At 37.5% G+C, this 224,703-nt stretch overlaps 14 protein-coding genes across 18 annotated transcripts; 9 read left to right on the top strand and 5 right to left on the bottom strand.

Moving 5' to 3' along the window:
• Positions 1 to 417: 417 nt before the first annotated feature.
• Positions 418 to 15,509, top strand: smarcd1 (SWI/SNF related, matrix associated, actin dependent regulator of chromatin, subfamily d, member 1). Its single transcript, XM_053484548.1, has 13 exons — positions 418 to 621; positions 4,867 to 5,045; positions 5,128 to 5,170; positions 5,476 to 5,598; positions 6,338 to 6,460; positions 7,308 to 7,424; positions 7,509 to 7,610; positions 8,213 to 8,374; positions 8,956 to 9,053; positions 9,146 to 9,281; positions 12,969 to 13,091; positions 13,734 to 13,835; positions 14,964 to 15,509. Exons 1-13 carry the CDS (start codon positions 418 to 420, stop codon positions 15,015 to 15,017), a joined length of 1,566 nt encoding a protein of 521 aa, XP_053340523.1. The 3' UTR covers positions 15,018 to 15,509.
• Positions 15,510 to 17,611: 2,102 nt separating this feature from the next.
• On the top strand, positions 17,612 to 29,192 carry gpd1b (glycerol-3-phosphate dehydrogenase 1b). The gene is made up of 8 exons (XM_053483582.1): positions 17,612 to 17,704; positions 23,709 to 23,886; positions 25,342 to 25,482; positions 26,249 to 26,387; positions 26,961 to 27,073; positions 27,185 to 27,421; positions 27,523 to 27,629; positions 28,460 to 29,192. Exons 1-8 carry the CDS (start codon positions 17,664 to 17,666, stop codon positions 28,554 to 28,556), a joined length of 1,053 nt encoding a protein of 350 aa, XP_053339557.1. The 5' UTR covers positions 17,612 to 17,663; the 3' UTR covers positions 28,557 to 29,192.
• Positions 29,193 to 35,024: 5,832 nt separating this feature from the next.
• cers5 (ceramide synthase 5) lies at positions 35,025 to 72,380 on the top strand. Its single transcript, XM_053484692.1, has 10 exons — positions 35,025 to 35,402; positions 57,713 to 57,818; positions 59,812 to 59,942; positions 60,193 to 60,250; positions 61,893 to 61,943; positions 63,439 to 63,531; positions 66,565 to 66,693; positions 66,785 to 66,891; positions 69,535 to 69,691; positions 71,907 to 72,380. Exons 1-10 carry the CDS (start codon positions 35,230 to 35,232, stop codon positions 72,051 to 72,053), a joined length of 1,152 nt encoding a protein of 383 aa, XP_053340667.1. The 5' UTR covers positions 35,025 to 35,229; the 3' UTR covers positions 72,054 to 72,380.
• Positions 72,381 to 74,165: 1,785 nt separating this feature from the next.
• On the bottom strand, positions 74,166 to 76,127 carry LOC128511242 (cytochrome c oxidase assembly protein COX14 homolog). Of its 2 annotated transcripts, none has more exons than XM_053484015.1 (2): positions 76,023 to 76,127; positions 74,166 to 74,588 (listed from the first exon to the last, which is right to left on the bottom strand). In XM_053484015.1, the coding sequence occupies exon 2, from the start codon at positions 74,576 to 74,578 to the stop codon at positions 74,396 to 74,398; it is 183 nt and encodes a 60-aa protein (XP_053339990.1). In that variant the 5' UTR covers positions 74,579 to 74,588; positions 76,023 to 76,127; the 3' UTR covers positions 74,166 to 74,395. The 2 variants fall into 2 exon arrangements, with proteins under 2 accessions (XP_053339990.1, XP_053339989.1); XM_053484014.1 differs by having other exon boundaries at positions 76,027 to 76,127.
• Positions 76,128 to 76,337: 210 nt separating this feature from the next.
• LOC128511241 (pre-miRNA 5'-monophosphate methyltransferase) lies at positions 76,338 to 78,482 on the top strand. The gene is made up of 2 exons (XM_053484013.1): positions 76,338 to 76,590; positions 77,406 to 78,482. Exons 1-2 carry the CDS (start codon positions 76,381 to 76,383, stop codon positions 77,958 to 77,960), a joined length of 765 nt encoding a protein of 254 aa, XP_053339988.1. The 5' UTR covers positions 76,338 to 76,380; the 3' UTR covers positions 77,961 to 78,482.
• A 2,564-nt stretch (positions 78,483 to 81,046) lies between these two features.
• si:dkey-222f2.1 (intermediate filament protein ON3) lies at positions 81,047 to 87,845 on the bottom strand. 3 transcript variants are annotated; one of them, XM_053484011.1, is made up of 9 exons: positions 87,492 to 87,826; positions 86,069 to 86,277; positions 85,727 to 85,787; positions 83,751 to 83,846; positions 83,340 to 83,504; positions 82,953 to 83,078; positions 82,153 to 82,420; positions 81,514 to 81,584; positions 81,047 to 81,347 (listed from the first exon to the last, which is right to left on the bottom strand). In XM_053484011.1, the coding sequence occupies exons 1-8, from the start codon at positions 87,783 to 87,785 to the stop codon at positions 81,559 to 81,561; spliced, it is 1,245 nt and encodes a 414-aa protein (XP_053339986.1). In that variant the 5' UTR covers positions 87,786 to 87,826; the 3' UTR covers positions 81,047 to 81,347; positions 81,514 to 81,558. The 3 variants fall into 3 exon arrangements, with proteins under 3 accessions (XP_053339986.1, XP_053339987.1, XP_053339985.1); XM_053484012.1 differs by lacking the exon at positions 81,514 to 81,584 and having other exon boundaries at positions 87,492 to 87,845; XM_053484010.1 differs by lacking the exon at positions 81,514 to 81,584 and having other exon boundaries at positions 82,953 to 83,069.
• A 1,760-nt stretch (positions 87,846 to 89,605) lies between these two features.
• On the bottom strand, positions 89,606 to 98,654 carry dnase1l4.2 (deoxyribonuclease 1 like 4, tandem duplicate 2). Its single transcript, XM_053484119.1, has 9 exons — positions 98,527 to 98,654; positions 97,013 to 97,102; positions 94,282 to 94,376; positions 94,099 to 94,185; positions 92,976 to 93,088; positions 92,010 to 92,122; positions 91,642 to 91,799; positions 91,320 to 91,416; positions 89,606 to 90,050 (listed from the first exon to the last, which is right to left on the bottom strand). Exons 2-9 carry the CDS (start codon positions 97,091 to 97,093, stop codon positions 89,943 to 89,945), a joined length of 852 nt encoding a protein of 283 aa, XP_053340094.1. The 5' UTR covers positions 97,094 to 97,102; positions 98,527 to 98,654; the 3' UTR covers positions 89,606 to 89,942.
• Positions 98,655 to 104,953: 6,299 nt separating this feature from the next.
• Positions 104,954 to 124,054, top strand: dnase1l4.1 (deoxyribonuclease 1 like 4, tandem duplicate 1). Of its 2 annotated transcripts, none has more exons than XM_053483949.1 (9): positions 104,954 to 105,016; positions 108,619 to 108,707; positions 108,806 to 108,892; positions 109,557 to 109,669; positions 113,702 to 113,814; positions 114,132 to 114,289; positions 115,184 to 115,280; positions 123,800 to 123,862; positions 123,964 to 124,054. In XM_053483949.1, the coding sequence occupies exons 1-9, from the start codon at positions 104,972 to 104,974 to the stop codon at positions 123,973 to 123,975; spliced, it is 777 nt and encodes a 258-aa protein (XP_053339924.1). In that variant the 5' UTR covers positions 104,954 to 104,971; the 3' UTR covers positions 123,976 to 124,054. The 2 variants fall into 2 exon arrangements, with proteins under 2 accessions (XP_053339924.1, XP_053339923.1); XM_053483948.1 differs by lacking the exon at positions 104,954 to 105,016 and adding an exon at positions 108,420 to 108,500.
• tma7 (translation machinery associated 7 homolog) lies at positions 123,858 to 126,727 on the bottom strand. The gene is made up of 4 exons (XM_053483950.1): positions 126,616 to 126,727; positions 125,935 to 125,990; positions 125,741 to 125,828; positions 123,858 to 124,386 (listed from the first exon to the last, which is right to left on the bottom strand). Exons 1-4 carry the CDS (start codon positions 126,629 to 126,631, stop codon positions 124,352 to 124,354), a joined length of 195 nt encoding a protein of 64 aa, XP_053339925.1. The 5' UTR covers positions 126,632 to 126,727; the 3' UTR covers positions 123,858 to 124,351.
• Positions 126,728 to 126,915: 188 nt separating this feature from the next.
• ccdc51 (coiled-coil domain containing 51) lies at positions 126,916 to 129,827 on the top strand. The gene is made up of 4 exons (XM_053483947.1): positions 126,916 to 127,240; positions 128,243 to 128,597; positions 128,692 to 128,856; positions 128,939 to 129,827. The coding sequence occupies exons 2-4, from the start codon at positions 128,283 to 128,285 to the stop codon at positions 129,701 to 129,703; spliced, it is 1,245 nt and encodes a 414-aa protein (XP_053339922.1). The 5' UTR covers positions 126,916 to 127,240; positions 128,243 to 128,282; the 3' UTR covers positions 129,704 to 129,827.
• Positions 129,828 to 131,372: 1,545 nt separating this feature from the next.
• mcm2 (minichromosome maintenance complex component 2) lies at positions 131,373 to 141,285 on the top strand. The gene is made up of 16 exons (XM_053483573.1): positions 131,373 to 131,459; positions 132,777 to 132,961; positions 133,173 to 133,336; positions 133,947 to 134,219; positions 134,411 to 134,630; positions 134,941 to 135,148; positions 135,367 to 135,501; positions 135,678 to 135,869; positions 135,972 to 136,065; positions 136,332 to 136,582; positions 137,015 to 137,141; positions 137,551 to 137,663; positions 137,758 to 138,000; positions 138,618 to 138,800; positions 139,841 to 139,996; positions 140,895 to 141,285. Exons 1-16 carry the CDS (start codon positions 131,454 to 131,456, stop codon positions 141,003 to 141,005), a joined length of 2,661 nt encoding a protein of 886 aa, XP_053339548.1. The 5' UTR covers positions 131,373 to 131,453; the 3' UTR covers positions 141,006 to 141,285.
• Positions 141,286 to 146,641: 5,356 nt separating this feature from the next.
• On the top strand, positions 146,642 to 191,767 carry podxl2 (podocalyxin-like 2). The gene is made up of 8 exons (XM_053484612.1): positions 146,642 to 147,038; positions 158,260 to 158,553; positions 166,353 to 167,002; positions 168,650 to 168,724; positions 179,870 to 180,026; positions 184,283 to 184,344; positions 184,441 to 184,620; positions 187,490 to 191,767. Exons 1-8 carry the CDS (start codon positions 147,005 to 147,007, stop codon positions 187,691 to 187,693), a joined length of 1,656 nt encoding a protein of 551 aa, XP_053340587.1. The 5' UTR covers positions 146,642 to 147,004; the 3' UTR covers positions 187,694 to 191,767.
• A 2,218-nt stretch (positions 191,768 to 193,985) lies between these two features.
• Positions 193,986 to 200,255, bottom strand: zgc:171566. Its single transcript, XM_053484238.1, has 9 exons — positions 199,951 to 200,255; positions 197,898 to 198,012; positions 197,753 to 197,803; positions 197,573 to 197,657; positions 196,480 to 196,618; positions 196,228 to 196,334; positions 196,044 to 196,134; positions 195,311 to 195,448; positions 193,986 to 194,613 (listed from the first exon to the last, which is right to left on the bottom strand). Exons 1-9 carry the CDS (start codon positions 200,051 to 200,053, stop codon positions 194,492 to 194,494), a joined length of 951 nt encoding a protein of 316 aa, XP_053340213.1. The 5' UTR covers positions 200,054 to 200,255; the 3' UTR covers positions 193,986 to 194,491.
• Positions 200,256 to 205,453: 5,198 nt separating this feature from the next.
• lsm3 (LSM3 homolog, U6 small nuclear RNA and mRNA degradation associated) lies at positions 205,454 to 210,986 on the top strand. Its single transcript, XM_053484281.1, has 4 exons — positions 205,454 to 205,530; positions 207,668 to 207,778; positions 208,666 to 208,761; positions 210,690 to 210,986. The coding sequence occupies exons 1-4, from the start codon at positions 205,510 to 205,512 to the stop codon at positions 210,768 to 210,770; spliced, it is 309 nt and encodes a 102-aa protein (XP_053340256.1). The 5' UTR covers positions 205,454 to 205,509; the 3' UTR covers positions 210,771 to 210,986.
• Positions 210,987 to 224,703: the final 13,717 nt, after the last annotated feature.

Raw genomic sequence — 224,703 nt, 5'->3', positions numbered from 1 at the left:
GGGATAGGCTTCTGGCCCCCGCAACCCTGTATACAGAATAAAGCGGTATAGATGGTGGGTGAGTGAGTAAATAATCTTTTTCCCCTTTTTTAATCCCCCCATTTATCATCTGTACTGCACACTGAGTACATGAGCCATAAAATAACCCTGTCCATCACAATTTGTTCACACAACAAATAAAATGTAATAAACTCACATATTTCTATTAGTCAATCATCAATCTATAAACCTTATGTCTGTTTTTTAAGATCATTTATTTAAAAACAACAACAACAACATGTAAATAGAAAAAAAAAGACCAAAAACTACAAAGAAAAGCTTACAATGAAGGCTTCCTGCTTCCTGTCACGTGACATACCTCGGCTTCCCCCATAGGTGGATCGGTTGGACGGTGCTCCTCCGCGTTGTGGAGAGAAGATGGCGGCGCGTGGAGGTTTTCAGCAAGCGGCGTCTGGAGGCGGAGGAGGCGGTGGAGGTGGCGGGATGGGACCAGGACCTCCGGTACCGGGCGGAGGAGGAGGAGGACCGGGCATGGCTCCTGGAACGCCTGCTGGAAGGATGGGACCCGCGGGGCCGCAGAATCCGATGTATCGTTCTCCGATGCCTGGGCCTGGATACCCGGTAAGAGCGAAGAGAACAAAGAGGGCTGGCCGGGCGGGTTATATCAGCCTGTAGCGTTCCGCAGTACGGAGGTCAGTGTGACCTGTAGGGGTTTCATCCACTGCGTGTTATTTTTGAAGCTCGTCCGTTCTGAGTCCTGTGTAGTGAAGTAGATGAGTTACACCGGGAGCCGTTGAGGCGAAGAGTCGGCGCTGTAGGCAAGGAGCTAACTGATTTAGCTAGTTACCTTCCAGTGTGAGAAAAGAACAACTCAGCACTTTACACGGGAATAATGATCTTTAATGCTATTCAAATGAGTCTGTGATACTTTAAGAACAGTGTGGTACTCATAAAAATGTTAGGGCTACTGCAAAAAAAAAAAAAAAAAAAAGTATAAACGAAGGTTTATATCATTATCAAAAATATTATCATCCTTGTGACTGATTTAGAAATTATGTTCAAGAAAAAGAGACTGTTTAAAGCTGCTACTGTATAATATACATTATATACATTTCAAAATTCCTAAAGGTGCAATTTAAAAATCTGTTGTTTATGTAACCAACCTCAGCAGCAACTTCGTTTCCCCTCTCGTCTGTTCCAACCACTCAGCATACCAGTATAATTATCACCGGCCTGATCATCACCAGTCCTCTGGGCCCGTTTCTTACTGGCTCGTGCTTTAAAATGAAAAAAAAAAAAAAATCTATGTTTGAATGTTTCACAGGTCACCCTGTATGGCTTAACAAACAAAAACATTCTTCAGAAACTGGTCAAGTACAGGTATTACTCAAGACTATGGAAAATTAAGAAGTAGTACTGAAGACGTGTAAAAATGAAAAAAAGACAGAAGTCTGTTTTGTTGGGAACAAAATCTGAACAAATGCTCAAGACATTTGCACAGTACTGCAAGTGTGACGAACTTTGTTCCATGTACATTCCCAAGCATCAAGTGTGAGTATAAATGTGATATGAAGCAAAGAATATATCCTGTATTTTTAGGCTGAATATGGGTTGATATATTACACAATTTTCTATTAAGTGTTCTGTTGTAAGTCAGCACTGTGTGAAGATGTCACAAGCACCTTTTATTAAAACAGACTCTGATCAAAATAAAATGTGAAGACAGGTTATTATTTCCTGTTCGGGGGGTTCGAAATATGCCGGAGTGTTTTCCACAGGTATTTGTGGTGGTAACCAGTGGAATAGTTTAGTTTTTCATGTCAGCACAAAAAGTACTCTAATGCATACATACAACAAACAACAAATCTGTATGACCTTACTGTGGATAATATAGTATACGAATGCTCTCGTTTAGGAATTTTCATGTTAAAAATCAACATTGTTGCAAGAAACTCGCATCAGCAGGCAAGGGATTTTCGACATGCAGATAAACCGAATGGCAGCTAAGTTGCGCATATGTCCAGGAGCTGTTTAAAACCCCAAGTGAAGTTTATTGCTTTTTGTCAGCGGAATCTGTTTCGAAGGACTCAACCCAGATCCCAACATTGCCTTCAGCATCCGTTTAAAGACTACGTGATTGCTCATTTTATTGTAGTTTTGGTAATATGTTTGGGTGGCTAGAACAGGTTATTTGCGTTTACAGGCACAGACCCGAGTCCACTTGATCTCAAATCCTGGTTATTTATGTATAATGTAAACAACCATATTATGGATCACTGTACCATGCTCACAGTGCAGCATATTCATGCATGAGACAAATCAATTATGAAAAGCAATTGTATCTAAACACAGAAGCATAGTGATTTTTGAATCTTTATGAATACCATCTCTCTCCTCTCATATCTCTCTTGAGATTCCTCTTGATATTTTCTGCAAAATTTCAGTAATATTAGGAATGCGTGAAGGAGAGACTTTCGTGTACAGTTAAACTTTGGATTGCGAGCATAATTCATTCTGGAAGTGTGCTTGTATTTCAAAGCGAATTTCCCAATGAGAAATAATGGAAACTCTGATTTGTTCCACAACCCAAAAATATTCATATAAAAATAAATAATACAAAATGTAAAGTAAAAATAAAACCAATTAGTCTGCACTTTACCTTTGAAATATATCCTGACGGAGCAGTCTAACGGAAACACTGCTTTCTGACAGAAAGAGACTCTGGATCTTTAACAAGGAACATCTCTAATGACACTTTTGGTTTACGTGCATGCGCACACACGCATCTTGCGTATGGATGTTGACTATATAAGCGCACTGAGCATGGGAGACGACTATCTATAATTGTGAGCGAACTATTGCCTTAGTTGTGATCAAGTGACACTCTGCAGACATAGCACGTGCATACTACTCGTATATCAAGCCCTCACTCGTTTGAGTTAAAATTTATTTTAAGATTTTGCTCATCAAAATGCTTGCAGACCTCGTTGTGGTTATAAGTGGATCAAAAACCAGCTCTGTGCACACTGCTCCCTGACGATATTTAAGTGTACCAGGGTACGACGTGATATTACTAATGTGAACGCGGCTTGTTTGGGCACAGTAATATAGCATAGGGTGGAGTAGCTCACTCCAAGAAATTAATTATTCATCCTATTTTACATAAATAAACTCAGAGATGCACATGATTGGCGAATGTCTAACTGTGATTGACCAGAGTCAGTCATGGTCAGTTCTGCTTGTAAGCATTCAAACTCGTGATCTTTCTACAATAGCTCATACATTTATTATTATTATTATTATTATTATTATTATTAATTATTATAAATTTTTTTTTTTTGCTTCAACAGTGAAGCTGCATTGTAATTTTTAAGGTACATCTGGTGTTTTTCTGTTACTACTTTTGCAGTCTGGATGTAGCAGGCTGAGTGTAAAACATTTTCTGTTAAATGTTTCTGAAAGTTTTGTGAAAGGATATTAATCACTACTTAATTCGTCTTCATCTCTCAGGGATGTTTTTCTCTAAAGCCATGTTCGGCTCTTTTCTCTCTCTGGCCTTGACTGTTTCCAAAGAACGCACGTGTACTCGCATGGCAGTGAGTTCGGCATGTCCGCAGTCTCCACGCTCGCTTTGAGCTTCAAGGTCATTGGAGCACATTGTGCTGTGAAAAGAGAGCTGCCTTTTTTATTTTATGGGAAAATGAGACATTCATCATGTGGTACAAAATGTGCAGGATATTTTTTACTGTAGTTATGAATTGTTTGAATTGGTGATGCTCTGCTCAGCAGAGACACGCATGCTCAGGTTGGGGGGAGGCGGGGGGGGGAAGTGTGACAACAAGATGCGAAACATCTCTTAGCCTACACACATCAGGTGGACAGGAGAGCGTCCTTAAACAATCACCTATAGTTGGTGGTTTGTCCGTTAGTTAAAGGAGAGAGAGGAGCCAGGTGGTTCGCTGGTTGTGTACGCAAACCATTGGGTGGTTTGTTTAAACCAGTGTCGCACATGTGGTCTGAAACACGAAGCCGCTTGTTTGACTTCCTGGCTCATGGCTTGGTGAGTATGGAGTAAAAATTTATTTTTTTGTTATTTATATGACAAATAGTTTTCCACCATGCTAGGCAAATGATTAACAGGACTGGGTGATATGATTAAAATATTGCATTACAATATTTTTGTAATAAATTATATATATATGGTGTGATTGAAAGCATGTCTATTCTTTGTGTGTGTGCATGGTAGGGATGCCTTTTTACCTGCATTTATTAAAAGATTCAAGCATCATGGTAAATAATTTTTCATAGTAGGCTTTCTGTTGCACTGCGCCAATAAATTGGGAAAAGAATGTGCAACAAGTACTAGGTGTGGAAATCACCAGGGAGCACCTTATACGATGTTATATCGATACCAAGTCTCCGAATGGATCTATATTGTGATTCTGTTATTATGATTTTTTTTTCTGTTTCCTTTGTTGCTGTGCATTACAATTGCACAAGTGGTGAAACTTAACAACTGCAGCAGTTCTCTTAACAAATGTAAATAATTATGTTCATTGACCATCGGGTATGTTAGTATTAGCTAGCTAGCATTTTAGTATAAAATGCAAATACTGCAGAAAGCATTTTTACCCCACACAGTTTATGTAAAGAGGAGGTACTGTCTCCATCAAAAAGTAATGAGCTTGATAGTCTTTTTCCATTTAAGAGATCAAAAAAGACGGTTTCAGGGTCTAGAGTCTAACATCTAAAGGAGTGTTTTCATGAAAGAGTAGGGAATCTGTGCAGTGTGTAAAACAAGGGTCGGATTACTTCTTGCTTGATTTTGAATTAACTAACAGACCCGACCTTTCTGTGTATATGCAGAGACCTGGGATGCCCCCAGCAAACCGGATGACTCCCCAAGGCCCACCCATGGGTCCTCCAGGCTACGGCGCTAGTCCAGTACCTCGCCCTGTAATGCCAGTCATGGACCCGTCTCGCAAGAGGCCTGCGCCCCCTCAAATACCACAGCAGGTCCAACAACAACAGAATCGCAACCAACAGTACGTGTTAGAAAAGCAAAAGGCTTCACAGTATATGTAATACTGCTAAGTGCCTATGTGGTAAATCTTGTTTTTTTTTTAGTACCAAGAAGAAGAAGATGGCTGATAAAATTCTACCTCAGAGAGTAAGTTTTTTGTTCCCCCACCCCCAACTAAAGTAAAGGTGTATTGCTTCAAGTGTGCTTAAAGCTACTGATCTTTTGATGCATCAAAAAGACCAGTTAGCTTTGACAAATAAGGCCACACCTCTGTCTCTGGGACTACGGCATATAGACCACACCTCTTTTGGTGGGCTCTATTGACTGTATAGGATATTGACTTATTTACCTTTTAAAATTCGAGCATGCTAAAAATACATGTGCATGTATCTAACTTGATCTATAGAATTGTTGCGCTTCTCTCTTGATCTAACATTTTTGTTTCTCTCCAGATCAGAGAGCTGGTACCAGAGTCTCAGGCCTACATGGATCTGCTGGCTTTTGAGAGGAAGCTGGATCAAACCATAATGCGCAAGAGACTCGACATCCAGGAGGCACTAAAGAGACCCATCAAGGTAAAGCATCATTCAGCTTATGATACTATCTTGCTGATTTCTACACTTTTATCTCTATTGGCATTGGGCTGAAACTGTAATGGGCTAGAACAAAGAGCTCATAAGACTTTGGTAAACATTACAAAATGTTTTTACAATTAAAAAAATTATTAATTAAACCATAAATACTGTAGTATATTATTGTAACGCTTTTATTATTCAAGTAAAAGTCATTAAAAAAGTGTTTAGATAATGGAGTTTTATTCTGATTAACCTATTATTCCCATTATTAGTGGAGTATTAGTGTCTGTGTAAACACACTTAATGTTAGCCATCTATGGACAGTTGCTGAGTTTACACGAAATAAAAGTATTAAATATTTTTTTTTTATAGATAAATAGTTCACACTTGCCTAATTTGAGTATTTGTTTTTAAGTTTGTGGTTGAGCTTTTAGTAACTAATTACTCAATATTTAAGGAAGTGGGATTTTGGTTTAATGGAAAAAAAAAAACTAGAAATGTTTTACTTTATAACAAGCAATAACTAGAATGTTGATTAAGTCAGTAAATAAACAAAGTGTTGAAATTCGGCTGTTAGGATTAATTACTATAAAGTAAATAAAATTAAGTCTCAGCCAGTCATGGTCATTTTGAAATAGCAATATGTCAGGATTATAATACAGCCAGGAAATAAGATATAAACCGATGGAAAAATTTTTTTTATAAAGAGTGTGGATATATATATTTTTTTTCAACCTAGCAAAAACGAAAGCTGCGGATTTTTATCTCCAACACTTTCAACCCTGCCAAGCCTGATGCCGAGGACGGTGAGGGAACTGTAGCATCATGGGAGCTGCGAGTGGAAGGCCGACTGCTTGAGGACGTAAGTATTAAAGAATCCTTGACATCCTCTATTTATAATAAGCACTGCAGTATAAGGCTGTTGCCCTTTTGCTTAACTTAGTTTTGAAGTCTATTGACACACAGTAGGTCATCAGATTTACTAGAGCATCACTGCTTTTATATAAAACACACTCATTAAACCTCAAGAGATAAACGTTAAAAGACTATTTGATTATTTTTTTTCTAGTCTTTAGCTCTCCAGTATCCGTGGGCCTGCTTTCATTTTAGCCAAAAATCTTGTTTTTCCACTGTTAACTGAAGTTTCTCAAGCATATTTACATAAGACCTGTGCTGACACACACTTCTCAAAAAAAAAAATAAAATTGATAACTCTTAGGTTTGGAAAAATCCCGGTAAACACTGTTTGCCTGAAAATTGTTGGCCCAGAGAGTCGTTATTTTTAAATCATATATTCATCATATGCGTCTTCCTCTCCATGGCATGTTTTGAAAATATGTGCAAAATTGACTGTAATTTTTAGACATTGTTTGTGTACAAATAAAAAAACTGGGTATATATCCTTTACCTATTTATTAATATTAGCCCAGGGCTTAAAAAGCCAATTAGATTTTTCCTCTAATGTGACCTCATATAAGAAGAGCCCTTCTCAGGCTTGTTGCTCAGCGCTCTGTTCTCTGGGGGCGTGGCTCCGTAGGAGCTCATTTACCCAGACAGTAAAACAGCACAATTAGTGTGAAGGCATCTTAGTGCATTTTCAATAAAGGAACTCCTCTATAATATATGAGCAAGTCCCATGTTTTGGTCTAAAAGCATACCACAATAACTATCGGCCTATTTTGTTGACCCATCCAATCTGTTTCTTCAAGACTGCTGTATCTAAATACGAAGCCACCAAGCAGAAGCGGAAATTTTCCTCTTTCTTCAAGTCTCTGGTGATTGAATTGGACAAAGACCTTTATGGGCCTGACAATCATTTGGTAGAGGTAAGAAGCTTTGCCTTTGATAGCGATCAGTCATTTAACAGAGGCTGTGTGTGTGGTGTTTCAGCTGTTACTTTGTTTGTGTAGTGGCACAGAACACCCACTACTCAGGAGACTGATGGCTTTCAGGTGAAAAGACCCGGAGACGTTGGAGTGCGCTGTACTGTCCTCCTCATGCTTGACTACCAGGTAAACCAGTAGCTAAGAATTTAATTAGTGCAGTGGTGTAATTAAGAGATGCACTGCAATATTAAGAGTTGCAAAAGAGTAATATTTTTTTAAAGAACAAATATGTTTATTAAAATGTGTAATTTACTTGTACCCGTTAACAGATTTGTTCTACTGTCCTGCTCATTTATCAATTTTATTTATTTATTTTTAGTTTTAATAATTTTTTTAACTTTTGAATGTTTGTATTCGAGAATCACAATTAGAATATTTTTTTCCTTTGAGAACTGAAGCAACATATTCATTATAGTGAAATCTTCCTATTCCATCTTTCCATTTTATCTCACAGTTGTATAAGCATTTCACCGCATATCATACTGTGTATGGTTGCGTAAGTGACATACAATTTGAATTCTTTTCAAAACCTGCTTACATTTTTAGTAACCACCAGATGTCGCTATAATCAAGTAAACCAATTGCAATAGAACTCAACAGGGGTAAAAAAGCCATATTATGGGTTTATGCAATTTATTTAATTTGCCGTTTGAGTCAGTGACCAGCAGCGTGATGAGTGTGTAGTGTCTCCTTCTGTTTAAAGTCCTATTGTCTTGCTCTCTCTCTAGCCTCCTCAGTTTAAGCTGGACCCCAGACTGGCACGCATGCTGGGCATCCATACCCAAACCAGACCCGTCATCATCCAGGCTCTGTGGCAGTATGTGAAGACACACAAACTGCAGGACCCTCATGAGCGCGAGTTTATTAACTGTGACAAATACCTCCAGCAGGTAAGAATGAGAAACCTCAAAGAAAAGAAAATCTTTGTCAATCAGGCCACACTTGTATCATTATATAGTAGAGAGGTGAGTCACCAGGGACCAGCTGAAAAATCGGATACTTAAATAAATCGATTCATTTACCCCCTTCTCTAGTATATATTATAAATTATTTTATGGATAATTTTACTGTTTATCAGAAAATTACATTTTTACTCATTTATTTTTCTCCTCACATTACCTGTTTAATTAGCCAGCTGGCTAAGCTGCTAACTTTGAGTCCTGAACGCTATTTTCTGTTGTGGAAATTTTAGGCACTTAAAACGACCAACCCTAACAGATTATTTAAAAATATTTAAATTGTGGACCCTCGTTCTTAAACTTGTTTTATGGAGAATTTATTTAGGGTAGAACATTTACGCGTGAGGTGTGGTAGTGATGTAAACAGGCCAAAATATTTTACTTTGCTATTTGCCAACATTTATTATTATTATTATTATATATTATGGTATTTGGAGGGTAGTTTGTTTCCTCCCCGTCTCTCGCCAATATAAATGTAGATGTTTTTAAAAGACCTTTGTTGTTCCCTTCAGATCTTTGAGACCCAGAGGATGAAGTTCTCTGAGATTCCTCAGCGGCTGCACGCTCTGCTAATGCCTCCTGAACCGATCATCATTAACCATGTCATAAGGTAGCATTCTTCACACCATGAACTCGATTTGTAAAATATAGCTCTAAGAAATCCACTTATTGTTTATGTGCTCCCGTTCCATTCCTCACCAGCGTGGACCCGAATGACCAGAAAAAGACAGCCTGCTACGATATTGACGTTGAGGTGGATGATACTCTTAAGACCCAGATGAATTCTTTTCTGCTGTCCACTGCCAGTCAGCAGGAGATTGCAGGCTTGGATAACAAGGTGTGCAAAAACCCATTGAAGTTTATTGAAGGGCACTCAGACAGAATAAATGTTGGAATGTCATAGTAGCGCAAAGAGAGCTATAACTCGCACTGCAGGATGTTAGGGTGTTTTATGTAGACTGTATAAAACAAGCACATTTACAAAATAAAAGTCAATGTAATTGCAAGTTCATCATGCCTCAAACTTTTTAATTTAAAGTTTGAGGCATAATATCAGTACTTTTTTTTTCTTCTTCTACCAATTCTAAACAATTTTTGTAAAACTTGGCAACTCGGCCCAAAAACACAATAAATCTCTTACTCTATTACCCTGGCCCCAAGCACTCTAAGAACATGTAGTCAGCATTTTTTTTCTTTAGTCCGAAAACAGACGCCGGACTTGGGCACCTTGCTAAATAAAAGCCTAAGGTTGCTGATTTGTCTACAGTGTAATGTACAAAATAAAAGCACTTTATCTTTCAAACTCAAAAGATTTATTGTCGTAAACTAAGACGAGTCTAAACTAATAACTTTTATATTTAGTTTTTGGTGGCAAGGTGTGCAAAGCTTCTTTCTCTTACTTGCGTTAAAGATACCATAATTTACTATTTCTTTACCAAGTTAACACAGGTTGCAGAGGTCACCCAAAATGCGTCTGTTATTGCTTTATCTGAAATACCTTACTCATCTGCTTCAATTCATTTTTTTTTTTTTTTTTTTAAACATGCGTTTGAACAGGCTGAGGGAGGAGCTATCCTAATGAGGGGAAAAGCTATTTGGCTTGTGTAAACCCTGGCCCATAGAACAAAAGAGCAAGGGATAGAAAGGATATGTTTGTTCCCTGTACACAACGCTTCTAAATGTCAAAAATGTAAAAAAAAATAAAAATAAATAATAATAAATATATGGGGTTTCTTTTTTACACATTTTTTACATTTTTATATATATATATATATATATATATATATATATATATATATATATAGTAAATGTAAAAACATTGTATAATAGGTTCTATATTATTTTATTTATTTAAAAATTTTAAAATATACCATTTTTATTTATAACCACAATAATCCATAGGGTATACAAATGTTTGCGCTCTCTTTATTAGCTAAATAGAAATCAACTGATGGATGTTTTAAATAAAATTGAAAGTATGTATGGGGCTGTTCCCCCATAACACCGCCCCCCCCCCCCCCCCCCCCCTTGCTGTGGTGCTTGTCCCCAACGCCCATGTACTGTGAATCACCTTATTGGGGAATATAGATCAGAGTTAATGGTTTGCCATTTCCTTAAACTAATAAGTGTGTTAAAAGGTCATGGTGCTGTTTAAAAATGATACTCGAGGAAAGTGCTGCTGTTGTAAAACGATTTGCTCGCACACTGACCTTTGTTTATAGAGTGACAGTTGGCGATATACATTTGGACAGAGTCTGTTCATCGTCTTATCATTTTGTTAATTTGTACAGAATGACCTGGCATTTCCTCTGCTCCTGTAGGTATTAAAAGATAAAAAGGTATCATGTTTCAGAACTTAACTAGCTGGATTGATCAGGAATAGTCTCAGGAATTACAAAGCAAATCATTTGCTAGTCAGGTTTTTTTACTCTTTTAGTCTTTGCAAAAGAGCATTGATCATATTAGTCTGGTTCTTTATTTTGCATTTGCTTGTTGTTAGTTGCTCATTGGAGAATCCAGATTTAGTTAGTTTTTTGTGTGTTAGGATCTGGTGCATTCCTCAGTTGTGGTGTGAACTTTGAGCCCATTGTTTTTCAGATTTGTTTCCAGATGCTCCCTTTGACCTGGTTTCATCACTAGTCAGCCTGCACTGATTTCACTGCTTCCGCAATTCACTGTTAGTTTATCAGTTTGCGTGTAGGCATAATAGAAGAAATGGGTATTAAATGTTTATATTTTTCAGCATTATATTATAGCAGTGTTTCAATTTAAAATGGAAGGTTTGAACATTAGTTTTTATTAGAAACCATATTTAAATATGGTTGTATTCTATGAAATAATATATTCCTTATATCATATTTTATAATGCATCCTTTAAGGCAATTGCTAAATCACCTTCTCTGAACCTAAAGAAATATGGTCAGCAAATAAAAACATGATTGGAGATAGCTTTTGCATTGAACACCACTTGTTAGTGAGCCTCATCAGAAATAAAGGCATCAGTTTGCTTTGAAAAATAAAGATTGACTTTGGTGCAATGAAATTTGGGCATGTCTGGGAATGAGGGGAAGCGTTTAAAGTGATACACCCTATCATGCATAGTGGCCACTGTACATGCCTCTGGAGGCAGTTTTATGATCTTAGGTTGCTGTAGACTCATCATTTATAATAAAATGAACTGATAAATAAAGTCGGCTGACGACTCATGGCGCACCCATATTCGGGACTCAGGATGTGTGGTTTTTTTTGTTTAGTTTTTTGCCCGGCAGTTTAAATGGTTCTGAGCACATTTAGCACAGTGAGGCTAGACTAAGCCATGATAATTAGTAGGATAGGTGTACAATGTTAAATGCATTTTTCCCCCAGCGTGCAAATCTTGTATCGTTACTCCGTTGTAAATCAATGACCAGTTCTATTGTTAGTCATCCACTGTATGCTCTTCTCATCAAGTACACAGATTAGGCCAATCCCTCAACACAAACAAGAAGAAAAAGATTATTAATAAAGTAAATACTCTGTTCTCTGTGCTTCATTTGTGTTGACTGGTTTATTTAGTCTGTAAAGCCAGTGAGTGATTGTAAACATTACACAAGCTACATGGAAAGCTAATGACTATAACTATGAGTCAAGGTAAGCGCTTACTGCTTCAGTCCAGTCTGTTTTTGTTCTTTATTGTTAAATCTCCTTGGAACAATGCCCAGGGTAGTTTTTTTTTTCTTCAAAGTACTGAATCTTTACATCGTTGTTTTGCAGCACACCCTGTTCCGTTTGGTCATATTTCAAAGTGTTGTGCATCTTCCGGCAGCACAGCTTCCAAATTGTCCACCTCTCTGTTCACAATGGGCCTTTTTTTCTCTATTTAAAAAAAATCTTGTGTAGGAAAGTCCTGAGATACAGTAAACTTTAATCTTAAGCATTTTTTCCCCATCATGGCCACTTCAAATGACTGATGCTCCATGTTCTTTTCAGAAAGTATTATAGATGTTTTGGGGTTTGCAGAATATAGGGTTGGTTGGGATTGCTGATTTTTATTTTAATTTTTTTAAGTTTTGGAAATTCCTCCTTAGTTTTTTAATTACATTATTTTCAGTCCTGAATTTTGGGTCTTGGTAACAATTAATCTAAAGCTTGGAGACTATTGTCACAACCGTGCTGAGTTGTTGGCATTGTACACTTAAACAGCTATACTGGAGATGCCCTGAAAAACTTTACACTTTAGTCTTCATGACGTTCACTCTTGTTCTACGCTGTTTTGCTATGACTAATCTTTATGGCTCAGTATTATTGTGTATAATGAAAAACTCATCATTTAGACTAATAGTGTATTTATGTTTGTACTTTGTGTTCTCACTGTGGTAACCCCTCCTCATTGTGTTCTGTTGTTGCCTTTGACCTAGTTTTGTGACCAGTTGGCGTGAAGCTGTCTCAATTGCCCTTAATTTACCAATTATTATTTTTTTTTTTATTTCCACGTTGAGATTTTGACTTTTGCCTCTTTTTTTACCCATCTTGGCATCACCTTCAGATTCATGAGACCATCGAGACCATCAATCAGCTGAAGACTCAGCGGGAGTTCATGCTGAGTTTTGCCCGTGATCCCCAGGGCTTTATCAACGACTGGCTGCAATCCCAGTGCAGGGACCTCAAGGTAAAATACACTTTCCCATCAGTCACACAGCTTCATTTTCATTTTGGTTTTGTTTTGACCGTAATATTAAGCATGTTCAGTGCTCAGTTATAAACCATGTTCAGTTATAAACCATGCACTCCTTGCTGGGGTTGAGTTGAAGACTTCAGTGCTTCAGTACTCCAGGCCTCCTTTTATAGCTATGTGGCTCAGATGTTTCTTGGTGATGGGCCAATGCTTAGCTGACTGGACTAACAATGACAGGAGGGGATTGCATGAGAGTGACTCCGGATTAAGGGTGTTGAATGTTGCTGATTTTACAAAAGTGCAGATGGTAAACACTGTTGTTTTTGACCAACTGATGACACAAGAGTGAGATAGCTAGGGTGTAATGTACTGTGAATCTAACCATTTGTGTCTACATTGCAGGTGATTTATATTGCCTTAGTTCGGTACATTGAGGAGTCAAAATTAACAGGTTTAATCTTGCAACAGCTCTTTATAGGTGTTTATTTCAGAAGGCTTAATGTCTGGATGTCACTGGCCGATTGTTGGGGAATACAGCTCCACTGGGAGGAGTTAGGCTTTTTGTTTGTTTGTGGATTGAGATTTGTTATTGAGCTCAAACTGGTAATTAAACAATTCACTTCCTGTTTTGTGTAGACCATGACCGACGTTGTAGGAAATCCAGAAGAAGAGAGAAGAGCCGAGTTCTATTACCAGCCTTGGGCTCAGGAGGCCGTGTGTCGCTACTTCTACTCTAAGGTAAGGATTTATTTTCCTGGCTCTAAGTGCTTAATTCAAAGATCTTTGACATTCTAATTTATGACATTATTCATTACAGGCTTGTGAAAAAATAAAAACCAAAACCGTTGCCAGTCATAGTCTTCATTTTTCTGCTCCTTAATTCACACCTAGATAACTTTTCATTTTCTGTTTTAATCAGCTCATTTTCTGATTAAAATATCCAACTTAATCTATTAGCCGCATTTATTTATAAACATTTTTTTTTACCTAGAATGATTTTAATAAAAATGAGAAAATTGGATATCATTGAACGAATAACACAACACCATATAACTTAAACCAATAAGGTTTTAACCTTTGTGGTGCTCATTATGTGAACTTTTTTTGACAACCAAAAATTCCTGCAGGGGAATATGATTGCAGAGGGCAAAGTATAAGTTTCTAAATTTGTTTTTGCCTTTTTTTTTTTTTTTACGGTGCATCAGATGTGGTTAAATATCCACAAGAAATCCATGAAAAGTGATTCACCCATTTCATATATCAGCCATAACATTTAACACATTAACGTTGATATACCGGTAAACAGGTGAGAGGATCATGTGCAACCAAGGCTCACCCATGTTCACAGGGAGCAAAGCCAAGTCAGCACAAATCGGCAAAAAAAAAAAAAAATAGGAAGGTATCACAAGGCACCACAAAGGATGCTTTCACCCCACAACCCAATGCACCCAACAGATATGCTGGCTCTTTCCTTTTGTTATGGTAAAGACAATATGGAGATAAAACTATGACCTATAGTAAAGTTTCTAAAGCAGAAATTATTAGTCAGTGGTCAGAATTACAATTTTCCCATCCAAAAGCAGCGTCTTATTGTAATTATTTTTTTTTTTTTTACAATGTAACATTTTTAGCATGGGTTTGTTCTGTCCTCCAAGTAAAAGGAGGAAAATGGAGTATCCATTTTGAGCTGAAATACAATTATTGTGCATCACCTGTGACGGATCTCATTACTCCACCTCTTTATGCAGCACTTGTACAATCCAAATAGGGCTCTAACCTGATTAGCTTGTCAGAATGCTGGTTTGAGGAAAAATCTCCTTAGTCTAAAGGCATTAAATTAGGCTTATTTGTGATGTTTTATTCCAGGTCCAGCAAAGGAGGCAGGAGTTGGAGCAAGCACTGGGCATCAGGAACACATAAGCTGGAACAGAAAGAACAGAAGAAGCCGTCTGTTGTATTCGGTTCCTCATCAACGACACTAAACTACAGTTTATTCAACCGCATTTCGGCTGCGGCTGGTAGGAGACAACGTCCGGTGTTAATCCTCCTAAGCCAGAAAGATTTCACCTGAAAAACCAAACTGTCTTGTCGTCTTCTCTGTTCTGTGTCCTTTTGTCCAGGGGAAAGTAGATCCCCTCTGTCTTTTTAACTTGATCCAACTAGACTCCAATGTTGTTACTGCAGCGGCTGTGGTATGAAAAATCTTCCAGCCGGGTTGTTGCTAGGCTACTAATAGAAGTAAATATGCTTCACTGGTATTTAGTTGCTCTGATAGGATGCATGTAAAACCCGAATGCCCGAGTGTGTTTAGGTAGTGAAGGAGACTCAAGGCCTTGATTTTCCTTATCGTTGAGACCATGATGCTTTACATAAAACACACAAAGGTTACTTATTAAATTGTTACTAATTTGAGTGCGGTGTCTTATGTGCAATGATGCAACAGTGCACCAAGAAGACATTCTTGCTTCCTGAGACAGATGCCACGTGATGTTAAAGCGATCAGATAGTTTTATAAATGAGCAGGCGAGATCATGAAATACCCTGGATGCTGTTTTAGATTTTGAGATAGAGCTCTATTACCTTAGCCTTGTTTCTCCAGTGGGAAAAAAAAACTTTTTTCTTCTTTTTTTTTTTTTCTTCCCCTTAGTATTGTACCTCTAAGATTGACTGTATGTCATGGTTTTGTCTCAAAGTGCTAAACAGCTCAACAAGCCTCAAAGCTGGTTAATTATGGTTTCTCTTGACTGAACCATCTAGGAGGTTTAATGATCCTGCTTTTTTGACATGATGCTTCCTTAAGTTACAAGTTTAACATTTAACCTCCCTTGTGAGATATTTAATGCTCTCCTGACTGACAGTACTTTATCACTGTAACATATCGAGTTAATTTTCACATATGAAAAGAATTCCTTTTTTTTAAAACGGCTGCTGCATAGATTGTAGTGGATTCCAGATTGTGGTTGATGTGGGGCCATTTTTAGCTTTCCCATCCCCCCCCCCCCCCTTTTCTTTTTCCCCCTTTTGGAAATGGTAGATATTTGTCTTTTGATATTTTTTTGATCATACTATTGTCTATATGAATATTACCTAGGTTTAGATTCATGTTACAAAATTAGACTAGTACCTCAGCTTTACAAGACTATGAAATGCTGAGCTGATGCTTAGAAGTAGTCGACCGGCTTTAAAATCAACACCGATGTCCATGCTCAGGTATTTTCTCCTTGAAGCGGTTCTTACCATTTCACCGGCCATAAATGAATACTTCAGTTGCATACACCCACACTTTCATGAAGGACACACTAAGAGCTGTGATTCGTAATGGGCTTGAGGTAGGAGTTGCCAAATGTTCTGAAAAGTGAAGAAATGATCGTGTGCTGAAGGTTTTCAGATTCTCACTATTTAACCTTGTGTGCATCAGTTCATTTTTTTTTTTTTTTTTCATTACAAAAATGTATTTTTTTTTTTTTCCTTTTATGGACCAAACTTGTTTGAATGTGTCAGCCTTATAATAAAGATAAGCTTATATCAATGTTTACTGCATCATTTCATAACCCAAAATTTTGAGTAATGTTCCAAAGTATGACATGATTAATTAATATCATCTTTTTTTCCTTGACAAGATCAATAAAGGACAAATAAGAGACCTGAATTATGAAACCTTTAACTAAAAGTCTGAGCTTTCATTCGTTACAGATTTTTTTTTCATGCCTAGGTGAGTTGTTGCTCTTCAAGGCACTGAAGGAAATTAATGTATTAATTTATGAACCTTACTTTTTTTCTTTTGCAAAGAAAGAAGAATATACATATTTTGTTCCATACTTTTTGGCATATCTGTGTAGAACTTGGCACTGTAGTTTAGCGGTTAGCTCTGTCGTCTTGCACCTCCAGGGTCGGGGTTTGATTCCCAACTCGGGTCTGTGTGGGCATGTTCTCCCAGTGATTGATGGGTTTCCTCCAGATACTTCCACAGTCCAAAGACAAGCAGATTTTCCAGATTGTAGCGTTTAAAAAAGTGTGTGTGTGGCCTGCAATGGATTGGCACCCCATCCAGGGTGTACCCCACCTTGTGCTCCAAGTCTCCTGGGATAGGGTCTAAGCCTATAAGATGAGCTTTTTTTTTTTTTTTTTTCAATACAATGTCGTATTTACTTCATTAATTTAATTTCATATACATTCCACACACACAAGTATTGGTTATTAATTTATTTTTTGCATATGTGTATGTAAATCTATCCATGTGCCTACAGATCCATGCCTTAGGGTTGCCAGATTTGCCAGTTATTTCAAATCTGTTATTTAACACTTCACTTGAATAACAAATTTGTTGAAATAACACTCATATACGGGTCACCCACTGCCTGATCTGGCAACACTGAGCTTTTACTGTATTTGCGTTGGTGCTTGTGTGGAATGTTCTGGGAGAGTTTATCTAGTCCAGCTGGGGTGGGTTGGGTGTGAATCTGGCAACCCGTGGCAGGACTATAAATACGCTCTGCAGTGGAGTGTGGGTCGTGTTGAAGCGCGCAGCAGCTCCTCCGAACAGCCTGGAAGCTCCAACACTACACCATGGCACCTAAGAAAGTCTGTCTTATCGGCTCTGGTAACTGGTGAGTACTCGTGTGTGTGTGTGTGTGTGTGTGTGTGTCTGCACTAACATGGTTCACGTTTTGTCACGCTTCTACATGTAGCGCACAGTAATATGAACAGGTCAGAGAGAGGCGTTTTACCCTTACAGACTTGTGAGCTTCCTCATATACAGCAACCTGGTTATAAATAAAATAATAAGGACTGATGGACGAGTCGCTTCCCGAGGAACCGATTCTTTTAAACGAGTCATTTGTAATGTTCGAATCATTCGAGTCTTTTAGCAAGAACAAGTGTTTGGTTCCCTAGTGAGCATAATGATTTAAATGACATGTTTAATGTGTATGGAAACAAAATTAGGGACAAATAAATGAAGTGCAAAGTGTTAATTAAGTTTATAGAAATAAGACTTGAATTCTTATGTATTAAGACCTGTTCTTTTTTTTACTGTGAATGTCATTAAATCATTACAAGATAAATACAATAATTTATCTGGGTGCCTCTGTAGTCCAACTAGGGACTGTGGAGACTAATGGAGATGGCCAAACTGTATTTATTCCCATTTTTATGATTGTGGTAGGACCATGTCACCGATAACTCAAATGTGATTAGAAACAAAATTGTGGACAAATAAATATAGACGTGCGTGGAGTTTGCATGTTCTCTCCGTGCTTGGGAGGTTTCCTCCGGGTTCTCCGGTTTCCTCTCATTGTCCAAAGAAATCCAGATTAGGTTAATTGGAGTTAAAAAAATGGCCGTGGTGTGTGAATAAGTGTGTGCCCTGTGATGGATTGGCACCCCGTCCAGTCCCCTGAGATAGGCTCCAGGCCGCCCCGCGACCATATACAGAATAAAGCGGTCTAGACGATGATTAAGTGAGTTAGTAAGTGAAGTATATTGTGTTAATTCAAGTCTTATTTCTTTAAACTCAAAAGTTTTATTCGTTTCATGTTATTATGTATTAAGACCTGTTCATTTTGTATGTGGGCGGCACGGTGTCCTAGTCCTTAGCACTATTGCCATATCCCTCCAGGGTGTGTGCATGGAGTTTGCATGTTCTCCCCATGCTTGGTGGGTTTCCTCCGGGGTCTGCGGTTTCCTCTCACAGTCCAAAGACATGCAGATTAGGTCAATTGGCATTTCCAAATTGCCTGTAGTGTGTAAATGAGCGTGTAAATGTTGATCGGAGGTCCTGCCATAGTTGTGAAAATGGGAATCAATACAATGATAATCACCAAATAACCGTGATTGATAATTGAATCACTACTTCTATTTTAATGCACAATAAATACTTTTACAAACAACTAAACCTAAACTCTTTTTATCCTTAATTAAATATATCAAATACATTATATATATCAATTTGTATTATTTATTTCATGCATTAATTTTACGACATACTGTTCATGTGTGTGTATGTATAGTATGTATGTATGTATGTATGAAGATTAATGCATACAGATACGATATGACCTGAAAAAGGAAGATAGGAAGGAATAGAAGATAGAAAGATTTAGAAAGAGTAAAAGCATATGTGTGGAGTATAGGATTTAATTAATTAAAAGCTTATATCTATTTAACAGATCAGCTTACCAATATATCATTTAATTAATTAATTAATTAATTAATTAATTAACTATGATAAAATCATGTCAATTGTTAAGCTTTTAAAATGTAATTAGCTGTTTGGCATGTAGTGCTCTTTTTCATTTATCTATCGATTGCATTCAATCAAATACTGAAAGAAAGTCTACAAATCGAAAGAATCAAACATAAAGATTCATTTTAACTGTTTGTCCAGAGGAATCGATTCAGTACATTGATTCCTAGCATTACCCTTGAGATGTATAGGTGCTGAGTAATGCTCTAAGACAGAAGCCATGACTGACTACAAAAGTATTATCACACAGTTTAGATATATTTTCTACTCCGGCTCCTTTACTTTTTATTTTCTGACTCATATTTGCTGTTTGCTGTTTCAAAGAGTAGCTGATTTCTGCTGGAGATCAATGAGGTGGGATGTCAAAGTCTGTTCCTGTGTACAAAGAACAGACGCTGCGTCTGATGCAACACGCTCTGAATTACACTGATTACACTTCATCACCTATTCTGCATGTGAAACAAATTGCTTGGATCATTTGTTTCATGTTTGGAACGTGTGTGTGTGTGTGTCAAATAAAAATGGATAGAAATAGATCAAATGTGGTACACATGTCTGGAAAGGCTGAATTACAGTATGCAACATTGAACCTTACAGCTCCTGGGTCTCGACCCTGAGCTTGGGCTACTGTCTGTTCTGCCTACGTCTATATTTTCTTAAGGTTCTCTGGTTTCCTTTGACCTCCCAAAACCATTACAGGGAGGGATTGGCTATTCTAATTTTCCCCCTGGGTGTGTGCATGTTGACCTGCAACAGACCGGTGTGCATACTAGTCATGCCAGTGTTCCCAGGATAAGATATACATCGTAAAATGCTTTGAAATACAATTAACATTTTCAAAGTATTTTGAGAATTATTATATATTATGCATCATATATTATGTTATATTATGTATAACATTACAATGCAAAACGTTATGCGCAGTATTGTAAGTTGCTCTGGATAAGAGCGTCTGCCAAATGCCTAAATGTAAATGTGTAGCTTTCCCCTCGAGGCATGACGTTATAACACCTCTGGGGACATGCTGTGATGTCTGGCACCAGGACATTTCCAGTGGATCCAGGAACCCTGATGCTCTGGCTTGCAGGGTGGGGCCTACGTTGCTCGGACTTGTTTCTCAAGGGCATCCCATGGATATTCAATCGGATTAGGATATTGGGATTTTGAGGGCTGGTTCGGCAGCCTTCGGCTGTTTGCCTGCTTGGCCCCATGTGCAGCAGGCTGTGGTGCACTGGGTGTTCTAGTGCATTTCTATTGTCAGCAACATTGACCATTTTCAGTGATTTGTGCTGTATTGACTATCTTGTGGGAATAATCTAGACAGGCTGGCTGCATATCCACACAGATTAGCCAGGCCCACATGTGCTCAAGTCATCCTTGGGTTTCCTTGATCCTGTCACCTGTTTACTGGTATATAATTGATAATCAGTGTTAATGTTATGGCTAATTGTTGTATATTTGAGGCATATACAGTAGCTGCAATAAATGAAATAAATATTTTGCAGTAAAATTGGTCCATGGCTCTAAAAAAACCTTAAGGACATCGGTTAACATTCATAGCTAATGGATTGTTGCGATTCTTCCTGATATCAAATCGCACATTACAGCATATCACAACTAAGTCCTAAAATACGTAAAGTCCCCAAGCTGGACTAAAATGTTACTGTATGTGTCCCATGAGCCGTGACAGTGTTGCTGAAATGGAGGTAATGATTAAACCCTTCTGTGTTGCATCACAAGCTCTGTGTTAGGAAATCATGTTACTTTCGCCCTTCAGGGCCACGATCTGATCATTTCTCAAACATTATTTTTGCAAAACCTAGTTATGAAATAATTATATATCAGTTACAAAATAAAGCAATATTTTATATACGGGTCATTGACGGATAAGATTTTTTAATAGGCCAATTTTAAAATACCAAAAATATGGATATGTTTGGCCATTTTCTAAACATTTGGAATGTAGTGTACACATGCCTTTATAAAGAAAAGTAAAAAAAAATTTAATTTTAGTGTTTTTACACTTAATTAGTAAAAAAAAAAAGTTAATAAAACATAGCCTTAAAAAAGTCATCTGGGGCGACCGTAATATATCTCAGAATTCACATTTTTATGTATCATTAAGACTAGTTGAACTCATATCAGTAAGTAGATAAACTGATGAAGAAAGATAAACTTTTCATTTTATGAAAACCATTATTTCACAAGTTTATTCTATAATATCAGAGTCTCCTTCATTATCCAGTTAAAATAAATGTTTATCCCTATAAAAGGAATGGAAAATGGCTGAATTTAGAAAATAAAAGATAAAATATACAAATAATTATACTTAAACAATTAACTCTGTATATAATTGATGTATAGAATATGAAAACTACAAATATAGGACATATATCTATCATTTAAAACATTTAGCAGTGGTCGCCCCACATGATACTCGGTCGCCCCATATGATGTTTTCAAGTTTACTCAAGTATAACAGGCTAACGGTTAGCCTCAGAAACCAAACTAGCTTCTTCTAGTGACAAAGCACTATCAAATTTATCATCAAAATATAGGTTTGTGGAAAAAAATGATAATTCACAGTTTTGGGGTGGTCGCCCCACATGATAACCAAAAGTGACTACGACATCACAGCCGTTAAAAAACAGCTTTTTCTTACTATATGAGAGAGACTGATTTACTATACAGTTGTTTCCAGGGGGTCTTCACTTGTGTCTGGCTGATGCAGTATCCCATCTATCCCATCCTTGAGATGTTTTTTAAAATAAAGGTCCCAAAATTGTGGTTTGTTGATGGTCGCCCCAGATGAAATAGATAGAATCAACATAATTCGGACAACATTCGTTTGTATATCATGATAAAAATATATGAGCAAATGCTTTATAGTTTTGTCAATGGATGTAAAACATGTTTAAAATTATGCCAACAAGGAAAAGGTATATATTTAAGTTGATTTAAAGTGTTTTTAAACCAGTTGTCCAAACTAAAGTCAAGGCCGGATGGTCGCCCCATATGGTGTTTTGGCACTTCGGATAGCAGAAAAATGATGAAAAACTTAAAAATTTGGAGAAGTTAGAGTGGTTTAGTAGGTAAAGAAGGTATAACAAGTAGATGAGAAATTTTTATGTATTTTTTAGTTTTTTCTGCAAAATAAAATTAACCCGGACAGAAAAAGGGGGCGTCACGTCATTGACCCATAATCTGTACTACAGTATTTACAGTAAATGTTGCTTTCTGTAATATTCCAGATGAACCAGGTCACATTTTACATTTCGTAGGTGTTCAGATTTGATGCTCCTGATTCTGCCTGAGACCTTTTCTTGTTCTCAGGCTTACAAACCAGCACCTGACATGGTTTGGGGCTGTTAATTAATAAACAATGCATACTAACCAAACGTGTGTTAAACCATTTGGATGTGGTTTGCCAGGTTCATGCTCATTGCTTTGCTTCTTCGCCATTCTTATTTGATTCCTCTGATACACCAGATGTTTTATCCATTACAAGTTTTTGCAGAATTATAGTAACCTAATAATCCCTAGAAAGGGTTCCTAAAGACATAAGTATGGGTCCAAAAAGGTAATGTGTGTTTACAGTTAGTTTAGTTGTCTCTCCATATGAGGCCCGATAAAATTAATCCACAATTAAGCCTTTAATTGAAGGAAATTACTGATCAGGCAGTTTTTAACAGCCTACAGACACAGATCTGTGTGCTATTTGCAAAAACGATAGAAACACTATGAGTGTAATGTGGCATAAAATCATTATGCTTAATATCTTGAACTGTTTTTTTGTAATAAACAAATGAATCCACACTTTTACAACTGCATGACAGTAAAAAGCCAAGCATTGCATTAATGCAGTTGGTATACCATTTCACCCCAAAGGTGTACAAGTTAAGGTTAGCTTTGTTCAGAAAACTTAGGTTCTTTCACTCCAACATTGACAAACCATGTCTTTATGGAGCTAACTTTATTCTCAGAAGCAAGTTTTTGTCTCTTGGTTCCAGTGAAGGGAGACTTGGCCTCCACATATTTTAATTACTATACACACAGCAAATTCCCCAGTGCTGAATTAACACCCACCACTGTTTAGATAAGTCCAGTTGACTCAGACAAATTCTGAATGTGTTAAATCCACACTGGGGAATTTACTGTGCAGTGTCATTCCTCACTATCCCACCAGATACACTGATTAAATACAGTACAGTGTGTTACTACTTATTTATAATATGTTGTTTTTCTTTCAATATGTCCACTTTGTTCCTCTGATCTCCTTCAGGACTACATTTGTGCTTGGTCCCCCAAATCTTTGTCTTAAACACTTCTCAGTAATAATGAAGGTCTACATTTTTGTTGATCCACAGGGGTTCTGCCATTGCCAAGATCGTGGGCACCAACACCACTAAGTATGCCACATTCGAGGACACAGTGAACATGTGGGTGTTTGAAGAAACGGTGAACGGACGCAAACTCACAGAAATTATCAACACTGAGCATGAGAATGTCAAATACCTGCCAGGACACAAGCTTCCCCCTAATGTGGTATGACAGACTTGCTTACTGCTTTTTTAAAGTCTGTTTAATAAAATTCCATTAATAGCAACTTTTACAGTTTAACTAAGCAAATATTTAAAAGCCTTCCATTGGATAATTACTGCAGTGATTAATATATATTAGCTGGCAACAAGTTATTTAAACCTAACTGATGCAGTGAGTAGCTTCTCATTACTTAAACAACCATGTCAGATCAAAAAAAGTTTTAATTTGTTAGAGAGCATAAAGAATGTTATGTGCATCCGGGTAAGAATAGAAGCAGATGCGTAGTCATACCTAGTGCCTCCAGTACCTGCCTGTGAGGGCAGTGTTATGATCTGGGGTTGCTTCTGTTGGTCAGGTCTAGTTTCAAAAATGTTTCTTGTCCAAAAAATAAGGTCAGCTGACTTGACCTGAATATATTGAATAAACATGTTCTTCCATCATTGAATTTTTTTTCCTTTCCTGTTTGCACAGGCACATTCTAAGATGACAATGCCAGGATTTATCAGGCTCAAATTGTAAAAGATCGATTCAGTGAGCACGAGATTTTCACATATGGATTGTGTGAAATAAATGACCTTAATCCTATTGAGAATCTTTGTGATGTGCTGGAGAAGACTTTACCCACCAGTCAAACTCTCCCATCATCACTACAAGATCTTAGAGAGAAATGATGGATGCGAATAAATGTTGTGACATTGCGTAATTGTGTAATCCAAGTTCTAGGCAGTCCAACAACATATTAGATTGTGTGGTTTTTTTTTTCTGGGCCGTCCAGTGTATATAAACTGAATATATACACATCCCCCGGAATGAGCGGGTTTAGAATCAGCAATTTAATTACTACCTTTACACTATGAGAAATGTGAAGAAATTAAATGCCCTGCACAAGACATTATGGCATTATTGATTGTAACTGAATATATATACAGATTATGACAGTTAGTACTCACCTCCAGTCAGATAAGCAGCAGAAAAATAAATATTCATTTGGCTTTGTGTGTGTGGGAGAGAGTATAAGTGAGACTTTCCTCTCCCAGATAGAGTAATTAGCTAGTGGGTGGGAACATGCTACAACACTACAACTATTAAACTGGTTTAAAATAACACTAAATACCTAACACTTAATTAACAAACATTTCAGTCCTATGTTGTTATTTAGTTTAAATATTATGCTGGCCATTTTTAGTAAAATGAGGTTTCCAGGACTAAAATATTTTTTTCTGCAGAAAATTTCCATTAAAATCATCTTGATCTTGTTTCTGGAAAACAAAAACAAAAAATTATAGCAAGGACTTAGGGCCATGCCATATTTCAGTTATGCAGGTGTATAATGTACTTTATCTTATTGTAATATATTGTCTCCTTTATCTGTATCTGTTTGTATTGTTGAATATGTATAATCTTCAGAGCAGATACCTTTGAACCCCAAAGTTACGTCATAAACTTTGTCTTTTGCAGGTGGCTATTCCTGATCTAGTAGAAGCTGTGAAAGGGGCGGACATTCTTATCTTTGTAATCCCACACCAGTTTGTCAAGAAAACATGTGACACAATCAAAGGTCATATCAAGTCGGATGCAGTGGGAATGTCCCTGATCAAGGCAAGCTCTCAGACTTATACAATATGAGTGTTCAGTTATATAACTGTATACTGTATAGTATCTAAAGCGAAAAACAGATCACTATATAGGATCGAAGTTGATTTAACTTTAATGTCTTGTATTTAATTTAAGTTCTACAAAAGACTACAAAAAAATTAAATGTATTTTATATAAATCCATGTGCAATGCTTTGTTTGCCTCCTTCAAACATCACTTATGTTACAGTTTAAAGTTCTTAGTAGTCTGACCTAAATTGTGCAATACGGTAGAACTAGACAAACTGCGGACCACGCCTTTCATGACGGGGTGTGGGTGAGGGGTGAGATGAAACTTCATGGATGGAGCTCCATATTTTAACATTTTTCCATAATTAAATTGGGAGATGAGTCACTTAGCATTTGCACAGTGGTTTTGAAGTCTCCCTATTAACTGACATTCTCTGGACGCCATGCACCCTTTCTAATTACTAGTAATGTTTTTGTCCATGATTGTTTGAAAGATGCACTGATGCTGCATGCTTTGTTTCCGTTTTCTTTTTTGGTGAAAATAATCAAAAGTAGCAATTTATTCAGCTTAAAACAATAAAAGTAAATGGGGTCACTCTTTTGTGTTTGTGTTGAGGGATGGGGCTTCTTTCTGTGTAAATGTTGTGTAAAAGTTTGATTATGTCTGCTCTCAGGAAACAAGCGATTCAGGTTGTCCAGGATACTTTGTAAATATTTTATTCATGTTTTTTAATGGATTTTTGTTCTGTTACCTGCTCCAGGGTGTTGATGAGGGTCCAGAAGGTTTAAAACTAATTTCTGATGTCATCAAGGAGAAGCTGGGTATCACCATGACCGTGCTAATGGGAGCCAACCTGGCCAATGAGGTGGCTGATGGCAAATTCTGTGAGACCACTATTGGTAAGTGTGCAGGAAATATAGCCTTTGTTCAAGAAAACATTTCAGGATGTGCTGTTAAATAATTGTAAAACAGTCAATATTTATGCTCAGCTTATTTATTGGCTACTATTAAAGCACCAAAGTATAGTTTTTTTTGTTGTTGTTGTTGTTTTTTTTTATAACAACACATCCCGAAGTGTATCCGACATGGTGGCGTAGCGGTAGCACAGTGGAATCACACCTCCAGGGTCAAGGGTTTAATTCCCACCTTGGGTCTGTTAACATTGAGTTTTGCATGTTCTCCCTGTGCTTGGTGGGTTTCCTACGGGTACCCTGGTCTAAGCCCAGTCCAAAAACATGCAGATTAGGTTACTTAACATTCCCAAATTGTCAGTGGTGTGTGTGTCAGGCAATGGATTAATACCCCTTGCCTTTTGCCCTAAATCTCCTGGGATAGGATCCAGGCCCATGTGAATCTTTACACAGGATAAACAGTATAGAAAATTAATGAATGAATCCTGAAGTTTTATTCTTCCCATAATATATAGCTCTTGCAGTTATTATACTTGTCATTATCTCTGTCAAACCATCTAGGGTGTAAAAGCAAAGAACATGGTTCACTGCTAAAGCAACTCATGCAGACACCAAACTTCCGGGTTACTGTCGTGGAAGAGTCAGATGTTGTGGAGATTTGTGGAGCTTTGAAGGTAGCTTTGATTGATTTACAGAAATGTGAGCACTTAGCAAATCCATCTGTTTATGGACAAATTTGAAGCAGATGTAAGGCAAAAAACCTGTGAAGTGTAATTTTCTTCCAGAACATTGTGGCAGTTGGTGCAGGCTTCTGTGATGGTCTTGGCTTTGGTGATAACACCAAGGCGGCAGTAATCCGTTTGGGTCTAATGGAGATGATTGCATTTGCAAGAATCTTCTGCACAGCCAGTACGGTCTCCCCCGCCACCTTCCTGGAGAGCTGTGGTGTCGCTGACCTCATCACCACCTGCTACGGGGGACGCAACCGTAAAGTCGGTGAGGCTTTTGCCAAAACCGGCAAGGTCAGTCTTATCTCCGTTTGGTGCATAGCTTCTAATTGTTGGTTACCGTAGTTGGATATTGTATCAGGAGGACAAAAATAAAACTTTTTTACCATCTTCAGTCAATTGAAGAGCTGGAGAAGGAAATGCTGAATGGCCAGAAGCTTCAGGGTCCAGCCACTGCAGCTGAAGTCAACCACATTCTTAAGCACAAAAACATGGTGGACAAGTAAGTTTACACAACTGACAAAAACATTTATACTCAAGCCACTACCAGGCCATGTAATGAAAATATAGATTTTTACATTGGTTAGTTCCAAACTGTGTTTAATAATGCTCTCAAACATGCATGTTTTCCTCCCCATTTTCCCTTAAGTTTATTCAGCTCCAAACAAACCCTATTGTACACTGTATTGTAAAAATATGCTTACACTAAATGACTCTTAGTTGTAAATGTCTGCATGGTGTCCTGCAATGGACATCCCATCCAAGGTGTATGGGCTTAGTCTCGGGCATTGGTCTCATCTTGCTTTTTCAAGAAATAGCCCAAACATTGTCCCAATGCATGAATAAATCCACAGTAGTTGAAGTACAAGCTTGGCCGTTAAAAGGAGTTGATTATTTTTGGTCTTGAACTTAAATTAGTCTTGCATTCATTTGGACTTGTTCTTGACTCAGCCTTGACCCTTCTGTGATTTGATTTTGACTTAATCTTGGCAAGTCCTGATTTTTACCTTGTCTTGCACTTGACAATAGCAAATTTGCCCACTGATAATTAAAAAAAGTGTTTTACAAATTTCAGTTTATTAACAAAAAAAACAATAGTTCAGAATTTAATTTTGATCAAGACCAAAACTCTTGTAGGGACATTTACTTTTTGGTTTAGGTATAAGTGGTAAAGAACTAATAATACTGTAATAATAATAGTGTAGTTTAATAGGTGCCCTTCAGAGAGTTACATAAAATCTGATCTGCAGTGTGCAATATTGTAATAACTAGTGTTTAAGGTAATGCATAGAACACTTTTACTGTCTTACTGTAAATGTCTTGTTCTTTCAGATTTCCTCTGTTCAATGCAGTGTATCAGATCTGCTTCCAGGGCCATCCAGTGAAAGAGTTCATCAGCTGCTTGCAGAATCACCCAGAACACATGTAACTCATTGACCAACCTGAAGTGCGACGGGATTAGTCTAGCGAAACAGATACTACTAATCTAGAGAGAGGGAGATGGTGCTGTCTTCACTGTGCCTATATTTCTTACTGATGGAAAAAGAATCTGATCTAGGGCTAATCTGAGGATGTCCTTGCCAAGCTTCGTTTCAAAATGCCACACCTCGAAAAAGCCTTAAGTCATCATTCTACAACATTGAGATCACACTGCTTGTGTTGTTAAGGATGTCTGATTTTAACCTTAAGCTAAGTTTTTTTTTTTTGTTGTAAACGTCAGATGTATGTCCTAACTGTCTTCATGTACAGTAACTGCTCTTGAGTGAGTACAGTAGGCTGGACTGTAACAATTGTGTGTGTGTGTGCTAACAAAATCTTAGAAAATTTAAATTAAAAGTGCCTTAACTGGGTTTTACCTGAATATTCATACTGTTTAGACTTTTGTTTTTTGTTAAAAAGAAAACTCCCAAATACTTGTACACTCTAATACAATAAGTACATCCTGTCTTTACAATCCAGCCTGCCTCCAAACAAGACATACTGTCATTTTAAAATAAATTATTTGAACTGAATCCTTAACAGTATGTTTGTGCGAACTTTGTAGTAACAAATGAACATAAATGAATCTGTAGCTCTACAGTTTTGACCTGCAAGCACTCAAACACACACACTCTAAGCATGACATATGATTCTTGCCCCACATGCCCCTGAGTGTTACCCTAAACTTTTCACCTTTAGCAGCTCCAAGCGCCATCCTTTGACCTTTATTAGGTACGAAGAAGCACTGTACATGTAGATCTTGTGCTGAAGTAATAACATGCATCGTTCTTGTTTTATCAAGATACACTTTAAGAACAAATTCTCTGTGGAGATTCACTGTTGCTATATGCGAATATTATTATTAAACTTTTATCTTAGATATTTTTCATTTACACTTGTGCACCTTTTTTTTGACTAAATTCATATTAAGCTAAATTTAATTATGTAGATTAAATTAGAGAAATAGGAAAGAAAATGCTGTTAGGGAACAACCTCAGCAGCAGCCTCATTTCCCCTCTCGTCTGTTCTAACCATTCAGCATCACCAGTATACTAATTACTGACCTGACCATCTGTCACTCTTTGCACCGGTTTTTCACTGGTTCATGCCTTAAGTTAGATATTTTTTATGCTTGAAAGATTCTTAGATTCTTAGGTCACTGTGTGGCTCAACACACTGAAACTGATCAGGTACAGGGTCCGGACTGGACATGAGTGACAAAAACTTTGGAAACAAAATATAAAGAAATGAGGGGTGTACACAGCACACTATATATAATTCTGAATATTATATATAATATTATCCTGAACTGTGAACATTACACAGAGCAACATTAACTCCATCCAGCCATTTATTATCTATACTGCTTATCCAGTGCAGGGAAACAGGGGCCCTGGAACCTATTCTAGGTAACTCAGGGCACAAAGTGTTGTACACCCTGGATGCGCTGCAGGTCACAAGCAGACACCCACCCTATCATGCACCAAGGGCAATTTGGACTGAGGGAGGAAACCAAAGTAGTCCCAAGGAATTTCATTTTGTCAAATGGATCAATACAAAATGGGAAATGTCCCATCAATCCCAACTACACTTTTATAGGAACAGTTGTGGTTTAGTTCAAGCAAACAATGTCTAAAATAAGATAATGCATTTTTCTACCTTAAACTTCCTTCATCTCACTTCTCTGCTGAATGTTCTGTTGATGCGCCTATGCTAAAGAAATACTGCCAAGCCCCAACCCACCAGAGAACAGCACACTTGAGCTACAAGGTACAGTAGAAAAGGTATTGTCTTATAAGGCATCACATTAGCTGGGATCTAATGGTGGATTCAATAAAAAATGGATGCATGTCTTTGGACTGTAAAAGGAAACTGGAGTACCAGGAGGAGACTCACCACGCACGGTAAAAACATGCAAACTACACACACACACACACACACACACACACACACACACACACACACACAGAGATCAAAGGCAAAATTAAAACCCCCAACAATGGAAGTATGAGGGAACTATGCCAGCTTTTCTTTTTTTAATATATGTACAGTCTTATTCAAAAGTTTAGGCACCCCTTGATAAATAAAAGATTTTGATGATTTTTTTTTTAATTGAAAAGATGTTAACACAGTCTCTCTTGGAAATCGAAAAAATGCACAATATTTTCTGCACACATTGATGCATAGTTACTTTTTATGTCATAAATTGAACAAAGATAAAAAACAATTGAAACATTATTGTAGCACTGTGCAAAAGTTTGGGCATCCTAAGTGTTCCAGTGTCTCAGATTCTTTTTTAAAAGGTTTCAGACCTTAATGTTTTCCATTTTCAAAAGAGACTGTCTTAACATCTTTTCAATTAAAAAAACAACAACACCAAAATCCGTTGTTTATCAAGTGGGGTGGCCAAACTTTTGCGTAAGACAGTAGTATTACAAACTAAATAAATATGGTGCAACCACAACAACCTATAAGGGGTCATGCCTAAAAAGTAAGTGGTTAGTGACCATCTAAGGAGGCCATTAATCAGAGATATCATTGACATTTATGCTTTTTGCCAGAATTATTTATGTTTTACCTGATTATACATCCAAGCAGTTAGGGGTTAAGGGCCTTGCCCAAGAGCCCAACCTGGCCTTTGAATTTGGACTACTGATTGGAAAGTTCCATCACCTTAATCACTGAGCCACCCCGCCCAAATATGGAAGATGTCACAATACAGACAACACAATGTGTGTAAAGCATAACTGATGGTAACTAATTAGTTACCACTTGTGGCTACAGTCTTATTAAAATGACTAAACATTAAGCTTGTTGGGTGAAAAAAAGTCCAATTTGCCCTCCATGATGGGTAATTTTTGATTGATAGGAGGGCACCTTAGGACAGAGCAGTTATTGGCTATGACTGAATTAGGAAGAAAACCAGGGACAAACAAACGCACAATGTTAATAGTTTGCATAATGTAGCATGTGGATGTTCAGGTGTCGCACTGTGAGAATGTGTGCATCCTTTTGTGCTTGGTGTCAAAGCAGAACGCAGCTCTGTCACTCCAAGGTTTAAGGAAGAGAATCGTAGGTGCACATGGCCAAACCGTTAGTGACTCTTTCCGAATGGGAATTTTGAATGTTGTGTTATAATTATAAGGCTATCATTATCTACAAAGTATTTGCAAGTTTTCTCATTCCACATTGACGGAGATTGCAAAACTGTGAAGAAGGGAATGAGCCATATTTGTGTTAAAAGTTTGGTAAATTATTTAATTCCTATTTAAAACTATGCATTTTCCATTAGCTGGAGATTTCTGGATCCCATGTACGAACTGATTTTCAATATTTTTGCCGGCCGACAATCTGCTTCACAATGTCAAAGCCAACTGACTGTAATCCCATGAATACTTTACGGGCCACCCTGCAGTGCCTTTCACTGCTATTAATATAGCTTTCTAGCAGGGACAGTTAGAGCTATTATTAGAGGAGTGTGGAAAGACTAATGGACAGTAAGGACAACCCATGAGACATGGATTAGTGTCTACTTATGGACTAGTCATTTATTCTGCTAAAGGTAAAGACTTTAGTAATCAGGGAGATCTGGTGGTGATTTCTAGACATTTAAAGCATCTGTCAGATGAAAACGTTTTAAAATGTATAGCTTATTTTAATACTGAAACGTTTCTATTATTTTAAGTTAACTGCCAGAAGAAGTGTACAATGTGTTGATATGCTAATCATAGACACTAGCGCTGTTCTTATAACTTCCACAAGATGGCAGCACTTACAAACTGATATTTTGTATGGGTTCATGGCTGTCTTTAATTTAATTTGTTTGAAATGTTCCAAGATCTCAAGTTCAATGGCAAAAATGTCTTGCTTTGTTTGATGTACTGTGAGTTAATCTGTGATAAAGAGTAAGAAGCATCTCTTCCCGTAAGCTAGGTAAACAATAAATATTTGAACTTTTACATTGATTAAATCTAATCATTCATTAAAGATTTTGAAATAATGCCTACCTGTTTACTAAACACCTATGCTACATATGCTACCTGTTGTCTTAACACATATGCTACATATGCTACCTGTTTTCTTAACACATATGCTACATATGCTAAATACAAATATGCTACCTGTTTACCAAATACATATGCTATATGCTACCTGTTTGCTAAACACATATGCTACATATACATATGCTAAATACATATGCTATATGCTACCTGTTTGCTAAATACATATGCTACATATACATATGCTAAATACAAATATGCTACCTGTTTACCTAATACATATGCTACATGTACATACGCTACCTGTTAACCAAATAAATAGGCTACATATACATATGCTGCATATGTTCTGTAGTATGTATGACATCCTGGATGGCACAAAGTTACTGGTACCATCTTGAAGTTCTGACTAATCTAAGAATTGTGACTTTTAATCTCAGAATTCAGAATTCAAACGCATCTCTTTCTCAATTTATACTTTTTCTGCAAAATTTTTCATTTTAGTTGCTCAAAATTATTACTGTAATCTTAGAATTCTGCCTTTAATCTCTTTAAATTAAACTTTTTCCTCAGAATTTTAATCATTAATTTATTTCTCTAGTAAAACTGTGATCTGCCAACAACATATTGAATTCATTTATAAATTAATATAAGCATTAATTTTTTTTTATCAGTTTATATTCTATTCAATGTTGTTGAACTTTATCACTTACCGGTTATGACAGACAGGTCTTTCCTTCTTTGGTCTCTTTCAATCTTTTTTTTTTTTTTTATCTATCTCAAAACTTAGATGACAAAAACCTGCTTATCATATTACAGAGAAAGTGAAGACTTTCATGTGGTGGAAATTTTACTGACAAAGAAATGCCCCTGGAGACTTTTTATATAAATAGCTCATTAGAGAAAGCTTCACCATATCAATGAGTCTTACTTCTTCTATCTTGAATAACAGCACATTATTTTTCACATTCTGTTTATGTTAGTGTTAAATTATGTACAGGCTGCACTTACAAGTCCCCGTGTATAATCTGTTATTATAGAAACAGTAGCAAATCTACACTATATATAATCTTGTGATTTTTCTATAGTGCCATATTTGACACACATGGTATAAAGTAGGTAGAATATGGTAAAAAGGTGAGCATGTCTATTTTTTCCATATCTTTGAACCATTAAATGTGTATTTATCTTTCAGCTCTGTGACTTCTAACCCTCTTCAGGGTCTTTCCCATGAATTGAAATGCAGAAGTCAGTTTAGTCACTGTTCCTATTGAAACATGAGCCAGTTGAGCAGTGCTTATGACTGAAACGTTCACACTAACAATGAACCCTTTTACAGTATCTAAAAGTGAGATCATCATGGCCTACTCAGCACTTCATACCTGTACACGCATAAACAACTGTAGACAGCATTCTCACACACTCCCCTTTTCACATCCACAGCAGTGTGGTATCTCTCAGTGTACACTGTCGCCCCCTAGAGGACATCTCTCTCATTAAACTGCCTGAGCAGAAGGAACAGAGCACTTCCTCATCCTTATCACGTGTACAGCGGTTGCCAGATGGAGTGTTAATCCGGTTAAGAATTGCTTTTTAATCAAGTTAGAATGGAAACAGGCTTTGGGCTGATTAATATTAATTGAACTCATAAACGTAAATTTGTCCTAATGAGAGTGGTGGTGGATCTGGACCCTATGCCACAAACAATGGGAGTCAGGCACCTTGAAGAATGTTCCTGTTGATCCCATTTTCTAGAACTGCTGATGGATGATGTAAGTATCAGAATTTAAGTCATTTCCAGGTCTCTTGTTAAAATGATTTAATTAGATAATCTGACATGGAGGACATGTTATCAATCAGTCTTTTTTACGATTCAATAATGACCTTTTCCATCACTCCTCCAGTGCTAGTGGCTGGACTCTGACCTCAGATCTGACTCTAACTCATTGTACTCCAGTTTGCTCATCAGTCCAAAGTATGATTGATGTTTCCAAACTAATTGTAATGTACAACTGAGTCTATGTGTTCACCTTAAAGCTCTTCTTGACCATAAACACAATAAGCATTTTCTGTTATGTCTAATAAGCGTGTTAAATCATGGGTGTCTAAACGTATCCTTGTAGGTGCAGACCAAGTAGATTCCACATCTGATAGTCGACTGAAGGCCAAGAAGGACTAATTAATTAGGTGAATCAGGTGTGTGTGGCATGTGGCCTTGCACCTCCAGGGTCAGGGTTCGATTCCCACCTTGGGTCTGTGTGTGTGGATTTTCTCCTCGTGCTTGGTGGGTTTCACTTGGTGGGAGTTGGTGAACGTCCTGGGTAAGATAGGACAACCCTGATGTTAATCGTGATGCATCTTGAAAATCATCCAAACTGGCAACCCCTCAGACCACAAATGCACGCTCTAATCTGGCAACCCCAGTCCGGGTGTGGAAAGCGGCTGTCGATGGAGCTTCCATTCGGTACACGTTTGCTCTTGTGCACAGTGGAAGGGGGCGGTGAAGAGTTCGATTAAACCCCCTTGTTGTTGTTTTGTTGTGTTTATTTGTTTGTTTTCTATTTATCTACGTCCTACTCCAAGCGCGAGTTTATTTTTTCCTCCCCTCCACCCCCCGGGATCATGGCTGCTCTCTCAGCCTGGTTTTGGAACGAGGATTTCTGGCTTCCTCACAACGTGAGCTGGGCGGACCTGGCGAAGCCCGCGCCCGGGGTGGAGTACCCAAGAGCCGGCCACTTACTCAACGCCTTCCCGCTGGCGTTGGGCATATTCGCGGTTAGGATATTTTTCGAAAGGTATGGACGTTTTTATTTTATCGGAAGTAAACTGCCTGTCAAACCTATACATGTAAAAGAAAAGCGGAAAGAAGGAGTGAAAAAAGGGGGCGGTGCAATTTAGGTAAAGTTAGTTAAGCTAACAGATTAACTAGGCGTCTAGGACATTACGTCAACTCGAGTACTAGTCTACTAAATAGTCTCAATCCATCCGAATGTCCGTTGCGTACTCCGTAGTACGCTAGTATTAGGAGCTTCTTGCTCAGCGTCTGATACTGACGTATTCATTCTCGCATACTATTTAGGATGGTAGTACGCGTCTCAGTTTAACTCCAGTTTAAGGATGGGTATGAATGGCTCTGATTTATTACTGCTCAGTTTAATTGGTTTTGAGGGTATTCTTTTAATAAATAGAATAATTGAAAAAAAAATCTTAAAGGAATAAGGAGGCATGTGAACACTATGGGTGGTGGATAGCACTGTGACCATGCACCTCCAGGGTTGAGGGTTCGATTCCCATCTTGGGGTCTGTGTGCATGGAGTTTGCATGTTCTCCCCATGCATGGTGAATTTCCTCCAGGTACTCTGGTTTCTAACCACAGTTAAAATCTGAAGACATGCAGATTAGGTGTGTGTGCCCTGTGATCGATTGGTACCCCGCCTTGTGCCCCAAGTTTCTTGGGATAGGACAATACCCCCCACTATATATATATATATATATATATATATATACGGTGTGTGTGTATGTGTATATATATAATAGAGAGAGAGTGTACAACTGTACATCAGTGAGTGAATGAGTGCACGTTTTATCTTAACTTTATCTTAAGGATGGCTCTGATTTATTAGATTATTATTTAAAGTGTTTAATTGTTCTTGAGGTGTTATTATATAAATAGCATAAAAAAGCCCAAAGGAATAAGGAGGCATATGAACATAGAACAGTACGTTGGCGTAATAGATAGCTCTGTGGCCTCACACTTCTAGAGTCAAGGGTTTGATGCCCGCCTCGGGTCTATGTACAGTACATGGAGTTTGCATGTGCTTGTTTGGTTCCCTCCAGATATTCTGGTTTCTTCCCACAGTCCAAGGACATGCAGATTAGGTTAATTTGTGCTTACAAACTGACTGTAGTGTGTGTCCTGCCTCATGACCAAAGTTCTTGGGATAGGCTTTAGGCTCCCCGCGACCCTGGTGAAGCAGTATAGACGACGAGTGAGGAGAGCAAAAACAAAAAAGACAGGCTGTGACATGTGTGTGTATACTACTACGCAGTTTGCATGTTGCTAATTGGTGGTCATGAGTTTCCATTACCTGTTAGCTTGACTAGCCTTATGCCTAATGAAAGGCATAGTTTGAATACCAGCATACCCTTGGTGGCTGAATAATCACGAGGTACTGAGTAGAGGGTATTTGTGTAAATTTGACTTTCACACCACTCCTTTAACGTTGCAGTGCTCCCAAGTGTAATCATCATAATCGAAAGCAGGTCCACGAGGCCGGGAACGAGTTGCCTGTCTCGTGATGTGTATGGAACAGCCAAGATGACTTTAGTAAGAATAAGGACCCCAAAACACATGTGCAAAACCTGCATGGTCAGGAGCGACCGGCTGCTAACTGCAAGTTGGTTAAAAGACACCATGTTGTGCTTCAAAGTTTGAAATTGTATTTTACATGGCGGTTTCTGTTTGCATAAATGTTTTGAATATGCAATTTATTATCTTTTTTGCACCAGGCACGTTTTCACGATTGGTTGTAGACTCTTGACACAAGTTCCGATCAGGATTGTTTGTTCACACAACAGTTTAGTTCACATCACAAGTGGATTTTCATATAGAACTAAATGTTTAAGTTGCACGTGTGGTTGATTTTATTTTTTTGTGAAATTATTCCATTAAAAGGATGTGTACGTGTTTCATTCCGATGTAATCGTTAAAGCATTTTCATACTGATGTCATCATTAAAGCGTAGCTCCCTCAGTAGCATGCCTGCATTCTGTATGATTGCGTAATGCTGAGAAATGCCTCCTCAAGGAACCAGTTAGTAATGCTCATGTTATCTCGCCCGTCCAGATACTACAGCGTGTTTTGTTGGTTTTGAGTCTGGTTCCACTGGTTCTGTCAAAGTCTCTATATGGTCTACCATACAAGTATGTGCATTATGGGCTTTTTTTTTTTAATCATGCTGGGTGGACCAGTCCCAAACAAGATGTTAAGGATCCTTGTGTAAACAGTGCTCTGATTGGGTTTTGGTTTCATTCTCGGCACTAAATCATAACTTTTCATCATCACATGCACACCTCACTAATTATTACACAGTCACTGCAAAAATTTCTCACTCATGTAGCTTGTAGCCCATAATTGTCCTTTGTAATAATCTTCATGCAGTTGTCCAAAACCCTCTCGGCACAATCTTTCACACCCTCACACCCTCATAATTGCACGCTTTTGGCTCAACGGACCAACGGACCAACAATGGGTACTTGCCTAACTTGGCAACAATTGCAAATTTTGGGCTTAGCAATCGCACCCTCTGGGCCAGCAATCGCAGAGACGGTGGTCTCCTCGCACCGTCTGAGACCAACAGTCACACCTTGGGGCCAAAGGTCTTACAGTTGGACCTATGACTGTCGCATCCTTAAACACTTGGCGAGGGGGGGGGGGATAAAAGAGAATATAAGAGGCAGAAACATTCGTACACTATTCTGCGGCAGCAATCACACCCTAGGCTCCAGTAGTCACAGGCTCAGTCCAGCAGCTGCACTTCCTAAACCTCAGAAATCACTATGGGTTCACCCCAAACTCAATCAGAACTAAATTGGCTTCTTTGTGTAAGGTGGAAATTGTAAAGAAAAAATACTATTATTATTATTATTATTATAATTTCTGTTTGACTTGAATGATCAATCATTATGAAAAATTAGTCAGACTTGAATGTTACCCTGAATGTTATTTGGACACGATCATAAATTTGGTCAGTAAATATTAAGCACTCAAAATCAACTCTTCCTAGCGCATGGCCTGCCACATGCACAAATCCTCCACACACCCCTGACAGTTAACCCCAACTTCTCACTCCAGCATGCTGCTCCTGTTACCACACCACCTCCCACCAGCGGGCCCCTTGTCACCTGATGTTTACCTTTGAGGACACCTGGTCCTTCTAGGATCTTGTTGTCTTTACTGTCACCATCGTTCATGTCCACATTGCTCCCCTGCCGTGACTCAGCTCCGGGTGTTTCAGGCTATGCCAGCTTATTTGCCGGCCCAATTAGCTTAGTTGGTCTAAAGAGGATAGATGCGGGTTTTAGCTGGGTAACTGGGGACAAGGTGATGAGGAGCGACAGTCGACGCTTTAATCCCCAGCTGGGGAGCTGTATTTCCCCTCAGGCTCTGGCACTCAGCCAGTCGGTTCTCGCTCTCTCATTTATTTATTTATCAGTGGTAACAACCTCTTCACATGCGCACTAAGCCCCGAGTAACATCAGTACTTAATACTTACCTGATTATTTTAGCTTTTTAAATTATTCAAAGTTGTGACCTCTTTATATTGACATTACTGTGACTTAATATGTAGCAAACGTGTAATTCAGGCTAATTTATTGAATATTAGTGTAGAGTTCTTCCTTTATATGATGTTACCATTATGACATTCTCACAGGGAGCCTAATACCAGCTTCCACAAATTCGGTTTTGTGGCAGACCTACTGCTTTGCCTGTAGGTCTACTATTTGTGTGTGTGTGTGTGTGTGTGTGTGTGTGTGTGTGTGTGTATATACAGCTCTGGAAGAAATTAAAATCAGCATCTCTACTAGTATGGCAAAAAAATCCATTCCAGTGTCTGTGGAATTCCTACACAAGCATGCCTCATTCTGCTTTAAGGTACTGATTAGGTGATCGCCTGAATCACTCACTCATCTTCTATACCGCTTTATCCTGTATTCAGGGTCGCGGGGACTTGGAGCCCATCCCAGGAGACTTAGGGCACGAGGCAGGGTACCCACACATACACACACTCACACACCCATTCACACACTACGGGCGATTTGGGAACGCCAATTAGCCTAACCTGCATATCTTTGGACTGTGGCAGGAAACCAAAGTACCCGGAGGAAACCCTTACCTGAATCAATTTTTATTTATTTTTTTATTTTTTTATGAGGGGAAAAGTATGAAAACTACTTCTGTTATCATCACTCTACTTCTGCAATGTAATGATAGTTGGACACAGTTGGATGGCAGAAACCACGTTTGTTGTATCTTGAAGGTAACTGGAACTTATCTGTAACCTAACTATTGACCATGCCAAAAGAGTTGAAAAGAAAAGTTTTCAGTTTATGCGATACAATAATTGCCAGGTTGCTTCCATTTTAAAAACAACAGCAGACAAGAACAAGGTCTAGCAGGAGACACCGGGGACAACAAAGCTATAGACTGGCATAGAATGAAAACGAATCTCTACTGAGGGGAATGACTGCAAACATCAGGTGACATCAAGTACAGTGGCAAACTGAAACCGGGGTAAAGTGAACAGGGAGCATGGTGAGAAACAAACAGGTTTCTAGAAGTATGGCTAAAGCAGCAAAGAAGAGCCAAATTGAGGTTTGCAAAAGACCGCAGGAATTGGATCATCTAATAACATCAGATCGTAGCCATGGCGATTGTAAAATACTTTGTAAGTGTACTTTTGATAACTTTGGAGTCATTACATTTTTATTTATTTATTTATTTTCCCAGGTTAAAAGACTTAAAATTTAACTATCGGGGGGAAAAAATTATAATGATCATGACACGTACTGAATCACAATATTAATCAAATCAGCACCTAGGTATCCTTATAATCATTTATTGGGGTGAATCCTGATTCCCAACCATATAACTGTTTATAGTTTAAAAAAAGAAAAAAATATTCCAGAAAGTCATACACAATTACGCAATTTTGTACCACTTTCTTATGATGACAGATCTTTACGGAGATCCGAATATAGACTTATATGGATCTTAATTAGTAGGCTGGGTGCAACAGTTGCAAAAGAAATCCTCCCCGGAGAAAAAGACTCGAAAGGATCATTAAAGTATACAGGTGTACAAACAGTGTTAATTGTGTTGAGAGGATGTTTAGTATGTGCGTACTGAGAAAAAAGCCAGCAAAGGCTTTATGATTTACAGCAGAGAAAAATGTACATGTATTTCACATAACAAACAAGCAAGCTTGCACGTTTATTTATCTAAGAACAGAAATGGCACCATATGCATAAAGCACCATGACATAACTTTAAAAATAAAGAGCATGCACATTAAATTCTGAACCAAGTTCCAAAAGTTCATGTATCATGTGAAGCATCTGTAACCTAGAATATAATACACTCTACATACAATGTGTAATTTCTGTATGTTATCTGCGGGCTCCTGTGTGCTCCGCGGCTATTATAATAGCATCACATTCCTGAATGCAAGTTCTTCCAGCCTTTTGAAAAGAAAGAAACATTTTTGTGATTTAGGTGCAAGATATGTTTATGAAAGAGTTTTTTTTCCCCCCCGTCCTCCTACTCATGTGCACACACCCCCATTGAGACACAGGGATTGTGGTTCACATTGGAAAAAGATTTTGTTTGTTGTTTTGAGACGCCCACACCACTGCTCTGTGCACATGTGGCACAAACTGTGGAATGTTTCTTACTAAACCCTGTTGTAAGCGCCAGTAGGCTGAACATGATTATTAATTTAAATAAGGAGCAACATGGGAGTGTATTTCATTTAGGTAAACATGAATTTTGCAGAAATAGCTAATAGAGGCAAATCACTGGACATGGAACTCTGTAAAATCTGACCTCCAACTTTGGTAATAAGCAATGGAAGATAATTTCTAGGAATTCCTAGTTGGGAAATCAGGAAGGATCTACATTGCCCAAGTTTTCATGGCTATATTTTCCTTTTCATATACGCATGAATTTATCCTGATTAACCTAAGTTTTACTTGATGCGTCTCTTTTGGATTTATGGAAAGATGTTTGGTTTTGTAATCTGTTGAATTCATTTAAATCGAGAAGCTCAATTTTACTAACTTAATAAGATTACACATAGATTTTCTTCTTATTAAAGTATAGAGTAAATGTAATTATATTGTAAATTGAAGAAGAGACTACACCTTAAAATACACTGGTCTGTGCCAAAGCTCTGGATCTCCTTTTTTTTTTTTTTTTTTTTTTTTTTGCTTTATTACAGTGTGCATATGTACCCTTTATTTCTTCATATTTAGCTCCCAAATGGCCAGGCATTCTTTTATTTAATTAATTTTTTTGTGAATTTTTTGATTATGGACCAGGATTGTTTTTAAAAACACTTTTTAATTGAACTTATTTTGATCAATGAGTGTAATGATCTCGGGCCCGATCATATTAGATATGGAAGCTAGTCCTACCTGAGAACAGAAGTAAATCGCTGTTTAGATGCATCATCATGCTGTATCGGAAAGTGTAAATATGCAATCGAACCTCAGAACGGAGAGCAAAAATAATTTAAACGCTGCCCCGCGGGGGGAAATGGGGAGTGGGAGAACAATCCTTCCTGAACTTGGTACAAATCAGTCGTGCCTTATGTGAAAACACCCTTAATATAGTCTCGAGGAAATGTTCTCCAGGCTTTCTGAAGGACTTGATTGGCTTTCATTTTTCAGTCCAGTCCATGTACCTGAGCAGTTCCAGAGGAATCTTTTGTTTGTTTGTTAAGCTATACAGTGACCTATGAATCAATTAAGCATAAAAGCATGTGTGTATATGTATAATGTGTGGTATAAGTTGGTTGTGATAATTGTAACTAGTCAAAAGAGGTAAAAAAAAAAGAAAGGACTAAAGTTAATATTTCTTCCTACACCCGTTCGAACATCTTGATATTGCTTGTTTATTATATTTTTAGATTTTGTCAGTTTTATTGTTTCAACTTAAGCCGTGAACCGGTGAGAACCAATATAGTATTTAGTGATTAGTATATGAAAAAAGGAGGGGAGGAAGGCATGTTCGTGGGCAGAGACAGAAGTGGAAAGAGTTTAGGAATGAGAGTGGGGACTATGACATGGAAGGCAAGAGAGTTGGTTGACATGATGCAGATAAGAAAGGTGGATATACTGTGTGTCCAGGAGACCTGGTGGAAAGGTAGCAAGGCTAGAAGCTTAGAAGCAGATTTAAGCTGTTTTATCATGGTGTGGATATGAAAAGCAATGGAGTGGAAGTTATCCTGAAAGAGGCATTTGTAGGGAATGTTCTGGAGATGATAAGAGTATCAGATAGTCTGAAGCTGAAAATTGAAAGTGTGATGTTCAATGTTGTTAGTGGTTATGCCCCACAGGTAGGATGTGAGTTGGCAGAAGCACTCAGGAGGACTACATCCGGTGTTGACTTTGTAATCTGGAAGAGATCAGTGACTGCAAGAAAGTATTGGTAGGGGAGAGTGTAGCCTCACAACACAGGATTGTGGTGATTCTGGTGGTGAGGAAGGTGAAGAGGACAAAGTGGTGCAAGTTGAAAAAGGAAGAATGTTGTTTAGTTTTGAGGAGCAGTTGAGACAGGCTCTGGGGGTGTGCTTCAAGTTGACTGGACAACTACAGTTAATGTGATCAGGCAGACAGGTAGGAGCGTACTTGGTACATCATCAGGAACGGGAAAAGTGGACAAGAAAATTTGGTGGTGGAACGAGGTAGTCCAAGAGTGTCCCAAGAGAAAGAGATTCGCTAAGAAGTAGTGTGACACTGAAGGACTGAAGAGAAGTAGACAGGAGTACAGGAAGATGCAGTGTAAGGTCAAGGTAAAGATGGCAAAGGCCAAACAATTATATGAGGACTTGTATGCTAGGGTGGACAGTAGGCAGGGAGAGGTGGATCTGTGCATGTTGACGAGGCAGAGAGATAGAGATAGGAAGGATGTGCAGCAGGTTAGCATGATTAAAGATAGGGATGGAAATGTGGCAGCTACCAAGAGGGCGATTGGATGATGGGAAGAGTACTTTGAAGAGTTGTTGAATGAGGAAAATGAAAGAGAGAGAGAAGATTAGAACAGGTGACTGTTGTGGAGCAGGAATTACCAGAAATTAGTGAGAGTGTGTTGAGGAGGGCACTGAAGAAGATGAAATGTGGAAAGGCAGCTGGTCCTGTTGACATACCTGTGGAAGTATGGAATTGATTAGGACAGATGGCAGTAAAGTTTCTGAGTAGTCTGTTTAAGATCTTGCAGAGTGAGAGGATTCCAGAGGAATGCAGGAGAAGTGTATAAGTGACGATCTTTAAGCAGAGCTGTGGCAACTATAGGAGAATAAAATTGATAAGCCATACAATGAAGCTTTGGGAAAGAGTAGTGTAAGCTAGTGTAGTTAGGAGTTGTATTGTGTCTTTTATAGATTTAGAGAAAGTGTATGACAGGGTGCTAATAGAGGTGTGATGTATGAGGAAGTCTGAAGTGGCAGAGAAATATGTTAGAGTGGTGCAGAACATGCGTGAGAGCTGTAAGACAGTGGGTGTGACAGAAAAATTCAGTGACTGAAGAATTCAAGGTGAAGTTGGGGCTGCATCAAGAATCAGCTTTGAGCCCATTCTTGTTTGCCTTGGTGATGAACAGGATGACTGATAAATAGAAAAAGAAGAATCTCCATAGACCATGATGTTTGCAGATGACATTGTGCTGTGTAGCTAAAGCAGGGGACAGGTGGAAGAAAATCTAGAGAAGTGGGGGTATGCTTCGGAAAGCAGGGGAATGAAAGTTAGCTGCAGAAAGACAGAATACATGTGTGTGAATGAGAGGGACCCAAATGGAATGGTGAGGTTACAGGCAACCCCAAGTACTTGGGGTCAACGGGACCAGATCAACGGAGTGTGTGGAAAGAAGGTGAAGAGGTGTGTGCAGAAAAGTGTCAGGTGTGGTAAGAGTATTAGCAATGAAAGGAAAGGTTTTTGAAGACAGTGGTGAGACCTGTGATGCTCTACGTGACAAGGATCGATGGGATCAAGAATGAGTCCATCAGATGGACAACTCATGTTAGATGTTTTGGAGATAAGGTCAGAGAGACCAGTCTGAGGTGGTTTGACCATGTTCAGAGGAGCGATGGTGAAAATATACTGACATAAAGATACTGAGGCTGGAACTGCCAGGCAGGAGGTCTAGAGGAAGACCATATAGGAGATTTATGGATGTATTCAGGGAGGATATAAAGTTAATTGGTGTAAAAGACGAGGATGCAGAGGATTGGGTTAGATGGAAGGAGATGATTCACTCTGGCTGAAAAGAAGAAGGAGGAATAATTAGTTTACTGGTGGTGCTGAGTTCTGAATGGTTTGGTTAAAACAGACAAGAGGGGAAATGAGGTTGGTGCTGAGGGTGTTACATAAACAACTGGTTTTTCAATTGAATCCTTGGGCACTTTGCAGGTTGTCAATGTAAGACATTTGTTTAATTTGCTCCACATCACTATTAAATTTAATTAAATATGAAGAAATGAAAGGTGGCTGAAGACTTTTGCAGTGTACTGAAATTATTTGACTTCTTTGTGTTGCAAAAAAGATGAATTACATTCAGTCAGTTTCATTAGTAATTAATTGGTTCAGGTTATGAAGCAGTAATTGATTTGTTGATTAGTCCACTAAATTAAGTAGTTGTTAGTATACGTTTTGATACGGAGTGGAGTGCTTGTTATTTCAGTTGCTCTCATTAGGGTCAGTCAAACCGTATATATATTTGATTTTGGTACATGTTTTATGCCAGATGCTGTTACTGACGCAATGATTATCCAGGCTTAGGACTGTCACTAAGGATGCCCTGCAATCCAAATGATTGGGTGTTGGGCATGTGCTCGGATGCAAACCCAGGGTTTCCGCATGGCAAGAGGCGACCACTGAGCCATCAATGCTTTGTAACACCGCCTTGCTCCATTAGTTGGCTAGCTGTTCACTCTGCTAGTATATTAACTCATGACACATGACAGTCACATTGCTTTACTCTTTATTCAGAGCCTTTTGTATATGTAGGTCGATGTTCTTTACTAAAACTATCAAATGTTTATGTACTGGAAAAACTTCCTGTGAAATATAGGGCACTGAAAACAGAACAACTCCCTTTTAAAAGCACTTTCTGCCCTGAGAAAGAGGTTTGGAAAAGTAAAATTCCTTTGAGACACGCACATGCATGCTCACACACACACTCACACAAGCACAAGCGTATAGAGAGTCTTACACTTGACCATATTTGTGCTAGTCCACTACACCACACAACCAGACATTTATCTCTTACACACACATACACACAACCGCGCACTCAAGCCCCTGGTATGATTCCAGTTCGCCTCAGTTTGCAGTACAGAATGTGTTAAATAGCTGATCATGCCTGACATTTCAGCACATCGTTCACTATAATAGGGTTATCACATCCATCTCTACATAGAATTCTGGGTTCAAATGGGAGAAAGGTCTATAGTTGGAGTCCTTTGCTTAAGCTCTTGCATCAAAGTTCATTAAATTGTTTTTTTAAAGCTAATTAGTGGTGTGTATGTGTGGGTGCAGTTTATTGTCGGAGCCAAACTTCCATAAATACTAGTCAGTGTTACACAACCATCTTCTAAAATGAGGAAACTATTGTTTTCAGAATATAAGCCTGAAATGTCCTGTGTCTTAAGAACCAAAAGTCTTTAATTTATTGCTCATATCCTGTGCGAGGGGCGAGTCACTGATGACACAAGAGATGTCAGGTGGTGAATCTTTTTCTGTGTGTAATGACACCATCATGCCATCAACTTGCATTATAGCGGACATTTCTAAAAACGGGTAAGTGGATCACATGATCAAGCAAGGTGTGGATGAAAGTGTGCTGAGGCAGTAATGAGTCATTTTTAATAATGAAAATTAGGCATGCAGTTTTCTGTAGCTGCAGGCTGAATGTAATCAGCTGTGCAGTCAGAAACTACGAGATGGTGCCACATTCAGTCCTCAGCAGAATCTGGACCAGTTCTTGTGCATCTCTTTTAGATGTTTAACACGTTTGGGACACTTTCTAAAAAAATTGAATTCAACAAAATAAGCAAAAATTTTATTTAAATTAAAAAATATATATATTTGGTTTTTACACAACCATATACAGTATGATATTTATAATTTATATTCATTTTAAGTGCTCGAACTAAACATTTCGGGTGGATTATACAAATAAATGAGAAACGAAATTAAAATGGTAACACCTTATAATATTCGTGTCTAAGGTATAATGTTCTACACAGGGCACCATGGCAACTCATGGCAAAACTCGCCTTGACAATTTTTGTTACATTGTGCAAAGCAAATAATTGCATAACAATGTAAAAATGTAAGAAAAACTAAAGAGTGCCTATGACCTTGTAACTTTGCTCGTCATTATCTAGATTTTGATGATAATGCACAATCCGTTGTAATGACACAGTGATTATCAATGACTAATATGAGCAAGCAATTTAGTATTTCTCGAACAAATTTTATTCTGTAAAGTAAAACAGGGACACGCCTACTGTAGTAGGCCAAATCAGAAAAATCTTTTTCAGATTTTTTTGTACAATAACTCATGTGCCAAAATAAAACGAAAATTCTTTATAGTGTTGCATTTTTAGGTCTAGTGGTTTGTACAACTGAACAATTCTGCAGTTATTGCAAGCGCAACAGTCTGTCGTTTCGGTTTATCAAATTACAAAACTTCTCATATCTGGTTATTTCTGTATTTATCGTCTTAAAAAGCTAGAAAGATTGTTGCATTCAGCTGCAGAATTTAACATTCCAGCTTTATCCTTTTTTTTATTTTTCTGCCTGATGCAATTTTCATGGCCACTTAAAGTACCAGTCAAAAATTTGGACACATAATTCTAATTTAATGCATTTTGTTTAGTGATTTATTTTCTGATTTATATCTATTCTAGAACAATACTCGAGATTTAAACTTTGTTGGTTGTTGTATTAAGACACAAAAGTCAGCTGTTCGGGAATAGTTGCAAAACCCATCAAGCACCATGATAAACCTGACTCTCATTATGACCATCCCAGGAAAGCAAGACCCAAACTTGCCTCTGCTGCAGAGGAGAAGTGTATTAGAGTTACCAGCCTCAAATATCACCAATTAACAGCACCTCAGAGTCACTATAAAGTCTTTACAGAGCATACTGTAAAGTAGCTCTTTTGTACAAGTAGCAGACACATGTCAAATATGAACTGTTCATAAAGAAGTTTATTGCATATTTTTAAACGCCTTCAGCATTGTTTTACAATGTAGAAAGAAATACAAATCAGGGAGGAGCATGGAATTAGAAGGCGTGTCCAAACTTTTGTCTGGTAGTGTGTATATAGATCTAAAAACTATGTACACATGACATGCCACGTGCAAATTGAGGCAGCCTGAGCGTGCGCCACAAAGGAAGTAGCAGTTGTTGATTTCCTTTGCTTATATCTGAATGTATTTATTTATTTATTTTTTTGGGGCACTATAGCAAAAGACTACGGCAAATTACTGCCTTTGTGAAATTAAGAATGGTCCGTGGCTTAATAAATCAGCTGTCATTGTCTTCATAAAGTTTGCATCAAAAATGCCTGCATAATTATAATTATAAGACATTTCCTCTCACAGTACAAAGACATGCGCTGTAAGCCGATTGGTGTTTGCCCAGAGTGGCCCTACACAGGATAAGCATTAGGGATGGTGATCTCCAGGTATCACCTGATACGATATCACGAGAAGTTAAAATTTATTTATAAAAAAAATTGTTTTTGGAGTCAGTGTAGCGATACACGAATTGATTGAACTTAAAGAATTATGTAACTGAATTGAATTATAGTTGAATGATGGATGGATGAATCGTACATGATCAACATCAAAGGCATCATGCGTTCAGGTTTTATGCTTTCATCCATGATTTTATGTGATATTTCAAGACAGGGTGACTGAACAATTTTAGGATCACAATAACCAAGAAATGACCAAAAAATGATTGATTAAAATTGCTTTGTCATGATGAAACGTCTGACAGTTTTTCTTCAGCAGCCTGCTTCCTGTTTAAAGTATGATGGAAGGGTATTAATAGCATGCACGTTAGCAGCTAGAAAAACCAGACATGGGGCTTAGGCGTCCCTGTTGGTGTCGAGATGTATTTTTCGAATGGTTACTTCTCAATAGTGTGCACTAGTGATAGACTGCAGAGCTTCACACAGGATACGTTATGTGTTAGCGTGAGATTGTGATAGAATCCGAGTGAACATTGTTGCACGTAGTTAGGCTGTATTGCTGGGTAACGAAGACGAAAATGTTATATGGCGAAAATGTTATATGGCAAAAATGTATAAAATCCATCAGATTGCTGTTAACCACTGCAGGTTGCTTAAACCAGTGACATGTGGTGGATTAAACTGGTTAGTAAGTCGACGTCTGGTTACTTTTTTGCTGAGCGTTATTTCTTTATATTACATCGATTAAAGACTGGAACATGTGCCAGTAAGGATGGGCAGAAGGTTGAATTGCAATGTGGGGAAATAATATTTGAGTCTGCCTGTTTTCCTTTTTTATCTCTTAAATCCGACTTTTATGGGTATTACAATATCATAATTAGGCAGAAGTTAGGAAACCCTTCCTTTCTCATCATCCAGTTTGGCTCTCTTTGGTTTTGGGTTCCTAGTAGAGATGTTAATGATTAATCGTTAAGAATCTAACCGATTAAAAATGTATTAACCTGATAAGGTTTGTTTCGCATGTAGTGGTATCCTTAACAACCCAGTTGTTATCTAACATTACTTAGCTCTCCTTACTCGCCAGGCTTCTTTTCATCCTTTCTGAGAGAGAAGTTTAAGTCAAAGTAGGACTTTTAATTGTATAGAATTATAGATCACAGTTATGGGAATAAAAACTTTATTTTTAGATATAATCCCCTGCTACACTAATGCACTTGTCCCAGCGTTTCACTAGTGCTTGGATACCATCAAGGTAGGAAGATTTCTTAGTTTGCTGAGAAATTCACGTCTGCCGGATTCATGTCTGAAACGCTGGCCTCCCAAGAATTCCTTTAATAAACCAAACACAAGGAAACTTTATGACTTTGCTGGGAATTTGGCAGTAACGTCCAGCCAGGTTCGTGTCATGTGTAAGCGTTGTTGGCGAATGATTGTGTGCACAGTTCCAGTAGACTTATGTGTGTCTTTTCCCAATTGGCAACAAGTTATTTTTCAAGTTTTAAGGATCAGATGTTCTCCTCGCTGAATGTTCACAGGAATAACTGCCGTGGGCTCCAAGCCACCTTGCCTCGAATCGTCATTTAAGAACGTGCAGCCTTTTTTTAAGGAAGTGTCAGAACTGTTCTTTGCTTGTGGAATCTATAAATGTCAATCAGTTTTATGCGTTCGTTCCTGTTTGACTTGAACGTCCCTCGTAATTGAAGAGTTGATTCCTACGTGATTCCTTTCACAAAACCAGCCAACCATTTAAGTAAACCACTTCACTTGCACAGCCAGTGTGAGTGCATGTAGAGGGGCGGCGTTATTCATACAGCGATCAAATACAAGGCAGACAAATCAAGGCTCTGTGTGCAGTTAAATGCGGTCTTACCCATGTTAAATACTAAAAAATTAAGAAAATTCATATGTGGTGTTCATAGTTCATATTTGACTATATATATTTATAGTTAATAAATCTGTGTGTTGGAGAAAAAATGGGCTGTGCCACTACCACTAAATAAAACTTAAAATGAGGGAGAAATATGTGTCTGGTTATTATTAATTATTGATGATTTAATCAATTATTAATTGTTAGCAAGTTTGAATATCACTTAAGAAAAGTTAATTTTGAATATATTTTTTTAAAATTGTGTTTAAGTGTCCCAGTCCGGCGCCCTCATCAGCGCTGTATCTCAGACAGAAAGAAACAATATTTACATTCGGATCTCTGTTATTTAAAAAAAAAAAATTCTAAAAGCTGATTAAAGAATATTTAGCGTTAACGTGATGCTCACTGTGCGGTACGCTCGCCCGGTTCACAGGAGACGCAGCAGCATATTGCCGGCCTGTAATTGCAGGTTTGCTACATAGGAAGTTTAGCAGTCCAGTCTGAACATGTTTCGCATTTATCTCAAGCATCCTTAGATAAGATTAAAAACAAAGCAGGCTGCAGGCTCTTTTCCTAAAACCCGAGCTATCAGATATAGTAGTTACAGTTAAATTATCATTTGGATGATGGTGTTTTGTGGGATGTGAAATTGCTGTATTGGCTTTGCAAGTGGATGTGGACAGGCTGTATGGCATCATGCATGCGCGCGCACACACACACTCAGATGTTGGGTACACCTGCACTGTGTATGTTTTATTAACCACCATTTATGTATTTTTGTCTCAGTATCAGGATTTTACATGCTGCTTTAAGTGCTCATGTCACATCCATCATAGTTTTTTTTTTCTACACAAAGGAAGAATGTGTTAATTGTTTACCTAAACACAGAATGCCCTGTTTTGTAAAAAAAAAAAAAAAAGAAGAAGGAGGAAAAAGAAACCTAAATGGGGTGTTGTAGCTGGGTTAGTTTTCCGACTTATGATTTGGTGGCAGTAGTTGTGATATACACTCGCATCAGCCTGCACAAGGGAAAGCTACTCTGTGCTCTCCAGTCTCTTGTAAACCTCACGGACTAGGCGATAAAAATAATGCCTAATGTAACTTAATACACAAGCAAGCTCCTACAAGATCCCTCAGCTGTAGTTTTTAGGAATTTCCTACGAACATGCCCGAGGAAGTTTGCTCTGCTGAGAAAAAATTTTAATTGAGATGTTTAATGTCAAGTTCATGGCATGTAGCAGCAGGAGAGTTTCGTCGCTGTGTCTGCCACATATCTGCACACTCCTGATCCCGAGAAGGTCAGATTTTATCCGCTCGAGCAAATTAAATTTGACTAGTAAAACCTGACGTGTGATGCAGCAGATGGAAGGATTCAAAGCGGCAGAGTCGACCGCTTTAAAGTGCGTCATCTAATAGCGAGGTGCGTTTTGTTTAAATGTGCATACCAAATGAAAGCGTGTGTGTTCATGAAGGTCAAGAGCAAGTTTATTCAGTTTGATGAATTGAAGAAGGAGCAAATAAGCTGATTATTATCTTGCCCACTAAGAAAACTTGTCTGCTGGGGATCGGTAGTGTAAAATCTATATAAATGAAAGGGAGGTTTTGTCTGTACATAAGTAAGAACTCCCTCTTTCAATATCTTTATTTTTCATTCGTTAAAGGACCTGAAACGAGTCTCCGAAAAATCTGTATGTTTAAATGTACCTTTTTTCAAATTTAACTTCAGGCAAATACAGAATGTCTGGCAAAGTTCCATAAAATTCTGTCCAATTCTGTCCAGTTTTACATGATGCTGTGAGAAATTCTGGCCGGACAGAATTTTATGAAACTTTGCCAGGCATTCTGTATTTGCCTGAAGTTAAATTTGCGCCATAAATGAAATCAAAATATCGAGTACAAGTGAAGTTATGAGCAGTTTTGTGCCAGATTATGAACTGCAAATTTTGACAGCGCACTGCGGACGCATCAAACTGTGGGTGCGTCTTAAATCGACTGCTGGACAGAATTTATTAAATCATCTGCAGTTCTTAGATACCTGACGGAAGTTTAGCCTTCAACATGAGTGAAATCAAATGAACAGTTATGTGCCAGATTTAATAATCTACTTTGAAATAAGCTACTTGCTCAATGTAAACAAACACCTACATCAAGATGTCTTAATTAGAAAATCTAAACCAAATATTTTTACTGGGATTAGTTCATATTTTCACCACTGGAATAACAGCGCTGAAGTGGTATAAGTGAATTTTAATACATTGAACTCATTTTAATAATAAAAAATATTTTTATCCAGTCTACTGTTCAGATTATTTGACTGATGAAGAAAGAAGCACAATTTGCCGTAAACAAAGATTAAGATACTCAAGAGATTTCTGCCGTACAGAAAGTCAGGCAGACGTACGTCGGGGCTTCAACCTGAAATAATATGACTGATTACAGTCAAGCTGATATGCTTATTTTTTGCTTTAACCTCTTAACTATTTCTACAAACTCTTACTTAGGCTAGTTATAAAAAATTAATTAAAAAAAAAAGTCAGATGTGTAACATTCTTATCCAAGTTAGGGTTACAATCTGCATTGTCCACAACATTTTTACATCTTGGGATTATAAATCAGAGTAAACTTTAAAAAAAAAAAAAAATACAAGTTTACATATTATCCACACTCTGGCTTTAGAATTTATTTTACTTATAGAAAAGACAAATACATCATTTTTTTGACATAATCTCCTTGCTTTCTTAATACGTCTTGTCCATCTGTTAACAAGCTTTCGTATTTCCCCACAGCAGTCCCCGGTGTTTTAATCCGAAGTTTAAAGTTAAAAGTTCAGCTTTTCAACAGGCTTCTCACTGTAACGAGCACTGTTGATTGTTGAACCTATTTCTGGATAATGTTCCAATATAGGCCCTTGAGAATCCCAGAAAACTGTAAGCATTGATGAATTTTCCAGATGATGGTTAACCTTTCAACTTTTTCTTTGTCTGCGTTCGAGAATGTTCCATACTCTGTCGTTTACTCTCAGGCTCATAGTGATGAATCCATGTCTCATCACCTGTAATGATTTTTTTTTTTTTAAGATACTTTCACCTTCATATTCATAAATGTTCCAAATTTTGTTTGCAGATATCCAAACCCTCCTGTTTTATGCCCTTTTGTGAGTTGCTCGACACCAGGTACTCCCTCAGACCACAAATCGCGAAACACTGCACGCTGCTCTTCTTTCGTGCAAATTACAAACCAGGCATCTATTTTTGCTCGCAATGGGAAATGAACTAATGTAACACTTTCACACCTATACAGTAGTGACGGGAGGGAAAGCAGCCTTGAATGGGAAGTGCTGATAAGACAGTGCGGCCAGCAGAAGTCTTGCAAATCATTTGTGCATTTTGTTTCGCATCATCTCTTTTTGGATGGAGAGACTCTAAACACTGGCTTTAGGATACAGATTTATTAAGATACAGACAAAACCATTTTGCGTTATCCATGTTTCCTTTAATTATTGATTAGAAGTGTTTAAACTCTGGTTTCTCGTTTTAAACGCTCTGGTCGGTATCTGGATTAGACTTTAAGGTCCACTATGATTCCCTGTTTATTCAGCAGAGAAACGTTCTTTCCCTCTAAAACGTCCATGAGCTGCGAGGGATAGTTAGCACAACCTCGGGGGTCAGGGGCCAAATCGCAAGACTCCCACCTACTAAATTTAGCGCCTGGACCTTTTCACCCGGTCAGCAAGATGATGTTTATCCTTGCTGCCAGATTCCACAGCTGTGCGTACAGTCATAAGCAGATGAACTGTGTGCTGTGCAAATATACAATAATCCTTTATGGTTTTGTGTTCCTGTTTATTTATGAAGCACCGCACAGGGAATTCTCTCTGGTCTTGGGATTTTTTCTGTAAGGTCTGTTTCCCTGTTATGTAAAGCTGTTCGTCAGTAGGACACTGTGCCAAATCGGAAAACCTGAAAATGTTCATACAGGGTACGTCTACGTACGTTTCCAGCATTTGGTAGACTTACATTTTATCTCTTGCTCATATACACTTATTAAGGACCTTGCTCAGGGACCCAAGGGCCCAACGCTGGCAGCATGGTGGCAGCAAGTTTGAACCTGGGACCTCTGACTGTTGGTCCAACACCTTAACCACTGAGCTACCACTGCCCCTGTCCCAGTGGCCATGTTGAAAAAAGACAGAGACTAAACTTCACAGACTATAAACAAACTATCATCTCTCGTGAGCTAGCTTCATATTATTAATACATGATCAGCCATTACATTAAAACCACGGCTCTGCAACTCCAAGGCAAACGGACAGCACAAGACCTCTGAAGACGTGCTGTGGTATCTGACACCAAGACGTTAGCAGTAGATTCTTTGTCTTGTAAAGTTGCGAGGTGGAGCTTCCAGGAATTGCACTGGTTTGTTTAGCACATCCCACAGAAGATTTTAGGGGCCGAGTCAACACCTTTGAGTCTTTGTAATGTTCTGCAACACGTTCCAGAAAAGTTGCGGGGTGCTCTGTGTTGAGGCCACTGACATTAGCGAATACTGTTTGCCATATGCCCCTTTTCCTGCTTCTAACAGATCAATTTTGAGACTGTTCACTGGTCATGTCATATATCCCACGTGTCTGTGTAACAAGATAATCCATGTTACCTACTTCCCATTTTAGTGCTGTTAATGTTACGGTAGATCAGGACATGTTACCAAAAGTCCCAGGAAGTGATTATAATTTTTTTTTTTCCAAGCATGATACACCACCACATGCTAAAAATATAAACACCCTCTGGCCAAGCAAATAGATAATACTTTAGTCTCTGTGGTGTGTAGATGTTATTCATTTAACGCTTAGTGTAGCTAAAAGCCAGTGATGACATTCCTTTCCTGCTTTGTTTACATGCAAACGCGGTCATGCATCGAATATAATCTCCGCAGGTCAGCTAGCCGTTCTGGCTTTCTGTCTGTCAGGTGGGTGAGGTCCAGCCTCGGTTCACAATGGGCCAATACTGAATCAGAAATGTGGAAAATCTCACCAATCAAGTCAGCAGAGAGAGAGAAGACTGTGTTTAGTCCTGACCTCTGTACAGTCCTGCTCAGATAAATGAATGCTAGAGCACAGGAAATCAAATTTTAGTCATTAACCAGACGCGCCTGACTCGTCATTCCTTCTCCCATTCCAGCATTTTAACTCATTTGTACAAGCCGTTATTGCTGTTTGTAGGAAATGGAAAGACGTTATGTAATGAAAGGTTTTGGAAATCCTTTAGGGTTTATATTTTGCTCTTACTGTAAGAGGCTTGTATAGATTGAATATACAGATGTACTCAGTTGAAGCAATAGATAAGGACGTTTAACCTAGAATCTAGACTAGTCAAGGATTTTTTCAAGAACTCGATGTCAAGGCGCACCCTCCTCCATGTAAATCCTGCAGGACTAGACAGTCATTTGCAGCTCCAACTTGTCCTTCAGGAAAACTTGGAAGCCGTTCATCAAGTCCAGTCGTTCTGTAGGCCAGCATGACGCCCTGTATCATGACCCACTTATCAAATCTTTTTCCAGCCACAGATCTTGCATGCATTTGCTCCATTTCAAGGCAAATTCATGGTTCAAACTCTGCAGCTCTGCGAGACCGGACCTTGCTTGAGGAGCTCATTGACCAGCCATCCGTTTTTATGGTGTTGTCTTTTGTGGACACTCGGATAGCTTTCTGTAGAATCATTATCACTTATCGTTGTAAGTGATATCATTAACCTACAAGCAAAATGTTGTTCATTTACCATCTCTATTATATATTTCTTGTAGGCAAAGTAAGTATAAAATGTATTAACTAATACCAGAGTCTCTTAACATTTAATATTAAATAAACCTTTCATTACTGGAGACTTCACCATATTAACAATAGCATGCATTTTCTTAGTCCTTGTGAATAAGCTGTTGTTATAGACACAGTACCATATCAGAACAAGTGCATTAATGTAAACCTGGTACTACCGTCCAAGCTGGTAGTTTATTTTTGCTGTCCGCATCTCATTAGCGGTTAGCAAAAATAACTATTCATTTTACTTATATTATTATTATTATGATAGTTGTATGAAAAGTTGTATGAGTCACTTATACATAATACTGTACATTTAATTTTCGAATTTAATTTATTGTTATAGATATATTTTTATTTCCTTGCTTGGTATTTATACGGCAGAATAAAAACTTTCAAATATTTACAAATAGTCTACCTGTTCAAAATACAGTCACCATTTTAAAAGGGTCGAATTATTGGGCTGCATCAAGCAAAGAAAACAACTTGGAGCCTTGAAATTACTGGAACTGGGTTAGGAATAGTGAACGTGCATTTCCATACACGCACACAATGTAATGAAAACTCACAGGATTGGGACTAAAAAGCTGTCTGGCCACTTGTTAGTGGAGAGACTAATTAAAAAAAAAAATCTTGAATTTACTAGAGAGCAAAAAGATAAAGGCCATGTGTGTTCCGGTGAGTCCAGATTGATCAGGTTCCTGAGCGATGGCTGTGTCGCAGTAAGAAGGCATGAGCATGAAGCGATGCACCCAGGCAAAGTTTCCACTGTTACATCCTCTGGAGGTTATGATGTTATGATGGATGGTTGCTTCAGTTGGTTAAAAATATGCTGAGCAACATAAATAAATTAATTAAATGAAAACAGCTGACCACCCGAATGTACCAATTTATTATTATATTTTTTTAATCCTATTGGCACGGCCATATTTCAGGACTCTCGAAGTGTAGCTGTGGGAACATAAGGAATCATTTTTACACATGAACTGGACACCACTTTGTGCGCTGTAATCAAAGCTAAGGGTGACTGAATGAAATCTCAGTAGGCAGTGTATTTCTCTTAGTGATTTATGATAAAGTAACGTCTTATAAAACACTGCAATCTTTCATGCAACTGATTTAATGTGGTGAAAATTGGATGCGACACTGTATTGAGTCTTTGTACAGAAGGAAGACATGATTGCACATTAAATTAACCGGAATACGCGTTAACTTGTGGGATGTTGAAGCTGCAATTGTGTTTATCGCGTTGAGTATCATTTTTACATGAGCGTAGCTTAGTCGTAACCGTTAAAGGAACCATGGTAGACCCACAGAAAAACAGTTTCACACTTTGAGTCATGTGAAACTTCAATGTGTATTCACTTGTAAAGTGCTCTGTATGCTGTGCTGATGTTCAGACAAAAACCAAGCAGGTCTTATTCTTGGCAGAGAGAAGAGGAACTCAACATGGTCGTTTGCTCTTCTTCTTAAGGGTCAAAGTGTTGTGTGAATGTTGAGATCCTTTTCTGCTCAACGCGGTTGTAAATAGTTATGACTGTGAGCTGCCATGGCTCAGTTCGATCCACTATTCTGATAAAAGTCTAGAGGCTGTTACAAAATTTTAAGAGATTTCCAGTTTTAGAAATCCCTAAACCATCCCAGTTGACACCAACATCATCATTAAACTCACATTTTCTTCCCAGTTTTTATGTTGGATGTGGGCGTTAATCGAAGCTCTTAATTGCATAATTAGCTTTCCAGATAATTACAAGTTCCTTTTTAATTTGTTCATCATACAATTAAATTTGGCCACAATATTCCATGTGTAACAGAAATGTATATATACCAGTGTCTTAGTCCTGCTTTATCGCTTCATTTGTGTCACCCAGCACTTGAATGAACCCAACACCGGAAGATAGCAGGCCTTTCTATTTAAAAGAGTGGTTTCTCTTTCCTCAGGTTCATCGCAGGTGCCTGCGCGCACCTCCTCCACATCCAGGCCGAGGTGGTCCGGAGAGCGCAGGCAAATCCTGTACTAGAGAAAGTGTTTACGTCTATCTCAAAGGTACGTCTAATGCACCTGTTTTATTATTTCAGTTGCCGTCTCCCCCCCCCCCCCCCAAATGGTTTGACCCATAAATTATCACCGCTTTTAACAAGAACTGTCTTTTCCCACTTATAAAGCTTACACACTTTAATTACACTTAAGCTTACACTTTTATTATATTGTGTGCTTTCACTGCACCTTGATCCTCAGACAGGAAAAACAACACCTTTTATAAGAAGGTTTATTATTACTGAGGCAATAGCTTGTCAGGTTCAAAGCCCTTTACAGAATGCACTCGATCCTTTCACAATATCCAATGGCTGCCTGGGCCACAGCTCATAAAGCGTCCGGTCATAGATTAACAGCTTTGGGAACACCGTGCGATCCTATACAGTGGATACACAAACCTAACACACCCCTGTTTCAAATGGCAGGTTTTTGTGATGTGTAAAATGAAACTGATAAATCGAACCGGATGTTTTTCCATTTTTAATGTGATGCAGCAAGAAAAAACATCTACAGAAAAAACTATTACACACATTTTAAAAGAAAAAAACAACTTTGCTTAAGTGTGCACATCCTGTTACGAAGCATCATGCGAGCCACGCTTTAAAGGGGATTATACAACAGTTAGTTCCAGCCGAGTAATCTGATTGGACAAGAGACATTTTGCAAGTATTGATAGCAGAACACCATTGGGACCTTTAATTATATGCATCACACCACATCACAGGTGTTCTAACAATTGTTAATTACGCTGGATGTCAGTCACCAGCATGTGTGAAAATGGGTCATTACGGTCTGAGTACTTTTCACAAAAAAACGCATCTGATACCATCGTCATCGTAAACAACACTTTGTCTACTTAGTAATTCCTTCGAAGTTGTTTTGAATTGAACAGAGCTACCTAGCTTCTAACACAAGGCTGAGTCTTAAATCCCTTTGAAACCCCTGATCAAGGGCCCTATTGAAACCTCGGGAACCCATAAATTATCATGATATTCCAAAGCGTGAACCACATTTTGGCTACATAATACCGGTAAGAATTGAAAACTACTTTCACCTCGTTAATTACACTAACTGTCGATTGCCAATTCTGCCAGTCCAGGTTTGTTAGTGTGCTAGGGAGCCCCCTAGTGACGGGGAGGAATTGGCCACGACTAAATTAGGGAGAAAATCGGGAAAAAATCCACAAAAAAAAAAAATAATAAAGCATGAAAGCTATCAATTAAAAGAGAGAAAGAAATTAACAAAACATTGAATTAAACATGGAACTCTGTCAAGGTGCATTCACACGAACCCTAATATCTCACTAATAATAATAATTGAAATAATACAATGCTGTGAAAAATATTGCTGATTTTTATTTATTTTCAGGGGCAAGCAGGTTAGGACAGACTTTTTTCCTTAGTAAATAAAGTCATCATTTAAAAAAAAAAAGCCAGATCTACAGCAGCATTAAATGAGCTGCATGAGTATCTGCCGAGGACTGGTCACACCCTGCATGTGATAGCAATCTCTCGTACACTTCACATGTCTGTGCTATGCACCAAGCCCACCTACATGACTCCAAGCACTGTGGGAAATGTGCTGTGGTTTGATTAATCTTTCAGACATGATTTATACAATATGTTTGACAAGACACATTTAACTCAAATGCAGCATCATGGAGCTGTTTTCTTTCTTCTCTGTCTGAGTTTATTACCGGGATTGCTCCTGGAAATCCCAGATCATCCGTTTCTCATCCCCACACACTTAAATCACCACTAAACACCACTGAGATGTTTTGTCCTGAATTTAATGTATAACATGAAGAAGAACTGAAGTGCTTGAGTTAGATCTAAATGATGTTTATGCATTGCACTGTTGCCGCTACAAGCGCGGCTGGTTCATTGTGTGTCCGTGTCGTGTGTAGTATTCTTTTTTTAAGGTGAATGGTGAGAATACACGGTATAAAAAACAAACAGCTATTTTTAGGAACTTGTTCAACTTATGGGTTTTTGTGCCACAGTGTCCAGATGCACGTCAGCTGGACGGTTTGTCCAAGCAGCTCGACTGGGAGGTGCGGAAGATCCAGCGATGGTTCCGTCATCGGCGAAATCAGGACAAACCGAGCACGAGGACCAAGTTCTGCGAGAGCATGTGGGTCCTGCCGTGCGCCTTCTAGTTTCCTCAGCATGCATGTGACCTTGGACCTTTTTATTACTGCCAAAGTAGATTAGAGCGATAGCATTGTGTGGCTCATGACCTGGCGCCTTTCCAGCAGAGAATTTTAAGTGTTTTATAAATTGCATGTTTTTCAGGGTGTGTGTATGCGTTTGTTTGTGTGTGTCTCTGAGCTTTTGTCACTATGAACACACAAGCATTTTGTTTGACTCTTGTTTCTTTTCAGGTGGAGGTTTACATTTTATCTGGGTATATTTACCTATGGGTTCTGCTTTCTATGGCAGGTAAGCAAAAAAACAAAACGCTTACAGCTGAAGAGGATGAAAGACGATCTGCAGTAGATAGATATAGATGTACCTAGCTTTTATCACAGTTTTGCAAAAGACCAACACAAGAAACATCAACATAACAGACACCCCCAGTGCAAAGCATAATGCATAATGTATGGTGTGTGAGTGTGTATGAGAGAGAGAGAGAGACCCATCAAATCAATTTGTTTTGGGTGGTTTGAGTTATGCATATTTTCAGATTACTGGTTCAGTAAAAGATCCATTTTGTTGCAACCCTTGTTACTGTATTATGTAAGATGACCGGTGTGAGTTAGTTTAGGAGGAGTGCCTCGGAAAACTCGGTCAGAATCCTATTTTTGAATATTTAAATGAGGATTCCATGACCTAGTAAGAAAGAGGGAACCTTCAGCCACATTGTCGACCACAAAAAAAAACTTTTCCAGCAATGTGGCTTTATAAGCAAAAAAAAAAAACCCACCCATGTACAGTATTTCTATGACGAATTGAGTAACCAGCTTGGCTAGTGTTTGTTAAATTTCTTTGAACCAATGTTTAGGATAATAACTATCTCAGTCGTGTTAAAATATCAGGAAGATACAGTGTTTATGCCGAAATTGAAGATTTGATACATATCACCTGCACTCTATTGGCCATAGCACAAAAATAAACTGTGCGACTTAATACCTGACTTGATATGATGGGTTTATTGCACATACAGTACGGTGCAAAAGTCTCAACACTGTATTATCTGTAGTAAAAATCTGTAGTTATATATGTTTGTCTTGTCTGTGTTACTGTCTAAAACCATGCACTATTTCCAAACTTAAATTTTAAATGAATAAATATTTGCATGCCTTTAAAGAAAGCGATATACTACATAACGGACCAGTTTTCAGATTGAAAGCTCACGGGTTTTTACATGAAAATAAAAACAAGCTAGTGTGACAAAGTTACCAGAAAAACTCTGACATCATCTCGAGCACGCTCAGTAAAAACTAACAGCTGTTTTACTTACAGTACTGTGCAAACATCTCAGGAACATACAAAAAAAATCATAAGGAAAATGCTTTTAAAAACATTTTTTACATAAAAGACACTTCTATAAAGAGCACTAAAAAGTATTAAACTAAACATAGACGATATTCGGTGTGAAAACTCTTTGCTGGAAGGTTTTACTGAGTGTCCTAGAGAATATGATTTCTTTTCTCAATACCTTTTGCCTAAGATTTTTGCATAGTTTTTTTTATTTATATTTTATTATATTATATTATATTAAGTATTATGTTTTCCTCTGGAGATATTAGATATTATACTACAGCACCATTGTTGATGCTGTTATGTGACCGTCAGAGAGGCACATATTTAAATTTTTCATGTTTACCTGTGTTTTATGTATATATATGTGTGTGTGTGTGTGTGTGTATATATAAAATATATATATATATATATATATATATATATATATACACACACACACACACACACACAAACACACACTACGACATACTATGACATCTTTAGAGGAAAACATAATACTACACATTGCTGACATAATTCAATTTGATTTTTTTAATAAAAATGCTTTTCCCATCATTTTGAATGCTATATTTATAATTGTGTGTGCATGTTATTTTAGTCTCCCTGGATGTGGGACACACGACAGTGCTGGTACAACTATCCCTTTCAGGTGAGTTATGGTCATGCCCAGTATGCTACTGACCCTTTTTATATTTATTTTATTGCTATTTTGCTATTATACTTTGAGTCTTTATCATAGACGTAGCATTTTGAGTTAAATAAAGTACTTCATGATTTGGGCACCATACGAAGGAGCATTGCACAGGTCCTCCTGAAGGAAGTGATGTGCATTATTCTTTGACCCCTAATTTGTGGCAGACAGATGGGAAAAATAAGTATTTTTCTGTGTTGAGAAACTAGACTAGGCATTGTTCACTGTTTCTGGCTGTTTGGGGGTGGGGGCTCACATGAAACAGCACACTGTTAACTAGACTAAGCCCCAGTACTGCACACTAAATAGCTGTTATTATGAGTAATGATAGTAAGTCAGGAATTGAACACAACAGTGTGTTCTGTTAAAGGAACATAATCCATGACAGGGTGGTGCGACACAGGCCAATGAAAAGGAGAGCAACTGTTACAACCCCAATGTAGATCATTTTGAAGGGTTTTATTTATCTCTTAGTATAGCAGTTCCTCAAGGATTAATTAATAATTATTTTATTTAAATGTCAAAGATTCTACAGGATATCCTCCATAAATGACTTTAAATACCAGTTATTTCTGGTCTCGCAAGGTGGAGCTCGGTCTGATTAGTCATGTGATTAATCAGACAATGCTGGTCCAGCTTTAACATGAGCGTGATGTTTGGTTAATCTTGGGTTAATGCGCTCATCCTAAACATTATTGTTACTATAGTAACTGTGGTGTACATGGAATAATGCTCTCAAGCTGTTTGCATGTTCTGCCACATGACATCCACCTTTTTTTTTCCCCCTCCCGCGACAAACACTATTAGCAGGGCGTTTTAAAAGCAACTGTATCCTGACCTCCAAGGCTAAGGAATAGCATCTTATGTAAAATCAGTGTAACTGTATGAGTATAATACATAAGGGTCGTTCAAGTGAAACCAGGACTTTAGAATGGACTGCAGAATAGCATAACCTTTATTTCTTTATTAATCCTCCTCCACACGGATTTCACTAATGCTTGGATACCTCAGAGTGGAAAGTTTTCTCAGTACGCCAGAGCTATGATCGGATTTCCTGGCCTCCCAGGAACTCCTTTGATGGCCCAAAGTTTGAATTGAACACCCTCATACTTAGAAATAAGTCCGGCAACAAGCAAGAAATCAGAAATTGAAAATTTTATCTTGATTGTACGTACATACTGCCACAGTCTGCATTTCTTACTCCTGTTCAAATGTTTGTCACTAGCTTACTAACTAGAGATATGTAGCAGAGCCACAAAGACTGCAAATTCTGTAAAATACAACAGATGTTAATTCAGCAAAATTCTATCATCATAGAATACTTTCATTTTAAAATCTGTTATAATGTCATGAATATAAAATATTAGCTCGATTTTATTAGTGGTGTCCTGTTGAGTGTTGTATACTGTATTTAGTGCGGTTTTGTGTGTGTGTGTGTCTTTTCTTTTTGAAGGACCTCAGTCCCGGCCTGTATCACTACTATGTGACTGAGCTGGCCTTCTACTGGTCTCTCATGTTCTCCCAGTTTACAGACATTAAAAGGAAGGTGAGTGTGCGTCATTATTTCAATATAAAAGCATTCTCACATGTGACCATGTTGTTGGGACTGACTGATCTTCAGGAAATTTACTGTACACAATCACCCTATCTGTCAAGGACTATTAGTTTATTTTGCTTACAGAGGTGTAAGTGTATTCTTGGTCGTTGGTCTAACAGTGGTGAGACCAGCGATGCTCTACGGCTTAGAGACAGTGGCGCTGAAGAAAAGACAGGAGGCAGAGTTGGAGGTAGCAGAGCTGAAGATGTTGAGGTTCTCTTTGGGAGTGACAAGGATGGATAGGATTAAGAATGAGTTTATCAGAGGGACAACCCACGTTAGATGTTTTGGAGATAAAGTCAGAGAGGCCAGATTGAGGTGGTTTGGGCATGTTTAGAGGAGAGATTGTGAGTATATCGGTAGAAGGATGCTGAGGTTGGAACTGCCAGGCAGGAGGTCTAGAGGAAGACCAAAGAGGAGATTTATGGATGCAGTGAGAGAGGACATTAAGTTAGTAGGTGTGAGAGAAGAGGATGCAGAGGATAGGGTTGGATGGAGGCAGATGATTCGCTGTGGCGAGCCCTGAAAGGGAACAGCCGAAAGACAAAGAAGAAGAAGTGTATTCTTGGTCGTTATCTTTATTTAGGTTGGTGTCAGTGCATGTCTCTGTGTGTGTTGTTGCATGCCACAGTGCACTGTGGGTCTTTAATGTACCCTTGGCACAGTGACCTGCTTCACACACCTGATCTGTTTTCATTCAGCCTCGCACAGATACACACACATACTCGCACGCATGTTGCAAATATTTTTAACATGCACAGACTCGAAGCACCGGTCGCACCGACACCTCAAATACACACTACTGACACAAAACTGTAACCAAAATCTACACATGGCAGTAGAGCTGCACAATAAATAATTGGGAGTACAATTTGTGACTTGTGATGACCTGTAAATGTAACCATCTTTAAAATGAGTGAAGTACCTTGGGCACTAAATCACCACTCACTGTTTCCTTCCTACCCAACTACTGTGTGTGATTCCATATTATTGTGGCATCCTAGTCACATTCTAAAACGTTACACACAGGAAGTCCTACAGAGGATCATCAGGTCCACGTATCATATGTGGCACAATTTTATTCTGCTTACTGTAAAATACATACTGCATTTCTGTAAAAACCCCTCGTAATCCCATAGGGGTAAGTTATGACCTGGGACCTCCCCCATATATCAACCCCCTCCCATCATGCCTGTGGTTGGTTCCCTGACCAGTTATTGAACCCGTGCTGCAGCGGTTTTATGCACTGCATCCATTTAGAGGTGGCCACAGCAGTCCATCCCATCTCCACATCACATTTGGCACTGGTTGGTTATCCTGATGCTGCTATTTTAGCCAGGCATTGGATCAGCAACTGAGAGTGCACCAACTTGGTGGATGGAGTTTCATGACGTTCTTCTTCGTGAGGCAGGTTTAAATAGCCCTGTAATTGCAGTAGGAGTTCTCACTTACATATTACTTTGAATTTCTCTTCAAGAAAGTGATGAGACAAAGAAAAGTTCTGTAGAAAAACAAAAGAAAACTTTTAAAAGGTAATTACAGTTTTAACCTCTGACTGGTGCAAACCTTCATAAAACTTCAGTTTAACAAGCGGTAGTTGCGTTATGACTTGCGTATATCTCCGTACAGATTTATCTCATTTAACTATGAAACGCACCTGGGCACTCTGTTCTTTTGCTCGCTTTCAGTACGCCTCTTAACCCACTTCCTCTCAGCATTTCCCCTTAGGGGACTTTCCATCATGTTTCATTGTGCTGTTTTGTTGCCATTTTTTTTTTTTCCTCCCAAAATACTTCAAATATCACGTGTAAACCTGTTTTAGAAAAAAGGTTTGGATCTTATTTCCTTAACAATAAATAAAAATATAATCAATGAAATTTATTTAAAATTAAGTGTGTTACAATTTTGAGATTTATATAGGCTTCATTAGCTGCACGAGACCTAATGTAACGTGCTAGTACTGTACGTTGTACACTTTATGACAAAACGTATGTAAACCATATGTTGCTCTTCTTTAAATTGTGCTGCGAAGTTAAGGACCAAGCTAAGCCCTGGAGGTACAGTAGAGGCCCAAACCTGTTTCAGGATGATGATGCCACTGTGCACAAAGCGAGCTCCATGAAGACACGGTTTGCAGAGGAACTCCTTTAATGTGTCAGTGACGGAACCAGCGCAAATCTCCAAAAGCGAGCCATCCTTCAAAATCTAGCGTAAATTCTTCCCAGAAGAATGGAAGTGCTTATAAATTTTGAGAGCTACCAACTCCATAATAATGCTGATGGATTTGGTCATGTGTTAACCTATTTTGACTATGAAGTGTATAATATATGTACACTTTCTAGTTCTTTTGCCAGGAACAGTAGGCACAAATAACGTTCTCCAAAGGTTGTCCCAATAGTATTTCGTTCTGTGTTTGAATAGAATTGTTTTTAATCAAGCCCTGTCAGCACAAGTCAGTTTTCATCTATTCGTGAAAGCGCTAGCTTTTTTTTTTTTTTTTTTTGGTACACACTGTTTTGATCATGTGCAGGTTTCTTACATAAATTATCAACAGAACAGTTTGTGCTTGTTGCCAAGGTTGAGGTTTTTCCATCAGACAAATCCACTCCTCGTTTACACTCGGCGAGTTTGTAGTGGTCTGTTTATCATTTGTCCTTTAGACTACACAATGATTTTAATCCTGTGGTCATTTAAAAAAAAAAAAAAAAAAAGGTTGAATCCTTATGATGGGGAAAAAATGTGATTAAAAATCTAAGTTTATTTGAAATTTGATTATCTGGCATTTTGTAGTGTCTACATTATACACATTTATAGTTGTTGCTACAGCTTCACACGGATGAAAGATGGCTTTTAAAGGCCCAGCTCTAATTTCAAAAGCTTGTCCTCTTTCTCAACAGCACCCTAACACGAATGTGCTGCAGATACTATTCATTTGCCATAACCATCTTAAATCTTATGCGTGTTTTATTTCCATGTCTTTAGGACTTCCTCATCATGTTTGTGCATCATCTGGCCACTGTGAGCCTGATCAGCTTCTCATACGTGAACAACATGGTGCGTGTGGGCAGCCTGGTCCTGTGTGTGCACGATGCCTCCGACTTCCTCTTGGAGGTACAGTTTTGAAAAATAAATGCTTATTTGCGACTTTGGTCGAGTTATGGTGTTTTACATCTCTATATGATATTGTATTTCTTTTTCCCAGGCTGCCAAGTTAGCCAATTATGCCAAATACCAGCGCCTGTGCGACTTCCTGTTTGTGGTATTTGCTGCAGCTTTTATTGGGACAAGGTTGATCATTTACCCTTTTTGGTGAGTAAAGCCAAGTGTTTGCACAGCGTGTTTTCGAATTCAGTATAAGAAAAAAAAAGTATGAAATGTGTCCTTAAAAGCTGATGTTGTTTGTGTTGAATTTCTTAAGCAGATCACACAAACTAGTTTCTCTGCAGATGATTACACTGGTAGTGTTTGCTCTGTCTGTCTCTGTACCAATACAATCTGAAAATGAAATTCGCAGCCTTAGTGTGTGTGTAAAAGCCCAATTAAGCGCTCTTAAGGCCATTTCTGATAAGGACCGTTTCCGATCTCCTTCATCGTCAGAGAGTAAGGTGAGCAGGCGGATTCAGTGTCTGGGGTTTAGGGATCGAGTGCCGGTGTCATTACTCGAACCACATGCAGCAGTGCAGGAGGAACCGAGCGCTGACAACGCGCACGCTCAGCACAATGCTCGAATACACCTGACCTAAAGCTCATTCAACGCTTTAGCCATTTGCGAGGTTTACATTACACTTATTCATTTAGCGGACTCTTTTATTTAGAGTGACTTGGCAGTAAGGCACAAATCCAATCAGCTGAGAGTTAAGAGCTCGACAGTGGCCTGCTGACGGTACCCTAGTTTGAACCTACGCCGCCCACGATAATCCTTTTCTAGGTCAAAACCTAAATCTGCATCTGCTTTCTAACCCGATTAACAAAGATTTGTACTTTTGGAGAGTTTCTCTTGTTTTGATGCGAAGTGGGCAGGACATGTCTTGCTAAGCTTTATTTTAATTAATAAGACAAGTTTTGCTTATCTACATGAACATAAATCTTCATGCGCAATAACAGCATCTACGTGTCAATTTATTAAAATTTTTTCATTATTTAATTTAAAGTTACAGATTAAACATCTCCCTTAAACAGATGACTGAAGTCAGTAAGAAAAAGACTGTATGTACGTTGTACAAGTTATGGTTCATCCCCATGAATAGGCATTACTCTGTATGTCATGACTCATGATTGTGCAAACTACGAGGTGTTTTTTAGTCAAACCAGACTTAGGATTGTGCAGAATAAGAGAACACAGTTATGAGAGTAAAAACTCCTTTATTTCTCTATATAATCCCCTGCTACACTAATATACTTATTCCAGTGTTTTACTAGTGCTTGGATGCCATCAAGGTAGAAAGCTTTCTCAGTACTCCAGAGCCATGATCAGGAGGTCAGGACTGATTATTCCTGGCTAAATTCCTGTAATGTGCAAGTGGTGTTTGTAAAATGATTGTGTGTACAGTTCCCACTTCCAGATGCGTCTCTTCCCCAAGCTGACAACAAGTTATCTGTAGATTTTCAAGGTTCAAGCGTTCTGTAACCTTCATTCAAGAGCAGTTTCATCACTAGTCCCCGTTTGACTTGAATGACCCTCATAGTTAATAAGAAGTATAATAATATAGAATTTAACAATTGATACTAGTTTAACCTGGAATGAGCTAAGAAACCAGATCTGGTGATATCAAAGCGTAACATCGTCCATGGCTTCTACACAGGCAAAGGTGACCCCTTCCTGGAGTCTTTGTGAACTGCACTCGACTGAAACATTTTCCTGCTCCTCCTCAACCTTTATCAACACACTGTCTAGTGGATTATCCAATTCAGAGATACATAGATGGATACTCTTGATAATTTTCATGGGTAGCTCAGTGGTTAAGGCATTAGACTATGGTTCGGAAGGTGCAAGGTTCAAATCCCACAACTGCCAAGTTGTCTCTGTTGGGGCGCTGAACAAAGCCCTTAACCTTAACTGCTCACATGTATAATGAAATACAAATGTAAGTGGCTCTGGATAAGGGCATCTGCCAAATGCATTAAAATTAAAGAGTAAAATCTTGTTTTACTTTCAAATTTAGTAAAAGCCTAAGTGTCCAATTTCAATTGCACTTTATTTATAAAGTGGTGTACATACACCAGTCATTGAGGTATTTTTCAACCCCTGATAGTTTGATAACTATCAATCCCTAATAGAATTATTTACAAAAAAAAAAAATGTAAAAGCTGTGATTGTGCAAGTACACTGGTGGCCAAAAGTATTTTTAAATTTTTATTATAATGATAATCAAAATAATTTATTTTAATACAATGAAATTCCTAATTAACGATCAGTATTTAAAAGTATAATCAAATTTATGAGGCCTGAAGCGGATGTGTCTGCAGTACTCTGCTGTCACTTTCTTCGTCCATGCTTGCTTGGTTGTTACTGAGAAACATTAACTAAACCATCTTCACTAAAGCGTGCTGTTTATTGTAAAACAGCCTCGAATGTTCAGCTTCCTGAAGTTTATTTCTCTTATTTGCCCCCTGGTGGAACAACAGAAATTCATCCCTTATTTCCCCCTAATTACAGTACCTCAATTAGAGCCCATGAAATGATTAAAATTTTAAACACAGATTTGAAATGTATTCTGTGAGCCGGATTAGAGCGTGTGTCAGGCCAGTCTCAGGCTGACACCTTTGACTTTGGTATCAGTATCACACAGACACCTTTAATATTTTAAATTCTTTTTCCTGTGTGTTGACATGAATTAAACATGAAAGCTTAAATCTCTAAGACCATTAGGCGAGATGCTGCTTTCGTCCTCTTGTCTGATGAAGCAAAAATGCTTTGAGTAATGTTTGTGTCCATGTGCTCGTGTGACGTAGGATCCTGAACAGTACAATGTTTGAGAGCTGGGAGATCATTGGGCCGTACCCCTCGTGGTGGGTCTTCAACATTCTGCTGCTGGTGCTGCAGGTGCTGCACTTCATCTGGTCCTACCTCATAGTACGCTTAGCCCTCAAAGCCCTCATGAGAGGGAAGGTAAGCTACTGTTCTGTGCCTCTAGAGGGCGCTCCTTTATCTTTATTCATAGCATGTAGCTCTTAACCAAGCATTGTTCAGGAAGTACACATACATCAATACATGCAGTACTTTTTTCACATTATTATTATTATTATAGCTTAGGCATTGTTTTTGTGTGTGTGTGTTTTGTCTAAGGCAACTTAGAATTTAAATGGAACCTTAAGCTATGCACCCGGTGGGATTTGAATGTATTGTGTAATTATCCCATCGTGCTATAGTGTGGTAGTAGCAATGGTTTTAGTTATTCTGTAATTTATAAACTATTTATCCCTTTAATGTTCTACTCAACATCGATATACTGCATAAGCAGTGTTTCGATTTTAATAAATCTCATTTAAGATTAAATCGTACCTCATGAGACAGCTGTGAATGTCACCATGACATAAATCTGATTGCACTGTCCTTGTAAGTTCCTCAACATTGAACTTTATCTCTGGTCATGGGTTCAGTAATATCTGTGGGGGTAAATTTAGCTTGCACTTCATCATTATTTATCAAGGCTGTGTTATCTCTGGAAGAAATAATTGCCAGACAAAAATGTGGATCACATGACTGCAAAAAGTACCAGATCAGTTTGGCTATATTGGACATGATAAAATGCTCTATCCTGCATTTAACCCTTGCAGTAGGGCTTCCTCTTCTTGGCGTTTCTGTTAGCTTTTCTCCAAAATCTGTAGCTTCTTTCACACTCTTATCTTTCACCTGTTACTCCTCTCCCCCCACTGCAGAACTGGCTTCTCTCTTTCCCCCTCTTCTCTTGGCTGGAAGGCAGCTCCTGTCTTTCTGTCACTCTTTCCTGATTGAGATCTCTGCCTTTTTCTCTGCTTAAACCTCGCTTGCTGTTCTCGTCTAGTAGACCCCGTTCTCTCCTTCCTCAGCAGTAAGTGTGCCTCCTCTTTCACTTATTTTCCTTTCTGAGATAGGGCTGTCATATTTTAGTCCAGTGTTTATAAAGGTGCTGAAGGAACAAATATATATATTTTGCGATGGATTTCAGTTTGCTAGTATTTTTTTTCCCACACTGAAAATGCACTCAGTCAAAATACCCAAGAGAACGTTTTACATTTTATAGATTTAAAATATGTATGAAATTGCAAATTCAAGAAATCTGGTTTTACAAACCCCAAAAGTGATGCATCCACACTAACACGCTGAAAATGTCTCATCACATACTGACATATAATGCAGTAGTTGCATTAACAGTTTCATCCTTGTTACACAATGTTGCATTGTTATGATATCCAGAGATGTTTTTTTTTTAGGTGATATTCATTACATATTTTGCATGTACTGTAGGAGCACCGCAGTTTTACATTAAGGCTAGCTCCTCAAAATACTCTGTGCTGTATTTTCATGCACTGTAAACAAATAAAATTCCTGAATTCCTATAAGTGCTGGAGTTCTTGAGTGCATACTGGTAAAATTACACCTGATGTATTTTCTTAAAAAAAAAAAAAAATGTAAATGCTCATGTACTGCCTTTCTCTTTGTACAGTAATATTTGCTAATGGAAAATGATCAACAAGAAAAAAGGCAATTTAGCACAACCCTAGTGTGTACTTTATGGAGCTACAATATATGACCAAAAGTTTCTGGACACTTTACTATTACACCTTTTATGTGGTTCTGTCACAAAGATGGACGCACACTGAAATAGAATGTTTTTGTATGCTGTAGCATTTCACTGGAACATGACGGCGCTCATATGCAAAACAAAGTAAGGTCCATAAAGACATATCGAGACATCTTCATAGATCGAGTGAAAGAACTTGAGGTTCCTGCACAGACGCCTGACCTTGACCATACTACACAGGTGTTTCCTTCAGTTCTGAAAAATAAAGCCAATGCGAAAATGTGCAGGTCCTTGAATGTCCACTGGGAGCATGTTTCCAAAAGTTAGTCAATCTCCTTAGACCTCATGTTAAAATTGCCAACTTTACAACATAAACAAACACTTATTATAAAAACTTATTACATCAGCAAAACCATGTGCCAAATCTGTAACAGGAGGTTTAAATGGTGCTATGCGCTGGCCTTTGGCCTTGTGCAATACACGCTAATCATTCACACTAGGACAAAAGACGATACAAGTCTTGTCTAACATATATATCCATGCTTGTATGTTTATGAGGGGAAAAACAATCATAATCTTCCATTCTTCTCCTTGAACCAGGTATCCAAAGACGTGCGTAGCGATATCGAGAGCAGCTCTGAGGAAGAGCCCGAAACCACTCCCACCATCACAGCTTCAGCCAAACGGGAAAACGGCACCAACGGCCATTTCACCTCCCCGGCCTGGACCCGCAAAGACGGCAGCTAGTGACACGGTGGCGATTCACAAACCGTTCACGAGAACTGTTATTCCTGCAGCATCTTAATTTTTGACTCCTTTATCCAGTTCCTGACCAAACTGTACTGTACACACACATCCCCCAGTTTTTACACACCTTGTGTTGACATTGTGTCGACGATGATGATGAAGTGCTGAGTCATGTTGGCTGTACGGACACTGATGAGTTAGTTATCTTGTTTCAGAAGCAGAAGTGTGATCACGTTTTTTTTTTTTTTTTTTCTGAATCTTCATCTTTTTTTTTCACTTTTCAGCCTTTGTGTCTGATGTACTTGACGTCTTTTTTTTTTTTTTTTTTTTTTTATTTCACCATTCGGTTACTTGTGTTTTTTATTTTGTCTTTTGCCTGTTCTGTTTTTTTTTTTTTTTTTTTTTTTTTTCATTCTGATTGATTTTATTTAGAGATAAAATAAGTTTATTAAAAACATGACTTGATCTCTTCACACTGAGAGATTATTCGGTACTCCGTTATGTCATATGAAAACTGAGATGCAGTTGCCATGGCAGTAAATAATACATCCTATAGGGAAAAAATGGTGGTTTGGTTAAATTTTAAATTTTTTCCTCACCACAAAATGCATCCAGCTAAGGAATGTTTGGTGTCTATTGGGACTGATGCTTCCTCCTCACTGCTGAACCAAAAGTCCAGGGGGTAAAGCGTTACCAGATCCAGCACCTCCAACAACCCTAAATTTTAATCCTAACCTTCACAAGACGATACACAACCCCAAATACGACACACACCTGAAACACACTGCATTCTCTCCACACGGTTAAGAGCTTCTGAATCATATCCACTGGTATAGCCAGGGATACTTGGCTAGGTCAGTAATGCCACACGCTTTAGAAAACAGTATGATTTACTTTACTCTGTAGACAAAAGGATAAAAATGTTTAACAAGCTCGAATGTCTTAAATCTACCCAAATGCATTTACTGGGTTTTTTTTTTTCCTTATTTTTTTTATATAAGGTTGAAAAAAAACAAACGAGATAATTGAATCTATTTCTAGACTATTGTTAAATAGTGATACTTTTGCAATCGTTTTTTAGGGAAGAAAAAAAAAGTACAATTATTTGCCAGTAAAATTGAAAATTCTAAAAAATGTAAAATATGGCTGGAAATTAGCTTTATAATCTTATATTTGGTGTATTGGAATCTTATAAGAAGTATATAAATTTAAAAAGATATTTTACAAGACGTGTTCAAGTCAAAACCGGGACTTTCTTGTGCATAACAAGACACAAAACTTAATGACATTTATGTGGAAACCTTTCCACATTTGGGCCATTACAGGAGCTCCTGGGAGGCCAGCATTTTAGACGTGAGTTCCTTAGTGTAACAAAAGATTATATAGCGATAGAAAGGTAGATTTTACTCTCATAACTGTGTTCTGTTCTTCTGCACAATTAAAAGTACCCAGCTTAATTTGAACACTCCTTGTATTTGCTGGGATCATGTTTTTTTTCAGTGTGTATAGCTGAACATTAATGTTGCACAGTACAGGCAGTCTCTTGGGTATCATTCCACTCCATTGTTAAAGGTATTGTACCACAAGTTAAGAGGTTATGTATCTATTTATGAACGGTTATATGGGTAAGAGACTTTGACTGCTTGTTAGTTCCAGTGCAGAAGTCAGACACCAAACATGTTCCAGCTGATCCATGGCATTTGATTTCTGCTGATGTTTTAAAGCTGCCTGCATGCTGTATTTTTTTTGAATGGAGAATTTTGTATTTAACAAAGCTGTGCATTTGAAGTAAATTAAATTAGAAAAATATCAGTAAATGAGAAGTTAGAAATGCATTGACTGTTTTCAGGTCAACACTGATAACTGCAAATAGTGCACTATTAATGTTTTATATCGATACGTTAATGTTTAGACGTGAGCATCTCCAGTCATGTGATATGATATAATGTGGTGAACGACCTAGTGTGAAAGATGTAAAAAGCCATCAATTTGTATCCATGCAATACAAATTGAACTTGCACAACTGTACAAGGATTAAAGCAGACTAGTTTGGAATTTGTACTCTGAATATAATCAATTCGTTTTTGAGGGTGGAAAAAAAGGAAACACTGGTAACCCCATTTTTTTAATGAATAAGCAACATAAACCGGTTAATGGTTTCTTCCACTTGACATTATCACTATATTACATTTGACATAAACAAAGTTTCAAAAATATAAAGCATTTTCACGGTGCAGTTAAATATAGATTCGCCATGCATAGTGGACGAGATCTCATCATCTAAATGTCCCTCCCTAAAGGCAGAAGAGAGACAGGTGTTCCTGTATGTTGATAACAGATGATCAGTCCTTGACTGTCTCCTGGTCAATGATTTGATTCTCTGCAGCGAGTTGGAGCTGCTTCTGTCTCTGCCAGTAGCGGTAGCCACGCATGGTGCACAGGTAGCCTCCGTACAGAGTCAGCAGCATCATGGATCCGGAGAAGACGCGGTATCCAACGTCAGCCAATCGCTTCGAAGTCAGCATGAGGAACTTGCTAAAATGAAAAGAGAACGACTTTTGAGTTATGCCACAGGTTTCTAAAAACAAAACAAGTCATGGTTGATCTGTATTTCATCTCATATAATACACAAGACCACATTTTGTCCCAAGTAGAACAGGTTTAATTTGGTTAAAGCTTCTCCAAATACAAGTCAATATTTACCACAAATTATTGCTCCAGCAATGCTCCTAGTTTCTGATGTTAATGGATATTGACAGACCTTTTGTTGCATTTTGTTTAGTAATTTATTTTCTACATTATATACCAACATTAGAGATTTCTATTAAACTATTGAATGACGCATGGTATTAAGTAACAAAAACAGTCAGTTGTTGTTTTAAGACATGAAGATGAGCTGTTCTGGAATAGTTCTTGCAAGAGCATTGTCAGTTGAACTTGCAAAACCCATTAACCACTAGGATGAAACTGGCTCTCATGAAGACCATCCTAGGAAAGCAAGTCTAAAAAATTACCTCTGCTGCAGAGTTGTTCATTTGGAGTTACCAGCCTCAAAAATATCAATATCAAAAAACCAATTCAATTCATTAATTGTTTAAAAATTATTGCATATTTTGCAGGCCTTCAGCGTTGTTTTACTATGTAGAAAGAAATAAAAATCAGGAAAGATCATGCAATTAGAAGATATGTCATCCCCACTTTTACCCCCATCAGCCAACTTCTTTGTGGATTGTGGATAAAATCCGTACTGCTCTAGGATTACGAATTCAAATCTCCCCAGTGAGTGTGGAGTTGTATGTTCCGCAATCCGCACCCAGCTAGGCACAGGTTTTTGTCCGAAAGACTTTCCTGATGCAACCCTCAACCCAATTTTTTTCCCGGACTTTAGACAAGCACTGCATCCAGTGGCTGGGGTTTAGGCATTGGGTGGGAATCTAACCAGGGCCTTCTGCATAGTAGATAAAATTCTATTAGGATTACTGATGAAGAAGCCCTAACTGTGTAGAAACTTTAATCTGAGACGGTGGTGCAGTCCTCTTACAAAAGAAAAAACTTCTAATTTTTGAATAAGGAATATGAATTAGCCTGGCAGACAAATATTAAGTTTGCTGTAAAACAGGACACGCCCCTGGGGGTGTGGTTTAATCAGCTCGAGCGCGTGATTGGGTAAACACAAGACAAGTACAGGTCCATCAAAACATTTTAATAATTTGGTAGCGATTATTAAATAAAACAGGTGCAAAATTATTAAAAAAGGAAGGTATTTCCAAAACTATTTCCCCTTAAGTATTAATTTCCAAAAGGTCTGCTTTTAGAAAAAAAATTATTTAATGTCAAGCATCTGCTATTCTGGAGAGTAAACCATGCACGAGACGTAGATTAAATTAGCCAGCTAGCACATGCTTTATAATTAACTTTTATTTTGTCTAGTTATCCCACAAACCGAGATAATACATTTTTAATACATACTGACCCGTTTATTCCTCAGATTTAACTCTTATGGGATGGTTCAATCACCGCCTTTAGGAAAGCTCAATGTCAGTCAGCTACTCCTCCTGCTCAATATTACTTCCGGATTATGCTACGGAGAACCGAAAGGGCCAAACGCGACTAAGGCGTTTTATAAATCCGTACGTCTTTTTTTTTTTTTCTTTCTGCTGTTTAGCTTTAATTAAGCAGTTTAAACAAACAAAATATTATAAAAAAAATTATAAATTGTTTTTTGATCGTTTAATAATGTTTTTATTTTATTTTATTTTATTTTATATTAAAACGTTTAAAGCGATACCCAAGTAGTACAGAGAGAATTATTTTGAAAATAATAAAAATGGCGGCGCCGACTAATAAACACGCACGCTCAGAGTCCGGTGAGGAAAAAGAGGACCCTGGTGCAGCTCCGTACGGGAACTTTATTAATTATTACACGTTTAATCCGCCTGAGAATCGTCTGAGTTTAATCCCGAGCAAGCTGCTTGAGGATGTGGGGTGTCAGCCGGACACAGAGGCCGTGCTGCTGGATGTGGGCTGTAACTCCGGGGTGAGAGAGTCGACATGAGCAGCTCAAAGATCCAGATCATAATTAAATTAAAAAGTGTTTCTGTTTTCTTGTTACTAATAAGAGCCACATAATGCTCCTAGATGCAAGTGAGTTCAAATGAGAGGATGCACACTTTTAGAGAAAAAACCTCTACAATACTACAATACCTTCTTTTTAATACTTTTATCAACATGTTTGTCTAGTTTCACTTAATTAACAGGTTTTGCTTTAATTAACATTACCCACATTGCCGCTTGCTGATCTTGGAAAGGAGAAGACACTTAGACCCTGCTTCATCTTGACCTAAAGACAGTAATGCAGTGGAGCTTTAGTCACCTTACTTCAGTATGTTGAGGCTGAGGCACCACAGTAGCTTTTTACCTTAATTCCACCGACGTGGTTCCGGAGCTGGTACACAATTTCGAACCAGTTCTCATTTTGAGCTATTGAAGGAGTTCCTGGGAGGCCAGCGTTTCAAAGATGAGCAGGCCGTCCAATCATGGCTCGGGGATACCAATAAAGCTTTCTACCTCGATGGTATCCAAGCATACCATCCCATGAAACACTGGGATGAATGCATTAGTGTAAGAGAGAATCATATAGAAAAAAAATCAAGGACTTTTTTACTCTCATGACTTATTCTGCACAAAGTATTTTTCTGGTTTGCCTTAAACACCCCTTTCTTTTTTTGGCTATGGATCCAGTCTTTTGGACTACCTTGTATATGAAAAAAAAATAGACATTGTCAAAGTAAATCACAACCTGCCATGATGATTTTTTTTTGTTCACCTTTCTCTATTGTTGCTCTTTGCCAGGACTTATCTATTGCACTGTACAAGCATCTTCTTCAAGATCAGGCACCCGGAGATGATTCTTCCAAAAATATTCAACTACTTGGATTTGATCTAGACCAGGACCTAATCTTTCGGGCTCGAAACTCAAACCCGTTCCCTCAAAACATTCAGTTTATCCCTCTTGATATCACAAGGGAAGAGAGCCACGCTGAACTCACCTCCTACCTGGAAAAGTTTGGACGCAGTCGCTTTGACTTGTGTTCATGTTTTGCCGTGACGATGTGGGTCCACCTGAACCATGGAGATGCTGCCTTATTAACTTTCCTTTCACGGCTCGCCTCTTTGTGCGAGTGCTTGTTGTTAGAGGCGCAGCCGTGGAAATGTTACCGCTCGGCTGCTCGTCGGTTACGGAAACTTGGACGGAGCAACTTTGACCACTTTAAGACTTTGGAGATCCGTGGGGATATGGCAGCTCATGCTAAAGAACATTTAGAAAAGCAATGTGGAATGGAGCTGGTGCAGAGTTTCGGGAGTACATCGTGGGACCGGAGCCTTTTGTTGTTCAAGAGGCGATGATGATGGGACTGATAAGGGTTAATGAGGATGTAACTTATCTCAGTATAACCAGTTATTGTTTTAAGAGTACATTTCAGGGAGTCATTGAAGAATCAGTTTAATTGAAAATAATGAAATTGCATTATCTCTGTTCTGGAAGGTCAAACATGAGCCCATTTCAAAACCTGAAGGAATCACCCTTGCTTCAGTAGACAATCTTGAGATGATATTTTACCTGCCCTAATCAGAAATATCATTTTGTGCTCATCCCAGGACTCTTATTTACAATCTTGTCATACTGGGCAGACTGATATACATATACTCTAAAATACATATGTTTACTGTTTGCATTCATAGTATACAATTATAAAAGAGTGATTATTTTAATCCCACTATTCCGTGTCGCTCTGAAGAGTCTGGTTCCTCATGGCTCTCAGGAAACCTCAAAAGAATCTCAATCTCCATCATTGGTTTCTGTACAAATGTAGTCTATTATTTTCATTACCATGTCTATTATTAAAAGTTCCATACAATAAAAGTGAATTAAATTATCTCTTAAGATGTTGGCTTCATCTTTATTGAAGGCTTCTAACTCATTGGTTCTCAAAATAACATCTGAATGCCTCACGAGTTCTGTAAAGCATTCATACATCAAACTTGTCTCTGAGAGTATAAATTAATAACCTATACAGTGGGGAAAGGAATCTCTCTGATTCCTCATTACGATGATATTAATAGAGATAAGGGGGAAAAGCAATTTTGTTTTAAATTGTGATTCCTTTTTATCCCAATTCATGTATTGCCACGGTGACTGCAAAACTTTGTAGATATAAAATTTATAATATAAATGCACCAGTGACCGACTTTGTCTGGTTTTTAGCTTGATCAGCCATGACTGATTAACCTCGGATATAAATCAATTGAAAGCTTCTGAAAATTGCATTGTATTTATGGTGATACATTATCAAAAGTTGTGCGCATTAAAAAGCCTCGGTCAGCCTTCGGCTTTAAACTGTGTGAGCAAATTAGGCTCTAACCCACACATTACACATGCATACCCCAGTCTTAACACACCACAAGTGCTCATTAGTCTTGAAACAAGCATGCACCTGCATGCTCGCAGCCACTCAACATCCGCTCAAGGCATTTAAAGAAGTAAAAGGTCACTGTATCTTTATAATCCTACAGGTGGTACACTCTAAACATTGCCATCCCATGTGGTAGGAGTGAATTATTTGCCAAGTTTATTTAGAAATAATTATGGCGGATAAAAGAGTAAAATTGTAGCTTTTTCCAAATTTAACTTGTATTTGAAGTTAGTTTATATTTTATATATAATATATATTATACTATGTAAATTCATATTATAATATTTTAATACATCGTAATTTAATTAATATTATGTTTGTTCTTGTGCACTGGAGCGAGTGTGTGGAATTTAGTTCACAGTTAAAGGAGCCTGTGTGTGATTAGAAGCCCCTGTTTTAACTCACTCAGGGTTTCAAGTGAATTGTTGTCCACCAGGGGGAGCTCTTGCTTAACTTGTGCTTAGTTGAAACAGTTAAATCTTTGTCTCATATGCATTACAACACAGTGAAATTCACTGAGGTACAAGAGAGCTAACAAATTAAAGTGAAAACTGTATAAAGTGTCTTGGTGAGAATGAGGTGCTCAATGAGATGTCAGAAAACTTCAGAACGCATTAGTACAGATTCTACAAGTCACTGGAACAGGTGTGTGTGCACCTGTTCTCTGCGATAGGTTGGCACTTGAGTTATCCTTGAGTTAAACAGGACAAGCAGTAGACAGAAATAGATGGATGGATGATTTCCTGTGTAATTTAGCTGAAAAGGCTAGAACTTGTTTAACTGGAAAAGGCTTCACCTGTGAGGTCATAGACAGGGGGTGACAGAAAAGGCATGAAAATGAACACTGAGAAATTCACCACTGGTTCCGAAGGAGGTGTAAAAATGCATACTGAATACTAGGGTTAAAAACAAATAACGTAATTTTTAACTAGATTTTTACTATACCAATGTATTTTATAGTTTATCACACGGTGGCTTACACTTATGATACTTTAGAGTGCCAGGATCCCTAGTCGACACAGAGCTTAGGTCACTGTCTGTGCAAACGTGCTCCTCGGTTCTCCAGTTTCCTCCCATTTCCAGGAACATGCAGGTATGTGGATTGGTGATGCTAAAGCTACGCTCACATTACAAGCCATGTTGTTTACTCTTAAGTTTGTTTTGGTCAGATTGGATTTGTGTGTCATGCTGGTTCACATTCAGAGTTACAAGTGGCTTCTATCTGACTCTAATGTGGATTTGTCTTCTGAAACAGCACACAAAACACAACACATATGTGCATACACTCAGTAATAAAAAAAAAATTTAATGTGGTTTCAGCAAAAATAAGCTTGGGATTTTACTCTGAAGTATGGCAAGGAGTTAGTTGGCTGTATTTGTTTCGATCCAAAAGAAGGAAGCGAGCCAGATGCCTAAACTTTAGCTGTTTTAGCAGCTATTGCTAGCACGGCTATGAAATACCCACGCATGCACAGTGGCAGAAAGTTGCATGAATTCCGATCTGACTGTTCTCATTCAAGTCACCTGACCATGTATTGACCATGTATTGACCATGCAGATCTGCATCCTTTAGGGTAAAAAAGTTGGATGTAAGTCACTTCAGGTGGGTAATGTGTAATGTGATATAAGTCACAACACTGGTGTGAACAGGAGTGTGCATGTGTGTGAATAAGTGTGCACATTCACGCACATTCAGGCTGAATTCCCGCATCACATTCTGTGTTCCTGGGATAAGAACTCCCCTGACTAGGACCATTAGTGTCTTTAGCTCAAATACAAAACATTAAAAACCAAAAATTAGACACCAAATATCTTGGCTGATCGATCTACGTAAGTGAAAAATCAGTTCCTTCAATGTCACATAATACAATTTCATTCTAATGTCTTTACATGGCATTATGAAAAAATGCGTAGATGCAGTTGTGGATAAGGTGTTGTGTTTTTGTAAATAAAAAATCCCAAATTAGGCAATATGAGATTTAATGCAAAGAAAGATTAAATAAAAATTAAGGTCTACTTATGTACGTACATATAACAATTTTGTTTTCCATAACTCTTTATTCAGTACAGTACTGTATTATATCAGGTCTATGCCGCCTTTATTGATACAGAAAATGCATATAGATATAGTTTCTTTTAACAGTTCTAACATAAAATGAGCCTACATTTTAGTATTACAAAAGTTTCTTAAAGATATCATATTTTATACTGAGACTTCAAAGAGTGCTGAATCTGGTGCTGTCTCGAACCTCCGTAGTTTTGATCAGTAGTTTAGGGGGTGGAGAGCTGACCTGCTGGTAGCCATTCATTCCCTTGGAGCCTAGAATAAAAAAGACATACTTATGTTTTATACCAAAAAAAAAATGACAATACTAAATTCTCCTCCTTTTTTCTTTTTAGTTTTGCAATAACGCTATAAGGCTGCTGTTGCTGATTTGTATGGGACGGTTCTAGCCTCGGGTTTGGCGTCATGCAAACACACTCACCTCAAAAGTTCTTTAGTGATCTCAAACCAACTTGTTTATGTGGTTTCAGACTCTGTATGACACACTGTTATCTATAAAATGGACAAAAGGACATTGCAGAGCTAAAAATACTATTTGTAATCATTTTTGAAATGCACAGTATGTGTTTTTAAGGAAAATACATTTTATTTAATCATATTATTGTGTATGTAGAAATCTTATTACTGACCCAAACATCTTTTGAGGTGATTGTGTCTAAAGCTATACAAGCGGTTAAAAAGTGTAGACATGAACCAACATTTGTTGTAAATGTACAAAATTCACTGTAATTCAATCTCACATTAGCTCAGACGCATCATGAGTGTGTCAGCTGAACTTTGGAATGCATTTTTGCATGTAACAATGGTTGTTAAATTTGGCCACAATTACTTTCAATGTCCTTGTGGTCTCCATGACAAACTTCACAGTTGGTGTGAAAAGTTGAAAAATGACCAAGACTTATATTAATGTTCTTACTGTGTACAAATCTCAGTTTTTATTTCATTTAAGACTTGAAAAAAGCCAAACTATGCCTTTTATTTATGGTAAAAAAAACAACAAAAAAACCACATTTGCCAAATCTAGTTGTTTTATAGTCATGTTTCTAAGCTTGATACTCACTGTAACCCTGCATGGATTGAATGCTGACGACGCCCTGCTGCCCAATTCTGTCCTCCTCGCCCTCCAGCAGCTTCCTATAAGTGGCAATTTCGATGTCCAGTGCCAGCTTGACATTCAAGAGCTCCTGGTACTCCCGCAGCTGGCGTGCCATGTCCTGCTTGGCTCTCTGTAGCGCCTCCTCAAGGTCTCTGATACGAGCTTTGGCCTCCTTCACAGTCAGCTCACCACGCTCCTCTGCTTCAGCGATCTGGTTCTCCATGTTAGTGCGCTGGGAGCAAGAGGGTTTTCTAGTTACATCTTACAAATATTGGACACTTATTCAAAAATTATATGGAAATATACAATTTTTGGACTTTACATAGTAGGTCTTACCATAACCATGATAAAGTTTTTAGTAAATATAAATGAATGAATGATTTCCATTTATTTATACATGAGAATATTTTACCATTCTCATGTTCAAAATCTGCATATTTGAAGAGGAGAGTTAAAAAAGTTTTATTCCCATGTCTGCTACCTTTGTTCAGTAATGACATCTTAATATGTCCAATACCCAATACTTTACCCCCACAGCCTGCAAATAGAAAATAACCCAAATTTGTTCTAAAAACCCACAGTTTTGCATATTCTAAATGAAAAATTTGTTAATTAATTTATATAAAAATGTAAACTTTATCTAGTAAGCCGTTACCATGCGGTATGTGTTTGACCAGATTTCTTACATAGATTATTTTCCCTAAAAATGTTTATTCATTATTCGTCATTATTCATCAGTCATTCATTATTCATGGGTTTTGTACCTGGGCCTTGATGGATTCGATTTCGCTCTGCAGGCGGCTGATCATGCGGTTCAGCTCGGCGATCTCAGCCTTCGTGGTCCTCAGCTCATTTCCATACTGTGTAGCCTGGCTGGCCATCTGGTCATACTGGAGAGAATACACAAACACATGCCAGACATCCCCAGTGTATGTAGCAATAACTGAACATTAATTGGCATAATCATGTTGAAATATTTTACTTTTTAAAATATGAAGGAACTCATAAAGCTGGATGAAAGCCTACAGCCAGATTAATGATTATACAGTATGTTTCAGTGCCATCAACTTATGGTAAGGAAATAATTAAACGTCTTATGTTCTAGTATATGATTCTAGCATGATTCGCATGATTCTCAAAGAGTCCACTACCTTAGACTTGTACCAGGCCTCAGCTTCCTCGCGGCTCTTGGCTGCGATCTCCTCATACTGGACCTTGACCTCAGCCACAATCTGGTCCATGTTGAGGTTGCGTGAGTTGTCCATCTGCACTACGACGGAGGTGTCCTTGATGCTGGCCTGCATCTCACGCAGCTCCTGTATCAACAAGGAAAAAAATGCTAGCGACCTACTTAAGTTACTTTCACTTCCACTATATCAACTACGTATATCTATATCTGCAGTATTTTGTTTTTTGACACGTAAAGTAATCCAAAGTTCTAAATTCACTTTGATCTAATTATGTTTTATTTGTATACCGCAGCTCTTTTAAGATTAGTTAATGTTACAAAGCAGCTGTACAGATTTCTAAATCCAGTAGTAAGCCGGAGACGGCAGTGTTACCTCATCGTAAATAGTCTTGAGGAAGTTGATCTCATCAGTCAGAGCACCCACTTTGTCTTCCAGATCAGCCTTCACCAGGTATGCAGAGTCTACATCCTACAAACAATTCATTGGTCTCTTTTCAGGTCAGGAATGAAATATATGTTTCTGTGCACCGATATTGGTTTAATAACACCTGTTCATTTATTACATTTATTAAATCACACACCTAATATAACATCAGTCATTTAAAGACAAATACAAATGAATTAGAGATCAGATGTTGTTCTGCCTGGTTAGGATAAAATCCTGCAGCTCTTTCTGTTCAGGCTTCCCAAAGCCATGTTAGGAGCTGGGAGAGCAAATCTGTGGACTATATATAGCTGAAAAACTGGATGAAGTCAACGGTTTTAAGACCTGACGCATTAACTAAAGTTAATAAATTTGATAACAATAATCCCTAGTTCAGTGCCATTAGGAGTAGATACATTACTGTGCAGAAGTCTTGCGCCAGCGCTCATTTCATCATATTTTGCTTCCAAAGAGACAGCCTTTATGTATTTGTCATGTGGAATAGATCTCCAGACTTCCTAAAGGACCTTTTGGCTCTTATTTTCAGTCCAATGTTTTTTTTATTTTATTTAAGCTACATAGTGACCTATAAATAATGCAAGCATAAAAAACATCTACCTTATGGCATGAACCAGTGCGAAACAGGTGCAGATGATGACAGATGATGATGCTAAATGTTGAGTGGTTGGAACAGACAAGAGTGGAAATGAGGTTGCTGCTGAGAAACTTTTTGCAGTAAAACCTCCCGTTTATTTAATCAAGGGGACACCACAGCAGACCCTCTAATCCGCACACAACCTCGCATAGGATTTTTGTTTGTTTGTATGCTTGTTTTACACCAGATGCTCCTTCTGATACAACCCTCCCATTTTACCCGGGCTCGGGACTGGTACTGCATTGGAGTTTGGGCATTGCCAGGGAGGCAAGAAGATGACTTTTACACAGTAATGTAGTTCAACATGTTGGACAGGAAAGGGTTTGTACTTGTACTTTTCCCATGAGGGTTATCATTATCAAAAAGCATCACTTATCACATCTCCGTAATGTTAACTCTGTAGGGTGTGGTGACTGGAAGGCAAAAGCTGCATACATTCCCCTGTCTATATGGTATTTTTAGAGAACAAGTAGTTCCTCAGGCTTTCAACTCAAACATCCCATATTATTTTCTTGTCTAATTAGGCTTATCCAGATTAGATTTGTTTGCTGTACATCATTGCAAACATGCACTTATTAACACATAACTAAAATAAATTCTGTGTAATTATTGGTTATAAGAATATAAGAATTAAAGATACTTATTGGTCCATCACACATGTTAAAAGCTAGAGTGCTGGCTGTTGTTCAAGGCTAGCAACATTATCCCTCAGGTACTTGTGTTACAGCATGTGAGAGACAAGTGACCCAGTTCAGCAACTTCTCTCCAAAGCTACTCTAAGTTACAGCAACATTTTTACGGTTCATAAAATAATGCAATCACTATATAATTTTTCAAATGTGACAAAAATATTTTTTGTGTTAGTAAAATAAAACATTTGCAACGGAGACAACAGAGTTTTTTTCCATAGAATAGACATGGAAATATAAGATAGTGTAATATGTAATTCTAGAAATGTCACCGGTCAACACATGTCATTCCTTAATGAGTGGTTAAGAAGTTAAGGTTTCTAGCATTGCTTGTACAGTACCAGAGGCAAAATGTTAGATATATCATTCTAACCCACCCAGGGCTCCGTTAAAATATAATATACATAGGTTCAGCTTTCATAAATATTCATCTTTTTAAACCTTGGACACTTCCATTGTGCCTTTGTATCAGGTTGTTTACTCTTCTCCCTTGTCTTATTGTAGTAGGATTAGACCTAAAGCGGACAAAAGACCCTATTGTCCATATGAGTGCCCCTGAGAGGACGGTAGCGGAATCAAACCTTTTTCAAGATGACAAAGTCGTTCTCTAGGTTGTTTCTCTTGTTGATCTCTTCTTCGTACCTGAATCAAAGTCAACAGAAATGGAAGGGATTACTGTACACTCAGAGCTTATCTGTTATTTAAGACACTCTATTGTTCCATATAATATTATGACATCATTCATATGTTTAATCTGCTTTCAAAAACTGTAATATAATTTAGATTCATGAATAAATTCCAATCCACAATTCACTATAAACACCAGTAGTTAATATTTTGGGGGGATTTTAGATGTACTATTTCAGTAACCTAACCTAATATTAAGACATTTCTAGTTTGTTAGTTTTATTAAAGTTGCCTACTTGTGTTTGAAGTCTTCCACCAGCCCCTGCATGTTCCTCAGTTCCCCATCCAGCTTGATTTTGTCATTGTTGACCACGTCTAGCTGTCTGCGCAAATTGGCCATGTAGGCCTCAAACATGGGCTCAATGTTGGACCTGCCGGGGGTCTGACCCTGCAGAACTTCCCACTTGGTCTCCAGAATCTTGTTCTGCTGCTCCAGGTACCTCACCTGTGAATGAAAAAAAAAAGCCAAAGATAATATTATGAAAAGTTTTGGAATGTTTGCTAGGATTAGGGAAGTGGTCTAAAAATGAGATGGAAAAAAGATCTCCTTGCTATGTTACTCCATGCAGCTGAAACAAAAAGACTCATTGTTTCCCCTGATGCCTGTTATTATCTGTAGTATCTTATAGACCTTGCTGAAGGATGAAGTCCAGTGTGGTGCCAAACTAATCAAAGATTCATGGATTTCCAACTCAATTTACAGTTTGTATAGGTCATTAGGTGTGAGTGATTGAAGCTTTAAAATTAAATGCATATGTTATTAACTATGCTACCAGACTTCCAATGTTCTCATGATGTCTCTTAATGTGTAATATTATACATCTTCGCTTATTGAGGTTTGTCTGCTGTCCCTAAAGAAGCTTGATTCTGTGGGATTATTGGTTAAATGGAATAATTAAATGTCCTTTAGTGTATTGGTCCATCACACATGTTAAAAGGCTAGACTGGTTTCATTTATTGCTGTTGTGCCAGGGGAGTGACACTAATGGAGCAACATTATCCCTCAGTTACTTGCGTGGCAGAGCTAGATGTACAAGGCATGCTCATAGATCAGCCACCCCTCTTCAAACCTAATCTCATTCTTTTTGAACACTGATCTGAGGCCAGTACTTAAAAAACCCCTTTGGCCCTGACTGGTATCAGTAAAAGTCTCTGTTTCAGTCCAGGAGGCCCCTGGGATTGGGTTGCCATTGTCCCCCAAGCGCACAAAGGTTCTCTTCATACTCTTAGGGATAGTGGTGTCTTAGGTGACTCGCTCAAGCCTGACCTGCTTTTTATCCGGTTACAGTCCAGCTTTAGAGAAAAGGGCCATGGTGCTAAAGCTCAACTATCGTTTTCATGAGCTTTCCAGCAGTGTTAAGCAAATCGCTCTTGTCTGAGAACACTTGGGCTTCTTAGATGTCTAAAACTAAGTATCCTTTTAAAATGGAATGGGGTCAACAATTTCACTCCTACTTTGGCGTCACAGACCCGAAGTACAATACCGTCTTTGTAAAGCAGCCCTTTAAACAAGGATGTGTTGCTCCTAGTAGAAATGTCAGCAATTTAAAGGCAAAGAAAGGCATTGATCAACTTGTTGACTCTACCTTGTAGAATGTCATGTCTGGATCTGCCGTAACGATACATTTTACTTTCTTGGACCAATAACCCAAATCTTACCTTGTCGATGAAGGAGGCAAAGCGGTTGTTAAGAGATTTCATCTGTTCTTTTTCCTGAGTGCGAACCATCTGGATGTTGGGGTCGATCTCCAGGTTGAGGGGGGCCAGCAGGCTTTTGTTGACGGAGATGCTGGTTATGGGGGCGCCCAAGTAGGTGCTGCTGGTGCTGAAGTTGGGTGACAAACCTCCAAGGGACATTGTGCTAAAGCCAGAGCTATAGCCGCCATAGCCACCAAGTTTCCCGCTGCTCCTTACAGAACTACTCGAACTGATTCTCTTGCTCCTCAGACTCATGGTGAAGAAATAATGGACTAGTGGAAGGAAGCTGAGGATGCTGTGGGAGATGCTGTGGAAGTGCAGCAAGTGACCAGTGGAGGGCTTTTAAATCCTTGGATTGGGGTGGAGTGAGAGCGATGTTGTAAAACCTGTTTCAGTAGATGCGCATGCGCACACGTGCCTGGACAGCCTGGTCTTTATGGATCTCCTGTCTCCGGAACAGGGAGTGCACGTATTCACCTTGTTCCACTCCATATCCTCCCACATTCTTTACACACACCCACTACTACTTCTGATACCTCTCTCCATTTCTCTCTCGCTCCACTAAACTCTAACATAATTAATATAGAGGAGCATACATCTTAAATCTCAACATGATATCCAGTTGGTTTTGCATGTATATCATACTATTGTACCTTTTAATATTTTATTTTATGAACTAAAAAATTAAGGACTCATGGTTGCAAATTCAAAACAAGAATGTGACCAGAATACCAGTATAGTGGTTAGTGGTTAGCCCAGGCACCTGTTAATCACTTTGTTGTCTAAATTAATAAGTTAAAAGTATAATATGTGGAAAATACTTAAATAAAGTACAGCTACACAAAAACAATATTTAAATACAGTAGGAGCTAATTGTACCTCATAACTTGCCACCTCTTTTTACTACAGTGTTGTCCATAATAAACTGCTCCTATTTTTATTTTGGCAAGAGCATTTAAAACTTGAACAAAAACAGATAACTGTGATTTACTGATGAGTTGGTAAGATTAATTTTACTTTTTAATGATTGTAAATAAGATCTTAGCTCAGGAACGTCATTATAGGATAACTGTGTGCAGAGCATAATGAATTATTTAGTTATTTCTTGGGGATTCACATTGGGCACCTGGTTTAACCCTGAGAACTGGATACTATGACTGTTGAGTTTTCCATGTTCCCTGTGTCTATGTGCGATGAACCGGTGTTCCATTAAGAGGTGTATTCCTGCCTCCTGCCCAGGCTTTGCTCTGGATTCACAATGACTAGGATAAATGAATAATTGAATTCAGGTCATGTAGGTTTAGGGTTTCAAATATCTCTACTTGTGTTTTTATATAAATAAAAGATATTTTTTACATGCCATGGATTAACCTGCCTGTGTAAATGCAGAACTGTTTTTTGCATGTGCTTTTCCAGTGGCTATTTCAGGTAAATACTATATATATATATATATATATATATATATATATATATATATATAAATTTATTGAATTATTAAAAAAAAAATTCTCAGTATAATACAACATGTATATTAAAATAATTATGTGTTCCTTTAATATAAACTGCTTGAACAAGTCAAGTTGTTCTCCTTCAACTTCTCTCACCAACAAGAGGTTTTTACCTGCAGCAGGACCTTTAAAATAATATTAATGATGATAATAATAATAATAATAATAATACCATTTATTAATTTATTCATTTGTGTAAAAGGACTTTTTTGGCTCGAAAATTTTAGTCCAGTCCTTGTTCTCTACATGATTAGTTTTAGAGGGTATTTTTTGTTTGTTTTTTAAGCCACATAGTAATCTATCAATCAATTAAGGATTAAAAAATCAATTTAAGGCATGAACCAGCATACTGCTGAATTCTGAGTGGTTGGAACAGACAAGAGGGGAAATGAGGTTGCTGCTGAGGTTGTTACATAAACAACCAATTTTTAAATTGTACACTTTTAAATTGGGCACTTTGTAAACATTTGTACACATTTCTTTAATTAAATAAAATACAATTATGTATGGCTAAAGACCTTTACATACTGCAGTGTTGTAAGTACGTGTAATAACTGGAAATGTCAATTTCAAGTTCAGTTTTATTTGTCAGATTTATCAAACGGACTGTGTAAAATCACTAAAATGTTTTACCACAAAAACATTTAAAAAAAAATTTCCTCTGGGATTAATAAAGTTCATTGAATCTTGAATCTTCTAACATAGCTCAATTCACAAATATACAGTACATAGTTCCAAAGGAGGATTAAAATGCTACATACATAAAGTCACAGCCTATGAGTTAATTATTAATTAAATTAGGCAATATGTTTTTATTTGTTTTGCAAAAAGCTGCCACTGAAAGCCGATGTGGGATTCTGAGGAAAAAAATATAAGCATGTGCATGTGAATAAGTCGAGTTCCTTCATATTAGCTTGCTGCGTTTTGCTGCCTTGGAATCGCTTCTGGGTCTCTTTACAGGTTTTCTCCTCAGGCTCACCTCCACTGGGTAATGATCACTAATATCCAGAGCCTAATGAACACACAAATATTACAAATAGAACAATTAAAATGAGACAACATTATATAAATATGTATGTTTGGATAGATTTTCCTGCCCTTGTTGACATATAGAATGTGTTCTGCTTTTCATTATGATAAAAGTGAAGCAGTTAGAAAATAGGAAGTTCTTGAACATTTCTGTGTAAAAACATTTTGCACACACATAAAAGAGTTATAATAAGGTAAAAGTTTCTTATAGCAAGTGTAACAGTCTGAAAAAGCTGAACAAACTTTTGAATATTTCTTTTCCACAATTTTTAAAAGCCCTCATACAGTACATAGTGATAATTAACCAATGGTTAGGTTACAGTTTCAACCAGGGCATTTAGTTTTTCCCTCTGGCATGTGAAGGCCTTGGTGCACCAGGAAAAGATAAAGCACAAATATCATTTAAAGGCACACATCTAAAAGTAAATTAATGCAGAACACCAGATGTGTTAATAGAAGTTCTTTAAGAGTGAGAGAGACTTTTTGAGGTTCTTTAGGAAGTAAGCATACAATTTGTTATAAAGTTGTAATTTCCCTTGTGTATTGACTTTTCAAGCACCCGGTGGTTATTGTTAACATTGAGGTTTGGCCCTAGTGACGATAAGTGGCGAATAAGTGACGAATTCACTTCGGGATAAGAGACAAATATTTTGAATATAAATGACCTGGGTAAGAATGCAATGGACAAAACAGGACTAAATCTTGCTGATCTAAAATTATATTATAAGTGTGGTGAAACTCTTCACATGGTCAAACTTTGACATTTTATACCATATATAGTTCTTAAAACCACAAGAACTCCAAAAACCATGTGTTCCCATGTGATGTGTTCCCTTTTTTGCATGTACTGTATCTCAAACTGAAGTTACAGCATTTTAAAGCACTTTTCAAAAGTGAAAGACTGAGACCAAAACAAAGCAACAACTGAAGTTAGAAAGTTAATCATTTGTAAATTAATTAATAAAGAAAAAATAGAACTTTACTGTGTGGTGTAATAATCATGCTTTCTAAAGAATCATATTCTTTAGATTTTTTTTTTTAATTATTATTATTATTTTTTTTTTTTTACTTTCTGAAATCTGCACTGCGCATGTAATTTTTTGGATAATTACATGAGCAGAAAAGAAAACATGAGCAGGCAAGAAAACACCCAAAGACAAATTTAATACCAAGCAAAAATGTAAAATAATAAAAGTTTGTCAAGTGTGTTATTTGATCTTATGGTATGATCCATTTTCTCTTATGCTCTTACCGTTTCCACTGACAACTTATAGGCCTCATGGAAATTAAAGGGCTTTGCTGAATTTTTCACTACTGCCTTCAACAGCTTGTCCTTGTACACCACAATCCTAAAGACATATCCAGTTAATAAAGGATTACACACAAGGTAAGGCACAAAGGTAAGCATTTTTTCTATCCTCTAAATCCCACCATCCCAAAAGCAGCTACTGACTTTAATATACCTATATTTTAAAGAAATAATAACAGAATTATTTATATATGATTATTGCAAAAATGCCCTTTAACATGATAAGCACCAATTAATGCCAGGCTGGGGTAAATTTGTATGATACCTGTCATATGTATAGTCATTGGACAGGCTGGCTGTGGTGTCCACATCGTCCCCGATCAGCCAGTGGAAATCTTCATCAGTACGAATCCTGATTTTCTTCATCTTTTTCTTGGAGACGTACGCACCATCAGCGTTAAAGTCACCCAGGAACATTATATTCTGTAAGGCATAATCATAGTCTGTTCATAAAATGACATTTCAAGAATATCATCAGTATTATTAATGCTTGTTCTTCTAAATTTTAAGATTTTAATTTAGGGGTTTCTGGGGTCATGATTACTTTTTACCAATGGATGGTAAAAACAGCATGGATTTAAACTGTTTCAGGGGTCACTTTTCCCTTCAGGACATTTAGAACACTTTACTTACTTCAGTATGCCATTTTTTCTTAACAGCCATGCACACATCATACAGCTCATCTATTTCCTTCTGAGAGTCTTTGGGCTTTGTGTGGACTGGGATCAATACCAGGTCATTTACCACTAGAAATACACACACACCACAAACAAGTTAGGACATGTTTCATTCAAATGTATACATTGTGGTGTCATTATTGTGTGAAATAAATACCCCAAATGTTCCTCTTTTGTCAGTTCAGAAAAAAAGGATATAATATTTACCACTTTACATTTCAGAATAATTCAGGTAGGGTTTTTTGTGCAACAGCTGTATGTCCTTATCTTAAGCTTAACTAGTGCCATTATATCTTGATCATTTAAGTAAATCATTTAAAGTGACAGTCTGGATTAAATGCAGTAACAGTGCAGGTTGTGAAATGTTTAACTGGTATCAATTGTTGAGCATCAGTTAGTTGTCTACATAAACCCTTTTTGTGGTTAATCAATGACATTTCAGTTAGATGGAACATTTAGTTTCTCGAGGAGTTTTATTCCTAACACTGGCTTGCTTGTTATGGCTGAATCTAAATCCATATCTAATTTTTCTTAAGCTGCTCTTTGTCCATTAGGTAATGGACCATATAAATAAAACTAAACTGAATTAAACAGTGTAAAATTTCTGACTAAAAAGCAAGTTTTTATTTTCCATCTTTAACAGTTGTAAAATCTTTAAAATCTTCATTTAATTTGTCGTAATGAGTTAAATATCTAAAATGTGTTCATATTCCTGTTCCTGTTTTTTAGTTACATTATTTTATATTCAATTTGTCACTTTCAAAGGTTCTCATTTATTACCCTTTGGTAGTCCTGGGATTAGAACACAGCAGAAACTTTAACCGTTGCTATAACACTTTCCGACTTATATAAAGTACACAGTATAAATAAATTTAAAATAAAATATTTAACAAATTGATTTAACATGAATGTGAATAATTACTCATGTTAGATAAGCTGAAACGCAGGATGAAGGGCTCTCGTGAGAAGGCATCCTCGTCTCCTTCCTGGTTGTCCTCATATTGGTATGTGTCGATCAGTTTGACTTGGTCTGGTCTAATAAATAAAAGCCAATATTAGTGTTATTACCGGAACAAAATGTATCTTTATAATAGTGTCTACATCATGGTTTTATTAATTTTATTTCATATTTAAATGCAATTTAATCATTATAAGCATTAAACTGCTTAGTTCATGTCCACACAAATTATGGTATTTTAAATTGTCTGCAGTCATGGATGGTGTGTATCAAGTAAAGTCAACACCATCCAATGTATTAAACTAAGCCTAATTTTTTTGGGGAGGGGGGAAATATCCCTAACCTCAAATGTATAAAATCAATAACAAGACAAGTTTCTTTCGTTTTGTACTGGTACTAAGCTGTCAAAAGTGTGAAGAAAAATTCTATTCTATTAGCTATGCTCGTGCTGCGCTCTTCTGCCCTGCATGAAGCTGTAAAAGGCAAATAATACACATTCAATGATTACTCAAGGCTTAGTATGAAAGCATGTGGTTTGGGAAACAGGCCAAATTTTTTAGCCTCTGGTATTGTAATTATAAAATGATGTTATTGTGGTTTCCTCGGTCTTTCAGAAGTGCTGCCAAATTTAAAAAAAATATTTGCCATGATACATAGCAAAACATTTCTTTTTCTTTTAACTAGCATGCTGGTGTTAGGCAGCTAGTACACTAGCTTCTCTGTTAAAATACCTGCCTTTGAGTGTGAAACTATGTGAAATCTTTGTCTGTACTACTTTTAAGTGAGGTGATGAGGATGCCATTGAAGTGGACAGCTTTATGAATTTCTGTCAGTTGCTACTTCAAAAGTGTCTTTTTAAGCCTCACATTGGCTTCTACAGCCTTTTGCACGACCATGTACCATGTAGTATCAGAAAACACTACTTTTCGTTATACTTCCACATAACCGATGCTGAGTGCTGATCTGCGGTACTTGTTAGCACCATCACAGTCATAATGACTGTTTTGCAAGAAGGAAATTGTGTAATGTTTTTTTGTTTGAAGTAACCAATCTTTTAAAGATAGTTTAAATACTCATATAAATTCACCTGTAGAGGCATGCAAACTGCTCCTTGTAAAGTGAGCGGCCCAGACTGGAACTCATCTCCATGCGGTAAGGATGCTTCTTGTTAGCGCTGTTAAACAAACAAAAAGAAATTATAAAAGCTTGAGATTTCTTTGCCATTGTCATGCAGAATACATTGACATTGCTGATATTTGTTGATACAGACCCTGTGCTGTTCAGCCTCTGCAGGAATGTTTCCATGGCCTTTCCTTTCTTGTCCACTACTTCAAGAATCACAATTATGCTATAACGAGACACAATCTATAAGGACATACAAAACACATACAATTTTAGATTTAAATAAGGAAGTGGAGGATTACAGATGATCCCATCTCCCACAAGTGAGCTGAATAACACTAATCAATTGTATACCAGTAAACTGGTGACAGGATGACAGGCACCCAAGGCTCGTCTACCTGTGTACACCAAAAGACAGGCCGTCCACCGCCAATAAAAGGATTTGCTGCTAACCTCCTAGGTCCAGACATTACAGCACACCCCAAAGGCCCAGAGCTGTTTTGGTGGCACAAGGGGAACCTACACAACATTGGGCTTAATGTTTGGGGTGTTAATATTATGGCTTATCAATTTATTTAGAAATTAACCCTGTCATTTTACATTATATAATTTTTACTGTACCTCCTATAAGGTCCCATCAGGTATATGTTAAAAAAATTTTAGTACAGTACAGTAGGAAATTTATATTAAAATATAATTAAATTTTAAAGACTTTGATTCTGGTTAAAGATTTTCTATTTAAATATTTACTGAAAAATGTATTGTAAAATTGATGGTCAAATTTTTAATAGTATATTTAGCTCCTGCTAAACAACCAAATAGTATGTGCAATTTTTAAGCCTTTGGATAAAAAGAATTTGGGTACATCAAATTTGACTTGGATGGTTAAGACATCAGCACTCTGAACAATGGTGTCTTTTTCCTGTTGTGGTCAGGGAAGTGCCAAAACAGGGAGAATGAGAAGGAACTTCTTCCCACAGAAAAACTGCTTCCTTGCCCTCAAACAGGAAAACAAATACAGTCCCTTCACTTTGTTCAGAATATAGTCATCCTGTTATATACTGCCACCTATCTTTTATAACATTTATATTTTTGCATTTTTCCTTTTCTATCTATGTCCGAGACACCTCAGCGGGATCGTCATTCCCAGACGTACAGCCTTCTTTAAAATGTTTGCACCATTCAAATGTGGCTCTTCTGTAAATGTCAATCGATTTTCCATCTTCATTCATAAGAAATTTTATCACAAGTCCTGCTTTGTCTTAAACACCCCTCGTACATCTACCTCAGTTTGATATACAATTCACAACTGCCAATGACTGCACATCCTTTTCTATCTGTATAATAGTAAATTCTGGTTTAAGTAAATTTAAATTTTTCATGTCATGTACAGTTGTAATAAGAATTTGGCTGCATATTGTTCTGAGTATGGTTGGGCGCATGTGACCAAAAATTTATACACGTAAATTTATTGCTAATTTGAGAGAGAACGAAGAGTAGAAGATGTGACTGTTGTGGAGCAGGAAGTAGCAAATATTAGTAAAAGTGAGGTGAGAAGGGCGTTTCTGAGGATGAAGAGTGGAAAGGCTGTTGGTCCTGATGACATACCTGTGGATGTATGGAAGTGCTTAGGAGAGGTGGCAGTAGAGTTTCTGACTAGTTTGTTTAACAAGATCTTGGAGAGTGAGAGAATTCCAGAGAAATGGAGGAGAAGTGTATTGAGACTATGATGTTTGCAGATGACATTGTGCTTTGTAGCGAGAGCAAGGAACAGGTCGAGGAAAATTTGGAGAGGTACGCTCTGGAAAGCAGATAAATTAATGTTAGCTGCAGCAAGACGAAATACATATCTGTGAATGAGAGGAACCCAAGAGGAACGGTGAGGCTTTAGGGAGCAAAGGTAAAGAAGGTGCAGGATTTTAAGTACTTAGGGTCAACGGTCCAGAGCAATGGAGAGTGTGGAAAGAAGGTGAAGAGGCGGGTACAGGCAGGTTGAAATGGGTGGAGAAAAGTATCAGGTGTGTTGTGCGATAAAAGAGTATCAGCAAGAATAAAAGGAAAGGTGTACAGGACAGTGGTGAGACCAGCGATGCTTTACGGCTTAGAGACAGTGGCACTGAAGAAAAGACAGAAAGCAGAGTTGGAGGTAGCAGAGCTGAAGATGTTGAGCTTCTCCTTGGGAGTGACAAGGATGGAAAGGATCAAGAATGAGTTCATCAGAGGGACAACCCATGTTAAATGTTTTAGAGATAAAGTCAGAGAGGCTAGATTGAGGTGGTTTGGACATGTTCAGAGGAGAGATGGTAAATAGCCAGGGGTAGCTCAGTGGTTAAGGCATTGGATTACGGTTCGGAAGATCCCAGGTTCAAACTTCACAACCACCAAGTTGCCACTGTTGGACCCTTGAGCAAGGCCCTTAACCCTCAACTGCTCAGATGTGTAATGAGATAAAAATGTAAGTTGCTCTGGATAAGAGCATCTGCCAAATGCGTAAATGTAAATATATCGGTAGAAGGATGCTTAGGTTGGAACTGCCAGGCAGGAGGTCTAGAGGAAGACCAAGTAGGCGATTTATGGATGCAATGTGGTAGGACATGAAGTTAGTTGGTGTGAGAGAAGAGGATGCAAAGGATAGAGTTAGACGGAGGCAGATGATTCGCTGTGCCGACCCCTGAAAGGGAACAGCCGAAAGACAAAGAAGAGGAAGAAGAATTTTTTGCTAATTTAGATCAAATTTACAAGTAAATTTCATATTAAATGTTATTGTAACTTGAATCTAGTGGTATGACTTATACTATGAAACAAATTTTGTCTTATTTTTACAATTATGTAAAAAAAAAAGAAGAAAGCACCACTCAAAGTGATGTTAATGAGATTACCTTTATGAGATAAGGTACTACATTTTCATCTGACAGCTTACTCGAGCCGAGACGCTGGACATTAAAGGATGCAATCTTCATGATGTCAATCTGTAAAAAAAAAACAGCATAAAGTTTTGAAAATTAACAAAAGTAATATACAGTACCAGTCAAAAGTTGTGGATGCACATTTATTGTTTTTTGTTTAGTAATTCATTTTCTAGATTCTAGAACAATACTGGACTAATTTCACATGTGGAATTATGTAATTAAGAAAGAACAACAAAAACAGTCAGTTCTTATTTTAAGACACGCAGGTCAGTTGTCCTGGAATAGTTCTTTCAAGAACAGTATTGTTAAGTGCATTTGCAAAAACCATCAAGCTGCAGAGGAGTAGTTCATTTAGAGTTATCAGTGATTTTTGAGGCTGAGAGCCTCAAAAATCACTGATCAGTGAGAAATCATGTCAGATTAGTGCGGTTATGAAGGCGTTACAGAGCATAATTACCAGAAGCATCTCAATATCAATTGTTCAAAGGAGATCATTGCTTATTTTTGAGCATACAGATTAATAATAACTGGGGGCGAATCACGAGTTCGATTCCCGGATGATGTAACCTCTCGCAGCCAGAGGTCTAGAGAGAGCTGATTGGCCGAGCTCTCTCGGAGGGGAGGGATGAGAAGTACTCAGGGCTCCTACATTAATCACGGCTCTACAGCCAATCAGGGGCGTCTGTGAGCTCACGCACGCGGAAAAAGCGGATAGCGCTGTCTTCCGAGTGTGTTACTCCGCCCCCAACGTTGCGTGAGCAAGCAGTTTGAAAAGAAGCGGTCAGCTTGCGTCACGTGGTTCGGAATGGTTAGTAGTAGCCTTAATGTGGGCGCCCTCTAGTGACGGACAGGAATTGGACACGACTAAATTAGGGCGAAAATCGGGGGGAACTAACAAAGAAAGCAGTAATAACTAGAATGTAGCAGTTTGGAGATTTCACGGTTACGTAAATGTTAAACAGAAAGTCGCACAGACAACATTTTCCGTATTTCATTAAAAAAGTGCAAATTTAAGTTACAAATGCAAAAGCTTATGTTCTCAGGAAACAGCCTTTCGTGCGAACGTGAAGCAACTCTAACCACAGTGTCACATCTTCATCTGAGAGGAAACCCAAGAGTTTCACATCTCCGCCAATTCTATACAGCAATAATATGATATCTAGGTTAGCTATGACCATCTAACAATCATTCAAATAAAAAAAGTAGTTTTCATTTCAATTAAAACGAAGCTAGTAAGTAAAACAGAAGCTTAAATCTTAAATTACGAAGTTATATATTCGTGTATAAGCCAGTCCTCAAAGCAGAACATTATTCATTAGGAGTTACATTAGAAAAAGGTCTTCCTTCTAACTATAGTTACTAAATAATCCATAGTAGACACAGAATAATAAGCTTTAAGATCAATAATAACCCGGGAGTTAACATTTCCTGACGCTGTAATACAGTAAATTATCTATTACAGTCTGAACCAAACTCTCACTCACCCTTATGTCCGCGTCTTCGTGTGATTAGTGCGCCGGCTCACAGTGTGCGTGCGACAGACGGAGTAGAGCGAGTTGTTTACTTCCTGGAGTAGACTGGGGTGCCACAGACAGTATGCTCTTGGTAAACTTTGCATAGTGTTGCTTACTCAGCGCTCAGTAGGCGTGGACTATGAGCTTTATTTGTCCCACGTAAAACAGAAAAAGTGGATTCGGTACAACTCTTCTCTTCCCTTGTCTTTCTTGGTTGAGCTCTGCATGACACTCCTGAGCTCCCAGTGATCCAGACCTTCTCTGCCCTCGAGATCTGTCTGACTCATCTTATATGTATCTTAATGAATTATAAACTTCAGTCAGTAACTGAATAATGTCAGTAACACAATGACTTAAGTACTTATTGTAATAATAATAACCTAAGGTAAAAATTTTTTTTATTGATTTTAAAATAGATTTTATTTCTGAACATTTAAGTCTTTTGTGCTTATTTGCATTATTACGGGTGTAGTTAAACTGTAATGAATGGTATAGAATACATGTAGAATGATCAGATATGAAAAGAGATAAGTCACTAAACTGATTAAACACATGATACTTTAACAGGCCTACTAAATACTCTAATGATTACTTGTTCATGAACTATGACCCCAGGAATTTCTCTATTAAGAAAAATAAAAATATTATTTGTAAAATCTTATTATTTGTGGCTCTGTTCTTTTTAAATTGTTTCTGTGAACATAAACATAAATTCGTGAAAAGCACTTTAGAATTTGAAACTCAAAATAAAAGTGATATACAGTAAAAATTCTGTCGCTTCCTCATTTTTAAAACTGAAATGCAAAACCTTACACAAACAACAACAACTAGCCACACTGTGTTTGTACATGCCCAACCTTGCCCAGGCATTGCACAAGGGAATTTTCTGAATCCGTTTGCAACTATGTTTCTAAACATGGCTGTCTATGAACACAATTCCCTTTCTTCATGAATCCTGCCACAGTCACGGTCAACCGACCATGTTTGACACACCTGCAAACAGTCACGTGAACGCCGCATGAAAGGACACTTTTGAAAAAAGTAATCCTCAGTGCAATCCTTTTTCTAACCTAAGCCTGTTTCTGGTTGCTATTTCTAATGCTAAACATTTGCTCTCTCAATGTTTATGAATTGTTATTTGCACAATTCATTTTTTATCACATATTTGATCTGTAGTGTTTTGGACTTGTTTGCCAAAACACTACACACTTTTCAATAAAGCCCAGTTAACTACATTTGCATCCACTCCGATCCTCTCTTTGACAGCTTGCCTCATATTAAATTACTTTATTTTATTAAATTACATAAAGTTATTTATAGGCCCACAGTATATGAGGTGCTGTTAACTGGTGATTTTTGAGGCTGATATATTTTGATATTTTCATATGCTTTTAATAATATTTGCTATATATCCTTTTTTTATACCCATTATTTTTATGCCTATGTTTATTTAATTATATTATATTTTATGTTTATTTTTATTTTTACTTTTTAGTGGCTTTTACTGGGGGACAGCAAAGAAAGAATTTCATTGTACGGGGGAACATGATTCTTTACTGTGCATATGACAATAAAACTTGAAAGCTTGTAACTTGAAACTTTCATCATGATGCTTGATGGGTTTGGCATTCATGGTGACATTCATGTCTTAAAATAACAACTAACTGTTGTTGTTGTTACATAATTCCATAATTCCATATGTGTTATTTCATAGTTTTAAAATCCCCAGTATTGTTGTAAAATGTGGAAAATAAATCACTAAACAAGAAACAACAAACAAAGGAATTTGCAAGTGATTTCAAACTTTTTATAATGTTATATATGGTGTGTGTTTTTATTATTAATAATATTAAGAATAGTAGTAGTAGTAGTAGTAATTTTATTTATTTTATGTTTAATTTACTGGGAAAAAACACACTAAGATTAAAAACACATTTTACAAAAATGTCCTTCACAAGACAGTTAGCAACACAACACATGTTCCAGGCATACAAGAACATATAACAAAAAATTACACAAATCTATCACAGCTATCATTAGTCAGTATTGAGTAATAGAATCAAAATACTATTCACAATAGAGAAATATACCATAGGATATTCTACAATTAATTAAACACAAGATGTTAAAACCTCCTAGCAAAACCCTAACACTGACAAACAGATAATGATGCACAGACCTAACGCATTAAATCTGTGAAAAAGGAACCTGTGAGTGTAACTTAAGCTCTTTGTTATGTCATTTTAAGCTCTAAGGAATTTGAGGATAGAGTTTCACTAGGGTCATATCTGTTGCTGTTTTTTCAGATAAAGCCAGATAGACCTCATTGTGATTTTTGTTTGAAAGTTCCTTTTTTTGTTTTGTTTTTTAGTGCCAAACAAGTAATTTCTCTGTATTTATTTACTTAATATTTGAAATTTGTAAAAACTTTTGACCGAATTTGTCATTTTTAATCTAGTTATTATTTTAATTGTTTACACCGAAAGCACTCAAATGATCAGGTTGCTCGCTTTGACTGGATTCTCTCTAACTTGGAAGTCATTTTCTACAAAGTAGGTAATGTTTTCAGACAGTTTTACTTGTTCCTGCAACCTTGCGTGTTTCCATGTATTGTTTCGACTTAGAACAGGCAAGGTGAGTTTTTCCTTTTTTTTTTTTCTTAGCAGTATATATTCTGTTTTAAGCATGTCTGCTGTACGAAACTGACACACCATGCCTAATGCCTATGAATATGCAAGTACTATGGCCCTTATTGCAGTGTGAGTACAGCAATGGCCAAAAGGTTTTTCTCTCCAGGAAAAAGGGACATACATCAGGGACAGAATGATATTATGCAAAAGGTACAGGGAGTGGACAGCTGAGGACTGGGGTAAAGTCATTTTCTCTTTTCGATTGTTTGGCACAACTGGAATAAAAGAACTTGTCCAGAGAAGAAAAGGTAAGCCCTACCATCAGCCCTGTGTCATGCCAACAGTAAAGCATCCTGAGACCATTCTCCTGAGACATATGTGGGGTTGCTTAAAATTAAGTGGTTCAGGGAACAAAACATCAAAATTTTGGGTCCATGGTCAGCAAAATCCCCAGACCTTAATCCCATTGTGGTCAATCCTAAAGATTCGAGTGGATAACTCCAAGCACTGATTATGCAAGAATGGGCTGCCATCAGTAGTTGATTGACTGGGCGTGGCCAGGGCAAATTGCAGAGGTCTTGAAAAAGAAAGGTCAACATTGCAAATATTGACTCTTTGCATAAACCTTATGTAATTGTCAATAAAAGCCTTTGACACTTATGAAATGCTTGTAGTTATACTTCAGTATACCATAGTTACATCTGACAAAAAGACAGCAGACTTTGTTAAAAACACAGCAGACTTTGTGAAAATTAATATTTGTGTTATTCTCAAAACTTTTGGTCATTGCTGTAAGTATTGTATGTAATCATGAATATAAGACAGGCCATTCATCAACCTTGATGCAATTACTTTAGCGTACTGAACCCTGGAGGTGTGAAAGAACATTGCTTTTAAATATAGATAAATCACTGCTTGCCCACTTTGTATTATTTTACTAGGAATTTATACAATGCTGCTTCCTTAACTTAAAGGTTTTTTTTCTCACCTGTGAGTGATTACTAAGCAACTACAGTATATAGTAGTTTTTACAGAAAAATAAAATGACATTTTCTACATTTCGACCTGTCTAGCACATTACATTTAGCATTGCAATGGACTTTAAATACACAAGATTTTCTCATGTGGAAATTTTAAGCTAAAGTAGAGAGGTATAGTAGAAAGGTAAAAGGTAGAAAAAGCACAACTTTGTTGTGGTTTCTAAAAGCACCCTTTTACTGAGTAATGGACGTTAAATCAAGTCTCGTTGTGCTATACAGGGCAAAACATGCTCTTAATCATAACAGGTCATACTGTATCTTCTTCTTTGTCTTTTGGCTGTTCCCTTTCAGGGGTCGCCACAGCGAATCATTTGCCTCCATCTAACCCTATCCTCTGCATCCTCTTCTCTCACACCAACTAACTTCATGTCCTCTCTCACTGCATCCATAAATCTCCTCTTTGGTCTTCCTCTAGACCTCCTGCCTGGCAGTTCCAACCTCAGTATCCTTCTACCGATATATTCACAATCTCTCCTCTGAACATGCCCAAACCACCTCAATCTGGCCTCTCTGACTTTATCTCCAAAACATCTAACGTGGGTTGTCCCTCTGATAAACTCATTCTTAATCCTATCCATTCTTGTTACTCCCAAAGAGAATCTCAACATCTTCAGCTCTGCTACCTCCAACTCTACCTCCTGTCTTTTCTTCAGCGCCACTGTCTCTAAGCCGTAGAGCATCGCTGGTCTCACCACTGTCCTGTACACCTTTCCTTTCATTCTCTCTGATACTCTTTTATCGCACAACACACCTGACACTTTTCTCCACCCATTCCAACCTGCCTGTACCCGCCTCTTCACCTCCTTTCCACACTCTCCGTTGCTCTGGACCGTTGACCCCAAGTACTTAAAATCCTGCACCTTTTTTACCTCTGCTCCCTGTAGCCTCACCGATCCTCCTGGGTCCCTCTCATTTACACACATGTGTTCCGTCTTGCTGCGGCTAACCTTCATTCCTCTGCTTTCCAGAGCATACCTCCACCTCTCCAAATTTTCCTCCACCTGTTCCCTGCTCTCGCTACAGAGCACAATGTCATCTGCAAACATCATAGTCCATGGGGACTCCTGTCTTACCTCATCTGTCATCCTGTCCATCACCAGAGCAAACAAAAAGGGGCTTAGAGCCGATCCTTGATGCAGACCCACCTCCACCTTGAACTCTTCTGTCACACCTACAGCACATCTTACCACTGTCTTACAGCTCTCATACATGTCCTGCACCACTCTAACATACTTCTCTGCCACTCCAGACTTCCTCATACAATACCACAGCTCCTCTCTTGGCACCCTGTCATACGCTTTCTCTAAATCTAAAAAGACACAATGCAACTCCCTGTTACCTTCTCTGTACTTCTCCGCCAGCATCCTCAAAGCAAATACTGCATCTGATGTACTTTTTCTAGGCATAAAACCATATTGCTGCTCACAAATGCTCACCTCTGCCCTTAACCTAGCTTCCACTACTCTTTCCCACAGCTTCATTGTCTGGCTCATTAGCTTTATACCTCTATACCTGTATACCATAACAAAAAGAAACTTTGTTATGATATGACTTGTTATGTAAGAAATTTTAAGACAAATCTGACACAAATGTTACTTACTCTACCAGTTGATGATTTACAATAAGTAATTAAAATCTTACTGCTCAGATGCTTAAGTATAGATGTAGAGTTTTCTCTTGTTATCTTGTAGTGTTTTTCCGCTCATAAACAGGTACATAAAAGCAGAATTAATAAATGTAGATATAAGAAACAACAGTTGTGTCGTCACTTTTTCTTATTATTAGAATGAAATGTGCCTCGCAAATGCCTAGTTTATTGTTGTATAATCCATTAATTAGTTTTGGTGCAACCATTAGTTGCCATTAGAAATCACACATAGAGGAGAAAACTTTAACTATTAGCTATTAACTATGTTAAAAAAAAGATGTGCTAATCTTCTGTATTCTTTTTTTAAATTTATGTGGACTTGAAGTTGTGTTTTAGAACACAGTAATTTATGAAGAGTATAAAAACTGCACTGGGTTGGTTTTTTTGTAACATTATGGGGCAGTCATGTTGAATTACTGGAATCAGTGTTCTTTAGTATGGATTGTTATCATTGCAGGAAGTATTAACATACTGTACAATAATTGTATAAAATTTGATGGAAATCTAAAAAGATTTTTATTAAAATTTGTTGAAAATGTTTTTTTTTTGTTGTGTTTAGCCTTCTATTACTATTTATCCACATTAGCTTTGTGGTTGTAGTACACATGCTAAGACACAAAAAAGGTCTCAGCGATTGAATCCAAAAAGGGTAAAGGTCTGTCCACAGGCACACTGGGTGACAAGTACTCCTCCTGGAGTTATATCCATTGTTTCAATAGCAGTTACTTACATGGTTGGTGTCCCCGCCAGGTTGACACCATATTGTATCTGAGGAGCTTTGGCTAATCATATCCAGCAGTCCAACAACTTACCATTGAGTCTGGCAAATACAGGGTAAGAGGCAAATCAGGGTAATCTACAAACCATACAAAATAAGTAGCTTAATAAAGCTATTCATGCTTTTTCTTATCTCAATATGACAGTTTCCACAATCTGTCCATACATCCTGCTTTGACGAATTGTAGGAGGGAACAGCGATGTTTATTAGTCTCCTGTGCTTCTATGTCTGGGGCTGGACTAAACACACTTTAAGCCACACACCCTCAGCTAATCAGATGGAAGGATGCCCCTATAAGTTGTGTCTCAGTTGTGCTTTTATGGTCAGACGGTTTCCTGTGCTTTTCGGCTTTGATCATTTGGAAGTAAGTGATGTTTTTTTTTACTTGTGCCTGCAACCTTGTGTGTTTCCATGTATTGTTTCTACTTTAGGTCAGAACAGGCAAGTTGAGCTTTTGTTTAATTTATTATTTTTTTCATTTTTAACTGGTTTACCTTCAAAAACTAACACACCATGCTTAAAGCTGAAAGATTTAGTTTTTTCTCAGTTTGCTATGTCCAGGGTATACCCTGGACAGGGTGCCAATCCATCGCAGGGCACACACATATACACACACTCACACACTACAGGCAATTTAGGAAACGCCAATTAGACTATCCTGCATATCTTTGGACTGTGAGGAAACCCACCAAGCAGAGGGGAGAACATGCATACCCCATGCACACAGAGACGGGAATCAAGCCTGGCCGGGACATGAACCCGGACCCTGAAGGTGCAAGGCGACAGTGCTAACTACTACACCACCAAACCTATGCAAGTACTATGGCATGTTTAACCTTTGTTTAGTGTGTTTAAGTATCGTGGGCAATCATGGAAATAATATGGGCCATTAATTAAGTGCTCAACCTTGATGCAATTACTCCAGCCTCCTGTGAAAGAGCAATGCTTTTTAAGATTAACTGCTCTTTTTTTAAATAGGAATTTATACTATGCTGCATTCTTGTTTAGAGTCCCTTTTCTCACCTGCAAGTGATTACTGAGCGACTACATACTGTAGTAGTTTCTATAACCCCCCCCCCCCCACACACACACACACACATTTTCTACATTTTTCCCTCTTTATCACATTGCATTTACCAATGCAATGGACTTAAAAGAACATTTCTTCCCTATATGGAAAATTTGTGGTTTTATAAAGCATTAAATCTTTTAAAAAAAAATTCATATATATACAGGTTGAATAAAAAAAAGCACAGTATCATTTTGGTACCTAAAAATACCCTTTTACTGAGTAATAGATGTTGAATCAAGTTTCATTATGCTATACAGGGAAAAAAAAAAAAAAAAAAAACTTGTATATCAAGTTGCAAATGTAAATGAATTCTGACACGTGTTATTCAGTTTAGCCAGTTGATGATTTAAGTAATTCAAATCTTACTTGCTTAAGTACTTACTTGCTCGTGTGTAATTGCTTTATACTGCAAATGCAAACTATCACAGGTAAAGTACTGGTCTGCTCAAGGCTGTAGACTGAGTATCTCCCTGGTCAGAGTTATTTTTTAATGAACCTGTTTTTCCACCTATAGCCAGGTAACTTGTGTTAGCTTGCCAAAGCATTAATCTAATACACACAGTATGCATTCCTTCTGTTTCCTTCTGTCTCCTTTTTTAAGCATGTCTGCTTCTTTAGATGACAGATTTTGTTCACATGCTTTGTTTGGTTTTATTTTTTTAAAGTGGGCTAAAAGCAGCTTAAGGGGAAGCATTTACAAACCATTTTATCATTATAGATTTCCAAATGGCGCACAGAAAGAAACACAGTAATTCATGCATGTGATTTTTTTTTCACTGTTATGTTTTACATAAGTGAATCTAATATAATTTGTTTATGTTTGTAATTCGTTTATTTGCACATTTTGCAGTTTTTTTTTCCAACATCATTTTTTTACACAATTTATTTCTTTACATTTTTTAAATTGAACAGTCAGAATTTTCCCCATAATCTATATTCCATATTTACATGTGGTCATTTCCACTGTATTTACTTACACAAATTAATTATTTCACATAAGCTATTTCACATTTATCCGTGCTTTGTTAATTTTCTAATTATTTATTTATACATGATTTGTACTTCACATAGGCAGCACAGTGGCTTAATGGTTAGCACTGTTTCCTCCAGGACCCAGGTTTGATTCCGGTCTCTGTGTGCATGGAGTTTGCATGTTCTCCCAGCGCTTGGTGGGTTTCATCTGGGTACTCCGGCTTTCTTCCACAGTCCTAAAACATGCAGATTAAGCTAATTGGTGTTCCCGGATTGCCCGTAGTGTGTGAATAAGTGTGTGTATATGTGTGTGCCCTGTAATGGATTGGCACCCTAAGTCCCCTGGGATAGGCTCCAATTTCAATCGATCAACATGTATTATATATAACATATAGCACCTTACATCAACCTAAGTTGAACCAAAGTGCTTCACAGCATTAAAATAAATGACAATAAAAGAATGGCAATAAAATAGCAATACAATATACAAAACATATCAAAACCAAGTTTTGCTTTACCCAGAGGAAGGTCAGTAATATAATGTAACTCAGGTGGAATGGTGTTCCAAAGTTTAGGACCAACCACTGCAAAAGACCGATCACTCCATTGTTTGTAGGTTTTTGTCAGCAGCATGTAAAGCTCTACTTCACAGGATTGGTGTGATGTGATTAGGTTCATCAATTTATTTAATTTATTTGAATGATTTCACAGGATTTTTAAATACAATTCAATTATTTTCACTTGTTACTTTTCCACATAATCAATTTATTTACATGTTTTATTTAATTGAATTAATGTTTTACAAGTTTTTTCACTTGATTTCTTTGTCAATTATTTTATACATAATGCTTTCTTGTATATGATTTCATTTACACACTTGATAATTCATTCATTTTCATGTGACTTTTTTTGTTACATTTAATATTTCATGATTTTTCACAATCATGCTTTTTTTAGTCAGTCACCTAATCAAATGTAAAACAAACATTGTACGGGTACACTGAAAATAAATAAGATTAAAGGAATCTATTGAGGTAAATGTTTTTATTATCCTTTTTTAAAAAAGAAAAAAGATAATGATAAGACTTATCTTTATCTTCATGAGCTGTATCGCTGTTTTCTGACAATTAGGAAATAAACTGAGTATTTATTGATACCAAAATGGTTATAATAATTTAAATTATTTATCAATTATCAACTTATCATCAATCAATCAAACTACCTGATTTTTTTGTATCACATTTAAAAATCCAGATTGTCATCAGAATGAGAGGATCTGCTAAATGTTTTATATTTTATTCCTTATGTATTTTTTTGCATTTTTTATGTACATTTCTCATTTTTCTTCATAAAGTTTATATTGTACACAAATAAAATAACAGTTAAATACATTGGAAAAATACTTAGATAATTATTTAATCAAACTTTGGCTTTTGTAGTATTTTTATTTCAACAATAAATAAATAAAATAATATATAAAATAATACAAATATCCATTATTTAATCTGGAAAAAAAAAAAACAGGAATAAGCACATATGCAAGAAAATTAATATGAAGGTGGTAAAGATGGCTACGCTGATCCAATTACTTCAAGTAATTAATGTAAAAAATAATGTTTCTGTAGTTTACAGTTAAATGATACTTGATTAAATTGATGCTGTGATGTGAAAACACCTAAATGTACTGTATACACATTCATTTTCTTCAGCTACTTTAGGAATCATGAAGATCGCCTCTTTCAACATTCAGAAATTTGGAAACAGAAAACTGTCTGACCCCATGGTCATTCAAACACTTATTAAGGTAAAGACCAAAAAAATTGAGTTGCTTCTATACTAAGAAAAACATCTGAAGACACTTTCTCAAACATCAGACATCAGATATGTGCAGTTTTGCACAATGTTGTGTTGTGTGTTTGCAGATAGTGTCGCGCTATGACATAGTTGTCGTTCTGGAGGTGGTGGACGCCAGCAAGGAAGCAGTCAACAGCTTTCTGACAGAACTAAATAAGTAGGCTAGTATTTAAATCTGATAACTTTTACAGAAATAGCATTGCTCAAATTGTTCTTAAATTAAGGGTGAGATTTAAAGGAATGTTCTTTTGGCAGAGCCAATCCACAGCACCATTACAGCATGCAGCTCAGTGTACGTCTGGGGAGGACCAAGTACAAGGAGCAGTTTATGTTCCTTTACAGGTAAACGTTTGTTTTAAGGAGAACACAATACACATTTTAAACAGTTAAATAAAGACACAATTACATGATTTTGGTCCAAATTGCCACCCGGTGTCAATTGTTTGCTTTCTCGCTAGGATATACCACAGCGTACTGTGCCACGTCCGAACCGACTGCATCATTTTATGTTCACCTAATATTTTGAACTGTTTTATTTTATTTTAAATTAAATGTTTATTCATTTTAATTAGTTTTCTATCTTTATTTTAATTTTAATTTTAATTCTTTTAAAAGTTTTATTGCAAACTGTTTTTATTTGTGTATTTTATTTGTAAAAAATGTATATACACACTTCAGGAAAAGAAAATAAATATTTTGATACAAAATGTATTGCTGTGCATTATATGTTGATATAAATTATCATATTATAAATATATATTTACATTATAATATTTTTCTTTTTGGCTGTATATTTATATACATTATATTAAGAGATACTAGGAATATATAACAAGCTAGTTTTACAGTTATATATATGTAGTTTTATTAGTTTATATATATGTATGTATGTATGTATGTATGTATGTATGTGTGTGGATGATAGGATCAATAATGTACAGAATGATACTTCTTCATGATTGTTTAACTCTGTAGATTCAAGCTAAAATTGTATTTTTATGAACAGGGATGCTGTAGTGAAAGTGACTGACACGTATCAGTACGAGGAAAAGCAACCTGGAGACGAGGACGTGTTTGATCGAGAGCCTTATATCCTGCAATTCTCTTTGACTAACACAGGTAAGAGTTATTCAAAGGGTTTGTTGAAGGGACTTATGTAAAAACATTGCTCATGTTCTAAAACATTTTCATACATCCACAGGAATTTTAAATCTTAAGCTAGTAATTATTGCAGCCAATCAATTTGACTCTACCAAGGAAGATACAAGGACATGTTTTGCTGCCTTCCTTTCAAATTAAAATGTTGGGAATGCTTATTATGCTTTTTTCAGTCTCACCTCATACAGATGTACATAAAACACTAAATCAATATAAGCAGTGTCTGCTATTTCATCACAACAAGCTGCAGTCACAGCTAGCTAGCTATACTTAAAAGTAACATGGCAGAGATAAAAGCAATTTGTCACATTTTTAAAAATAGTTTATTTACAACATTTACAAATTACACCTACATCAGATTTTAAGGGGTTTGGAGTTTGAAAAAAACGACGTATTGAATGTCTGATGAGAGTTAATTTGTAATTAACGTTAACAAGTTGGTGTCTATATATAGTTGTGTTCAGAATAATGTGTGTTGAAAAAAGTGAGTAGAGCTCCATATCCATATAATAACTTTTAATTTAAATCACATAAATGCATTGGACACCCTGCGAATTCTATTCTGAATCACAACATGAAGAAAAATGTGCTAAATGGATTATTAGTTTAATGTAAGTGAAGAAAAACTATTATTAGCCTGTTCAAAAAAATAGCAGTGTCATCATTCATCTTTACAAATTTATGAATTTACAGTTTAAACAAAAATGCTTGAAGTTGAATCTTTCTTGTGCATCTCTAAACTAATATATCTAACTAATATATATCCTCCTGAGACCGGAAAGAAAAAAATATTTAAATTTTTTTAATATAACGTAAGTCTGTGAGATGTCAGAAACATGGAAGATGTCACAGATCTTTTTTTCAAAACTGTCATTCATTTATTAGATAATAACATGTCCCTAGTAATGGACACTGGGTCTTTCTTTGTCGATAGAAGTACAATCAATTTTATATAATATAATATAATATAATATAATATAATATAATATAATATAATATAGTTGGAAGCAACAATGAGCGGGTCCAAGCACCCTGCGCCATCACCACCCCAGCAAAGCTATGATGTCACTCAATGTGATGTCACTTAACGTGATGTCACTTAATATGACGTTCCACAAAAGGTTCCTAACCACTTTTTGGTGTATGTTTAAGGCATCAGCACAGCTGACCAGTTTGAGATATCAAAATTTTGCATTCTCAATGTCTTCACATTGAGATCACATAGGCCCGGTTCGGTGTCGATTGCATTATTCCCTAGGAAGAGTGTATTGAATTCCTTCGGGTGTGTTTTGGCAGACAAAATAACTTTTTTTCTGTTGAGTTGAGCCCATGATATGCAATGTGAAATTTGTTTAGCTTAATAGGCTGTCATTTGTGCAAGTGTGTATGAGCTATGCAGCAAAATCTCGTGTGAGGGACCCAAGCCATGCCCCAGGCCCAGACTTTCTGCCATCCTAATGGCAGCAGATTTCACTGAAGGTGAAACGTGCCAATTTTTATAAGTTTTTGAGCATGTTGATACCCCCAATAAGCCCAAAATTGTGAAAAAAAAATCATTCCTAGAAAAAAACATAGGGCTCTTCAAACACTATGATGACAAGTGTGCTGATGTCATAGTGCTTGGGCCCTAATAAGATACATATGTATAGAAAAAGTCTGGTCTTTTGCCAGTTTCCCAGAAGCCTGGTGGTCTGATCTGTACTGGATCCAAATGTTTGTGGCAGCCAGATCAAAGCAACATAGGATGGTGCGGACAGTCCATTTCCCTGTGCAGCTTGACATTGGATAGAGGCCGATCATGTGGTCCACTCCACCCATGTTTTAATTATCTCTGTTACAACAACAGGTATAGATGCAGTAACATGGCGCTTGTCTTTTGTTAACCATCTTGGGCAGATATCCTGAGGCTCTATTCCATGAATGGAAGATGCCAAAAGACTTTTCTTGTTGTCCAGCCATTTTGTTTAGCAATCTCTGATGCGCCTCTTTCCTGTTTATTGTCACTGGACATTTAAGCCTTACAGATCTAAAAAAGATGAAGATTCCTTTAGCGATCCAGCACTTTGACGGAGGTGAAATGCTGGTGTAGGTATAGGTGGGATCCTCCTGGTAGTGACCCTGCCATGCAAACAACAGTATTTCTTCCAATCCCCACCTGCTTGTCTTGAAATGTGTTTTGACTTCTGTAGACTTTAAAATTAAGCACCAAACCACTGGGACTGGCAAACACAAAGGCCCTGCGACCTGTGAGATTTGGTTTCCCAGGCTCACATAGGCGCACAGGACACTGACCTGTAAAAAGGAATAATTTGCTCATCTTAGCCGGCTTTGAGGGACCTTGATTAATTAAGGCAGCCTTGTTGACTGTTGGTTTCTGTTTAAAAGAGACCTGACCTTCCAAAGAGCATCCTCTTTTTTCTGGTCATCCAGAATGGCAAGGTCATTTAATGGACTGGTAAAGTTTAAAAAATCTGTCCCTGGTTATCGCATTGGCAGTAATGGTCTTTCTGTAATGGCATTGTCTTTCCTGCCCAATACATATGAAGCTTAGTGTATTTGAGGGCAAGGGTTGAAAATGGGATAAAGCCAGTCCCACTGTACCCTACAAAGGACATGGAGTAAAATGTGTATTTTGGAAGGCTTAAAATTAACATGCCCTTATAAAATTGTTATATAATGTAGTTAAAATCTTCATAGATAAAAAACAATATCATAAGAAAAAATAACTACATGCTGTATTTAAACATTTTATCACTTATACCTCATACTGCCATTGAATGTGCTTGCTGCAATCCCCACCAATTTAGAAAGTTGGCCACACCCCCACTTGTGTGACATCAATAGAAAGCCCAGTATGTACTCTTTACAGTACATTAGGAAGCAAACACACTGCATGCATGGTCTTTTAAATAAAGACCAGAGTATCATGTCCACCACAGAGGACAAAAATAAATTGCTGGGTCTCAGGAGGATATAGTTGTATAACATGCTTTCTGAGAACTGCTTCACATCTGTGACAGTTGTACTATACGCCACAATTCCTCTGCATTCCTTGGTTTTGCCTCAGAAACAGAATTTTTATTGTCAGACCACAACTTTTCTATTGGATTAGGGTCTGGGGATTGGGCTGGACACTCCATAACGTCAATCTTGTTGGTCTGGAACCAAGATGCTGCTCACTTACTGGTGTGTCTGGGATCGTTGTCTTGTTGAAACACCCATTTCAAGGGCATTTCCTCTTCGGCATAAGGCAACATGACCTTCTTAAGTATTCTGATGTACTCAGATTGATCCATGATCCCTGAAATGTGATAAATAGATCCAACACCACAGTACGAGAAGCATCTCCATATCATGATGCTTGTGCCTCCATGCTTCTAATAGTAACATTATTAAATTTTAAAGCATTTGATATCATTTTATCAGAGCAGCCTGTCCGTTTCTGCACTTCTTTGTATGTTTCTTTCCTATCTCTAATCAACTTTTAAAACAAAGTACGCTGTTGTTCTAAACAATGACTGAAACGATGCGTATTACTCTGATTTTCAAAGAGAAATGCACAGGACAATCTTTTCTGCGTTTATCCTTAAATAAGGGGAACTCTTTTGACACCTGTTTTTCACAGAATAATTTACCTCTCTAATTGAACGCCACACTGCTATTTTTTTTAACATGCCCCATTTCAATTAATGATTAAATTATACAGAATCAGGTGCATCCAATCATGACTGTTGGGTTTGTTGGTTTCTATTACTCCACTACACCTACAAGTAAAATATTTACCATAAAGAAATATAATTTCTCCCAAAAACAATTATTGATCTGGTTACTGATGTTGGACTGCTTTTATTTTGAACACAACTGTATACACAATATACAGTATATACTGTATGTGCCATCAATCAGGTTTTACTTTGAACTCTTTACATTTGTAAAGATTGTGTTGCTTTACGTTATAATCTATTTGTGTGTATGGATGTGTTTGTGTGTAAGTGGTGAAGGACCTGGTTCTGATACCTGTCCACACAAAGCCTGAAGACTCGGTGAAAGAACTGAAAAAGCTGTATGATGTAGTCCTGGAAATGAAAAAAAAATGGAAAACTGATGTAAGTCAAAGTTGAGGCCACCAAATGATTATTGATTTATACATCATATAAACATTCAGTTTACCAGAAAATATATAAATAGAGTAGAAAATTATTGAGATGTGCAGGTTTAAAAATTTTTTTTCTTAGTGTGTTTTTTTTATCATAGTCCATCATCTTGAAAAATAAAAAAGTAGCAGCTTCATTAAACAACATGAAACCGTCCCATGTTTAAATATTACCTTACATTAGTGATTATCAACAGGAAGTAAAAATCATTCTCCTTTATAATGTATGGACATGACATATGAATCGTATATGCATTTGTTTTTACGCAGAATATCATGATCTTGGGTGACTTCAATGCGGACGGCAGATACATGTCTAAAAAAGAGAGGAAGGCACTCAGTATCTTCACAGATAAAAACTTTCACTGGCTAATTATTGATGAGGTGGACACCACCACGAGCACAAAGAACGATCACACTTATGACAGGTTTGTCTGCATTTTATTGATTTGTTGTGATACTGAATAGACTGTACATACAGGGATGATGAATGAGTGTTGTATGTGCTAATATCACATTCTGATCTCTTCAAATTATTTAATATATCAGTTGCTGTTGCCAGTTTTTTTTCTGCATTGCCCTGGAATCTTTCTTTACAATTGGATAAAAACATGACTGAAACCATCTCTTTGACATCCAGATTATATTAAGCTATTCAAGAGTTCATGGAGTTACCAATTAAGTAAAACATTGAATTCTGGATAGGGGTTCAATGCGCTTTTCTTCTTTTGTAGTTTTCCACCCCACAGTTTAATGTGTTGTGCATTTAAAATGTTTTTCTGCTCACCACATTTGTAAAAAGTGGTTATTTGTGTTACAGTAGCCTTCTCGTTATCTTACACCAGTGGGACAGGCCTCCTCTTACCATCCTTATCAATACATTTTTTTTTAGTTTGTTATCTGCTCCATTTTGTGTGAGTTGTGGTTAATCTCTAGGAGATCAGACTTTCAGTGACTTTAAACAGCTTATCTGGCACCAACATCCATGTCACTGTCACTGAGATAACATTTTCCCCATACTCCTGATGCAAATTGAAGCTTTTAACCTAATTGACAAAGATAGTCATTTCTAAAGATTATGTACAGTAAACATAATATTAACATAGGTTTTTTATTCTTTAACATAATAGCATGAACAGTAGTGATGGGTACAGTACTTTAAATCTTTGCTTTAGAGATAAAGGAATAAAAAAGAACATGTCAAGCATTACCGGAGTTGTTCTAGTCCTTTATTTTGTATTGAACTTTATTTTGCATTACTTTATTTGTGTATATGACTTGCTTTAATCAGCTTGGTATTTATGCATCTCTGTTTCTATTAGGATTGTAGTGTATGAACAGGTGATGCTTGATGGTATTGTGCCGAACTCTGCCAGAGCATTTAACTTCCAGAGGGAGTATGGACTGACTGAAGCTGATGTAAGCACAGTTACATTAATTCCATGGTTTTTAAAGTAATTTGCTTATCCACTGTATATGAGTTGCCATTTCTTCAAATGGCTGTTATTGGTAGTGTGTATGCAGTTATTATGGACTGAAACCCATCTGTTGCTATGCACAATTTGTCAGCCACACTTCCAGTCGATCCATCAGTGGTACAGGACCACCTTTTCTAGATTTCCAGAACATAGCTGTTACGACCTTTGATGGAAGTTTTTGTCTAGGAATTTAAAAAGGAGTAACATTGAGATGACCAGAGGAAAAAGCTTAGCATGTGGCAAGAGAAGCAAGAGACACTCAAAGTAGCACCGCAAAAGGTTTATTGCTCCCAAACCATGAATATCAACAAACATTGAAGAAAACACAAATAATAAACAATAAATTAGATAATCAAGACAAACGGGAGAGGGAACGAGAAGTGGCGCTAGAAACTCAAAGAAATAAACATAACAAAAAGAATCCCCACTATCTCCTCCCAATCCTCTAAATAAACAAACAAAAATGTGAAACAAAAGGTCTTCAGCGCAAATGCGCCCTGAACTTACTCTAACTAAAAACACAAAAGTACATAGTTAGCGCACTTCGCTATACTAGTGTGTCTAATACATAAAGAAAACTCCTACGTGCAAGGTATGTATGTCACGTGACTTACTAGGCTGTTCCACGTCTCCGTTGTCTGAAAGACGGCTGTTAGTTTAAGTGGAGCTTAAGCGGGCTAAAAGTATCGAAAGCACTCATTTGACAAGAACACCGATGTCACCAGAGACAACGTTACACGGATCATTTTAACCACAAGCGATTAAAGTAGTAGCAGAAACGGATAAAATAACACAACGCAACACAACAGCGACACGCCAAGTCAAGCAGCCTCCATCTTCCCGTTGCCGCTTCCGTTTTAAGGCATCAGACAGATCACCATTGGCGGAGACCACACGACGTCACAAGTGACCAACGATGATTGACAGGGAGAACCACCAATAGTGTCCTGAAGTAGGCGGCACCTAGAAGCGCTAACAAGAACATAGAACACACACACAAGGGAAAAACAGTGTACGGTTCGTAACACTCCCCCACTTAAGAATAAACTCTTTTGGAAAAAACAAAAAAGTTTATACTCTTGAAAGAGCATCCGCTAAGACATTTTCAACGCCCCTCTTGTGTCTGATATCTAAATTGTAACTCTGCAGAAAGAGTGACCAGCGCGTCAATCTCTGATTATGATTGTACAACTTTGAAAGAAATGTCAAAGGACTGTGATCCGTAAAAACTACCAAAGGTTGCACACTACATCCAACATAAACCTCAAAATGCTGTAATGCAAGAATTAGAGCAAGCGTCTCCTTTTCAATGACTGAATAGTTTAACTGATTCTTGTTAAACTTCCTAGAGAAATAACTTACTGGATGAGCTATACCCTGCTCATCATCCTGTAATAAGACAGCACCAGCCCCAACATTACTTGCATCCACCTCAAGCTTAAATGGACGTTCTAAATCAGGAGCTGCAAGAACAGGTGAACTACTTAATAGTGTTTTCACACTCTCAAATGCATATTGGCACTCTGTATTCCACACAAAAGCAGTAGAAGGACTTAAAAGTGAAGTTAAAGGATTAACCACAGACGAAAAATTTCTGCAGAAGCTGCGGTAATATCCAGCCATTCCGAGAAACCTTCGGAGTTCACGTCGGGTTGTGGGAACTGGGAACTTCGATATAGCCTCAACTTTCGCTTCAACTGGTCGAACTTGACCATGTCCTACCTCTTTTCCCAAATACCCCACTTTAGCTTGACCAAACTCACACTTGGCCAAGTTAAGGGTCAAGGAAGCACTCGCAAAACGCTCAAACACAGCACGTAATGACTTTATGTGTTCAACCCAATCCCTGGAATAAACAACAACATCATCCAAATAAGCACTACAATTAGGAATGCCAGCTAAAACAGTGTTTACCAACCTCTGAAAGGTAGCAGGCGCGTTTCGGAGTCCGAACGCCATGGCCGTATATTGTGCAAACGAATCTGGAGTGATAAAAGCAGCAATTTCAGAAGCTCTGGGTGTAAGTGGTACTTGCCAGTAGCCTTTAAGCATATCTAACTTACTCACAAACTTTGCATATCCCACATTATCTACGCAATCCTCCATCCTAGGAAGTGGATAGTTATCAGGAACCGTAAGTGAATTTACTTTTCTAAAATCGGTGCAAAACCTAAAAGAACCATCTGGTTTCGGTACCAAAATACATGGAGAGCTCCATGGACTAGAGCTAGGCTTAGCAAGATTGTTCCTCAACAAGTACTCAACTTCTTGTCGCATAACTGAACGCTTAACCGAATTCACTCTGTATGCATGCTGTCGGATTGGTCTAGCATCTTTAACATCAATATCATGCTGAATGACATTAGTTAGCACAGGTACGTCTTTGAACAGACACTCAAATTCAGAAATGAGCCTCACCATATCACTCTTCTGATCAATAGACAAATTCGTTAGATGTGAATCAAGATCTTTCAACATTTCAGAATTGCACAACCTCACCGTCGTCTGAGAAATATTTTGAAACATTACCCCGTCTTCTTCAGTATCAGTAATGAGCTTTTCCGTCACGACCGCAACAGAAACAACAGCAGTGTCTGGAACTCTGTCAATTACATCAGTTTGTGGTCTCGAATGATAAAATTTCAGCATGTTTACATGACAAACGCGAGTTTTTCGTTTTCGATCAGGAGTACAAATAACATAGTTAGTTTCATTTAATTTCTCCTTCACCACATAAGGGCCGAAAAATCGAGTTGACAGTGAAGAACCCGGAATAGGCAAGAAAACCAGAACTGAGTCACCAGGCTTAAAAGATCGTGTAACAGCCTTTTTGTCAAATGTTCGTTTCATGCCTTTTTGCGCATCGGCAAGAGACTCTCTTGCGACTGAGCAAGCTGTATGCAACCGCTTCCGAAACTTCGTCACGTACTCCAGTACATTCGGTTTTAAACTGTCTTTTTCCAAAATTTGGTCCTTTAAAACTTTCAACGGACCACGAACCTGGTGTCCGAAAACTAGTTCAGCTGGACTAAAACCCAGCGACTCTTGAACGCTTTCTCTGATAGCAAACATCAGCATGGGAATGCCATCATCCCACTCATTACCAGTCTGCATGCAATATTTTCGCAACATCGACTTTAACGTTTGGTGAAAACGTTCCAGGGCGCCTTGGCTTTCTGGATGGAACGCAGTGGAAGTACGATGTGTAATTCCTAAAATCTGCATGACTTGATTAAAAAGCTTGGACGTAAAATTTGTGCCCTGGTCGCTTTGCACCACTTTAGGCAAACCAAATGTCGAGAAAAACTTAACTAGTGTCTTAAGAACAACAGGTGTAGTGATTTTTCTTAAAGGAATTGCTTCAGGAAATCGGGTGGCTAGACACATCACTGTTAGTAGAAACTGATTACCACTTTTTGACTTTTTTAAAGGACCTACGCAGTCAATGAGGACATGTTCGAATGGTTCACCAAGAACAGGTATTGGATTTAACGGCGCTGGGGGAACAACTTGATTTGGCTTTCCCGCAATTTGACATACGTTACAAGATCGACAATAGAGCGTTACATCAGTTTTTAGTCTAGGCCAGAAAAAGTGTTTTAAAATCCGGCTGTAAGTTTTTCTTATGCCCAAATGACCCGACAGTGGATGATCATGAGCCAAGCACAACACATGTGGGCGATATGGGACAGGAACCACAACCTGATAAAAAACATCCCATTCGGCTTGGTCAGGTGATGAACCCCACTTACGTATCAACACGTCATTTTCTAAAATATAGGCGCTTTGTTTTGTCTTAGCCAAATCGTGCGGAATTACAGATTTAAAAAGTGTAGTCAAAGTTTCATCTTTTTTCTGTGCAGTGATTAATTCGTCCCGTGTGATTTTTAAAATCAACGAATTCGTGTCATTTAAATAAGAATTTTTCACCCTTTCCGGTTTCTTTTTCTCACAGTCCAAATTTTCCTCTCCGTCTATGACAGAAGAAAAGAAAGTGTCATTCAAAGCAATCTCTTTATGCGACTGTGCACGAGTAACAGCACAGGCAGGAAAAACATGAGGATACGCTTTACCAACCTCATCAGATGCACATTCTGTCGGTTTGTCCAGAACCTCCAATAATGGCATCACTTTCCCTCCGGCTAAATCATTGCCTAGGATTAAATCTACGCCTTTCATCGGCAGCGAAGTACAAACTGCAACACGGACAAATCCAGAACACAAGTCACTTTTCAAATGCAGATTATGCAAGGGCCTTTTTACACATCCCATTTCAATTCCTTGCACTAATACGCTGGAATGACATGAAGTCTTATCAGAAAATTTCATTGCACTTTCAACAATAAAACTTTGCATAGAACCTGTGTCACGAAGCATTGTGATCTCTTTTTGATCTTCATCACGACCAGTCAAAGAAATTAACCCCCTAAGAATAAAAGGACGGAACGTTTTATCCACATCCACCTTGGAGTATACAGCTGTAGTCTGTTTACACGTCTTTACAAAACCTACCGGCTTAGCTTGCGAGTTTTGTTTTCGTTTAAGTCGGGGACAATCCACCACAACGTGTCCTTTCTTATGACAATAAAAACAGTCACGATCCTCACTAACTCTAGGTGCATTGCTTTTCGAACGCACGAATTGTGTGTTAGATAAAGATAAAACAGCGGGTGTATTTTCCATACGTGAATGAACAAAGACATTTTTGTGTGTTAAAATGAATTCATCAGCTAAAACAGCAGCCTGTGATAAAGAGTTTACCTTTTGTTCGTTTAGGTAAACAACCACTTTCTCTGGCAAGCAATTCTTAAATTCTTCCAGGAGAACCAGCTCACGCAACGAATTAAAATCTGCAACATTGTTAGCTACACACCACTTATCAAAAAGCGTGCCCTTCTCTCTAGCAAATTCCACAAAAGTTTGATTAGAAGTTTTTCTGAGCGACCTAAACTTCTGTCTGTATGCCTCTGGAACTAGTTCATATGCACGAAGTATCGCTGATTTGACTGAATCATACTTCAAACTTTCATCAAGTGACAAAGTGGAGTACACCTCTAAAGCTTTCCCCACAAGTTTACTCTGCAGTAACAGAGACCAGAATTCGAGTGGCCAATGCAAAGAAGTCGCAATCCGTTCAAACGCATTAAAATACGAGTCAACTTCTGATTCTCGGAATTGTGGAACAAGAGCAATGTGCTTACTCACGTCAAAATTGGGACGAGGTGAGATCGACACTGAAGGAACATTTGAAGGAGAAACTGGATCTGGCTGATTAGCCTCCGCAGCCTTCTTTGAAACCTCCAATTCGAGCTGGCGCAGCCTCACTTGCGTCTCAGCCTCGATTTCAAGTTTGCGTATCTGCAAACGTAGATCAAGTTCAGCCCGACGGGTGTGCTCTTGGGAATCATAATATAGACGTGCCAAACGAACTTTCAGCCGCGCATCGTCTCGTGAACCCACAGAAAGCGGAGAGAACGGTTCAAAGGGTGGCAGTCCAATCCCAGCATCTGCAACGGCCTCCACCCCTGCATCTGCCTCAGTTCTGCCACTACATACGTTCTCATCTCCTAATCCAAAAGGAGCAAACACCTCATCACCAGGTTTTTGCCGATCAGCCGCCTCCTCCATTTCAACAGTTGGCGTGAGAAGTACATTAAGCTCGAGTAACTGGTCTGTTATCTTTTGCTTAATTTCAGCTTTACGACCCTGCTTATTAATCATCAATTTAAAATGATCAGCCACCAAAAACAGGTCCTGTTTCCGACAAACGTTAAGCAGCTCCAAGGACGGACTCTTAACAAATTCCTCTAAACTGAACATTTTTTTAAAATGATGTGTCACGTGCTCAAAGTGCTACAAAAAACTGCTACTGTACTTACTATGCCACCCTACTAACCAGTCAACCAATTCTATTGCCACCACCGTAGCTATATCCTTGGTCATTTTAGTTTACCTCCCAAGGGTTTAACAATCCATCCGGTAATATCTATCCCAAAATTATTAAAACATCCCGGACGAGCCCCCATTAAATGTTACGACCTTTGATGGAAGTTTTTGTCTAGGAATTTAAAAAGGAGTAACATTGAGATGACCAGAGGAAAAAGCTTAGCATGTGGCAAGAGAAGCAAGAGACACTCAAAGTAGCACCGCAAAAGGTTTATTGCTCCCAAACCATGAATATCAACAAACATTGAAGAAAACACAAATAATAAACAATAAATTAGATAATCAAGACAAACGGGAGAGGGAACGAGAAGTGGCGCTAGAAACTCAAAGAAATAAACATAACAAAAAGAATCCCCACTATCTCCTCCCAATCCTCTAAATAAACAAACAAAAATGTGAAACAAAAGGTCTTCAGCGCAAATGCGCCCTGAACTTACTCTAACTAAAAACACAAAAGTACATAGTTAGCGCACTTCGCTATACTAGTGTGTCTAATACATAAAGAAAACTCCTACGTGCAAGGTATGTATGTCACGTGACTTACTAGGCTGTTCCACGTCTCCGTTGTCTGAAAGACGGCTGTTAGTTTAAGTGGAGCTTAAGCGGGCTAAAAGTATCGAAAGCACTCATTTGACAAGAACACCGATGTCACCAGAGACAACGTTACACGGATCATTTTAACCACAAGCGATTAAAGTAGTAGCAGAAACGGATAAAATAACACAACGCAACACAACAGCGACACGCCAAGTCAAGCAGCCTCCATCTTCCCGTTGCCGCTTCCGTTTTAAGGCATCAGACAGATCACCATTGGCGGAGACCACACGACGTCACAAGTGACCAACGATGATTGACAGGGAGAACCACCAATAGTGTCCTGAAGTAGGCGGCACCTAGAAGCGCTAACAAGAACATAGAACACACACACAAGGGAAAAACAGTGTACGGTTCGTAACAATAGCCTAAAGATGTGGAACTGAAATAACTTTGCTCATATCGAAGTGTCCAGTGTAGTTCTTACTATTACAGTGGTGTGGCAAAATATTTATATCTTACCAAACATTGAACAACAGATTAATTTTTGTCGAAAATTACCCATCAGAATGGTGAACCGGGAAACTGACAAGTTTAATGTCTGACAAGTGTCCATCTTTTATTTGTTCCACAAAAAGATTTCATTGTCCACCATGTTGTGGCATCAGTGGTAAGATAAGCCATTGTGTTACTGCTGACACTGGAGAACAATAAGTTCAAACTGAAGATTTTATCAACACCTGCCGTATGAAGTACAGTAACTTATTTTATCTGCTAAATACTGTATGCATTGTTGTTACAATGTCTAGTCAGGAGTGGCTTTTATCTATTTGATAAAGTAGAGGAGGAGGCTAAGAAACAGATGAATTACAGTCATTCATTACCCATTACACAGTATACAGACCTATACGAACACAGAGAAACACTGTTATGAGAGTTTAAATTAATCCTAAACTATTGTTTTTTTATGTGCATTATGAGAATATGAGAAATACACTGCCTTTCCATTTTGTTCTGCTGCCATCGCACACTGGTGACGATTGTGGCGTAAAAATGATTCCTCATGCTCCCAGAACACCTCTTTTATAATTTGGGTCCTGGAATATACCTATGTCATTAAGAAAGGAAAAATGGATTCATGTGATAACCTGGTCATTCAGTGCATCAAGGTCATCATATGACTTCATTTTATTGCCCCATTAGAGTGCTGAGTCTGGACCTGAGCAACTAAAGCAACCCCAAATAATAACATTCCCCCCAGGTGCTTTTACAGGGGCCACTATGCATGAGGTGCACATAGTTTTGGAATCGGGTCAATCTGGACTCATCAGATCACATGACATTTCATCATAGCACCACCATCCAATCTTTACGCACTCATTAAGCCTTTTTCTGATTAACTTCTCTAACAAATGATTTTTGTATGGACACACAGCTGTTTACTCACTTTGTTAGAAAATGCTCTTACTGTCCCTATTAAAAAAAGCTTTCATTATTATGGTTAAGGTTTTTAAAAGCAAATGGTCTCTGATCATGATCAATTATATCTTTTTTTTAACACATTTTTTTCTTTCATCCTACCAGGTGTTAATAACGCATTGGTGGTTTCTTGCAGCCCAATAATTTGCCCTGAAATTCTTAACTTTTTTTGGCCAGACAGTAAATTATGGATTATGTAAAGCTAAACGAATTATGCTAGATGCATAAATGGACATTTAGGATTATTTCATGAAGACCAATGTTGTGAAAAGTTATGACTTAAAACCTTTCTATTTTAATTTGTTCAATTTAATGTGGCAATTTAGCTATTAAATAAAAACAAAGCTAAAAGACATCTAGACTTGCTTTTTTATGTCAAATGCCAAATACCCAGTTAATTAAATTTCTAAATCAGGTTCCATCCATTCAAAAGGCCACTCCTCTCCAGCTGCACTAGTACAATCGTACTGCATGCGTTCATATTTATGAATACTTTTACAGGCACTTAAAGTGAGTGATCACTACTCAGTGGAAGTGGAACTGAAAATCAATACTGATGTCAAAGTAAGTATAATTCTTTATTTTGTACATCCATATTACCTACTGTGATCAAATACATAGGAATCACTTTAACCTACCAAAAAAAAAAAACCTTCTTGCTTTAGCCTCTGCCATAACCAGCAAATAGATGTCACCAGGAAGATGAAAAAAATAAATAAATAAATCACCACCACTGGTTGAAGACTTGGAGAAAAGGAACCAATTTTCTAAAAGCAAATGCATTGATGCAATTTTTAAAATTAAAAAGAAGATTTTAAAATCTGCAATGTTATGTATTTGTTTTGTACATCTTTCTTTATGTAATAAAAAGTGTGTGATTCCCCACAAGTTACATAGAAAAACTTTATTTATGTGTTTTTCCTCTTATCCCCACAGGAGGATTTAAAAAAAACAAAAACAAAGTGTGTATATTTGCATTTGTGGCCCCACAGCAGAATCAAATTGCATTTTTCACATAACAGTTCCCAAATGAAGGGAAAAAACATTTCTCATTCACTTCTTTCCAGACTTCTTGATTCCACTGCCACCTGTAAAGGGGAAAACAGAGGTCAGACAAGACGATTCACTGTTTGCAAAACATGACTCGTTTATTGTGAAAGCTTTGCTTGTTTGCATGCAATGTGCAGTGTTCAGTATTGCCATCTAGTGGTCGACATAATTTCTCTCACTGGGTGAATTACTAACTATAACATGTTGAAACAACTCCAGCACTATTTTATTCCCTTAATCATATTGAGCCATTTATCCAAGTCAGTCCTTTTAAATAAACATGTAACTTCAGCTAGACAATATACAAAATAAATAAAAGTGCTGTGCATAAGTCTTAGGAATGCTCAAATGATCGCTTTAAAGCAAGGATGTCATCAGAAAAAGTTTCTGCACTCAAAAAGCAGTAAACAGTAATTAATGAAACCAAATCAATAATCAGTGTCACAGCGCTTCACTTAAAATATGGTCTTTATAAATAAAATTTGTGCAGTTTTATAAGGAAATTAGCTGTTTGGTTTTTCCTGAATATTATGTAGAACTAGCCACAATCCTTTTAAGGAATTTGTCACAACATGATCTTTCTTTCACTATTAAATATAGCTAGGATTTTTACTGTGGATTTTTTTCCATCCAAACAATTTTTTTCCATCAAATTGATGGTTCAGCACTATTCATCCAGGTTTTGTTAAAAGGTTCTTAACCTAATTACCGAAACTTCAAATATCCTTATTTGTTTTCTTTGCTTAATCCAGCCCAATAATTTGACCTTTCTTGACTAATGTTGACTATTTGGCCTGGCAGTGTAGCAGCTAAAAGTAAAGGGTGTAAACTGTCTGTGAAAATGCTCCAACACTGTAGACTCCTTTCATAAACAGCAATGTAAATAAACTTCATATCAATTTAAAATATCTTTTAAATACAAGTTTTCTTTCATTAGTTTTCAGTCACAAACTGAAAATGTAATTTATTTCTATTTAGGAGTTTAGCATGCCAATTCGTATTTATTATTCCAATATTAAAGATAATTTCATTATTTTATAATTTACAAGATGTACAAGGAAATTATTACTGTGCAGATTTTTACAGATTACTAGCCTACATAAGAGTGAGGATTTATTAATTAAATTGAATTTAAAATTATTGTGTCCTACTAACTTTATGTCCTTTATAATATAGATATCTAAATCCCCATCCCAAAAGGTGCAATGACTAATGAGCATTTTTTCATGTTTAATTCCAAGGACATAAAACCCATTGTTCACTTGTTCCCTACACTGTTCCAGCAGTTTTGCTCCCTGCGGCTCGGAATTGTACTTAACGCAGCTAAACACCATGTACAGTATACCTCAGAATTTCAAGCCAATCGGTACACAGCCATAAACACTCATATACCTAAGGGTCCTTTTCCTGCTGCTTTGGCTTTCATCGCATCCATCGCTTTCTGGTCCTCCTTCTGCTTCTGCTTGAAAGCCATCTCATCCTGGATTTAAGGGAAAACAGGAGCATAAACACATCATGTTTTACCTCCTACTCTTTTTGACGAACATGTAAACTTGTTTTAGAAAACAACAACCACAGAAACTCACATCGTCCATCTCCTTGCTTTGTTTCTTGGGAGCCTTCAGGGGTTTCTTCTTACCGCCTGTGTATGCACATACATATAATCTGTTACAAAAGCACACATCAGCATATCTATAGAAAGTTTCACTGAGTAAGAGTAAATGAATTATTATAATCTGAACGGACACGGGGGATTAAACCGGTTGCTGTAGGTTAATCTACTGAATCACTGGCTGAAGTCTGGAATTAAGGGCAGAGTGCTCAGATACACAAATCCATGATGCAGTATCGTTCTGTCCTTGTTAGTTAATCTTATTTTGAATCTCAGATGGCTTACTATTAGAAAAATATTGCATTATATAAACCCTTTTTTTACACCCTGTATAGTATACAAAAAGCATTGCTTAACTGCTATTCAACCACAGACAATAACTAGAGTTAAAACATAAACAACTAGGTATGTAGCTAAATACTACTAAACAACTGTGTTGAATAAATATTCATTAAATGAATCCTCGGTTAATTAAATAATTCAACAGTTAGCCAGTGTGGCTACACTACGGTTAACATTAGCGCAACGTTTCCCAAAAAAATTTTGGACAGAACGGTGAATTCGCGTAATATTATCTAAATTAGTTTAAATAAGTCTATTGTATTTGATTTTAAAATTATATTAATAATAATTTCATCATATTTTCATTATTTACCTTCTCTTCCAGACATCTTGAATAGAAACGGACGCGTGCGAGGGTGAACTGAGAAGCAGCAAGTCTTCGCCTTCTTCTTCTTTGGAGTTTTTTTTTGGGCGGCTTGCAACCAGCTTAAAGTTGCCTTACTGCCACCTGCAGGACTGGAGTGTTGACCATCTATATTACTGTAGATTCTGACCACTTTCGTGCATGGTTTATTAGTATGGTATACTGTCTCCATTTGTCCACAAGATTCACATTTTCCAGCTGGGTGTTTATCTATTTTACTAAGAGTCTGGTTTTCTCTCTGCTCTTTCTGCCCCATACTTTCCCTTGTTATATTTGAAGAGCTGCACGTCTTAGTACTTTTCTTATACACCCGTATTATAAAAAGGAATCCCGCCTATTCAACGACAATTGGCGCAGTGCACGTAATACGGGTGCAAGGCAAAAAAAGGCCAAAGGACCCGAGCTGTTACTGAGTGACCCGGATGTGGTAGTGTTATCACGTGCCTGAGCTAAATGTTATCAGTCATATACGATAGTATGAGTTCTGCATAGCTGCATTTATCATTTTTAATACGTTATTTATTTAAGCGTAGTTTTAGTAGACGACAACAAACGGAATAAAAGACAATATCTGGTATGTTATACTTGTATATGATGGGATTCGATAAATACTTTTGGATCTAGATGTAGCTAAGTAGTAAGGTTTAGATGCTAGGTGAATGTAATGAACATGACATATCCTGTATAAGAGCATCAGTGAACATGTTTATGTTTTTTGTTGATATTATAATTCGGATTCAGACTATATTGCCAACTATGTCAAATTATGTTTTATTTTTGCTTTGTAAACTGGTTTTATACGAGGTGGTGTGAAAAAGTTTCAAGATTAGCTCTGTAAACAAGCTCTGTTTTTTCGCTGTATGTCCCTCCTCAGACGCCTTAGAACCTGGTTGTAGCCCTGAGGACGATTTTTCAAAATTTGATGATTTCGCAAATTTTGAAAAAGCCAACAAGCTTCCCTCGGTCAAGCTCCAGACCTGTGTCGTATTCTCGTCAGGAAGGGTCATCCATGGCACTCTGATGGAATTCCTAGCAGAATTTGACGCAGTGTTCTTACTGCTCCTGGGTCAGTAGCCTGGGGATGAACTTGGCACCATTACAGCACATGTTCAAATCACACGTGAGGATGGCTTGGGCTGTTCCATACGTTACACAGACAACATGTTGTGGATTGTTCTTTGACGATCATCTCACACAAGTTGCTGAATGGTTTTGACATTTTCCGGGGCTTGAGCCCCTTAAAAAGGTCTTCCTGATCTCTTATCATCTTCCACTTATGCTCTTTCACTCTTGAAACATGCGTGCCACCTCAAACGACTCATTGCAGCATCGCCGTAAACTTGCCAAATCATGTCAAATGTCTCAGAATAGCACCAGTTGGACAGCTCCCGATGTACACAGGATGATGTCTTTTGGCACATTGATTTATAAAGGTCGCTGCTCCCTGCGTCTGTTGGTGTGTTACAAAATTAGGCTTGAAACTTTTTGATATCACCTCAAATTGGTTCTTGCAAAAGTAATAAGACTATTAAGACTAGATCTGTTTCCCTGCATATACTGTTCCCTCTTCCTACAGGTTGTAGGTTTGATATGTGCGCTCTGTAAAAGAAAGTTCAATGAGCTACAAAGGAAGTTGTGCGCTACAGAGGAGAAATGCCAGTCGCTTCTACCTCCTCCAGATCTCTGGCAGAATCCCATGCAATGCGTTCTCCGTCAACAGGCCATTTTGTTCTCAAAAAAGTCTACCTGATAAACCCCTGGCCACTCAGGACCAGGCAGCGGCTGCCATAAAGAACATGACCGAGCTTGGGAAACAGTGGGGACAGAACACGGTGAAAACTGCGACAGCGACTGTCAATTACTGGTGGGAAAAGTATGAAGAGTTTGTTGGCATTAATGAGGTCCGGGAGGCTCAGTCCAAGGTTACAGAGGTACAGTTTTCTTTTTTTTTTTATCTGTCGGGATCCCTTATGAACTTTAGTGCCAATAATCCTGACAGTGCCTTTCTTGGTGTTTTGTAATCAGGCCGAGAAAGCTTTCATGGTGGCCAGGGGAATGGTTCGTGAGGCTCATATGAGTTTAGAGGCTCTTCAGGTGAGACTTAAGGAGGTTAGAGATCGCCTGGATCGAGTGTCAAGAGAGGAGGCGCATTATCTTGAATTAGCAACACTAGAACACAAGTTACTCCAGGTGGGATTAAAAAGCAAGTGTCTAAGTAAATATATTTGGATAAAAATATATGTGCTCATTGATTCTTCTTTCAAACCAACAGGAAGAACGGCGTCTGAAAACAGCTTATGAAAATGCAGAAGGAGGAGAGCGAGAAAAATTTGCCCTGTTCTCTGCTGGAGTGCGCGAAAGCCATGAGAAGGAGCGGTCACGGGCCGAACGCACCAAGAACTGGTCTATCATTGGCTCAGTACTGGGTGCCATTATTGGTGTCATGGGGTCCACTTACATCAACAGGGTGCGCCTTCAGGAGCTAAAAAGTTTGCTCCTGGAGGCTCAGAAGGGACCTGCGAGCCTACAAGAAGCTATTAAAGTCCAAGCCAGTTCACACAAGAGCCAGCAAGAGGAACTCCAAGGCCTTATAGACACACTTAAGTTAGCCATTAATAACAGAACAGGTGAAAAAACTATATCTGTTCCTGTATCGACCCGATCTGCAATACCCGCATCGAAACCCAGCATGTCAGAAGAAGCTATTAAAGAGATGATTCTGCACAGCCAGAGAGCTCAGTCACTTATGGAAGATCTCAAGCCACAGATGGAGCAGATAAGACAGAATTTAGGGAAGATGGGGACTGAGCTTCATGCCGTGAAGAAGTCTATCTCTGCTGAAAAAACATTAATTCAGACAAAAGATATGCCACTTTTAGTGTGTGAGACAGAGAGCGTCATCCAAGGCCTCGACCAGACTGAGAAAAGACTGGAGGCTCAGATTAGCAAGTCTACTCTCTACAACACTATTCTGACTTACACAGCATTCGCCTTATCCATGCCAGTGCTGTATATTATCTTCAAAGGCACACAATGAAATTGTCTAGTCTGAAGTGTGCACTAAATGGACCAGAAGTAACCTCAGATTTTACAGAGTACTGTAGTAAATGTATAATGGAATCATGCACTGATATGGATCAAATTAAAAAGATGAAAAATAACTATTGCTTGTTACATTTCTGTAATCTACAGCCTTCTTTTGGAGCTAAATAATATGAATATTGTAATCAGTGATATTGCAGTAATGTTTCCTCTGAGTATTATCCATATTATGATAAAACCATTTTCAAATATTAGGTTAAAAATAAATATAGCCGTAGTATTTGTGCAATACATAGATTTATGGTATAATGTTATGTCACAAGAATAATTCCATCACAGAGGTGACATTTTGTAAACAACCACCATCCATCCTAATAGCACAGGTACAATATAATTTATTTAATAATTCACCTATAATCTATAATTTGGTTAATAGGTATGTTCTTTCTTATAGAATTCACCAGCCAATAGCACTATATCAATAAAAATCAAGACTCTTTTCTAACTGACTGGGATGCGGCAAAATGTTTTCCACGGGTTATGGATACTCCCTAGCTGCAAACTCAGATTGGAAAAGGGGCATGTGGGTCATCTGTGAGCACTGTTTCCTCACACCACCAGGGTTGGGATTCAAATTTCTGCTGTGAAGTTCGCATGTTCTCCCTGTGATTTTTGCATTTCTTCCAGGTGGATTAGGATTTTCACTCTCCATGAGAATCAGTGAGCCTTTAGCTATTCATGAACCTGTCGACAGTTCACTGGTTTTCCTTCCTTTGATTAATTTTGATATGTGCCAACCACTGCAGCCTGAAAATATCCCATAAGACCTGCAGTTTTGGAGTTGCTCTGACCCTGTTTGTCTAGCCATTACAATTTGTCACTTCTCACAGAAGCTACATTTTCAATATTTTATTACAGTGGTGGCTGGAAGTGGGTGGGATATATTAGGCAGCAAGTGAACTAGGCAAGTGTAAGAAATTGGGTGACTCTGACAAGGGCTGAACTAATGTTGGCTAGAGGACAGGGTCAGAGCAACTCCAATACTGCAGGTCTTGTGGGATGTTCTTGGTCTGCAGTGGTCAGGACCTACTGAAGTGGTCCAAGGGAGGAACACCGGCGACAGGGTCACGGGTTGTAAGGCTTACTGATGCACATGGTGAGCGAAGGCTGGCCTGTGTGGTTCAGCAATCCAATATTAGCGCTTGTGTAGATCAAATTGAGGAAAAGATTAATGCTGGTTGTCATAGAAAGGTGTCAAAACACACAGTGCATCACTGTTATATTGGCAAAGGGGTGGTCATAATGTTATGGATAATCGGTGTATGTTGTTTTTGACACTTTACCTGTAATGGAATATACTTTACTTTTCTATTAATATTTGCAAATTTAATATTAGCGGAGTGCTATACTAAATGACATCTAAAACTCTGTTTATTATGAATTCAAAATGAAAGGTTTTTAATATTCCTTCTTATGGAGCTATAACTGTTAGCTATAACTTTAGCATCTCCTAGAATAACTAACGAGTACTGTAGCTTTAAATGTCTTCCTGCGCCACTAGGCAGCAGAGGAGGGGCGCGTGACGATAAGAGCGCACGGACCAATCCACAGGCTCATTCTTCCTCTATATTCATGAGGTTTCGCGGGCTTTTTGGTCACGTGCCTGATTTCGCGCGAAAACTTTGTCTTGCCGGGGAAAAAACAGTTGAGTCTGAAGCGAAGACAGTTGAGCAGCTCGCGATACAATGGCGGTGAGTGGAAAATATTAGACTGTTTAATATTATATGTTTAATAAGTTATTTAATGTTAGGCAAAACTGAAGAGGTGTATAAGGGTAGACAGAATGATAGTATAATGAGTTAAGTTATTTTAGATGGTGTGTGTGTGTGTGTGTGTGTGTGTGTGTGTGTGGCTGTGGCCTGGGTTTCCTCACGTTGTTAAATAGATGCTTTGGTTGGAACTGAATTAATCCAGGGTTATTTAAGTTATATTAAAGAAATAAAACTTATCTGTGACTGTTTTACTGCGTAGGTGTTTGGGAACCAGTGAAGTTTAAAGTGTAACTGCATGCTGTTGAAATTTATAATTTTGTTATTAATGTTTAAATATTAGCTTCATTGTTAAGGTAATATAAAATATAATATAAATTCCGTACTGTCTATTACAACGAGTTCAGACTCAGTTTGGCCTTTATGATAAAATGCGTCCCAATAAAAAAAGCAGTATGCCACGCTTCATTATTGAATCAAAACTTACTGTTCGGTTCCTTTAAACAGGCTTCGCTGTAAGGAGTCGATTTAGTAAAGTGACTCGTTATCATAAGCACGATTCGATATTTAATTTCCGCATTTGTTTTACAAGTATGTTTGTTGAAACACAGTGTATTTGGGTTTTAAAAAATATTCAGATTCAAAAAAGGTTTTGATACCTACTCCTTATTACTGCATCATTAGTAGTGCTCGGTTCCTTTAAACGAGCTTCGCTGGTGGAGTCGATTCAGTAAAAAGATTCGCACGGAACACCGTTATCTTCAGCATGGCGTGACATTTAATTATTTTAAACATTGGAGAAATGCGTAGGATTGTCTTGATGCCGTATTCCCTTATAACCTTTCAGAGGATTACAGTAAAAGCTTAACTTTTGTTTATGTCTAAATCAGACTAATACGATGGAAGTAAGGATTCAAAAATGTGATTTTGCTAGAGATCACCTATTTAAATAACAAAAATATATTGTCTATTAATAAGGGTCTCGTTAACTCAACAAACAAGTCAATTAGGGCCTGATGAAGGTTTCAAACAGGTCCTACCACTTCTGTAAAAATGGGAATTAATACAATGGTCACCAGTGGCCTCCACGGTCCCTAGTTGGCCTACAGAGGTTCCTAGATGGATGGATATTATTCTATGCATTAGAATTGCTCATACAATAACAGCCAAATACATCCTAAGCACAAAAATCAGCACGTTAACTTTGCAAACCACTGTTCTAGTTGACTATATACATGTTTATCATCCAACTTGGCTCTATGAAGTAATACACTCCTTTTCTCTCTTTTTTCCCCCCAGGATTCCTCAGAGTCTTTCAACATGGCCACAAGCCCAAGTCGCGGCTCACGGCGTGGTGACCTGACCTCCAGTCCGGGCAGAGACCTGCCTCCCTTCGAAGATGAGTCTGAAGGACTGCTTGGTGACAATGGAGCTGAGGATGATGAAGAGGATGGAGAGGAACTGTTTGGGAACCAGTTGGAGGGGTAACAGATGTTTTGCTTTCAAGTGCTTGGCATCTCTGAGTAGTGTATACTGCGCACAAACTTAGGGAAAATATTACTGTAATTATTTGTATACTCTATCACCCATAGGACATTTTCTAAAATTGTAAAAAAAAAAAAAAATTATTTTTACTATTACATATATTTTCTGGTAACAACTTGCATCTAACATTTTATCTCGTGCCATCTTCAGGGACTACCGCGCTATTCCTGAGCTGGATCGCTATGAGGCTGAAGGTTTGGATGACGAGGATCTGAGCGAACTGTCTCCTGGGGCTCGTGCTCGTGCTGAAGCAGCCATGAACGAGAGGGACAAAAGAATTGGCGCGGGCCGCATGCCGAGGGGACTGCTCTATGGTGAGTTGTGTCTCTGACATGGAGGAAAATATAAAGACTACATAAAATGTTTTTGCTTATTTAAAATTCATAGCACATCCAGGTTTGTGGGTAATAATCTGATGTATATTATGTGCATTTAAATTACAACCAGAAATTCACAATAATCTGTTTACTAGCTGTTTTGGAAACATACAGCAATACTCTGGTGCATTTAATCAGTAGTCAAATGCAGATTAATTATATTGGTCTTGTTTTAAATGACAAAATATAAATCTTTGCTGAAATGGTAAACATTGATGAACTGCAGCCGCATTAAGAGCAGGAAATGACTCGCAGCAAATGCACAGATGACAAATTATCATTTCAGAGTCAGAGACTGGAGCACTATATTCTCGGCTGAAGCTGTGTCACTAGCTGGTTAATTGTGGCTTTGGAACATTCGGATGGAAAAACAAATTGTTTCAACTGCAGTACAATTTGTATAATTGAAAACTTTTATATGACTCTACCTCTAAAACTGTCTACCATCAATCTCTATATCAAATGTTTATTTCTAATTCAGACTGCATTTTAAGTCTTAAATTACAATTTGAACCTTACTCCAAACATGTTAATGTTCATCGTCCAGACAGCGAAGATGAGGATGACGAGCGACCATCGAAGAGGCAGCGACGTCTGGCGGAGCGTGCCGCAGAAGGGGCTGGTGCTGAAGGCGAGGATGAAGAGATGATCGAGAGTATTGAGAACCTGGAGGATATGAAGGGTCACACAGTGAGGGAGTGGGTATCCATGGCTGCCCCACGCCTAGAGATCTACCACCGCTTCAAGAACTTTCTCCGCACACATGTGGATGAGCACGGCCACAATGTGTTTAAAGAGCGGATCAGTGACATGTGCAAAGGTAGCTTACTGTGGTGGTGTTTATTTATAAAATTTTTTAATCAAATATTTAAATGTATTATGGTACTTCAGATTTTATTTATAGCAAAGTTGATCGTTCTGTTTTCAGAACTGCCAGTTTAACCATTGCTTGTCTACATATTCGCTGTTTTCTCTTGCGTATGCATTAATTATGGTTTTGTTCATGTCTAGAAAACAGAGAGAGCTTGCTGGTGAACTATGAAGAGTTGGCCTCCAGAGAGCATGTACTGGCTTACTTTCTCCCTGAGGCGCCTGCTGAGATGCTGAAGATCTTTGATGAAGCTGCGAAAGAGGTGGTGCTGGCCATGTACCCCAAATATGATCGCATAGCCCACGAGATCCATGTGCGTATTGGCAATCTGCCCCTGGTTGAGGAGCTGCGCTCACTCAGGTATACATCTGAGTCATACAAATGCATGGGTGCCGGTGCATTTATTTGTTATATAAAGATATTTAAGAGACCTTAAGATATTGAGACCACAAAACTTTGTCCTCAGTCTCTTGGAGAAAGTGAAAGAGTTCTAGGGTTGGATTCTTTTTAATTTTTGTATTTCCACAACCTGTATTTTTTTAAATGCATGAATAAATGTAGGAGCTTGTTAAAGCTTTTAAATTTGCCTGGTCTTGTTTGGTTCTTTTTAATTTGTTTTTTAGTTAAATTTATAGATTGTATAATATTTTCTCATCTTTGTTATTTGTAGGCAGCTGCATCTGAACCAGCTTATCCGGACCAGTGGTGTGGTAACCAGTTGTACAGGAGTGCTGCCCCAGCTCGGCATGGTCAAATACAACTGTAACAAGTGTAACTTCATCCTGGGCCCTTTTTTCCAATCACAGAACCAGGAAGTAAAACCAGGCTCCTGTCCAGAATGTCAGTCTCTTGGACCATTTGAAATCAACATGGAGCAGGTATGTACTTAAGGTTTTGAATGCAGAGTGTCCCTGCTGTAAATTGAGTTCATTAGTCCCAGTAGAGTTTGAGTTACCTTTTGTGGACAGTATTTTACAAGAGTTTTGTAATGCATTGAATTGTTGTATTTTCTATAGCTAGTTACATTATCTAGTCTTAAGATTTTAAACTTTTCCATTCTCTGAAGCACGAGGTTAAGTGTTTACTCTTTCCACAGACGGTGTATCAAAACTACCAGCGTATCACCATCCAGGAGAGTCCTGGAAAAGTAGCAGCTGGCCGCCTGCCCCGGTCCAAAGACGCCATCCTTCTGGCTGACCTGGTGGACAGCTGTAAGCCTGGAGATGAAATTGTGAGTCCAGTTTTCCTTTTTAATTTTAATTGAAACGAAGGGAAACTAGCAGTTAGCTTGATCAGCTTTTACTTTGTAACTGTTAAAATGTAATTTTTGGTGCACATAAAAGAAGTTTTATTATATGAAAAAAAATTAAAATGATATTTGTTTAACCTGAATTTGCATAATTGTAGGAGCTGACGGGCATCTACCATAACAACTACGATGGCTCTCTTAACATGGCCAACGGATTTCCTGTTTTTGCCACTGTAATCCTGGCCAATCACATTGTGCGAAAAGATGAGCGAGTGGCTGTGGCAGAGCTCACTGATGAAGACGTGAAGGCCATTGTGGCTCTGTCCAAGGACGAGCGCGTTGCAGAGAGGGTAGGCAAACTGAAAAATAATTAAATGTCTGGCTGGCCGGTAGGTTCTGCCAGTGAAGGGATTTGGGGATTTATGTTAACTGTGTTGTTTTTGTTTCTGCAGATATTTGCGAGCATTGGACCATCTATCTATGGCCACGAAGATATCAAGAGAGGTTTGGCTCTTGCACTGTTTGGTGGCGAGTCGAAGAATCCAGGTGAGTTATTTATAGCATTTCAGTTTGTTTGGATCTGACCTGTAAACCTGGATTTTAGCTACCAGACCTAATTTAACTTACATTATTCAGAAGTTCTGTTACTGAAACAGAATTGCTCATTTTTATAAAAAATTCATAATTAATTATAAAAAATTTTTTTACGTAACCGATACTTATAACAGATGCTTATGCATTTCTCAGTAAAATTTGCTACCCTGCCTTCAAACACATTAAGTGTTCATGTTCTCACACTTAACTGTCTGTAGGAGGGAAGCATAAAGTACGTGGTGACATCAACGTGCTGATGTGTGGAGATCCAGGCACAGCCAAGTCTCAATTCCTGAAGTATGTGGAGAAGGTGGCGAGCCGAGCGGTGTTCACCACAGGGCAGGGTGCCTCAGCTGTAGGTCTCACAGCCTATGTCCAGAGACACCCAGTCACCCGTGAGTGGACATTGGAGGCCGGAGCTTTGGTCTTGGCAGACAGGGGAGTCTGTCTCATTGATGAGTTTGATAAGGTGAGGGCCTTAAATGGATATACAGATGTTGGAGTCTTTATTTCCAAATTGTAATGTAGTAGAAAGTATTCTTTAGATTTAAGAGTACTGTTAAATAAACAATGTTGATTTTTGCCTCTGGGGTGTTTGTGATAGCAGCAGTGAGAAAACAAAGTTTAGATAATAATTTAATTACACAATACAGAGCTCATAAAAGCTTATCGGATTTAAATGGATTGTGGGTGGTCAGTTTATAGTGATGAAATTGCTGTGCTTCATGCTTGAGAATAACTCCTAGGAAAAGCCCAGTTTTTAATAAAAGCTGTAAACATCTAAGAGTAGACATCTAAGAGTGTTTCAGGCAGTAGGCCCTGATCTTGCTGTCATAATTTAATTCATTATAAAAAAAGGTCGCTTTTAATTATTTCGCTGTGCTATTTTCTCCCTACACAGATGAATGATCAGGACCGTACTAGTATCCATGAAGCGATGGAGCAACAGAGTATCTCTATCTCCAAAGCTGGCATTGTCACATCGCTGCAGGCTCGCTGCACTGTAATGGCTGCTGCTAACCCAATCGGTGCGTACTAGAAGTTTATGCAAGAATTGTTGGTTTTATCACTAAACCAATTTAGCTTTATCTTTGTTTTGCACTTGAAATTATTTTTAAGAGCTTTAAGAAGTTCTGTGCTGTTCATGATGGAAGTGGAAGTTAAATAGGCAGAATCGTTCATTAAATGTGCCTCACCTGCTATGTCACTTCTGGCCAAACAGTGCAGAGGTGTTTAGATAAGAGGCAATAAAACACCTTTTAATCTTAAATGTAACCGGTTTAAAATCTATTTATTTTAAAGGCTTAAAATACCTATAGGAAGATCAGTCACTTTCTTATTTGCGCACAGTGTAATAAACCATTTTTTCACACACTCTACGGAGTGCTTTCACATATATAAATAATCACAGATTCTTGTGTTCTCTCACCCTTTAAGGTGGCCGATATGACCCATCTCTCACCTTTTCCGAGAACGTGGACCTGACGGAGCCCATTGTTTCTCGTTTTGACATCTTGTGTGTTGTAAGAGACACTGTGGATCCTGTGCAGGTGAGGCAGTCAACTCAACTTTTGTTTTACTCCTAGTAACCAGTATCTGTTGGAATACTAATTGTTTTTGCTTTCCTCCTTTCTTTCTGTAAAGGATGAGATGCTTGCACGCTTCGTGGTGGGCAGCCACATAAAGCATCACCCAAGCAATAAGGAAGGGGGTGTGGCCAGCCTGGAGGAAATGGTGCTGCCCAACTCGTCAGATGTGCCACCTATTCCTCAAGAGCTGCTCAGGAAGTACATCATCTATGCCAAGGAGCGTGTTCGCCCCAAACTGAACCAGATGGACCAGGACAAGGTGGCGCGCATCTACAGTGACCTCCGCAAGGAATCCATGGTTAGAGGAATGACTCTTCTTTCATCGAGCTGCTGTTCAGAATGCATTTAAATGTGAAATCTATGAATCTTATATCCTGTCTTGGTTGGCAGTAGAGTTCCACTGTTGAATTCACTAGTCAATATCATATCTTTTTTAAAGTTTATTTACATCATCTGCTGCTTCTAAGTCGGTTTCTGTAGATTAATTAGATTTTGCATCCTAAATAACTTTCGTATTACTGTTATGCTCAATACAAATTGTTGTGGCAAGTGTTTAATTAGGTTTGTCTCAGGTAAAGAGTAGGTTGTAAGACCTTAACACTTTTTAATGTCTAAATGCAAGAATTATTTTTGCAGTTTATAATACCTACTTATAAGTACTTTTAAATAATAGTGGCTCCTTGTTTTTTTTTTTGTTTTTTTGTTTTTTTTAAAGAAAAGCTCCAGTTAATTCCCAACGACAATACAATAGTATGAAACGATTGCACATTCAATTCAATTTTATTTATATAGCGCTTTTTAACAATTGTCATTGTCAGTTTTACCTATATACCGTATGTCAAGTTAGTGACTCAGTGGTGTCTGCTTTTCTTTGATCTGATGTAATTAATGTAGTAATGTTTTTCTCCCTGACAGGCTACAGGCAGCATCCCAATTACAGTGCGTCACATTGAATCAATGATCCGCATGGCAGAAGCTCATGCACGTATGCATCTACGTGACTACGTACAGGAAGACGATGTAAACATGGCAATACGTGTCATGCTGGAGAGCTTTATTGACACACAGAAGTTCAGCGTGATGAGGAGCATGAGAAAGGTGCGGAGATTTTATTAACTAAGACTTTTACTTGGAGTAGCCAAACCTGATTTATGGCCAGATGATTTTATTATTATTATAATTTTCTTTTTTTTTAATTACATGTCAGTGTGGAAGTAATGAGCAAAGCTTGTGCTTGTTGATATACTGTATGGTTATGATTGTGAATATATTCTGGTACGAGTGTGCCAACATGAGAAATATGGGGTTGGATGTCTCTTTATCATGGACCCAGGCACTTTTTTACCCTTACTTGTTTTCTGACATAAAATTGTAACTTTAAATTAATACAAATTTAAAGTACATGGCAATCACTCCTTAAACCTCAATTCTTTGAATTGTCCAGGAATATAGTTATAATTTAAACCAAAATGACATCTGAATGATGTCATTTTAAATTAGATAAAAAGTGCAGCACTCTTTTGCTGGTTAGACTTCCTGCTTAAATCTATCACCAAAAATAAAAGAATGCAGTCTTCAGTTGCCTTTGAGAACAAAATCTGTTTAAATTTTAATGAGCCTGACTTTTGCTGCTGTGATTAACCTTGAGCTGAAAAAGCATGTAAGGGTTGAAGCACTTGCACAAGCAATTGCATTTCTACCCTGGTGTTTGTCAGATCAGCACGGCAAGGTCAGCACTCTTGCTTTAAAATGTGTCAATACATTGGCTGTGGGCTTTTTTACCTGTTCAGCACTGGCATAATGTGTAGGCAAAAGTTTAGTATTAAAGCTTAGACAATTAATGCAGTTTGCTCAAAATGCTTAGATTTATTTTTTATTTTTTCATTTTGAGAATTGTTTCCTGAAAAATGCAGTGGCCATTTAATATCATGGTTTAAATTTCAAAGTCATTTCTATTTCTAAATTTCTAGTCATTCAAAGCTCTTCAACTACCGCTATAAACACTTTAAATATAGTAACATGAGTCATGAGCGCAGATTAATTTACTAATGCTACTATTACTTTTTTCTTGAAGTGAAAACTTTTTCTTTCTTTTTATTAGTTCTGGGTTTCACTGATGATTGTCTGTTTTTCTCTAGACATTTGCACGCTACCTGGCTTTCAGGCGAGACAACAATGAGTTGCTGCTATTTATCCTGAAGCAGCTGGTGGCCGAGCAGGTGTCTTACCAGCGCAACCGCTACGGAGTGCAACAGGATGTCATCGAGATCCCAGAGAAAGACCTGGTGGACAAAGTAAATTTTTTCCCTACTTGTGTTATGTCAAGTTTTGAACAGTACAGTGTTATGGAGTTGCGCTTTAAAAGTGTTATGCTTTTGTGTCATGTCTGCGCAGAGCCTAAACCATAGGCATTTATACTTGTTATACTAAGATGCTCTGGTATTACACTGCCAAATTGCTAACTGGCGCTGGGGTTTCTATGCCACGGTGCAAAGTCTCTGCGCCACTCAAATTTTTTTGATGTTGGCAATTAAATGTTGAGTTAGAGATGAGATGGTTAGTAAGAGGTTCAACGTAATAAAAAAAATAAGAAGAAAGTGGAAATGCGATGCTACCAGGTCACTAATGATGGTTGTTGCAGACTGATTTTCTGCAACATGTAGTTGCATTTCTAAGGAGTTTAGACAGAATACACACGACACAATAGCACAAGTTAGGGTTTAAATTTAGCTGTGGAATTCTAAGTTTTTGTGTAGAGTACAAGTACAATTTATTTTTTGGGGGGAGTGGCGGGGTAAACTTCTCCAGGGAAAAAGTGCGTTAATATAGAATTTAACGAATGTGTAATTATTCTCTTCTAGTTTCTTTTGTGCCTCCAACGAGAGTCCACAAATCAATAGCCAGTGTTTGGGCTTTTTGGAGTTTGGAAGTGTGCTTTCTTGGACAGTAGTGCATTGCACCACTGTGAAGCATACAAAGCAGCAGATTTCTTTTTTTTTTTTTTTTTTTACATCAGCAAGAACTTATTTATTGATTGCATCTATTTATTAATCTTTTTGTTAAGTCTGCTCTGAAGTCTTTTAGGCACCCAGATTCGTGATTTGTCCATTGTGTATGTGTTTTAATAGATCACTGAAGTACATTTGTGTCATTATTTTTACCAAGCTATGTTTTTCCCTTTCTCCTGTATAGGCTAGACAGATCAACATCCACAGCTTGTCTGCGTTTTATGACAGCGACTTGTTCCTCTCCAACAAGTTCTCTCACGATTCAAAGAAGAAGCTGATCGTTCAGCAGTTCTAAGCCACATGCTGCATATGGATTGTGTTTAAGAATCATGTGGACGTGTAAATATGTTCCCGTATCGCCACACGGTGTGGAAATGGATGAGTTCTGATATGGACAGTCATTTTTTAATCATTCAGAGAAACTCCACACTTTGACAGTGGTTATGTTTGCCTTTGCTTGATTAAGACAGGTGGTATGATTTATTTTTTTCTATTGTCAAATGCAAAATGTTGTGAAAAGATTTGTACCATGTTCTAAAAGAAATTGTCAAATAAAATGTTCACTGACCGTCAAATTACCTGGAGAAATTTATGCTGAGACCTGCTGTCACAAGATGCATGGGTGTCCCCAAGTTTGGGCACCCTTGTTAATCTCTTATGATTTTCCTGTATAAATCGTTGGTTGTTACAATAAAAACAATTCAGTTAAATAGGCTATATCATATCGGAGACATGCATAGTAATATTTGAAAGTGAAACGAAGTTTATAGAATTTAAAGAAAGTGTGCAATAATTGTTTAAACAAAATTAGGCAGGTGCATAAATTTGGGCACTGTTGTCATTTAATTGATTTCAAAACCTTTATAACTAATTATTGGAACTCAAATTGGCTTGGTAAGCTCAGTGACCCCTGACCTCCATACACAGGTGAATCCAATTATGAGAGAGTATTTAAGGGGGGCAATTGTAAGTTTCCCTCCTCTTCAAATATTCTCTGAAGAGTAGCAACATGGGGGTCTCAAAACAACTCTCAAATGACCTGAAAACAAAGATTGTTTACCATCATGGTTTAGGGGAAGGATACGAAAAGCTGTCTCAGAGATTTCAGCAAGGGCAAACACCGCATTCCAAGAAAAACACTTGCTACCTACAGTAAAATATGGTGGTGGTTCCATCATGCTGTGGGGCTGTGTGGCCAATGCAGGGACTGGGAATCTTGTCAAAGTTGAGGGACGCATGGATTCCACTCAATATCAGCAGATTCTGGAGACCAATGTCCAGGGATCAGTGACAAAGCTGAAGCTGCGCGGGGGCTGGATCTTTTAACAAGACAACGACCCTAAACACTGCTCTAAATCTACTAAGGCATTCATGCAGAGGAACAAGTACAACGTTCTGAAATGGCCACATCTCAGTTCCCAGACCTGATTGGTCTCAGTTCCCAGACCTGATTTGAAAATCTGTGGTGTGAGTTAAAGAGAGCTGTCCATGCTCGGAAGCCATCAAACCTGAATGAACTAGAGATATTTTGTAAAGAGGAATGGTCCAAAATATCTTTAACCAGAATCCAGACTCTCATTGGAAGCTATAGGAAGCGTTTAGAGGCTGTTATTTCTGCAAAAGGAGGATCTACTAAATATTATTCATTTCTTTTTTTTGTGGTGCCCAAATTTATGCACCTGCCTAATTTTGTTTAAACAATTATTGCGCACTTTCTGTAAATCCTATAAACTTAATTTCACTTCTCAAATATCACCATGTCTCCTATAAGATATATTTAACTGAAATTTTTTTATCGTAACAACCAACGATTTATTTGTAAGGATAAATGCAGAAAAGGTTGTCCTGTGCATTTCTCTCTGAAAATTAGATGATCGATTCAGACATTGTTCAGAAGAACAGCGTACTTTGATTCAAAAGCTGATTAGAGATGGGGAAACACACAAATCAGTGCAGAAAAAGATAGGCTGCTCTGCTAAAATGATATCAAATCATTTTTAAGCTTTAAAATTAAAACCAAAACCAGAAAGACGTGAAAGAAAAATAGGCCCAATGGAAAAACTACTATTCGAATGGATTAAAAAATAACAAAATTGACTCAAAGAACATCTAAAGTTACCTGTGAGTACTGTTACTCTTAGAAGACAGCTATGTGAAGTCAAGCTATCAGCAAGAAGCCCCCGCAAAGTCCCACTGTTGAAAAAAAAGACATGCTGAAGAGGTTACAGTTTGCCGAAGAAACTGTTGACTGGCCTAAAGAGTAATGGGGCAATATTTTGTGGACTGATGAAAGCAAGATTATTTTTTTGGGGTCTAGAGGCCGCAGACAGTTTGTCAGGCGACCCCAAACACTGAATTCACGCCACAGTACACTGTAAAGACAGTGAAGCATGGAGGCACAAGCATCATGATATGAGGATGCTTCTCGTACTGTGGTGTTGAGCCTATTTATCACATTTCAGGGATCATGGATCAATCTGAGTACATCAGAATACTTAGAGGTCACGTTGCCTTATGCCGAAGAGGAAATGCCCTTGAAATGGGTGTTTCAACAAGACAACGACCCCAGACACACCGACAGTAAGCGAGCAGCATCTCGGTTCCAGACCAACGAGATTGACGTTATGGAGTTGCCAGCCCAATCCCCAGACCCTAATCCAGTAGAAAAGTTGTGTCCTGACAATAAAAATGCTGTTCCTGAGGCAAAACCAAGAAATGCAGAGGAATTGTGGCATGTAGTACAATATTTACAGATGTGAAGCAGTTCTCAGAAAGCATGAAAGAATGCATTTGTATGATTTAAATTAAAAGTTATTATATGGATATGAAGCTTTATTCACTTTTATCAACACACTGCTATTATTTTGAACACCACTGTATATATATTTATATAATATAAATCTCATATAATATTATAATATATAATAATATATATATGTTTATTTTAGTGCAGTACATGGTCATGTGATTTGAATCAGAACAGACAATGGGATTCATGGGACTTTTTTGCCTTTTTGCATGCATGGGATGTCAACACCAAAAGTATGGGGATTTCATACCAGCACTAGCAACAGCTGTAAAAACAGCTAAAGTGAGGTGTCTGGGTTTTTTTCTCTCTCTTCCGGACCACAACAAATACAGCTGACTAAATGCTCGTCAACTTCCAGAGCAAAACCCCAAACATATTTTTGCTAAAACTGCATTTATTGTTTAAAATAAATGAGTGGTTGCACGAACTCGTGACATGTTTTAACTTCGATGACGCAAGCAAATTGAGGTGCACATATATGGCGTTTTAAAAAACGTAGGAGTCCAAAAAAATCTCAATTGATCAATGTGGCTGAAAATGTGAATGTGGCCTAGGTCTCGACATTTCACCTCTGCTGAAAACCTGTCTGTCTGTCTAAAAATGTGTGCATGTGGGAGTAGTCCAAGGTCACGTTATTGGCCTTAGCAAGCCATCAATGGGGTCTGCTAGAGAAAGAGACGTGATTATGCTACTAAAAAACAAACAAAAACCTCACTATGGTTAGTTTTTTCCAGAGTCGTTGCTCAAATACTTTTCTTCAGTCTAAATGCTTGATACACATTTAGTTGTTGATTTGCCTAAAGTAAGCATTTTGTTAAGCTGTGTAGATTTAAATCTGTAGGCGTACATGAAGGAAAGAAGAAAATAAATCTTTTATTGCGAAAAACTGAGTATGGGTAAGTGCCATGGATAATGAACGTTAATGACTAATGACACTGGTGACTTGCATGGAGGCAGAGTTTTTAGACGATATTTAGTGCTTTAGGGGTTTAGTGCTGGTAGGGCAATCGTTCTGTGGCACACATCTTCATTGTGGTTCAGACCTGAGACAAACAATTCACACACGTGCACATCCTCACAGATTAGGATAAACTGATTTCGATTCTGTTTCAACAGCTTAATGATTTGTTTTAAGAAATGTTAGTGCTGTTTGCAAATAAGCTGATTTTTGGAATTCGATTTATTTATGATCTTGTAAGGTCTAAGAAATTTGAGATTTGTAAAAATCTCTTTTTTGTTTTTTCTTTTTTTTCCTCTTTAAACTCTCATGTCCGAAATGTGGACGTACAGCCTTCATTAAATTGTTGACGATTTAAGTGTTTTACTAAGAGACTCACCGTGTTGTGTTTGAAGTCTTTTCTGAATATGAATTGGTTTTACATCTTCATTTGTGAGATTTCAGAAATCGTCCTGATTCGACTTGTATGCCTCTCGCATTATTTTAAGTTATTAAAGACGTTAAAACTGTTATTAGTTATTAGAGGTCTTTAGAGGTCTCTTCAGTATAAACACTGGCATAAATACAGTGGATATAAAATGTTGATGCATTGTTAAATTCTATCAGATTTAAGTGATCTGGCAACTAGTAAAAAGTTAACTAAAAAAATATACATGGTAAGAAAGAAAAATATCTGAATAATGAACCTACATTAACAATTTTTAATAGGTCATGTGACGGCATTAAATGAATCAATTGCATTCAGAATCATGTTCGAAAGTATCATACACCGCTTATTTGTGATGTGGGAACATTTTAACCCTTGTTTTCTTTGCTTGGTGCACCCCAATAATTTGGCCTTTGTGAAATTATGATTAAATTTTTTATCCCATGTACATTACAACACAGTGATTTTTTTCACATATCTTAGTAAGGAAGCTGGGACTCAGCTCAGGATCTGCCAGGATACATCACCCATGGAGCAGATAGGGTTATGGGTCCTGATCCATGGCCCCACAGTAGCAACTTGGTGGTGCTGGGGTTTAACCCCCTGACTCCTGACCCCTTTAAGTTGCCCCCAACCCCAGAGAACATTTTTGCACAGGCAATGTATATCAATAAACTAAAGAATATCAAGCCCATGGTGAAGCATGGTGATGGCAGCGCAAAACCTGCAGGTATTTGTGAACTGCTGAAGAATTTGTTTAAACTTCTTCTTTTTTTATTATTTTTTTAAAACATCAAGCATGGGGAGAAACTCTGTGCACATTGACCTGAACCAGGAATTGAACCTGGACCTTGGAGGTACAAGGTGACCACTAAGCCACTGGAATGTCCCACTTATATCTAAATCCTAAAAATCTTTAAAAATAAAAATCTTTACAAAAAAGTTCACTATGCACTGATAGCTCTGGAGCAATGAAGTGTGGATGAAAATAATGCCAAATCATGGTGTCCTGTATTTGTGGACTGTTCCTCAGATAGACTGAGTGAAAGGTGCTTGACAAGTACTATGGTACAGTATGTGTGTGAGTGTGTGCTGTATGCATGTACATGTGCAACCAGGTTATTGTAAAATTTTCTCCCTAAAACATTTTTGCTTGCATGAAAAAAAGTGTGATGTGATCTATATTTATCACCACAACCCAGCATGTTCGCCCCTGTAATGCAATGCGGGCTCGTGAAGCTACAAACCTCCCTCAGGATCCACGAGCACCCCGAGTCACTTAACTGAATCGATTCTTTCGCACAAAGCGGCTTAAACGAATTCGAGTGAATCGTTTGATTTATTTGATTCATCTGATTAATGACTCGGAAGAAAAACACGGTATAAGCGACATTTTTGTAATCACTAGCTAACATTGAAGTTGTGTAATTGATGTTGTATGTACGGGTAACAAACATTTAGAGTTAATAATTAGGTTTAATCACGAATAACATACCAAACAACATGAATACGTGAATATATAAACATACATAGAAGTTGTGTAATTCGTGTTAAATGTACGTCTAAAAATATTGATATAAGAGTTAATAATTATGTTTAATTTCGAGTAAACACATGAGGGGTATATATATAGATAAGGGACTTTAAAATAGTGTTAAAAAAAATTCTGATTCGTTTTGGGCTGTGAGTCGATATCTTTGACTCGAGTCGTTCGAATCTTTGTCCAGCTCTACTCCTGCTCACTTCTCCCAACATTAGAGCGTCGCAGGAGGGGCGAAGCATCCAGAATATTACCTCCAAACCTAGTCAGACAAGCCGCAAGTCATCCTTTATCTGCATCAATCTGAAAATGCGAGTGTTTTTGTGTCGACTGTGACATCTTTGCGTAGTCATGCTTTCTCACGTCGAGGTCACTGAGACAACAGAACGGCTCTGAGATGCTGCAGATGCTCGCTTAATCTTCAGCATGCATCTCACTGCTGTGCTTCTAATGCATTAAAATAGCAACAAAGGACAGCAAAGGATTTCTTTCTAAAATTTATCTTCTTTATTATTATTATTTGTTGTTGTTGTTGTTCATCTGGTGTTGATCCTGCAGCCATGTCTGGTACTCATCTTCATCATCTCATCATAGGTAAGATCATACATGCAATACATTTTATTATACATAGTACATTATACTGTATTATATACATTGGCATGGCTTTTATAAGTTCCTTTTAATCTGGTTCATTATATACAGATGCATCATGATATTTAAAATATTTCTTAACATGAATTAGTTAAGCACGGACATGTGCCACCAAAATGAATATGGATCTGTGCATTTCTTAATTTCTTAATTTAAGTTAATATATACTGAATATATCCAAATCAATATCATTGGCATGCCTTTGATTAGAAAAACGTGACAGATTTTATACAGACATCCATCCTATTTACACAGATAATATTTATTCATAAATCCTACATTTTTAGAAATAAACAGTACTAAACTGTAGTTTTACCTCTGCCTGCAGTGGTACCCTTAATGTTAAGTTTTTTGTTATAACTTGTTTTGTACATTCCAATTCAATATATTTAATAATTATTATTTAATGATATATAAATATAAATATATATAAATACCTTTCCATGTCAAAAAGGTACCATACAAAGGCCTACTATACTAAAGGTACAGCAGATGTGCCTGTAAGTGTGGCATCTAAAATACAGATTGGTAAGCTGTCAAAAAAAATGTCGTTGCCCCGTTATTTCTGTAACGTTCCTGTCGGCAACCCTTAACTGCACCACCCCAGGGACAAAATTTTGATTGGTTGATTTTTTTGGAAAGTGTTTATGACATTACTGCGCTGGGATGATAAAAAAAAGGACTATTTGTTTTTGTGTCCCAATAGTTGGCAGTAATTAATCACAGACTGCATTGGTTAAAAGCCATGCTGTGTTTTAGCTGCTCTGGCCAACACTTCAACTCAACAATCGGACTGTTGATAAAACACCAAACTGAAATGTCTGAAAAGTCTGTCTTGTGGTCTGTGTGCAATGCTGTGCTGCATATCTTACCTTCATCCAGCTATGAGTCATCTTAATCTTGTTCACGATCAAGAAAAAAAAGAGTCTTGGGGGGAAAGAAAAAAAAAAAATATTATTATTATTTTTAATATATTATATCACTCAATATCATGAGTGTAATTGTGAATAATATTCAGCAGCTTTACCCAGCCCCCGCAAAACAAAAAACAACTTTAATCCTACCAGCATAAGCCTGGTAGGGGTCTCTGTGTCTCATTACCAAGACCTGCAAGCCATCCCGTAGCCTTCTCCACTACTTTGTTCATTCATTAATGTTTATGGCCACTGCAGAAAGCTCATAGCCTGGACTAGAGACTATAAATCTCCCTCCTACACCTACACGCTGCTGCAAAGTCAGCCTTAGATTGTGGTGCAGGCAGACAACCAATTCAGGTCATATGCAATCAGCATTTTTTTTTGTGTGGACACAAAGTAATTCAGGTACAAATGAAGAGATACACAATTTATAGAGGTACTTGAGTGGTATCTCAGAATAGATAAGATATCATGAATACAGATTACATAATAAAAATTATTAAGGTACAAACTATTTGGACCATACTTTTTTATTTTTTTATGAGTGTTTATTTAGAAACTTTATCAACAAGGAGCAGTATCCTTATCCCGGTTTAGTACAATTGTATACTAAACTGGAATAAGAATAAAGGGTTCTCTTATAGAGTGGGAAGCAAAGTGCTAAGCAAAAACTTATTTTGATGTTAGATGACATTGTCAACCTACTGTATAGAATGCATTGTTTTTTTCCAAATTAAAGTGTGTTAAAAAAAATTAAGAGACTATTGCAATTGCGATTCTTAAATCAGCATCTCTACAACGATGACCATTCCATTGTCTGTTGAATTCCAACAAAAAGCACACCTTTTATTCTGCTTCATGAGATACTGATTAGGTGATTGCCTGAATCAAATTGTATTTAATTTGGAAAAGTATAAAAACCACTGCTGTGATCAACACTCCGCTCTTGCAATGTGAGTTGGATATCTCAAGGACAATGGGAAAATAACTACTGATCATGCCAAAAGAGTTAAAATGAAAAGTTTGGAGTAAGGAAAAGAAGGGTTCAGTCCTGGCTTTACTGGCACAGCCATACAGTGAGTGTCAGATTCTAACTTTAAAATTCTAAAGACGACAGTAGACAAGAACAAGCTTGACCTTGCAGACATCAGGGACAACAAAGCAACAGGTTGGCAGAGGGCGAAAATGAATCTCTACTGACAGGGATGACCGCACACTCATTTGAATGTCACTCAACTCGACGTAGGATGACTTCAAGTGACCTTCAAACACATGGCATCGCAACTGAAGCTGTGGTAAAGTGCATGGTGAGAATGGTTCGAAACAGGCTGCTGAAAGTGAAGCTAAGTCATGGAAAACCAGAAGAGAACTACTGAGAAGCACAGAAGAGCTGCAGGAATTGGACCATAGAGAACTGGAGTAAGGTCATCTTTTCTATAGAGTCCAGCTTAGGATAACATGACCTGGAGAGGACTACAAGCAACAGTGTCTCGCATCGACAGTGAGATGTGTAGAATGCGCATCTGCACACAGGTTATCCTGAAAACATATTTGTGTCCTCTTTGTAACTATGTTTTGGAAACCCCTGAGGATTGCTTTTTTCCAACAGCACAATGCTCCATGCCACATGCCCAGGTCAATCAACGTTTTGACTAAGACTTTGTCATGGCCAGCCCTATCTCCAGATCTGAACCAAATTGCAAACCTCTTGAACGTGATCAAGAGGAAGATGAATGGACACAGGCCATCAAACAAAGCTGAGCTGCTTGCATTTTTGTGCCAAGAGTGGCATAAAGTTATCCAAAAGCAATGTGAAAGACTGGTGGAGGGCATGCCAAGATGCATGAAAGCTGTGATTGCAAAACAGGAGTACTCCACCAAACACTGATTTTTTTTTATTATTTTGATGTGTTGTCATTTTCTTTTAAATGACTACTTTAAATAACAATATTTTTTCTTCAGCACTGGAGAGAAATGTTGTCAGTGGTTTACAGAATAAAACTAATCTGTTAATGTTACCAAAACATACACATATAAAACAGAAAACCTGGGAAAATTGATCATTTTGCAGTGGGTTCTTATTTTTTTCAGATCTGTATCATACACTTTACAGCCTTCAGCTGCAATGCCAATCTTTGTAAGGCTATGCATAGTTGTGGTAAGAGCCATTACGCGATTTATGACATTTAGCTGCATGGTAATTCACAGTGCAGTAATTCATTGTGTAAAGCAGATATTTAGATATTTTGTATAAAACTCTATTCGCTTATTAGTTACAATAGACTTAGAGCTCTAACACAAAACTAACAAGCAAATAATAAACACCAGACATGTCTTAGCTGATTAACTACATTTAAGACAAATTCTATAAATGGTATTTTCCATCAAAATATAAGTTGCTTTATTTTACTTTATTTAACATTTAATTCAATACAACCAATTGTTCCAAGAAGAGCAAATGAATATTCAACAAAAATTCTGCCAGAAGCATATTGATGACTACCAAAACCATCTGTTATAAGGGTGAAACTTGCTAATGGACACATTAGGCATGCTGAATGTATAATTTCGATCCTACATGGATTTCAGGGAATCCAATATAAAGTAAAATGTTTGCACCAAGTTCTTGAGGTTTTCTTTTACTAAAGATAAGCGTGATTGTAAGATACAATCACTCCCCAGAAAACAACCAGTGAAAAAATAATAATAGCAAACCCAATACTGCCATGACCTTCATGTTCATAAAGAATGTGTAACCTTCTGAGTCAAACCATATGTCATAAATGCTGGATGCAAATTTGACCCCATTCAAAAGCATAGCTTTCACCCTTGATGCATGAATGCTATGTGAAATTGTCTCAGCTGTCTTGCAGAAGAAACAGGTGGAGAGCAGACATGTTGTGACTGGCATGAAACTAAAGCCAGCTTCTAAAAAGCTTAAGTGCATGTGCCACTTTCATTCATGCAAACATAGTCAAGGATTACAAAAAGAATGGGGACTGTGTGCTAGTGCAAACTTCTTTATAGAAAATCCCCAGAGCTAAGATCTCAGACACAGGATTAAACTTAATCAGATGCCAAACGTTTGTTGGCTTTTGGACTAAGGACAGGAAAAATTTGAGTTTGATAACATGGCTTTCATTAAATCCTGATGTGCGTTTTTCTATTTGGTATAATGAAAGCAGTTTGTTGTGTGCTTTAATAAATAATAAGTGGATACCGTTCATCATGCAATTAATGAATAAATGATCTGCTACACTGATAATCAATAAATCTTTGTAGGCTTTGTTTGGGCAAGCGGCATGAACAAGTTTTAATAAGTTACTGCTTTGAGTATCATGATAATAAAATTTGTCTTCTAATTTAAGATGTGAATTTTAAAAAGAAGTGAATTCATCCTTCTTCTGCCTTTTGGCTTTCATATATTCAACTGACCTCAAGAAACCTGATTATGATACCACCTCCTGTTCCCCAGATGCTGCAATCCTAGGTCTTCTATTTCAGAGAAGCTTTGAAATGTAGAAGAGCTGAACATTTTTAATCTATGATGTTTTTACATCACAAAACCTGCAAGTGCTGGAAGACTGTGCACATGGACATGACCGTGTACAAAATAAAGTAGATTCACTAGATGTCACATTTTTCGATTACGTAGTTGTTACCTTTTAATTCCGTTTTGGCTTTAAAGGTCCACCATGTTTGTATTTCTTTTAACTAGTTAACAAAGGTCCTGAAAGTGTGTCTTTTGAGACGCAAATAGTTATACCTGAAGGTCTGTGGTTTAAGCTGCAGCACTACTAAGCTGCCCTTAACTTTATCTGCTCCACGGTTGCTGTATCCATTCTAATAATGCACTCTTTCCTCAGCTCCTTAATTGAGATACAGTATGCAAAAAACAGGGTTGTAACAAATAATAGATTTTTCTCCCTGATAATGCATTTGTACATAGCTCACTCTTCCTTTATTTCACTCTACCTTCCAATCAGAGTGAACGGGAAAACAGCAGAGCTGAGCAACAAGCCAGAAGATGGGCACTTCTCATATGAGGTCACAAATGTAAACTCGTAATTGACTTGTTTTTAGCCCTGACCAATAGAAAAATAGAAAAACTACAAAAAGCAGTGAATGTTCTGTACACACACACACACACACTGGAGACCCATTTGAATGTCTAAACATGACTCAAATCTGTTTTTTGTATAATAGATCCAATTTACAGCAGCATAATAACTTTTATTTTATTTATTACAAAATACTGTACAGTATATTTACTGTATGTAAAAAAAAAACTCATAGTCCAGACGTCAGACAAATTTTCCAACTCAATTCCTTAAAAGATATGAGGAAGTATGTCTTAACTTCACTAATTAATTTACAATACATTTAGATGTTTTTACATTTTATTGTTCAATAAAATGAAATGTAGTAATATAATAATAGGAAAAAAACCCTGAAGAATGTCTTGGATCTCTTTACTGCAGCACTGTTGTATCATCTTACTGGTTACTCAGCAACTCTGGATACTGTACAAGCCTCTATGCTTAGTCTCCAGAGTGCCACCTACACACTGCTGCAAAGTCAGACAGACAGACATCGTGGTGCAGACATATAACCCACAGAGGTCAGGGGGAATCAGCGTTCATTTTTCACTTTATGTCAGGCCCAACAACAAAGACATGACATTTTACCCCTTTTGAAGCCCTGAATTGTTAGCAGAAATGGTCCAGACAGGTCATGAGTAGTTGTTTAAAAACTAGGGCAGAATACTGAAGAAGTAAAATGTGTCATGATGCCTAAGAGCAAAGTATATATTTTAACATTTATGATGAAATCAGATAAAAATGGCAAAGAGAAAGAAACTGTTTATTGAAAACCAGGTATGGAAAGCAAAACTATCCTGTCACCTTAATCTATTCTTTTTTTAACATATCTCATATGTGAAATACTAGTCAAATGTTTAAACATAGGTTTGGATATATTTTCTACATTCTAGAGCAATACTAGATTTTTCCTAAACTACTTAAAAAGCAATAGAAATCAGGAAAGTTCATGGATTTAGAAGGTGTGTCCAAACTTATGACTGGTAATGTATATTACATGTGGGAAATTTAGCACTTTTATTTTTAGCAAGAAAAACATATAGTGTCTGAAAATTGCTATCATGAGACAACACTATTGCAGGAGTTTATAAGTCACCTGGTATACATGTAAAACAGGATGTGTTTGAATTAACAGAACCCTAAATTGAGAATTGGCTATAACAATCCACAGTGTTTAACGGCTCTAGAAATGTGTGTCCATATGATGAGTTTATTCTAAAAGGCCACTGGGGCATGCATCTTCCCTTGTGGTTTGTCACCCACTGCTATTTGGAGAAATCCTGGTTGATCTTGATTGAAAGCTACCAAGTAGCTCAATGATGGCCAAAGGAGTTGGAGCAGATGAACAACAATACCATCCACAAGTAGCCGGAAGATTGTCAAAGACATTGGCTTTCTGGATGGAGTCCAGGTTCTGTGTACACAGTAAAAGGTTTGAGGCCTCCCTCCACCCAAAACAACTCTCTTTAAGGGCCAGATGAATACCAAGAAGAACCAGTTTACCCACATGATCATTTCTCAAAGTAAGCATTAGGGTAAAGCTTAGCTGTTTCCCAGGGTGAAAGCAGCCCATACTTTTATCTTAAAGGCATAAACCTGGAACACGACGGTAGTGATTTGTCTTGCTGACAAAGAAGTGGAGCTGAAGGGAACATCAGCACTAATGAGATGAGGTGAAGGCCTCTTCTGCAGCTGGTGAGCTGCCATGGAACTCTTTTGAGGAATCGGGTGAGCGGTACAACCGCAATGCTGATTTGATTTGTAAAGCCAAGGAGTCTGTGTTGCTCTCACATGGTTTGGTCATTCCAACACTGCCTGGACCTTATTCTCTTCTATGCATATCCCTTAGATGATGACATACAGTACATTGAAAAAGTATTGAGTCCCTGCTCATATCTTTATATTATGCCTTCGAAGTGCCAGAGTTTCTTGTATTTTTCAATGTAGACTCAATGAATGTAGTCTTCATGTTTTTTTGAAGGATTTTCATTTTTGACCAGTTTTTGGCTTTCATTTTCAGTCCAGTCTCTGTACCTGACCAGTTTCAGAGGAATATCTTCTGTTTGTTTAACCACATAGTGACCTACTGTATGAATCTTTCAAGCATAAAAAAACCCCTCTAACCAGTAAGAAACAGGTGCAGATGATGACAGATGATCAGGCTGGTAATTAGTATACTGGTGATGCTGAATGCTAAGTGATTGGAACAGACTAGAGGGGAAATAAGGTTGTTACATAAAGAATTTTAAAATCATCTTTAGGCATTTTGTAGCCTGTTACAATAAAATTTTTTTAATTAAATTTCACTCACTCTCAATCATACTCTATATCTCCTATCCTATGTACAGTAGGTTTGTGGAAGGCCTGGAGCTTATCCCAGGGCACTTAGGGCATTAGGGAGGGTCTATCGTGGACAAGGTGCCAATCCATCGCAGGACAAGAGGGCACACACTATGGGCAATTTGGAAAATGACAATTAGTATGTTTTTGGACTGTGGGAGGAAACCAGTATCCTTGGGAAACGCACCAAGCATGGGGAAAACATGCAAACTCTATGCACATATACAGTTGTGCTCAAAAGTTTGCATACTCTGAAAGCAATTTTAAACATTGCCATTTATTTGTAAAATATGACAGACAATGCAAAGTATTTTTTCCTTATTTAAGAATTGTGGCATGTGAAGTCATTAATTATCACATACATATTTGGTTTACATATTTTTTAATGTTTGGCCACATTATAAGCACACAGGTAAACTGACACAGGTTTAATTAAAGGGAGGTTTCCACACCTGTGACTTATTGTTATTGTAATCAGTGTCTTAGCATAAATAGTGAGTTTCCTAGTTCATGAGGTGATGTACTGACTGGCTGGATACTGCACTGTGGGGAAGAAAAAAAACTACCAATGGACTTGTGTAATAAGGTAATTAAACTTTAAAAGGATATAAAAGGCTATCTCGACACTTGAAAATGCCAGTCTGTACTGTTCAAACCATGATTTAGATGTGGAAAATAAGAGATTCTGTTGATACTAAACCACAGGTAGACCAAGAAAGATTTCATCCACTACTGCCAGATGTATTGTTTAGGACGCCAAAAAAAAAAAAACACAAACAACTTTGAGAGAAAAAAATCTCTGTAAAAAATTATTAAATTAAATTATCTGCGTGGTTGAGTTGCCAGGAGAATCTTATCAAAAAATACTGGCAGGCAATTTGCATTCTACAACACGGAAGCTGTGCATGGAACACTTTTGATGATCCAAAGCACAAGGCCAAGTTGACCCTTCAATGTCTACAGAAGAAAAAGATGAAGGTTTTGGAGTGGACGTCACAGTCTCCTGACCCCAATATCATTAAGCCATTGGGGAGATCTCAAACGTGCAGTTCATGCAAGACATGCATTTTGCTAGGAAGAATGGGCAGCTGTACCACCTGAGAGAAATAAGATGGGTGGTGGACCTAAAGTTTTGCTTCGGAGGTGCTCCTCAGACTGCTGGACTGTCAGCATGTTATGCTGGGCCTGGAGTTTGTTAAAGTCATGGCTCTGTTCCTCCATACCTGACTTACTTTCAGTAGCCACTTACTACAGTAGGTGTATCAATCCTTAGTTCAAGTTAAAATTTTATTTGTCACATACACAGTCATACACAGAACGAAATGTAGTGAAATGCTTATACGACTGCAATTGACCCTAAAAGAAAATTAAAGTTTACAAATTAGAAATAAATATGAATAAAAAATTAAATTAAACTAGGAAAAATAGAACTAAAAATAACAATAGAAATGTGCTAGGAAAAATAGAACTAAAAATTAAAATAGAAATATGATGTACATAAAAATAGAAATATACTGTACAAATTGAAATATACTGTACTGGGTGTGCAAATATGCATAGAACAAAGTGTCTTTGTGCAGAGGTTATTAAAGTGTCTTTGTGCACTGGTCCAGGATGTAAACGTAAACATGTAGTGTAGTTGTGAAGGTAGCAGTGCAAAGTTATTAAAGTGTCTTTGTGCAATGGTCCAGGATGTAAACGTACAACATGTAGTCTAGATATGAAGGAAGGTGTGCGTGTAATTGTCCATAGTGTCCATGGATGTAAAAAGATTGATTGATTTGGTCAATTTGAAAAGATTGTGTTAGTTCTGCATAGTGGTGTGGTTGTGGTTGAGAGACCTTATCGCCTGCGGGAAGAAATTAATTGGGCTTTAATTTAAACAAGGATCAGATTTTGTTTTGCGTTTAACCATCCTTACTGGTTGCTCAGCTCACTGGACACAATAAAATTCTGTATACTCATGTTGTATTCCAAATACCTTGGAAGGGTTAAGTTGGATCTCAGAATGACATCATTTTTGAGAGGTCTTTTGTTAACTACATGCTAGCAAGCTAATCATACTGAGTAATGCATGTTTTCCTCAAACAATTTTATAGTGATTGTTATACATATTACAAGCTATCTTGTTTGCTTCTGGTGCCATCTACACCCATCTATCACTCCCTGAACTTTTAACCTTTTGAACTTTTGAACTGAATGACCATTTTGATCATTTCATCATACAAAACATTCATCATAATTAGCTGTTTTGTTTTGCTCAGGGTCATGTAGGAGGTGCAGCTTATGCAAAAGACCACTGAGGATGGAGCAGATGTATAGTACCAGTCAAATGTTTGAACGCAAGTTTAAATTTGTTTTCTACACTCTGGAACAATGCTGGATTTTTTCGCAATTATGTAATAACATATGGCGTTATGTAGTTAAATAACAACAGTCTGTTGTTATTTTAAGATGCGAAGGCCAGCTGTTCTGGAATAGAATAGATGCAACAACAGTGCATTTGAAAAACCCATCAAGCACCATGATGAAACTGGCTCTCATGAAGACCATCCCAGGAAAGCAGCCTCAGAAATCACCAATTAACAGCACCTCAAATTAAAGGCGTTATGAAGGCTTTACAGAGCATAAGTAGCAGACACATCTCAATATCACATGTTCAAAGGACATTATTGCATATTTTAGATGTCTTCAGCATTAATTTATAAAAAAAAAAAAAAAAAAAAAAAGACCATGTAATTAGAAGGTGTATCCAAACTTTTGTCTAGTAGTGTACATCCTGGATGGAAAGCCAGGCCATCATAGGGCACTATGCCTGCAAATTAAGGCCATTTACCAGTGCAAATGACAGTACTTTTGTTAATATTGCATTTAATTATATTTGTTTTATGGGTAAATACATTTACATTTATTTAACAATATAAATGTTTTAAATTACATGCATTTAAAATGATTTATTTTAGCATTTTTTAATGAATGTCTTAGCTCCTTAAAACATTCTAGTATATTTGATAGTATGTAGTTCACTACAGTTTTATTAGGTGTAAAAGCCCATCTGTGTGCTCAATCCAAAATAAATTTTTTAAATATTCTTTTTAATTAGATATGTTTTCATTAGGAGATATTGTGTTGTAGTGGTTAGCACTGTGGCCTCGCACCTCCAGGGTTCAATTCCTGCCTTGGAACTGTGTGTGGAGTTGGCCTTTTGTCCCTGTGCTTTTCCTCTGGGCACTCTTGTTTCCTCACACAGTCCAAAGACATGCAGATTAGTTCAACTGTCATTCCAAAGATTGCCTGTAATATGTGTGTGAGATGGATTGGCATGCTGTCAGGGCGAACCCTGCCTCATGCTCTAAATCTCCCGGGATAGGCTTTAGGCCCCCTGTGACCCTGTGCACAGGATACGTGGTATAGAAGATGAATGAATGAGTGAATGTTTGCGTTTAAAGTAGTAAAAATGTAGCTGTTTCTCTATAATCTTACAGCTGGTGCACTCTAAACGTTTCACACAGCACAGCATTCTGTGCGGTTAGAGTGAATTATTTGCTAAGTTTGTATAGAATTAAAAGCAGGATATTTCTAAAATCGTGAAACTAATACAACTTCAACTTGCATCCCGGGATTGTGATAACATTGCATTGGGAGCTCCCTGGTAATTCCCATCTCTAATGGATGTGTCTTTACTTTCTATTCTCGCAATCTATAATACAGTTATATATTAAACTTCATATTAAAGTACCTGAGTTGTGAACAAAATGTCCCCCACACCATATTATCGTAACATCATTTCTTCCCTTTCCTTTTCAGGTTTCTCTCTTGTGCTCATCACACTTTCTAAAGTTCTTAACGGCAGTCCAACACCTTTGACCAGCGCCTCCGCCTCATCTCAACCCATTGTGGATCTTTCTGTTGGTCTGGAAGAACACCATGGTGTCAGACGTGGTGCAGAAAATCCTGCCATGCTGGCTTTGGTAGAAACGTCCCAGGAGAGTTCTGGATTCTTCAGCGAGGACAGTGAAGAGAATAAGGGTCCTCTGGCATTGCGGAAGTGGGATGGTCAAGCAGAGCTCAACTCCAGTCTGGATGCAGATTCTTTGCTAGGTATACAAAGCTTGAATCAAAGCAATAGTTTGATTAGTGTTTTAAATTTGATGAGTGTGATATGGGTGGTCATGGGAAAGTAATAAATTAATTAAAAAAATTTTTTTTTAAACAAAATAAGGCACTTTTATTTTTTAAAAGTCTACTTTCCAGTCAAAATTACAATATCACAGAAAATAACTTTTGTTGGTCATGCCATTTTTGGAATATTTCAGATATTTTACAATATTTAAAATATGTTAGGTAAGGATCGATTGAAGGTTTGTGGGATATACACGCTTCATTAGGCATACAAAGTGAGTCTTACAACCCTATCGCACCTACGCGGAGTCAGTGCGATTTCGTGGTTTATCGCAATTCACATTTCCAATTAAAAGATTGCGTTTCCAATCTTTCTGCGTGGAAGATTTAGCGTTTCATTTTTTGTCAATCCTTGTGGAAGCTCGTGGACCATGTAGAACCTCGCGGAACGCCGGGTGGTCACTTGTGGTCTCACTGCAAGTCAAACCATGTTGGAGAGATGAGGTGGTATACACTTTTGATATAAATATAAAATGTAAAGCAACACACAGGTTTGATGTTTTGGTTCTGTATTATACTCACGTGAGACTCGCAAAGGGAATCCCGGTGATGCAGGGATCAGCGGGGTCAGCTAACCTCGTTTAAAAGGCAGCTCCAGAAAGACAACGCTACATGGTGTTTACTGAGCGATTTTGTCAGATGCCATTTTGTCTCAGAGTTGTATTGGACTGTGAACTCTGTCTTGTTGAGGATTTTTCGAAATAAGGATCATTTATCATCAGGACAGCTTTACAGGACAGCCATTTTTTATCATCTTTCTCCCAGACTGATTCATTAAAACCGTTGAGGGCGACTCATTTCTCACTTGCACACACATACAGTATACCGACATTTTATACGGTAAATATTGCTATCTGGTGCACTGCAGTGTCTATTTTTTGTACAATACACATAAGCTACTTTCACGATTTATTCGCATCTATGAATGTTTGTAGACCTGCAGTCGGTTTATACCTGTGGAAATTCGTAACTCGAATGTTTACCGCGGACTTATTTTTCTGTATCAGACCTCATTTTTTTTTTGGAACTGCCTTAATTCATCATAACATTGATTTAACAAGGTGCTGAAAACATTCCTTCGAGTTTTTGTTTAAATTGGCATGACAGCATCATGCAGTTGCTGCAGATTTGTTAGCTGCACATCCATGATTTGAATCTTCTGTTTCACCACATTCCAAAGGTGCTGCTCTATTGGGTTGAGATCTGGTGACTGTGGAGGCAATTTGGGAACGCACTGTCATGTTCAAGAAACCAGTTTGAGATGAGATTAGCTTTGTGACATGGTATGTTTTCTCATGGTTATAAAGGGCTTAATAAAGGGATTGAGATCATCAGCAGCATGTTATCCCATGTTATCAGCTGATTAGTTATTTACATTAATGAGCAGTTGAGCAGGTATATCTAATGAAGTAGTTGTTGAGTATATACTAAAATGCATATTTTTCATGAGCTGCAGTCTCATGGAAAAGGATGTATCAAGCATGAGATGGTAATCATATTAACTAATGAATGACAAATATTGTACATTTAGAATTTATTTTAGGCACAATACTGTATTATGTTATCTATCTAAAACCTGTATATTATGAAGGCTACATTATCTAGGTTTAATTTTTTTTTAAGAATTTGAAGTACTAGTGAAGTATACTGTAAATACCATCCCAGTCATGGATTCACACAGAAATATTTTTGTTCATCACAATATACATAAATATTACATTAGCACAATTCTTCTTTCTTTATTGAAAGTAGTATACATAACATTAGAGGAAGCTAAGGTCATAGGAATGTTCTCCCCCATAGCAAATTTTGTTGCTCAGAATGAGCTTTTTCTTGTCTCATAAGACTGAATTGAGCTGTTTCATTACAAGCTCGACTTTGTGTTTTCTATTTCTCCTAAACCCCACATAGAAGAAACAAAGAGACATAACTGAGACACAACCCAAGACATACTTTTAAAAAACATTTGAGAAATCTGAGATGTACATGAGAAACAGAACTGCATTTAAAAAAGAAGCAAATGAGCCATATATAACCATAATGAGATTAAAATCAGATGCATGAAACAGATGCATGAGAAATATTACAGTTTTATTGAACATATCAAAAATCCTCAACTAACAGCATAAAGTGTAATAAATTTACAATTCACACACTAAGTCTGCAACTCCTGGAGTTACTTAGTATCTAATGAAACAAAAAACTATATTAAAACAATTGAGATTTATCAGAATCGAGCTGTTGAGCGCGCAATTGGGACACTGCACGTGCATAGAGTGCTTTGTCTGCTCTTAAAATGTCAAACCCCGCGCTCAGACTTGGAATATAATGCCATAAGATTCTTGGTCTCCTAAGGTGTCATGCTTCTGAATAAAACCCAGTTAAAGTAAAATGTATATAATTACCAAGATGACTTTTCCACAAACAAACATATCGGTCTTAATTGATAGAATATAATTAACCGATGTCTCTAAAGTTACATGTTCTGGTAATTACTGTTAAACACTGAACACTTTAATAAAACTACTGTTTTTCAAAAACTGATCATGCAGTAACATTAACTTACTATTAAAAAGAAAAAGAAAAAAAAGGTAAGAAGTAACTTGAAGAAGCATGCCTAATAATAATACTGTAACTAGCTGACTGATTTTTTCCATTAAAAAACAAAACAAAACTTTCAACCTCACAAGTGTTAGTTACTTATAGTAGATATGCTAATCAACATGCTAAACCACCCACAGGTAGCATTTAAATTCCTTTTGCAATTTAAGAACAAATAAAAGCTGTGTAAATTTCAGTCAAGTATACCACAATTGTTGTGTTTTTACTGCAGACTTTGTGGTTTTAACTTACTTTAATTTTAGTTTAATTATTTTAGTTTAATTTTGACTCCTTGTCAATCATAATTAATTTTAAATTCGGTGCGAAAAAGTAAAATCCACCTCCACTGTCAGCTATGTGTTGTTGGTCTTTTTCATTTTTATCTGCGGCAGGCAAAGTAGGTGGTGCGCTATCGCATGAATGATGGATAAAGCGTTTTTTTTGCTGACTTGACACCGAGGCCTTGTGATGTCCTGCAGATTTCTCTAACACACTGGCCGCTTAAACATTTGCAGGCTTAGAGCATGTGTGGAAGAAATTGTGGAAAATATGCCTTTATTAGAATCCTAATGTACTGTAGGCTTAATAGGGTTGGACATAAAAAAATGTTGAACATTTAGTCATAAATGTATAATCAAAATAGGTTTGGCCTTAAATGATAAGTGTATAGAACTACAAACATTATCTCATTGCTTCATTTCTTAATAAAAAAAATATTCTTTATATTGTATTTTACTCATTTATTGGTAATGACATTTGTACAGAATGTAAAGTAAGTTTGCCATTTGCCAGTTTAATTTCAATAAATTCATTAAGGTGTACACATTTGTAAAAGGTTAGTCATGTTGATTTACTAAGGACTGTATGATAAAATAACAGGTGGTTGGATTTTTTTTTAAATAAAGAAGCTAGACTTTAAAATAAAACATTTATCTATTACAAAGCAATTTTGTAATTGGCTTTAGTTGTTACCAACCTACAATCTACATATCTTCATTTCGGAGATCCAACCTACTAACCCTTCCCTCTATCTACCCTCTATCTAATATAAAAAAGAAAAAAAAAGTACTTAACACTTTTAAGTGTAGATGGCCCCCCTAAAGCATTTTTCCATTCTTTGCATTATGTTCAAATAAATACTGTATATGTGTCAGGATTGTGCAATATAGAGTGCCATTTTTTCAGCAGAATATATTCTTCAATACAAAGAACTAATTTTAAAACTTTATTTTAACTAATTATACACACATGACTAAGCAAAAATATTAAAAAGGATGATATCAGAACATATCAGAAAACCCAAATGCACAATTTACAAGTACTGTATACTTTATGTGTGGACACTGCTTTTGAAAAACTGAAAATATGTGAGTCGCACGAGACAAATATGAAATATCTCTAAGGTTTAGAGGTAGTGAGACATATTTGAAACAAATTTGAGAAGATTGAGAAAACGACTAAAATCTCATTCAAGTCTCAAAGATGGCTCATTTCTGCATATGTGAGTCGCACACAAGCCAAATGTAAACTATCTTTGAGATTTAAAGATAATGAGCCACATTTTAGCCACCTTTGAGCCACCTTTGAGGAGCTGGTGTGCAGAAAACACCTAAATTTCATTCAAGTCTCAAAGACTGCTTATTTCTGTCTAAGAGACAAAGAAGAGATTCCAAGATGAGATCTCATGTTAGTTTCTTTGCTATGGGCCGACATGTCGAAATGTCATATGGCCATTAAAATATGTATATCCCTCATATCCTGAAGTCAGTGCTTAGGTAAGCCATATAAAGCATTTCTAGACCATTCCTGTATGCAGCTAGAGAAGTGTGTTATATTCTAGCATGAGTCATCAGTATTAGCATAAGAGGTCTTATAACTGTCATTCATGTGACGAAGCTCCATCTTGAGCGTGAAAGTCACCATTCCAGAATATTGCCTGAATGTCAAAACAGTGATTATCCAAGAGAAAATGAGTGCTAAAATGCTTTTTTTGCATTTTATAATCACTACTTCCTGCTAGCCTTTAGAGGCTGGTGATGATAAATTGCCTCTCCCTCACTAATTTCTGAAGAAGGATTTTTCCATTTAAACAGTTTAAACGAGATTGCAGCTCTCTTTAATATTTGATGCTCCTGCGGTGTGGCAGTAAGGATGAAAGATTAAACACAGCTGCATTATCAAGGCTCGCCAAGACGTGTGGGATTCGATGCCCCTAAAAACAACCCAAATATTTTTAGCTGGCATGCTTGAGATGTGAAGGTGTTTTCCACTGAGACACTTATTCTGTCAAACTTTTTTCCAGTATAAGCTTGGTGTGTGTGTGTGTGTGTGTGTGTTTGTGTGTGAGAGAGAGAGAGAGAGAAAATAAAGGTATATAGAACAGCATCCACAAGCTTTTCCCTGACGGATGGTGAATGGAGATGCTCTGAAGTTTGTTTGCTGCAGTCAGCTTTGCAGATTTAGACACATAAAATAAATTTCTGTATTAAACTGCGCCAGAGTACAGGTGCTCAGATAACACCTGCATACACAGATTTGTGTCGCACTGCTGTATGAAAACACTGTCATGATGCTAATTATGCTGAAGCACCTGCATTCATTATATTATCTCACCTTGCAAATTTGTAATTACAGTTCTGATTGTGTATTATTCTCAGATTCTTATTCAGCAACAACAGGCTTCTCTGACAATTACCTTTTTTTTGCTAATTTTGGGGTGTGCTTGTCTTTGTGGTTAGCACGTCATCTTGCACCTCCAGCATTGGTAGGTTCGAATGTGCTAGTGAGAGCAGGAGCAAGAGAGAAAAAAAGATTTCTAAAGTTAAACATATGGTTGTACTACAGTATACCACAAAGATTTGTTAAGTATATGACATGGTGTTCACACAACAATTTAAATCCCATAATGTCCCATTTTATAATAAGCAACAGGTATTTGTTATTCATAATTGCTTTGTTAACATCATTAAACATCCTTTTTCTCAGATTCGACATTCTTCAGAAATCTGTTAAACACATCCATTTTACTCATGGTGCAACTTCACTGATCATGTCACATGAAAAAAATCACCTTTTGCTATAAAATAAGATTGCTTCATGTTATGGAACGTCTTTGTTGAATTTTCTTCCTTTCTCATATGTCCCATTTCTTACTTGCTTACTTTTTTCTTCCTTTCTACCTTCCTACTCTCTTTTTTTCACATCTTCTTATTCTGTCAGTAAGCATCTCTTCTTGCCGTGATTTGTTTCTTGGTGTCAGCTAGATAAGTGTAAATATGTGGGCCTGGTTTATTGAGGCTGATTTAATTAAATGCTAAAATCTACGCTTCTGTGACTTACAACAATCAGCCATAACATCACGTAACATTATTACTTTCGGTATATCCTGACCACCGCTGACTGGGAACATCCCACAAGAGCTGCAGTTTTGGAGTTGCTCTGATCTAGTCTCCTAGCCATAACAATGTCTCCTTGTTGATGACACTCAAATCCTCATGCTTCCATCATATCAATGTCAGCAAAGAAGGTTCAGTTCCTGCGTAATATATTCCACACACTTCCAGCTGCTAGTGTAATGAGATATTTTAGCTGTAGCTACTGTGTGAAGGGGCAAATTGTGATCGTTAGATAACTGGGTCAGAGCAACTCTAAAACTGCAGCTCTTGCTGGATGTTCCCAGTCTGCAGTGGTCAGAATATACCATACAGGAAAACTGGTGAACTGGCAACATGGTCATGGTAAACAAGGCTTACTGATGCACATAGGAAGTAAAGGCTGGCCTGTGTAGTCTGATCCAATAGAAGAGCTACTGTAGCTCAAATTAAGGAAAAGGTTAATGCTGGTTCCAAAAGAAAGCTGTCAGAACCCACAGGTTATTACTGTTTTGATGGCAAAAGGGAACCTACTTAATATTAGAAGGGTGGTTATGGCTTTTTAGTGTACTCCACTCTCTACATCTCCCTATGTAGGTCTGGGTGATAGAATGATAATGATATACTGTTTACTGCGATAGTCACTTCCTCAATAACAATAAAAAATAGTTTAGAAGCATAGCAGTAAGAGACCATTGGTGTAATTCAATTCAGATGTTCCCGAAGGAAACATTTGAAGCCTGATTCATCTAAAGATGAAGTTTGCCACAGTGTATGCTTTATAGCCCAACCTATCTCAATGTTCTTTGCAAGCTGGAAAAGAGACTGATAGAAATAATGAAGAATACAGGATCAGAGGATAAAATAGATATATAATAAAAGAATAAAATATAGCATAAAAATAAAACACTTTTAAAAATGATAAAAAAAACAAGGGGACTTACATGAAATGTGTTCCCTAAGACTTGTTTTTGTAAAACATGGTTAAGTGCTACACAACCAATTAATGTTTAGCTCCATAGACCAGAACATCTTATATCGATTCGGCCTTCGCGGTATACACAGTCAGTGAAGACCGCATACTCTTCAGCTGCATTTTTTTTTTTATCGGTCAGAGCATAGTTGTGTGTAAATTGTGCAGAAGACTAGTTCTAACCAAAACTGGGAATGCAATGAACAAATTTTACAGTTAACTTATAAACTTCTATTTAGAGTTTTAAGGAGTTTATACTTTCTAATACTAACAGCATCTTATTGATGTGAGGTCAATTTACCAAACTTTTTGATTGCTGTTTATTTTTATTTAAGGTGAGTACCTCTCCATCCTTGATAGACATCCAGGAGGTGCCTTGATAAAAATATATAGTGATTTATTGAAAGCTTATTTTTAACTTGCTGTTTATTAAAAAAACATTACCTTGGAATAAATAATTTAAATCATTATACAACAATCTACACATTGAAATAGTGAAATATAGCGAGGCAAAGTGTCGGAAAAGTATAGTATTGGATAGCATAGAGTATATAGTATATCTCTTTGTCTCTTTTTTCATCCATCCATCATCTGTCCATCCATCCATCATCTGTCCATCCATCCATCCATCAAATTATTTGTTTCCTTGCTAATCTCCACTCTAATCTCTGTTCATCCTAATTATTATTTTTTTTTGTAAAATACAACTATACAGCATGAATGACAATTACAAACACAATGTCTACAAATCCTTTTCCCAATGTTTCTCTCAGGATATAATCCATCCTCCTCTCGTCCTTCATCTCTCACCCTTCGCAAAGCTCCCAAGCAGCATAATTCCTCCTCATCTTTCTTCCTCCCTGCAATTAAAGCTTCAGACACTGAGCAGTGGCAGAGGGAGTCTGAGGCCAGTGGTTTTCCAGTCCATTCTTCCTCCTCACTGTCTACCACAGCTGCCATGCCACTTATGCACTCCTCCATTACAGACACACACTCCTCCAACACTGTGTCCATGGCTGGGTTCTTTGGACCAAATAACCCCCTGCCTGAAGCCACAGCTGCTGCTGACAGCCCTGAGGAGGACTTTGATGATGTAACAGAGAACATCCTTACCCAGGCATCTACCATTCCAGAAATAGGGATGTTGCCTAGCCAAGGGCCCTTACAGCCTGATGACTCCCACCAAGATGACTCAGAGGAAGAGGAGGAAAATGAGGAGATTGTGGCATTCCCAACTGAGGTAGATGGACAAGAGATAGATGTTTGGAAGCCGCCTTCTTCAGCAGATTCAGACACACCGATTGTGGCCTTTACTGAGACAGCCTGGCATGAAGCAGGTGAGGATGAGGAGGAATCAGAAGAGTCTGAGCTTCGTCATGGAGGCACTGAATATCTCCTGCATGGTTCTCAAGAAGAAGTGCAGGTAAATAAATGGATGGATAAAATGGTGGTTGTATAGGTAAGTAGACGTGATGGAGAGTCGGGGGGGGGGGGGGGGGGGGGGTGGGGAGGATGGATGAATAATTTGAATGGGTGGAAGGACGGATGGATGGAAAATTTAAAGGGATGAATGACTTGATTAAATGGATGGATTGATGGTTTTGTTGAATGAATGGATAATTTAAATGATTCAGAGTGTGAGTGGATAGGTGGGTACATGGATGGTTTTGATGAGTGGATGGATAGATATTTTGAATCGATGGAAAGTTTGAATGGATGGCTGGAAGAATGGCTAGGTGGGAGTTTGGATGGTTTTGTTGGGTGGATGGATTTCATAAGTACATAAACAGCTGAAAAATATTGTTTTAATTAAATAACCCATGTAATTACATAAATTACTTATTAAAAAGAAACAAGCAGTTTGTGAAAGCTTTTTAAAGCAGATAGGATTATGGGCCTTGCTCAAGATCAGATGTTATAAATAATATGTGGGTAATAATATGTAGCTCAGAGGACCACGGCACTGAGTTACTGATCAGAAGTTTGGTGGGTTGAGCTCCACACGGTTGCCATTGTTGGGTTCTTAAACAAGGCCCATAATCCTATCTGCTTTAGGGATGCTGTATTATGGCTGACCCTGCACTCTGACCCCAGTTATGCTGGGACATGCAAAGAAAGAATTTCACTGTGCAGTAATGTATATGTGACAAATAAAGGCTTAACTTTAACTTTAATTATATGACCAGTAATGGTCTTTAAACTTAGTGCTTTTATTCGCATAAAAATCTAAACTGCGATATGGACTTGTGCAATCATTTAATTGCATCTTTCTGATGTTGTAATTTGTGCCATTATTTCCTTTTAGCCTAGATAAATACATTTAAATACTAGACTTCAAAATGTATTTTATGCTCTAAACTATTCATACATTGGCAGGCAATGTGCATTATTTGTAACTGTTAAAAAAGAAAAGAAAAAAAGAAGTAATTCCGTAATATTTATAAAATCATGATATATACAGACTTGCAAATTGACTTGGCACCCTGATATCGTGATAATATCGAATTGGCTGGTCCCTGGTGATTTCCATCACTGCTAAAAATACATTTAATAGTTACATATCAGTTCAAAACGCAATCGCAATATATGCCAAAGTAATTGAAGAATATTGCATGATCTAGTCAACTTTTAAAGCAACAAATTCTAATATTTGAAATAATAATTCAAATAGTAACAATAAATTATGCACCATAGACATTTTTACTACAGTAAAAATACAGGCAATTTTCCTTTTTTTTTCAAATGAACAAATGTTCAGTGTATTCAGAGAAAATTCTGTGTAATTTTCCCCAGTTATAATGTTGCCTGAAACACATTTAAAAAAAAGAGAGAGAAATTGCTAGGATTTATTCATCAGTTGAATGGATATAATGAGGCACATTTGTGTAATTTCATGACATTTCTTTTTTTCAATTTCTTTCTGCCTGTCAATAATAAATGTTGCTAATTATTTTTAATGATTCACTATTTTATGTAACTAATGTTAGCAGAACTATGAGATATCACTTTCAGTGTCACGTGTCTCTCCCATCTGTCACATTCCATTTCACTCCTTTTTTTTTTTTCCTAGGTAATTTGTGCTGACTGGAGTGATCTGGCAGGAAAAGGCTATGTCATTCTCAATATGTCAGAAGATTACGATTGTGTAAGTTCCTGTCTTGTCCTTTTCAAATGTTGACATTATAATAATAGCATGATAATTTTATCATGTTGCAATTAGATCAGTTTCCAACTGTTTCCTTTATGGAGTGTCTTATTTAGGAGTGTGAATACCACATGCTTATTTTGTGACAGTGAATCAGAGTGGCTTGTGTTATAACCCGGGGTATGGTTTTGTGAAGCCAAATTGTTTAATTCAGTTTTTTTCGGTCAGATCGGATCGTGATGATGGATACATGCTATGACAGTTGACATTCATAATTACTTGTGATTTTTATCTGACTCTAATGTCGTTGCATTTCTCTTCTAAAACGGCACGCATGCGCACATCAATACGCCTTTGCTCTTGTTATCTAATCTTTGTGACCACTCATTCATTTTTAACTAAGGATAATTGATATTAGTAAAAATATGCCTGGGACTTAGCTCTGGAGGATGGCAAGCAGTTATTCAGGGGGTTTTCTTGAGGTCTAGATGAATAAACAAAACCAGATATGTCACTTTACCTGCTGATAAGAAATCCTCACACCAGCGCTAACTGATGTTAGGGTAAAAAAAAATGGGGGGTAAAAAAAATGAGAATTGAGAATTGATTGAAAAATGAGAATTGATTGAAAAATGAGAATTGAGTCACTTACGTATGGTAATGTGAACATAGCCAGTTACATACAAGTTTAAGTCATGTATCTTGTCTCTTGTCTCTACTAGATCTTGGGTGTTTACCTAAAATTTGTGGTTCAGTCACATATGTGTCTTGTTTCCAAAGGATCGATAATTATGATATTTTTTTAAGAATCATATTATGGTCATAAATAAACCAACTTAATGGTCTTGCTACAGAAGCTATAGTGATTCAGTAGGTAACAAGAGGTAAAGAATTACAAGTACAGTATTCATACCATTGTAATGCATCCTTGAGTTGGCATCTGCGCCACAGTTTAACTACACTGGAGACTAAAAACCAACAAAGACTGAGAACATTTAATTGCCTACAAATGCATGATTTAAAGATAATAACCTGGATTTTTATGTCAATGTCTGCAGTTATATTTTAGTTTGTTTTAGTTTGTTATCCACTGTTCATATTTTAGGGGGCATATCTGCAGTAATTGGGGTGAACCTACTGGGAATATCAGTGCATCCAGTAACATGCTGACAGCATTATTTATTCAAGTAACTAACAAAAAGTGTCTGTGTTAGACAGCATTCTTGCACAGAATACATAAGAGAATGCTCACCACCATAGAAAGGAATTAGGTATAACACAATATGATAAATTTATTATATTATGATAACCTTACAAGCTGGCATCACAGTCGCTGGTGTACCACAGTAATTGCATTTAAAAGTTATTCTATTTATTCTATTATTTATTAGAAAGACATTCAGAAATACAAATTGTCTCTTTTTTCCCCATCTGTTTTCTGACAAATGACTATTTTACCAATCCTCACTTACTAGCTCTTCCATATCACACTGGCACATTGTTCCTTTAAACCACTTGAAGCCAGAAACTACACTTCTGCTTTAGTGTGATATATATCATAGTAATTATGCTTTCTAAAATTGCCATCCCTCTTTAGTAAGATGCAATTTCTTCTACAAAGAAGTAATGGACAACTCTGGAGTTTTCGGGATTTCCGCATTTGAAAACAAGGCAAACGCTTTTCTGTTGTGCCTCTTTGAAAGATTTCCAAGATTGACATATAGCACATCAATACAACCTTGTAAGAATCTCCATGTCGAGATTTTTCAAATAAGCTAAAATAGTGATGTAAGGCACAATATTTGCATAAATGCCCCCATAAATACCTCAGGCATTTCTCTTTGTCTTTCTTACCTATGTCTGTGTACATGTTTGACTTCATTTAAATATGCAAGCGGGTACTCCCTTGACATACCATACACTGGTAATTGCAGAGCCAGGTTATTTTTAGCTTTATTCCCACTAGTCAGCAGCATTTTGTCTGCTTTACTAAATTTTGGGTTGGATCATCCCCCCACTGTTCACATGCTGTGAAAGTGTGTAGCTACTGTCACAGAACTTGTGCAGTGTGCCTGAATCTCTTGGAATGCCAGGCTAGACTACATCTATGTGTTCACTGCCTTGATATAGATAGTGTTAAGAAAGCTGTGTCTGGCTTGGTCATAGCTAACCACATAGTGATGGTATTGTTGACTTGGCATGCTTGGCTGGCAGAGACTACATCAGATTTTTAGGTGTTGATGCCAGTGATAGAGGACATGAGTGCCCATTCAAATTCAGATTTGAGACAGCTTAAAAGGTTTTCTACATTTAGGATCCTCCATTGTCATGTGCTAAAAATGACCAAGGAAGGTCATCATTTGCACAAAAGTACTGAAATATTTGGACCTCCTGTATGCACCCAGCAATGAGAGGCCTTCCAGAAGACATCAATTCACTGATTTTTTTGGCACATTTATATTTTTCATACATTTAGATGGGTTGTGTGTTTTGGGCTCATTATAAACTAAGACAAGCTCTCTAACAATAAAAAAGGCTATCAGCAACTGTTGATTATGCTCTGACTGCAGTCCTGACAGTGATCCCAGTAGGCCTTGCTAGAACTGCAGTAATTTCAGAAGTGGGTCATCAGCCTACAACTGGACCACAAAAAAGTCTTTGTCCCAGCAAAAGGAGCTCAAGCACACAAAGACATTCCTTACAAAATTAGTCTAGTTGAAAGTGAGATAATCAATATCTAACAAGAGATGCTTCACTTAAAAGCCTTATAACAAAAGGTCAAAACGTATCTACCTGAACTTGAGGTTGTCCCATTTGGCCTTAAAGTTGTTAGATGTTGCCATGTGTTGCTCTGGTCAGATGACCATTGTGTGATCTTTTGATTGAATCCAGGTTTTCTGCCCAAGATTATGCAATGTAGCATGGATAAGATAGTGATAATATGGTCAAATTTTCTGATGCTAAAAGACATTAAAGGCATTTTAGACTAACTGGGAATTGTTTATGCACCTTTTTGCAGTTGACAAAAGCATGAACTCTTTTTTCACATTCTGCCCTGACATTATATTTTTTATCCTGGCAATCATCTGAGATGAAAAAGGCTATCATAATAATATAAGGGGCAGTTCTGGTCCCAAGCCTTGGATGCAGTGCCGGTCCCAAGCCTGGATAAAATGGGAGGGTTGCGTCAGAAAGGGCATCCAGCGTAAAACCTGTGCCAAATTGTTGTGTGGATTAAATGGTCTGCTGTGTCAATCATTCAAATGTAGTACAATAAAAAAATAATGACTAAAAATACTACTGCATCTAAAATTTACATGATTTACATGACAAAATGTGACAGATTACATTGGTCTTGGAAATTATTGACCCCCGGGATAAAACATGCTAATTCTTACATATTTTTATAAGATGAATTAAAAAACACAGGAGAAAGTAGCTGGTTGGCTAAAGTTTTCAAGATATTTTATGCTAAAGATTTATACATTGGCGAGTATATTTGCCTACAAGGGAAGTGGGATGTCTGATGATCATGATGCCTCATAACTTCTCGAGAAAGTCGAGGCACGCAGTCTACATGAAAGGAACATACGAAAACATGAAACAGCTGCTGAGGTGTATAAAGTATGAGGAACATTAGTGGAAACTCTGTGGTGTTTCAAAGGCTGTTTGCTTGGCCTGCAGGGTAAAAAAAAACTGCAGTTTTCTTTATGAATGTTAAAGTTAAGCCTGAGATTCTCCTCATTTTGTCAAGTTCAAAATCTAGCTCTTTTTGTTACCAGCATTAAATATAAAACTGGGCCTGATAAAGAACTTTGCTTTGGCTATGGACAAAACAAAACCAGCTTTCCAATATTTCTATGAAAAGTTTCCAAGACTTAAGGGAGCTAAAATCAAATAAGGCATGTTTGACAGTCCACAGATTAGAGAACTTCTCAGAGATGTTTGATCGTCTGTTGTGCGACAAGAAAAAGGAGGAAGAGAAGCCTTCAATCTGTGGCAAAGTAGTTTCTCGGGAACAGCATTTCTTTTCTTTTCTCTTTCAGCATCTATGAAAGACATTTGCTTAGGTCCTACAAAGCACTTAGTGCAAACATGTCACTGAAAATTCACTTCTTACACTTGCATTCATACTATTTCCATTTGAACTGTGGGGCAGTGAGTGATGACCATCAGGAGAGATTCCACCAGGCTATTGCAGGCATGGAGAAAAGATGCCTAGCAAAATGTAGTCCATGTTTAATGATTATTGCTGGAATATTTACAGGAACAATCATAATGCAGTTCACAAGAGAAAACCAAAAAGCACTGTTTACAGTAGATACTAAATAAAGATGTTAGAGGTTTATTCTGTAATTATAATGATCTCATATTCCTTACCATACATATTGTAATCTTTAAAACTATATAATTTTAAGGTTATCTCTTAATAGTCTGTAAATCTACATAGCAATTGGATAAACCCAGCAGCAATTCGGTCAGTTTTTCATGAAAAAAGCATGAAAATGTTGTGAAAACTCAATAAATAAATGAAAAGTTACGTTATCAATTAATTTATAAGGATACATTTATCTTGATTGGTGTGGCACTATAACTTACCTTTATATTACATTTTTCAGAAAAGTTATGGAGAATAATCACACACCCCCTCATGATTTTGAATTATTCTGATGCAGTTTTGACCTAAAGCTGTATCTTGGAAACCGGAGCCCATTAACCCTTAGGGCTTAATTTTCCTTTATAATTCACTCAATTCTGTTAAAATGTAGCTACTTTCATTTCCGAGGCCTACCCCTTGTGGACCATTGTTATCAATATGTCTTTTCAGTAACTGAGCTCAAAGCATTCTTGTTTAAAGAAAACTTAAAATGAAAAGAAACACCATACTTTGTCTGTATTGTAATATTCATGATGAGTGTAACCATTATGGTAAAAGTGGCAGTCAAGTCAAACCGAGACTGCAGATTTTTTTTTTACTATCAAGGTAGATAGTTCTCAATAGACTGTAGCCTTGATTGGGCGGCCTGCTTTATGTCAGAAATACTGGCCTCCCTCCTTTAATGGACCAAAAATGTGGGAATGGCTTGAAGCAAGGTCAAGACTGTACAGCAGTGTAGCAACAACTCCTGGCCGAGTTCATGAAATGTACAAGTGGTGTTGGTAAGCGATTGTGTGTACAGTTCTCACAGACAGATGTGTCTCTTCTTTGTCTATGTTAGTGACAAGTTATTCAATCCACTCACTAAATGTTACTGGGAACAACTGCAGTGGGCTTTTAGTCACTTCAGCGGGGACTGCCATTTACAAATGTACAGCTTTCTTTATTAGTTTTGCACCATTTAAATGTTTTCTAAGAGTCTCATCACTTTAACTTGAAGTTGTGGACGCCCCTGGTATTACCTACATGAACTTTAATTAAGACCCTGAAGTCCATGATTACACAGATCTTTCAAAAGATGTAACTGAAATAAATAGAAAGCTTACTGCCAACTGCCTATGACGATCAGGTATTCACAATCCTTTCGGCTGTATGGTATATATAACTTCTTTAGGGTTTTTTTTTTAAACCCTGTATTAAAATAACAGGGTTTGTTTGTTATATAAAACTTGCACCAGCTCTGTGAAAACTTTCTATAGAACATGACCTGACCGTGCTACCTAATGCGAATCTCTCATATGTGTTCATATATATGTGACCTTCCTGAAACTACTTTGCAGACCTGCATGCCCTTCTTATACAAGAATGCATTCAGGTGTCTTACTGTACACTGCCCCTGATGGTGCTATTAGTTGGAGGAAACCAGACTTGTATATCTAGATTTAGGATTAAATGTTAAATTGGAAACACATTCTAGTACTTCCTGAATTCTGTACAGTTAAGGAATACAAGCTGAATTTCTCAGGTTCATTGTGTTATTAAGATTTGTTATTCAGTTATTTGCATGAGGACCATATTCTTTCTTAAAGTCTTTAAATAAAAATAGGGAACCTTGCTTAAAAATATTACAGTGTATAATATATGCCCCTAATGGTATAACTATCTCAGATCCCCAAAATACAAATGTGCTAGTACACTTTTAATGCCTCAGTATTGTCCCACCCCTGATATTTATATTCTCCCCCCCCCCCCCTCTCTCTTTATCTATCTATCTATCTATCTGCAGTAACAGCAGTTTCAGCAGTAGCACAAAAATTCTTTAATCACATTCTCTGCCAATGGTACTGCAGCAGACTGGCCACAAAAAATGCAGACACACACACACACACACACACACACGCACACACCTCTCTCTGTCCGCACCCACTCCAGAATAGCAAAACACGAGGTGCTCGTTCATCGTCATGGCAACTGCCAGGCATGTAATTACAATCAGCATGGCGTTCGGTATTTTGCACAGAACATCTGCGTGCTGCGATGGACGGCATGCCAACTAGGGGAGGGTCCACAGGGTATAGGAAGTATTATCAAACAAATGCGGCAACGAAAATAGTTCATATATAATGTAATTTTCAACTTTATAAATGCAATGGCATTCACTTCAAACTTAAGTACAAAGAGACAGGAAAGAAATGCATGTACCCAAAACTAGACTTCTTTAAAATTAATTTAAAAGGCTGCTCAAGCGGTGGAAAAACTCTTTCCCTCTTGACCTTCAATCCTAAGTACTGTTAAAAGCCTATCGTCTGAGTGTGGTCTGCAGTTCCTTTTTAAAAAATGATTACTAGCAAAAGTAGCTAAAAAGAAGCTGAATCCTGAATAAAGGCCAACTTTCTCTCTGAGACTTAGCCCCTCCAGATCCTGTTTGGCCAAATGAATCAGCACTTGACACAGAAGGATTTGAAGTAATTAGACTCTAAATTGGGCGTCTGTTTTGTCACAAGCACAAGCAGCATATGTTGGACATGAGTGTTTAAAAAACAGCCATGGTCGAAATAACTTCACTGTCTGGAGTTGAGACAAATGAAGCTAAGACTGTTTCGGGACATTCTTGTCACTTTTTGTCTAGTGAGGTTATATATTTCTTATACAGTACAGTTTTTACTTTAAAATAACACATATGCCATTAGGTAATTAGGTAATAACACGAAGACACGAAACTCAGCTGTTCTGGAATAGCTCTTCAAATCCAAATTTTATTTGTCACATACACAAACATACACAGTACGAAATGTAGTGAAATGCATTATACGACTGCCATTGACCCTAAAAGAGAATTAAAGTTTACAAATAAGAAATAAATATAAATAAAAAGAATACGATAGAAATTAAATAGAAAAATTAAATTAAACTAGGAAAATATAGAACTAAAAATAAAAATAGAAATGTGCTAGGAAAAATAGAACTAAAAATAAAAATAGGAACATGATGTGCATAAAGATAGAAATATACTGTACATAGAAATATGATGTGCATAAAAATAGAAATATACTGTACTGGGTGTGCAAATATGCAAAGAACATAGTGTCTTTGTGCAGAGGTTATTAAAGTGTCTTTGTGCACTGGTCCAGGATGTAAACGTAAACATGTAGTGTAGTTGTGAAGGTAGGTGTGCAAAGTTATTAAAGTGTCTTTGTGCAATGGTCCAGGATGTGAATGTACAACATGTAGTGTAGATATGAAGGAAGGTGAGCGTGTAATTGTCCATAGTGTTCATGGATGTAAAAGGATTGATAGATTTGATCAATTATGAAAAGAACTGTATTGTCAAGTGCATTTGCAAAACCCATCAAGCTGGACCACTATTAACATTTAGTAAATTGAAATACAGTAGTGTGCAAAAGTCTTCCTAATTTCTTCATATCATATTAAATTAAATGATGTAGGATTACAGGTACAATATATAGGATATATATTATATAGGATTCCTATAGGTACAATTTGAAAATGTATAGTTTATGTTCGGCAGTAACCTCATTTCTCCCGCTCATCTGTTTTAACCACTCAACATTCAGGATGTAATCAGTACTGATCCTGATCATCAGTCAACATCTGCAAATGTTTCTTATTGGTCCATGCCTCAATTAGTTGTTTTTTATGCTTGAATGATGCATAGGTCACTGTGTGGCTTAACAAACAAAAAACATTTATCTAAAAAACTGGACTGAAAGTGAAAGCTGAAAACTTGCTAAAAATAAAAGCCAAAAAAGTCCTTCAGGATGCCTGGAAAACTACTGAATTTCTCAAGACTATATATTTGTTTTTAACTGCAAGAAAGTCTGGCTCTTTGGAAGCAAAATATAAAGAAATGAGGGGTTGTTTAAGATTTTGCAAATAGGGGAAGGTTATAAGTTTCTCTCCAAACAATTATACCACAATTTGGGCCTCTACTACATCTGTAACCATTTAGACCAGGGGTCGTCAACCATAACACTCATGGCTGGACTGGCCATAGGGCATACCGGGCATTTGCCCGGTGGGCTGATGGTGATTTTCGTCTTTTGTGGGCCGGCCGCCGATGTTTTTTTTTTTTTTTTGTAACGTTATAAACTAATAAAGGTGGCGGATTGGCCAATTGGTCATGATCGACTCTGGGCTGGACCAATTACAGCCGAGGAGGTCAGATGCACCCCCCCCCCCCTTGCAACGGCTCAGCAATCACATATCATTGCTGAACAAATATGGAAAACAAAAACCGCGAAGGAGCAGGAGGAGCCGAAAAAATTAGGGCCAAAAATAAACTAGCGCTTTAGGCAGATGCTGCCAAATGTGCTAAAATATCACAGTTGTTTGGTGGCTATAGTGGAGCTTCCACTTCAGTAAAATTAGCAAGTGATGAAGGCCAGCAGCCGCAGGTTGAAGAGTGAAAGGGGAGGCAAGAGGAGGAGAGACCCGAGGAGTAAAACCAAGTAAAACCATAAAAAAACTTATAAACCAAGTAGGTGTAGCTTATTTTCGTTGTGCTTGCTAACTTTTTACAGTCAGTTACAATAACTCCTACTGTGTACTAGTTAGCATGATGACAGAGTTTCTATGCTGGTGCTATGATGTTACTGAGAGTGAATTATTGATAAGTTTAGTTAATGTGGGTTGTCAAACGTAAAAAACGTAATCGGCCCGTATTCAGAGAAAATATTACGCATTACGTATTGAAGTGAAAAGGAACGCGATTTGAACAGGTGATGGAGAAACAGGTTTATCTTTTAGGTGACATGAATGAGTTTGAAGGGAAGTTATAAACTGTTTCTGAGAGACAAATAACACCAGGATCCTTTTCTACATAGCTGACAGCTGGTAACTGTGCAGGGGCGGGTCTAGCAAAGTTTGGCCAGGGGAGACAGTCAAAGAAATACTTTTCTTTCTTATTCTCATTTTAAATGTCTAGCTTTTAAATAATTATCTGAATCTTACAACCTAAGTGGTCATTTGATGGTAAATGTATAGAAATCCATTATCGTTTATAGTAAATATTAAGTCTAAAAATATTAAGTCTCTGGAAGCCCAGTAGGCTTACCATCTGTGCAGTCTAAAATTATGTTGAAGAAAGATGTTGAATCTATTTAATTATTGTAGAAAAATAATTGATTTCTGTGCATTTGTGTTACGATCTAGCTGGTTTTGGCAGCCCAGGTCTCTGAATGACACTCCAGCGATCGTGATCTCTGTGTTTTGTTGTGTTGTCAGTTCTTGTGCCATGTACTGTGTGTAAAATGGCATCAAAAATTCAATTAAGTGTTACTCTTTCTCAACTTTCTTTCTCTGTCTCCTTTTACTTTTTAAAGGTTGCCATGTTTAAATCAATATTTTGTGCTGCCATGCTGTTTGTTGATGTGGTAAATAAATAGTTTATGAAATTATCACTCAATCTGTAATTTATTGATTTTAATTCTCATTAATGATCATGTCTCACCTCTAGACTTCTCTGTCTTAATTTCAGGTTTCCACCATGTGTTGTAGATAGTTCAGGAGGTTAACTCGACCAAGCAGTCTTTTGTTTTCCACTAAGTACTGTTTAGAATACCAAAATAGGGAGGATGGTGTAGGTTTAAGTTCATTAGATTGATACATATTGAACATAGTATTGAACATGTATTGATACATAGAGAACAGCGTTTGTTTTCATTCAAAGGCTTTATGGCTTTGCCAATAATACCTAGTGGGCCGGTTTCTAGACAAAATGCCTGGGCCGATTTTTTGTCCGAGTCCAGCCCTGATAACACTGCATATATCGTTTTTTACCTTAATGCTATGTATAAAAAACTATAGTGTGTTTCATTTATGAAATCAATGAATTGCTACAGAAAAAAAGAAATTTTATTTCTGCATGCAGCATAAACATTGAAAAAAAAAAGCAGGAAAAAAGACGCTGGATTGAACGTTACTTTCAATTAAAATACTCAATGTCTATTTGAGTCCTCCTTGAATTTATAAAATAAAAAGCCGAACATAAATTATCCATTTGCAGCAAACAATAAAATGCCGTCTGCCTCTGTGTGCCATCATCCTTTAATCGTGTGTACTCGAGCGTGCAGTCCGCTGCCAATCTGATTAAAACTGGGGTGTCGCGTCGGCGGTTGTGACGCATATTTTAAGTGACAAAAAATGAATGTTTTATTTTAATGTTGCAAAATCACCATAATCTTTGCATTTAAAAAACTAACAGACTAAAATAAAATACATTTCAATAAAATACAAATTTTTCTTAGTTTTCACCTTCAGAGCCGCAGGTTGCCAATTCCTGCTTTAGACAAAATTTCCCACCTTTACTGTTCCTGTGACTAATCGGGTCATACTGGTTGTTCAAAGTGGGAGTACAAACCAAATAAAAATCAATTATAGCTTCAGTTCCAGACAAATTAGCATTTTATCATTTGGTACTGGACCAATAAATGTAAACAATATTTGATTTAAAAAAATCATTTACAGTTTTTTTACAATTTCATGTTTGTGAAGTGCAAGTACTGAAGTACCATCAACCCCAAAACAGACTTAATAGCTTTGCACTCTCTATCTTCATTTTAGAATAATGCATTAATTTGGTCCCTATTTTGAAACTAAATAAATAAATAAATAACCTAGGTGCAATTATGACTGTAAATGCAAACCTCTCCCTCATGGATAGCCCATCTGTTTCACTGTTGTCAGATAACTGTTGGTTTAAAATGTGTGCGTGTGTGTATGTGTGTATGTGTGTGTGTGTATTACAGGAAAGGTTTCGTGTGGAGAGTGGTGACAGGCTGCTGGAGATGCTGGAGAGTACATTCTCTAGGAAGCTGAGCAGTCCTCAAGGCTCGTGGCTCATCTCACTCAGCAAATCAACCAAACAGGAACATCAGCTTCTCATGACAATCTCCAATGAGCAAGGTAACACACATACCTGCTTTTTATCTTTTTAATTGGATGAGCACAGACTCTTAATAATCATGATCCAAATATTATGCACACATATTACCCATGCCTTCTATAAATTCAACTAATGCATAGTTAATGTATCATACTCTACAAAACTACATCACTGTCATTATATTTGTATCTGCCATTATATCTACTATTATATTTCTACATTGATCAGCCATAACATTAAGATCACCACCGGGTGACTTAAACAACATTTATCGCCAACTAAACTCCATCAAATTGCTGACAAAATCATGTGCACCCAAGGCTCACCCATGTGTGCAGGGACAAAAGACCAGGTCATTTGGCCTGTTCCTACATGAACAGCCCAAACGAAGCAGCAAAACTCTGCAAAAACTGGGCCCCAAGTTCGCTAGATCCTAATCCGTTTGTCTGCCCGTGGGATGTGCCGGACACACAGAGGCCACACCCTGCAACCCACAGCACCCAAAGGATCTGCTGCCAACGTCTGGTGCCAGACACCCCAGCATACCCCCAGAGGACTATTGCCTCGAGAGACAGAGCCACCCTGGTGGCACAAGGGGAACCTTGGCAATTTTAATAGTAATTGATTTAATGGTATGGCTTCTCAGTGTCTAGTATATTATTAATAATAATAATAATAATAATAATAATAATAATAATAATAATAATTTGTAAGTCATGCAACCAATGTTCTCTTTGGGAGTGACAAGGATGGATACGATCTAGAATAAGTTCATCAGAGGGACAACCCATGTTATATGTTTTGGAGATAAAGAGATAAAGTCAGAGAGGCCAGATTGAGGTGGTTTGGACATGTTCAGGGGAGAGATTGTGAATATATATTGGTAGAAGAATACTGAGGTTGGAACTGCCAGGCAGGAGGTCTAGAGGAAGACCAAAGAAGAGATTTATGGATGTAATGAGAGAGAACATAAAGTTTGTTGGTGTGAGAGAAGAGGATGCAGTGGATAGGGTTAGATGGAGGCAGATAATTCGCTGTGGCGACCCCTGAAAGGGAACAGCCAAAAGACAAAGAAGAAGAAGTCAGGTAGAAGAAGACATCTCGCATCCCCAAAGTAAAGGGATTCAAATTGCTCTGTGTGCATGGAGTTTGCATGTTTTCCCCTTGCCTTTTTTGTATTTCGGCCAAGTTCTTTCCACATTTCAAAGACATGCATTGCAGGCTGATTGATGTTTCCAAATTGCCCATGGTGTGTGACTGTGTGTAAGTGCTTGTGCCCTGAAATGGGCTGACAGCCTTTCCAGGGTGTACCCTGTCTGGTGCTTGAAGTTCCTTGGGATAGGCTCCAGGCCCCCATGACACTACTCAGGATAAATCGTACAGGTTATGGAAACAGTCATTCTGTAAAATAAAAAATCTATTATGAACTACCTCCATTTTAATCTTTAGTCTGTCCAGGGTTTGTTCTACAAACGAGTTTACACCTGTCAGTCCATCATGCTCATCATCTTGTATGCTGTAACTAGAAATTATTGTTGACTATCCATTGATTAGCTGCAATGCATTTTGGAACTTTGAGACCAATATTTGCAACACTAATTCTACTTTGGGTTTCTCAGGAATCTGACCTTGTGTGTCTACAGTATGTTAAATTGTAATTGGTTTTCTGTTTATAGGAGCTAACAGTAAAACCTGGATTATGCCTTATTTGAGATATCCATATTCTCCTGTAACGGCACTAGCAGTGTCTCTTTGTGATAAAATAGCACAGGCATTCAAGTCAAACTGGGATTTATATTGAGAACAAGGCATAGAACCAGAAGAGTTTAAGCACAGTAAAACCTTTGAATCTTGCAAACATTATAAAGTAGGCTTACGTCTAGAAATGACAATTTTGGCCAAGGTGACTCTGAGTCCTCTGCAGTCGATCCCATTAACATTCAGTGAGTAGAACTCCTAATCCTTGAGAATTGATGAATAACTTGATCCCAACTTGCAGAGGAGACACATGTGTCTGTAGGAAGTTAACACATTGCCACATCCCCAGTCATGACCATTTCCATATGTTTGGGCCATTAAAGGACTTCTTGGGAGGCCAGCCTTTTAGACGTGAAGCGGGCAGTCAGATCATGGCTTACAGAGAAAACTTCTACTTGGATGGTACACAAGCACTAGTAAAACACTGGGATATGTTTGAGATATACAGTATACCGTACAGTAACCGTCAAAAGTTTGGACACACCTTTAATTACATTGTTTGATTTTTATTTATTTCTACATTGTAAAACAATGCTGAATACATCCAAAATATGCAAATCTACTTTGAACAATTGATATTGAGGTGTGTCTGCTACTTATCCTCTGTAAAGTCTTATTAATGGCTTTAATTTGAGATCCTGTTAATTGGTAATATTTGAGGCTGGTAACTCTAAATAAACTTGTCCTCTGCAGCAGAGGTAAGTTTTGGTTTTGCTTTCCTGGGAAGGTCTTTGTGTGAGCCTGTTTCATCATGGTGCTTGATAGGTTTTGCAAATGCACTTGACAATACTGTTACTTCAAAAACTATTCCAGAATAGCTGACCTTAATAAAAACCTGTCTTAATATAAAAACTGACTGTTGTTGTTACTTAATTACCTAATGCCATACAGTATGTGTTAAAAAACAATCCGGTATTGTTCTAGAATGTGGGAAAAAAGTCAAACTTGTATCCAAATCTTTGATTCATACTGTATAGATAAGGAGAGATACTGGTAGTTTTTACTCTTACACCTGTGTTCTGTTATTCTCACTTACTCACTCATCGTCTAAACCGGTTTATACAGGGTTGTTCAGGGGAGCTGGATTCTCTTCCAGGGGCCTTATGACATGGCCGATGGAGTGGTACCCTGTATGGTTTACGACTCCTTCGCAGAACTCCTCCCATACTGTATACACACACTAACACACTCATTCACACACTACATGCAGTTTGGGAACGCCAATTAATCTATCCTGCATGTCTTTGGATTGTGGAAACAAACCGGAGAACCCGGAGGAAACCCATCAAGCACGGGGAGATCAAGAAAACTCCGTGCATACTGACACAAGGCAGGAAACGAACTCAGACCTTGGAGGTGTAAGGCGACAGTGTTAACCATTAAGTCACATGCCATTGTTTGATCATTCTGTTCAGAAATAAATCTTTCAGGTGGCGCTTACATATCAACAATTGAACATATTATAGTAGATCTCAGATCCTGTGCTCTAACAGAATTTAAAGTAATGATTTTTTGTTGTTGTTATACTACACTAATATAGTTTAATAATAATGATAATTATTAGTTGGCTACAGTGCAGTGTATTAATTACAACTGATCTCTTATTTAGCCTTGTTTTTCATCATTACACATTATGCCCTCTTTTCTTTGAATCAAGAAAGCTATTCTTTGTTGTCCTGATGATCTTAAATTACTTTAATCTAAGTGTGTGGGAGATAATCATACATGGATCACATTCCATCTCCCAGTGTAAAGAAAAATCCCATTCAGTCACAAATACCTTCATTCTTTTTAAAAGCTCAGTCTTTCAACAGAAAATTTCGAAGCAATAAGCAACTTGAAGTCATGTATTAGAGTGACTTTAAAACAAATAAGTGTGTTTTTAGGCAATGAAGCCCTTTATTCATGGTAAAATCACTGTAATGTATTCCCTTAAGTGGCATACAGCTTTGTGTCAGATAAATATCTTAATTTATTATTAATATACATGAAGTGTGTAAGCTGTGGTTGCTAAGCAACATAACAGGCGGTACTGCATAATTATAACAGATCTGTTAGATTAAAACATGGTGCATAAATACAGAATAACATTTTTGTGATGCAATCACGTTAGAAGTGTGTGATGATATTGCTGCATGTACAGTATAAAGATGATACACCTCCGCTCTAAAACACTCCACATCCTCATTGCCTCTATAGTGATTTAAATTTTGTTAGGGGATTTAAAGTGAAGGTGTGCAGGTGTTTTGATTGCAATTCCATATATGTTACTTAGCAGCATGGAACATAGATGGTTTTGAATTTTAGTTTAATCCGTTATGAAAGGGAGTTAGCAATCATTTACAAAATGGACTGCAGTAATAGATGTGGTTTTGTAGAGCTTGCCTAAAAAAATGAATGCAGAAATGTTAATGCATTTCATGTGAAGCATTTTAAAAAAATCAACACAGAAATGATGGATGTCTATTAATAGCAGTAGAAACTCTGTAATGTAGCATTCTTTATTTCATCCCATTAGGTGTTGTTGCTGCTAAAGATGTGCTGTCAATGCTGGGAGAAGTAAGGAGAGGATTAAATGAGGTATCAGCATCCACCCTGTATCTGTGTCTGCTGACTGCTTGATATAACAGTTTCTTTGTGATTACGTCCTGGCAATTAATGCAAATCATATTTCAGATTGGCATTCAGAACTTCTCCAGCGTGAGCATGTGTCACTCCAGACCCAGCCAGACACGCAGCGATTACGGAAAACTGTTTGTCGTGTTGGTGATCATTGGATCGGTGTGCGTGATCATCATTGCATCGGGGCTCATCTACATCTGTTGGCAGCGTCGCCTTCCCAAAATGAAGAGCATGGTAAGTGGGTAAGGAGTGGTGGAACTGGTGTGAAAAGAAATATATTGAAATAATACCCAATGTTGTACGGGATATATTTAGAATAGGGCTAAAATTGCCTTCATAATTAGTACTCATATGCACAGAGGCCATGTGCTTTTGACTGGGACAGGCAAAACTCCACTCCACTTATATTAAAACTTCTGTTGGCTGCACTGATTTATCAGTGCTTTTATTGTCAATCACCGACCAAGTTCAGTCAATTCAATTCAATTCAATTCAATTTTATTTATATAGCGCTTTTAACAATGGTCATTGTCTCAAAGCAGCTTAAAAAAAAAATTTAAAGATTTTTTTTTTTTCTAGAAAAGAAAAGAAAAGAAAATATTTGGAAGTGTGTATGTGTGAGAAAAATGTGTCTAGATAATAATGAAATGAATGAAATGTCTCTGATAAGCAAGCCAAGGGTGACGGTGACAGTGGCAAGAAAAAACTCCCTGAGATGGCAATAGGAAGAAACCTTGAGAGGAACCAGACTTAACAGGGAACCCATCCTCATCTGGGTGATAACAGATAGAAATAACATCATGTGTGTTGTGCAGGTGAAAGTTCAATATAACAGAAGTTGTGTAGATTCAGTTCAGCAGTAGGTGCAGAGGGCAGATGGGGTCTGGATCACTGGAAGCACAGGAGCAGGATGGTAGCTCCAGCCATCATAGAGCAGAATCTAGCTGGAGCAGGTCCTTCTCAAGATGCCTTAGAAACCTCGCAGGGTTGGCCTTTGTCTACTAAAGCTGGCACAATCTCCAGATGCCTCGGGATGGGTAGAAAAATACAGAAAAGATGGAGAGAATTAGCGTAGTTGCCATTCAGGATAGGTGTACTGGAGTATGAGGTTATGGGATGAGTTACGCGTATGCCAGATTAAAGAGATGCGTCTTGAGTCTACTTTTGAATTGGGAAACCCTGTCTGCTCCCCGAACAGTGTCTGGAAGGCTATTTTAAAGCTTTGAAGCTAAATATGAAAAAGCCCTACCCCCTTTTGTAGATTTTGAAGTCCGAGGTTTTGTGATCTTAAGGAGCGTGGTGGATTATAGCGTATCAGAAGACTGGTTAGGTATGTGGGAGCTAAACCATTAAAAGCCTTGTATGTAAGTAGTACTATTTTGTAATTAATTCTAAATTGAACAGGTAGCCAGTGCAGGGATGATAGTATAGGTGTTATATGATCATATTTTCTGGATCTAGTGAGAACCCTGGCGGCTGCATTTTGGACTAACTGTAGCTTGTTTATTGAGGATGCAGGACAACCACCTAGTAATGCATTACAATAGTCCAGTCTGGAGGTCATGAATGCATGAACTAGCTTTTCTGCATTAGATACGGATAGGATAATCCTAAGTTTGGCAATATTTCTAAGATGGAAAAAGGCTGTTTTTGTGATATTGGAAATATGATTTTCAAAAGACAAGTTACTGTCTAATATCACGCCCAGGTCTTTTACTGTTGAGCTGGTAGTAACAGTACATCCTTCTAAACGCAGGCTGAATTGTGAAAGCTGTTGTGTGCTGGTTTTTGGGCCGATGAGCAATATCTCTGTCTTATCTGAATTTAGTAAAAGAAAGTTATTGGTCATCCAATCTTTTATGTCCTGGACACACTCTGTTAATCTAGACAACTTGGGTATTTCATCTGGTTTTGTTGAGATGTATAATTGGGTATCATCAGCATAACAATGGAAACTAATCCCATGCCTTCTAATGATGTTTCCCAGGGGAAGCATGTAAATTGAGAACAGGAGAGGTCCTAAAACTGACCCTTGTGGGACCCCATATTTCACTGGCATTACATCAGACGGTACTCCATTTAGATCTACAAAATGGTATCGATCAGACAGGTATGATCTAAACCAATCCAGCTGGAAAATTGATGTTTACAATTCTCAAGGGCCAGTATTAGTACATTATCAGGAAAAAGATTCAACAATTAATTATTACAGTGAGATGTTTTTTTGACGCATAAACTTCAGATCAAACACAGAGGACTGCTATCCAAGAATGTTGTGATATTGCATGCCTGCACACTTCTGCCCACACTGTTGACACTCTTCGTTTTGAGGTGTTAAAGCATCCTCCCTATAGTCATGATCTTGCTCCAGCTGACTTTCACCTGTTTGGTCCCCTGAAAGCAGTCCTACGAGGACAAATATTCACTTCTGATGAAGAAGTGAAGACAGCGGTGCATTCGTCACTCGCGGCTCAGCATGAAACATTTTTTTTAATGGGGGAATATAAGGCTTGTTGACAGATGGACAAAGTGTATCGGGTCGAAAAAGTATGTATTTGTCTTTTCTAAAAATGTATTAAAGTAAGTGCAGATTTTTGACTCGGATATAAGTCACACCTGCTTTTCTGGTTCTGACGGATGCCGTGCCTTCCTTATTAAGACCAACAGGCATGGAGGCTACAGGTTTTTTAGTAGGACAGGAATGACGGTCCCAGCTGAGGTGAACTGCCCACTGCAGTCATTGCTGTGAACGTTTAGAGTGGAACACCTGATTCGCCAACTTGCAGAAAGGTGCATTTGTCTATGGAAACTTGCCATTACAGGAAGTCGGCTGGGAGTTATTGCCACATGTCCTGTACAGTCCTGACCTCACTCCAAGCCATTTCTGATTGTTTGGGCCATTAAAAGAGTTTCAGATGCAAAATGCTAGGATAAGTTCGTTAGTGTAGCAGGGGATTATATAGATAAATAAAGGTAGTTCAAACTCTCCTGACTGTTTCTTCATACTGCACAACCAAAACTCCCGGTATGACTTAAACCCTTTGTTTTATCTTTGTATATCTCGTATGGCAGCTAACCCTGAATTTCTGTGTCTTGTTGCAAGTCGCGTGGCGAGGAGCTGCATTTTGTGGAGAACGGCTGCCATGACAACCCCACGCTGGATGTGACGAGCGATGGCCAACCAGAGCAGCAGGAAAAGAAGCACAGCACCAATGGCGTGCCAGCAGGCAGCGGAGCATGGCAGGGCATGCCTAACAAGTCGGGAAAAGAGGAGGAAGACAATCAAGAGGAGGATACCCACCTCTAATAAGGAGGAGAACAAAGCGAAGGAGAAAAATTTGTTAGAAAAGTAAGGGCACAGAATACCAGAGATTTTTTTCCAGATACCTGCTCAATATTTAAAGTGATTGTCTTTGGCTTGTACGGTCTTTCATTTATCTGCACCAGCGACAGCACGTTCATGTTCAGTCAGTGTGGCGTGGGTTGATTCTTTAACAGTGCAAGAGAAGAAAGGCATTGGTAAAAAGTTGTAGCCGTGCTTACTGAGGAGGATTTCGTTCCCTGGTGCAAAGCTACTATTTAGCATTAGCTGTAAAGAAACGTGTTGAAAACCTGCCAAATTTCATCTTCAGCAATTCTTGCACTGTCAGAACTCAACAGGATAGCAGTATTTAGTAGGATCTTAATGCATAATAACGTATTTCAACCGGCTATTATAGTACTCTACAGTACATATCCTCTTTTCTTTTGTATGGATGCATCTAGTGCATTTTTTGAAGCAGTACAATAGCGCAGTGTGTTTTATCATGGTGAAGTTGCAGCCAACTGGCCTTGCTCTTTAATTGCTTGTCGGAATGGCCTCTCTACGGATAAGATGTTTCTCAATGTTCCTTGTTTTCTGTGTCTTAGTCAAGGTTCTCGCCAATGCGACCGCTCCACAATGAGGCTTCGCACATATTTACTGTAAAAATCGCACAGGGCTTACAGTCGAAACAAGCAATCAAACGCTTATTATTTAAAAATTTGTTTAAATCTTAACGCCAAAGTGAGGGTAAAACAAACAGGACCCGTTTAAGAATATGGACTGAATGCCACTGATTTTTGCATTTTTGCTGTTTTAAAGAAAACAACTCCACTGTTCCTCCACTTATCATTCAACCTAATGTCGAACCACTATATCCCTAGTGTGTGTTTAATTAACAGTTGAAAATGCTGGCATTTTTCCCTGTACTACGAAAAGCAAAGAAAACCAGTTTACTAGAAACACGTGTGTTTCAGAGAAGCCAGTCCACCTACAGGAATGTTTTTAGGTGGGAGGAAACTGGAAATCCACCTGGACATAGTGAGAATACTGTGTCAGCCGTTATAAAAGGGATTCAACAATTGCCCCTGAGTACAGTACAAAAGAAAAAAAGTGTTGAATTTCTTTTTGTTGTAATTACTACAGATGCAGTGGGTAGATATTAGGTTTCCAAAACTCTGTAGTGCATTTTTAATGAATGCTAGAGTTTAGACGAAGGCAGGTTCTCTATCTACACACTTCGCTTAGTAGCTTAATTAAAAACAAGACAGTCCCCTGTGGTTTACAGTACAGTCACTTTAGCATATCTGATATTAAACTGATGTTACACTATATCTCACATAGCTGTTAAACATGATAAACAGTGTAAAATAAAGCTTAGTTACAATGTTCTGATTATGGAAATGTTCATTAAAACATGAACTGCCTATCTTTACCATAATGTGTTTTGTATAGCCCTATTTGCAGTTTAATAAAAGGATAAATGAAAAGTTGTCTCGGCATTGGAAAGGAGCTTTTTTTTAAAATAAAAGCCAAGACAGGTATTCCATCAGGAAATACTCTACAGGATTTCAATAAACCCACATCCAAATCAGAAACGAAATCTGACTACGAAGTAAAAAAATTGCAGTAGCAAGGATAGTCAAGAGTAGAAATGTATGATTATGAGGCAGAAATATATGATTATGTGAATAACGATATGGTCTTTGGATTGTTGCAAATGGCGTCGATTAAACTATTAAACAATTAAACAATTAAAAAAATTATAATTTAACTATTAAATTCAATTAATTAAATAATTAACCTATCTTACAAATTCTCACATATGGCATAATAAACCTTAAAGGTCCCATATTTAGCTATACTTTTAGCAAGTTAATTTTTAACATGTTAAATGGAGTAAATGCATTTTTTTATGTCTAACCATGCTTTTTTTTATTCTTCTTCTAAATGCACAGTTTTAGCATCTATGTAAGTGAGCTTTGGCTGAGCCACACCCCTCCAGAGTACAGCAGAGCTGAACAACAAGGGAGGGAGGGGCTATTCTTATATGAGGTCACAATATTATTATTATATTATAAAATATATAAAGACAGGACAAAAAGCAAGGAATGCTCTTTTGTTTGTTTATTTGTTGACATACTTGAGACCAATCTAAATGTCTAAAAATTACAAAATTATGCAAAATTAACAAATATCCAGCTCTATCCAGCAAATCCATAATAAAGAAGACGTTAGACATTAGACCTTATGGTCAATGTATATTTTTAGTTTTATACTATTTCAATAAATATTTTCATTTAGTCCTTTTTTAAAACATATTTAGGGACAAATATAACAGATAAATGATCTATTTTGTTTAATATTATTACACGTGTGACTTGTGCTGGGCAATTTGACCTCAAATCAATATAACAATTAATTGAACTTTTTTTCCTTTTTTCCCTTTGTAAGCACAAACACGGTTTGTACTGTAAATATGCTTTATTATTAAACCTGGGATTTTTTTTCCCAGTGAAAGAGTTCTCCATGTTGCTTCCATGTCGCAGACTGGATGGGGTGAAGTCATGTGACTACATGCACATTTTTTAAGGGGATAATACATAAACAGTATTAGAATGAATGATTGAATAAATAAATAAATTTCTTAGAGGTTAATAATTACATTGAATAGAATTTCTGAATGTTAGATTTGATTAATTTCCCACCTCTATGTGGCACTGTGGGGTAGTGGTTAGTATTGTGGCCTTGCACCTCCGGGGATGAGGGATTAAATCCCGTCTCAGTTCTGTTTGCACCTTCCCTCCGTGCTTGGTGGGTTTTCTCCGGGATATATTACTGGATATAAAAAGCCAATGACAGCCCAGCCCACTGTAGTTTTACTGGTGAGGATATGCTAAGGATGTTTAATGTCACCAAGGTGAAATCTAAAAAATATCAACCTCAAACTAGCCAGTGTTTCACTTTGTGTCATCACCTGGAACGACTATTGATGATAGCCTATATGCATCTACAGTCTGAATTCTTCCCAATCTGTCGATCCACTCATCTGCCCCGGGACATTTTGCGTACCACAAGTAATCTGATGTGAATCAAATATATAATAATAATAATAATAATAATAATTTTATCTTTGAAACAGCGGGAAGGTTTAGCTCTTATAGTATTAGATAATCCTGACGAAGTATGAAAAAGTCATATATTTTTTAAACCATTCCAGGAAGTCAAACAAATACAAATACTACTGAAGACCTGGGTTTAATGGTACTGTATGTGAGGCAAAGATATTCAGACAGAAGAGTCTTTTTGGGCTACATGAGAAATTAGTACATTAGTACGCAAATATTGTTGCACAAATTTTTACAAATCTATGAATAATCTTTAACATTTATGGCATTTAAGACCACTGTGTCCTGTGTTCAATCATCATGATTAGTTGTAAATATGACCGCACAAGTTCATGTTTTAATTACTGTTTCCATAAGAGGTTTTCATATTGTAACATCTTTATTCGCAAGTTTTTACACATGTGATTTTACACTATAATAACTTACTGTTTTATTTGTACTAAACCACCTACTCTATAATCTATATGACACTTGACAGTTTGTATGTAATGTACTGATTTAATGTGCATGATACTGTTATAGTAATATATCCAAAGCACATATCAGAAGTTGACAGTATTAATCCGATCCAAACCGTGGTTATTGCAAAGCTAGATGTCTTGGATAGTTCACTATATCCTTTATTTTCTGTATGCTATTACTTGCATTGTAAAAAAAAAAAAAAAAGCTGACTGATCACATCAACTTGATCAAATCGAACAGGCTGATCTCGATAATCATAGCATAGGCATAGTTTTTTTTGTACTCTAAAGTAAGTGTACAGCTTTGTTTGCAGCTGCACTTTCTTTTTGTTTTCATTTTATTGTATATCTCGAATGCTTTGTATGAAGATTCTCTTTTCTGCTTTGTAACGGAACGTTTGTACGGACAAGCTACAATCTCGTTGTTATTTAATGTAACTTTAGGTTTGACCGTTTTAAAATGCAAGACAATAAATGTTCAGAGAATCAAAGCTCATTGTAATTGTTATGAGACTACATCTCAAAAAAAAAAGAAAAAAAATCAATAGTTTGTGGGACTCATTTTAAAATGGTGCCACCATGTGGCAAAACATATCAGGTGCAATAATCAAACAATAGGTTGAAATGAGCTGACAAATTGTGTGGTAAAGAGTAAAGTTGCCCACAGTTATTTTGATTGGCCTTTTTTTAAATTTTTTATAATCATTCTAAAAGGACACTTGTACAGTAAAAATATTAGCAATACCTTTGTTTGATTACATTTATATGTACATACATTAGTATTCTTGCATTTAGTGAATGCTCCCTTTGCCAACATAACATCTTTTTGTTTAATGTTCATATGTCAGGACTTTATTCGTTGTTTACTTATGTAAAGGATTTTAAATGAAAGCTTAAGAAGAAACATTTCTGGTGAAGTAATTTTTGCAAAACACTGTGAGGCCAGATTTGTCCTATTAGGCAAGTTGATATTGGGCATGGTTAGTATTCACTGTATGAAAAATATACCAATCAGCTGTAATATAAGACCACCAGGTAAACTGAACCACACTAATAACCAAATATACACCAGCAAACTGGTGACAGTCTCATGGGCACAGAGACTCACATATGCCCAGGAATCAAAGGCCAACCCTTCCTGTCCAAGAAAGGCACCAGAACACCCAGTGCACCATGGGCTGCCTTGCATGGGTCCCTGCAGGCAAAGAGCTCAAAGTGTCTGACCCGCCTCCAATTTCCCCAGGTCTCAATGCGATTGAGTGCCCATGCGATGCATCAGACAATAGGTGCAATCTACGGAGGCCTCACCCCCAACTCATAGCACCCAAAGAATCCGCTGCCAACATCCTGGTGCTGAAGACAACAGCACAACCCCAGAGGCCACTTTCAGAGCCACGCCCTGAGGGGCCATAGCCACCCTGGTCGGACAAGGAGAACCCAAAACCTACACCAACTATCTACTTAATAAGGTACATGTTGACATCATGCAGAACCTCTACAGGTCAAGTGCTTCATTTTAAGTTCACATAAAGTATAACAGGGGTGATCTCTGGGACTTTAAAAAGTCCCATATTTTCCTATTTCTAACAGGTTAATGTACATCTTAGCACTCTTCCAAAGTGTGTTAATGCTGTTAATGTTAATTTTGTTTCCTTATGCACAATGAAAATATATCTTAATGTCTATAAATGACAAAAAGATTTAACCAATAGGTACCCTTTAAGCATGGCATGAATGTTCATAACAAAAGTGCTGGTTTGAGTACATCATAAACTGCTAATGATTTAGGAAATGTCATGCGCAGCAGTTTCTGGAGTTTACACAGAATGGTGAGAACAATTCTGAATTAATGACAGTTCTGTGGGTTTAAAAACCTTGCTGATAAGAGATCAGAGAAATCTTACCAGATTTGAACTGCCAGAAACAAAAGTAACTCAGATAACTGTGGATCTAACTAGGTGTAGACATATGCATGATGGTCAGTGTATTTTGTGTTCTGCAGGTAAATAGAGTATACACTCTACGTATAGCTATACCCATATACCATAGGTACAGTATATCTATCTAGTAAAACTTGCATGCAAGATTTGGGGAATGGCACCACTTATTTACGTAGACTAAATAAGAACATTTCACCGCAACAAATTGAATCCATGAACCCAGCTTGTCTTTTGTCAGCAGTTTATCAGACTACTGCTGGTGGTGTAAATGGACAGGAAATTTATTTATGGTACAAATTGGGGCACTTATCTATTGAGTATTTGAATGTTACAGTATATCTGATTATTTTTGGTAACCATATGCATGCCTTTAAAGTCACATTTTATAGCATATAGTCGAACCTTAAAAGAAACACCTTCAATACTTTATAAAAGCCATGCTATTGTGCCACTACACACTACCAAGGGAGTTTATTAAAGTGGCCAGTTAGCACATTATAAGTAAAAATAATCTTTATTAAATACGGTCATACAAAAGACATTTGTTTGTGATGTTTTGTCTGAACATGTATATGCATACATTTTTGCACGGACCTCAAAATCATCCAAAACACTAAAATTTCTTGCTTTAAGAACCCAAATAATGAAAACATTGCACTTTGAATTGCATGTTCATACTGAATTTTGGTCATATGCCTCGATTGGTACTAGTAATGTTACTGTAAATAATATATATATATTTTTTTAAAGCATGAAAGAAAGCAGAATGTGTTTTTAAAAGGCTTCATGCTCGGGTTTATTCTGCAATGTGTTGTCAAATGTACAGTGAAACCTGCTAATTAAAAACAGTCAAGATAGGAATAAAAGCAAGACTACCTACAAGATGGTCTTGATCACAAGAATCTACATGTTGTACAACCTCAGTACTAATACAGCGTCGCTGATCTACTCACATCGGACAGCACTGGTACGTTCGACTAGGTTCATCTTAAACATGCAACAATTGTCAGCTTTAAGTCACTAAATTAGTAAGTGACTTAAGCAAGAAGAGAAAAAAAAAAATTATAAATAAAAACCACAAAAAACAAACATTCAAGTGTCGCAGATGTGCAGCTTGTGCTACAAGATTCACAGTAAAATGTTAAAGGATAAAATTAAACAAAATCATTTCATGTTAGCTACAGTGAATATGCTGCTGCTCTCACAATAAGACATCTAAGAAAGCAAGTACCAGCTTGATATTGACTTTAATACCGTCATGTACCAAGAGCAGATCTAATCAAAGTAGTAATTCTGAATGAAGATGCTGTTAACTCCTTTGAAGACAGGAATGTAGTTGTAAATAAGAGCCTTTTCCTCATCACTTGGTGTGGGAAAGCGGTGCTGGTTTTTCATAGCTGCAGTGAGGAGAAAAAATAAATAAATTTAACTAGACAAAGTCAATCAACTGAGAACGATGTTGCAGCTCTATAGTTAAGGTAAATGCAAAACTGCTTTGCATTTGAAACCACGGTTGTTATTACACTGAAAATCATCATAGATTTAAAATGGTACTGTCTGACAGAAATGCACAACCTGATTCATTCATAAAATTGTGTTCAGGATTATATTGGTTGTTTTAAGAAACAGAACCAAATGTATCCATTAAACAACACCCCCCCCCCCAAAAAAAAGGACTATGGACTTGACTGTAATGCCTTTTCATTATAAAAGCATTAAAACCAAGTAGAGATGCATCAGTAAAGATAAGATCAATTGGCCCATGACTGAAATATAGAAGTTTACAGTTTGACTAAACTGAAACAGAAATACACTCATGCCATCATGAACCCACTACAGCGAACTGGAGAGCTGTGACCATCACGGGTAGGTAGACTGTCGATTTAAATCAATTTCGGATGTTATGATTTGAGGTACAATTATTCTTAAAAGCTACAAGACAAAACACTGAAGAGGACCATTTTAAGACCAAAAATGGAACGCTTTCCCTAAAAAAAAAAAAAACTTATTTTGGGTTAAAAAAAAAAAAAAAAAAAAAAAGAAATTAAATGCAAGATGGTGCAACATTTTCAGCAAATTAAAATTAAAACAAACCTTCAGAGACGAAGAAGGCTGCTGTGTAGAAGGAAGCTCTGATGGCCGAGACGGAATGGATCATGCCTGGTTTGTCTATCCACTCAAACTGGCTTTTCTCAGGGTGCCACTGAACAGCATAGAACGGATATCGGTAAGCTGCAAAAAAAAAATAGTCACACCCTTGAGCATTTGAATATACCATTAACCTAATTAGAATTAAATATTAGTAATACATAAGAATCTAAGATAAACTATACAACTGTTAAAATCGTACCATGCATCATTTCTAGGATTTTTTTTTTACCACTGCCAGTGTTGTATTTGGGAGATGTTTGGTGATTAGCATACAATGACATTCTGCTGTTGGCTTTTAGATGAGCATCACATCAGCACTTAGACAGATTTAATTTAAAATAATTTATGACAATTTATGACACCATCACCTGCTGTCCTTAGTTTATAAAGGCAATAAATGATCCACCTGTAAACATCATGCAGTTTAATAACCGCCAAACTCTGTGTACAGTGTAAAATCCAGCTTCATTAACTGTTAGGGACGAATAAAACCCTAACCTAAGTGTACTCAAGAGATGAATCTCGCCACTAATTGAATAGTCATGTAAATATACAAAATGCTGTGTTAAATTCAAACTGGTTAAACATTTTTGGATCAGTCGGATTTTAAAAATACATTCTCCACTGGGAGTACAAAGTCAGGACTATTATCCCAGATTTTGCAGATGCTCCTCACCTTCCATGGTAGAAATAAACTCCTTCCTGCCATCTGTATTTGTGGTCAGGACTTTGTAGAAGCGCTTGAGTTTGGCATTGCGGGTGAAATTCTGTTGGCATAAAACACATTTTAGGCGTCAAAGATTATCTGTCTACTTTAAAAGCTCGATTGTGGTTGTATTGAAATATAATTCCAATTCTACCTGTATGGACAAGCTCCAGCTGTGGAAGTTGGATGTGATGTTCTCAGATGAAAGGGACTGAAGTAGGTCCTTTGGGAAGCTTTTAAACAGCCTGCTGTTCTGTGCTCCTGTGCAATAATAGGTAGGTACAGAATTACATTAAGCCTGGTAATAACATGCTATGAAGTTATTACAAAAATAAAGTAATTAATATCAATAATGGTATGGCTTAATAAAAATAATAAAATGATGTATGCACAAAAGAGCACTAACCTGAAGCAAAGATGAGTGGCAGAGCGACTGCTTTAGTGTTGGTTAATGTCAGAAGATTCTTGTTGCTGGTCAGAACCGTCAGCTGCTGGAAGCCTTGACAAGTTCCCCATATAGGAAAATAATCAGAGGCATCATTGGCCTAAAAGGACATGAATAAAAGAAAAGGAAGATTTGCAACAAGTAAGCAAAGCCATCACTATGAAATAAAAATCCAAATTGACAATTTGACCAACCAATCGCCACACAGTCAAGCCAGCTAGCTAACTTGGTATGGAATTTGGTCAGTGTTTTATTACATTGTAAACTGTTAATCTAATTTTACCTAGTTTGACCAGTATATACTGAAATCCATTGTTTACTTCAGTGGCTTGTAAGAACAAGTTGTTAGCTTAGAATAAAGTTGCTTACCTACCTTGCTAGCAAAAAACAATGTCAAAACGACTATTCAGTCACCGAGGGTTTCTTGGTTTTAAAATAATTACAATTAGAGTCAACCATTTTTAAATTTATTATTTGTCAAGTGACTATCAAATGATATTCTTCCCTGTGGCACACATTTTAAGTACAACTATATGTTTTTGTTTATATTTTGTCTATAATAGCTTGATCAAGTATATTAATTGACTAAATTAATTTATATACATTGTGATGGTTTACAATTTATGATTTTAAATGTTAAGTGAGGCCTAACACTAAAATTATGGGTCAAAATAAGGGTAATTGTTGAATATGTTACCTGCCAACTGTCAGTCAGTAGTGTACATACTGTAATCAATCAGTAAAAACAGGTAATGTTTGCCTTGCAAACAGTTGTTACACAGAAGAAATTCACCAACTTGAACCACCATGCATTCTATTGAGAAAGAATGTTGTATTAAGTGTTTTTTAACTTATGTAAAAATATTATAGAATCCATATTCGTACAGTAAAAGTGTATAGGTAGCAGGCGATCTCAGCCAATTGTTGCTAAATAATGCATTGTGGAAACATAACCAGCAAGCTGTTTTACTAGACGCCACATAGCATGAAGTTGCGATTAGCTTTTCAAATGTCACTCAAGTTTCATCCTTGATGCGCCGCTTTTGATGATGACCTTGATTGCTAGTTCATAGAAAATCTTGGCCACTCTGCTAAACTGGGACTCCTCAATATTCACGTCTCCACCTGGCAGCAACAACCTGCATCATGAACACAAAACATGTTTTTGTGCTTCCTCTTGGGTACAAAATACCTGGTGGCCATATGAGAAATCTTATACAAGTAAAACACTAACCCATTTATTGAGTAGAAGAGTTTGCTATATTCCTCTTCTGTCTCATTTATCCTAAAGAAAAGAAATTAGAACATAAGAAAAAAAAATAAAAAAGATCCAATTAATCCATGATTTCAAACATTTAGTCATTGATATTTTGAGCTACCTTATTGGCACAACTCTGGCACCGGCCGACTCCAAATACTTCACATAGGAAGCAGCTATATAGGAGGATCCTTTGGCATCATGGTCACCTTCCAAATTTTCTTGGGCTAAAACACCTGAGAAATAAATGATCAAATAATGAAAGGTATTCATGTACAGTCCCCATTTCAAATATTGCAGTGCCATGGCCACATATTTGCACCTAAAATGTGACCACAATGAATGTTGCTTCAACAAGCCCAAGCTGCGATATGAGGTGAAAATGTATCACAATTGTAAATCTTGTTTCCATAAGGTTTATGACTCTCCTTTGTATTTCTGTGCAAATGCTAAACCAACCTGTTAGCTGTATGGTTGTTAACACATGAGGCTTCTTCCTTTTTTAGAACATTCAAAATACAAAAGTTTTAGTCACCATGTCCAGAGCTTGTGAAAAGGCTTCAAAATTGCTTTCTTTACCGCTCATTGACAACGCTCAGGTTGGTTTATCCTTTTTAACAAATGCATTTTTCAAAGATGAAACCTTGGGGCTCAACCCAAATATAGACTTTCAAAACTAGTAATTATTTAAACTAATGACATCCCTGGGCAACAAGGAACTAAAGCCAGCAGACCTGTTTAAAAATTTCAAGTCACTTAAACAATTTAAAAACATGACGTCTTTTGTTTAAACCCACCCATTTTTTTAAGAGATCTGAACGTAAATCAGGACATGAAAGCTGACATTTTGATCAGTCGGCTCATATTCTAATTTTGATCTTAAAGTCAAATGACTTCAGTAGTTAAAAAAAAAAAAAAGAAAAAGAAAAAAAAAAAAAAAAGGACTTAATATTTTATATACAATTTGTCATATAAGTTATGTTCAAAATGTTAAAATATTATAAAATAAATCATAACACCTTTTTTTTTTTTAAGAATTTCGGATTACTTTTCCCGGCGAAATTATGGAATGATACTCAATGACCTGGATGTGTATCAGAAGTTACTGGCTAGCTAGTGCTTGTTAGGTTAATTGGCGTTCCCATAGTGTGTGAATGAGCATGTTAACACACTCTGCAATGAATTGGCATCCCATCCAGGGTGTACCTCATGCCCATGTACACGGGATAAAGTGGTATAGATGAGATTAGTGCAATAGATAGAGTGTGTGCGCGCATGTGTGTCAAATTCCATATATATATATCCTAATGCTATAAATCTGTTTAGAAAATTACAGCTGGATATCTGGAACCCACCTTTTCATAAAATAGAAGAATACACTGTGTAGGCATGATTAAAGACACAGATTAACAACCACTGTATAATGCAATGCAATAGGATACAAGTGGCAAAATAATACAAGTACATTCTAAAAGATTATTGTAGGGAATACTTGAACAAATGAAAAAAAAAATTAATATAGATTAAATATTTTATATTGTTCTAGTATTCATGTTTTCATACTACCCATCCATCTATTCATTAATCTACATACACACCTTAAATATAAATCTAATAAAGATAATGCTATATTACAATTTTATTTTATCCGCTGACACAAACCATAACCATCAAAAGGGTTCTAGAACATTCTCAGGGTTTAGCACAATGTCTACACAGGGTGAACGTTCAGCTAAGATGATTCCCGAACATTCCTCAGAATCGATTCACTGAATCAGTTCTTTTAAATAAATCCATTTAGACTTCGTTCAGGAGCGCTTCAACCTGTGCGGCATTTATAGAGAATTAATTCGTGATAAACAGATATTTATGACCAGCTGTTAATTTGTGGCAGAAAACATTAAGATGGTAAAGAAAATGTGTTATTAGGTATGTTAATATGAACGGACATGCTTTTTTTGACACGTTGCGTGAAAAAAGATGAATCATTCGCTGATTTTATTTAGATTTTTGGAATCCCTTTCTAGTCGATGCCTGCAACGGAACCGATTCAATTGACCACACAAATAAATAAAGCACCAGTTCGCTTGTGAAATCAACAATCTCTATCAGCACAAGGTATGAGACACTGTGGTAGCAGCTATGACACACACACACACACACCAGTGCCTTACCGATCACGGGTCTGTAATTTAAATGACCGCCGCATGACGCTGGAGCTGGGAAACTGCAAACCCAGGCGGCGAAAACCGCACAAACCAAGGCCGGGTGCCGCATTGACCTCCCTCAGGAGCAGAAATCCAGAGGAATAATTCAAATGCAAAAAAAAAAAAAATCCTTGATGCAACCAAATTCGAATTAAACAGCAAAAGGATGCTTATCCACTGGGGTCCCTAGATGAGGAGCGCGCACCGGACACGCGCGTGATGCTCTGCGCCAAGGCTTGTCAGATTGTTGGATAGGTTCCCCGTGTTCTCCAAAACCGCAAATACCACCCCAATATAAAGCGTCAGGGAGGCGGGAGTATGGCGTGGAATCAGACATTTGATTGGACCGCTCGGTTACCCTGTGGCATATCTTGTTAAAATGTGCTACACTTGTGGTACTATTTTTAACCGCAAAAATAGTGCAAATAGTAATACTTATAAAGGACAGATTGTTGTGATGCACGCAGACCATGCAGTGATCAGTCAACGTCAGCGTTGTGAAGCACAAAAAAACAACAACGTTGTATGCACCGTTGTTTGAAAAAGTGCTATAAAACGTTTTGTTGCGAAATGTAAAGAACCGCGGTAAAATTGGGTTTATATTCGATATTTATATTTTATCTCTTATATTTTATTATTTTTCCCCCTTCTGTTTCTCAAGAAATAAACACAAAAAAATGACAAACGCGTATTTTATTACACTTGAGTGGACAGAGAACCGAGTACAATTTAATACATTTTTGGATCTTCTCCTGCTCGAGCTAGATCTTTCAGAAACCCTGGTAACGCTTTACAGCGATGGAGTCACTAAGGGACCATATGGCAGTGTTGGGCTAAATGAGAAATAACACTTACTTACAGCTTATTTTTTAAAATAAGAGTCAGGTTTTTTTTAATTTTTTTATTTAACAAATAATGTTTATTGTAAAGTTATGTATGAGGACAAATGCACTTTGATAAAGACTATTATCAGTTGAGTCCATTATTAGAGTTCCAGAGTTTAACATAAAGGTAACAAAGTTTAAAATTTAAGAACCTTATTTTGCTATAGAAGTTAAACATTTAAAAACACTATTGTAATATGATCCAGTCTACAGGGTGGGCCATGCATTTCTATATATATATATATATATATATATATATATATATATATATATATATATATTCTATACATGTAGAAAAAAAAACAAATATTTTAATTTACAAAATGTATATATTTTTTCATATAATATGCTCTCCATTGTTACATCTGATTTCTACATAATATGCTCTACATGGTTACAGTTGTTCATTCCATGGTTTCTGCATCATTTTAAGGTAGTATTTGAAACATAAAAAAACATGTTAACATTTTTAACACGTTTTTACAAAAAAAAAAAAAAAGATTTATTTTTTCTACGTTGGGAAATTAGGGGCCACTCTGTATTATTGCTACTAACTACAACCATTAGATTTTTACATTTCAAATGTAAATGGTGAAAGTTCAACAAATGCACAAAATCTTTTGATAGTGTGTTTCCACTGCTGTTTATGCACTGATCAAATTTACAGAAATGCTGATTTATAATTGAAATATACAGTATTTCTGAAATGCAGTTTTTCACAAAACCTGTATACATCCATACAGTATGTGGGTGGCAAGGTAAAGGTTCCTAACCCTGTCCTGCACGTTTGAATGTTTTTCCTGCTCGAGCACATTTCTCTGCCTGAGTGGCAGTTAATGTGTTCAAGTGCTGAAAACAACCTAGCATGCAGGCTCTCTGATATGATGTGAACTTTTCGATGCCTCTATGCCCATAAAACAACTCCTTCATTGCGCGTCCTGCTTCCTTATATGGTCAGGGACGAATTATGGGTTGTGTGGGGCCCTGGGCAAAACGTTCTCTGGGATGGCTAGTTGCCACTTGTGGGTCCAAACTAGTGTGGTGTACGCGTACCGTGTTGTAAAAGCAGAATCTATTTTTGAAAGCTATCTTTTGCCGCTTTTTACTTTGGAAAAAATGAAAAGAAGGTGGGCTAAGTTGATACAGTAAGTTGGATCTCAAATTATAATCAGTACAGCCTAATGCCATTACCTCACGTTAAGGTTAGCACCAGGTTACCCATCTCTGTTTATAGAGACAGGTAGCAACGTAGCACAACCAGATTATATCATAACAAACATTATTTGTTTGAATTATCCAGAATGTGCTAGTTCAAAATAGAAATGGAAATGTTTATAAAAGTCAACCAAAATGCCATGTACCTGTTATGATCTGCAATTGTTGCTTTAAAGCTTTCCCGAAGAATACGATTACATCCTCGTAGCTAGGGGGCAGTCATATCTTGCGCAGGGCCAGGAACAAATAAATTCAAGGACACCAACAGAATGAAATGGTAAAGTAAGCGAAATCACAAATACTACCCACCTGTGTCATATTTAATAAACCAATAACTTAGATAAACAGCAGGTTTACACGTGGTCTGTCAGAATGTTGTGGAGAAGTGCGCTCATGTAGTTGAGAGGTTGCCGGGCGTTAGCTTGCCAGATGCAAGTTGACATGTATAAATCTGACGATGGTATAAGGTTACCTAGGGTAACCCTAACCCTAACCCCCCTAACACCAACACCAGCACCACAATCACAACCACCACAATTCAAGGGCCCTTGCCAGCCAAATGCCCTCCCTATAGGGTCAGGGGTCCTTGTAGGCAGAGGATCAAAGAATGTAGGCCCTCTAAAATAGACAAACGAAAATACATTGTTGATAAGCGTTGCAAATTGTTTTGAGCTAGGAGCCCCACGGGCCCCCTGCACCCCAAGGGCCCCTGGGCAGCGGCCCCGCTGGCCCGGTCCGTAATCCGTCCCTATATATGGTAAAACTTCCTGTAACTCGTGTCTAGACGAATATACATATAAATACTCGTATCCTTTTGTCTAACTGGAAAATGTTCACTGAGTGAGTGATTGTGGAAAAATAAACACACGATGTAGAGGTTTTTTTTTTTTTATTCAACTCGTTACAGCAGCATTATTTGGCAAAAAAACACAGAACGCGTCTGTCGCTCAGTAAAATATGTCATCAACCCGCGTCCACTGTTGCCATGGGTGACCAGACGCAGGCGGTGATTTAATCCCTAAGACACGGTCAGAATGCCGTAGGGTGTGAGTTTGTCACCAACCGTCTTTTTTTTTTGTAGGGCACGCACAGTAATACTGTATCATAGCAGTCATGTTTGTTCTTCTTCCTTTCCTTTTTAACTTCTTTTCACTCTTTTCGGTATGCTTGGCATGAAGGGAGTAATACAAAATGTTGACATGACTGTGCAGATGCAGCAGGATGCTGTTGAGTGTGCTATACAGGCTGTAGAGTTGTATAACTTTGAGATTGATGTTACTGCCTACATCAGAAACAAGCTTGACACCATATACAACCCTACCTAGCACTGCATTGTCGGAGGAAACTTTGGCAGCTGCTTGACCCGGTGACAACGGTGAGACTGACTTTTTACATGGGCAATGTGGCCATTCTGCTGTTCAAGTTTGACTGAGACCAGGCTTATCCTTATAATCCATTGATCCAGGTAATCTTGTAGTCCAACTAGGGACTGTGGAGGCCAGTGGCGATTACCACTGTTTTTATTTCCATTTTATGACTGTGGTGGATCCTTCGGTAAATATTCACACACTACAGGCAATTTTGGAACACTAATTAGCTTAATCTGCAGGTCTTTAAAACCCATCAAGCACGGGGAAAAACATGCAAACTCCAGTCATGCAGACCCCCAAGGCAGGAATCGAACTCAGACCCTGGATGTGCAAGGCCACCATGCTTGTGCCTTCCACCACTGTGTTGCCCTTTTCCAACAAACAAAACATCGCATGCACCACTGGCTACTTTGGTAAGCTTTATTCATGGTCCCCAGATATTGAACTATTGCACTCCTTTTCAATTTTTCTTCAAGGTTTAATTGCACATTTAATAATTAGGATAAATATAGCGGTCTAAAGCTTTCCTTTAGTTGAAAACAAACAACATTAAAAATAGAATTTAGTCTGAAATTTAGATTTAGTCTGCAATACCTTTTATCCTTTGTCTCTTACATTGAGCTAAATAATATATTGGAATTGGACCAAATACAAATATATATGGTATTGTGTCCCTTTAACAACAACAACAAAAAAAACATATATACAATAAAACATCAATCCTTGTTGGACAGTTGGCGGTGTATGCACAGGTTACACTAGGCAGCCTTATCATTAACTATAATGTCATACTGTCAATGGGCACTGGTGGCTTAGTGGTAGGTGTTTTACATGCCATTCGGTTGGCCTGGGTTTTGATTTCCAGCCAGTGAAAAAAACCTTCCAGCCAATGGACGCAGTGCCATTTCCAAGGGATAGCTCAGTGGTTAAGGCATTGGACTACAGTTCAGAAGATCCCAGGTTCAAACCCCACAACAACCAAGTTGCCACTGTTGGGCCCTTGAGCAAGGCCCTTAACCCTCAACTGCTCAGATTTGTAATGAGATAAAAAAAAAAAATGTAAGTCGCTCTGGATAAGAGCGTCTGCCAAATGCCTAAATGTAAATGTTGTGTGGACTGAATATTCCGCTGTGGCATGCCCTGGCCAACAACATGTCATACAAAAAAAACATATATACTGTATAAAACATCAATCCTTGTTGGGCAGTTGGCGGTGTATGCACAGGCGTTCCTCGTTGAATGTAACAGTGCATACAACAGGCAGAATTACGGGCTGACAAAACATTGGAACAGCGTGAGAAGCAGCAGCGAGTTGACCACACACTACAGTCACATATATAATATGACAACAGTAGACAGCGTCAATATCAACTTTAATGCCATACTGTGAGTGTGTCAAAGGGTAATGGTAGGCAGAGTCATCAGTTTTTTAAGGGAAAAATGAAACCTTGGATTTGACTAAAACTCCCCTACAGCGGCAGAACTAAGGGCTTCCAAAACACTGGAGGGCGTAAATATATATATTTATGTATGATACAGTACCTCATTATGGAACGTCCTCTGCAAACGCTTATAAGCCAATAATGTGTAAAAAAATATCCGATCTGGCAACAGTCGTCACTACAGGCTCGACCTCGAGTCTGATTGAAAGTGCTTTATTAAACGCAGGTAGGTGTATTTAATTCGACTTCTTTTAGAAGGTAAACCAAGAGACGGGCATGGCTCGTGTTGTGGAAGAACACATTTGTTTCCATGTGCACTATATTATTTAGAATATGTATCTATTAAGAATTGTAAGCATTTTATTACTTATTTTATTAATTTATTTTTGCAGAACATTACTTTGAAGTTAGGCAACATGGCCTAATTTGCAACTACAACCACTTTGTAAATAAAGTCACTATAGGTTTAAATGCAACCACTATAATATATATTAATACGTACATTTGTGCGCATGTGTCAATTATATATTATTTTGCACGATCACGCGGACATCTCGCGGGGTTTGAACGTGCCTTAAGTACGCGCGGTGCATTATGGGTACTGTCGCTTAAAAAATGGCGGACGACGTAGAACAGGTTTGTATTTTCCCTACATTTTTCTTTTAAGTCTGTTGTGGTTTAGGAGTTAAAACTTTGATTCTTGTTTATTTATAAATCCTTATAAATATCATAGTGACAGAGAGAGAGATATTCCAGACTGCAAAAAACAGCGAAGTGTTGACCGGTATAAGCAGTAATTCATATGATTCAGTGTTAGCAGGCTAAAATGTGCTGCAGAGACGGCATTGTGCTTCTCCTCCCACCCGTATTGCGACAAGCCCGCCTCTTTGGTAATTCCTCGCGCCTTCAGTTTTGCCGCTGAGTCACTCCTACTGGTCATCCCTTTTACTTGGCAGGTTTATTAGCCCATCACAGTGCAGGAGGAGGGATTTAGTGCGATACTGGCGGTCGGGGAGGTTATGCTCAAACTATAACAAAAATAATACCATAATAGTATATAATATAGCTGAAATAATGCATTATAACTACACGGCATTGTTTTTTTGTTTTTTTTTAACACATTTTTTAAAAATGTTGTGTGCGCAGTTAAGTGAAAAAGTTAGCACATCCCTAAAACAATATTATAACCTGAGGCATACCAACAAATATGTTGGATGTCACAGATCTTCCTTTATTTTATATATATATAAGGCGATCAACTCCGATATAAATGATTCTAAACCGAGCACAGAAACCTCCCCAAAAATGTTTAAAAACATTAGGGTCACATTTTAGAATAAAGAAAAGTAGAAAAAGAGAAAGGTATGCAGCTGTTATGTCTTTTTACTATTATTTACTTGGTAAAGTATAGGTGAGGATAACTTGTTTAACCTGCCTTGCTGTGTGAGGTTTGTGTAATATAACTTGCGTTAAATGACTTGTGTATAACCTGCCTTGTTGCCTTGCTTCTGTACCAAGCTTACAGAACACTGGATATAATTTAATGTAATAAGTGTAGCAAAGTTAAGGCAAATGCAAAGGTGTTTTGTGAAATGGCCTTTGCTCAGGGCACCATATATGCACTAAAGTCAAAACACAGAACTTTGTGCAGTCAGCAAAATCAGTGACTGACTGCGAATATGATTTATTTTTAAAACTAAACTTAATGTAAACCAACCGAGTAACAAATATTAACTATTGTATTATTATATTTTAAATGCATGCTATATCTAACTTTCAAGTAAAAAAATTTAAGTTCAAACAGCTTATTTAGATATACTATAGAATGAGAAAAAAATATACGAGGGGTGTTTCTTCAAACTTACTTGCTCCCCAGTCTCCCATTCCTTTGTTCCTTATTTTTTGTTTCACAGAGTTGGCAACCCTGTGTGTATATTTACAGGGTCTCCTACCAGTGTGAAATATACGTGTAGTGGTAGCCAGGGGAAAGGGTTGGCATTTCCTGATAGCAAAAAAGTGGTCTACTGCATCCAACAAATGCATATGACCTTTTAACACAATATTTTGATCTATTTGACAATTCTATAAATTTCACATTTTAATGATCCAACCTACAAACCCTCCCCTCTATTTTTACATATGTGAAGAATAAGATGCATTAAGAACTAAACACTGCCAATGTTTGTTAGAGCACTTAATCTCCTTCGTTTTCCAAAGATGATGTCCAATACCTACACGTAGTAATGCCTCTGATGCTGGTCCATTTTATCAATATTCACAGACATGGAGTTGGGTACTCCCCTTTTAATCTGTTTCTCAGGTCAGTTCTGATCTGATAAATACATAAATAAATAAACAAACCAGTGTGTTTCATCATGGATATTTAATTTAAAATACTGTATATTTGGTGCAGAAAGTTAAATTTCACCAACATATGGGTAGATGGAGGGGCTGGTTAGTAAGTTGGATCTCTGATGCTCTGTGTCTCTTTTCCTCACACCTTATAGCAGTATAAACAGATGCCATAGCACAAGAGAAAACTGTCAGATAATATTTAATTGATTGGGGATAGTATCGCTCTCATGGACAGATTTTTAAAAATGGTGTATATATATATATATATATATATATATATATATATATATATATATATATATATATATATATACTTGGGTGGCTGTCAATATACTTTGGTGGTCTGCTGATTTATACCCTATGTATAAACGCTATAATGCTTGACTTAATTTTTTTTGTGTCTTAATTTGTGTTTCAGCAACAGACCACAAACACGGTCGAGGAACCTCTCGATCTCATTCGGTTGAGTCTAGACGAGCGAATTTATGTGAAGATGCGGAATGACAGGGAGCTTCGCGGAAGGCTACATGTAAGATGGAGATTATCAGAGTTTTGTTTTTTTAACCCTCCAAGACCTGCCATTGAAGAGTTTCGCCAGAGTGTATCTTTGTATTTATTGGAGCATTTTCACGTGTCGTACGTTTATTTTGATTTTATGGGTGGTGGAGCTTGTTTACCCCTTTAAGGAGTTGTGCATCTATATGTCGCTGTTTATTTGGATAGTTTTTATTTGAGTGTTAGGGTTCCCATGCAAGACTGCAGTAATGGAGAGCAAAGAATAAAATGCTATGGATATTAGTACTGTAGGTAACGTAGCACCAGAGAACGCTCAAGAAGACAAATCTGATATGCACAAGATATTTTTGCACGCAATAAGCACTGTACCGGAAACGATTTGCACACGTGCGTTGGGGCAAAACAGTATCACAGAAAGATGTTGGAGGTTTGCCGTCAAAGTATCCAAAAATAATTATTGCTTTATGTTTTTTGGGTAAGTCAATTGGCATTCGAATTTTGATATGCACATGGGATTGACAGCGGTGTAAAAATCTTAAAGGTTTATCAGTTCTCACCCCAAGGGTATGCTCTTTATGAACGAGGAGTATTCAGCAAAGTGTGATGCTGTATTAGCGTAGGAAGTTCTCTTGAAAAGGGCCTGTTTTTAGCTTGAGGATCTGAATTGTTACAAGGGCATTGTACTGAGTCCGCATCGGGAAAAACATTGTTCTCAAACAAATTAAAAAGAAGCGTCTGAAGAAAACGGATAGATGAGCAGCGAAACTAATATTCACAGATGAAAAGAAACTAAATAATGGGAAAAGTGTTAACCTAAACCGAAAAATACATTTAATAAGATTTTAAATGTCACTAGACAGTGTATATACAGTGAGCTCATGCTTTGTACATCTGCTTTAGGCTTATGACCAGCATTTGAACATGATTCTTGGGGATGTGGAGGAGACGGTGACGACAGTGGAGATTGATGAGGAGACGTATGAGGAAATTTACAAGGTGAGCTGCATGTGTGTGTAAGATGTTTGCTTGTAATGGGTATTTAGAAATGTAGGGGGACAAGAATCAGCAAAATGTTTAGTTTGATATGTGACTGACAACAACAAAAGAATATAGTAATGGAGAAAGGGACTTCATCATAATTTTTAGCCCATCAGTACATTTATTTTAACATTAATGGATCCGGGACACAGATACATTTGTCCCCAGTGTTGGTCCAAGGGTGCTTTCAAAGTACGGTCTCAAGTTTGGGACGTCTCTATAATATGAACACTCTTGTTCCAGGCACAGTTCTCTGTTTCATAAAAGACGTGTAAAAAAAAAAATACTAAAATCTGTGAATGCGATATGTTGGAAAAAGTCTTTACATAGGGGAAACAGACACTTTAGCAATATGTAACTTTATTTACAAGGCGCTCTCTACAGTGGCCATTCCCAAACTTAAGCCTGTGGCCCAATTTAAAAAGGGAAAATATTCTGTGGCCATGCCAAGCTTTAAATCACTGTTAACTCATATCAACACATGAGACTAATATTTGAAGAATATCTTGTTTAAATCCCATGGTCTTGTTTTTTTTTTTTTTTTCTGGTTCATTTTAAATGTAGCTTGTCAAATGATTTATTTTGGGGGGGATCATTTTAATCCTACTTACAAAATTAAAAACTTGTTGGTTATAAATGACGTCTTCACTTTTTTATTTTCCTGGTACACCAAGGTCTTCAAATGACCTTTTTAACCCCCACAGGTTAAAACAAAAAAGAAAAAAAAAAAAGCCTGTGGGCTTAGATCAGGGGATCTTGGAAAAAAAATCCCTTATGTTCGCAGACTTTTGGATCACTCAGTGTTGTAAATTATACTTTTAATATAATGTCAAGATAGAAATTACTGTACAACACTCAGTTCTGGCTCACTGATTTGATTGGACAAGCAATATTCCAAAAGTGCTGATGGGTATTGTAAAAGCACTGGTCTATTTCTCTGTTTCACTAGCTTGTCTTTATTCATTACATATAAACTTACAGCTCCAGCAGTAATTTATTATACTGAAACTGTTGCACTTACTGTGGGCTGTCATTCGAGCAACTAAACACATTGTTCTGTTGTTTTGATTTTGTGGCAGAGTGAGATTCGATTCAGTGGCACCATGTATCTGTTAAATAGTCCAAAAATGTCAAATTCATTAAATATACCACAGACTTTTTTTTTTTTTTTTACTCATTTGTGGTTTTTTTTTTTTTTTTTTATAAAAAAATTTAATACTTTTTAGATTTTTTAAAATTTCTTCCAGGTTACAAAACTACCAAATATATTTGATAAATATTAAAATGCTTTTTATTCATCGATACATTAATTGCCAGCCTTATACTCTCACACTTTTGTCCAGTAGGTGGTGATAATGCACCGTTCCACCATCCATAAACTTAGAAGAAGTGGATAAAGCATTAAGCTCAAGTATTTTTAGCAAAAGCTGTGGTATATTTTTAAGGAATTCATACTTTGATCTAACCTTTTACAAATATTTGTAAGTGTTGATCAACAAAGTGTTTCTTAAAGCTTGGTTTTTAGATAAAATATTTGATGTACAATTTGATATTAATGAATCATTTATAAATCTTTGTATAAAAAGAGTGTAACACTCAGTCATGAGCTGTTTCTAACCAAGCTAGACATTACACTGGAATACCAATTCTACTTGATCTCTCTTGTATATCCATAGACCTTTTTTTTAAGCTACACTTGTCAGCTTGTTTATTACAGACTAAATATTTGAGCGCTTGTTCAGAGCTCATTGCTCATAAACATTATCTTTCTGAGAAAATTATCGAGTTTGATAATTTAAGTTTCAAGAGTTCAAGGTTTTTTTTTGTCAATGCCCTCTGTTTATATTTGGTTATTAATTTTTTTTTTAAATGTCATGTTTCTGCAGTCAACGAAGAGGAACATTCCTATGTTGTTTGTCCGTGGAGACGGAGTCGTGCTAGTCGCTCCGCCACTGAGAGTTGGATAAGTTCTGAACAAAAGACATTTGGACTGTAAATTATGGATATTGGATTTTTTCTTTCTTCCAACAACTGATTTGTAATGTTTTTGTATCTTTAGTTGAAAAATGTTGCAGAAGTTAATGTTACATGCTAATTCAATTGTATGTTTCAGTTAGCCACTTGAAGCTATTAAGGATTTTTCTCCATCTGTGCTTCATATTCAATAAAACAGTAATTTCTGATGTAATTGTGCTAGTGTGATTATGATGTATACAGTAATCAGTATAAAAGCTGTTTTTGCTTTGTATTACAGTAGTGGCCAGAATGTGGCGCCACCTCCACATCAAATTACAGTTTCCGTTCCACCATTAAGGATTTTTGCAGTACTGTGCTTCTGTTTGCCAGTGTGTTCCCTCAGAGTGCTCATGTGTAGCGCATGTTATTTCCTGCCTTGCTCTACCCTGTACTTGTGTTAGTTAGGTAATGGGTGGAAAGCAGGAAAAAACAAACAACAATAAGCATGGTTCATGTACTAAAAACACTAATTTATACCAGCCCTGTTCCTGGAAGTCTACCTTTGCACAGGCTTCAGTTTTAAGCCTCTTTAAGTTCACACTGCTTAATAAAGATGTTTTTGAACATTATCTGATGCCTTTAGGCTGCTAGTTTAGAGTTTCCCGAAACTTTTGCATGACTTTTTTTATGTTGAAAATTATTGGATTGGAAAAAGTGTATTAGTATATTCCTTTAAAACAGAAACTTGAGCTCATTTCCCATCACAAAGGATTTTTTGAGTGTGGTGGTGTACTTTTATTCAACCAGTGTCCTTTTGGATTTCCCACAGCCTATATATACATCTGGCATGTTTCTGGTTTCAACCAGATATAGATGAGATTCAGAAAAGATGAATGTGAGATTGCCCCTGAGAGGTCTGTAATGGAAGACACAAAATCTATAAAAAGGATTCCTCAAGTTAAAGAAAAACAAATCCCAGAGGTAGATGTTATTTAAGTAAATAACACATTCAATCTGAAAAGTATCAAATGTGATAATTGTAATTATAAACTGTTTGGATAAAACGCGAAATTGAGTGAACTGCATCAATACTAAAATTTCAGTTTAATGCTGATTGTTACAGATGTTAAATCTGTTAAACTGTGAGAAATTGTAACTATACACATACAGTATACTGATCAGCCATAATACAATCACCTGCCTAATATTGTTTAGGTCCCCCTTGTGTCACCAAAACAACAATGACCCATCAAGGCATGGACTTCACAAGACCTCTGAAGGTGTGATTTGCTATCAGGCTCACAGATAGATCACATCATACAGAGGTGTCCTTAAAGTCCTGTACATTGCAAGGTGGGGCCTTCATGGATCTGACTTGTTACTCCAACACATGTCAAAGATGCTCAATCAGATTGAGATTCTTTGAAGGAATTTGGAGGCCAATACAACACTATTGTTGTATATGAACTTTGTCATGTTCCTCAAAACATTCCTAAATGATTTTGCAGTGTGACAGGGTCACTGGAAGGCCATTGCCATCAGGGATTTCTTAATCAGCAACTATTTTTGCTAAGTGTTGCATACCAGCACCCATGGCTTTTTAGCAAAACATTACCCAGAGCATCAGACTGTCCTTACCAGTGAACATAACAATTCTGATGTTCACGTGCCTATTGTAGGAGCTTTCAGCAGGGGACAGTGGTCAGTGCGGGAACACCTTCCTATCACAGTGAGAAATATTTTTTTTAGCAAATTGTGCTTCAGTAGCTGAAAGAGTACAGTAGCAGAACTCTTTTCTGCCAATAAAAATATCCTGTAGCTCCCTAAATAGTGAACTATGCTCAGCACAGCGGTGCCATTTAGATGTTTACAAACTCCATCAAATGCTAGACTTGCACCAGAATTACATAATCCTACTATGTTATCACTCCGCCACCCAAAAAACATCCGGTCAGAGGTGGTCCTTTGGTGTTGGCCACATTCAGTAAGTGTGTGCTACGAGAGTGCAGTATAGATGGATACAACTTTGTCATTGCATAGTACTGGTACTCAGATATATAAATGTATACTATATATATATATATATATATATATATATATATAAATTTTTTTTATTTAATTTAACCATGCTTGGATAAAATGTGAAATTGAGTGAGCTGCATCGGTACTAAAATTTTCAGTTTAATGCTGGTTATGTCACAGATGTTAAATGTCCCTTTGTGTCATCATTTTATAGATATTTTTTTGCCTGTTTCTCACCTGCAGACATGATGCAGAAATGACTCATTGTTTAAGTTTTCCACCATGCAGACAAGCCAGTATTTGTTACATGGCACTGTTCCACTTTAATTGTATAACACATAAAAGATCAACCAAGTTGCCAGGCGTGTGCAAATATTTGTCCTAAGCACATGATGTGCAGATTTTTTTGCCTGTTTTTCATTGTAGCAAGGAATTCTTGTGTTTTGTGTTTCATTCATGAAAGGCAGACAGAGATTCCACTGCAAACCGAAACCCAACTTTGAAAAAAAAAAAAAAAAAAACTGCCTCAGATAAAAGTATAAGGAGTGATAAGTACAGAAAACATTAACTTTTAGTGATCAGCCATACTGTAACATCAAAACCACCAGCTTAATATTGCGTAGGTGCCTCTTTTGCTACCAAAACAGCTCTGACAAGGCTGACATGGACTCAGTGCTGTAAGTTTTAAAGTAGTTGGTCTCTGTCCAGCACATCGAAGATGCATGATTGGATATAGATCTAGGGAATTTGGAGGCCATATCTTGAACATGTCTTGAACTCTTTGTGATGTTCTTCAAACCATTCATGATTGATTTGTGCAGTGTGTTGAAGCACATTATCCTGCTGAAAGAAGATGTACTTGGTCTGCAACAATGTTTAGATAAGTAGTACATGTCAAAGTAACTTGGCAGCTCCTAAGGTTTCCCAGCAGAACCTTTCTCAGTGCATGACACTACCTCTGCCAACTTGTGTTCTCCTCATAGTGCATCCTGGTGCATCCCAAGCCACACATAAACACACTTGGATCATTCACAAGATGTAAAAGAAAAAAAAAAGGTGTGTTTTGACACCTTTCTGCTATTTGAGCTGCATTTGCTCTTCTGCAGCCAGAACCAGATGGGCTAGGCTTTACTCCCCATGTGTAAATGAGCCTTGGGTACCCATGACCTTGTCGGGAGTTCGCTGGTTGTCCTTCAGTAGGTACTCACCACTGCATACCAGGAACCGTTTTGCAGATGCTCTAAATTGTCTAAACATCACAATTTAGCCCTTGTGAACAACACTTAGATCCTTGGCCATTTTTCCTGCTTTCAACACATCAGCTTTGATGACTGACTGACTGCTTTCTATCGAATTTATCCCGCCCATTGACAGGTGCCACTCTAACAAATTTTAGTTTGATGAATTGTCTTGGAATGTACCATCTGGTGTTCAAGGTCCAAGTGTATACTGTTAAAATAACATGATATAGAAGGTAAGTAAACAATTTGTAAATATTTATTTTATAACATAAATCCCTAAATGGACAGCACAGTGCTGTAGTGGTTAGCACTGTGGCCTCGCACCTCCAGGGTTGAGGTTTCGATTTCCACCTAAGATCTGTGTTTTTGGTGTGAGTTCATTTACCGTGGTGCAAAAAATATTTAGTCAGCTACCAATTGTGCAAGTTCTCCCACTTAGAAAGATGCTCCTCTATCCTCCACTCCTTACCTGTATTAATGGCATCTGTTATCAATATAAAAGACACCTGTCCACAACCTTAACTGTGAGCAAAAATCCAAGAACCACACGGGGGGACCTAATGAATGACCTGCAAAGAGCTGGGACCAAAGTAACAAAGGTTACCATCAGTAACACACTGCGCCGCCAGGGACTCATATTCTACAGTGCCAGACGTGTCCCCCTGCTTAAGACAGTACATGTTCAGGCCCGTCTGAAGTTTGCTAGAGATCATTTGAATGATCCAGAAGAGGATTGGGAGAATGTCATATGGTCAGATGAAATCAAAATAGAACTTCGCGTTTGGAGGAGAAGGAATGCCCAATTGCAATTACTGTGAAGCATGGTGGTGGAAACATCATGCTTTGGGGCTGTTTTTCTGCAAAGGGACCAGGACGACTGATCCGTGTAGAGGAAACAATGAATGGGGCCATGTATCGTGAGATTTTGAGTGAAAACCTCCTTCCATCAGCAAGGGCATTGAAAATGAGATGTGGCTGGGTCTTTCAGCATGACAGTGATCCCAAACACTCCGCCCGGGCAGCGAAGAAGTGGCTTCTTTCATTTCAAGGTCCTGGAGTGGCCGAGCCTCAACCCCATCTTGGGGTTGAGATCTGGAGTTGTCTCCAGATCTCAACCCCATAGAAAATCTTTGGAGGGAGTTGAAAGTCTGTGTTGCCCAGCAACAGCCCCAAAACATCAACAGGAATGGGCCAAATTACCAGCAAAAGTATGTAAAAACCTTGTGAAGACTTACAGAAAACAATTGACCTCTGTCATTGCCAACAAAGGGTATATTACAAAGTATTAAGATGAAATTTTGTCATTGACCAAATACTTATTTTCCACTGTAATTTGCAAATAAATTCTTTAAAAATCCTACAATGTGTTTTTAAGTTTGTTTTTTTTTTACTTATTTTGTCTCTCATAGTTGAGGTATAATTACTGATAAAATTACAGGCCTCTCTCATCTTTTTAAGTGGGAGAACTTGCACAATTGGTGGCTGACTAAATACTTTTTTGCCCCATTGTATCTATGTTGTCCCTGTGCTTGGTGGGTTTCCTCTTACAGTCCAAAGACATGCAGTGTGTGTGCCCTGTGATAGATCCTGTGCCCTGTGGCACCTTGACCATGGTGTACACTGCCTTGTGCCCTAAGTCTCCTGGGATAGGTCCCCATACTGGTTTAAACTGTAAAAAATACATGTTATGCAGTAAAAGCAATTACTGTTTTGCTGTATATTTTACGGAATTGTTCTGGTAACCCCAGCTGCCAGTTTTTTTCCGTAAAATCTACGGGATTTTTTTTACAGTGTAGGAGTTTTAACAATGATATCTTTTAAAGTGGAAATGGCTTTGAGCAAAGTCAGGACTGCATGGAGATGTACTGTAGCATAACCTCTAGCCGAGTACTTGTAATGTGCAAGTGATGTTGATGAATGATTGTGGGTACAGTTCCCACAGAAAGATTGCATCTCTTCTGATTTTCGAGCATCAGTTGTTCCACGTGTTAAAAGTTCATGGGAACCATTTCTTTCAGTAATAATGTAAACTGCCTGGTCAAAAAAGTCACCATTTCAGATGGGTAAAAATTTTAGGCTGCATTAAGAAAAGTATACAATGATGTATTTGAAATTACTGGAACTGGATTGAAAACTGTTTAAAACATTAGCAAAATCTAGAAGGATATTGCTGAGTCATCAACTTTGTGAAAGTTGAAAATTTGGTTGAAAAAAAAAAAACAAGAATGCAGATCACTTAAACACTCTGTGAAGTTGCATGGTTAAAAAAAATCAGAAGTAAAAAACATAGTTTAATAGTAAAAGTAAGAGCATTTGCATATACACACACAATGTAATGAGAGCTCATAGGATTGGGACTGTGTGGCCACATGATGGTGAGAATCATTAAAAAGGGCTTAAACTTTTGTTATGGAGCAAACAGACTGCACTGTGGAACAAATGGAAAGGGAATGAAGTGATGCACCCATCATGCACAGTGGCCACTGTACAAGCCATAAATGCAAAATAGTCAGCTGATGACCTGGAAGTACTAAATAACCAGGTTATCCCATCAGTGGAGTTTTTCTTTCCTCATGGCATGGACATATTCCAAAGCTCTAATTGAAATAGCATGGTTCTGGAAATATAAGGAATCATGTTAATATGAACTAGCCACCACATTCTGTTCTCTAATCTAAGTTAAAGGTAACTGGATGGAATCTTATTGTGTGCAACAGACAGTGTACAATACAATTACAATTTGTCTAGTGTCATAGTTCACATAAAGTGTTTTTATAATGTACTATAATGTTCTAGAATGTTCCAAAATGTTCCACAATGTTCCAGCATCCCATGGAACATTCTCAGAATATGTCTCATATAAAAGTAACAGTTGATTTCCTGTTGAGTCCATACTATTTTTTTACAAAACTTTCACTTACATTTACAATTAGGCATTTGGCAGACGCTCTTATCCGAAGTGGCTTACAAAAGTGCTTAAGTGTCCATAATTGAGTAGATCCTTACACTGGGTTACTACGTTACTAATTATTTACCATTAGTCAAAGGTGGCGGTGGCGTTGATGTTGGGGGTAGAATTAGTATTGAAGAAACAAATATCTGTTGCTATACAAGCTCTAAAGTTCTCTATATCACTTATCCTGTAAGGGGTCATGGTAGGCCTGGAGCCTATCCTAGAGGACTCAGGGCACTTGGTGGGGTACACCCTGGACATAAAGCCAGTCCAATGCACGGCACAGAAGCACACACACACACACACACACACACACACACACACACTTACTCAAACACACAGTATATACAATTTAGAAATGCCAATTAGTGTAACCAGCAAACTTTGTGCACCTGAGGCGGGAATCGAACCCTCCACGTTGGATGTGCTACGCAACTATGAACCACTAGACCAATGTAAAATAGTCAAATATTTATAATAACATGTAAAATTTATATGAAAAATTGTTAATGCACTAAAATGTAAAGCCCAAATATACTGTAACTTCTGTTTTAGAATTCCTTTGATAAAGTAATACATTTAAATTTAAGTACTGCATTTCTGGAATTAGTGTGATGCATAAAAATATACTCTGTGGGGTAAAGCCAGGCCTCAAATGGTATGATTATGGTTCAAACGGGGCTTGTCTTATGGAGAAGTATTCAGTCCTGAAGATTTCCAGTATAAGAAAATTTAAATGCACTCAGAATGTTTAGACAGTACACAGATGCTTATCAAAAAATACTGAACATCCTCACAAAAAATGTTAAATAAAGTATGCTTTTGCTTGTCATAGAAATACTTGTGTAAGCAGGCATAGAAGGAACAGTTATATGGTTGAAATTTCCCTGGCAGCTGATACTTTTATATGGAGGTTATATTGAACCTCCAGCCTTCTAAGACATAGTATGACTGCAGATCAATCCCTGTTATCTATTATCACCCAAATTAGGATGGGTTCCCTGTTCAGTCTGGTTACTCACAAGATTTCTTCTTATTGCCATTTCAGGGAGGTTTTTTTTGCCATTGTCACTCTCGGCTTGCTCATGAGGGACGATCTAATAATTCACATTTCATACAAACTTACATAATTTCTTTTGATTATATAAAGCTGCTTTTTGCGAAAATTACAGTTGAAAATTACAGTTGTTCACAATTACAGTTTTCTCCTAAATAACAGTGTCTTAGATTAGAAACCAAGGAGATGTTCAGTATCTTCACTGTGTTGATGGATTCCAGTACAGATAGGAAATACAAATAATTTGTGGCCTTAGCTGTGTTGGATATATTACAACACTCTTGCATAAATATTACCCTTTTTTAGCTTTTCCATGTTTTTTAGGATTACAATCTGAAATTGACTTAGTTGGGATTATACATGATGTCATAAAGCTACAAAAATCTGTATACTTTAGCTTAATTATTTTCAGGTAAAAACTGTTATTGCACAGGTATTTACCCTTGTTACTAGGGAACATTTAATCAGGTCTGGTGCAACCAGTTACCATGGGTTACCAATTGACCTGCATGCAATTAAAGTGGCAAATGTTTTCAGTATGAATTAAATGAACCTGTTTTCAGAATTGGGAACATGGCTCAACATTTGATCAGGCAACAGCATCATGATGGATGAGTTAAAACAAATCTGGGAGTAGATGGTCTAGAATCATGGTTTGGCTGTAAAAAAAAAAATGGTAAAAATCACATGGAGCAACATTATATACCTTAGTGAAAAATGGAGGGAATATACTGTAGAAGAACCACAACTCAATGCCCAGGTAAAACAGGGTTTATTTAGAGAAGCAACCACAAGTCATATTTTATGCACATTCATGATATAGTCATGGATAAAAGAAATGTTGCACATACAGTACACATTTCTTACAAAAAGTATTTTTGTCAAATAAAGATACAGTAAGTTTGATTCAATACAAAAAGCTGTGTCCCCATTAACACCAGAAATTAAACATGCTGATAATGCTTATAATGATGTACAGTAGAGATAACATTGGTTAATGATATGGCCTTCTTCTTTCATGTTCAGCAAGTGTGACTGCAGCCAAACAGTCATTGAACAGTCTGATCATTTATTGTGTGCAAACCCTGGAGTAGTGGCAGGACTTTCCGTACAATTTCTCAAATGACACCATCAAATTAGTCTGTCTTGTTTTGGCATTGTCATGTTTAGCCTTCCAGACCTTGAGCACTCAGCAGTGGAACCAGTTGTTTGGAATCTGTTCCACAGCCTGGAAATGGTATTTCTGGCAACTCCAAACCATCTGGTGACATCTGCTTGCTTGGCACCAAGTTGAAGCATTCTGATGGGCCTCTCTCTGCTAGCATTGTATAAATATGACATGATAGTATAAAGATAAAATACACAACTAGAATTTTCCCTTACTTTGTATACATGTAGACATGTCAGCTGGTCATGATCACATAGCAAATTTTGTGCACGTGCATGACGTCCCTTAAAAAGACGTTCTTTTTTTCATGAGTTAGATCATCCGCAATAAATTGTCCTGAAATTAATTTAAAATCCATGCCTTGCAGAACAGGTAAAAGTAGGCAAATGATTTTTCAATGCTGAAAGACCCTCAGCAGATTCAAAAACAATGCAGACTGATAACCAGGCTTCTGCTTCCGTAGCAGTCCTGGGTTTCCCAGCCCCAGCTTTTTAATGTTGCTTATTATTAAACTACACGGGAAGCATGCAGCCCGAGAGTGAGGGAGAGCCTTGCTGAAACTTTAGAGCACATGAGCCAGCAGTCATTTATTGTTCCTGTGAAATATTAAGCCTACAATAATGTGTTGCCATTCTACAGACACTTAAAAATCATATACTTTTATCAGAATGAGATATTTCATCCACACATCATGTTTATATATAGACATACTAATTATATACCCAGTACATGTTATCTTGAAATTCCACTCTTCCCAGATCTCATAGGTCAGGTTTGTAGATTTACTGTTTTGTTGTGCTCATGTTTCTACCCACGATATCCAAAATTACTAGATGGTTTGTGGTTTATGCTCTTCGGGCTCCACATAATGAACAAACGTCCCAACATCCCATTCGGTTTGATATGCTGAGGTTTTGGATAAGTCTCTTATTTATGTCACATCGTGTTATCCCTTTAATATAATCTGTTATGTAAAATGCCAAAGTGCAATCAGTTTAAGCACACCGTGGTTTACCTCAGCATTCCGAACAAACTAATTTAATAAGCAGGTTCTGTATTAAAATGCTGGGTTTTATATCAGCGATGCTGAACTTAATGAACTGGCCAGGGGTGGTGTTTTTTTTGTTTTGTTTTTTTCCGTTGGCCTTTGAGCAAAAACATCTTTGTTTTCTTCTAAAGAAGCATGTCTGAAATTATACAGGCGAAGGCGATTTTAAGTATCTTGGCGTCTTGAAGCGTATCTGGAAACAGCTAGATGATTTTACTAGTAACTAAATTTTCTAAAGACCTGTTCTATCCTAGATATTGTGAGTAGAAGGGAGTTTGCAAAGCCTTTTTAATTATTTTTTAAATTATTTATTCATTTGACATTTTGTTGGATTAAAATTAAAGGTTGTTAACAGGTTTGGTGAAAATTAGCTAAAACTAGGTGTTTTTACCTCCAAACATATGATTAAAATCGGACCTGAATCATAGCACTAGAGGAAAAGCTTCCTAGATTGAAAACTGATTGGCAGGCAGTTACAGATGCCTCTGGCTGATGAGATAATAGTGACCGACACTTGTGTTGTTCATGGTTGCTTTTTTCCAGGACAATTGTCATTTTGGCAAAGCAGTTCTACAAAATCAGAAGAAAATTATAGAAATATGTGAAAAAATATGCAAGAATAAAAAAAAGAAAAATCAATAAACACTATGTAACAATAGACACTGTCTTCAAGCAACTTCACAGAAATCCGGATGTGGATTTAGACATTTGAATTTAGGAATTTGGCAGAGGTGCCAAGTAAGTGAGATGAGAGGATGTTCAGTTAGATGTTTCAGTGTATTAGACATCCCTTTAATAGGCACCGGTATAAAGCTTTTAGAATTACAGCAGCAGTTCTTAGTTCCCTTTCATACATCCGGATGTCTGATGAGAAATCTCGCCAAGAGTGATTTTGGCGAGAAAATTGCACACGTAAGCCCTTGTATGGGTCTCTTCAAGCTCTCCAAGCCTCTCTTCAATCGCACGTCAATTCTTTCCGAAGACTTTTCATGAGACAAAATAGATTTCTCTTGTACCGTTCTCCTCACACTCATAGACTCCCCTCTGTGGCACTCCAAGCACTGCCCAGAGTTGCAGGGCTTTCTATTTCTCACGGATCTTGTGGATGCAAAGATGGCGAAATTTTTATTTGGAAAGTAAACAAAAGTTATTAAAGCAGTTTAGTAGGATTGAGGAGGACAAGGAAAGCACTGGGGTGTGGTCTATATAGTCCAGGAGAGAGCTGGTGAGATCAGGTAGAGCGTTTGTGAGAATGCCCACTAGGGGCCATGGGACATGCTCGTCATGGTCCCACCAAGCTCTTCTCATCAAGCACTTCTCACCTTCCCTCGTTCCTGGATGAGAACTCATTGTTCATGTCAAAGTTCCCCTTAAATCTGTACAGCCATGATGGAATGACAATTTTCTTGCCAGAATCTACACGATTTTTTATGGAACTCCGGTATGTATGAAAGGCGCTTTAGTTATAAAATCACTCGGGTATACATATGGAACAATCCACAACAGCAGAAAATGAATCTGTAAGTCAGTGGTTGAAAGTGGCAGCAAACAAAGTCTTTAACTCTTAACTTCACAGCTCAGTGCTTACATTGAACCTCACTTCATAAAATAAAAATATTAACCAAATAAATAAATAAATGTAAATGGAATGCTGTGCCATATGATTGTTTTAATGTTGTACTGCAACTTAAGCCTGAAGCCCATGATGAGTTTTACTAACATCGTAAATGTAACCATTGCATATTTTACGGGATGCACTGTTATTACAAGCCATCTGTTTTTGCTGTACTCAAATCTTCCTGCCAGTTGCAGCAAATCCTAATTGGGCATTTAAATTTATTATGTTTTATTAACTTTTTATTTAGGCAAGAAAGGCAAACTAAGGACAGTCTCCTTTGCAGTGAAACTAAATAAAGAAGTCAGTGTTGGTGGGAATAAAACATTCATAAGACGATATCATGCTTGTTGGTACATCCTGATGAGAAACTGCTAAAACAAATGAAATGAACTGCCTGTTATGCAATATGTCTGAGAAAACACCAATATAGTAGCTGGTTGGTGGCTGTCCTTTGGTGAAACTTTTATATGATTACATAAGATTGATGGGGAAACTTATATTGTAGGTTTTTTCTAATAATATATTGTGTGTTATGCTGTGTGTTGATGACAACAGCCTTAATTAAGATGAGAAATATGTTAAGAACATTAGACATTAGATGCATATTAACTTACTTCTATTTAATTTTGACAAGACGGGAATACATGTACTAGGACCACATGCAGCTAGAAGTAGACTTCCTGATCACACAGTGATGCTGGATGGCATTTCTCTCTTTCATGCGATGCACTGTAATATTGATGCATAATATTTCTAAGATAGCCTTCTTTCATCTTAGATAAAAAAACTATGCTAAGATAAAAAATATAATGTCACCACATGAGGAACAAATGCTAGTTCTTGCTTGTGTTAACTCTAGGATGGATTATTGTAGTGCCTTACTGTCTAGATTTTTTAGTAGGTGCATAAACACTGTCCAGCTGCGGCAGCCAGAGTCACTCATTTACTTACTCAGTATCTATACTGCTTAATCTTGTTTACAGAGTCGCGAGGGGTCCTTAAGCCCATCCCAGGAGACTTAGGGCATGACGCAGGGTAAATCTCTGTGTTTCCGCTTTCCCCAGAGGAAAAACTACCTGATTGGCTCCTGGAAGCTGGTTACTGCTCTCCTCTGATTGGTCTACACGAATATAAAATCACGACATCACTTCCTCAGGGGCAGCAGTTGGTTGCCATTTTGTGAACTGAGCAGTGGGTTTTGTGGATTGTATAGAGATTGTGAGCCATAGTTTCTTTTTGCTTTGTTGGCTTTTGTATTTAACTGTAGCCCTCTAAATTTGGTGTTTGACCCATCTTTTGTAAATATTGTACATAATAACTTGGTACAGTAGGGAGACTGATGCCATTTTTCTTTGAGAATTCTTTTGTTTTGTGTTTGTTTTTGTGATAGGAAGTTAGGAAAGGGTATTGTATTTTATTGTATTTTATTTTTATTTTGTTTTTCTTTAGGTAAGGTAGTACCTAAAACCAGGACTTTTGTTTGTTATTTTGGCCTTGTTAGCTCCTGAACCTAACCTCCCAATAAAACATTTGTTGTACAGAAAATCTCTTGCTTTGGTTAGTCCTTTCATGTTGTGCTTCTTCCCTAGACGGGGCGTAACAACAGTACACATGCGCACGAAGATTAACTATATGAGTGGCGCGTGCACACTTAGACTGAGCATGGGGGACGATTACCAACAATCCCACAGTATGAGAGAGAAGAACCATTGTGATCATGCGACGCTCTGCAGACAACGGGTATACTGTACATACTACAGTACTCGTATATAATGACCTTGCTTGTTTAACAAGTTAAAATTTATTTAAAATTTTTTGCTTGTCTTGCAAAACGCTTGCAGAGCAAGTTACTCACAATCCAATGTTCCACTGTATAATAAAAGCCACGGCCCTCAGGGGCAAGAGTTTTTCTAACAAAGTGCCTCAGTTAAAGAATAGTGTTCCAGATAATGTCAGCAACAGAAACAGCCTGGGTGCTTATGTTTAGGCTGAAAAATTATTTCTTTAGTCAAACCCTCTGTGAATATTTTTTATTTAGGTAAGTACAGATCTGGGGGCCTCATGAAAGTGACTGGTTGTAAGTTATTTACTTCTCAGAGAGCCTTCACGTCTGTCTTGTCTTCTGGCTCTCCCTTTTAGATATGCTGTCATAGCCTAGTCCTGCTAGAGTCCCTGATCTTATCTATTACATGACAGTAAGCACACCTAACTGCTAACTGTTCTCACTCTCCGATGGTGACATCAACTGGAAATGGATTTTATATCTACTAAAATACATTTTCTGTTATAAAATTGTACCTTCAACACCCCCCCCAAAAAAAAGTTATAAAGGAATTTATTTATGACCATACAGATGATGATAGGTTCTCTTTTAAGTCCGGTTCCTCTCAAGGGTTCTTCTCCATGTTCATCTTAGAGATTTTCCTTTCCACCAATGCCCCTGGCTTGCTCATCAGGGAGAAACAGTTTGATTTTATATCCAGTTTTATTCCTGTTAAGCTGCTTGTTAAAAGCACTTTGAATTAAGCTAAAATAACAAACAACAAATGCCCTTAATCCTCCCTGCTCCAGAGGCAATGCATCATGTATGTATCATGCTTGACCCTGTGAGGAAAAGAATTTCAATACCCTGGGTATGTGTGACAAATAAACCTTTAGCTTAAAGTCTAGATTGATTTGTTGAGACTAGGGTTGCTTACAAATCATGAATTCTCCTACATACCAGTATATTTTAGCCCAAATCTAGGTTGCATCCACCAGAAGGTTCAGACTTGTCCATTAAAGATGAGATGAAAAGTAAACTTCAAAAAGAATACAGAAATGGTTAAAGAGACAAA

Source organism: Clarias gariepinus, chromosome 23, assembly GCF_024256425.1.
Source record: "Clarias gariepinus isolate MV-2021 ecotype Netherlands chromosome 23, CGAR_prim_01v2, whole genome shotgun sequence".
In the NCBI taxonomy this organism is placed as follows: domain Eukaryota; kingdom Metazoa; phylum Chordata; class Actinopteri; order Siluriformes; family Clariidae; genus Clarias; species Clarias gariepinus.
The sequence above is the reverse complement of the archived record's forward strand: the minus strand, read 5'-3'. Positions and strand labels throughout refer to the sequence as shown.

Excerpts from the sequence above, each read along its gene's own strand:
- smarcd1 (XM_053484548.1), top strand. The coding sequence starts at position 418 with ATGGCGGCGCGTGGAGGTTTTCAGCAAGCGGCGTCTGGAGGCGGAGGA. Across the intron at positions 5,599-6,337 it reads CACTAAAGAGACCCATCAAG|CAAAAACGAAAGCTGCGGAT; the intron begins GTAAAGCATCAT and ends TTTTCAACCTAG. Across the intron at positions 9,282-12,968 it reads TTGCAGGCTTGGATAACAAG|ATTCATGAGACCATCGAGAC; the intron begins GTGTGCAAAAAC and ends CATCACCTTCAG.
- gpd1b (XM_053483582.1), top strand. The coding sequence starts at position 17,664 with ATGGCACCTAAGAAAGTCTGTCTTATCGGCTCTGGTAACTG. Across the intron at positions 17,705-23,708 it reads CTTATCGGCTCTGGTAACTG|GGGTTCTGCCATTGCCAAGA; the intron begins GTGAGTACTCGT and ends GTTGATCCACAG. Across the intron at positions 23,887-25,341 it reads ACAAGCTTCCCCCTAATGTG|GTGGCTATTCCTGATCTAGT; the intron begins GTATGACAGACT and ends TGTCTTTTGCAG.
- cers5 (XM_053484692.1), top strand. The coding sequence starts at position 35,230 with ATGGCTGCTCTCTCAGCCTGGTTTTGGAACGAGGATTTCTGGCTTCCT. Across the intron at positions 35,403-57,712 it reads GTTAGGATATTTTTCGAAAG|GTTCATCGCAGGTGCCTGCG; the intron begins GTATGGACGTTT and ends CTCTTTCCTCAG. Across the intron at positions 66,694-66,784 it reads CCTCCGACTTCCTCTTGGAG|GCTGCCAAGTTAGCCAATTA; the intron begins GTACAGTTTTGA and ends TCTTTTTCCCAG.
- LOC128511242 (XM_053484015.1), bottom strand. The coding sequence starts at position 74,578 with ATGCTGACTTCGAAGCGATTGGCTGACGTTGGATACCGCGTCTTCTCC.
- LOC128511241 (XM_053484013.1), top strand. The coding sequence starts at position 76,381 with ATGGCGGCGCCGACTAATAAACACGCACGCTCAGAGTCCGGTGAGGAA. Across the intron at positions 76,591-77,405 it reads ATGTGGGCTGTAACTCCGGG|GACTTATCTATTGCACTGTA; the intron begins GTGAGAGAGTCG and ends GCTCTTTGCCAG.
- si:dkey-222f2.1 (XM_053484012.1), bottom strand. The coding sequence starts at position 87,785 with ATGAGTCTGAGGAGCAAGAGAATCAGTTCGAGTAGTTCTGTAAGGAGC. Across the intron at positions 83,505-83,750 it reads TCAAGACTATTTACGATGAG|GAGCTGCGTGAGATGCAGGC; the intron begins GTAACACTGCCG and ends TTGTTGATACAG. Across the intron at positions 83,079-83,339 it reads AGGCCTGGTACAAGTCTAAG|TATGACCAGATGGCCAGCCA; the intron begins GTAGTGGACTCT and ends TATTCTCTCCAG.
- dnase1l4.2 (XM_053484119.1), bottom strand. The coding sequence starts at position 97,093 with ATGAAGATTGCATCCTTTAATGTCCAGCGTCTCGGCTCGAGTAAGCTG. Across the intron at positions 93,089-94,098 it reads CAGTTTGCATGCCTCTACAG|ACCAGACCAAGTCAAACTGA; the intron begins GTGAATTTATAT and ends TTTATTTATTAG. Across the intron at positions 91,800-92,009 it reads AGAAAAAATGGCATACTGAA|AATATAATGTTCCTGGGTGA; the intron begins GTAAGTAAAGTG and ends TATGCCTTACAG.
- dnase1l4.1 (XM_053483948.1), top strand. The coding sequence starts at position 108,420 with ATGAAGATCGCCTCTTTCAACATTCAGAAATTTGGAAACAGAAAACTG. Across the intron at positions 108,708-108,805 it reads TTTCTGACAGAACTAAATAA|AGCCAATCCACAGCACCATT; the intron begins GTAGGCTAGTAT and ends TTCTTTTGGCAG. Across the intron at positions 114,290-115,183 it reads AACGATCACACTTATGACAG|GATTGTAGTGTATGAACAGG; the intron begins GTTTGTCTGCAT and ends TGTTTCTATTAG.
- tma7 (XM_053483950.1), bottom strand. Across the intron at positions 125,829-125,934 it reads AAAGCAAGGAGATGGACGAT|GATGAGATGGCTTTCAAGCA; the intron begins GTGAGTTTCTGT and ends CCTTAAATCCAG. Across the intron at positions 124,387-125,740 it reads AGCAGGAAAAGGACCCTTAG|GTGGCAGTGGAATCAAGAAG; the intron begins GTATATGAGTGT and ends TCCCCTTTACAG.
- ccdc51 (XM_053483947.1), top strand. The coding sequence starts at position 128,283 with ATGAGCTACAAAGGAAGTTGTGCGCTACAGAGGAGAAATGCCAGTCGC. Across the intron at positions 128,598-128,691 it reads CTCAGTCCAAGGTTACAGAG|GCCGAGAAAGCTTTCATGGT; the intron begins GTACAGTTTTCT and ends TTTTGTAATCAG. Across the intron at positions 128,857-128,938 it reads TAGAACACAAGTTACTCCAG|GAAGAACGGCGTCTGAAAAC; the intron begins GTGGGATTAAAA and ends TCAAACCAACAG.
- mcm2 (XM_053483573.1), top strand. Across the intron at positions 132,962-133,172 it reads TTTGGGAACCAGTTGGAGGG|GGACTACCGCGCTATTCCTG; the intron begins GTAACAGATGTT and ends TGCCATCTTCAG. Across the intron at positions 137,664-137,757 it reads ACACTGTGGATCCTGTGCAG|GATGAGATGCTTGCACGCTT; the intron begins GTGAGGCAGTCA and ends CTTTCTGTAAAG.
- podxl2 (XM_053484612.1), top strand. The coding sequence starts at position 147,005 with ATGTCTGGTACTCATCTTCATCATCTCATCATAG. Across the intron at positions 147,039-158,259 it reads TCTTCATCATCTCATCATAG|GTTTCTCTCTTGTGCTCATC; the intron begins GTAAGATCATAC and ends TTTCCTTTTCAG. Across the intron at positions 184,621-187,489 it reads TTCCCAAAATGAAGAGCATG|TCGCGTGGCGAGGAGCTGCA; the intron begins GTAAGTGGGTAA and ends TCTTGTTGCAAG.
- zgc:171566 (XM_053484238.1), bottom strand. The coding sequence starts at position 200,053 with ATGCGGCACCCGGCCTTGGTTTGTGCGGTTTTCGCCGCCTGGGTTTGC. Across the intron at positions 197,658-197,752 it reads CTCTTCTACTCAATAAATGG|GTTGTTGCTGCCAGGTGGAG; the intron begins GTTAGTGTTTTA and ends TTCATGATGCAG. Across the intron at positions 195,449-196,043 it reads GTTTATTTCTACCATGGAAG|CTTACCGATATCCGTTCTAT; the intron begins GTGAGGAGCATC and ends TTTTTTTTGCAG.
- lsm3 (XM_053484281.1), top strand. The coding sequence starts at position 205,510 with ATGGCGGACGACGTAGAACAG. Across the intron at positions 205,531-207,667 it reads TGGCGGACGACGTAGAACAG|CAACAGACCACAAACACGGT; the intron begins GTTTGTATTTTC and ends TTTGTGTTTCAG. Across the intron at positions 208,762-210,689 it reads CGTATGAGGAAATTTACAAG|TCAACGAAGAGGAACATTCC; the intron begins GTGAGCTGCATG and ends ATGTTTCTGCAG.